At 37.2% G+C, this 288,358-nt stretch overlaps 1 pseudogene; it reads left to right on the forward strand.

Annotated features, from left to right (window-relative positions):
• The first annotated feature begins 89,268 nt into the window (after positions 1 to 89,268).
• LOC149237951 (microtubule-associated protein TORTIFOLIA1-like) lies at positions 89,269 to 226,043 on the forward strand (annotated as a pseudogene).
• Positions 226,044 to 288,358: the final 62,315 nt, after the last annotated feature.

Below are 288,358 nucleotides of genomic sequence, written 5' to 3' on the forward strand. Positions count from 1 at the left end.
GGTATATATACACTAATTCTCCGTGCGATTCATGTAGGAAACTTTATGCGTATGTATCGTGGATTCATTGGCTGCCATATCAATATCATATGTGTAAGTGTATTAATTTCAAAATTTTCTTGGCTTTGTGTTAGTGGAATATTCATGGCTAATTATTGCCATATAGCATTAATCCCAAAACTACTATGTTATTAAATTAAATTTATAATTTAAATATTATTTTTTATAATTTTTAATATTATATAATTTGAGTAGGTTTAAGGTGAAGAGCATATGTTTTTTTAAAGGTTATATGTTTAAAAGTATGTATGCTTTTTTAGGTTTTAGTAGAGATTTTAATAATAAAATCATTTATCAGAGTTGGGTTTCTTGTCCTATAAACAAGAAGATTCTCCTACACCAATTTGGTGTTTAGTTTGGGTCATGACATTAAAATTGGATTATTATTATTATTATTAAAGATTCTTTTGTTAATCTATGTTCAACCAAAGCAATGAAAATTAAGGGACTTTAATTAATCATTGAACATCTCCCTAATTATCAAAAATCATATTCTATTTGTTATACATTTTGGATGTTTTTTGGGCATATTTTCTTGTCTACTTAGCTCGGAATCGGCAAGAATTTATTGGAATTACAAGTTTGAGTTGTGAACTCTTCACAATCCAAGTGCTCCATGTGTTTTTCAGGTTGTTGAATCCATATATGTAGTCAAAAACCTATTTTCAACAACAAAGGTCAATATTTAATCCAAAAAAATTTGACAGATTCTAGCAAAAAATCCAAAATGTAAAATAGTTAGACAACAAAAAAATAAAAATCCCCAATTTGACTTTGCTACATGAAGATAAGCTTTAAAATATTGTCCCTATAAATTAGGATTAAACTTATAGTGTGAGAGAAACGGAACTTGGGAACTCTATTGTTGCAACCCATATAGACCTGCATGGATTTAGGTGCATTGTGGATTTTTAGGACATGCGACACTAATGATTTTCCTGTTCTGCATGTTTGCCCACATGAAATTACTTAAACTTGGGCTACACCTATTATTCTTTTTTAGTTAAGTATGTGTAGAATACATACATACTTAACCAATTTACTATTTTCATAATCTGCACTTCATCACATATCACAATAATACATATGCATACTTCAATATATGGAGCAGGTAGCTCACCATCCTAATACCTAAACATGTAGAATATTGACAAAGATCACATCAAATAGCCCACTGGCATACAATATAGGCAACTTATGCTAAATCATACAATATAGGCCTTCCCTCGTGAACTCCAATATGAACTTGAAATCTAGTTCCCTCCATAACACCAAAATCCCATGTTCTCCATGAACCTCAAATTTTAGCTGAATGCCAAATTTCAATGGAATTTCAAATTTATACCGAATGCCAAATTTCAGTTTGTCCATCAAACACCAAGTTTCTAGGCAAAACTGAATGCCAAAATTTGGGCACTCCACTTACCAATATAAGGGGAGAGACATCTTTCATAACTGTTGTGACAAACTTTGTCCTGCATGTCTGCCTGTGTAGCAAGACACGGGTGGATCATGTCATCCTCTAAACTCATCCTAAACTTTATTCAATCTGTTGTCACTCACTGCAAAATGTGTTTTTAGTTGCCTAAAGTGCAAAAGAGTAGTGAATTTTGAAGCCATCTCCCAAACCACAGAATCTCTCAAAGCTAAATTGGACCCTCTCCATTGGATAGTGCCCGTAATAAGCTTTCCAACGGTATGAGGAAGTCCAAAAATGGACTTCTGGATTAGAAGTTATAGCAAATTGAAGCTACCCTTTGAAAGCCAGAAAACAAAGAGAAAATGACTAAGGGTAAGGCTCATTGCAAATCACAATCGGAGTTTTTTGAAGTAGCAGTAGGGGAAGATAGTGAAATCTGTGATCAACGATCGCCAATATTGCAAATCTCAAATCAGAGTTTCAAGGCACAACCTATTAGCAATCAGAGGTCACAGTCATGTCGCAGATCACAAATAGAGTCTTGACGAACCAGTAGCAGGACAGGGCACAATGAACTTGCAATTAGAGATCACCAATATTAGCAGTCAGTTATTGATGGTCCATGGCCCATAGTCTATCGGTGATCGGAGGTCTTGGCAGCAATAGAGGAGTAGGCTCGCGCATCGAAGGTTCAAGGTGAATCGGCATATCGGTGAGCGCAAGTACTAGAGGGTACAACCAAATGCGGCGTCATGAAACCGCCGAAGGCCGATAATTTTAAAAAACACCTAGATTTAGGCCTCTAGTGTTAAAACGTCGGGGAGGATTGATTGTGATCAGCAAAGGAAATCAGTTGCAAAACCAGAGAAGGGCGGGCCTTCTCTCTCCTCCAACAAGCCATGCAGCAAAATATTATTGATCTAGATAAACACACGTGGCGGCTAACGTCATTATGACGTGGCAGTATGGAGGACACGTGGCATGCAGATTTGGCATTTTTAGGGGTCATAAGGGGCCAAAACAGGGTGACAAGTGTCATCACTCACAAGGTGACATGTGTCATCACTCACAAGGTGACACGTGGTAAAGTATGACGTCATCTCACAAATCGTCAATCGGAGGTCCCGGTTCATCACAAATCTCAATCACAAGAGTTGGGAGGGCACAACCAGAGGCATGGATTAGAAAAGTCTCGATTACGAATCTCTGATAATATGCTAAGCACCAGGTCATCGCCTTCGGTCATATGAGAAGGAATGCAAAAAGGGGCTAAACCATAAGGGGCCTAAAGATCCCGAAACTCACCTGTTTTGTAATGTTTTTAAGTGCAAAGGGATAATAACGAGAACACCTGATTCAACATTAAGGTAGTAATACTAGGCATATCAGGGCTTCGATAACATAATATAGGAAGTTAAAGGGATGGATGGGTCGGTAGCTAAGGCCTTGATTGAGGGCATGGTGCAGAAGTAAATCAGTATGGGGACCCAAGAAGGCTTAATGCCTTAACGTGGAGCTCCACTCAGTCATAAATGTAAAGGACTACCTGGACAAACTTTGCTTCTACTATGTAACAGGAAACCACAGTTGATCGCTATCAGCTCCAAAGAGTGGAGAAGTTGGGTAGTTAAGGTGAAAGCGACAGGAACCGGTCGAGCAAAAACAAAGGCACATCAGCGCAGAGATGTGGCCTGATCAAGGGTATTCACAGGAACAACAGAAGGACATATTCCTCCATAATCATGCAGTTTTCCTTTTCTTATTATTTATATAATTTCCATATTTCCAAGAAAGGAATCAAATCCCGATTGTAATCATCTTTGGGCAGTAGAGCTATCACAGGTCTAGACAGCTAGTCAATCTGACAGCTGGCCCTGGGCTAAGATATTTTGTAAATGTTGATTCAAAGCCCCCCTTCTCTATATAAATAAGGGGAAGAAACACTTAATAAAGGTTACGAAATTCTATAGCCGCAGTGGTCCTAATTCTTGGGTTCCATTTTGGTTCTAATTTCCTGTTCATGAGGGATCATAGCAACTCATGCTAAATATAATGGACTTGTTAAGTTGGCCATTCAAGTATTAATGAAACTCCTTGGTGATTCCAAGTAGATCAATGCGCGTCATGTTTTCCCCTCTTTAGTCTTATTCATATATGTTTTTCTTCCTCTAAAATAGTGTGATGAAGTTGTCAGTTTCTCCCTTGTTCATGATTGTATATTTGTTACCAAGTAGCAACAATACCTGTGTCAGCTACAAATTTACTTAAGTACCTATAATGTGCACATATTTTCTTGAGATTTTGGATGCAAATGTGCCCATGAGTATATGGCCTGAAACCATAATTAGCACTCCACTCCTGCCGCTCTTTCATCTTCTCCCTCTTCCATACTTCTTTTGGGATATTGTTGCTTAGGATTTTCTTACCGCCCTATTCATCGAATCCCCTCCTTTCTCTCCTCCTCTTCACATTTACTACAACTGAAATTTTAATCTGCTTGTTGTTGTGTGTCAGCCACCAGAACCAGACATTTCTCTTTGAGGTTGGCCCGATTTACCCCTTGAACATTTGGATCCATGTGTTAACACCTAAATCTGCCTTAGGCTGAAGGAAGGTAAAAATTAGGGTAACCACAAACCACGCTCAGTCTGGTAGCTAGCCCTACCAGAGCAGGAGAGGGCTCTCTCCGAGTCATGCTCAGTGAATAGATAATCGAAAGCAGTCTGAGATGACTTACAATGAAATATTTACCTTAGGCTAGTAAGTGAATAGGGATTCTGGAAACAATTTTCATGAATGACCGAGCTTCTAGGATGTTATGGGACCGGCGCTCAGCAAAGAACAGAGAATTTAATACAAAGGCACAGATTATTCCGTGAGGCAAGGTAGGCGGGAAATGTAACAATTTAGTTTGAGTTACCGCAACACGAATAGATTGCTGAAGAAAGTGAAAAGGGCATATTGACATGAATCCTTTTCAACAGAAGAATAACACTAAACATGAAATTTTCTCACATGCAAAGCAATAAAATTGAATTCTACCTAATCTCACTCAGAAAATTTCACTGGAAATGAACATGAATTGAATTATGAAACATAACGAAATACATATGAAAACATAAGAGACACATTTGCTACACTCACAACCACAAGAATCTCATGAAACAGAGCCGCTGCCTTTCATTAATTCTCTGTAAAAAATACACAGTGAAGAAACAAAGTTTCTTTCCCACAGTCTCCCAGAAGTTACAAGCCAACCAACCCTTTGCAAATAACTTGCATACAATATATAGAATGTGTGAGGAAGAGATAGAACACCCAAGGGTTGGGGATTTACTCGAATCATTGCAAAATGGAGATGGAGAGCCAACCATCAGCTACAGGTGCAGTGCTACAAACATGACGTTTGGCTTGGGTGATTGTTTGCCTTCCTTCGCCACTTGGATAGAAGCCAATCTGGAGAAAAAAAATCTTTAAATGCCACCTTTGGTGCCAAAAAACCAAATTGTAGATGAGCGGGCGCACTTGGAGAAGTCACGAACCGAAATTTCGCGAAACGGAAGCAAATTGGGCAATTTTTCCTCTGTGCGCCACACCATTTTCTCTGTGCATCGCTCTACTTTGGGGCCTATTATGGGGCACTTTCAGGTGTCCAAAATATGTCAAAATGGGCTTGCTGGAAATCCTGTCCTATCTACTTTCTAACCCAACTGGAATTTTCAAATTTGGTGCTCATTTTCCCCTCCAAATCTCCATTCTCCCAAAACTGCTTTCTGTGTGTCAAAAAAGTGGCAGAGAGGCCATTTTGGGTGTTTTTTGACATTTAGGAGACCCAGATCTTGCCCAAATCTCTTGCCCGGACACCAGTAGTCGTGATTTTCCATGATGAATCCAAAACTGCAAGCCATTCCTCATTTGGAGCTCTAGAATTTTAGCATTGCGCCAGTGGCACGATGCACCGGGAGAAAATCCCTGTTTTTTACCCAAAAAATTACCAAGTGACCAAAATTTCCCCAATTTTTTTGAAATTTGGGCTGGAGGATCTCTATGGGGTGTTATGATGGGCTAAGGAAGCCTCAGCCAAGATTCGAAGCTGATCTTGCTCTTTTTCCCTCTTTTCCCTTCTTGTTGCTTTCCTCAATTTTGCCTTCAAGTTCCTTATCCGGGCCTGTGCACTCATGTTTCGCACCCTGTAACGGAAAGCCATATGTCTCAGTAGATCAAGGTCCTGGTCGGCTTTGTCCAGCAGCCTCTCCAAATTCATGTTGACCCTCTCAAGGTTGGCCTCCCGATCCTCATTGATTGCTTGCTCCAAAGATGTGAGCGCAACCCTTCTTCTTTGAGCAGCTTGGCGATGCTCACGGATGTTTTGCAGCTCCATGATTGTCTGTTGGTCCTCAAGCTGTTTGTTTCTCGGCTCCAGGTACTTCATGTTCCACTTGCCCCTCTCCAAGTCAAGGGATAAGGACTCAATCACTGACTGCTGCTCCTGGATGATCTCTGTAAGCTCCACATTTGTTGGTTCTGCATCTGTCTCATCATCCTGGAGGAGAACAAACTCGGTCTCTCACTCACCTGATAGCCCTTCCTCTTGCACTGGCTCCTTACCCTTACCCTGCTCCTGTGATGCTGATGTCGGAAGCGAGGCCCCTTCCACCCCGGGTGGACATAACACTCGCTTTGCTGTTGCAAATAAGGGTTTACTGCCTCTCTGATAGGTGATGTATACTGGAATAGTAGCAGTCTCGTGTTGCTCATACTGATGAGATGGGCCCCCTATCTCATGCTCTGCCTCTGATACTACCTGTGGAGCACTAAAGAAGTCACAGGAGATGAAGTCCTCCCAAGCAATACCCTGCAATCCCAACTGATGGTCCACCAAAATCTGGATAAGGGCAAAGTGATAAACACTGTTGAGTTGCTGTCGAGGGGTCTTGTGTTGCATGAAATTCTTCATCCTCTCTATGTTCCCGCAGATGAAAAATGGGAGGTTCATCATCTACACTGTTTGGTCAATTTAGTGATGTCTAAATTGCAACTTTTAAATGTCAACCCGGGGCTCGTAAGCTGATGAAGTGATGTGTACTATATTTACTTAGATAACCTTTTCTAGATCTTTTGTCATTTTTATCTTTTTAGTTTGTTTTTGATTGTATTTTCCTAATGAAATGTGATGGAGATGTAATGAAGTGAGTGAATGTGTGTGTGTGTGTGTGGCGACTTCTAAATGATTTCTTGAAACTTAAAGAGTATTCTAAAGAAAGCTTTGTACAACAACTGAAATGAAATCAACTTTTAAAGGAAAATGAAGGCATCAAATAAAAGACTAATGACCTTGGTCCAGTATCTATGCTGCTGCAAGAAAATGAAGATGAAATCTATGTCAAGTCTAGCTAAAACTAAGCAATATGAAACTGAAGTAAATCTATATCAAAGAAAGACTAATCACAAATACTTTAACTTCTTCTTAACTTCTTGTCCTTTAACTGAATATATCATGTGAGAAACAGTCAAAAATAAGCCAAGCAATTGTGAGTTCTTGAGTAACTAAACCAAGCTGTGTTAGTGATATTTTGGTCCTCAATAAAGATATTGAATTATAGAGAAGAAACCATCAATAAGTAAACAACTTGATGCCTAAAAGTAGTAAGCAACTATGCAACTTAAAGAAATGATAACAAAGAAATAAAGGCTGCAAAACAAAGAAGGTCAGCACCATAGACAAGATGATCACAAGTGTCACTAGCTGTGAAAAATAAAGAAAAGGAACTGTCTCAGGCACGCCTAAGCAATCTTCAAAACACACTGATCAGTCATGGAAAAGTGCAGAAATATAAATGACCAGAATTCAACGTTTATATACAGCTATTGTACATGATCGAAACACAGCAATCAAAAGCATTCTGTACAACTATTATACATGAAATGATAAAAAGAAATGCAGGAAACTAAAAGCACTGTACATGCCTTAAGTAAACAGGGGCCCTCTGCCTACTCCAGCCAGCTTAAAGATCAACTACACGCTCAAATGGAGAACAGTCTTCTCATATATTACGTAGCAAAATAGAAAGTACAGTGGGGTTCAAAATTACATATCAGCAGCTAACTAATCAGCGTTCAGATACGCTTTATTTATAGCAGAAAAACAAAACTAACTTAATCACAAACTACGCTATTCTAATAGCTGTGTGAAAAACACGTAATCTAGCACAGTCCATGGATTTAGGCAACGGTCAAGGTGGGCATTAAATCTCCTGTTGGATTCGTGTTCCCCATCATCTGCATGGCTGAGGAAGAGGCCAGCTGTGCTTCACATGCTCTAAAACCGAACACGCAGAGCTGTGCCACCGCCAATGACCTTTGTTGACCGTAGTTTCCCCCTCGTTGACCATGGGTGTTTATAACTGATTTGGCTGAGCTGGAAGGACACACACCATGTCCTTGGTTCCACGCACTTGCCCATGTGGCTCTTCTGACCGGAGGACACCTGGATCATGCCGTTGAAGAAAACAGCTGCGGAAACTGGGATCAGCTGCGGAAACTGGGATCAACTGCGGAAACCCTGTGTGAGCTGCGGAAAGTGCAGGTTTTGAACCAAAATTATAATCCAACAACACAGTCATTAGCATAATTAATAAACCATGTGAAAGTCCTAAAATACAATGATTTAAGCAATTTGATGGGGGAAATGAGTGACAAATGAGGGAAATGAATGAAAAAGGAGGCTGAGAGGATGTGAAAAGAAGTGCAGGTCTGAGGCTCAACATACCCCCACTGTGAGGATGTTGCATGTCCTCATGCAACCAAAACTTTGTCAGTATTTTTCAGTCCATGTGCTTAGATGCTTCTGCAAAAACATCCAGCCTTCTTCTCTTTCTCCTTGTTGCCAAAATTGTCCTTGGTTTTCTGACTAAACACTTGAATTTCAAATTGATCAAGGCCCTGCTCAGTTTCTTGCATTTTCTCTTCAATTTTCTGTTCTTCTTCTGCCAGAGTCCTAGGTGAAGCATGGTGTTGTCATGGACAATCTTGTCCACCTTGCCTTGTTCTTTCAATGCTTCGTTTTCCTGTGTAATATGTCGGTTCAGGACTTCTAGCTCAAACACCTCTTATTTTAGAGATTGGACTTGTTCCTCAAGAGGCAATATAGTGCTTGGACCTGCAACTGATTGCTCCAAGGTCTCCAAATAATTGTATGCCTCCTGCTGGTCAGGGTCAATGTCAGGTGTTTGTCTCGGCCTAAACTCGAATTCTTGAGGACTGTTTTCTCTTTCTTGGAAGGGACTTTCCTCTCGTGGAGGTCTTGGCTCAATATCTAGCTGGATTGGAGTCTTTTCAGGTGTGCCCAAATCGATGAAATGTGACTGTTTTTCTTTAGTCACACTCTTCTTTTCTATAAGTCTACTGCTTCTTCTCACTTGTACACTAGTACTCTTTTGCTGACTGCTTTGTTTTTCTTTTTGTTTCTTCTTTGAGAGGGCAGTAGCTTGGAGTTGTACTAGTTTATCAGCCAAGGTTTGATAGTCCTCTTGTATTGAAGGTTCAGGGGATGAATATGATTCTTGGACAACTGTTTTCCCTTTATCCTTTTTCTGTTTCTTGGTTTTATCTCTCTCCACTTCTTCTTCTTGAGTAGTCTCCCGAGTTTCTAAAATGGGAGGATCTTGGGCTGCAATATCCTTTTTCATTCTCCTACTTCTTTTTGGGACTCTAGGAGAGCTGCTAGCGGAAGCTTCAGTTACCTCTTGAAAATGATTCATGACTAAAAACTTTTCCCATGTATCATTGTTGTTTTTCAATTGGTCCTCTATAAGAATTTTAATGAACCCATGATGATACAAGTGAGGTTCAATATTGCCTATATTCTTTTGGACAATAGAACTCATTTTTGTTAGGCTTCGTAACAGAAAATAGGGTAAATTGATGGCATGGCCCTCCATGAAGTTCATCATAATTCTAGCATGGTACATATACATAGTGCCAAAGCGGCCCTCACATGTGATAAACTTTTGAACTAATAACAACAATGCAGTCCATTCTTCTTTAATAACATGTACAGGAATCCCTTTGGTGAATATTGAAGTGTCCATACCTGGATTCTTAAGCATATTTTTCCATTCCTGATCTTCCACCCCTCTGTTCTTGAACCATCGGTCTCCCACCATAGGTAGATTAGTTGCTGTTGCTATGGAGTTCTCTGTGACTGTGAATTTCAGATCTCCTACTTCCACAGTATGTCCATTGAATGAACGAGCAAACGTTTTCGTTACCTCCTTATCATATCCTTTGAATTTTTGAATGAACTTCAACCATTTTGCCTTCTTTAACGCTTCCTTTGTTTGTGGGTATCCTTCTAGATACTTTGAGCCTTCAGGTTCAGCTCTAAGCAATTTCCCCATCTCAACTTCGGCTGAAGCTTTGACTGTGTATGGATACTCAAGGAGGATGCTCACGGAAAAGATGGATGGACTACGGCTGTAAATGGAATAGCCGCAGTGTTATGCAAGGTAATACGGGTTTGAAACAGAACTGTGGAGCTTGAAACAGAGCTGCGGGGTTTGAAACGAAGCCGTGGAGTTTAAAACAAAACCGTGGAGTTTACAGCAAAAACGAGAGTGGAAATGGTGTAAGTATGAAGGAGTGGAGGACAAGCACGAGAATGAGTTCAAATGCGTGCGGAAATGGAGTAATAAGGGAATGAAATAACGGCCAAATCCCTTGGAGTCGGACGGCTTACATACACGTTTCGGTTTTGGCTGCGGAGATCGTGGTGGAGAAGAGATGTAGTACGATAGGTCTCTTCTTCCTCGTACGGCTAATTAATGGAAGTGCAGTCTCGATTTGAGTTTAAACTAAGAGTGATTATGAGACCGTTATGTGGGTATGAGGTGGATGAAGGATTATCATGGTAGAGAAATGGGATGATCTTTGCCTAATCATTGCATTTAGTGGCTCTGTCCACGATTAATAATTATGCACAAAATGACGTTTAAATGGTTGTTTGGAAAAAAATTTGATCATACCTTTATGGGTTTACCATTAAAGTTGTTGATCCATGATTTCCTTTTGATCCTGCAGGTGCCTCCCATCCTTGTTTCCCTCTAACTGTGGTTTTTGAAAACAGAGTACTGCTGCTGTAGAGACAGAGTGTGCTGGCTACGGAATCTGGTGCGAGCTGCGGAAACTGAAACAACACCCTTCTGTCTATACAAAAAGTAGTTAGAGAAGACTTAACTGAATGAAATAGTCCTGAGAGGGACTTTTATTGACTAAATGGAGTGAGATGAATGAAATGGAATGAAAATGAAATGGAATGGAGATGAAGTGGAATGAAATGGCGAATGAGATGGAAAGAGAGAGAGATTTTTTTTATTTGGAAAATATAAAGTGTCAGGTGCCCCTGATTTTCACCTTATATTTTCTGCATAAGACCGCCAATCCAAGATTGGTTTTCAGGCTTATACAAGAGACCCCTTTTTTTTTTTCAACTGAAAGAAACAAAGACTAGGCTGATGGAGGAGAAGAATTCTTCTCCACCAGCCTCATTGCAGAATCTTCTTAGAACATTTTAACAAATTCCTCCTTTGAGAGTGGCTTGTGGTAGACTTTCAATCGGTGGCGATTCACAATGAGAGGAGTCTGAAACTCATCAATGGTCTTTACTCGAACTGCTCCATTGTTAAAGACTTCATCAATCTCATATGGTCCAAGCCAATGAGTTTGAAATTTTCCTTTGAAGTCCTTAAACTTGGAATCAAACAGTAGCGCTCAATCTCCTTTTTGGAACTTCTTCTCTTTGATATATCGGTCATGCCACTTAGTTCTTTGGTGCTGAACTAGATCGGTCCTTAGAATTGCATCTTGTCTTATTTCATCTAGCTCATTTAGCTGGTCCATTCTGTGCTTTTGGGCTTCTGATAGATTCATCCCCAATTGAACTGCCATCTTGAAGGTCTTGATTTGAAACTCAATGGGGAGCAAGACTTCTTTCCCATAAACAAGTTCATAGGGAGAATGTCCTGTTGTGTTCCTCCATGTAGTTCTATAGGCCCATAAGGCTTCAGGAAGCCTTTCTGCCCAATCTCTTCTGTGGAGATGAACAGTCTTGGTGATGATGATTTCAAGAACTTTATTTGTAGATTCCACTTGACCATTTGCTTGCGGATGGTATGGAGTAGATTTTCTATGCTTGATTTTGTATTCCTCCATCAGCTTCTCCATCAATTTAGATGTAAATTGACTTCCCTGATCTGTCACAATTTCTCTTGGGACACCAAAATGAGTAAAAATATCCTCAAAAAGAAATTGAACAACTGAATTTTCAGTGGCAGAAGGCAATGCCTTGGCTTCTACCCACTTAGTAACATAATCAGTGCAAACCAATATATACTTCTTTTTCTTAGATGGTGGATTAATAGGTCCAACGAAATCTAGAGCCCATTTCTCAAAGGGTTCGATGAGTACCTGTGGCTGTAGTGGCATTTCATTTGAAGGAGTTGGTCTCCCAACTCTTTGGCAGCTGTCACACCTTCTAACATATTGCTTTGCATCTTTGAAGAGAGAAGGCCAATAATATCCTAAAGAAAGGATTTTATAGGCCGTCCTCTTGTCAGCAAAGTGTCCGCCGCACAGTTCATCATGACATGCCTTAAGGATGTCAGGCATTTCATCTTCCCGAACACATCTTCTGATCACACAATCTAGCCCTGTTTTGAACAATTCATTAGAAATCCAAGAATACTTTGAGCTCTCCTGAATGATTTTCCTTTTCTCATTAGGAAATAAGTGTGGAGGTAGCTTTCCTGTAACCAAATAGTTAGCAATATCTGCATACCAAGGAGTTTTAGTAGTTACTGCAAACAGATATTCATCTGGAAACTTATCCTCTACGGGAGAATCTTTGTTAGTATTTTGAATTCTAGACAAGAAATCAGCTACTGTATTTTGTTTTCCTGGTCTATCTAACACAGTAATGTTGAATTCTTGTAGAAGTAGAAGCCATCTTGTAACTCTGCCATTAGTAACAGGTTTGTTCATGAGATATCTAATTGCAGAATGATCAGTATGGACAAAAGATTCATAGCCTGTTATATAGTGTCTAAACTTGTTGATTGCATGAACAACGGCTAAGAATTCTTTTTCAGTCACAATATAATTTAACTCAGTGGGAGTCAAATTTTTACTGGTGTAATAAACGGAATAAGGAACTAAATCCTTTTGACCCAACACAGCTCCTAGAGCTGTATCTGAAGCATCTGTAGAAATGTGGAAAGGGAGTTTCCAATTTGGCCCTCTCAAAATGGGTGCTTCAGATATTCTAGTTTTTAAAGTTTCAAATGCAGATTGACAGTCAGGATCCCACTTGAATTCACAATCTTTGGTAAGTAATTTGAAGAGTGGAGATGCTATCTTGGTGAAGTTTTCAATAAATCTTCTATAATACCCAGTAAACCCAAGAAAACTTCTAACATCTTTTTGACAATTTGGAATAGGTAACTTGGAGATGACTTCGACTTTTGATCTATCAACTTTAATTCCATTTCCTGAAATATGATGTCCTAAAACAATCCCTTCAGTAAACATCATGAAACATTTTTCATGACTTAATGAAAGATTTGTTTCTTTACATCTTACAAGGACTTTTTCCAAATTTTCTAATGCCTCTTCAAATGAATTACCATAAACTGTAAAATCATCCATATAGACCTCTACACAATCATGAATTAGATCAGAAAAGATTCCTAATACTGCCCTTTGAAATGTTGCGGGTGCATTACATAATCCAAAAGGGAGTACTCGGTAAGAAAAAGTCCCCCATGGACAGGTAAATGTGGTTTTATCCTAATCTTCAGGTGCTACCTGAATTTGATTGTAACCACTAAAACCATCCAAGAATGAGAAATACTTTTTGCCTGCTAGAGTATCTAATACTTGATCAATAAAGGGTAAAGGAAAGTGGTCCTTCAAGGTTGCTTTGTTCAATTCTCTGTAATCAATGCAAACCCTCCATTTACCATTCTTTTTAGGTACTATAACCAAAGGGGAAACCCCCCGGCTATCTGAAATAGGGTAAATGAAGTTTACATTAAGTAACTTTTGGAGCTCTTCTTTCACTATCTCCCTAAGATTTGGATTCATCCTTCTTTGAGGTTGTCTGATTGGTCTCCTGTTTTCCTCAATGTAGATGTGATGAATGCAAGTCTTAGGATCAATACCTTTCATATCGGTATACTCCCATGCAAATGTAGTAGAATGTCTTTGCAAGATTTTGGTTAACTCTTCCTGTTGTGATTTTTCCAAGTTTCTATTGATGTTTAGTGTTTTTCCTGGAAAGATCTCAATGGCAGAACTACCAAACTCTTCCATAGAGAAAAGAGACATTTGTCTAGATGATAGACACTCTATGTCAGAATCCAACTGAAGATGGTTCAAAATTTTCTAATGTATTCAGAATTTGACTATCTTCACTAATCTCAGAAATGGTAAAGACAGGTTGTATAGTATCTTCATCATCAACCCACTCATTATCTCCTATTTCTGTGATTTCTTTTGCTGGAGGATACAGATTGAAATTCTTTGTCGAATTACCATCAGAAATGTACATATCCCCAGACCTACAACTTATGAAAGCATCAGCTGTGGCTAGCCAAGGTCTTCCTAAAATAAGAGGATGTCCTCCTAGATTACTCTTGGGAGTTAAAATCATGAAATCCACTGGATATTCCCAAGAATCTAAGGAGACAGGAATGTCTTCTAATACACCATCTGGTTTAATAATGGATCGATCTGCAAGTTGCAACAAGGTGGGTGTAAAAAGAAGATTAGGAAGTTTTAGCTGTTCCATAGTCTGTCTACTCATAATGTTAATAGCAACCCCTAAATCAATCAAAGTATTTGGTATTTCTACCCCATTGATATGTGTTTTGACAATTGGACTACCGGGGTCTACATATTTCTGCATAGTAATCTTTCCCGTCATGATGTCTGCAATTTTTCCTACCAGGTGGATCCTTCTGGTATCTCTTGGTTTCCTTCCTGGTCTTTTAAGGCTCAACTCCTTTATTGTTTTTGCTAGAATAGGAATTTCCTTAATGGCTTGTAACAAGGGAATCTTGATACAGACATTTTTCAATTCATCTAGGAAATTATAGTCAGACAACCAAATTTGTTTTTCCACTCCTTTATCAATTTGTAATCTTTTAGGAAAAGGAGGTGTGGATAGAGATGTAGGTTGCTCAACTATGGGAGTTGTGGGGGTTGATTCTTTTTCTTTTTCTTTTTGAGTGTTTGGGTTTTGAAGAGATGCTTCGGAACCCTTATTGGCATCAAGAGATTCTTTCTCAGAAATGCTTTGCTGTTGAGCATTTATAGAAGGTTTATCTAGAACTCTACCTGATCTGAGTTGTACTTCAATGAGAGGAACAATCATATAGGTAGGAAATGGTTGACCTTACAACATGTAAGAATTTTGAGGATTCTTATTATTGGGGTTTGGCAATGGTTGAGAAGGAAGTTGATTTGACTTCTGTTGGAATGGAAGCAAGAGTTGAGAATTTTGATTCTGTTGAGAAGGTTGTTGTTGTTGTGGAAATGGTAATGATAGTTGTGGATTTTGATTTGGAAGTTGTGGAGCTTGTTGGTTTTGGAAAGATGGAGGATATTGGTAGAATTGAGCAAATCTACCATAAGGATTCTGCATACCTTGTAGCCATGCTTGAAAAGGATTTTGAGCTTGGGGCCAAGGTTGTTGCCAAGGATTCCAATTTGGTGGAGGTTGAAAATTCATAGAGTTGTTAAACTCTTGATTTTGTTGCCCCTGCCAAGGTCTCCTTGCAACAAAACAGAGAGATTCAAGTGTACTTGGATCTTCTTGAAAGACAGCTTTGAGCCCAGGGATTGAAGGACAATCCTTGGTCTCATGATTCTCTGAGCAAATTACACATGTCTCTACAACTTTTTCTTCCAAGAGACATTCCCTTAGAGCATGTTTCTTTTTGCACTTTGGGCAAAAGATGGCCAAAGCCTCAGCTTCTGATTTCTGCTTATTGTGAATCTTAAGAGTGTCTAGTTGTTCACTAAGACTCCCTAAGATGTCAGTTTTAAATTCATCAAGCATACTGCCAATCTCAGCCCTACTTACTGATCCAGTTGCAGATTTGTTTGCTCTGAGGAGAGAAGGATCTCTAGGCCCTTTTTGAGTTTTAGATTTCCCCCTTGAGAGATGGACACATAGTTCCGCTATTTCATTGAGTGAAAGTTGAGATATATCTCCCTTCCCCATCATGTTCAAAATGTCTATCCATTCATCTCTAATGGCTTTTAACAAAAGGGCTTTCAAGGTCTCCTCATCTAAGTTGTTCATTTTTGCTCTTTTCAAATTGTATTGAAATCTTTCAAGAAAATCCTCCAAATTTTCATCTTCTTTTTGTACCATTTTGAATACCTCATCCTTGTGATTGGTGGGCATACAATAGTCCAAGTACCTATCCAAAAATGTTTGTTTCATATCATTCCAAGACCTAATGGATTGGGTGAGTAATCCCATGAACCATTTCAAAGCTTGTCCTTTCAATGTTGAAGGAAACAATTTGAGTTTTTGAGAGTCATCCAGATAATCATAAGTTCGACATATGACTTCAAACTCAAATAGAAATGTTTCAGGGTCCTCATTCCTTAACCCATGGAAGTTTGGGAGGACAGATGGTGAGATGTTTTTCATGGTGGCTCGGGAGTCCTCATCGACTATAGGAAACCCGAATGAGTTATCTCCATCCCTATTTCCTCCAATGTTACCTCTACCTCCTCCATTGTTTCCTCCTCCTCCTCCCCTACCTCTACCTCTACCACCTCCTTCCTCTCTCATAGTAGTTTCCCTAGAGACTTCAGAGTCTTCTGGTTCTTCTACAAAGGGTGAATGAGAAGGAATTTCTCCCTCTTCTTCAGATGATTCTACTTCTTCAATTACAATTGGTCTTTCTGTAGAAGAAAGGAAAGGATCTCTTTCTGATTCAAATTCAATAGAAGGTGTGGGAGAGTCAATTCTTGCCTCTTGAATTCCAGGAATCCTAGGGCTAGGAGTGTCAGTTGGAGATGAGGGAGGTGTCTCTTGTCTATTCCTTGAAGTAGATGGACTTGTAAAAATCGAACTCTTGGCTCTAGCTAAAAACCTTCCCCTAGAATCTCTAGCTCTATGCATGTCATTTTTTTTTATTTTTTCTTCAAGTCAGGCTAATAATTCTCTTTCTGATCTTCCAGGTCACTCTAGGTGCAAGAAGAGAGCATACTCAAGAAACTATTAAACCAATAACTTTCTCTTTTCTGATCCTCCAGATCACTCTAGGTGCAAGAGGAGAGCATACTTTGAGAGGTTATTAATTTTCCTTCCTTGAAATTTATTGTTTTTTTTTTAAGAATTGGCTACCTAATTTTCACTTCCCCAGCAACGGCGCCAAAATGTTTGGTCAATTTAGTGATGTCTAAATTGCAACTTTTAAATGTCAACCCGGGGCTCGTAAGCTGATGAAGTGATGTGTACTATATGTACTTAGATAACCTTTTCTAGATCTTTTGTCGTTTTTATCTTTTTAGTTTGTTTTTGATTGTATTTTCCTAATGAAATGTGATGGAGATGTAATGAAGTGAGTGAATGTGTGTGTGTGTGTGGCAACTTCTAAATGATTTCTTGAAACTTAAAGAGTATTCTAAAGAAAGCTTTGTACAACAACTGAAATGAAATCAACTTTTAAAGGAAAATGAAGGCATCAAATAAAAGACTAATGACCTTGGTCCAGTATCTATGCTGCTGTAAGAAAATGAAGATGAAATCTATGTCAAGTCTAGCTAAAACTAAGCAATATGAAACTGAAGTAAATCTATATCAAAGAAAGACTAATCACAAATACTTTAACTTCTTCTTAACTTCTTGTCCTTTAACTGAATATATCATGTGAGAAACAATACAAAATAAGCCAAGCAATTGTGAGTTCTTGAGTAACTAAACCAAGATGTGTTAGTGATATTTTGGTCCTCAATAAAGATATTGAATTATAGAGAAGAAAACATCAATAAGTAAACAACTTGATGCCTAAAAGTAGTAAGAAACTATGCAACTTAAAGAAATGATAACAAAGAAATAAAGGCTGCAAAACAAATAAGGTCAGCACCATAGACAAGATGATCACAAGTGTCACTAGCTGTGAAAAAGAAAGAAAAGGAACTGTCCCAGGCACGCCTAAGCAATCTGCAAAACACACTGATCAGTCATGGAAAAGTGCAGAAATATAAATGAGTAGAATTCAACGTTTATATACAGCTATTGTACATGATCGAAACACAGCAATCAAAAGCATTCTGTACAACTATTATACATGAAATGATAAAAAGAAATGCAAGAAACTAAAAGCACTGTACAGGCCTTAAGTAAATAGGGGCCCTCTGCCTACTCCAGCCAGCTTAAAGATCAATTACACGCTCAAATGGAGAACAGTCTTCTCATATATTACGTAGCAAAATAGAAAGTACAGTGGGGTTCAAAATTACATATCAGCAGCTAACTAATCAGCGTTCAGATACGCTTTATTTATAGCAGAAAAACAAAACTAACTTAATCACAAACTACGCTATTCTAACAGCTGTGTGAAAAACACGTAATCTAGCACAGTCCATGGATTTAGGCAACAGTCGAGGTGGGCATTAAATCTCCTGTTGGATTCGTGTTCCCCATCATCTGCGTGGCTGAGGAAGAGGCCAGCTGTGCTTCACGTGCTCTAAAACCGAACACGCAGAGCCGTGCCACCGCCAATGACCTTTGTTGACCGTAGTTTCCCCCTCGTTGACCATGGGTGTTTATAACTGATTTGGCTGAGCTGGAAGGACACACACCATGTCCTTGGTTCCACGCACTTGCCCATGTGGCTCTTCTGACCGGAGGACACCTGGATCATGCCGTTTAAGAAAACAGCTGCGGAAACTGGGATCAGCTGCGGAAACCCTGTGTGAGCTGCGGAAAGTGCAGGTTTTGAACCAAAATTCTAATCCAACAACACAGTCATTAGCATAATTAATAAACCATGTGAAAGTCCTAAAATACAATGATTTAAGCAATTTGATGGGGGAAATGAGTGACAAATGAGGGAAATGAATGAAAAAGGAGGCTGAGAGGATGTGAAAAGAAGTGCAGGTCTGAGGCTCAACATGCACTCTGGTAAAGTGCATGAGTAACCTGATGTGATAGGCATACAGGCGAGAAAACCTCCCCTCACAACTGAAGTACTTCATGATCAATTTCATGAGCGGGGCATACTCATCTCTCAAAAATCTGAATGGAAAAACTCTCGTGAGGTGGCTCAAACAGCTGTCTTTGATGTAAGGCTCATAATGATGCCTCTCCACCTTCTTCTTCTTATGCCACTGCTCTCCAATGTTTGGTATGCCTGTTGCCACTGATATGGTTTCGGGTGTCAATGTGAAAGTGACTGCAACCAAGATAGACTGTCCTCCATGTAGGTGAAGTGCAAAAAGACGAGCCAACTCATGATGAACTCTGACATTTGCCACCCTTTGACAAAATTCAAAACATGCTAAGTGATAGAAACAAGACATATCAAGAGGGCATGCCTGCAACTCGGTGAGGGTGTTTGGCTCATCTCTAAGATGTCTGCCACTCCGGTGATGTCTCCTGTGGGCCCTTTCTCCTGAAGCTGTGTCATTGTGGGTCTCCTCCTCATATTCTGATGAAACTTCGGATGCCATTACTGTTGTTTGTACCCTGAGTTTTATGTTGCCCTTTGATTCCAATGAAGCTGGTAGTTGCTCTGACAATCTGCCACAAAGGGGACAATAAAATAGGGAATATTAGGAAGGGAATGATGTAATGGGAATAGGTGTTAAAGGGAGAGATTTTTCAGGTACATGGGAGTAGTTTGGGTATAGTGTTGATGGGGTAGGGTAGGAACACCTTGGCAGCACTGTTACTGTAGCACAAACCCTAGGATCATGGTTTCTTTGTGTCTTCTTTTGTTTGCTTTATAAAAATTTTTGCATTTGATTTATACTCCTAAAACCATGCTATTCCTTTCAAGTTTGATGCAAGAGTGGAGGTAGGTTGCCTACCTTTCAAATTTGATGATCATCCACAAAATGTTTGAGCGAATTAGTTGTTTTTTGGGCTTTATATCCCTGTGCGCCACACGCAATGCCCAGTGAACCGCGCTCTCTCAGTGCGCCACACCAGTGGTGGATTTACACAGTGGACGGGATCTGTGTGCGCCACGCCCAATGAGTGTGCCATGCTCCTTTGTGTGTGTTCCGCGTGCTCTGAGATCACCCTAAATTGCTCCTAATAATTTGACTTTTCAACTCTTCGACCATGCACCTTTCTTCCACCACCTTGCTTGCACAATGAGCTGGTCTTATGGTGATTTTGTGTTGACTGAATAATGGAGGGATAGGGAGAGGGTTTGGTAGTAATTTAGGGCAGGGGTTTTAGGAAAAATGATCAAGGGGAGATGGGAAAAATGATAGGTGAGGGGAAAAGGTGAGTGGAGTGAAACCTTGGCACTAACAACACATTTTAACAACCCTAGCCATCATTTTCTTGGTGATTTTTATGGTTGACCTTATGCATCTTGGTGACATTCAAACATCTCTATAAACACCATATCATTGATAAAATTTGACGAACAGGTGATGTCGTAAGGCCTACCTCTCGATTTGATAGCATTCACCAAAATTTGGAGTGGTTTGGCAATGTTTTTCAGTCCCTGGTCTGTGTGTGCCGCGCGCAAAACTCAGTGCGCCATGCACTGGGTATGCGCCACGCCTATGGAAAATTTCAACTGCGGGCTGGCTCTGTGTGCGCCGCGCCCGTTGAGTGCGCCGCGCTCCTGGGTATGTGTGCTGTGCCCTCTAAAACCAGCTCCCACTCACTCAAATGCTTCACGATTTCACACTCCACCTTTGCAATGTCTCTCCAAGGCTTGTAATAGCACATTGCCCTTGATTTGGATAAAAACATGTATATATAGCCTTGGAAGAGATGGATTAAATTTTTGCTTCCTTGAAAACCCATTTTTCTAATGTTGTGTTTTGCACTTTTTCACTGAATTTAAAACACATTGATTTTCACTTTCCCTTTGAAATTTTGGCTCAAATGATGAAATTTTTGGCGCATCTTTGCAGGGACTGTATGACAGGGAATTTGGCCACGGAAACCATGACTGCATCTGAAAAAGTCAACTGGCGATTTTTTGGAAAATTTGGTCATAAATGACACTGTTTGACTTTTCTTCAAAACGAAGTTTTGAAGAAGAGTCGAAGTCTATCCACATGACGATGAAGCTCTCTGAACCATAGCTATGTAAGGGCCTCCCTCTGGCCTGCATGGCTTTACTGGACATGTTTCAAAGACCAAATTGATGAATTCCTAGACCCAAACATAGAAAATGACTTTTGTCCTGTAAAGGACCAGACCTTGACTGTCATGGACTTTGGTGATTATTAACAAAAGACCTGAGCCAGCAGGAGCCAGATATGAGGGGAAATGATTAGCATGACTTTCTCCGTTAGATCATGGCATGCCCCTAGCGAAATGCAGCTGAGTGAATGGAGCGGGACACCTAAAATTGAAATTCACAAAGAGTTTTGATCTCTGACAGAGGGCTGACCAGACCGGCTCTAACATTGGCTCCAATGGGGGATGGTAGCTCCTTGGAGGAGCCAAGAACAACAAATATCTGGAAGAGCTAGATAGTGCCTTTTGTCCATTGGGCTATGGAGTCATCATTTCGATAAACAACACAGGACTCTGACTTATTTATGAAACTGAAATGACCAAGAAATTGACTCAAACTTGACATTGAAATAACTCAAAAACTAACTTTACAGACTGAAACCAAACTGAAATAAAAATGGTATTTACAATGACAGTGGAAGCAACATTAATAAATCAGCAGTGATACCGCTTGAGCAGCTGACCATTGATCGGCCCTCCAGGACAATCTTCCCCGTTCATTTCCTTCAGAAGAAAGGCATTCTGACCCCTATATGCTGCAATCTTGAAAGGACCTTTCCAAAGATTTTCGAACTTTCCGTGCTTGCCTTTCTCTTCATTCCTTGCATCCCACTTCAGCACCATATCATCCAACTAAAATTTATCTGCTTTAGCTTTTCTGTCATAGATTTTCTTTATTTTCTCCTGCAATTTGGATGTGTTCTTGAAAACTTCTTCTCTTGTTTGCTGCAAGTGGATCATTTGATTCAACCTTCTCTGCATGGGATCTTCTTCACTGTCGGCCTCCTAAAGAATTCTGACTACCAGGGCAGCAAGAGAGGCGGGAAATACTATGTCAACTCCATAAACAAGCTCAAATGGTGACATACCAATGGTCTTTTTCTGACTGATTTGATCTGCCCAAAGCGCATGGACAACCTCTTATTCCAGCTCTTTTTATTTATTTCCAGCAGCTTCTTGATGATGTTGACCAATGATTTATTCGAAGATTCTGCCAATCCATTGTCTTGCGGATGATAGGTAGTTGAATGACCCAAAATGATGTGATATTTATGAAAAACTTCTACCATCCTCTTTGATTTGAAAGTTGCTGCATTATCGGTGATTAATTTGTTTGGACAACCAAAGCGAGACAAGATATTATTTTCAAGAAATGAAATGATTACCATGTCTATAGCTTGTCTGGTGGGAGCTGCCTCAATCCATTTTGTGAAATAGTCTGTCGCCATAAGGATCCATCTATGCTGTCCGAAAGAGGCAGGATGAATTTCCCCTATGAAATCCAACCCCCATTGCTGGAAAGGAGCGCTCACATAAATAGGCTTAAGTGGAAAAGGCTGTAATTTCTATTTTCCTTCGAAAATCTGACATTTATGACAGCGCTCGACCATCTTATACACATCAGCAAACAAAGTAGGCCAGTAGTACCCTGCTCTCAAAATTTTGTTCGCTGTTGACTTCCAAAAAAGGTGACCACCACACTCTCCTCCATGGAAATCCTCCATGACTTTCTTTGCCTCCTCTTCCACCAAACAATTTAACAAAATGCCACCGGGATCTTTCCAATACAGTGAAAAATTCAAAATACAAAACTTGGCAGCCTTCAATTTGAGTGTTCTCGCTTTGATTCTAGTCATGCCGGGCGGTGGTGACAGATTTTTATGCACATATATTATATCTGGATACCATGGGGACACAACAAACATTTCAGATACCTGAATGGATGATATTTCCTCATTCTCATCGGACATGGCAGCGATCAGATTTATGTCCAAGGCATGCAAGTTTGATTCAGCCATTAGCTTCGCTAGCCCCTGTCCTTTGACCAGCTTTGTGGGCTTTATTTCCACATCATATTCTAGCAAGGCTGCAATCCATTTGCCTCTTCTTCCTTCCAGACTAGTCTGCACTAAAACATCTTTTACAGGAATATTAGGAACATAGGCTAGAATGTGAGAGTGTAGGATATATACATGGAAATCCTTCATTGCCTTCACCAATGCCAGGGCTTGCTTCTCAATGATGTTGTACTTTAAAGCTGCATCTCTTATAGCCCTGTTGAAGAATGCAATGGGTCTTTCATGATCATCTCTCTTCTGCAATAATACCGCTGCCATAGTGTGCTCAGAAGCAAATGAAAACAATATGAAATCCTAAGTGTAGTCCGGGCTGACTAGAACTGGAGCTGAAGAAAGGGCCAATTTGACCAAGTTGAAAGATTTTACAGCCTCCTTTGTCCATTTCACATGGCTGTCCTTCTTAAGCATGTTGGTCATTTCTCTTAAGTGTTCTGCAAGATTAGGCACAAAGTGACGCAGAAAATTCATTTTACCATTGAATGATTATATCTCTTTTTTGTTCCTAGGCAGATCGATTTGTTGAATTGCTTGCACACGTGCTGGGTCTATATGAATGCCATCCTTTGAAATGATGTGTCCAAGTAATATGCCTTCCTCCATGGTGAACAAGCTCTTCTTAGGATTCAGCGATAGACCATATTTCCTGCACTTTTGAAAGAAAATTTTTAGGTGATGCATGTGCTCTTCATCAGATTTGGAAAATACCGTCAAATCATCCAGGTACACCACCAAAAACACATCCTTCTCATTTGCAAAAGCCAAGTCCATTGCCCGCTGAAATGTGGCACCTGCATTCTTTAAACTGAAGGGCATTTTGGCGTAGTGAAAGGTTCCCCATGGAGTGGTGAATGCTGTCTTGTCTCTATCATCTTCATGGACAAAAATTTGGTTATATCCAGAATGACCATCAAACAGTGACATACGAGATTCCCCCACTACTCACTGAAGTATATGGTCCATCTTGGGCAGTGGATAGTTGTCCTTCAATGAGACTTTATTTAGATTTCTGAAATCAACGCATAGGCGGATCTCACCGGTCTTCTTGCGTACAGGCACTAAGTTAGATATCCAATCTGAAAATCTGATGGGCACAATGATATCTGACTTGTACAACTTGTTTACCTCCTTTTAGATAGATGGAAGCAACTTTGGATTTATCCTTCTTAGCTTCTGTCTAAATGGTTTTTGATTGGGCTTGATGGGTATTGTGTGTTGAATAATATTGGTATCATAGGTCTTTAAATCAGAATAGTCCCAAGCAAACACATCTGCAAAAGAAGCCATCAAGCTGATGTATTTGTCCTTGATATTTGGCGGTAATGCTTTGGACAATTTTACCAACTTTGGATTGGCAGTTGTACCGATGTTGACCTCTTCTACACCCTTCTCTGTTGGCTGCAATGTTGGCTTGCGGGCTACATCATCCTGATCAAAAATTTCCTCTAGAGGTATCAAGCCTTTAGGAATGATGTTATTTTTCAGCTACAACACGTCCATTTCATTGATCTGAACTTCATCTATACCATTCCCTTTGCCCTTATCGTTTTCTACATCAATTGAGGTTTCTTTGAACTTGCCTTTGTTTAGAAGAAAATCCTTAATCTCCTCATCATCTTGAAACACTTTCCAATATCGCTGATTGTCTGGAATGGTTGGACGATGCTTGACATGGATTTCAAATTTATTGCTGGAGTTCATGGGGATCTTCAAACTGCTTGCTGCCTTGGCAAGAGCATCAACAATACTATTTTGTATACGAGGCACACATGTCAAGGTGTATTCTGAAAATAACTTCAAGATGTCTAAAACTGCATTACGATAGGCCCACATCCTAGGATGTTTTGCTTGATACTCACCTCTGACCTGCTTTATTACCAATTCAGAGTTGCCATATACCGAAATCCTTTTTGCATTCAGCTTTCTAAGAATCTTCAGGCCAGCAATCAGAGCTTCATACTCAGCTTCATTGTTTGAACACTCAAAGGCCAGCTTGTAAGAGCAAACCATCACGCTGCTAGGCACTTTGTTTGGGGTGGAGAAAGGATTGTGTACCCAAATTCCAATTCCAGCGCCATCATTTCCTACTGCTCCATCGAAATCCATGGTCCACAAGCCTTCTTCCTCCTCTTGTAAGTGCTGGAAATCTGTTTGTCGTGCCTTGTCTGCTTGCTGTCCATTACTTTCAGCTGATTGCCCAACATTTTGTTGCTTTTCTTGTCTTTCTTTCTTCAAAATTTCTCTGAAATTTTCTGTTATTTTCGGAATTTCATCTGCTTCTACTATCTGACTATCTATCTCATTTAAACTATCTGAAAACAAAACAAAAGACTCTAAATCTGTATGTACATAGTTAATAGGATGATTTATAGGTTTCTCGTTGCTTGTGATCATATATTTCATTTTTTGTTCGTGATATAACTTCCTCATTTGTCCAAACACCGAGATTTTTGCATAGGAGAAATCGAGTTGTAGTGTCCCTTTCAATTTCGCTACCCAAGACCTGGAAAGAAGCATGCCAAACCTTGGAGGAATATCTGCTACCACCACATCCATCAAAACATTTTTCATAGGAAGCTGATCCAAACTCACAACCAAGTCTTTGATGAGTCCTATACATCTTACTCTACTGGAATTGAATGAATAGAGATCATGATATTGCCGGGTGATGTCCAGACCAAGCTTATCCATGATAGCCTTGGGTATGAGATTGTGAGAAGCTCTAGAATCGAACATGGCATCATGTAACACAAAATCATGCAATCATAAACTGATATAGAAGGGTGGCACATCGCTATCGGGAGACTCACCATTTGATGCTGGTCCAAAAATCATTTCGGGCTGATCATCTTCTACATTTACCATGTCGGACATTGGGTCCAAATTTAACATTTTAGAAATCTGTCCTCTATAACTGCTGTTCTTCATTATTTCAGTCAAGGGGATGGATACCTTTAACTTAGAAATCTCATTCTCTAAGCTAAACGTGGGAGTCTTTTCTACCTCTTTGATTGGGATCTCTTTCTTTTCCTTTTCTCTTGATGTAGCTTGTTGCTGTGATCGTTCTGCTGATTTTGACTTGCTGCTCTCCGGACCAACCGCCTCCTTTCATTTTCTTTGTGTAGCTGATGAATCTTTCTTTGCTGCTTCAACCTCCTTGTTTTTCTGAATTGGTTTGGCTGGCACATCTCTATTTCTAAGTGAATATCGCTGCTGTTGTGCGGACAAAGCATTCATATATCCCCTTTGATATTCTTTTGATTCTTCTTCCAAAACAATGTCGCTAGCTAGAATAAAATCCATGTCTTGGTGTGCAGCTGAATTCACTGCACATTCTTCTTCTTCGGTAATGTAAGTAGGCAGCTCATCTGGAGTAAAGAGGTGGTTTTCTTCGCCTATTACATTCCCGTCCTCATCTGACTCTGGTCCATGCACAAAATTTTGCTGGAAAGGTGTTTGTACCGGCTGTTGTGCTGTCTGCTCTTGAGTTCAGTGATCTCTGTGTCTTATTCTGTATTGTGGCTGTTGCTGGCCACGAAAGTTAGGATTCCTAACTTGTGGCTTAGGCTTGTCAAGTTTTACCCTTTCAAGCATCTTCTCTACCTTTTTGAGTAGTTAATCCATGGAAGAAGACTCTTCTTTTATAGTGATTTTCTTTTCCGCTTTCGCTCTAGCTCTTTTGGACAACATATTTGCTTCAACGCTGACCGCGATTTTCTGCATATCTTCCATTGTGGCCGGTTCTCTCTTTCTTAATTGGTATGCCATGTCAGCATCAAAACCATCTGGAAAATTCATCATTGCTAGTCCCACAGGTGGCTTTAGATGATCTGGAATTTCGTTATAGACTGCATTAAATCTAACACAATAGTCTTGGACTGACTCACCAGCGTTTCGCTTGATTTGTTCATATTCGGCCAGAATTTGAAGGGGATTCTTTTTCACTCCCCACTGGTTCAAAAATTGTCTTTGTAGTTCAGCCAAGGTAGTGATACTTGCTGCCGGAAAACCTCTGAACCATTTCCTCACATCACCTGCAAATTTATGTACAAAGAGCCTCATTGCCACGTTCTCCACATCGATCTGATGAAGTTCATAGAAGTCTGGCATTTTGTCTACATGTTGCTAAGCAGTAATGCTGTTAGGAGTGCCATCAAAAAACGAGATTTTACTTTGATAATCCGTTGGCATGTCATCTAGAACTTGGGGCAGAACAAGGGGAGAAAAAAGGGCAACCATCATTCTCGGTGGATTTGGCCTTGGAGGTGTTGGAGGAGTGTGTACAGTTTGCAAGGGGCTTACAATTGGAGTTTGGGGCTGTGTTGCAATGTAATTATCAATTAACCTATTAGCTCTTTCTGTTTCCAAGTCTACAAGAAATTTCGGATTGGGGACAGTGTAGTCAACAGCCCTTTCGGATTTAGACTCAAACAATGATATCTCAAACCGTTCGTCAAACTCAAGCTCTTCAAGATACTAAAAAATGTCGGGACATGAATGGGATTTAAACACGGGAGTTATGGTGCTTTCTTAACGAAGGAGTCTTGGGATCAAATTGGGGTTTTCGTAGATAAGAGGAGGATCCGGGTCTCGATTGGCTCTGGTATATCATCTCGAAGCCAGCGTGCTATTGAGAAAAATCACAGGACACAACCAACTTACTCAGCCTTTCCAATCCTCAGCTCATCATCCCGAAGCTTAGAATTATTATGAAACAAGGGGATTTGATTTCAGTTACTCCCCAGTGAAGTCGCCACTACGTTAGCACCTAAATCTGCCTTAGGCTGAAGGAAGGCAAAAATTAGGGTAACCACAAACCACGCATAGCCTGGTAGCTAGCCCTACCAGATCAGGAGAGGGCTCTCTCCGAGTCACGCTCAGTGAATAGATAATCTAAAGTGGTCTGAGATGACTTGCAATGAAATATTTACCTTAGGCTAGTAAGTGAATAGGGATTCTGGAAACAATTTTCATGAATGACCGAGCTTTTGGGATGTTATGGGACCGACGCTCAACAAAGAACAGAGAATTTAATACAAAGGCATAGATTATTCTGTGAGGCAAGGTAGGTGGGAAATGTAACAATTTAGTTTGAGGTACCACGGCACAAATAGATTGATGAAGAAAGTGAAAAGGGCATAGTGACATGAATCCTTTTCAACAGAAGAATAACACTGAACATGAAATTTTCTCACAGGCAGAGCAATAAAATTGAATTCTACCTAATCTCACTCAGAAAATTTCACTGGAAATGAACATGAATTGAATTATGAAACATAACAAAATACATATGAAAACATAAGAGACACATTTTCTACACTCACAACCACAAGAATCTCATGAAATAGAGCCGCTGCCTTTCATTAATTCTCTGTCAAAAATACACAGTGAAGAAACAAAGTTTCTTTCCCACAGTCTCCCAGAAGTTACAAGCCAACCAACCCTTTGAAAATAACTTGCATACAATATATAGAATGTGTGAGGAAGAGATAGAATGCCCAAGGGTTGGGGAGTTACTCGAATCATTGTAAAATGGAGATGGAGAGCCAACCATCAGCTACAGGTGCAGCGCTACAAACATGACATTTGGCTTGGGTGACCGTTTGCCTTCCTTCGCCACTTGGATAGAAGCCAATCTGGACAAAAAAATATTTAAATGCCACCTTTGGTGCCAAAAATCCGAAGTGTAGATGAGCGGGCCCACTTGCAGAAGTCGCGAACCAAAATTTCGCGAAACGGAAGCAAATTGGGCAATTTTTCCTCTGTGCGCCGCGCCATTTTCTCTGTGCGTCGCGCTACTTTGGGGCCTATTTTGTGGCACTTGCATGTGTGCAAAATGTTCCCAAGTGGGCTTTTTGGAAATCCTGTCTTGTATACTTTCTAACCCAACTGGAATTTTCAAATTTGGTGCTCATTTTCCCCTCCAAATCTCCATTCTCCCAAGACTGTTTTCTGTGTGTCAAAAAAGTGGCAGAGAGGCCATTTTTGGGTGTTTTTAGGAGACCCAGATCTTGCCAAAATCTCTTGCTCGGACACTAGTAGTCATGATTTTCGATGCTGAATCCAAAACTGCAAGCCATTCCTCATTTGGAGCTCTAGAATTTTAGCGTCGCGCCAGTGGCGCGGCGCAGAGGGAGAAAATCCCTGTTTTTTACCCAAAAAATTACCAAGTGACCAAAATTTCCCCAAATTTTTTGAAATTTGGGCTGGAGGATCTCTATGGGGTGTTATGATGGGCTAAGGAAGCCTCAGCCAAGATTCGAAGCCGATCTTGCTCTTTTGCCCTCTTTGCCCTTCTTGTTACTTTCCTCAATTTTGCCTTCAAGTTCCTTATCCGGGCTTGTGCACTCATGCTTCGCACCCTGTAACAGAAAGCCATATGTCTTAGTAGAGAAAGGTCCTGGTCGGCTTTGTCCAACAGCCTCTCCAAATGCATGTTGACCCTTTCCAAAGATGTGAGCGCAACCCTTCTTCTTTGAGCAGCTTGGCGATGCTCACAGACGTTTTGCAGCTCCATGATCATCTGTTGGTCCTCAAGCTGTTTATTTCTCTACTCCAGGTACTTCATGTTCCACTTGCCCCTCTCCAAGTCAAGGGATAAGGACTCAATCACTGACTACTGCTCTTAGATGATCTATGTAAGCTCCACATTTGTTGGTTCTGCATTTGTCTCATCATCCTGGAGGAGAACAAACTCGGTCTCTCGCTAACCTGATGGCCCTTCCTCCTACACTGGCTCCTTACCCTTACCCTACTCCTGTGATGCTAATGTCGGAAGCGAGGCCCCTTCCACCCCGGGTGGAGATAACACTCGCTTTGCTACTGCAAATAAGGGTCTACTGCCTCCCTGATAGGTGATGTATACTGGCATAGTAGCAGTCTCGTGTCGCTCATACTGATGAGATGGACCCCCTATCTCATTCTATGCCTCTGATACTACCTGTGGAGCGCTGAAGAAGTCACGGGAGATGAAGTCCTCCCAAGCAATAACCTGCAATCCCAACTGATGGTCCACCAAAATTTGGATATGGGCAAAGTGATAAACACTGTTGAGTTGCTGTCAAGGGGTCTTGTGCTGCATGAAATTCTTCATCCTCTCTATGTTCCCGCAGATGAAAAATGGGAGGTTCATCATCCGCACCTTGGTAAAGTGCATGAGTTACCTGATGTGATAGGCTTAAAGGCGAGAAAACCTCCCCTCACAACTGAAGTACTTCATGATCAATTTCATGAGCGGGGCATACTCATCTCTCAAAAATCTGAATGGAAAAACTCTCGTGAGGTGGCTCAAATAGCTGTCTTTGATGTAAGGCTCATAATGATGCCTCTCCACCTTCTTCTTCTTATGCGACTGCTCTCCAATGTTTGGTATGCCTGTTGCCACTGATATGGTTTTGGGTGTCAATGTGAAAGTGACCCCAACCAAGATAGACTGTCCTCCATGTAGGTGAAGTGCAAAAAGACAAGCCAACTCATGATGAACTCTGACATTTGCCACCCTCTGACAAAATTCAAAACATGCTAAGTGCTGGAAACAAGACATAGCAAGAGGGCATGCCTGCAACTCGGTGAGGGTGTTTGGCTCATCTATAAGATGTCTGCCACTCCAGTGATGTCGCTTGTGGGCCCTTTCTCCTGAATCTGTGTCACTGTGGGTCTCCTCCTCATATTATGATGAAACTTTGGATGCCATTACTGCTATTTGTACCTTGAGTTTTATGCTGCCCTTTGATTCCAATGAAGCTGGTAGTTGCTCTGACAATCTGCTACCAAGGGGACAATAAAACAGGGAATATTAGGAAGGGAATGATGTAATGGGAATAGGGGTTAAAGGGAGAGATTTTTCAGGGACTTGGGAGTAGTTTGGGTATAGTGTTGATGGGGTAGGGTAGGAAACACCTTGGCAGCACTGTTACTGTAGCACAACCCTAGGATCATGGTTTCTTTGTGTCTTCTTTTGTTTGCTTTATAAAAAATTTTGCATTTGATTTATACTCCTAAAACCATGCTATTCCTTTCAAGTTTGATGCAAGAGTGGAGGTAGGTTGCCTACCTTTCAAATTTGATGAGCATCCACAAAATCTTTATACGAATTAGTTGTTTTCTGGGCTTTATATCCCTGTGCGCTACGTGCAATGCCCAGTGTGTCACACCAGTGGCGGATTTACACAGTGGACGGGATCTGTTTGCGCCGCGCCCAATGAGTGCGCCGCGCTCCTTTGTGTGTGCACTGCGCTCTCTGATATCACCCTAAATTGCTCCTAATCGTTTGACTTTTCAACTCTTCGACCATGCACCTTTCTTCCACCGCCTTGCTTGCACAATGAGCTAGTCTTATGGTGATTTTTTGTTGACGAAATAGTAGAGGGATAGGGAGAGGGTTTGGTAGTAATTTAGGGCAGGTGTTTTAGGAAAAATGATCAAGGGGAGATGGGAAAAATGATAGGTGAGCGGAAAAGGTGAGTGGAGTGAAACCTTGGCACTAACAACACATTTTAACAACCCTAGCCATCATTTTCTTGGTGATTTCTTATGGTTGACCTTATGCATCTTGGTGACATTCAAACATCTCTATAAACACCATATCATTGATAAAATTTGATGAACAGGTGATGTCGTAAGGCCTACCTCTCAATTTGATAGCATTCACCAAAATTTGGAGTGGTTTGGCAATGTTTTTTGGCCCCTCGTCTGTGTGCGCCGCGCGCAAAACCCAATGCACCGCGTGCTGGGTATGCGCTGCGCCTATGGAAACTTTCAACTGTGGGCTGGATCTGTGTGCGCCGCGCCTGGTGAGTGCACCGCGCCCGGTGAGTGCGTCGCTCCTGGTGAGTGCGCCACGCTCCTGGGTATGTGCGTCGTGCCCTCTAAAACTAGCTCCCACTCACTCAATCGCTTCACGATTTCGCACTCCACCTTTGCAATGTCTCTCCAAGGCTTGTAATAGCACAATTCCCTTGATTTGGATAAAAGCATGTATATATAGCCTTGGAAGAGATGGGTTAAATTTTTGCTTCCTTGAAAACCCATTTTTCTAATGTTGTGTTTTGCACTATTTCACTGACTTTAAAACACACTGATTTTCACTTTCCCTTTGAAATTTTGGCTCAAATGATGAAATTTTCGGCACATCTTTGCAGGGACTGTATGACAGGGAATTTGGCCACGGAAACCATGACTGCATCTGAAAAATTCAACTGGCGATTTTTTGGAAAATTTGGTCATAACTGACATTGTTTGACTTTTCTTCAGAACAAAGTTTTGAAGAAGAGTCGAAGTCTATCCACATGAAGATGAAGCTCTCTGAACCATAGCTGTGTAAGGGCCTCCCTCTGGCCTGCATAGCTTTACTGGACATGTTTCAAAGACCAAATTGATGAATTCCTAGATCCAAACATAAAAAATGACTTTTGTCCTGTAAAGGACCAGACCTTGACTGTCATGGACTTTGGTGATTATTGACAAAAGACCCGAGCCAGCAGGAACCAGACATGAGGGGAAATGATTAGCATGACTTTCTCCGTCAGATCATGGCATACCCCTAGCGAAATGCAGCTGAGTGAATGGAGCGGGACACCTAAAATTGAAATGCACAAAGAGTTTGATCTCTGATGAAGGGCTGAGCAGACCGGCTCTAACACCATGCATTGGCTTGAGTTTACCTTCATGAAGGCCTATTGAACCAAGCCCCCTTTATTACCTTTTTAACTACGTGACAATTTGAGTGCAACTGAAAGCCCCTCTTAAAAATATTCCATGCACTCCTCTCTTTAAGATATCCTAGGCACGGGTCTACAATCAACCCAAAGGTTGTCTCTAGGAAGCTTTCTATGTTTGCCAAAGCACTTGTGTTGCAGGTGCCATTAAAAGTGACAACATGATCCATCTCGAATTATCCCTTGTGTGAACTCCATGACTCTTTCTCATTCTTGTTTTTTTGTTGCTAGAGTTGTTTCCTTCATTCCACTATTTCAATTATATATATGGAGCATTGTGTGCCCAGCTCAAGTAGCGTGGTTCATGAGATTTCCATTAGTTGATGCTACATCTCCCTGAATTTCGTTTCATCTACCCTTTGCATGTGTCGCAACTCATTCTGCCTTACCTATCTCAACGTTGTATTGTGTCTTAACTCGTCCCAATCAAATGATCCATTATATCTCAACTCCACACTCATGAGTTTGGTAAACCTAACTCGATTTATTTTACAAGTGGGTTTATTTTAGTCGACTTCTCTCCAAGTGCAAGGTAATAATGCAGGTGCATGCCTTGCCAACTTGTTTGACCCATCTCAACATGAACTCTCCCCCAATTGTCTTGACGCTCCACCTATATGAATTGAATCCCATGCCAAGTATATGTGAACTCTCTTATCCACCTAAGTCACCCAAATCAATCCATGTGTTGTCTCGGTTGGCCCATGGTCATCACATGATTCATTGTCACATGATGGGGGCACGCTAAATTTGACATTTCACCACACAATCTCATGCATGGTCCAACAACACATCTAGGTGCACCTATGCCATGTGATATCAAATCGCAATTCAGTCATGGTGCTCAATACATGTCACCATATTTTCTAGCTAAGATTTTGTGTGGGTGTTGCTAAGGAAAGGAAATGTCAAAAATCACATGTGGCAAACCAATCCAATATTCTTGGTGCTAATATGCTCGAGCACACCTGTGCACCGAATGCATCACAAAAACTAAGGGTCTTACATCCTCCCCACTCAAATTATTTTTCGTCCTTGACAATCCACCCAATAAACAACTCAATAGAAAAGTCTCTAATAGAATTCTCATGGCCTAAATTCATTCTTTTTTATCTACCATTGTACCTCTACTCCAAATAAAACCCTATATGCATCTAAGTGATGGATCTCATTGTGTCTCCAACTAATCAGGTAGTTAGTCCAATTATCACTCAAAATAAGTAAGATCTCATTTATCCATGCAAGTGCCCTCGTTCCCTACTATGTCTCTTTAAGCATCTCCAACCTCATCCAATCTCACCTTAGGCACCTCCATGGAACCCAAGAACAATGACTAACCATTGTCCTATTTACAGAGAGCCACACTACCCTGGATCAATGAGAAGGAAGGAAGGGGGGCGGGAGATGCTTGTGACTACCCCTTTGATATCTATCTCACACCAACTCTACTTCTCCTTGTAAAGTGTGTCCATACCTCTACAACATATACACCAACAAAGGAGTTTAGATATCAATCTTTCCCTCTGCCACTTCCATGAGTCCCTGCAACTCAAGATCATATGGTTACTCACTCTCTCCAAGTCCCTCTGTAATAAGTCCAATGTCCTGCCTAGAATGTATGTACCAAGGTTGTGGAGTTTGTTGGTATTATGATGCATGTGTTGTACTTGATGGCAACCCACTTGTAGTAGAACAACTCACATATATATAACTAGATGAATCTATAGAAGAGATATTGGATGTGACAGAATACATGGGGTGCAGGGCAGCTCAAAGGAATCAGTTCAGATGTAATGTACAGTGACAACTCATATCTTAGTATGGCAAGTTAGCTTTGCCATCAAGTCCAAAGGGGGAGATTGTTGGCATTATGATATAGGTGTTGTCCTTGATGGAAACTTACTAAGATGACAGATCACAGTTCAATCACACAGAATGAAGAAAAAGAGATATACGCAGGTTTCCCTTGATAAAGCCGCGTATACACATGGGTTAGCTGACCAAAAGGTGCGTATACATATACATGCACTTTCATGCAAGGAAAGGCACATACATTGAGTTTTGGTCCGTGGTATTTGGACCATGGTATTGGTCCAAGGTATCTTGTCAGACGTGTTGACCCCAGGTATTTGATCCAAGGTATTGGTTCTAAGTGGTTTTGGACCATGGTATTGAGTAAGTCCTAAGACTATAAAAGGAGGAGAAGATCATTAGGCAAAGGCACTCAAAAAAAGGTCTTGAATATCTGATGTAGTGAGAGATCTAGTATGCAAGTTATGGGTTTATGCTGCTTTGCTTGATCTAAGCCAAGGAGGAATATCGGTGGTAGATGGAGGACAAGATCCAATGATGGATCGGGATCTTATGGCTTGGAATGAATCATCTCTATATGGTTTGATCATGCTTATTCTAGATTTGTATATTGACGCATGTAATGTTCTGTAAATATTATGATTTGGGTATAACTCAAGTTTGGAATAGCTGCAAATCATGAATGAATATTTACAGATGTATACGTCGGTTGACTTTGATAAAAGCGCGTACATACGCAGGTTAGATACATCTAAGTAGCGTATACCATATGAACTATGATGATTGAAGTTACAGGTGGTTATGATTTTGTGATGCAAAGTTCTGAGTTCTGGTGACTGTTTACTGGTGTAAGTATCCTGCATATTCAGATTGGTTGATTGTGATTAGCTTCAGTATTTATGGATGAGATCTAATAATGGATCAAGATCATAATGACTTATCTTTATGTAGATCTGGTTGCTAACACTCGTATTATCCTTTTGAATGTAATGATCTGGGTATGTCTGAAGTTAGGAAGTGCAACAAAGTTATAAGTAAGTAATTGATGACATATACACTGGTTCGCTTTGGTGAAGTTGCATATACACGCTGGTTCTACTCTTCCAAGTAGCGTATGCACTCTGATGCATGATTCCTGATGATACAGTTGGCTTTGAATATTGTTGTAGAGTTCTGTGTTCTGCTCTGTGTTCTGGTGTCTGCATTTTGTTGACAGGGTTTCAATGATTCAGTATTGGGTGATTCAGAGATTGATGATGCAAGTGGTGATTGATTTTGTGCTTCAATGATATTGATGGGTCCAGTGTAAAAGTTGGATGAAACGTGGCCTTCAAATTATGATGTTGAGTTCCATGAGTATCCAATCTGAAAATTTATGAAACGTGGTACCTGGAGGAAGAAAGAGAAGGTTGTAGCCTTCTATAGGTCGGCACCTACATACTAGTACATCAGCTAGTACAAGAGCTAAGTGGGTTGTAGCTCCCTTCCAGGAAAAGCTGGAGAACGAGAGGAGGTTGTAGCCTTTTGCAGGTAGAAGCCTGTGTACTGGTATAAGACTTCTCTAGTACAGAAATATTGTAAAAGAAGTTTCTTATTAAAAGAAGATAGAGACGAATTACAGTAGGTGGTTTTCACCCACATTGGGTTTCCACCTTACATTATGGTGTTCATGTGTGCTTCTTGTGTGTGATGATCTATCCTATTTTACTACACCTGATTTCTGTTCATATGGTTAATGAAGTTTTGATGCACTAACTAAAGATCAACATTTAATGGTTTAATTGAATCATAAGTTTTCTAGTTATATGCTAGTTGCATTAGACACAGTTGCGTGTACATGCAGGTTCCCTTAACTGAAGTAGTGTATATGAATCTAAGTGTGGAAATGAAAAAGTTATTGATTTGATAATACTGATTCACACCCCCCGCCCTCTCAGCATTATTTCCAACAGAGTCCCCTCATCACACTCTAGGGTCACAAGTGATTCATCCACCTAATCTGTGAAATGATATGGTAATATTACCTTAACTCCAACCCCTCTCTAATATGGGACCCTCTTTCAAGTCCTTTCTACCAAAGCTAGAAGAATGCTCGAATGTTACACCAAGACATCCTATACATATAAAAAACTTATCCTCTTAAGTCTCATATCCTCTCCTTGTGCACTAGAAAAACTTGCCCAAACATCTCCACATATCCTTATCTCAAAGCAAATCCATCACCCATGCATATGGATGTCACCCAAAATCCCATCCTTACACTACATTTCATAGTAGGCACCATCACTAGTGATGATCTAGAAAATATCATCAAATTATCCAAGTGAGGAATCAGAATGATGAATTCTACTCTGAAAAAGTCTTGGCCTAAAACTACCTCATAGTCATCCAAAGGAATGATAGTAAAATTCATCTTGCCCTACAACTTGTCCAATATGATTGAAAAACATCTGCTTGTACCAACCACCTTCCGCTCTCTCAAGTTGACAACCTTGAAGGAAGTGTGCAAAAATTGAAGACACAACCCAAGCTATCTCACAACATCCTCCCTAACAAATTTATGAGACACTCCACTAATAATCATAGCCAACACCCATCTCCTATTAAGTCCTACACTAACATAACTCAAATGAGTACCTGTTGAATCTAGTGGAGTGGGGTGTGCTTGATACGTAAACTTCCATGGATATTCCACTGGAAAGTTTGTTACAACATATCTAATAAATTATACTTAAAAAAATACAAAATCTACAATATGAGAATTTTATTTCTCTTTATATTTCTAGATCTGTAAATTATCATTTATTATATATGCATGCAAATTACACTTATACAAAAATAGAGAACAACAAAATAAAAACTCACAAACCACAATTGAAACAAGATATATCTTGGGAAACCCTTTTGGGAGAAAACCTCACTGGAAGTTGGAAGGTGAGGTTTCTTTTCTCTCGTTCTCTAAATAGAAAATGGTTGCAAGTACAAATAAGTAAGGCTCGTGGCCCATGGACTACTACAATCTAGAAATCCTCTCTTTATGCTCTCTCCTTATCCCCCTTGGATAATCTGCTCGTATATGGAACACAATTCCCTCGAAAGGAATGAAACCCGTGACAACCCTTTCACTACCCCAAATTTTGTAATGTAATTAAGAACATATAATGTTGGGTGTCAACATCGATGCTATGATGCAAACTCTATTATATTATCTAATGTTTATTTTTTATTAATAAAAATGCTAGAGTTGAAGAAAGGGGACAACCAACAGATTATGAAGCCTCAGGGAAGGGGGAAACTTGACTTAAGAGGAAAAATATACTTTGGGTGAGTATTTCCCTTTGATGTGATGATTAGTCTTCCTAAGAAGCTGAAAGGTTAGGAAGATGAAGGGTCAAGGTGTGGTTATAAAAATAAGAGGGAGGAGTAATCAAGTGATTCTTCTTCTTGGTTTTTAAGCTTCTAGTTTTTCTCTCTTCTATTACTCTCTCATATATCTTTCTCTCTCACTTAGAAAATTCAAATTGGAAAAATGATTGGTGATAGAACCTATAGAGGTTTAGACCTTATGACTGGTTAATAGCTATGACTGACAACTTAAGTGATAAGAAATGAATGTGTTGTAACTATTTTCCTTTGGATTAGATGACTATGAGGACAAGGAATGGTCCTGGCTGTTTGTGGCACATAGAAAATTGAAGAGGGAAGCGCTGAGGGGCTATCAATATTAGAGGAGGACTCCTTTAGGTTGTGTAGACTTGCATGGTATTTTTGTAAATTTCATCCTAGTCAAAGATGAAAACGCTAGTCACTGAGTTTTCATGTGTGTGTGAAGGAGAATGGCCTTCACTTATTGTGTTAAAATATGTTCTGAATTTGAGTGTGTGAAATACCAATGAGTTATGTTCTCCTCAAGGCCTCACGATTTGGCATGGTGGTGGCCCGTTGTGAGAAACATTGTAGCATAGTTGAGCTTATAGTGGAATGGAACGTTGCTCACCCTACTTCAATTTTTAGTGATTTTCTAGCTACAATAGATAAATATCTATTTCCACGTTAATGGTATTTATGGCATAGATGGTTTAGTGACATGAATGATTATTTAATTTCTCTATTCAACAAGTTTACATGTACATGAATTTACCCTTCAAAAAATTTATCATGGCTATATTTGTTATACTACTTGGTTGTAGTTTTTTATTTGTATTGAATTTTGTAATAGAATTGATTGAGGAATATTGGCTTCCTAAATTATTCTTTAAATAGACCATGCTAGAATTTCTGCTATAACTTTTGTTCTAGGAGGTTCCAGAAATTGAAACTTGGACCTTAGTGAGGGGAAATCTCATTGATCCTCTGGACCAATTTTCATATCTTGGGTCATAAAATTTTAGAAAATATGATCATAGGAAGTTGAGCTTCATAAATTCATATTTAAATATTATGTCATGTTGAAATTTCTCAAGGTTCTAGAAGATTAAACTTAGACCATAGTGAGGGGAAATCCTTCTGATCGTTTGTCCCAAATTTAAAATCTTGGGTCATGATATTTTAGGAGATATGATTAGAGGAATTTCAGCTTGTGATATGCTCCCAAAATAATAATAGGTCATGTTGGAATTTCTACTATTGCTTTTATTTTTGGAGGTTCCAAAAGCTAAAACTTCAACCATAGTGGGAGGAAATCATGTTGACAATCTGATCCAAGTTGTAAATATGGTCACACTATTTTAGGATATATGATTAGAGGAAGTCGAGTTTCTTGGATTTTCATAAAATCATGAATAAAATAGGTAATGTTGGAATTTATTCTATAACTTTTCATGTGGGAGGTTCCAAAGGTTAAAACTTGGACCATAGTGAGGGGAACTTCCATTAATAATCAAATTTAACTTTTAGAACTTGGACTGCTATAAATTAGGAGATATTCCTTGAGGAAGTTTCTATATTAGTTTTCATGTGAAGTGTTTGAAGAAATGCCTAAATGGTTTAATGATTCATTGCATACAATCTGTTTGATGAAATGCCCCATTAAAAATGATGTTTTGTGGATGGAGATAGTATTATTGTATGATATTAGTGTTGTAGTCGATATATGCCTATTTTCATGAAAAACATATGAATAAATATGTTAAAGGTGTTTTATTACAATTTTCATACAAACTATTTGATAAAATACCTTGAAGACAAAAATTAGAAGTTGCATGATTGAGTCGTATATTTAGTTAGTATGTTACAAGTGGAATGAGAGTAATGTTTCTTATTTGATTTCATACAAAATGTTTGACAATTTTTTTACAAGAAAAATATTACTTATTTTGTTGTATACAAAGTATTTGAAGAAAGGTTTAAATGTGAATTGTTTGAAAAAATGTAAGAAAGATGAAAATCAAGTTTTTGCAAGTTAAATGGGAGAATAAGATATGTAGCTCGAAACCTTATTCTGGGACCTTTCCAATTGTATATGTAAATCCCTCTGATTCATAGGAATGGGGAGATATGAAAGTTTTTGTGAATATGATCCAATTAAAGTACAAGCAGGCTGACCCAACTAGTTTTACAAGTCAGCCCCATAAGTGAAGGTGAAAAAATATAAATAAAGAGAAAATGAGTTCATTTGAAAATAATCTATGTAAGAAGAAATATGAAGTTGTAAGATGAGATGAGGAATAAAATTTTGGGCTTTTCTTGGAGTCTAAAGGTTGAAGCAAAAATGTGAACAAGTCATCTGGGAATCTTCACTATATCTTTCTTTCTGTGACATTTTGAAATTTGAAATATGAAGAAGGGAAAGAAGTTATGTCAAGGTACTTGTGATATAAATTGTATACCTTGTTTATTTATAATTTTGGGGATATGATATGAGGAAATTAGCGTTCCTGAATGCTCCTAAAACATTAGTCAAATAGGAAAGTTTGGCATTTTTGCTATAACTTTCTTTCTGATATGTTTTAGACTGTGAAATTTGGATGAGATAGAGAAGATATTTCTAGGTACCCGTGGTAGAAATTTCAGAAACAATTTCACTATATTGGATATCTGGTGTGTTGTGAAAATTTATTCTTGGGAAGAAGCCAATGAAACATGGTTTGGGAGAAGAAAAGTTGGTGAAGGAAGAAGTAGTAGGTAGTCTTAGTGAAGGTAGAATAAAATAATAGAGCCAATGAAGACAAAAGTAGAAAGTAAACACAATGAAAGTAGAAAAATATGATAGCTATTGTGAAGAGGTAAGCACACTCAATGAAGTAGGTTAGTGCCTATGAATATTTGTAGCAATAGGGATTGTTCTCTACTATAGGTTGGTTCCTTCAAAGAAGCAAAGGGGATTGGTGCCTCCTATAGGTTGCTTCCTACAAAGAAGCAGAGGAGATTGGTGTCTCCTATAGGTTGGTTCCTACAAAGAAAAAAAGGGGACTGGTGTCTCCTATAGGTTGGTTTCTACAAAGAAATAGAGGGGATTGGTTTCTCCTATAGGTTGGTTCTTACAAAACAATAGAACAAATTTGTTTCTCCTGTAGGTTGGTTCTTACAAGATCTTTCATATAAAGAAGCTTTTTGGTTTTGTCTCATAATGGTTTCCACTTCTATCTCGTGTTAATTACTCAATTTATAAGATTGATGTTTTATGATGTTTGAATGACATTAAATAAGAAACAATTTTCATTATATTGATTCACCCTCATCTCAATATAACTGTGAATTCAAACAAACACACGTGAAATGAACAATTTCTAAATGGAGTATTAGTTGGTAGTTCCACAAGCCATTTATAATCCCGTTGGTTATTTAGTGTAGAGCACTACAAAAAAATAAAAAAATGGATGTTGATCATTTTATATAATGCGTAAAATTACATTGTGTTATATATCACGGTACCAATGACACATGGTAGCTCAAACAAAAACATTAAATATGGTATTAAATATTCATGAATATGATGCCAATAAGTAATCATGGATTATCAATTATGAATCCTCAACGACATCGACTCTAGGAAATAAATAAATTCATATAAAAAATTAGAAAAAGATAGGTATTATTTAGAGTAAAATATGATTATATTTATTACTAGGTAGATTCATTTTAACTATGAATCTACCAAGTGTAGAGAGGGATCAAATTTCTCAAGACTCATTTTTTTTTTAATTCAAAACCTGAAAAAAGGCTTGCAAGATATTTGATTTATCTTAGTGCTCAGTAGATCTGGAATACATATGGATTGATGTTGGTTAATAATAATATTATTTATATTATATATAAATTTCACATCTCTATGTATATATATATATATATATATATCTTATTTTTACATTTATTAAAATTCTAATAAGACATGTAATTATATACATATCACTTTGGCATTTTTATTTGATATATATTTATATGTGTGTGTGTGTTAATTATATTTAAATATGAAGTTATGAAATATCATGGTTAATAATATGAATCAACATTATTTAAAAACGGGTCTTAATTTATAACTACAATTTATATATTTCACATCTTTATATGTGCAAATGTTCTTATTTCTAAATATATGTTTATTAATTAAATTTAAACGTGAAGTTCTAAAGTATCATGGCTATGAATATGAATCATTGTTATTTAAACTCTTTTAATGTGATATGCATATTATGATTTTTTTTCACAAGAAATTGTTTTTAGTTGTATTAATAACAAAAAAATTAACCTTTGTAATTGATCAAATTGAATAATTCATTATTTTTATTATTACTTTTATAATTGAATTGAACTTATATTTTATTATTAATATTTTTTTTATTTAACGCATGACTACAACATCTCATCTAATGTGTCACTACAACATCTACCCTATAAAACTAATTGATCACCTATTGACACAACTAATTGGCTAAAAAAAAATGAATTAAAGATCAAACATTATACTCTATAATTATTCATAGTACCTATTGGCACACAAGGGGAAGACCCGGGTTTAGAGTGAAACAACAAACAAACCCTTAGACACTGGTCCTTTCTGCATCATCTGTGAGTATGTGTAGTCTCATCCGAGGCATCATATGAGGGTCTGGAGGAACCTAGATAGTTCTGTAGTGATGAAGGAGACATGGAGTCGATGCTATCACTATCAATCTCAAAATAAAAGAAATTTTTTAAGTATACCCGTACTTGGTGCAGTAAGTCAATCATTAACAAAGTACAATAGATATATCAGATCATTCACAACCTAATTTGCAACAGTAAACAATGAATCCAAATAAGCATTTGTATTACTTCCAAAAATCCTTCATTCATTACAACTGTCGTGACTTACCAACCTAATCCATCAAGTTATGGTGTGAAAATAGATTTTATCTCTTAGTGTAGGTGTAATTACATACATCTATATTTATCTATCTATGCATGACTCCCTATTACATAATGGATTTAACTATTTATAGATTTACATTGGGGTGTAAAGTTGACAAAAAACCTATTTTTACTATGGTAAATTCATATTACCATGGGAAAAAACCCACATACTAGCCTAAAGTCTTTCCTTCGTTCACGTTATCTATGTATTGATCCTTAGTTGACTCTTCTACATATAATCCTTCTGCGCAGTGCTCCTCTACATGGTTCTTCAAAATATTTCCTCAAAGCAGTACTCCAATAGGCCCCAAAGGCTCACCTGTGGCTCGTCCCAAGCCACTCAGTTTGCTTCTCAAGCTATCGAGGGCATCATTCCCATTGCCTTTAGAAGGAGTGCCTCTAGTTTCTAGTTCAATGTAGATACCTATGTTTGGATGTGAGCACTTCTTTTCCCCAAATTTGATCTACTATATTAGCTATCATGGGGGTTTTCAATTTTTCTATATTTTCCTATATTTTCTGCTTTATTATTTGATGGACAACCCAAATTTCCTTGGTGACTATGAACCCTCTTCCTGTAAAGTCTCAAAATTTTGTCAAAACTGTTGTTTCCCAATCCTCATATGATTCAAGTGTTTTACTAGATAGACTTTTTTCTTCATGGTATCCTGACACTCATTGTGTTGCAAGGTGGTCATGGTGTCTTGGAGCTTCTGGGATTTTTCTTGTACATTATTTTGTTAAGTTCTATACTTTCCATAAATGTTGTACATATCTTGTGTCCCTTCTCATTCAATTCATGACATTCTTCATCTAATCCTTTTAGTTTCTCAACAATCATTGTCATTATACACTCCTCTTCTTGGCATTCGTGCTCATCAGGTGTAATGGTGAGCTTGGTATGTAATTCCAGTGCTTACTTTGAGGTCATGTATGACCTCTTTGATCTTTATTATATTTCCCTCTATCAACATGTCTAATTACAGGTTCCCATGAGAGATTACTATAGATATACTTAATTGATTTCCTTATCATTTGTTCTCTCTATTCTACTTGATCCCTCTCATCCATTAGATTCACTTTTTTTTATCTTTAGTGTATCATGCATGGTGGTCAACTTTGTCAATTCCATCATTGTTGTCGTAACATGGAGATGTATCGCTTGGGAAATACTATATTGTAATTGATGTAGGTTGTCTTGTGTCAACTACGATAGAATCAATTCTATGTGGTTTAGCTCTTCAACTTGATTTTGCATTGCTTCTAAAGGAAATATCATTTCCTTTGTTGATATGTAAAGGACGCAGTTTTGTTATGGTGTTGTTAGCAGTGTTGAATGAGGTTCAATTATGTTAAGGGCCCCTCATGTTGCTTCCTACTATGTCCCTCCTAGCCATGTCATGGCTTCTTTGTTAGTTTGAAGTAGCTTACATAGTTTCTCACACTATTCTTCCATTAACATTTCTTCAAGGCCATCCTTAGTCAAAGGTTTTTGCATGATTATGTTTAGTATCTTTCTGCTTTGGATGTGAACGGTAAGCACCTTCTTCACTTATATTTTCTACTTCCTCTTCTCTCCAACTTGTGCAGTATCCTCCTCTTACACATCTATTATACCATTCCCTTGTTGAGTTTCCATCATAGATTCTTGTACTGATTAATCCTTTCTACCCTCAATATTTCTGGGTTCATCTGTCTCGAGGACCCTCCATTCTATATCCTAGTCGTTAATAATATTATTGACTTCGTCCTTTGTTAGGTTTACTAATGATTTGGTAGCCATTGTTGCACTGGATCCCTCTTTGGCCATATCGACATGTAGTGTGGAGTCGTTTTGAAGCACTTTATCAATTTATATAATTCAACGATTTGTGGCATTATGTGTAGGATACGTTCTATTACATGTCAGATCATTTATACATACCAAAAAAATGTGACATTATTATCTATATGTTGTCTCTTATTCATGGTATGCCACATAGAGGTGTAACAAAGTGCCATGAAAGATTTTTGTTTTGTAGCAGGGAACTACGTCTCCTTCGGTTCCCTCCATGTGATGAGCGCAATTAGTATCAAGAGACATGTGTGGTAGAGATTTGAATTTTTTTCCTGTGCCTCCGGACAGTCAAATGAGAACTGGTTGAGTAAAAAAATTTCCTAGTTCATTTGGACCCCTGCTACGCATTCAACTGTTTTCACTCTTACACCTACTGGGACCTTATATTTACAAAATTTATGCAACAACTTGCATGCCATTTCCCGTGTTTCAAATATAATGGCACAATCATTTATATTAGGGATGCCAAATCCTTTCTTACCCTTGTGTGTGCCATACCTTTTCTTAATTTCCTTGGTAATTTATTTTTCTTTGAATTTGTACATGAAGTATGGTTCTAGATATTTTCCTATTGTAGGAAGCCCTGTAATTTTACTATTCACCTCTATGTCAATGGATGTTGGTTGATCTGACCATAGGAATCCCCCATGAATGCAAATCAATAGTTATTTAACACATATGTTAATTTCTGCAACTTCTTCCAAATCGTGGGATTGTGAACAAGTTTAAAATACATGATTTTTGAAGTTTTCTTGCCGAGTCCTTCAACTCCATTATGATAATTGGGTCATTTGGATTCTCAATATTCCTAAGGTATTTGTCCCACATGATCTATGGAAATATCATTGTGTTTTTGATGTCATGAGCTAAAAACTTTAAGTGCTCAATTGCACCGATCATATTTCCCTCAATGATCACTATATCTGGGATCTCAGGCATTACCATTTGGTACTTAGGATCCTTCTGAAGATGTATTAGCTTTGTGATGTCTTTTCTTCGTAGGATATATTCTATCTAAAATTTCCCTATTACTATCTCATCTAATTTCATTGCTACTGATGGATGCATAGGGGTTGAGGGTATCCATGGTGTCTTAGTCCTCGTTCTCTATCTTGGGGCAAAGATTCCTCCTCTAACAAATGCCATGGTTCTTAAGTCTGCAATTGGATATTATCTCATATCTTCAACCTTCTCTCCATTCTCAAAATACTATAGGCATAATGAGCTTTGTTGATCATGTCTTTCCCCACCCACTTATACTTCACTATCTTACTATGTGATTTTCTAGCTGCAATAACTCCAAATCCGTTAGGTGAATTTTAACATTCTTTAATATTTATTTCTACATGTTCATTCTGCCTCACTACATTTATTTGGGCATTCAGATTCCCTATCAATGTCCATTTATACCATATTCACCAATATGTAAGAACTGTGTCTTTAAAGTGCACCTAAACTGTCTCAGTGTGATGGATTTTACAATTTTACAGATCCTGATGTTTTCTTGCATCTCTTTCCCTTTTCTAGTTTCCATGATTTACCTTTTTCTAGTGCCTAATAGTTGTTCATTACTTTTGAGAATGTGTGTCATTATATGAAGTCCTTGTTCCCACATACTACGTGTAGTTTGTACCAATTTTTTCTAGTTCTTTGTTCCATTTTTATGATTAACCGACCATTGTTTAGGAGTGACTTCCAGAGCTACCTCTAAGGCTAGTAATCTAATTTTCTTAGGCATGTGTACCTAAAATTATTCTACAAAAAATCCACTACATTTGACATTCCATCATAACTCGGGGGTTCATGCACCTTTGTTTCAATCTAGTGCACTGCATGGGTAAGATGAGCACATATTCTAGTGGATACTTCATACAACCTGTGCTACCAATTTTCAAAAGCCTCTTCCAAATCTGATGCATAGGAATTAATAGTTTGGCAAATCAACACTCCATTAATAGTGATATTAATGTAATATTCTAGGTGCGTTGTTACATTGTAAATATTATCGAGTTCTTCTGTGCTGAATCCATCCCTCACTGGTTCCACATATTGATCTTCTTCCATTAGATATAATGGCACTCTCATCCTCAGGTCTCCTGATTCTAAGACCATGTGCCTTCTCGTAAGGTTGATTATAAATTGATTTTCAAAGGCCTAGTCAATTCCAAGTAATGCTGGATAAGGATTATTGTCATCCATAATATTAATTACCTCAAAGTCAATCATTCTCTTGACTCCATCACTATTAATTTCTACTCCCACCAATCTCCCAATAAGGAAGATTCTCGATTGATTGGCCATTCTTAGTTGGATTGTTGACCAAATCAGCTTTAGTCTACCCATCATCTCCCATGTATGCTTCAAAAGAATGTTAACATATGATCGTATGTGTAAGATAATATGGTCTATATTGTATGCTCATATTTGTGCATCAAGTATGAACTCACAATGCGTTCTCTACTTGCCTATAGTCTACTTAATTGTAAAGCTAGGGTTTTATGCTATAGGAACTTCCTATCCTTGCGCACACTGGTCAATCATTTTGTGCAACTTATCTAGAGCTGATCTATCTTCAATTAAGTCTAGACAACTTTCCAACAATTTCTTGATGGGGCTTACCTCTCCTTTTCCTTCTCTTGGTGCAAACCTATCATGTATTAGTGGCATATTGTATACTAGTTGTGCTTGTTTTGCGTTCGAGCTTGAAGGACCCCATTCTATCACAACATGTATCTCTTTTTTCTCCCTTGTATGTTTCCTTTTTGTTTTATGGATTGAACATGGGGGGTGGCTCTATTTCCTTTCTCACCCATTTACATGGTTGGTTTCCTCTTCCATTTGCATATGCTTCTATCCTCTCTCCTCCATATGTATTTTTTCCTACTTGTGGTCTATATTTGTGCTCTTTAGATGCTATCATCTACAAATTATGTCCCTTTTTCCCTTGCCACTTTGCAATAAGCTGAGGATCATCCTCATTAGCATGTTCCACTTATTTACAATAGGTACATGTCATATAGGGGTTAGGGAGATCTCATGCGAAATGTCATAATTTCCCATAGTTATAACAAATAATCAGGCCCCTGCCTCTTCCAAATACCCCTTTGCCTCTACCTTCAAATCCTTGACCTCTGCCTTGCATCCATTGGCCTCTTCCTGGACTATATCCTATTGGCGTGCTATAGATTGAAATTCCATATTCAAAACCTTATGCCTCCTCCACCCTATATTTATCAGTAGTGTGCTTCCTCAATAAATATAATGCACAACCTGTATGTATGTCATGGCGTACTAGCTTGAAAAAATCACAGAAAAACATTTTCACTGAGCTTTGATACTTCTGCATCATCGGACAAGATGTGGGTATATGTCCTGAATCTTTGCAAACCTCACACCATAGTCCCCTACCTTGTGCCAAAGGGTCCATAGCTCTCGTAGCCATGTACGTTGTGATATTTAGACATTCATTCCTATGGTGTCCCCCCTTTCTTCATATAGTGCACCATAATTCTTCACGCTCTTCCTTTCCCTTCACTAGATCCTACAACTATATTGTTAATGTTGCTAGTTGTGACTGTACTTGTTCCATCCATGCATTGTTTTCACTACCTATAAGGGATACCTCTAGCTTCATGGCATTTTCCAAAGCTTCATACTATGTGGAATTTTTTTTCTATGTTAATGAAACACATATATGCAGTAATAGAATTACTATAAACCATTATCTATGTTGTGCAATTGGAATTGGAAATAGTAGCTAGTTCGGTAACACCTTGAACCTATAGTTGTAATCCCATACTAAATTTCCAACGTGTTTCTTAATATCCTTGACCTCTGCGATACACTAGGTCTTCAACTTCGGCTTTTGGAACTCCTTTAACAATGATTGTTTGATCTCTCCCAATTCCCTACTTTTCCCTCCTAGTGCAGTATTCTTGAAAACATATAAAAGGTTAACGTATGATCCCGAAAAGTGGTCTCCAATTATGCTACCTTTTACCGTTCATCTTGTATGTACTTGATAGTCCAAAATGCCTCACACACAAAAATGTGTTTTTCAAGATCCTCTAATATGGCATCGTGAGAGACCATAATTTGCATGGAAGGATCAAAATACATCATGAATCTCTATGCATTTCTCCCCTATGATACTTTTGGCTAATTTATTGGCACCTTAGGTCTTTTGTAACTACTTGAACTATCCTGACTACTTTTACTATTCTCTTCACTGACTGGATTTAATTGTAATAGCTTCTAAAATGATTTTACTTCTTAACTTGGTGATGTGCATAGGATTGTGGGTTCAACATAGGGTGTGGCCTGATAAGGGTAAATGGGATACACTAATTATTCTCTCTTTGAACTAAGTTGAGGTTATCCTTCCTTGGTCCTTCCTCTTTTCTTGCCCAACTCTTCATTGTCCCTTATGCACAACACCCAATCGAGTAGGTGATTTGTGTTAGTTCCTTCTTCCAAATCTTCACTATGTTTCCTTATTATTCCTTCTCTATTCCTTCCTATTTCCATTCTATATACCACAATATTCGATATAGACCTATCTCTCACCTCACTTTTATGCTAAAATATTACTCCATTGCATAACACTCTGCTAGCTTCTTCTACTACGCTTTTTGCTTGTACTAATGTACGTGATTCAACCATTCTTGTGTCTTTTGTGCTTTTATCTCTTGGATAATTTAGATTCTTACTCCTCATTCACCTTTATTCCCTCAGACCATCCATTGTTTAGCCCCTAGTCTCCCATCACGCACAAAATCCTTTTCTCATGGTATCAGATTCAAGCGACATCACTCCTTTTTCACACAAAAACACCTTTATCTAAGTAAATAATGATTCAAAAATCTCCCTCACGGTCATTTGAAAAAAAAAATCTTAGCTTCACTATACAATTGAGTAGCTTCTATCATGAATCCAATAATATATCCCTCCAGTATACTATTCAACCAAAAATCGACTACGTGCAATTTTTTTTTCTTTCAATTTTACTCTTCGAATCAATCCTAGATTCCAATTATATGGTTGCACGGTGTGCTAGTTTCCAATGTTATATGATAGTCTTGGTAACCACTTCGCTAGAATCATAGGAAACTTAGGAAAGAAAATATTATGCAAGCTTGTAAAGACATACCTTTGTAATTGTTGTCATTCTGTATTTTTGAGTTTGAGGGATTAAACACATTGGACAACATCAAAACCACTTTGGAAGCTGGGATCTAGCCCTGGTAGCTTCAGAGATGGATCTCTCTATTTAATTTAGCTTTGTTTTAGTGTAAGTTTTAGGCTAGTTTTGATTGTACTTGTTTGTTTCGCTTGAAAGGTTTGGTTGATTTGAGTGTTACAATTCCATTGGGCTATGGAGTCTATAAACTAAACTGGAGTTTTGCATCAATTTTTAGAGGAGTTGTCATAGGGAAGGCTAGGTTGCACTAACTGGATCTTTTCAAAAATTAAATGAATTGTGGAATAGAAGAAGTGTAAGGTTTTAGTAGAAACCAAGGAGCAGTTAAGAATTCCTTGAACTGACTTTAGTAGAAAACATTAAAATTATCAATAGCCAAAATAGGGTGCTCTAAGTAGCAAATCCTATTTATCATAGTCTATGTTGATTAATTCAGAAATTTAGAATAACAGAGAAAGGAAAAATAATGTTTAAAAAATAGACGGAAGAGGCACATCACCATTTAGTACACCACATGAATCCTGTGAAAGGTCCTTGTATTATGGATGCTTCGGTGCTTTGAAAATTACAATACGCAGAAGGAAATTACATTCAGAAATCAACCCTTAATACTTCAAAAAGTGAATTATTTATAATAAAAATTACAAAATTCGTTATAAAATTGTTGTCAAAACGACAATGTATTATTAGCCTAATTAAAAAGTATATCATCTAATCCTGGCAAAAGAATAGGCCACATAGTCTGTTGAAAAGAAAGGTAGCCTTATTTTGACAATTTCAGTTGTTGAGTCAACCCGAAACTGTGCTGCGATGGTGAACTGACCGTCGCGCTGGCTGCTGCACTAGCAAGTTGTTTTACTGCTCCTGAATTATCCTTCAGTCCAGTAAATCAACCAATTCTTCCCATCTCTTTTCATTTGGAACTATCAATTTTGTTACCCTATGGTAAATTTCATCTACCTCTGTGTATTTGGAAAAAGTTGGTTTTAAGGTAAAATTGTGTTATACCTCATTCTGCACATGGAAATCATTTGACATAGTTTCCAAAAATGCCTTTGCTGTCATACTGCCCTTAATTCCACTGAACTTGATGCTACCTCCAGCCACTTATTTCATTTTCAAGATATAGTCATCCTGAGTGATCAATTTGTCATTTATAACATAGATACTGGGTAGTCCCTTTTGGATTAAGGCTTCAATTTTGTTTGTGAACCTGTTTACTTGCAGCTCTAAGGTTTCACACCTTTCTTCCAACTGATCGATTAGATTTCTCTTTGTCAAGACTTTCTTGACATCTAGAATGGTGGAAATTCTGTCACCGATTCCTACGTCCTCCAGCTCATACTTGGACTTTGAGTTTAAAAACTTGATTATATTAGAGGCTTTTGTGGGCATCCCTCCCAAATGTTTTCTTCCTTGCACAATAGTTTCGATAACATTCTCTATCAACTCTTTCTGCTCAAATATGATTTGGATAAAAGGTCAAATCTCATTCATAGAGTCTAATATATTCAACCAAATAGTTTCCTTAGCTTGGGCCAAGGTCCAACCAATTGAAGTGTCTCTCTCTACCTTGTGCAACTTCTCTAACAGTCTCTGGGATTTCTCCATTTCAGTGACCCGAGTAGCTTTCACTTTGGCCTTTTGCACTTCCAAAGCTTTGAGTTGGCCCTACAAAGTCTCAATCTCCTTTGACTGCAGTGACATATTCTGTAGTGTCTGTGTTACCTATTCAACACTTGCTGTCTAAGTGGAAGAAGTAGCTACAATGTTTTCCCTTGTTGATGGAAGCTGAGAAATAGTTGATGGAAGCTGAGAAATAGGTATGGCATCTACGAGGACAATGGTCATCTTCAGACTATCTTCCTTCTCCTTTATCAGTTTCTCCATCTCTACCTCCATCTGCCTAATTTGTATATTTTGTTCTATGATCAATTTCATCATATCTACTTTATGTGCTTCACCTTCTTCAATATCTTTGGTCATTGGATCTTGTGTGGCTGGCAGCCTAAGCTGTTTTCTTAAGGCTGCAAGGTCCAAGTTCTTCTTTTTGATAATCTCCTTAGCAACATTGACATCTTTGGGATCATATCCTATTTTAATCACCAAGTCTTCCAAAGACTTAATCCTGTTATCCTTTTCCAAAGAGGATAATTTCTCCATCTTCAACAATGAGTGGAAATTTTCAAAAGAAACTTGCAATTTAGAAAGTGTCATAACAATGTTAGTTAAAGTGGAGGATATTATTTCACCATTTTGATTGTGCATCTCCATTTGATCAATGGGATGTATGTCCTTTGTGCTGAATTCAAAAGTAGTTCTCTTGTATTCTATTGCTAGTTTTGGATGTGGAACCCGGGCCTCAAGAAAGGCCATTTGAATTTTTCCATGCTCTGTATCAATGACTGACAACAACCTACTTTGTGAGCTGGAGGTTTGCTTCCAAAATTGGTTATAAGTTCTATTTTTTAGAATTTCATTTCTGAGCTTTATCTCCATGTACCTGTCAAGAACTATCTTCTCTTATTCTATTTGGACATTCTATGATTCCAACTCAGTTTCCTTGTGACCTTGTGAAGATGAAGGTTCAGTAGCAGATATTATGAATTTGGTAGTTGCAGGTGGTGAATCTTTGATGATGATGGATGCTTTCTCTTCAATTTCTTTTCCCAATTCTACTCTTGGAGTTACCTTTGATCTCTTCCTATAATTGATTCTGAATTCTTTAGCTTCACTCCCAATTGTAGATGATGATCTTGCCCCCCTCTATCTTTTGCTTGACTTTTCCTAAGGAATAAGAGTATGCAAACTAGAAGTAGAAACAAGTTGTTCTTCAGCTTCCTGCAAGGTATTTTCTGTCTACTCTTGCTGATTGGTGTTATATGTCTGGCCTTGAAGTATGAATATAAGGAGCATTTTTGTTCTCCACTCTGAGCTTTGAAATAATTCCACAAGGGCCATAAGACCATGTAAAGCTCAAACTGAACTTCATTTCTTTAAGCATTCTATCTGCCTCTTCACCTGCTGTCCTTGTGTTGCACACAAATGGTCCCACCCATGTCTTTATTGTAAATTGTGTCTTCTTCTTGGCCACTAAAAATTAGATGTCATCCGAATCCAACATCTGCCTGATATACTTCGGGGAAAAAATCCTCATTGGGAGGTATTTGGGGAGCTTATAGGGGGCAAATCCACAACCATATACCCTGATTTTTGTGTAATTTTGGTATAGATACCAATCCCCGGTCTTTGCTTGGTTTGACAAATGCAAAATTCTCTTGATTTCCTCACTGATTCTGGGATGTATTACACTGTTCAAAATTTTCATGTCTGGATGAAAAAAATATTCAATAAACTGTTTGTAGCTGAATTATTGTTTTTCGCTCATGACCAATGAGGTCCAAAATATTATTGGCTACTAGTTCCATGCATCGTCAAGCTTTTGCAATGCAAAATTGAATTTGTCTACCTGATAATAGAGGAACATATAAATCAAAATAGAGATGTAATTGAACACCTGTTCTGTGAGAAACTTTATGCACTGTTCATGGATACTATCACCCAAAAATTGACTAAAGTTGAACACCAAGGAGGGCTTTCTGTCTGTGGAAAATATGGAGAGGAATCCTAAAATGGGCTCATCTACCCACTGATTAGAATAATAGCCTAAAATATAAGAAATCATGGAAATAATATGCTTGGCCTGATTAGGGAAAATGGAAGAAGGATATCAAGGATTCTTTTTGGGTAATTGGGCATTCTCTGGCAAAAAAATCTCAAAATTTTTCGCTCTGGTGGAAAAGTCCAGCTTTTGATAAAGTTGGGTGAGGGCTTCTAGAGAGAAAGGGGCAACATTTTCCACAATGGGAGCCAACATCATTTGGTCAATGGATTGGGCTGTAATGGTGACAAGAATGTGACCTGTAGGGGAAATGTTGGCTCTTTGGTAGGGACATAACAAGCTTGACACCTTCTAGTAAATTCTAGGGCTTGGAATGTCAAGGAGAAAATACAATGGGGGAGGTATGACCCCGAGAGCCCAATTTCATCTGTTTTGTCTGTGTTTATCCTCTAACCAACAATACAATTCCAAAAAATCATAGTCAGACAGATTTTCATTTATCCTGTAATCCCTATCAGCTAAAGGTATATTATCTAAATCTACAAAAGGGGGAATTAAAGGATTAATGGGCTTATCTTGAGTCTTAGTCTTAGGAGGCATGACTATAAAAATCTGTGAACTGGATGAAATTATAGAGGAGGCTTACCGAGCATAGAAGAATAACGGACTGTCAGAAGAAAATGAAAGGGAATTATCAATTTTTTTATGTTTTGATCTGGTCGCAGAATATCTCTAAGAGTGGCTACTACGTGAAAACATCAATAAAAGAAAACAGAAGTGAAAAATGGATTAGAACGATAGGTACAAGAGATTTTAAATGTTGTGATGAATGTCCCGTTGAAAATGGTGTAAGATCGTTAGGCTGAACAATTACCCAGGAGAAAATTGAATTAAATAGAGAACAATTGTTCTGGCCAGGAACACATTTAATAGGCCAATGATTATGCCATGTGGTGGGCGGAGAGTTGTGGAGGGAAAATGGTGGGGCGTGACAGAGCGGATGAGGGAAATCGGTTTCCCGAGGGGGTAGTGGGCAGTTAATGGTTTTAGTGGGGGGCTGCGAAAACACCAGAGGGAAGCATGTAAGGGATGGGGTCTGGCAGGAGAAACTTCTTTTCGGACCCCCCCCCCCCCCCCAGCGGTAAAGACAACATGGAGAGGGGGTGCTGAAAATGGATAAATTTCATGGATGAAGTGCGGGAGCGAATCTCGAGGGTATTGAGTGGAGTGTACTTTAACCTCAATACGACAAAGAAATTTTTCCTCTTGGGCTTTAATATATGCTTTATCATCTTAGGATAAGGGAAAATATAAACATATAAAGAACTTTATCCATAGCGCACATATCTACCTTCTTTTAAATCCCATCCTCAAACTTAGGATAAAATCAGATGTGTAGATATTTACAAATAACCAAATATACCTACCCTATCCCTTATTTCTCCTATTGATCCATATAAAACAGTTAGATCAATGTCATATCTACCTAACTAGTGATTTACCTAGATTAAATTGTTGGGTAAGTCTTTATTCTCTATCTAATTTACAGAAATTGAAAAGAGTTTAATCATGATTAAACTAAAAACTAGTGATTGTGGCATTTTGAACAAGTTGCACAGAACCTTTTAATTTTCAATAATGAAGAAAAACTATCTATAAGTAGTGGAATTTAGACTTGCAACACTTTCAATATTATTCCTGTTTTTTGTTTATTTTTATTTCTTTTGGTGTGGTTCAATCTCTTCTTATTTTTTTCAATATTTATTTTTAATTTTCACTTTTTCTTATTTATACTCCCTTTTCATTTTTTAATTCTTTTCTTTTATTTGGAAATCATTAGCAGATTGACAAGTATTTACAAAATAAGATATCTTAGATACAATACTCAATTACCTTGAGATCCTATAAATTATAGGACCCTAATAGTGGCTCCAATTGGGGATGGCACTCTCCCTGTGAGGTGCCAAGAACATGTGATCAATAACCTTGAGTGTCTCATTTCAGCAATATCTACCTATGATTTCTTTGTTTCAGTACTTATGGTAACTCATCAATAGAATCTCAGGGCCTTCTCTGCAGGCTTCTACTTCTGTTAATAGGTCACCTATTCCAAACAATAAGGACAATGATATTTACAATGATAAATTCTAGGAAAAGTTCTATTGCTCAAAGAAATAGTGTTTGAGCATCCTTCCATTGACAAGTCCACCAAGTAATTTTGTCCCATCTAGATTTCTCATAAAGAATGTATTATTCCTCCTAAAATAATAAATGACATAAGGTCCCATCCGTGAATTGTCAAATTTTCCATGCTTCCATTTATCTTCTCTTCTAGAATCCCACTTTAAGACTTTATCACCCAAGGTGAAATCATCTACTTTTGTCCTTCTATCAAAAAATTTCTTGATATTCTCATGGATGACCTGAGCCTTATAATAAAATTCTCCCCTGGATTGCTACAATTGGATTGTCTGATCAATTCTCCTTTGAATGCCATTTAGCTCAGCCTGCAATTCCTGAATTAACTTCATTAGTGGAACTCCCAAAGAGGATGGAAAAACAACATCCATTCCATAAAATAATTGGTATGGTGACACGCCAATTGATTTCTTTGTGGTGTGCCTATCAGCCCAAAGTGAATTTATGAGTTTGTTGTGCCATGAATTTTTGTTTTCTGCTAATAGCTTCTTGATGATATTTACTAGACTTTTATTTGAAGATTTAGCCAACCCATTACCTTATGGGTAATAAGAAGTTGAATGCCCCAAAGTGATATGGTATTTGTTGTAGAAATCTATCATTTTCTTAGACCTAAAGGCTATAACATTATCTGTAATAAGCTTGTTTGGGCAGCCAAATCTAGACAGGATATTGGTTTCTAAGAATTTTATGATAACAACATCTGTGGCTAGTCTAGAAGGAGTGGCCTCAATCCATTTGGTGAAGTAGTCAGTAGCAGTAAGGATCCATTTATGTTGAGAAGAGGATGGAGGATGGATTTCTCCAATGAAATCCAATCCCCACTATTGGAAAGGGCTTTCAACAGATATGGGCTTCAAAGGTAGAGGGAAAAGTTTTCCTTTTCTCTCAAAGATTTGAAACTTGTGGCAAGAGGTTATCCTTTTATGAATACCTAGGAAAAGTGTATTCCAGTAAAAACTAGCTCTAAGGATCTTATTGGCAGTGGTTTTCCAATACAAATGGCCACCGCAGTCACCCTCATGGAAATCCTGCATTATTATTTGTGCATAATCTCTCAACAAACACTTTAGTAGAATACCACGTGCATCTTTCCAATATAAAATGTTTCTATGATGTAAAATTTAACTTCTTTTAGTTTCAGAAATATAGCCTTTGTTTTTGTTAGACCAGGAGGAGCATTTAAGTTAAATAAAACATAAATAAGGTCTGTATACCAACGTGAGGTCATGAAAACCTCATCTAGTTGTGGAGTCGCCTATTCCTCTTGATCATCCAATTCAGCTACAAAGTTGATATCTAAAGCATTAAAATTAGATTCAACCATCAATTTGGCTAATCCTTGTCCTTTGATAAGCTTGGTTGGCTTGATTTCCATGTCATATTCTAGTATGATGGCAATCCATTTGCCTCTTTTTCCATCTAGTCCATTTTGTGTCAAGATATCTTTAACTACAACATTTGGTACATAAGAAATTATATGAGAATGAAGGATATATACTCTAAAATCCTTAATTACTTTTATTAGTGTGAAAGACTATTTCTCCATTATATTGTAATTGAGTGCAACATCCCTAAAGGCCTTGCTAAAGAAAGTAATGGGTTGTTCATATTGATCATCATTTTTCTACAAAAGGACAACTGCAATAGTATGTTCAAAAGAAAATGAAAAAAATATAAAATCCTTAGTAAAATCTGGACTAATAAGGACTAGTTCCTTTGTTAATGCTTGTTTAACCTGGTTGAATGATTGCCTAGCTTCAAGGTTCAACCTAATTTCAGAATCTTATTTTAACATGTTTGTGATGTTTCTGAGAAGTTCTGCAAGGTTAGGGATAAATATTCTCAGGAAGTTTATTCTCCCAATAAATGACTGAAGTTCTTTAATATTTATTGGGTGATTTATTTTCATAATAGCTTCAATCCTTTTAGGATCAATTTTGATACCTTCCTTATATATGATATGACCAAGAAGTTTTCCCTCTTCAAGTCCAAACATTGTTTTCTTAGGATTTAGTGAAATCCAAACCTTCTACATTTTTCAAAAACTCTTCTCAGGTGCATCAAATGTTCTTCATCATATTTAGAATATGCAGTTATGTCATCTATATAGATCACAATAAATCTTCCAATTTCATTAGCAAAAGAAAAATCCATTGATCTTTGAAATGTGGCCCCAACATTCATTAATCCAAAAGGCATCTTCACATACATGAAGGTACCCCATGGAGTGGTAAAGGCTATTTTGTCTTGATCCTCTAGATGAACTAAGACCTGATTATAACCTGAGAATCCATCTAATAAGGAAATCCTAGAAGATCCAACTACCTTTTGCAGAATATGATCCATTTTAGGTAAGGGATAGTTGTCTTTTAGGGAAACTTTGTTTAGGTTTCTGAAATCTATACACAATCTGATTTCACCTGTTTTCTTCCTGGTTGGCACAATATTGGAAACCCATTTAGAGTACCTAAGAGGAACTATGATTTTAGAATCATACATTCTTTTGATTTCCTTCTCAATTAAAGGCATCAGAACTAGATTTATTCTACGAAGTTTTTGTTTAAAGGGTTTCTGATCTTCTTCAATTGGAATTTCTGTTGTATGATTTCTGTATCATATGTTTTAATATCTTCATAGCTCTAGGAAAAAACATTATTAAATTACTTGAATAAAGCAATATATTTTTGTTTTCCAGCTGTTGGGATTGATTTAGATAGTTTTATGATTTTGGGGTCTTTTTCAGTACCTAAATTACAATCTTCAACTGTTGTTCCTAAGGGCTCAATCTTAGGCTTTTTAGCCACATCATTGAAAATTCTTCTAATGGAACTATACCTCTAGGTAAAACATTATCTTTAAGCTAGAGTGTTTCAAATTCTTCTTTTTCGGGGTCTATTTCAAGAAATTCTAGTTTATTTACAATTTTATCTATGGGTGTATTTACATCTAAATTATCTAATTGCCTTTCTAGATTAGAATATTCAACAATTTGACTATCTACTTCAGATTCCAAATCAATACTGTCATCTTGAAATTCATCTTTTGATTGCAGAAAACTTTCAATCTATTTATCATTTCCAAACACTTGCCAATACCTCATGTTATCAGGTACAACTAGTTGGTGTTTTACCTCCAGTACATATTCTTGATTAGGATAAGGCATTTTACAAGAGTTGGTTGAAAAAGCCAGATTGTTTGGAATGATGTTTTGTTTTCTAGGAATTGCAAAAAGGTCATATTCAAGAAAACTTTCTAGGAAGTCAAGCACAACATTTCTGTATGCTCTCATCCTAGGATGTTTGGCTAAATATTCTCCTTTAATTTGTTTGATAATTAATTCAACATCCCCTTGAATGGAGATTCTTTTAGCACCTAAATTTTTTAACAACTGCAATCCTAAAATAAGGGCTTCATACTCTGCTATGTTATTAGTACATTGAAAATTAAGCCTATATGAGTGACCCTTAACATGATTATTTCCTGTATTAACCACCCAAATTCCTGCTCCAACACCATATTTGCTGCAAGAGCCATCAAAACTCATGTTCCAAAGAGGTTCAGGAGGAGTATTTAGTTCTGTTATTTGTGATTGGGTTGGGTCTGTTTTAGAAATTTCAGTTTCAACATTGATTACTTGAGTGTTGATATCCCCATCATTGTAAAGAATGAAAGAATCCAAATCCGAATGAACAGAATAAAGTGGATAGTTGTGAGGTTTGTCTTGACTACTCACCATGAATTTCATCAAGGTTTCCCTATATAGTCTTCTTTGCTTCCCAAAGACTAGTATGGTAGCAAAAGTCATATCCATCTGTAGGATACCTTGTAATTTTTCTCCCCATGAGCATGACAACAACATTACACAGTTAGGGGGAATATCTGCAACCACTATGTCCATTACTAGACTTTTAGTAGGGATTTGAGCTAAAGTAACACATAGGTCTTTGATAAGACCTAGGCATCTAACTTTGCTGGAATCAAAGGAATACAAGTCTTTATAAGGTCTAGTAATGTCAAGTCCTAATTTCTCCATAACAACTTTAGGCATTAAATTGTGGGAGGCACCTGAATCTAGCATAACATTATGGAGAATTTTTTCATGAATATTCAGGCTAACATAGAATGGAGGAACACCCCCTTCTTGTGGTTTGCCTTCAACTTCCAGTCCAAATAAGAGTTCAAGCTAGTCATCATTCATATTTACAGAGTCAGTATTTTCCCCTATGTTTAAATATTTCATTACTTGGGGTTTGTACATGATTTTACTCATTAACTCTGTGAGAGGAATAGGGATTTTCATTTTTTCTAGTTCATTCTCAATGTTGAACGACATTTTAATCTTAATCAAGTTGGGAAGTTCAGATTGATCTGTGATTTATTTTGTCATAGGCTCTTTTTATTGACTAGTGGTTGGGATATCTGTTTGAGTAGTTCTAGAAATACTGCCAACAACCTTCTTGACAGGGATTTCTACTTTTTTCTTGCCAAAATTACCCACAATTTTCTTAGGAAGATTGTTTGTGGTTTTCCTAGGTTCAAGTTCAGATGACGTTTTAGTAGGATTATCTGACTTTTTGATGTTGAGAGTTTCTGGATTCTTTTTTCTCCTAAGGTTATATTGCCTATGGAATTCCATTATGGCATTTTCAAACCCTTGTTTATATTCATCTAATTCTGCGGAATCTAGTTCAGTTTGGGCTAGGAGAAAACATTCATTCTCCTCTTGAGTGAGGAAAACTATTTCATCATCATTTATCCCCATCATATTTATTTGATTATCATGCAAATCTTCAACAATATTCCCCTCATCATCTATGTAATTTTCCTGAAAAGGAGGTCGAACTTGCTGGTCTAGACCCTTTTGTTCTCTTTGTTTAATTTGCGGGGAATTCCTTCTAAAGTTTTGGTTTCTAGTTTGAGGGGAATTTTGGTTCTCTCTTACTTGAGTTTGGTCAATGGTGTTTACTCTTTGCATCATATGATTCACTACTCTCACGAGGTTATCAATTTTATGATCAACAACAGAAGTAGAAGGTTCTTCTTTTATAGTAACTCTGCATTTAGATTTTAGTTTGGTCTTCTTGGCTAGGATGTTAGCTTCAACTTTAATAGAATTTTCTTGCATTTCTTCCAAAGTTTCTGGGTCTCTCTCTCTAAGTTGATATTGCATGTCTACATCAAAACTATCTGGAAAATCAATTAGAGCTAGGACAGGGGAGGGCTTGATGTCTTGTGGAATGACATTGTAAATAATATCAAACTGTTCAAAGTATTCTTCCACACTTTCATTTGGCTTTCTCTTCAGTATTTTATATTCATTTAAGAGTTGAAGTGGGATTTTCTTGATCTCCGACCTAGCTAAGAAAGTTTGATGGAAAGAATCAAGGTTGGTTATAGTTGTCGTAGGTAAAATCCTAAACCATTTTTTGACATCACCTCCTAAACTTTGGGCAAACAATCTCATTTTAACATCGGCTTCATGTACTTCTTGAAGGTAAAACACATCATTCATCCTATCCACATCCTGCTGAGAAGTATAAGCACCAGTGTTATCAAAGGTGAAAATTTTAGACTGGTAATCTCCAGGCATAGCATTTAGCTAGCCTGGTAACACCAAAGGTACATACCTACTTGCCGTAACTGTTCTGGAAGATTGACTTGAAGATGGACATAATGTAGATGTAGTTTTTATAGCTATAGGGATAGTAGGAATAGTAGTTTGAGAGAGCACAGGTGAGGAAGTTGAAATTATGGAATGAGTAGGACACGGAGGCTGTAGATGACTTGATCGGAAATATTGGGTAGACAAGGAGGTTGTTGCAACTGTTAAAGTAGAAAATTCAACCGATTATTGAATAAAAGCTTCTTCAATAGCTTAGTCCAACACTGAAACTAGACCTTGTAATTTGTCAAATTGCTGTAAGGATTCAAGATCGGGATCTGTTTCAAGAAGCTAGGTCTAGGGTATGTATGGTTGTAGTAGGGCTTTATCAACGACAATTTGAACTACAAAAACCTCAGACTTTGATCTAAAAGAACTATGCTGGAAAGGCAAATCAAACTTTGTATCTTGAATAGTTTCAAATTTCTCTGGAAGAAAGTTATACCTTGACAAAGGAATATTCTCAGTGAATCTAGACAGTAGGCTATTACTATCTTGACTCTTTGTAAAACTTTTATTTCTCACCAATTTCTTAGGGTTATCTACAAATTCAATAGGGTTGGGGTCAGGGTGGGATCTAGTGAAAATTGTTTTAGGAGCCAGGTCTATTAAAAATCATCACACAAATAAAAATGAAATCAATGACACAGTAGAATATTTACAAAATAACAACCTCAGATCATGTATTTTATAATGATATATAAGTCTTGATTTATAGAAATACTAATTATATACCAGGAATTAATAATGTTTTAGATTAAAAATTATTCATCCCCAGTATGGTCGCCACTATGTTGTCGTTCTGTATTTTTGAGGTTGAGGGAGTAAACACATTGGATAACATCAAAACCACTTTGGAAGCTGGGATCTAGCCCTTCCATCTTCAGAGAGGGATCTCTTTGTTTAATTTAGCTTTGTTTTTGTGTAGGTTTTATGCTAGTTATGTTTGTACTTGTTTGTTTTGTTTGAAAGGTTTGGTTGATTTGAGTGTTATAATTCCATTGGGCTATGGAGTCTATAAACTAAACTAGAGTTTTGCATCAATTTTTAGAGGAGTTCTCACAGGGAAAGCTAGGTTGCACTAACTGGATCTTTTTAGAAATTAAATGAATTGTGGAATAGCAGAAGTGTAAGGTTTCAGTAAAAACCAAGGAGAAGTTAAGAATTCCTTGATATGACTTCATTGGAAAACATTAAATTTATGAACAACCAAAATAGGGTTTCCTAAGTAACAAATCCTATTTATCATAGTTTCTGTTGATTAATTCAGAAAGTTAGAATAATAGAGAAAGGAAAAACAATGTTTAAACAAATGGACAAAAGAGACACATCACCATTTAGTACACCACATGAATCCTATGAAAGGTCCTTTTATTATTTATGCTCCAATGATTTGAAAATTACAATATGCAGAAGGAAATTGCATTCGAAAATCAACCCTTAATACTTCAAACAATGAAGTATTTATAATAAAAATTACAAAATGCTTTACAAAATGGCTATCAAACCGGCAGTGTATTATTAGCATAATAACAAACTATATCATCTAATCCTGCAAAATAATAGGCCATGTATACTGTTGAAAAGAAAGGTGGCCCTGTTTTGATGGTTTTGGTTGCTGAGTCAACCTGAAACAGTGTTGTGATGCTGAACTGATCGTCGCGTTGGCTGCTGCGCTGGAAAGTTGTTTTACTGCTCCTGAATTATCCTTCAATCCAGTAAATCAACCAATTCATCTCTTTTCATCTGGCACTGTCAATTTTGTTACCCTGCGGTAAATTTCATCTAACTCTGTGTATTTGGAAAAAATTGGTTTTATGGTAAAAATGTGTTTTACCTCATTCTGCACATGGAAATCGTTTGAAGTATTTTCCAAAAATGCCTTTGTTGTCATAGTGACCTTCATTCCACTGAACTTTATGCTGCTTCTAGACACTTCTTTCATCTTTAGGATAAGTCTTCCTGAGTGATCAATTTATCATTTATAACATAGATACTGGGCAATCCCTTTTGGATTAAGGCTTCAATTCTATTTGTGAACCTGTTTACCTACAACTCTAAGGTTTCACACCTTTCTTCCAAGTGATCAATGAGATTTCTCTTTTTCAAGACTTTCTTAACTTCCAAAATGGTGGCAGTTCTATCACTAATTCCTACCTCCTCCATCTCATACTTGGACTTTCAGTTTAAAAACTTGATTATAATAGAGGCTTCGGTGGGCATCTCTCCCAACTTTTCTCTTTGTTGCATAATAGTTTGTGTAGCCTTCTCTATCCACTCTTTCTGCTCAAATATGATTTGGATAGAAGGCCAAATATGATTCATAGAGTCTAATATATTCAACCAAATAGTTTCCTTGGCTTGGGCCAAGGTCTGACCAATTGAAGTGTCTCTCTCTACCTTGTGCAACTCCTCCAATAGTCTCTGGGATTTCTCCATTTCAGTAACTTGAGAAGCTTCAACTTTGGAATTTTTCACTTCCAAAGCTTTGAGTTGGCCCTGCAAAGTCTGAATCTCCTTTTACTGCAGTGACATATTCTGTAGTGTCTTTGTTACCTATTCAACACTTGTTGTTTGAGTGAAATAAGTAGCTGTAGTGTTTGCCCTTGTTGATGGAACCTAAGAAATAGGTATGGCATCTAGGGGGACAATGGCCATCTTCAAAGTGTATTCCTTCTCCTTTATCAGTTTCTCCATCTTCCTAATTTGTATATTTTGTTCTATGATCAATTTCTCATATCTTCTTTTTGTGCTTCACCTTCTTCAATATCTGTGGTCATTGGATCTTCTGTGGCTGGCAGCTTGAGCTGCTTCTTAAGGCTGCAATGTCCAGGTTCTTATTTTTGATAATCTCCTCAGTAGTATTGACATCTTTGGGATCATATACTATTTTAATCACAAAGTATTCCATAGACTTAATCATGTTATCCTTTGCCAAAGAGGATACTTTCTCCATCTTCCACTGTGACTAGACAATTGCAAAAGAAACCTGCAATTTAGAAAGTGACATAATAGTGTTAGTTAAAGTGGAGGATATCATTTCACCAGTTTTCTTGTGCATCTCCATTTAATCAATGGGATGTATTTCCTTTGTGTTGAATACAAAAGTAGTGCTCCTGTAGTCTTCTACTCATTTTGGCTGTGGAACCTGGTTCTCAAGAAATGCCATCTGCATTTTGCCATGCTCTCTATCAAAGACTACCAACAACCTTCTTTGTGAGCTGAAGGTTTGCTTCCAAAATTGGTTATAAGTGTTATTTTTTAGAATTTCATTACTGAGCTTTTTCTCCCTGTACCTGTCTAAAATTGTCTTCTCTTTTTCTGTTGAGACATTATGTGATTCTAGATTAGTGCCCTTGTGACCTTGTGAAGATGAAGGTTCAGTAGGAGATGCTGTGAATTTGGTAGTTGCAGGTGGTGAGTATGTGATGATGATGGCTGCCTACTCTTCAGTTTCTTTGTCCAATTCTACTATGGGATTTACCTTTGCTCTCTTCCTATAGCTGATTCTGAATTCTTTAGCTTCACTCCTAGTTGTAGATGATGATCCTTCCTCCCTCTGTCTTTTGCTTGATTTTTGTTATGGAATATGAGTCTGCAAACTAGAAGTAGAAACAAGTTTTTCTTCAGCTTCTTGCAAGGTATTTTCTATCCACTCTAGTTGATTGGCATACTGTTCTATGTCTGACCTTGAAGTATGAATATAAGGAGTGTTTTTGTTCTCGAGTCTGAGGTTTGAAGTAATGCCATAGGGATCATAAGACCATGTAAATCTCAAACTGAACTTCATTTCTTTAAGCATTCTCTCTGCCCCTTCACCTGCAGTTCTTGTGTTTCACATAAATGGGCCCACCTGTGTCTTTATTCTGAATTGTGCCTTCTTTTTGGCCACTACAAAGTGGATGCCATCCGAATTCAGAATCTTCTTGATATACTCTAGGGAAAAAATTCTCTTTGGGAGGTATTTGGGGAGTTTATAGGGGGAAATTCACAACCATATACCCTGATTTCTGTGTAATTTTTGTATAAATACCAATCCCTGGTCTTTACTTGGTGTGAAAAATGCAAAATTCTCTTGATTTCCTCACCGATTCTAGGATGTACTGCACTATTTAGAATGTTCATGGCTGGATGAACAAAATCGTCAATAAAATGTTTGTAGGTGAATTCTTATTGTTCTCTCATGACCAATGAGGTCCAAAATATTACTAGTTGTTGGTTCCCTGCATCATCAAGCTTCTGCAATGCAAAACTGAATTTGTCTACCTGGTAATAGAGGAACATATAAATCAAAATAGATGTGTAATTGAACACCTGTTCTGTAGAAACTTTATGAACTGTTCATGGATAATATAAGCCAAAAATTGACTGAAGTTGAACACCAAGGAGGGCTTTCTATCTATGGAAAATATGGATAGGAATCCTAAAATGGGCTCATCTACCCACTGATTAGAATAATAGCCTAAAATGTAAGAAATCATGGAAATAATCTTCTTGGCCTGATTAGGGAAAATGGAAGAAGGATATGGAGGATTCTTTTTGGGTAATTGGGCATTCTCTGGCAAGAAAATCTAGGGAGAAAGGGGCATCATTTTCCATTGTGGGGGATAACATCATTTGGTCAATGGATTGGGTTGTAATGGTGACAAGAATGTCACCTATAGGGGCAATGATGGCTCTTTGGACATGGACATAACAAGCTTGACACCTTCTGGTAAATTATGGGGTTTGGAATGTCAAGGGGAAACTATAATGGGGGAGGTTTGACTCCCATAGCCCAATTTCATTGGTTTTATTTGTGTGTTTATCCTCTAACCAATAATACAATTCCAGAAAATCATAGTCACACAGAGTTTCATTTATCTTGTAATCCCTATTAGCTAAAGGTATATGATCTAAATCTACATAAGGGGGAATTAAAGGATTAATGGGATTATCTTGAGTCTTAGTATTAGGAGGCATGACTGTAAAAATATGTGAACAATATGAATTTGTAGAGGAGGCTTACCAAGAACAGAAGAATAACAGAATACCAAGTGAAAATGAAAAGGAATTATCATTTTTTTCTGTCTTAACCTGGTCACAGAATATCTATGAGAGTGACTGCTATGCGAAAATGTTAAAAACAGAAAACAAAAGTGAAAAAGAGATTAGAACGACAGGTGCAAGAGCTTTTAAACGCTGTGATGAATGTCACGTTGAAAATGGCGTGATACCATTACACTGAACGATTACCCAGGAGCGAATTGAATTAAATGGAGAATGGTCGATTTGGCCAGGAACACATTTAATAGGCCAACAATTATGCCATGTGGCGGGCGGAGAGTGGTGGAGGGAAAATGGTGCAGGGCAGTATAGCGAATGAGGGAAAGTGGTTTCCGGAGGGGTAAGTGGGCGATTAATGGTTTTAGTGAGGGGGGTTGCAAAATCACTAGAGGGAGACACGTAAGGGATGGGGCCCAGCGGGAGAAACTGCTTTCCAAATCACGGCCCCCACTGACGGTAAAGACAAAATGGAGAGGGGGGACCGAAAACAGATAAATGCCATGGATGAAGTGCGGGAGTGGATCCCAAGGGTGCTGAGTGGAGTGTACTTTAACCTTAATATGACAAATAAATTTGTCCTCTTGCGCTTTAATATATGCTTTATGATCTTAGGATAAGAGAAAATATAAACATATAAAGAACTTTATCCATAACACACATATATGCCTTTTTTTTAATCCCATCCTCAAACTTAGGATAAAATCAGATGTGCATATATTTACAAATAACCCAATCTACCTACCCTATCCCTTATTTCTCCTATTGGTCCAGATTACACAATTGGATCAATGTCATTTCTAACTAACTAGTGATTTACCGAGTTTAAATTGTTGGGTAAGTCGTTATTCTCTATCTAATTTACAAAAATTTAAAGGAGTTTAATCATGATTACACTCTATGATTAAACTAAAAACTAGTGATTGTGGCATTTTGAACAAGCTGCACACAACTTTTTAATTTTCAGTATTGAAGCAAAACTATCTATGAGTAGTGGCATTTAGACTTGAAACACTTTCAATATTATTCCTTTTTTTTGTTTTTTTTGGTGGGATCCAATATTTTCATCTTTTTTTCAATACCCTCTTTTCACTTTTTAATTCTTTTATTTTATTTGGAAATCATTGGCAGATTGACTAGTATTTACATTGAAATAAGATTTCTTAGATACAACACTCAATTACCTTGAGATCCTATAAATTATAGGACCCTAACAGTAGCCACTTCTCAGGATCAATTCAATGGTTTCTAGTTTGTTCTGCCACAAATTTGTGTTTCTTCATTTGTATCCATTGTATCTATCCCTTAGTCATCTTTTACATCCCCTTCAATAATAGATCCTGCTCGATAATGGAACGATTTTTTGGCACACAGGGGTTAGGATTGGGTTTAGAGTGAAACAAACAAAAAAACCCCTTAGACACGAGCCCTTTTAGCATCATCTACAAGAAAGTGATGTCTCACTCAAGACATCCCACGAGGCACTATAAGAACTTGGACATTTTTTCAGTGATGAAGGAGACATGGATCATATGATATTTCTATCATTCTCACTAGAAAAGAACATTTTTAAGTATACTCCTAATTATGGAGTAAGTCAATAATTAATAGATTATTACATATAGATCATATCATTCATAACATAATGTGCAACAATAAACAATGAACCCAAATAGACATTTGTATTACTTCTGAAAATCCTTCATTGCATTATAAGTGTTGTGGCTCACCAGCTTAATCCATCAAGTTAACATACGAAAATACATTCTCTCTTTGAGTCTAGGTGTAATTCTATAAATATCTATCTATCTATGTCTACCTCCCTATTACATCGTGGATTTAACTATTAGTAGATTTACATTGGTGCGTAAATCCGAGAAACACCCTACTTTTACTATAGGCAATTCCTATTACCATGGGAAAAACCCAGAAACTAGACTAAATTCTTTCCTTCTTTCCCATGATCCACATGTTGATGCTTAGTCAAATCTTCTATGTGAAATCCTTCTACGAGGTGCTCCTCTATGCAGTGCTTCAAAATATTTCCTCAAAACACATCTCCAATAATAACTTTTATTAGAATACTTTCTATTAATATTCTAGATCTCTATAATTCACATATATCTTTATAGACTTGATTTATTATCCCTCTTTACATAAATATATATTTAAAAATATATATGTTTTTTGTAGGTTTTAAACCCATACAGGAATTACCTTCATACTAATTCTAAAAAAAGAAAATAAACAATGGCGAGAGAATAACACATAAAACACATATACACAGAGATTTTCCCTTGGATCCCAAAACCAAGACAACCAGTTTGATTTTTTTATTATGTTCCTTTCAATGTTACAATACATATATATACATGTCGAAGCATCCACAAAGCCCAATCCATTAACCCTGGATTAGAACATAATCATAGTTCCCTTGACCAAATCTACAAAACAGCATGGACCGAAAACCATCGCACCCAAAACCATGTGCGAAATCCACACACAAAACCATAGGTAGGTCCACCCACCTAATATAGGGTCCAAAAAAAAATTTCCCGGGGCTTCGGACCCCGTATGACCCCCAATAAGGGGGGATTTTGCCACCATGTGACCCCCTCGTTGCACTCGACACAATGAAGGGGGGGGGGATCTACCCCCCCTCTAACCCCTCGATTTAACTACTAGGGCTAGTCGTGGAAATAATATAACACAAGCCAACATTCTTGGGTACAGAGGTAAATTATAATTTGGTTTTAAATTAGTTATAATTATAGGTAAATTAATATTAAAGTTAAATTTTGATTATAATGTTTTGGTAAAATTGAAAGGTAAATTATTGTATGGAGTTTACAAAAGGATTATTCAAAAGTTGGTTATAGTAAATTAAAAAAAATCAAAGTTACATGTAATTTATATACTAAAAATAAATAAATAGTAAGATTGTGAAATAGTTTATATGAGTAAGGTTATTAGAGTTAGATCTGAATAAATAAATAGAAGTGAAAGCTTATTAGTAAATAGTTAAAAGAAAGATGGGTGCTACATATGGTATTAGAAAACTGTTAAAATACTAGCACCTTGGAATTTTCATAATGATTTAGTAATATTTAAATTTAACGATGTACTAATTTGAATTGATTGTATACTTGTAATAACTGATATGGATAAAAGAGGAAGAGGGAGGGGTATAGATTGTAGAGGACGTAGTATGGAAACTCCTTTATATCCTAACATGCATCCTTTGTGAGAGAGGAAGAGCACGCTCTAGAGAAGGAAGGGATATGTTGCTACAAAGGAGGTGATCAATGATGTGTCTTCCCATTAGGTAAGGGCCCCATTACTTCAGGGAATGTAGTATTTCCAACATTTCATTCTCATAAATAGGTTTATGTAAATACTTTCCCTTGATTGGACGAATTTCAAAAGACATGGCACTTCCTTCTTGCAATAAAACATCACCAATTCCATTTCTTGAGGCATCACATTCCACCACAAAGGTTTTTGTGAAGTCTAGAGTAACTAAAACTGGAGCTTGGCACATTGCCTCTTTAAGTAGTTCAAAGAACTTAGTTGCTTTTGGAGTCCAAAAAAATGCATATTTCTTCAGTTTTTTTTATAAGTGATGTTATTATCCCATAATTATTAACAAACTTGCGATAATATCTTCTTAGCCTGAGAAATCCTCAAAGATGATTTAGGTTTGTGGGGATTTTCCATTCCTTGATGGCTTTAATCTTTTTAGGATCTACCTTAACACCCACATGAGATACAATATAACCCAAATATTCCACCTCTTATACCCCAAAGAAACATTTGGAGGTTTTTGCATACAATTGTTTCTCCTCCAATAGTTCGAGCACCCTATTAACATGTTGAACTGATCCTTCCAAGACTTGATGTAGAATAGTATATCATCAAAAAATACTAATACAAATTTTCTAAGGAAGGGTTTGAAAATGGAATTCATCAAACCTTAAAATGTGGAAGGTTGCATTAGTAAGGCCACAAATCATGACCAAAATTCATAATGAAATTCATGAGTTCTAAATGTTCTTTTCAGAATGCCTTCAGTCTTGATTCTAATTTGATGATATCCTGAATGAAGATCAAACTTGGTGAAGTAAATTTCTCCATGCAATTCATCCAACAATTCATTAATAACATGAATGGGAAATTTGTCTTTAATAATAAGCTTGTTTATCTCCCTATAATCTAGACACATACACCATGATCCATCCTTCTTGTGTACTAATGTTACCGGAGGAGAGAAAGAACTTTCACTAGGTTGAATTATACCTACCTCTAACATTTCTGCAACCATATGTTCAATTTCACTCTTTTGGGCATAGGGATATCTATAAGGCTTGATGCTTAGAAGAAAACTTCCTGAAATCAAGTGAATAGCATGATCATTATCACAAATAGGTGGGAGGCCTTTGGGAGTCTCAAATACCTTGTAATGATTGTCCAAGATTCTTTGGAGATCTGGAGAAACAAATGATTTCGATGTTTGAACATCTAGTGAGCATAATTGTGCAATTATGCCTCATTGTTATTTCTTCAAAATATTTGTCATGCCATTAGAACTGATTATCTTCCCCTATTTCCCTGCGATGTCCCTTAATTCACTTTCCTTTCCTTCCTATGAAAATTTCAAGAAACATTATTGAAAAATAAAAGCTATTGTTCCCAAAGATTGTAACCATTGAACTCCTAATACAACATTAGCAACACTCATTGGAATGGAAATGATTGGACTATTCAATACATATACCCCCATGGTTAGATTAATATTATGACACTTCCCTAAGCAATTTATAGTTCCTCCATTTGCAACCATCAGTTGACACTTTAGTGTTGGATATAGAAATAAATTCAATTCCTTGGCTATCTTACAATGAATACAATTATGGGTACTACCAGAATTGATCAGCACTATTAACTTTTTTTACTTGATATATCCTTCTATCTTGAGAGTTTGAGGGGTGGTAATTCCTGGTAATGCATTAAATATATGGTCATATTCATTTCTTCTTTCTCTGGGGTTGGTTCTTGGTGTATATACTCTTGTTTTGATGTTTCTAGTTCCTTTTATTCCTCCTCTTCACAATTTATGTAAAATAATTTATTTTGAGTACACTTGTGACCCTTAGTAGTGCATTTTCTATCACAACTGTAACAAATCCCTTTTGCACTTTTTTCCTCTAGTTGTTGTGGTGTCAACCTTGTAGGTTATGGGAGGCCAAGAGTAACAACACTTCCATCTTTATAGTTGTGAATGGTATACTTCCTCGTTGCCATAATTTTTCTTTCAAAATTCCCTGCCACCTTGTATTCCTTCTCGAATGAATCAGGTTCCCAAAGGCGAACCTCATGTTGGTTATTATCCTTTAAAGTACCTATGAAGACGTCAATCCCATGCTCCTCTAGAATATCATTTACCTTGATATTCAATATTTAGAAGTCATCAATGTGCTCTGCCATTGAACCCTTTTGTTTGATATTTATCAATTGGCTAAAGAAGGTATTTCTCTTTCTATCCTCATAACGTGCTACCAATTCTTCCACAAAAATCGTCCAAGTGACAATTGATTTACAATAAAAAATCCATCGATACCACACAAACTAATTTTGTTCTAAATATAAAGATGGAATGCATACCTTTTATGTGTGTGACACATAATGTAGATCAAATAATTGCTCCATCTGTAGTATCCATGTTACCAGATCCTTGCCATCAAAATTCCTCATATCTATCTTTGGAATGTGGTGGGTCTTAAACCAAACATTGGAGTCTCTAAAATCATAGTTCATATTCCTTTTTTCCTCATCATGATTTTCATAGATTACCTTATCACCATTGGGAAGCCTTTCTTGCAACAACTTTGTCAAGCCTTCGAAATTGACATTCATTATGTCCATGTCTACTCTAAAAAAGCTCATGTCTTCTTTTAAACCATCCTTGAAACCTTCCATGTTGCCTTTTATTTTTCCTGCTAAACCATCCATTTAAGATTCCATCTCATTTTTAGTTACTATTTGCGAGAGCAAAATTTGTTGCTCTTGGTCCTCTAATTTTGATATATCTTGCTGCATTTCTTCCTCTTCTTCATGCGTCATAGTAGATATTTCTGGTTTCTTACTAGGTGGATCCTTTTTTTTTTTCAATAAATTTTGGAAACAAACAATGATATCTATGCTTCATTGTGCCCTTTGAACCATTCCAAACTAATTTTTCAAACAAAAGTTATGCAAATTTAAAAAAAAATACACACATTTTTCCTTCTTTTGGTAGCTTTATCTTGAAATTGTTGTATCTATGTAATTTTGGCCTCTCAAGATCTTAATTTATGTCCTATGGTAGCCCTATGAGTCTTGTTTCCAATGCCAAAATTCATACCAATATTGAATTTTTCAAGATAAAGTTATGCCAAATCTCCCACAATGCCTTGATTATAGACTAGTTCAGTACAAAAAACTTGTATGAGATGTCATGTGTCACTGTTGAAGCTTTCTGACCTGAAATGGATACACGTGAAACTGAATTCTGTTTTATTTTGGTAATTTTTTATGAAATTCAAATCTGATTCTCAAGGAGAAAGTTATGATAACTTTACCTAGTTCACCTGTTTGAGAATGAATTCTGGAACATGCAAAAATCCTGACTTATTCAAACGATATCTCAAAAAATATAACGAAACAAGATCTGAAATTTTTATACAAATTTCACCAAGATTTCAACTCCACATGTTTAAATTTAAGAATATGAAGCTTCTGTTAGCACTTTGTAATTTTTTGAGGTTGCATAAGAAAATCACAAAGGTAACCACAAGAAAACTTTGGAAGCCAGGATCTAGACATGCTAGCTTTAGATAGGGCTCTCTCTGTAATATTTAGATTTGTTTGATTGAACATTAGGCTAGTTATGAAGTTTAAGGTTTGATTTGTATTTGAATGGTTGGTTGATAACTAGATTACTATTGGGCTATGGAGTATGTTACATAAAATATAGATTAACTACAGTGTTTACAAATAGATCTCACAGGGCAAGGTAGCCAAACTGAATGGATTCTTTAAGGTCTGTGAAATGGAGAAGAAGAACAGATTTAAGGATCACTTTAAATATAGAGCATTGTTACTTGAATTCTATATTTAAATATCAGAAGAAAACATAGAAATTATTCGTACCCGGGTGCATAGTGTAGAGTTAGACAAATTTTTCTCTTTATTTATCTATTGAATAATTCAGATGTGGAAAACAAGTATGTGCTATAAACAGAGAAATTTAAACACATAAGATGATAGATTCACTTCACCAACAACTTGACACATGAATCCTGTGAAAGAGCTTCTGTATTACTTGGAAAATCTGCTGATGCTTCAACAATTTTCTTTGTACAAAAACCAACCCTTTACTTCTGAATATGAAGTATCTATAAATTAATTTACAAAATATCCTGAGATCTTCTGCTAAAATAATATCAAATCCCAAAAAAGGAATTGATTTGCAAAATATTCTCTAATAATCTTTGGAAAAATCTGAGTAAAAATTATTACGAACAATATCTACCAAAAACATGTAGATATTTTCTGAATATGAAGTATTTATAAATTAATTTACAAAATATCTGCTAAAATAATATCAAATCCCAAAAAGGAATTTATTTGCAAATTATTCTCTAATAATCTTTGGAAAAATCTGAGTAAAAATTATTACAAACAATATCTACCAAAAACATGTAGATATTTCCCAAAATATAACTAAGTAATAGGAAGTCTATACTATTTATGATATTCTATTCAGATGGATGTGAATTGGTGTGAATTGGTTTACTGACTACTGGAAATATGTTGTTTGTGAATTGGTTTACTGACTACTGGAAATATGTTGTTTCTAGGCATTCTGGTGGTGACTAAGCCTTTGAATGAGCAATGTTGTTTGTCTTGCTGGTAGTTGTCTGTTATGTCCCTGTTTCTACTGCATTCTGTTTGATGACTATGGTGCTGAAAATATGCAGCAGGTTGTTGATGGTTGTTGATGTATTTCTAGAGATCTGATGACTGATTGGGCATTGTCTTATCCATCATCTTTTAAATAATTTGCTTTGTCACAAAATATTTGGATTCAAATAATATATTTAAATGAATATTTTCAAAGATTGAAATGAAATTCATAATTCAGAATTCAAAGTATTTATTAGAATGATTTATAAATCCATCATGTTTTCCAATCCATGATTTATAAATCCATCATGTTTTTGATTCCATATATTGTTTCAAAAATCCATGGCTTGTTTTCTAAATCCATGTATTGTTTTTCTTCCCATGGATTTTGAAACCCATGTGTTGTTTTCAAAACCCATGTCTTGTTTCTCCTTTTACCTTCCCCTGTAAATTTCCTTTTACTCCTGTAAATCTTTGGATGGATTTGCAAAACCGTGTGTTGTAAAAACAAAAATATCTTTCTTCTCTGCAAAAACTCATTTTTACTTGTCATCTTATGTGTAAAAGTCCTTTACATGAAGCTCCCTATTTTTTTTCACCTATTCATTACTTTCATGAACATACTATTGCAAAATTTCCCTCTAATTTTCTCTCATGTATTTATTTTCCTACACCCATGAATTTCTTTTTCCTTATAGCTGTAAAATTATTTTACTCCTTTGCCTGTCATTTCATTCCACCCATTTTTCCTACCATCCCTGAATATCCTCTAAAATTTGGTTTTTCTTGATCTCTTTCATTCAACTTCCCATCCACACAGCATTCGTTTCACCTGATCTTTTTCATTCAGCCTCCCATCCACACAACATTGGGTTCGTAATCCATGAAATTCCATTCCCAAAGTCAAACCAATTCAGTTAATGGATTTCAGAGGGGGGTGGGTAGTAAGAGGTTTAGGGGGAGGGGGTTTCGAAATCACATGAGGGTGTCAGCTGTAAAGGCCACTAAAAGTGAAAACCACTTTTCGTACCCCCCCTTTAGTTAACTATCGATTTCGGAGGGGCTAGAGTCCGAAACATATTCATAACCATGGATTATAATATGCACACATCTCGATGCCTTTAATGTTTGGAGAATTAATGCATGAGTGCGGGGTGGGCCATAGGCCTTGACTTTTGGATTTATAATGAATAAATGAATTTTCATGTTTTTTAGAGTTTAGATTTATTCATTTTTTTAATTAATTTTAATAATTCAAAATAAATGATTTCTCACTTCTGCCTTCTTATGTGCTTTTAGTGCAGACTTCAACTTTCTCTTGCCTTTGATGGAGGAATTGGATTTGATTGCATGATATATTGTTGGAAAGATGCTTAGCTCTTTCTGATGAAAATACCTGTAGTCTAATTTGATCCAAACATTTATATACAAAAATCTCCCTCAATCATAGTACTTGGTGTCGATTTGGAAATAATTTGCAACAGGAAACATTATTTACAACATCTTAGACATAATAATGATCAGTTATAATCAAACGATCCTATAAAAAATTATAGGACCCTAACAGTGGCTTCAGCGGGGGATGGTACTCTCCTTGTTAGGTGTCAAGAACACTATAGAATAGTAGCTTGATCCATTGGGTTGACCTCAAATCTGCAACCTGTTCTACCATAAAATCTCTGCAACTGAAACTGAAATCAAAACCATTATGCACGCTAAAAACTAAAATTTGAAATATACACTGAACCGAAAGATGTACTGCTATCTGAAACTACAAATACTGCAAATATGCTCAGAGTACTAAGCTTATTTGCACACTTCTACCTACTTTTATTTGATGAAGAGACTGTAATATCAGGTAATAACAAATTCCCCATGCAACCAGTCCCGCAGATGACTACTAGTTTGAAGCTTGCATTCCATTTCTCCAAATAGAAAAATAAACACAACAAATGGAAACTCAAAATTCTAACTAGAGCCTTCTTCATAATCCATAACCAACACAAAATTCATTTTTGTTGAAGATTCCAAGACGTTTTCCAAAGGATCCTCAAAATCATGGAGAATTTCTCTTTGTTGTACTATGCTTCAAAATAACTTCTGGTATACTTCCTCAAAAATGCATCTATCCCTTTCTTAATTTTCTGACAGTTGTGTTTTCAAAGGATGTAAGGTTATAAATACTATGTTTATCATGCACAAGATATAAAAAAACTTGCTTTTCTTCAGCATCTCCTTGAAACTCACTGATACAATTCTCTCATATTGAAAAGGTGATTGGCTAAATTTGTTGATAATTATTTTCATCTTCATGTGACTTTGTTTGAAAACTACCCTATGCAGGTTCATTATGTACATTGTCTACACACACAACTTCAGAAATCTGAACTTGACAATCTCCTCTTTGAAATAAGATTTCAGAAAGTCAAAATTCAGAAGAAAATTTTGAAATACGGTCCTCATCCATATCATGATTAGATAAAAATTTGCAAGGTTGATGTAAAGTATTAAGTATTGGTTCCCAAGAAACTGTATGATTTTCAATCTCATGGTTACTTAATAACTGCAATTTTTTAATAAAGGAGTCTCCAATGTAACAGAAAACAATGTCCTCATCTATATAAGAAGGTTGTTGCCCCATTATGCTAGCTTCATCTTGCTTTGCTGCTTCACCAATGATCTTATAATTTTCTTTCAACTTTTCAAATGTAGCATAACATAAAGGTAAAGAGCTATAATCATCATGAATTTCTTTCAACAGCTGAAATGTGGCATAAAATAGGGGTAAAAAGTTACCATCAGCATAATTTGCATTTTTTTCTTAATGTTCAATGTCTAAAATATATGCATTCTCATCTGTTTCAATATTTTCCTCATGTTTTTCATCACCGTCATAAGTGTCACACACATGGTGTCTGTTTTCCTCAATTGGCTGAAATTTGGCATCCTCTTGCTAATAACCTTCCACTGGTTGTTGTTCTAAACTAGTTTCAAATGAATCCACAAAACAACTAGTTTCTACCTTTTGGTGATGTGACCCAACAACCTCTCCTTCTTCTTTCATATCTTCTTGAAAAGGAGGTATCTTTTGTTTTCCATTAACAATAGGTTTATCTTGAAAAATACATGTGTTCATAACCCTTTCCATGGTTTTCATTAATGTCTCTAACTTAAGGTTTAATAAAGGAGGAAAATCCTCTTTAATTACTTTCCTTCTTTCAGCTTCCATTCTGGATCTTTTAATCAATAGGTTCATTTCCACATCTATAAAACTTTTTTTCATATCCTCCAAAGTGGAAAGGTTTCTTTCTTTGAGATAATAAGTCATCTCAACATCAAAACCATCTGGATAATGAAGCATAGCCAATCCTGGGGGAGGCTTTATATCAGTAGGTATGGAATAATAAACACTATTGAATTTGGTTGAGAAATCTTGGACTCTCTGATCGTGCTGCCCTTTTAGATTCTAATACTCATCCATAATCTGAAAAGGGTTCCTTTTAACCTCCCATCTATTAAGGAAAATACTTTGAAACTGCTGGAAATTAGGAATACTTCTAGCTGTCAAACTTCTATACCATTTCCTAGCTTGTCCTGAAAGGCTTTGAGCAAACAACCTCAATTTTCCATATTCATGATCGACTTCCTCCAAGTCAATGAATTTGTCCACATGTTTCATTGTTGTAGTATTAACTGAACCATCAAATTTGGGTAGCCTCTGATCATAGTTCTTCGGTAGCTCATGCAAATGGAATGACATATTTAATAATGCATACTGGACAGTGGTCATAACTAAGGTCTAAGTTGAATTTGTACTAGCTAGACTATGTCTGTTATTTGGATCTTGTTTGGGACAACCAATATTAAGATGAGATGCATTTGTGGCTTCAAGGGAAGAATATACATTCGCCGAAAGGGGCTCATGTGCAGATTCATCATTTTGATTTGGATTTAATAGACCAAAGAGAATCCTTAAGGTACTTTCAGGAAAAGACAGAAGCCAATTGAAAAAAGATAATACTATATCCTGAAGTAAATTTAGGTCTAAATACATGACTTTCACATGTTGTCTTCCCATCCTTGTGTTGACAAGGCCTGCCATTCTTTGAATCTAATTTGAAGTTTCTTGGAACCTAGTCTATGAAGCCATTGAATCTGGATTCTTTGACATTGGAGTCACCCTCAAAACTTTGAAGCTTGGATACTTTGAACGTGGAGTTGTTAGGTGAATGATAAAACCTCCTTATGTCTGATCATTGTCCACCATCAGTAAGCAAATCTAAAACTTGATATGATTTTCTTAGGAATCTGAAATGTTCAGGTCCTTAGTATGGTCGCTAGAATGTTAGCACTCTATAATTTTCTGGGTTGCAGAATAAAATCACAAAGGTAACCACAAACCAACTTTGGAAGCTGGGATCTAGCCCTGCTAGCTTCAGAGAGGGTTCTCTCTGTAAAATTTAGATTTGTTTGATTGAATATTAGGTTAGTTATGAATTTTAAGGTTTGATTTGTATTTGAATGATTGTTGATAACTAGATTACCATTGGGCTATGGAGTCTGTTACATAAAATATAGATAGATCTCATAGGGCAGGGTAGCCAAACCGAATGGATTCTTTAAGGTCTGTGAAATGGAGAAGAATAACATATTTAAGGATCACTTTAAATATAGAGCATTGCTATCTAAATTCTATATTTAATGATGAGAAGAAAACATAAAAATTATTCGTAGCCGAGTGCAGAGTGTAGATTTAAACAAATTCTTCCCTTTATTTATCTATTGAATAAGTCATATGTGGAAAACAAGTATGTGCGATAAACAGAGAAATATAAACACATAAGACGATAGATGCACTTCACCAACAACTTGATACATGAATCTTGTGAAAGAGCCTCTGTATTACTTGGAAAATCAGTTGATGCTTCAACAATATACAATAGTGTTCTTTGTACAAAATCCAACCCTTGTTATTTCTCAAGATGAAGTCTTTATAAATTAATTTACAAAATATCAAGAGATCTTTTGCTAAACTAATATCAAATCCAAAAAAAAGGAATTGATTTATAAAATATTCTCTAATATTCTTTGGAAAAATATGAATAAAAATTATTACAAACAATATGTACCAAAAATATGTAGATATTTTCCAAAATATAACTAAGTAATAGGAAGTCTATACTATTTATGATCTTCTGTTCATAGTTGAAAGTGAATTGGTTTTGAATGAGAAATGTTGTTTGTCTTGCTGATAGATGTCTGTGTTGTCCCTCTTTCTACTACATTCTGTTTGATGATTGTGGTGCTCAATATATGCCGCAGGTTTTTGATGTCCTTCTAGACTGATTATGCATTGCCTTATCCATCATCTTTTAAATACTTTGTTTTGCCACATAATATTTGGATTTAAATAATATATTTTAATTAATATTTCCAAATATTTAAATGAAATTCAGAATTCAGAATTCATAGTATTTATTAGAATGATTTATAAATCCATCATGTTTTCGAATCCATATACTTTTTCAAAAATCCATGGCTCGTTGTCTAAATCCATGTATTGTTTCTCTTCCCAAGGATTTTGAAACCCACGTGTTCTTTTCAAAACCCATGTCTTGTTTATCCTTTTACCTTCCCCTGCAAATTTCCTTTTACTTTGTAAATCTTTGGATGGATTTGCAAAACCATGTGTTGTTTTTTATAAATCCATGGCTGGTAAAACATTGCTATTTTGACTTTTATCCTTGTAAAACCAAAAATATCTTTCTTCTCTATAAAAACTCATTTTTACTTGTCCTCTTATGTGTAAAATTGGTTTACATGAAGCTCCTTATTTTTTCTCACACATTACTTTCATGTACATACTATTGCAAAATTTCCCTCTTATTTTCTCTCATGTCATTTCATTTCACCCATCTTGCTTTCCATCCCTTAATTTTCGCTAAAATCTGGTTTCGCTTGATCTCTTTCATTTAGCCTACAATCCACACAACATTCTCTTTCATTTAGCCTCCCATCCACACAACATTGGTTTCATAATCGCATGAAATTCCATTCCTCCCATATTTATAAAAGTCAAACCAATACAGGTAATGGATTTCGGAGGGGGGTGGGAAGTAAGAGGTTTATGGGGAGGGGGATCCGAAATCACGTGAGGGTGACAGCTGTAAAGGCCAGTAAAAGTGAAAACCACTTTTCTGGCCCCTTTTGGTTAAATGTTGGATGGGGAGTAAGAGGTTTATGGGGAGGGGGATCCGAAATCACGTGAGGGTGACCGGTGTAAAGGCCAGTAAAAGTGAAAATCACTTTTCTGGGGCCAAAGGCCAGTAAAAGTGAAAATCACTTTTCTGGGCCCCTTTTGGTTAAATGTTGGAGGGGCTAGGGTCCAAAACATATTCGTAACTATGGATTATAATATGTACACATCTCGATGCCTTTAACGTTGGGTGGAATTAATGCCGTAGTCTTTAACGCGACTTTTTGAAAGCCTTTCCGGCGATTTTTTCCGGTGAAAATCCGGCAGTAATTTAGTGAACTCCAAGTTTGATAACTAGTTTTTGCACAATGAAAGCGTCCCAGGGGTTTTTCAGGGTGCTGAATCCGAATATGCAGTTAAAAAACCATTTTAACTGCAACAAATCATGATTTCATCTCAATTTCTTCCGCCGGATTCCGTCACCAGAATCTCAAAAAGTCGCATTATAGACAACTCCGGAATTAATGCATGAGTGTAGGGTGGGCTATAGGCCTTGAATTTCTGATTTATAATGAATAAAATATTTTTCATGTTTTTTAGAGTTTAGATTTATTCATTTATTTTTTGAATTAATTTTAATAATTCAAAATAAATTATTTCCCACTTGTGCCTTCTTATGTGCTTTCTGGTGCATACTTCAACTTGCTCTCGCCTTTGATCCAGGAATTGAATTTCAGTGCATGATATACTATTGGAAAGCTTCTTCTGAGCTCTTTCTGATGAAAATACCTGCATTATGATATGATCCAAACATTTATATGAAAAAATCTCTCTAAATCTTAGTACTTGGCATCGCTTTGGAAATAATTTGTAGCAAGAAACATTATTTACAACATCTCAAACATAATAATGATCAATTATAATCAAACGATCCTATAAAAAAATATAGGACCCTAACAGCTTCATAGAAAAATAATTTTAGTGAAAATTCCAAGATGGCTTGTTTGAAGCAACGAAACCCTAGAATCCAAAGCTCTGATACCAAATTTATGCAACCAGATCACAAATAGAAGAAAAGATACATGAATGAATTTAAAATTAGCCTCTTTTGGGGGGAAACCTTCTTTACATCACATAAATGAATAATTCTTGGATGGTAAAAATGAAAAAACCTCCTTGGTATATATAGGAGTCTAAGGGTTCACAATATATTCAGAGCCTACATAATAATAATAATGTAAGGGTAGAACAATAGCAATAGTGGCCTTCTATGGGGCACAACAATAACAATAACAATATGGGGGTTTCATGGGCACAACAATAAACATAAGGGGGATACACTAATAATAACAATAAGGGGCTACATTAGTATTATAGGGACCAAACAGACGAGCTGAATGAGATGGTTGTATTTGTTTTTGTTTTTGGTAAAGTTATAAAAAATATTTTTGTAACCCCATCTTCACGATAAAATTTGAGGGCTTTGAGGGTCAGGTTAAATTTAAAATAACACCTTCCACAACCTATGAATAACTGAAAGGGGTGCGACAGAGTGCTACCAATTACCTACACATTTAAAACACATGCACAATGTCTTTCAAGTTTCTATTTTACATCATTATTTTTAGATCTATCATGTATCATTCATTGATTTAAGTTATTTGAAAATATCAGACAAAGGGGATTTGATTACCAAACTGGTCCATGTCTTGGGCTAGCATAATTGATAGCTTTGAAATTGATTGATTCATTAGGTAAAGGTCTAGTCACAACATATTGGCATATGAGGACGTGGAGAACATTCATCAAAAGTTCCCTCATGTATTTTAAAACTTTGGGACAAAGTTTAGTTTCAAAGAGGGTGTATGTAGTGCCCTATTTTATTTGAATTTCACAACATAATTTTTGATAGTTTTATTGTTGTTTGAGGGCATGAGATATTATGATGAGGGGCATCTCATATGCATATTAGTGATGAGCATGATAGATTATGCTATTAGATGATGATATCTATTATGGTACCAACATTACTCTTCATGGTAAATTAAATGAGGATTAGTCAATTTATGATTATATATTATAAATAGTTTCTTGATTGTGGTAGGGAACTATGATGGTGTATGAACGTAGGTTGATTAAAATATTCTAGTTGAAATCAAGAATAATTTTATATTGAACATGAATTATTATTAATGGATGTGTTTTATAAAATACAAAGGAATTTAATAATGGATGAAAGCAAAGGGTTTATGCTTGCTAAATCAATCACAAATGGGTATTGGGGCTATATGAAGGAGTTGAAACTTATCATGGGGAGGTGGAACTATGTCTTAGATTCCATATTTTAGCACTCCAACAATGGTTTGGGTTGAAAACTATGAGACAATTGTACCTTGAAGTGGCATGATGCCATGAGGATTGGACCATAGACTCCATCACTCATGATGCACATTGGAGGGGAATGCATTAAGGAGAAGCCCTTACTCCCCAATAGTCATTAATATCTCAATAGGGGAATATATGGGTTTAACCACTATCTCTGTTGTTGTATTGATGTTTCCCTCAACTAATTATAAGTGAAATAACCTAATTAGTTAAATAAAATAACCCACTCGAAACAAGAAATTTAATTATAGTAATAAGAGCTAGTACGAAGAATGTGTATACAAATTAAATAAGCTAATTACTTATTTGAAACTGTTATATTCATGATAACTCTCCATAGTTTAGGAAAAATAGGAAATAAATATCAACAAAAAATTGAAGTTAGGGACATGTGATGGAACCTAGTACTGAAAGTTAAATCAACTCACAAGCATTAGTTTAGGAAAAGTACAGAATATCAACAAGAAAACTAAGAAAAAATGTAGGGAACATGTCATGGGTGAGTAAAAGTAACCATTTTAGTAATAATAAAAAAATAATTAACAAGAAAGTGGGTAAAAACTCGACACATGGGAGGATGAATAATAAGAAAAATAGAATTTAGGAATTATTAATATTACATGGAAGGACAAATGGAATCAACAAGAACTACTATAAAATGTGGTATAATCTAAGGAAATAATAAGAAAAATAGAATTTAGGAATTATTAATATTACATGGAAGGACAAATGGAATCAACAAGAACTACTATAAAATGTGGTATAATCTAAGGAACAAGATCTTATGCATCCTAATGCCAGATGGTTGTTTTAATATATTGATACTACATTGCTGTTCTTCTATTTCTCCTTCAATAGCCTCATTGAAAGTCGAGGGTTTATGGGGAAGGAGCGTAACCAAGGAGTAGATAAGGTGGTTCACCGATGAGTCAAAAACATTTGGACAAGCTTGTGAGGAAGAATTCAAAAAACTAATGGAAAAGTCTCATCAACAATAATAGAAGACAATTTTAGCCTTCAATGCAAATCTAACAATGAATCATATTATAATGATCAGTCAATTGCAATCTAAATTTGCAATGTTTTTTCTTGGTTATAAATTGTTATATAGTACTCTTTTTATAAACATTTCAATGGATACATTGTAATTATTATAAATATGTTTTTTTATCTCTTTCTATATATCTAGCTTAATCATTTCCTTTTTCCATTAATATAAGATCGCAACCAATTATTAGAAACAATAAATTATTTATTTATTATGGCCATTGAGTAGTTTTAATGGTTATTCTCACATAAACATAATTGATCTACATATGAATTCTGCACGATACAATATGAATTTTGCATGATACAATTGTTTGGCACCTTTGGGACAGCAAAGTGTTGTAGAATGCACATGGATCGTATTAGCACAATTGGATAGATCAGCTAAATCTCAAGTAAAACCCAATCTGTTATAACTAAATAGGGGCAAACATAAGACTACATGCTTTGTATTCCCTTAGTTATGATATTTACATTGAACATGATACTTTTTAAATATTGTCATTTGATTGTTACATAATTGTATGACTTGCTCGGAAAGTTTCACTACTATTTGAGAGTTAAGAGTTGAGATTTGTTGCCTAAAAAATTGTGTAATAGTTGTGTTGATTTATCCAATAAGCTATTTTTGTGAGTCATGCCATAAAATAAGATTGATTGTGGTAAAAAAATCACTAAAATTTGTGTTGTGGATATGCACCCTATAAACATTTCCTACCCATATGAAATTGGTGTCAAAACATCTTTTTCCATGTCTTTAGAGTTTTTGTAGAGGATATAGTTAAGGGTGTGTGGATGTTAACCACCAGATGAAAGATACCATCCAAGCTTCTAATGGTGATGGTTGGGTTTCTTTTTACATCTCATATCCTTTATATGGATTTTTCAATTAAAAAAAAAACAAGCCTTAACCTTTAGTGGTTTGTGTTCCCCTATATTACAATATTTACATCCTATTATGTTGCTAGTTCTGATTTAAAGACCCAAAATTGTTTTTGTGTATCACATTAAAATTTTAGATACAAAGATTATTGTCTAGCCCATCTCTAGAGTGTATAACTTTTAACATTATGGTCATGGTTTCGATCCCCACTTGTTTGATTGAGCAGAGTTATTGTAAACTTTATAATCTTTTCATGGTCAACAATTATACATCATCAAAATGGACAATATTTACAAAGTTGTACATTGACTAACATTACAACGTATATTATTTATCAACATAGTTATCGATCAAACGTGAAAATTACCTGGTACCCATTTTTTTGAGGTAGCAAAAAATCAATCGATTTTGAAAAGTGGTGATGCAGAATACACCTTTTTTTTAGCATTTTTTTGGCACTTTAAATTTTTTATGTATCAATTATGAATTTTTTTTTAGATGTTAGTAATTTTCATGCAGATTTTGAAAAGTGTTGATGCAACATCACCCCCTTTTTTTTAGAGGGTTGATTTTTGACACTTTAAATTTTTTAATGCCTTCTTCTTCCCATAAGTGTATTTATGTATTTGTGTGTTTTCATTTTTCTTTTCATTTTTTTTTGTAATGAAATCTTAATTTTTTTCACGTAGTTAAAAAAATAAAAAAAAATGGTCAATATTTTAAAGTTAGTATTTTCTATATGTTTATGTAATGTTAATTATATTTCAATGAACATGAGGGTCTACATAACAATAATAATGTAAGGGCACAACAATAAAAATAGTGGGTTTCTATGGGGTACAACAACAAAAATATGGGGGGTTGTGAAAAGAGCAGCTGAGACGGACTGGTGGATTTGCAATCTGAACTAGGGCTTGAGTTAGGGTTTGGCCCCTGGTAACCATGGCAGGTCATGGAGAAGGGAGTTCTGCTCCCTCCTACAGTTAAATAGCCGTGAACATAAGCAAGGGAATTGGTCTGCATTGCTTCAAGAAACAAACGAAGGTGATAACTGAGGATATTAACACAGGAAATATCAAACCTCACGGACAGAAAGAAAATCATGAGGAAGATAGTAGGGAGAAGAGGAAAGAAGGTAACAATAAGAAAGATGCACCTATGAGTGTGACAGGGGTTTACATCGACCATTATTCCTCGGGTCATTTTAAGTGACCCAGCGCTACAAGTGCACAGAGATCACATGGTGGAACACGCAGTTATATGCAAATTTATGGGGATTTGGCCAATGGAGAAGGCCTTACATGCATGGATAAGGAACCACTGGAAACCAAAGGGGGAAATAAACCTTCACCTTGGATCCAAGGGCTTCTTTACAGTGGTGTTCACGAGCTTAGAAAAAGATAGAGTGTTTGAGGGAGGACCCTATTTTTATGCTGCTTTACATGCGACCATGGGTGATGAGTTTTTTCCTAGAACGAGAAACGTTCACTTTAGTATCGGTATGGATAAGAATATACTCTCTTCCTTTAGATCATTGGTTTCCGGAGTCTGTAAAGGCTATTGGAAACAAACTAGGGCATTTTATAAAGATATCAGATGCGACTCTAAGAGGTAAATACACTTCCTTTGCCCGGATTTGTGTGGAAATGGACTTATCTGGGGAACTTCTAGATGAGATCATTTTAGAAGTGTAAGATGAAGAATGGGTGTAGGCAGTGGACTATGAACATGTCCCATTTAGGTGCCGTAAGTGCCATGAACATGGGCACCTATACAAAGATTGGCCATCAAACAAACTAGAGAGCAACACAAAAACCACCACAGGCAAAGATCCAGAGGGTTTCACTAAGGTGGGGGGTAAAGGGAAAGGAGGAAAGTGGTACCAAAAGAAAATCAATGAGGACGGCCAACCTAGCCACAATAGTTTCAAAATCTTAGAAGAAGAAGTTGGAAACAATGGGGCAAACCAGGAATCAGAGACCAATACCAATGAGAAGGATAGGGATGATAGCAAGGAGGATATACCAGAGAATAAACAGCAAAAGGATGATCTACCGAGCATTGTGGAGCAATAGGGACCATGAGATGACCCCAAGTGAGGTGGGAACAGAGGACCATGAACTGCAGGAGATTCCTAAGAGGGAGAATTTAGATCTAGAAAAGTTTCTGGAGTAGAGTATTACCAAAGGGGTTGATTCCCTACCAAAAGAGGAGTTTGACAGGGTTCAACAGTGTTTCTTATGGAGATCCCAATCGAAGGGTTCTGGAGTCAAAAGAAACCATGAAAATGAGGAGAATAGAGGGATGAAAACAATGGAGGAAACACCGGGGCACTCTTCCAAGAATCTAGGTAGGAAAAGAGGAAGAAAAAGACAGAATGAGCTGCTGACCGAATGTGGAAAACTCATAATTAACTCAGGTAAGATGAGAGATCTCACTAGCTACTCCTTTACAAAACTTTCTTAATGAATCTTACAACCTAGAACATTAGGGGCCTAGGAAGTAAAAGGAAATAAAGAAATCTTAGCAGGAGAATAAAAGAAGAAAAGGCAGATATGGTTTTTATTCAGGAAACAAAGTGTTCGACGGACAAGATCAGAGAAATACATAGAAAATGGTTAAGAAAGTATGAGTATCTAGAGGATAAGGTAGATAACTTGGCAGGAGGGATTCTTACGCTTTGGGATCCCAAGAAACTTGGAATCCTGGATGCGGAAGCATCCAGGAACTATTTATCACTGGTGATTAAACCTTTGGGTGATAGGGAGATTTACATGATTACAAATGTATATGGTCCTCAAAAACTAGAAGGCAAACTCAAGCTTCTCACCTCCCTTGAGGAGCTGAGAGAGATATCCTGATATGCCCTGGATTTTGGCAGGGGATTTCAATATGATCAAATCTCTTACAGAAAAAAAGGTGGCACCAGAACACTAGGCAGAGACTCCATGGCCTTCCATAACTTCATAAATAACATGAGACTAGTGGATGCTGAAACAATACATGGCACTTTCACCTAGAACAATAAGAGAGGAGGGCCTTCTCAAGTTTCCTCTAAACTAGATAGATTCATAATCTCAGAGGAACTCCTTCTCACAGGCCTTGACATGTCAGCTTTGATCCTTCCCTTTGGAGGCTCGGACCATTGGCTTGTCCAACTTGAAGCCACTTTTATGGGTACACCGAGGAAAAGACCTTTTAGGTTTGAAAATGTCTGGCTCTCTCACCCTGACTTCACGAGCAATATTGAGAAATGGTGGATGGAAGATTTTCCCATTCAAGGCACTAAAATGTTCATGCTGCAACAAAGACTTAAACACATCAAATCCAGACTCAAATATTGGAATAAAAAAGAGTTTGGTAATATTTTTAAAGCCAAAAGAGAAGTTGAACAAAAACTCCAGGGGATTAATCAGATCATAATCACATATGGTTTTACCAAGGAAAGGAAAACTCAAGCTGATTCTCTTCGGAGGGAATCTGAAGATAGGTGCATGCAAGAGGAGATTTTATGGAGACATAAATTGAGTGCAGTGGATTAGAGAAGGGGAAAGAAACACAAAGTTTTTTCATAAATCAACTTTGGATCACAGGTCACATAACAAAATTTCAAAACTCAAAGATTTTCAAGGGAAAGAGCTCGTCTCCCACAAAGAAATGGAATCTTTCCTAGTACAACACTTCCTTAGTATTTCAAAGGAGCCTCTCTTAGATAGGTCATGGTTCATTAACAATTTCATAAAGTACGTTCCCGAGCTTGTAAGAAGGGAAAATCACAATCTTAACAGGCCAGTGTCTGAAGATGAGGTCAGTGAAGTTATCAATGAGATGCAAAATGGGAAAGCTCCTGGCCCGAATGGATTCAATATGGACTTCTTCAAAGAATGTTGGAAAATATTCAAACAAGACATCCTTTGATGTAATGGAAGACTCAAGAAGATCCAGAATGGTTTTGAAGGCTCTCAATGCCTCTTTCATAGCTTTGATTCCAAAGCAGGGAAAAGCTATGACACTGTACAAATTCAAACCCATAGCTTTATGTAATGTGGTGTACAAAATTATTTCCAAAGTGATCACTAACAGACTCAAGCCCCTTCTTCCAACTCTTGTCTCAGAGGAGCAAATTGGTTATGTGGAAGGAAGACAGATTCTAAATAACATCTTGCAAGCTCATGAGGTGGTACACTCTCTTAAGAGCAATAAGCAAGCTAGATGATCATACAACTTGACCTAGCAAAAGGTTATGACAAGCTAAGCTGGTCTTACATCAGGGTAGTGCTGAGAGCTTATAGTTTCGACCACAACTGGATTAGATGGGTTATGGCCCTTGTATCCATGGCTAGTTTTTCAATCCTGCTTAATGGCTCGCCCTCAAGAACCACACTAGTTGGTTTGAAATGCGTCGACAAATGATATTCCATGTGATTTTCGCCGAAAAATCTCTCACAAACCTTTACGCCTTCTAGGGGTCTCAGGTAAAGAGATCCACTCTCCCCCTTCCTCTTTGTGCTTATGATGGAAGGGCTAGGTAGAGTGATAAAAATGGCAAGTTTTGAAGGAAGAATCCAGGGACTGAAACTTACCATAGATGGAGTTGCTTCAACTCGCCAACAATTTATGGATGACACTACGTTGCAGGGCATTCCCATTGTCAAGGAAGCCAAATCTTTTAAACAAATCTTGAACGACTTTGCTATGGCCATTGGTACAGAGGTAGGCCTTGACAAATCAAAAGTTTACATTTTTAACACTGACATTGATATTCATAGAAACCTCACCAGAATTCTGGGGTTTCAAAGGGATCAGTTACCTTCTAAGTACCTTGGAATGCCTCTTACGAACAAACCTCTAAGCAGGGGAGTGTGGAAGCTGGTAATTAACAATCTTCAGGATAGGATTAGGAAATGGACATGCCGATCTTTGGATTTGGCAGGGCGCCTTGCGCTTACAAAGGCTATCCTGCAGGCCATATCCATTTTCATGATGTCAACTCTTCTTGCTCCTATAGGAGTTATGAAATAGATTAGGAACATTCAAAGAGATTTTCTTTGGGGCAAAGGGGAAGAGAAAAATAAATGGGCTTTGGTAGCTTGGGACAAGCTCTGCAAACCTAAGGCCCATGGTGGTTTGGGGCTTCATGACCCTGAAACCCTCTGTAGAGTTTCAGGTGCAAAACTTTGGTGGAGGTTTCTTAAGGAATCGGCAACCCCTCGGGCCAAGCTTTGGAAACATAAATACGAAAATAATTGGCAGGAGAGGGATCATATCCAAATGTCTGGGCTTATCAAGGGTTCCCACATTTGGAATATTACTTTGTAAAATAGAGCCATTGTCCAGCAACACAGCTTATGGGAGATCCGAGCTGGGAACCTGGTAAGATTCTGGGAGAACAACTGGCAGCAGGAACCAAACTTGTTTAGGGAAGAAATAATCGCTCTCAAGAATGACACTGACAACAAAGGTTTATGTATGGTAAGTGACTTTTGGGATCAGGTAAGGAACAATTGTAAATGGAGAATATGGAAGTATTTGGGCTATAGTGAAGAGAGCCCTTTGAAAGGTCACGCATGCTCTCTTGCTCTAGACTTGGAACAGAGGAAGATTTTGGTATCATCCTCGTCTAAACAATTGAGATGGGGAAGAAACACGGAAGGTAACTTTAACCTCAAAGAAGCTAAATGAATAGCCCCAAGGTTTGATTATCAAAACCCTCATGAGGTATGGAAGGACCTTTACAACACCAACATTGGATGAAAATAAAGTTGTTTATGTGGTTGGTTCAACAAAAGAAAATTCTAACTTGGGAAAATCTTCTGAAAAGGGGTTTTGTTGGCCCATCCAAATGCCATCTATGTGGTTCACAATAGGAGATGATGGAACACTTACTCAACCTTTGCCCATTCACCTCTACCTTGTGGGATTGGGTGGCCTCAGTCTTCAGGCAGACTGACAGGGACAGACTCAGTATTACCAACACTTTGAAGAATTAGAGAAAACACTTCTCAGGAAATGAAATCGTCAACAAAGCTTGGACTCTGGTTCAGGGCTTCTTAATCTGGGATGTCTAGAAAGAACGCAATGGCAGGATTTTTAGGAATAAAACTGGCTCAATCCAGAAAATTATTGCACAAATATTAAGACAGCTCAAAGACATTGTTGGAGCCCTTTTAGGGAGACCTCTTGAGGACCCTACCCTACCCCAGGACACTTGTATACTGCTGCAGTTGGGTCTCCATTCGCTAGTTACCAAGAGCATAAAAAAGGGTGTGATCCAAATAAATGCTGGTAAAGACATCTAACAACCTCTTCCTCATGGTTTCTTGAAAATCAACGTAGATGGAGCCCCTAAAGGTAACACAGGGATGGCTAGTTTTGGCGGGGTCATCAGAGATGAGCAGGGGTACATAAAGGATATCTTTCATAGTCATTTGGGGACTGCCACTAATAACATGGCAGAGCTCATGGCCTTAGAGCAGTGCCTGGAAATACTAATCGAGTCAAATTTACATAATGCCATCATTGAAGCAGACTCTGAATTGGTTATTAATGTGGCCAAGAAGATATGTAATGGAAAAGCACTTGGAAAAGTTTCAAAAAATTGGCGGCTTTTGCAGGTCTTTCAGCGCATTCATTCCCACCTACAAACCCTGAGAACGATCAGCTTCGTTCATGTGTGAAGAAAATCCAATATGCTAGCTGATCATCTGGCAAATGAAGGAGTGTTTTGAAAAGAAAGTTACAGCAAGTATGCTTGGGATTCAACAACCTCGGGGAAATTGCGTGAGGATTTTCAAAGACAGGCGACCAAAGACATGGAGTACTTCTAGACTATTAGGAATGAACAAGAAGGAAGACTAGTGGAAGTAGGAGAAAGTGGAAGTGAAAGTCATTCTTAACCGTTGATCCCTCAAAAATGCTTAAAACAGAGCTTTCTATAGGGGAGGGGCACTTGGTAAACAACAGGCTTCTTAGAAGGTCGCCGACCACAGATCTTGATAGCCTTCATCATCGAATGGCTATCAGGTGGGAAAGTGATTGAAAGTTAACTATTCAAGCGGACCCGGAGATTTTTAGATCAGTGGTTTATAATCTTCATTGTGTCCTTAAAGAGGGTAAATATCATTCAAGTTTCTGATCCGATATCTCGAAGGACCGTCAGATCAACAAGGGCTTAATTGTATGGATATCGGGTTCTAAAAGTAATCGAAGGTTAAGTCTCAGACCGGACCCGAACATTTATAAACCAATGGCTCATAATCCTTATCGGATCTATGAACCAGGTAAAAGGGGTGCATGTTTCAGTGGCGATAGTGTTCGTGACTGTTGGATCTTATGGGATATGGATCGAAAGGATATCGAGTTTCAACGTGGGAGGAGGTTAAGTCCAAGAACAGAATTGAAGTTTTATACATTGACAGTTTATTTACCCTGTCGGCTTCGTAAAGATGGTAAAGGTTGTGCATATCTCCAAAGCAATCTATTTAAAAACCATTGGATCAGTGGAGGTCTTATCGAATGGCCATCGGGTCGGATAACGAGCGAAGGTTTAGATGTAATATTTAGGTATAAGGTTTCGGGTTTGTTTCGGGTTGTGTAGATGGTTAATCTACATCGGGTTAGTCCTTGTTGGTCTTTACACTTGTAAAGACATGTAATATATGTAATCTTTCTTGCAGTTAATAGAAGGCTCCACTCTTACGTGACCAAAAAACACATTTTGAATATAAATATAATGAAAAAATACACATTTTCAGATTTTTTGTCAAAAATGACATGTCAAATAAACAATGTTATGGGAAAATCCTAACAAAAAAACTTAAAAAAATAACATTTTTTATGAATTTTACATTAAAAAATAATAGTAATCATAGGTTTTTTACAAAAAAAATGATTCACATAAAAATTAAAGTGAAAATCAGATAATACAAATATTGAACATCTAACAACAATAATCAAATTTCCATTATTTTCATAAAATCTCAAAGTCAAAACATTACAAGTAAAACTAATAAAGATATCTCAAAATTGAGTTAGATTTGCATTCATAACTTAAATGTCATCAACAATATCATATAATCCATGTTCATCGTCTTCTTCAGCTTCACTATTTTCTTCTTCCACAATATTTTATTCTTGAGTTTCCTCATTTTCCTCTTCTAATGGATCTTTCATGTCTGCAAATCTCCCAAAGTGTCATTTTCCAATCATTCCACATAATGGTGGTTGAGGTTCCTTTGCCTTTTTTTCCACACATGATTCATTAAAATCTCCTTTCCTCATACCAACTTCTTACATTGCATGTGGAAGAAATTGAAGATCATTAATACTTTGTTGAATAAAATTTCATTGTAGTGGGTCTCTTTCTTTTCTTTTTTTGCTAACGCAAGAGTCGTACCTTCTATTTCAATAAATCGAAAAATAAATTACATAAAATACAATAGTCCCAAAGGAATTGTGGGCCAAAGAAATATCAAACCACTAAAGGCCATGGTCACTGAGCTCAAGCCTTAAAAGCCAAGCCAAGGTCCCACAAACAAAACTACAAAACCCATGAAAAACAAACAAAAACCTAGACCGTTCAATCCCCCCTTAGAGATCTGACAGCCAAGGCTCAAATCGGGGTGAGAACATGCATCCACTTTAAAAAAGATTCGGACCCGATGAGGAAATAGGGACCATTCTAAAAGGATTTCACGCCCAAATGGGGGGATAACCCTCAAGCATGTAGTCTGCCCAAAAACCACTGATTCCCGTCATGAAGCGCAACAAGCACAAAAGATACTGCTCACCCGGACCTGCAAACTTTTCCTTGATCATTGAATCACCTTACTAGATGCAACGGCAGAGGATGATATCGCAAGACCAAAAGGCACAGAGAATGACCACGTGATAAATGCCCTGGACCCACTAACATGCATGCTTAATCTTAACTGTGGAATCTTCGTGCCTGATCCAACGACTATGGATCATATTGCACATGCCAAGAGCACCAAGAATTACTGTGCGATGAGGGCGGTATTCCTTTCCGTCCCTTAGCCACATGTTGCTTTGTGAGTGGAATCGCTCCCAACTCCAAAAAATCACTTTCAGCTTGAAGGCCCTGCGATAAACCCGAAACCACCATGCGAGCGGTATTGCCAACACAGAAAGAAAAATAGGGGTTTTTGAGTCTGTGCGATAAATTCCCTGGACCTACCAACATGCTCACTTAATCTTGACCATAGATTCGTTGAGCTTGATCCAACGGTTGTCGAACATATCGCACGTGCCAAAATCACCGAGAATTACGGCGCGATGAGGGCGTTATTCCTTCCCGTCCCTTGGCCACATGTTGCTTTGTGAGTGGAATCGCTCCCAACTCCGAAAAATCACTTTTAGCTTGAAGGCCCTGCGATAATCCAGAAACCACCTAGCGAGTGTTTTTTCCACCATAGAAAGAAAATTTGGGGTTTTGAGTCTGCCGAGAAAGCCAGGAATCCGGCCCCTCGCCCAAACCCATCTCCTCGGGCAACTGAACCAAAGGAAGCTGAAAATTCCTTTGTTCGGCTATCTATCCAAGAAACAGTGTCTGCTGAGCAACCTCCCCCAGTGCCTTCTATGATTGTTCTTGCTAGGGTTGATGAGGCCCATAGTGACCTACATCCCCAAAATAACAGCACTTCAGAAATAACACTTCATCAATATACCAAATCAATTAGACCCATCTCTGTGGCTCTGTTGCGAAACACCATTCTGGCCTCATCCACCTGATCTTGACATAGCGCCTTTAATCTATTCTGAGGCATCTCTTTCCAACTCAGCTCAACCCTATTTTTGGTGCAGAGCACCCCTTGATTGGCCAGGATGTCCACCAATTTATTTGCTGTCCTTAGCACATGGGTAAAAATCACGGTACGTAAGCCTAGGAGGTGAAGCTGAATCCGTTGAAAGACCTGGAGCAACCTCCAGTGTTTTGAGACTTTTTCTGGCTCCGTGTTGTAGCTGATTCTCTTGACCGAGTCAATGTTTAACTCAGAACCAACTTCAACTATTATATTTTGCAGATTATTCTACTTCAGGAATTCTAAACAATGCTTAAGAGCCATTAATTCTGCCATATTATTCGTGCCTCTTCCCAAATGGTAGTGGAAAATAAAAAGGATGCAACCATTTTCATCCCTTAACACCCCTCCAAAGCCAACAATACTCGGGTTGCCTTTTGAGGCCCCATCAATGTTGTATTTCAGAAAACCCTGTGGGGGGGGGGGATGCCAGTAATCCTGCTTAGTGTCCTGTGTCATTACCTTCCTATCCAAGCCCTGTGGTATAAGCCCCTGCATACACAACTGAAGAAGTATCTGCATTTCAATTTCTGAAGGTGGATTCTTTGGGGAGGTTCTCAAAATAGTACCTACTGTCTCCTTAAGTTGTCTTAAGATCTGCTCAAAAATGCGTTGGGAGGAACTTTTTACATTTTTGAAGATTTTGTTGTTCCTTTCTTTCCAGAAATTCCATATTATGAATCTTGGCATTAAAGCCCAAGCTGAGCAAATAAATTCATAATCATAGAAGTTTTGTCTCCAGTTATTCAGGGTGTTGATAATCCTCCCTTTGTCCTTGTCTGTCTCTCGGAAAATAGTGGCAAAAGCATCCCACAAACTGGAGGTAAAAATACAACTATTGAGAAGGTGCTCCATTGTTTCCTCCTGGGCCTCACAGAGCTGGCATCTGGGAAGACCCAGAACATCCCTCTTCCAAATTTTTTCCCAAGTCAGAATTTTCTTATGATGAACCAGCCACCTGAAGAGTTTGATCTTCATCCATCCTTAATGCCTCCATAGGTTCTGCCAAACCCTGACCGGTACATTGGAGTCTAGTTCAAGGAGTTTGCGTTTTGCCTCCTTAAGATTGAAGGTACCTTCATTATTGTTACCCCATCTGAGTTGGTCATGCCCCCCTGTCACTAAAATTTTCTTTTGTTCCAACATTTTCAGAAGTGCCTCAGCTTTTGCTTTCAAGGGGCTATCATCCCTGTAACCTATATTCTTCAAGGTTCTCCATTTTCCTTCACTATTGGTTTGGTCCCAAAAATATTTTACCCTAAATAACCCTTTGGCATTAGTTTCTTTCTTGAGGTCTAGAAAGTCCTCTCTTAATAGTGTAGGTTCTTGTTGCCATTTATCCTCCCAAAACAAAGCAAGATCTCCCTCTCTGATTTCCCAGAAGCTATTTTTTTGTACTAAGCCTCTATTCTCCCAGGCCTTATTCCAGATGTGTGAGCCTTTTATGATGCCATTCATCCTTATGTGATCATTATCTTTCCAAGTGCTGGCATATTTTTCTTTCCAGATATTATCCCACTAATTTTTTGGATCTTTTACCCAACGCCACCATAATTTGGCCCCTAAAACTTTGCTTAGTGCTTCCGGATCATCCAATCGAAGACCCCCATGGTTTTTAGGTTTGCAAATCTTATCCTAGGCTACCAAGGCCCATTTATTTCTCTGCTCCCCCTTACCCCAAAGAAAGTCTCTTTGAATGGTTCTAAATTGTTGCAGAACTCCTTTTGGAGTTGGAAGGGCTGATAACATGAAGACGGGGATAGATTGAAGAACAACTTTTGTAAGCACTAACCGATCAGCCAAGTTTAAAGATCTAATAGTTAATATCCTAATTTTACTTTACATCTTATTAATCACCGACTCCCAAATGCTCTTGTGCAAAGGTTTGTCAGTTAGAGGAACTCCCAAGTATTTGGAGGGAAGGACATCCCTTTAAAAGCCCAGAATTCTGGAGATATTTCTCTGAATAGAAATATTGGTATTAAAGAAAAATATCTTAGACTTGGAGAGATTAACTTCCATACCTGTAGCCATGGCAAAGTCACACATAATTTGTTTATAAGTTAGAGCTTCCTTGACTGTGGGGATTCCCTGCACCATGGTGTCATCAACAAATTGTTGATGGGTCAAAGCCTGTCCAGTCTCAGACAGTTGGAGCCCCTTGATGTTGCCAACTTCTTTCGCATGCTTGATTGTCTGACCAAGTCCTTCCATCATGAGGATAAAGAGAAATGGAGAGAGCGGATCTCCCTGCCTGAGGCCTCTTGAAGGAGTAAAAGTCTTGGAAGGAGAACCATTAACTAGAATTGAGAAGCTAGAAGAAGTCACCAAGGCCATGACCTATATTACCCAGTTATGATCAAACCCAAAAGTTATAAGGACCTTCCTGATATAGGTCCAATTCAACTTATCATAAGCTTTGGCTAGGTCCAATTGCATGATCATGCCAACCTTCCTGTTGCTTAACAATGAGTGCACCACCTCATGCGCTTGAATGGTGTTATTGAGAATTTGTCTACCCTCCACATAACTAGATTGCTCCACAGAAACTAGAGTAGAAAGAAGTGGTTTGAGTCTATTGGAAACAACCTTGGATATTATCTTGTACACCACATTGCACAAAGCTATGGGTCTAAACCTGTCTGGAGTCTCGGCATTGTCCTATTTAGGGATCAAGGAAATGAAGGGAGTATTGAGCACCTTCAAAATGGTTCTATTCATTCTGGAATCCTCCACCACATTCCGAATGTCTTGTTTAACAATGCTCCAACAAGCTTTAAAGAAATCCACATTGAAACCATCAGGGCCTGACATTTCCTCTTGTTTACATAAATTCTCCTAGTCTTGATGATGTTTGGTAACTTGATCATTCCTAACTTTGTCAAAGCCATCCGTGATAAGGGCTTGATTGAGTTCTTGCATTTTGTCTTCAACAATTTTTTCACTTCAAAAATATTTCCAAATTCATTCTTGTTCCAGTATTTAATTCCGAGCTTGATGTGTTTTAGTCTTTTGTGTAATAGAAACATTCTTGTACCCTGAATATGCAGATCTTCTATCCACCATTTTGCAATGTTGCTGATGAAATCTGGGTGGGTGAGCGAGATATTCTCAAATCTAAAAGGTCTGTTCTTGGGGTACCAATGCCCTGAACCTCAAGTTGTACAGGCCAATGGTCCGAGCCTCCAAAGGGGAGAATTGTCGCTATCATTTCCTTGTTGGTTAGCATAAGGTCCTCTGAGATTATGAATCTGTCTAACTTTGAGGCTACTTGAGACTCTCCTCCTCTTTTATTGTTCCAAGTAAAGAGGCCATTACTCATATCAGTGTCAACTAGCTTCATATTATCTATAAAAGTTTGAAATGCAATGGAGTCTTTGCTTAAAGTTCTAGTTCCTCCTTTTTTCTCTGAAAGTGATTTGATCATGTTGAAGTCCCCACCTATGATCCATGGTACTCCTACATGTCTATCTCTTAGATCCACAAGAGAATCTAGAAACCTGAGTTTATCATCCATTCTTTGAGGGCCATAAACATTTGTGACCAGATAAGTCTCCCTATCTCCCACAAGTTGAATAACCACTGATAAATAATTCCTAGATGTATCAGCATCTATTATGCCAAGTTTTTGGGGGTTCCAAAGAGTGAGTATACCTCCTGTTGTATTATCTCCTTTAACTTCTAGAAACTCAAATCTATTGAGCCATTTGCTGTGAATTTCTTTTATTTTTTAAATGGAACATTTAGTTTCCTGGATAAAGATCATATCCAGAGCTTCTTGTTTCATTTTATTGCTAAGTATTATTTGTTTTCTTTTACTACCTAGACCTCTGATATTCCAGGATTGGAACTTCATTATTAAATATTTGTAAAGGAGTAACTGGTTAGGTCTTTCATATTACTTGAATCTATCATTAGCTTTCCACATTCCATCAATAACTCGTTCTGCTTTTTTCTGCCGCTTTTCTTTCCTGGGTTTCCAGGAGTTAATCTTGGTGTGGTTTTCATAGTTTTCACACCTTCGTTGATCTGCCTTTCATTGTTTCTTTGCCATTCCAACCCTTTAGCCCATGTTTTCCATAGAAACAGCTACTGTACTCTATTGAACTATTTTGAGGTAATGAGTCTACCCCTCCCATGGTTCCCTATTTCAAGAACCCTTCCAGATCTAGGTGTTCTCTATCAAGAATATCCTGCAGTTCATGATCCTTCATTTCCATCTCAAGGTATCCATCGCTCAGCATAGTTTCTTTCTATTTATTACTATCCTATGTTTGTTCCCTATCTTCTTCTTTCTCCTTCTCCCCCGGGCTTCCTTCCATTACTTGATCTACTTTTGTTATCTCTTCCTCTTCTTCGAGAACTTGGAACCTGTTCAGACTGGCATGTTGCCCTCTTGTTTGCTATTGCTTTTCCCCCTTTTCCTCTATATCCCACTTTGTGAAAGTTTTCAATATCTTTCATTATGGTTTCTTTACTTCTGTTCTCTATTTTACTGAGAGGGAATTCTCTAAATAGGTGGCCATGCCCATGGCACCTACGAAATCTGAAGGCAATATATTCATAATCTACTGTTTCCACCCATTCTTCATAAAAAACTTCCAAGATGACCTCATCCGGTAGAGCTCCAGAGAGATCCATCTCCACACATATTCGTGCGATGAAAGTGTATTTTCCCCTTCTAGTGGCCTCAGAGGCTTTGACAAAACTCCCTAGTTTATTTCCTATGGCAGATAATGATTCCGTTTCCCAGTAATCAAGAGGTAGAGAGTAGAGTCTTACCCAGACATCAGGGAAAAAATTCATCATCCACGACCGCATGCGTAGGCCTATTGCAGTTTAGAAGTAGGGTCCTCCTTCAAACACCCTGTCTTTGTCCTCAATATTTGTAAATACCACAGTGAAGAAACCCTTTGACCCAAGATGTAGGTCTATGCTTCCTTTTGGTTTCTAGTGGTAATCCATGCTTGTAGTGCCTTTTTAGTGGGCCATAATCCCATGAATTTGCAAATGATAGTTGAGGTCTGCATGTGGTCCCTGTGCACCTACAGAGCAGGATCATTTAAAACTACTCTGGGAGTGACCTCACCCTTGGGTTTACATGGCCCCTTTTGCGCCTTGTTTTCTACTCCTTGTTTCTTGTCTTCTTCCTCATTATCTTTTGTGATGTTTTCCTCCCTTGGTTTGGTTAAATCATGATCCACTTCCATGTTCTTTTTCCCTTCTCTTAAAGGACCTCTGACCGATTCTATTGGTTTCTTATCGCAGCTGACCACTGCCTGCCTGTAGGGGGGAGTGGAGCTCCCCCATTTGCGTGCCTCCATGGAGCTCAGAAACCTAAAACCCTAGCTCCTCATCTGTGTCCTCTGTTTGCCTCCCCTTTCTATAATTTCATTGTAGTGGGTCTCTTTCAATCACAATGAAAATTATTCCTTTTTGTAGGCAACATGCTAGTGTAGTGCATAATCATCAAGCACAAAAACAATAAGTAAGTAAATTAGTATACACACATAAAAAAAAGAAGAAAATATTAAAATTTAATTTTATATAATAAAACTTACCTGAACTTGAAAATAAATTCAAAACCTAATCTCCTTCATTTGAACATAAATATATAAGATAATTAATCAATGTTTGTGTTTTTTGATAAATGTTAACTATCTCTCCTTTTGCCTCTTTATCCTCATATGTTAACTTTTTTACGACATCATCATGAACCAATACTTGGCTATGACTCTTTCCATTTACTTGGTTCAAAAGAATAGACTTATAGCTATCATCTTTTGCCCAACATTCACCATGGATGAACTCATAATCACTTGTAATTGGATGATCTCCAAAAGAAATAAGATTTGATTTTTTCCTGTAACACGACATAGTAAAAGTTTAATTCACTTGTATATATATATATATATATATATATATATATATATATATATATATATATATATATATATATATATATATATATATATATTATGTTAATAAAACATAAAATTTCAATGTCCTACCATGTAAGTTGCCTCCTTGAGTTTCATTTTCCCTTGAAGCTTGTTAATAACATTGCAAATTGTGTGTTTGAATGAAATGTCACCAATCTCCAAAGTGGTAATGTTGTAACTTCTTGAAAGCCCGTAACTACTTCATTAAAATCTTGATAAGCGTAAGGATCACTATCATATCCAATGTCTGGGAAATTGAAACCATGAGGAATGTCTGCAATAACCAGGGCATATTCCCTTTTAGGTATGAGTTTTGCAATGTCTTCACAATCACCTTGTATTATTTGATATTGGATAGTGTCCAACCCATTCCAAATGAAATGAGTAAGAGTAGGATCAAGTTCAACATTCCTAAGATGCTTCTTTCTCAACATTTCCAACTTAATTTTTTCAATGAAGCTTTTGAAAGTATTTGGTACTCCATTTGAATCCTTCTTCGACATCTTTAATGAAATAAAAAAATATAAGTAATAAAATAAAATAAAAAATTATATGAATAAAATGAATGTAAAAATCAACATACCTTTTTGAATGCAAAATAAAAATCTTTAAGTGTTGTTGTAGAACTGGATTCTGGGTAGTTGAGTTCAACATCATTCCAGCTCTCTTCATTCAACATTTTAACAATATGTTTTTTTATTTTCATATAAATCTTATGAATGAATAAATAAAGTAAAAATTGTTAATATAGTGATATGTATAACAAATAATACCAACAACAACATGCTATATTTAAAAAAAATTATAATCCAAGAAAAAGTTAAAATAATTCAACAAACTTACTTTTGAAATTCCAAGCACATTTCCTCCAATAACAATTCACCTAACTTCACAAGACATAATATTGATTTGACTAGTTTGTCATCCTTCACTCCTTGCAATGTCCTCCAAGGTGTTATAGTCATATCATATGAAAGTTGCTTCATTTCAGGACATGTCTTACTGTTGGTACATATTATGGGTTTAAACTTTTTAACATTCTGATTTTTTATGGAAATATTCTCCCACATGTCAAAAATGTCATCAATCAATTCCCATATCTCCTTTGTTCTAAATTCCAACTAGAAAATTTTATCTATGCTTCTGAATAGTTCTGAATTTACTTTGCCACCTTTTGATTTGATTATATCCTCAATTTGATAACCTATTTCCATACAATATTCCTTTTGAAAGCTTAAACTGACCTTTGTCTTATCCCCACCACATTTTTTCTATAAATTCATTATGAATAAATATGAACCTTTGGATGAAAGTCATAGACATTCTATACTCATTATCTGCATTATGATTCCATGCCAATAACTTTGCTTTTGTTCTTGTTAAACCAACATAAATGATGCATTACACTATTTCAAAAAGATAGTTTCTAGGATATTCCTCAATCAATTGTCTTTTGGCCTCTGTTGAATGGTTCCCTCCAACTACATAATATCCGTAGTCAAAACATTGTGTCCTATCAAATGCCTCCTTGTTGGGAACTTGATTTGGATAAAAAGGAACCACATAATCCACCACATGTGCATATGGATTGTACCTGAATAATGTTTTAAAATTATGGACATGTAGGTGATGTGCCTTTCTAATTTCATATTGAGATTGTCCTTCATCTAACCTATAGAATTAGGTGACATTAAGCTCAAATGTTTTGCCACCATTAATTAATTTACTCTTCCTCAAGTGATTCTGAATGGCATTTTATTTTGTTTTCATAATGTCATCCTCTAAATAAGCACCTGATGTTATGATTTCTTTGTTGCCTTCATAAATTTCACTTTGTTCTTCACTATTGCTTATGATTTTAACAGATTCACCAATTTTTTTATTTCTTCTTCTTCCTAGTTAAAATATCTTCTTCTACATAAATAATCTCTTCATCACCAAGTGGAAGAGAGACATTCTTGGGCATTTTTATTCTCGATGTTTTATTTATTTTCTTCTTTTCAACAACAATTCTAACCTCCTCCTCACTAATAGAAACATATTTTTGAGCTTTAGCTTCAACTACAACTGCCACATCTTCAAAAGAAACATGTTTACCTTTGTTAGATTGACCCACCGTATGGATTCTTTGTTGATCCCCTATATGTACCATTGCAGTGTCATGGATTGTTGATCTTTGCTTCATTCTCTTTTCTTGTTCTGACTCTATATGGAAACTGTTGATCACATTCATAATATTTGGCTCTACATAATAAATACCCTCCAACATCATTGAAAGACTCTCAGCAAAATCCTATCAAAGAAAATACAATATGTCAATGATCAATCATTTATAAAAAATTTAATGATCCTTACAATAATACATAACACATAAATATAAATAAGCATACTTACAATGTTATTTGAAATGTTGGATGAGATTTCTTCACACAATGGTGTAGATTCTTCATCTTTGTCATACTTATTGTTTGAGAGATGATATCTAACATTTTCATGTGACTAGGGGAATTTTGTAAGAACATAAACAATGTTTGAATTCGTCCCCAAACATATGTCTCGTACTCTGTCTATCAACTCATACGGTTCTCCAATGTAAATCATACCACAATATAGATAGATATGTGTACTATCATCAGATTCAACATCTTTAAAATGCCATGTAAAATTTGTTCTATTTATTTCTCGTGAATTCATCCATTGAGAAATAATCTTTGGTGTACTTGATGGGCCAATTGGTTGAATTTTACAATGTTTCTTAGTTCAGGTTGTTGAAAATGCCACAAGATGATGGAGCTTAGTGAAAAGAAGTCACCTTCACTAAGTGGGCTCGCAGGCTATTTTTGGCGCAAAGTCTATTTTTAGGCTATGTCTATTTTTAGACATATGGATCATGGTCTATGAGTTGTAAGATGCTATTTATGGATGATTGGTCATGTTGGTAAAAATAGATGGACTTCTATTTTTAGACATATGGGTGGAGTCTATTTTTAGACTACCAATCTAAAAATAACACAGTCGAATATTATTAGCTCTTAATAATATTTGGACTATAAACATTATCTTATCCTCTTGCAACACTTCAGTTCAAGCTACGGATGTGGTACATGCAACTGCCAGAAGGAAATACACTTTTCCTATGGTTAGTTGAGCTATTGCATGATGGACTTCAGTTAGAACTCAAGTGATTGAGTTTGGTGGAGTTGATTGAGGAGTTGATGGAGTTGTGTTCAGTTTGACTTAGTTGAACTAGTTGTATTTAGTCTAACTGCCAAATACACTAGTGATGAGTGGTGTGAATTAATTATTAATTAATTCACTAATTATTAACTCATAAATAAACTAAAGAATACATCAGTTAACTCAGTGCATGGATAGTTCAGTGGAGACACGTGTTAGAGGTGGGTGAAGGGGTGAGACTACTATCAGTTGTGACTATAGCTGTGCATGAGATTTGCACAATCATTGATTGAGATTGCCAATGACGATTGCGCAGTACGGGCCAAGGGAAAATGAGCTTGGATCAGATCTATTCTCAACTTGGATTGCACAGTGGAGGCAGGCAAACAGTGGAGGAGATTTGAACCTGTGACTTGTTCAGATCTGAGCTAGTTTGTGTGTAGCAAGTGGAGATAGTACTGATTACTTGCGAGGAGTATTGTACTATGTATTGTTACATGTTCTCTATCATTATAATATATAGATAGTTGGGGGTTTTCAGCTGTATGCTTTCCCCATTACATACTGTGTTGATATTGTGATTGATGTTTCAATGTGCGCATGCGATTGTTTTTAATTCCGCAATTGATGATCAACGTAGAGGAGGTTATGTATTATGCATGCATTCCGCAAATAGTGTATAATCAGGATAATCTATGTGAATAAGTGTTATATTATTCAAAATTTCTACATGGTATCGGAGTGAAGTTGATCATCAGATCTATTATTCAGAAAGTGAGTACATTTTATTTCTTCAGGTAGAGTCTGTAATCGGGCTAGGTAGACTCTGGATTCATCCTTCTTTTGGAAGGTGAGATATCCGGTACATGCCCATACAGCCAATCTCTATACGAGAAATACTTTGTTCTCACGAATTTTAGATCAGAAGCGGTTGAGTTTTGAGCTGGTGGAATTCGAATTTGCAGCAGTGTTTTCTTGGTGTCGAAGTTGAAATGTCTTTCAACAGATTGTGATTGGAGTATGCCCTTGAAGGCAGCTTGAATTATATTGCATGGAAAGACAGGATGGAGGCGGTGTTAGATGACAATGGGTTGAAGGAGTTCATAGAGGTTGAGGTCCCAAAGCCTACTGATGCTTCTCACATTGAGGCTTGGCAAAAGAAGACAGCAAAGTGTCGAAGGATTCTGTTGGAGGGCGTGAAGGATCACATTTTGTCCAGCTTGCATGGAAAGGCTTCTCCATACTTGATGTGGAAAGCATTGAAAGATTTATTCCAAAGCAAGAGCGACTAGAGGAAGTTGGCGCTCAAGGATAAACTCAGAAACATTAAGTGTGAGAAAGGAGATAGTATGCCAAAGTATCTCTCAAAGTTCACCCAATGCCGAGATGAGCTGGGAAGTGTGGGGGTGACTGTCGATGATGAGGACTTGGTGAGCTTGGCTCTCCTTGGTCTTCCGAAGAGTTGGAATTCCTATAAGGACTCTGTCAATGGTCGGGAGAAATTGCTAGGATGGGAGAGACTTTGGTCTGATCTTGTGCAAGAGGAGATCAGGCAGAATACCAGGGACGGATCTTCATCAAAGGCATCTGATGAACAAAATTGCGCTTTGGCTACTAAAGCAAAGAAGGGGAAGGAGAAGGTTTCTCTTTCCGAATCCAGTTCTTCCAATGATGGGAAGAAGGTTGAAAAATCAAAAGTGCGATGCTTTCGTTGTCATGAGGTGGGCCATTATGCTACAAATTGTCCACGGAGGAAATCCAAGAAGGGATCCAGGGAAGGATTTGAAGGTGAGGCACTTGCTTCACAGTTTGAGTTGGATTTCACACTCTTTTCATGCATGGTTTCATCCATGGTGGGAAGTGGTTGGTTTCTTGATAGTGGAGCTTCTTTCCACATGACCGGTGACAAGAGTTTGTTCAGTACTTTGGAGGAGAAAGATCTCCAGATACTCATAGTGATGGGTAATGATGAGAAGTATAGTGTCTCAGGTGTAGGCACGGTTAGTTTTTAGAGGGAGCATGGAGCTCGCCTTACCTTGACTGATGTCAAGTATGTACCAGGACTGAAGAGAAACTTGGTGTCAATCGCAATGTTGGAAGACAGAGGCTATGATGTAGTCTTCAGTAAGGGAAAGGTTTTCCTTGGACACATCATCACTAGACAGGTGAAGCAGATTGGTTCACGGGTCAAGAACCTGTATGCTCTTGAGGTTCAAGATGCATGAAAAGCCTTGAGCAGCGAGGCAACTGATGGAGACTTGGTGGTTGAGAGGGAGCGTATATTACCTCTAAACATGCAGAGCCAGAAGAAGTCTCAGATGATTGTGGAGGAGCCACGATTAGTGCAGCAGCTTCAGGAGGTTGTGGAGTAGCCAAAACAAAGGAAGCAGAGAGGAGATCGAGTAGAGACATCTACTCATGCAGAGACCTCCAGTAGGGGGAAACTTCGAGCCAAGTGGGCTGAGGGATCACATGCATCCATACCTCCAAGTAGGAGGTGGGGCGATATAGAGTGATCATCCCAAGGAGGAGGGGCAGGATCCTTGAGGTACCCAACCTCTTGGATGAGACCTTGCTATGGGAGCCTCGATGTGGAGTAGCAGGAACTGACTAATTGGGTAGAGACAGATGCGGATGAAGCAGCAAAGAGAGCGATAATGTAGGGAATCCCAGGACAGCGCATAGCTAGTAGGCTGCAGCAATGTGAGAGGCACAAGTGTTTTGCACATTGCTAGGTGGCACAGAGAGGTGTGCAATGGTGCGAGATGCATGGAGATGTTGTAGTAGTGCAGATGTCAGAGAGGGAGCACTTGTCAGGAGCAGGTAGAGCTTCAGCATCAGAGTATGTTCCTAGCCCAATAGAGTGGTCAGTTGGGAGCATTTTTGTTCCAAGTGTTGTTGGAGCAAGTGGACCAAGCGAGAATGTGTTGCATGCAGAACATTCCAGAGTTGCAGGACAGGGGTTGCAGATAATCCATATCTTGTTGAGAGGGAGTGTTGAAAATGCAACAAGATGATGGAGATTAGTGAAAAGAAGTCACCTTCACTAAGTGGACCCGCAGGCTATTTTTGGCGCAAAGTCTATTTTTAGACATATGGATCATGGTCTATGAGTTGCAGGATGCTATTTATGGATGATTGGTCATGTTGGTAAAAATAGATGGACTTCTACTTTTAGACATATGGGCGGAGTTTATTTTTAGACTGTCAGTCTAAAAATAGAACGGTCAAATATTATTAGCTCTTAATAATATTTGGACTATAAACATTATCTTATCCTCTTGTAGCACTTCAGTTCGAGCTACGGATGTGGCACATGCAACTGCCAGAAGGAAATATGCTTTTCCTATGGGTTAGTTGAGCTATTGCATGATGGACTTCAGTTAGAACTCAAGTGATTGAGTTTGGTGGAGTTGATTGAGGAGTTGATGGAGTTGTGTTCAGTTTGACTTAGTTGAACTAGTTGTATTTAGTCTAACTGCCAAATACACTAGTGATGAGTGTTGTGAATTTATTATTAATTAATTCACTAATTATTGACTCATAAATCAACTAAAGAATACATTATTTAACTCAGTGCATGGACAGTTCAGTGGAGACAAGTGTTAGAGGTGGGTAAAAGGGTGAGACTACTATCATTTGTGACTATAGCTGTGCATGAGATTTGCACAATCATTGATTGAGATTGCCAATGAGGATTGCGCAGTACCGGCCAAGGGAAAACGAGCTTGGATAAGATCTATTCTCAACTTGGATTGCGCAGTGGAGGCAGATAAACAGTGGAGGAGATTTGAACCTGTGACTTGTTCAAATCTGAGCTAGTTTGTGTGTAGCAGGTGGAGATAGTACTGAGTACTTATGAGGAGTATTGTACTATGTATTATTACATGTTCTCTATCATTATAATATACAGATAGTTGGGGGTTTTCAGCTGTATGCTTTCCCCATTACATACTGTGTTGATATGTGTGATTGATGTTTCAATGTGCACATGCAAATGTTTTTAATTCCGCAAATTGATGATCAACGAAGAGGAGGTTATGTATTATGCATGCATTCTGAAAATAGTGTATAATCAGGATAATCTCTATGAATAAGTGTTATATTATTCAAAATTTCTACACAGGTATGTTCGACAGTCTTCATAGCGTGTCCACTTGCAACTTTAGATAATGTCATTGTTGTCCTTGTTCCAGACATATTCAGAGAGACCTTCTTTGATGCCATCTTCCTAAAACACACACACACATTAACTAATCAAAAAACCATATATGATTATTTAAAAATTAAAAAAATAAAATAAAAATTGACACTATAATTGTTATTTAAATATAAAAATAAGTTAAATTATATGTAATTTTTAAAAATTGTTATAAAATTTATATATACAAATTTAATAAAAAATTATTATATACAAATTATATATATATATATATATAATTTTGAAATTATTAAAAAAATATATATTAAATTTTAAATTATGAAAAGCAATAAATTATATATATATATATATATATATATATATGTGTGTGTGTGTGTGTGTTAAATTATATATATATAAAAAAATTAATATTTAAAAATTGTTTTAATATTTTTAAATTCTATTAAATTTTTATAATTAAAATTAAATTAATATGTTTTTTTTTATTTTATAAAAAGAAAATATTAAAAAAATCGCCCTTTGGCTGTTGGCTCCCTCCCCTCCCCCCGCTCGGGTGCCCGGCTAGAGGCCAAAGGGCCGCTGGCTGGGATCCCGAGCGGGCAAAGGGGGCTGCATGCCGATTCTAGAAATCGGCCTACGACCCTTTGGCCGATGGCCGAGGGCCTGGGAGGGTGGAGGGGGCTGCACCCAGCCCCCCTCCGCCCACCCGAGCCCTTGGCCAGCGACCAGCGGGGGAAATAAATTTCTTATTTTATTTGATAATATTTAATAAAAAAAAATTAATTTAAAAAAAAAAACTAATATTTTTATGTTTAAAAAATGTTTTTTTAGTTATTAAAAAAAATAATTACTAAATTTGTATATAAAAAAACACAAAACTCAATTTTTTTTAATTAAATTTAAATTAAAAAAATTGAATATTTTCAAAAGATATATTTTAATTTAAAAAAATATATCAATTTAAAAAAAAAACGATAAAAGAATAATAAAAAAAAAATAAAACTTTATTAAGAAAGTGTAATAAATAAAATTTCAATTTAAAAAAAAAAACCAAAAAATTTAAAAATAACAAATATATAACAAAAACAATAAATAGATTTTTTATTTATTTTATTTTTATTTTTATTTCCATGCAAGAATTTTAATCTCCCCACAATAAAAAAACACCCATTTTTCATTTCAAAAGACTAAAATTAAAAAAATTCTTAATTTTTCTCCTAAAAAATCTACAAATTTGAGTTTTTTTTTTTTTTTTTTCGTTTTTGTCCCTATAAAAATATATATAAAAAAAGAGTTTATATGTGGTTTTTCTCATAAAAACATACAAATTCCCAAAATTCATCTGTAAATAGTCGAAATAGAAAGAAAACTAACATTTAAAATAAGTAAAGAGTTTATATGTGGTTTTTCTCATAAAAACACACAAATTCCCAAAATTCATTTGCTATCTATGACAATGGAGCTCCTTCGCAAAATCGCTCCAAACTTTTTAACAAGACCTAGAAGACTTGATGTGATGTGATGAATAGAAACAATATATTTTATTTTATAGCGATGATTGTGGGATTGATTTAGCGTTTCTTGAATGTGGGATGAAACTTAAAAAAAAAAAAAAAAAGTATAGTTAATATTATAGCTTTAAGTTAGTTTTCATTCATTGTGGGATGAAAATAAAATATTAATTATAAAAAATAATTTAGCTACGTAGTCAATGTTAAATAATTTAGATAGAAAAATTATTTTAGGCCACCGTCAATATTTAGAATAGAAACTAGGGTGAAGTTTTTCAAAACCAAAAGTTCAGTAATATCTTTTCAAGTAAATTATAGATGAAAATTTTGGAGGGAAATATTTAAAACCAAAATTTTTGGAGGGAAAATTTTCGGCGAAAAATTTTGGGGGGAAAACTTTAGAGGAAAATTTTCAATCTCTAAGCTATAAATTGTCATTGGTAGAGAGTCAATTTGTATCATTCGACGTCTTTTGGTTGAAGGTCATGGATTCTTCCGATAGTTAAGTCTTTCTTTCTTTAGCAACGACATCTTCGTCATGCAACAACTCTATTCATTTTGATGAATGTAATAGGAATTATTTCACTATGAATAGAGAGACAAATTTTCCACTTGCTCTTAATCCTAAGGATGACGAGAACAACATTGATGAATGGCAGCAAAAAGAATTTCCTGTGAATAGAGAGTCAATTTTTTCACTTCCTCCTAATGCTAAGGATTATGGGAGCACCACTGATGAAGGGGAGGATGAAGAATTTCTAGAGTTAAAGTTTCCACATAGTCCTAATCATAAGGATTATGAGAGCACCACTGATGAAGGGGGCGGGGGGTGTGAAGAATTTCTAGAGTCAAATTTTCCACTTCCTCCTAATCATAAGGATTATGAAAGCACCACTGATAAAGGGGGGGATGAAGAATTTCAAAAGTCAAAGTTTCCACATAGTCCTAATCCTAAGGATTATGAGAACACCATTGATGAAGGGGGGGTGAAGAATTTGCAGCGTCAAAGTTTCCACTTCCTCTAATCTTAAGGATTATGAGAACACCATTGATGAAGGGGACGATGAAGAATTTGCAAAGTCAAATTTTCGACATAGTCCTATTCCTAAGGATTATGAGAGCACCACTAATGAAGGGGGGGATGAAAAATTTGAAGAGTCAAAGTTTCCACATAGTCTTAATCCTAAGGATTATGAAAGAACCACTGATGAAGGGGGGGCGAAGAATTTTCAAAGTCAAAGTTTCCACATATTCTTAATGCTAAGGATTACGAGAGCACCATTGATGAAGGGGGGATGAAGAATTTGCAAAGTCAAAGTTTCCACATATTCATAATCCTAAGGATTATGAGAGCACCACTAATGAAGGGGAGGGCGAGGATGAACAATTTCCAGTAAATAGAGATTCAAAGTTTCCACTTAGTCCTAATCCTAAGGATTATGAGAGCACCACTGATGTAGGGGAGGATGGAGAATTTACATTAAATAGAAATTCAAAATTTCCACTTATTCATAATCCCAAGGATTATGACACCACCACTGATGAAGGGGAGGATGAAGAATTTCATGGAAATGATAATTTGACTATGAATAGAGATTCATATTTTCCACTTAGTATCCTAAGGATTATATAAGCACCAGTTATGAAGGGGAGGATGAAGAGTTCCTTGCAAATGATAATTTTAGAGGCACAAATGTGAATAATGCATTTTCTCTAAGTGAGTGTTTCAAAGGTAGTCATGGTGATGATGATTCGAATGTTTTCAAAAACAAGGATGAAGATGGTGAAGAATTTCATTTGAGTCAAGATTTCAAAAGCATAGATGTTGGTAGTGAAGAATTTCCTTCAAGTGAGGATGGTAATGAATATTTTCCAGGCACTGATGTTGATGAATTTTCTGACTATGTTCGTTAGTATAATATTCCTCGTAATGATGATGAAAATTCTTCTACAGATAATAATGAAATGAGGGAAACGTTGCAAGAAAATATTGTATCTAGGAAAGGAGTAGGTCTTTTCATATCAATCCAAAATATTTCAATTATACAATGGTTAGGACATAATATCTCACAAGTAGAAGTTCTATCAATGATCTGATTTCAAGTGAATTTTGTCGAAAGGATTAGTTGAAACATATGGGTTTCAAGTTTGCTTTGAAGCAAAGGAAGAAATATTTGTCAATGAATAAAATCATGCAACATTCATTTTGGGTGGGTTGCATGCAATCTACATTGGCATGTTATGATTATCATATTGGGAATGTATTGATCTGTAGAAAGGCTTTCAAAATGTTGCATTTAGTTGGTAATTTTCGTTTTTCAAGAATCCAAAAAAGACTGGCAAAAGACCCCACATAGTATTCAGAAGTATGCTATAAAAGAGAGGTTGGACAATCAAAAATTACTACAATGTCATGGATGAAAGACGTATTTTCAAAGCATGGAGAGTGTATGCCAAATAAAGACACAATACATATTCCAAATAATTTCTCAAGACAAGAAATCTACAACTTATATAGAAAATATGCAGAAGGTGCTGAAGGAGATGGTAATTTTATTATATATTCATATTTTACAAGGATATGGAAAAACGAATTCAACAATGTTCGTATTCCTAAGAAGACAAAGATGGGGGTTTGCAGTACATGTGCTTCTCTTAAATAAAAAAGTGATAAATTTCAAGGGGCAGAAAGAGGTATGCATTCATAACATTATTTTTAAAAATTGGATAGTTATCAACTATGAAAATATATTTATTAATAGATTTATTTTATTTTATGTGCAGATTCCATTGTCAAAGCACTTCAAGAGCATCGCAATCAACAAACAAGTGAAAGACAAAAAATGTCTAATTATAGAAAAAGGTGTTATAATAATCCAAATAAATATTTGGGTTTGATAATTGATGGTATGGACCAAAAAAAACACTTCTGCCACATTTTATCCAAACACCAAAAAATTTACAGGAAGAAAATTTTATTTAGTTTCACTTGGTTGGCTGTATGGTCTTTAATGGGAAGATGTTGCCAAGGGTTTACTTCACAACTCCAAATATTCATACTGATGCAATCTTACCATAACTATAATCCATGATGTGCTTTCTCATTGGTCTGGTATTCTTCCTGAAGTTTTATATATGTAATTGGACAACACAAGTCGTGAAAATAAAAATCAAGTTCTTTTTTGGATATCTAAACATGCTTGTTCAATTGGGAATTTTTAAAAAGGTAAAGGTTGGTTTCCTTCTTGTTGGGCACACTCATGACCATATTGATAAGAGGTTTAGTCATTTTTCAGTAACATTGAGGAGGAAGAATGTAGGCAACCTGCCATCATTAATTGAATGTAATAAGAAGTCATACATTCTAGAGCCTATTTTTCATGTGCTGGAAGAAACTATTGACATGAGAAGGTTTATTCTGGGATCACATGAAATGAGGAGAAATGCATTGAATAACTTAATGAAATTAGCTTCCAACATGAATTTCGCGTCAAAAAAATTCATGGAAAAACACTTATATGGGGCAAGAAGTATTCAGCTGTTGCAGAATGGGGGCCATCATCAGGTTTAAAAAATTTTAACTTCATTTCTGATCATCCAATATTTGCATCAAAAATAATATTATCACAATTCGTCGCCGAAATCCATAATGCATGAAGGTATGAGAGAGAAATAAATTATTCTGAATGTGTGGAAGAAATAAAGCTATGTATTAGAGATACATATGAGTACTTTGATGTTGTTGATTCAGTTTTGTGGAGTCTTTTTTCAATGATCAAAGTGATATCATCTCAATATCAGGAAATGAGTATACACTTTTTAAGACTCTATTTATTTTGCCTCAAAATATGCCAAATGAACATGAGGAAAGACACATTGTTGAACAACAACAATCTCAAGGCATTATTAATTCTCAACAAGAAGAAAGAGAAATCTATATTGGTTCTAGAAGAGCGTGTGCACAATGTGAAGCCATGGAAGACCTTTACAAGGGTTTTGTGCAGGATGTTAAGGAGGGTTTCATGATGGAAGTATTAGCAGATGGAGATCCACTTGACGATCCATTTTGGGTTGTGAAGGTTATAGAAGTCATTAAAGAAAATGAAGATACTACATCTATTGAGGTACATTGGTATGCCAAAAATACCCACCCATTCAATGGTGTGTACAAGCCAGAGATGGTAGTTGATAAACAAATTCGCACAAAGAGAAAAATAAAGGGTATAAATATAAATCGTCACCGCACAGACCTCTTAAAAGTGGAGGATGTTGACATACTTGTCTATGACTTCAATTTAACAAAGAGAGGAACTCTTCACTTCAAGACCATAGATATTTTGAAGAAGTTGCTACCAGAAGGAACAATGTTGAGATGAGAGTCTACTGAACCTAGTCATAGATCTAGAAGACTTTTGAAACCTGAAATGGTGGGCATGCATGTTGACTCAGATGTGACTCTAGTTGATGAAAGAGAAGAATATGAATCATCTTCATCTGCATCCAATCATTCATCTGAAGATGTAGATTTTGATGGTGTGCTAGATCCTATGGATGATTTTGAATAAATGTCTAAGAAATTTTATGTAAATAATGTTTGCATGGTAACTTGAAATAAATATTTTGTCTTCCATATGATCTTACTTGAAGTTATGAGTCATTTCTATGTTTTTTGGATTTAATGCTTTAATTAAAAGAAATCATGTCTTTAGAGATGTTTGCATGGTAACTTGAAATAAATATTTTGATTTCCATATGATATTACATGAAGTTATGGGTAATTTCTATGTTTTTTACATTATATGCTTGAATGTATGTGATATTCAATCTACGAAAGTTGATATGTTGATTAAATATTAGAAATTAATGTTGATTTTTAAAATTATACAATGATATTGCCATTATATTATTTATTATTATCATTTGGTATAAGATAGTTTTAAAATTGTTGAAATTTTAATGCCTCATTAAAAGGAACACTTTGTTTTGATAGTTGATTTTTAGGTTTTTGTTGCAATAATATAAGTTTTCTTAGGCTTTGAAAAGAGTTATATTTTTAGTCTTTGAAATAAAAATTACTCTTGGAATAATGAATCTTTCATTTACTTGTTCATTTTTAAAAATTGTGTTAGTCATATAATTTGCCCATAATTTCATGGTTGAAATGTGTTAAAAACTGAAGGTTTTTAACCACAAGGTTGAAAATTTGTCAAAATCTTAAGGTTTTTTTGAATTATGATATTTTATCTTTAATTCTATGGTTGAAAACAATTACAATTTCAAGGATTTTTAGAGTCAAGATATTTTATCTTTAACAACATGGATGGAAATTGTTGGAATTATCAGGATTTGAGACATGATATTTTATCTTTAACATCATGTCCGAGAATTGTTGGAATTTTACAGTTTTTCAAAGTCTGGATATTTTATCTTTAACTCCATTGCTAAAAAATGTCAAAATTGTAACCCAATTTTTGTTTTTGTTATTCCAAAATCAACACTTATTTTTTTAAGGGTGTTTTTCATCCATTTTGCAAAACGAAAATGGTTTTTACTTCCATTTAAAAAAAATGTTCAAAATTTACCCTGAAAAAAAAAAAAAAAAAAAAAAAAAAAAAAAAAAAAAAAAACATCGTTTTGGCGTACACAATTTCCATTTTTGGGTTATTTTTCATGTTTCTTTTGGGGGTTTTTGGGCTAGAGTACCCGTTGTGAGGTAATAGTTCCCGTTTGATCGGTAACTATGTTTATGGGATTTAATATTAATGATTGATTGTTATATTGTTGAAAATATTAAGAAAAAATACCTCAATTATTTTCAACCGTCACAAGGGCCTTGTCTCTACTGAGGAAACGATTCATATTCTTCAGTCAAGATTTAACAACACTTTTTAGTTTTTTATTTAATCTTTCTTATAGTCCATAATGTTGTTGTTGTTGCATATAGAAGTAAAATGTGTTTTTTGTTTTCAAAAAGAAAAAAAACCAACAACTTTTATTATATGAAAGATGTTTACGTATAACATGCATATAACATATGTGCCACTATATTCCCCATATTACATATGACCAATATTTTGAATCATACAATAAGCTCTAGGCCACAACACTATGAGAAAGAAAAAGAAACAGGGCTGGCAGGCTCATCAAAGAACCTATAGGGAGCACTAAATAAAGCCCTAATGGGCAACCACACATTACTATGGAATATGTTGGAATATATTCTAATTGACAAGAAACAATGCCAGAAGTTACTTAGACCAACAAGAAAAGACTGTAGATGCTCTGACAAGTATTTATTGTTCATATGAACCAAGCACATTCCAGTGAAATATTCCCCATCCAAAGATAAGAAATAGAGCTTTACATTAAAAACAAACCTAGGGACAACAAACCCTCGGCTACAAGACTGTGAAATAACAAAAACCAGGCATGTAGTCATGCCATCAAACAACAAAATCCAAGCACACAAGCCAATCGAAAAAACCTGAAGGGAGCATCATACAAAGACCACAAGGCCCACAAATTAAAACCCGAAATAGGGTAGCCTACAAAACTAGGAACAAAACCTAGTGATGGAACATAGGCCACCCCTGAAGCCACATAATCTAGCCTGAGACAAGCTGCAAGAAAACTGAGCCACAAGCACAAGGAGAATCTTGTAGAAATGTCAAAACCTCAGTGATGGCGGAAAATCCCTAGAGTGACAAGAACGAGCAATGAAACCAAACATGATGTCATGAACAAACCTAGAGTTCGATGAGTGAAGAGAAAAGATAAAACACAACGGAAATGACAAGCAGATGACAATGACGAGGAGAAGTGACAAAATCCAAGAACCACAAAAACCTGAAACCCACTACACAAAAACCAGTAGATATAGGCAAGTAGAACCCCAAACACCGCAGAAAATTGAAACCCACCACACAAACACCAGAGATCCTTTAAGGAAATGATTTCACCTGTGAAGTAACAGGCTAAAGGCCACAAGTTTCATGGACGCGGAGGCATGAATCTATGGAGTCAGGGCAGCTAAGGTTCTAGCAAACATGCTCCCCTAACTTGAGTTTGATTGTCTAATAAAGAAGTACAATGGAGAAGGGACCAGGGCTAGGGCCCATAGTTAAGGGTAAAGACATTATTTGCCTTATGGATGCACATGAACATAATGGATGTAGAGTTCTAGACTTTGAAGGATACACTAAAATCTTTGTTTGGAATAAAGAAACTAAATCAGGTAAAGGACATGGAGAAATAACAGTCTTATTAAAAGAAATGTGGATCAGGATTATAAAATTGGAGAAAGAAGACCCAAATAAGCAATTTAGATGGTTGAAAATAACAGATATTGATGCAACAATATGGTTGGCTACTTGTTATTTTTCTCTAAAAAACTCAAAATTCTACAAAAAAAGGAACCTAGATAGTGAAGACCCCTATGCAACGTTAAAAAGAGACATTTCAAACTTTAGCACTAAGGGAGAAATATTTCTGATTGGTGATTTTAATTCTAGAACAAAAAATCATCAATCTATTTAGTTGAGCAATGATATGAGACAGGATAACAATTTGCTATGTTTAAGAGATAATGAATAACACCCTTGGAAAGGGCATCACACGATCAGAAAAGGAAGGTTTCACACCTTCGAGTAGAACTATTAGGCCTTTGTAGCCTAAATGAGATGGTTATATGTAATGGCATGAAAAATTGGTCGAGGTTCATTAATATCGCTTGTAAAACATACAACAAGAAAAGAACAATAAAATATATTATATGCTCTCAAAGGTGTACTTCCAAGTTGTTGAACTTTAGTATTGAGTGCTTCCTTGTAGAGCTAGACTCTGACCATTTGCCTCTCCTTATTAAGATTGGTATAAATATAGATGGTCATAAGGGAAAACTTAGCCAACACTCTCGCAAGAAATTTCATGAACAAGGGAGAATTATCTTAAATCAATAAAATCAAGAACTCTTCAAGGATGCCCTTTGAAGATGCCCTTAAAGAACACCTTTAGTTGGCCAAAAACAACAATAGGGGCTGCGAGGATAATGGAAGAGATAAAATATATATTTTCCGCAGTATGTTGATTCCCTTAATACACAAAGATTTAAAGGTATGTAAGAGATCTAGACATGTGAAGAGGATCTCAAATCCCTTCCCAGCTAATCCTTGGTATGATAAGGAGTGCAAGGATGTGAAAAGATCCCTTAAAGAAAATTCAAGCAAAGAAAACAAGAGTATATATAAGCAATTGATAAAAAATAAAATAAAAAAATAAAGCTATGTGATTGCAAGAAGGGAAGAATTGATTTATTTGGGAAAACATAATCCCAAAGGTTTTTGGAAGGAACTACAACAAAAGAAAAAGCAAATAGAAAACAAAATCACAGATGCCTAGTGGTTAGACTATGAAAAGATTCTATATGAGCGGATAAATGAGAAAAATAAGTCTCCCATGATTGTCTCCTCAGCAGAACTATTTTTGGTTGCAGACATTGAACAAGGTATAAAGAAACTAGCAAATGGTAAAGTGCAAGACGTCAACAGTTTACACGAAGAATTGTTAAAATGTAGTGTGAAGCTTCAAGCTCCACACATCAAGGATATCTTTAACAGAGTCAATCAAGGTAGCTTCCTGGTTGAATGGACAACTAGTATTGCTATACCTCTTTACAAAACCAAAGACATCAATAACCCATCCAACTACCGTACTATTATGATCAACCCTCTTCTTGGAAACCTTTTTGGGAGCATCCTAGAGTGCAGAGTCAGCGAGTGGGCAAAAAAAGAGCGAAAAAGAGAAAAGGGGAAAGATAACTTCAGGCTTAAACATTTTGCCATTGATCATTGCATCACTTTGAGACACTTCATCGAAAAAGTTTGGGACATCCAAGGTGGGGAAGCATTTGTTTCTTTGTTGACTTCTAAAAATCCTTTGATACTGTCCTTAGAGATAAGCTATGGCATAGAATGGAAGAACTAGTGGTCCCAAAGGAATATATGGTTGTTATTCATAAGCTATATGAGTGGGTTAGAGCCAAAATCAAAACGAAGGAAGGCATGTTTGAATGCTTTGGCAGTGACATAGGAGTCAAATAGGGATGTCCTCTTTCCCCCACATTGTTTGGTCTATATATTGATAAGCTTGAAGAGTGGATATGCAATACCAAAGGAGAAGGAATCCAAATAGCAAGATATGTGGTGAAACTACTTCTATATCCAGATGACCTTATTCTTATTGCTAATTCTACAATAGGTTTGAGAGAACACTTGAAAGCTATGGAACCCTTTTGTCGAGATGTGGGAATGCATGTAAATACCAGCAAAACTGAAAGTCATGATTTTCTCTTTGAAAAGAAAGAAAGAACATTACATTACTTTTCTCTTTGAGGGCAACCCCTTGGAGGTTGTAAATGAGTAAAAGTATCTAGGAATTGATTTCCACTATAGGATCAATTAGGAGACATGTAGATCAAAGAGAATCCAAGGAGGGCGGAAAGCTTCATACCTTCTTCAGATTAGGTGTAGACAAGCGAAACTCTGGTATTGGAAGACTAATAAAACCATGTTTGGTTTATTATTGGTGCCAGTTATTCTCTATGGTTGCAAGATATGGGGGAGAAACAGGTCAAGCCACAAATGGTGACAAATAGAAAGAATCCAAAAGCATCTAATCACAAGTAGCCTCAAATTCAAATCAATGGTCCCATATGATATTGTTTTCGCTGAGGCTAGTATGTTTCCAATTGAGGCTTCAATGATCATTCATTTGCTAAGTTACCTAAAAAAGGTTGAAAATATGGATAAGCCCCGATGGCCCAAATTGGTTGTCGAAGAAGAGCTAAATCGTTGGAAAAAGACATGGATGAAGCAAAATAAAAAGTGGTTGGAAAATGGGACATAAATTTACATGAGTGTCCTTATGCTAAGGAGGAGATAAAAAAGTGGGTGTTAGAAAAATTCAGGACTGTCATGTGGACAAAACAGGGAGGCAAAAAAAAACATATTATGTCAAAGAATTTAACTGCGTGTGGAAGGATAATGATAAAGAGTATTTGAGTTCTTCAATCAAGCTAAAAGCTAAAATTTTAATTGTACGACTAAGGACTAGCTCCCATCATCTAGGATGTGAAACTAATAGATGGGTGATTCCTAAAGAAGATTGGGAAGAAACAATTTGCATTTTTTGCAACAGAGGGGTGGTAGAAACAAAGGGTGGTAGAAAAAAAATCGCATTTTATCAAAAAAAATGTGCAGCGTATGAAGGTATTCGCCATCAGTTTAATAACAATCTAAAAATGAACAGTCTAATTAAACTTTTTGAAAAAGCAAGACTTCACAGAATAACAAATTTCTTACTCCACATCCATAATAGTAGAATCAACATAAAAAAGGAAAATATGGTGTAAATTGATAATTGATAATCCCTTAAACAGTGAGATCTCGTGGACATCAATAAAATCTATTCCATTCAATTCAATGGTGTTCGTTCCCCAAACTTGAGTTTGATCGTCTAATAGAGAAGTAGAGTGTAGTTATTCAAGAGTGGAATGTTCCATTGTCTAATCCGCAGCAAAAGGAAGCGTGGATCAAAATATGAAAAGTGATTTTGGGAGTATCGTGTGAGGCATGGATATAGAAAATTTAGCCAATGAAATATTTGATTGATATCTTATGAGATACGCAAAACAAGAAAGAATTTGCTGAAGCCAGCCATTATTCCCCAACCCAAGTATTGTTGTAATTCCGAGACTGTAATATAATGTAATTGGTATGCACAGCGAATTTAAAACCCTAATTCATGATAACTAGAAACGCAATGGGGTAAGAAATCAACCAAGTGATTAATGGGTATAAATAAGTCCAGTCTCTCATAGATTTTTCTTTTAGATATCACTTGAGCATTTGATTTTGTGATGTTTGATAATACCAATGTGGTGTACAGAAATTATGTCCTCATTTTTTTTATAAATTTATTATGCTTACGATTCATTTCTACTAATTAAAAATTGATCGTTTGCATCCTAAGAATTTATTCCCCACTATGAGCTAATTTTATTATTTTTGGTTTTCCTTGTGTTGTTGTATTCCTTATAAGTTTAGTTGGTTTTCTTTTCATTTCAAGTTTTTTGATTTGGCATTCTTAAATTTTTATTTTTTATCTTTTAATATTTTTAAGAAGATTCTTGATAGGGTTGAGCATTGATTTTTTTAAGATTTATGTAATTTATACTTTTATATTGCTTTTGCTTTGAAATTGGGTGATTTTTTTATAACAATGGCGAAAAGGCTAAGAAAATATTAAGATATTCATTATAGAAGGAGAAACATAATAGTTTAGAAAGTTGCTTGAATGGTCCAAGCATGTAGATCTAACTCTTAAAATCAAACACCATTACTTTTTCTTTTCAAAAGAAACTTCTTTACATCATCGAGGTAATTTACATTTCTTGAGGTATCAACTCACATTATTTTTCTAAATTTAAGTTAACCTTGCATAGCTTGTGCATTTGATTCACTTGTTTGCAGTTTCCTTCGTTGGTTAAGTGTAGGAACTTGTAAAAACAGACACTTGTAATCTTTGATTTTACTTCTTAGTCATATCTTATAACAAACAATTGAATAAATTTTTCGTACTATCTCATTGCTTAATAATAGGAAATTATCACTATATTGATAGAATTAGAGCTTCCTCAAAGAATATTTTTCTAGAAAATATTGAAAAAAAAATTAAGTGGTGATTCAACTATCTTGAAGGTTTTTAAAACTTTAGGGGCATATTCTTATTTTTTGCATGGCCAATAATTTCCTAATAATAGGAATTATCCCTATAAGCATGTAAAAATCATTTCTGTCCCATCCATTATTAAGAAGAGGAGATTGCAAATGAATTCGATGTATAAAGAAGACATGAAAATAAATCCACCAAGGATAATGGATGTTTTTTTGTAATGAAAGAAGTACTATGTTGCTAGAGTGACTCCACTACGGACTTACATGCTCATAGGTAGTGGACTAACACTATTGGAAAGTAAAATAACCTATGTACTCAAAATAATCAACCTTGTTTTAAAGTAGACTCTTGTGACTGGTTGTTCAAGTGAGTTTATAAAGGAAATTAACTCCATAATTTATATATTTAAGAGAGTATGTTGAGCCATCAATGTTGTATTATTAGGGTAATATGGAATCCAATTACAAAAGGAGTCACATGAATAATTCCTTTGAATCTTAAGGATAGGAGTCATTCTAAAATTTTTTGGTTTCTTGTTAAAGCATTTTTTGGCTTCTCGTTAAAGGATATGAATAAATTGTAATGGTTGAGAGATACATTTGAGTGAAAATATGAAGACATGTTATTCTTTTGGGCCAAATGCAGCGATGAAATTTCAAGTTTTTCCTTTTTTATCGAATTGAAGCCCTCAAAATTCATAAAAGAACTTTGAGTTTTGATTCAGAGTAAAAAGACAAATTGTGGAGAATTACGTTGTTGTCCTAATGATATTTTTTGCAAAAATATTTAGTTTCATATAATATGTTAATTTTCCATTAAATGAAATGCTTGTCCTTGCAAATTTTTACGTATCTTAAGAGGTATGTGTTTTCTCACGTAGCATAACTTAGTCTACAATGTGTTATATATATATATATATATATATATATATATATATATATATATATATATATATATATATATATATATATATCTTAGCCCCAAGTGTTAGCTTAGTTGGTCAAAATCAGTGCCTCGCCATCAGGAGGTCACAGGGTCCAATCTCCCCGAATCCCTTGGGGTCAAGCCTTGTTAGTGGGCTGTGGGGTTAGATTCCCTTCGGGGTCGATCAGCCTAGATTTTTCGGTGGACGTAGCACCACCCGTTGACCAGGGTGCTCATGAACCACAACATATATATATATATATATATATATATATATATATATATATATATATATATATATATATATATATATATATATATATATTATTCTCATATATATATATATATATATGAGCATGATCTACATGGAGAGAGTTAAGTTTTTCATATTAAAAATTTAATTTCTTATGCAAAAATATATATTTTATTATTTTTTCAAACTTGGCAAAGTAATATTTCAATTGCATGTTGAAGACACATGTTTTGACATAAGTTTTTTTTAAACTATTTAAATAATTTGAAAAAATAAAAGTACCCCTTGAAGAGGACTTGTAAACGAAGATAGTGGTATTTTTTGAAAAATTTTCGTTGTGTATATTTTATGATATTGATTTTTTATTCAACCTCTTTAAAACAGTTAAAAACAATTTCAAGCATTATGTTTAAAAGAAATTAAATGAAAAATATCATATGAATTCAAAAATGTCAAACTCATATGCCATTGGATAGAGGATTCCTTCATGAATCCAACATGATCAACTCTGCCACCTAAGGAAAAATTTATCCCTAAGTCTGCTAGGGTACAAAATGGTGTTGTAGGAAATTTTGCAGAAGGGGTGCTGAAATTATGGATTTTAGGACTTAAGAGGCTCGATCGAGAACTTAAAACAATTGATCGAGTGCTTGATTTAAAAACTAAAATAAATTGATCAAGGGTTTAAGAAACCCACAATCAAGCTCTTACAATGGTTAAATAAAGTCTCAATCTAGATTTAAAGCTTGATCTAGCCTATAGCTCGATCTAGCTTTAAGGCTAGATCTAGCCTATAACTAGATCTTGCTTTAAGGCTAGATCTTGCTTTAAGGTTAGATCTGTCTTTAAGGCTCAATAGAGCCACTTTTTTTTAATTCCATGCCTAGGTTGTATTAGCAAGAAATTTAAAAAACATGGCTCGATCAAGCTCCTAGCTAACCTCGGGTTACATTGTTTAAGCCCTCAAACAATGCAATTGAGCACTTCAAAAAATCTCGATCGAGCCATCGTTTTCTCCACTAAAACATGCCCTCTCTCGCCAAAACGTGTAACCGAATTCCTTGATTTCACCCATTTGTTTACTCAGTGTGTCATCACTATTTGATCCATCACCAACGAGGAAAATTTTAAGGATGTAAATTTATCTTAAATTTTAGAAACTTCGGCGAATCTTATTAGTCCCTAATATAAAAAGTGTAAATTTTTTTGCTATTTTTCTGTAAACATATTCAAATTTATAATGTTTTATATAGTCTCTATAAAAGTTCGGTGATTTTTAAGGTAAATTGATTTTATATTATTAAATTTGGGAGAATCATTTTTAGAAAAAATGGAATTTGGAAAATCTATAAAGCATGGAAATTAGCTCACCCATGAATATTAGCCCCTAAAATTTTCCGTGCCCACCAACCCCAAATGTTTTAAGAGAAATTAAGGCCCCACCCTCTCACCTATTACCAATTAGGGTATGCTTCCTTCTCTTGGATTTGACACATTGAGCTTCATTTGTCATCACATTATTGTCTTTATTCTTTCTATAGATAGTTAAATTATACATGACTTCATCTTTGAGTACTTTGTTAATGCCCCAATTTGAACACAATCCCAAATTTCCTACTTAGGACCTCATTTCCCTATTCTTCTATTTAAAGTTTCCTTTGATTTTTGTTTCAACCTTTCTTTCACTGAAATCACTTGATCCACCTAATTTAGAAATTAGCTTTGATTACCAACTCAGGTCCTTCTTCCACTAACTTTGGTGTGGAGGGTAGCCAATTTTTTAATTGATTTAGATTTTCAAATCAATTCCCCCATTCACCAACTTTATTATGGATGAGCTCCAATTTTGGAATCGACCTTGATCTCCAAATCAAACCCTCATTACCCTTCAAACAATTCAAATCTTTCTACAAGTTTGAACTCTCGTTTAACATTGTTTGAATGTCTCTTTTCTCTTTTTCAAACTTTTATACCTTTCAAATTTTTCTTTATCTTTTCAAATTAACCACTACAAAACCTTTATAGGGCTCCAAATCCTTGATTAGACCCAATGTCAAAATTGAGTATCCGTTATCTATGGTAGTAATAATGAGTCTTCTTTTGGCACTACAAATTTGGTCCTCCCCACTTGAACTTGTGTGCAATTAGGTCTCAATCCTGAAAATGAGACCGTTAACCCATAATAAATGTATTCTCTAATCATTTCTCTCAAAATTAGAAAATTCTCATTAGAATTTAATTTAACTTGATTCATCTTGAAATATAGGAAAATGGTTTATTTTATAGAATTATTGATTTATTGCAAAAACTTCATGTGTCCCCTATCTTTTATACACTAACATGTAGGTAATGAAGAATAAATACAAGGGGACTTGAATAGCTAATATTAGTCTTATATGGTTAAAGGAAATGAATTTCAAACTAGAAAAGGGAATCCAAACTATTAGGTGGCATGGGAGTACAAGAAGTTCAATTTTACAAATGGAAATAAATGTTTGGTTGGAAAAAAAGTTTAGTGGAATAAAGAAGCTAACATGTAAGAAGAGAATCTAACTTCTAAAACAAAATTTAGATATGAAGAGAAAACAAAATCTAGGTGGTAGAAGAAGTAGTTGAACAAAAAAGACTAACCATGAAAAGGGGAATTGGATAGGAAAATGGAGAAATCAGAATGATTAACCTCCCTCTTCCTTTCTACTATAGAAATAATAAAATTGATATTTCTTTGTCTTCTTTTTCTTGTGCATTTTGTAGACATTTTTTTAGAATGTTAATCAATAAGAATTTGTTGTTGGCCAAGTTTTTTTTGGAGAAAGGCTGAAGTTTTGAAATGTGTGGCTTATGGAACTTTTTTTTACTAAGTTATTGAATTTTGGAATGATATAAAACTTGCTTTTATAGTCCAAACTTTCCTCACTTATAAGTAACTTGTTTATTTAGTTTTTCTCACAAATGGTTTGTCTATGGCCTTAAGCATAATATTATACTCAACTAATCATGACCAAACCCTTTCATAATACAACTGGCTATTTATATTATTGCTTTAATTTCTTAAGTGATTTTCTACTAAATGATCAAAACAATAAGATATTTGGCCTTATGCCTATATCAATATTTTTTTAGTTATCCTAAGCACTAGTGTTTGTTATACACATTAGGTTATCTTATTTATTTCGTTTATTGTATTTAAAATTATATAAATCATGGACTAGGTTGCAACTAGTAAAATATGAGCCAGGATATTTCAAAGTAGTTAGGTCATAAATTGGATAAATATTTTGTTCCAAATAATGTGATATTTAGTTGGAAAAAGGAGAATTCTTACTTATAGAATGTATTATATAATTTAGTAAAAACTTCACATGCCCATTAAAACATATTATAACCATTTTTAAATAACGTTCCCTACCAACCATTTATTAAAAGATTTTTGGAACACAATTTGACTTGCCACTAACTTTATTATTGTTTTCATATAATTACTTGAGGTATGAATCACACATACCATTAACAAGTGTTAAGGGATGCAGCGTAGTACTTGCCAGTATATATATAAATAAATAAGCAAAAGTGAAACAAAAATTGTCAAATCTGATGAGAGTAGGAATATTACAATTTATTTAATTGTGTTGTTCGCATTATCTACCAATCCAATCTTCAATATTTTTGTCTATAAGCTTTAAGTAAACAAATCGTGTGACTAAAATATATATATATATATATATATAGATATATATATATATATATAATATCACAATTATACAATGTAAAACCACTAAAATACTTTAAACAATGACATGATCCAACTTGATGTAATTGAACTTATTCTATAATAAAATAGACCTACACTCCAAAGAAAAAAGGCACTATTATTCTGTACACTTATTTTTATTTTTCAGGGCGGATAATACATAGAACTGATATTGTGCGATGCTAATAGTAAAACCCAGGTAGTTAGTCCACTATACCTAATTTAATGAAATGGCATGTATGCAACCGCAGCAATAATAGGCTCATCCAACCTGCATCAAAGAGCATTTTAGAAATTACAAAAATTTTAATAACCAGAATATAAATTTGGACGAAATCATAGCATGCAATAACACAGTTTCTTTGTGAGATGTGCCAGCTTTGGAATGGTAATTGTGTTCTCACAACATATGTAATGTCCTGAAATGCATGAGCATTGCAGGCGTCATGGATGAATATGAGAAAATTGCTCAGAAAGCTACACCTAAACACATAGTTTGAATAATTTTTATTTTATTTTTAAGTAAATTTTTTGATTCACTTTTAAATTTTGAAAATGTCATTTCTCTTCTACTGGACACAAAGTTTTCCAGGTTTGCATATATATAAAAGTTGAAGCTAATAAAAATGAGAATTATGTACTTCGTATCCTGGTTAGAAAACTATCACAATGAGAAATACAAGACATATATGCATTGCTTTTCTGTTTTAATTATGTTTAAATTTTAAAAGTCTTATCCTATAATGACATAATTTTGATATAGATTTTTAGGTTGAATTGAAAATTTCATGTGTTGCTAAATATGTTTTAAATTTTTAATATGTATAATTTATTTATTTTAAGTATTTTTAAATTTAAAAATCAACATTTTATAATGATATTTTATCATTTCAATAAATAATAAAAAATATAAATTAATTAAAAAATATATGTTAATGTTACTTTAAATTTTTCATATATATGGTTGAAGTTTTCATTTAGTATATTTATCATTTCCCATATGCTATGGCATTTCACTATCTTTATATATTTTTTAAGAATCATTAAATAACATCTCATCAAAATAGATATATTAATATTTAATTTTATTACTATTTTTAAATAATTTAATATTTTTAAATTAAAATTTATTATATATATATGATAATGATAATAATGATTAATATTTATTAAGATTAATGTGGTCTATTTAGATTTCAAGAAAAGAGAATCTAATTATCATTTTTCAAAATCTTGTTTTTAATTAAAATTCTATTCAAAATAGTTTTAGCTAATATATAACACTGAATCTTCGTTAAATATATATGTAATTGCTTTGTTGTGGAAACACAATTTTTATAATTTCCCTCATTCCTATAAATAGGATAAAAAATTTATAAGATGGACACCATTCTGTGGCTAGAAAAGCATGCATGTGAGAAGAGTGTCAACAATGACACAACAATTTTCACCTTAAATTACTCCTTATTGCCAACGACGTTCCAGCCTGAGGCCATGAATGCCTTAAAAACCATGGTATTTTCAACTTAATAAATTCAATGGACACTACAACAACCAGAGAAGTAATTCAACACTTCACTTACGAATGTTTTAGTTGGATGCCAAGTTGAGCATTCCACATTTTGACGATATAATTAAATACACGAAAGCTAAATATATCGTTCCACAAAATATACAAAATAATTTGATAAAATAGTAGAAAATCATCATTGATGTTACATGCAATGGCAGTGACCCCAGAATGAAAATCCATATGAATTTTTAGGTTTTCAGTGTTCCGAGTGCCTAGAGGACTCTCAACTTCAAAATCAATTCCACCCTCGTGCCAAGAGGACTCCCAAATTCAAAATAAATTCCACCCTACTATGTTAATCTGAGGTGTTATATAAGAAGAAAACGAGTCTATACTAATATATATATATATATGTATGGGGTATATTCAACCTTATATTCTTTGTAAGCGTTTACGAGTGTTTGAGTTATTTTTCTTAAAAAGCTTAAAGAAAACTTCAGGTGCAATAATAGGTGTTGTAGAGTTTGTTTTTTTTGTTTTTTGATTTTAGAAATGATAATAATTTCATTGCATTTTAGTGGCATCAATTTGCACTTCACACTCAAACTTAATTGCATTATAGATATACAAGTTTGATATTATTCCTATAAAGTTTGTAAAGAAAGAAAAACAAAATTAAAAAAAAAAAATATAGAAAAGGCTGGATGCCACACACTATTCAAATGGATGTTCACAATTTACAATCGTTCTTCTAATAACTATTTTTGAACATCACAAATGCTTGTTGAGGCTTGTATTCTAGAGTTGTATGTCCACCTAATGCATAATGTTCCACTCATTATTAGCTATGGCACATCTAAGGTGGATCATCATCTTCCATTTCTTTCTATAACATGCAGTAAATTTGACAAAAACTAACTCATCAAACTTCTTAAAACATCAAAGGGTATAGCTAGGTCTAAAATTTTCACCTTGACTATTGCAAATGTTAGGTTGTTCCCATATAATCTTGTATATCTGGTAATCTTTTAGGTTGTTCAGAGAGATTACTAGTCAAATGGTTAACAATGCTATCATTTTTAACATTTTCTTTTAATTTATGTTCAATTTCCCATAATAATATTAGGAGGTAAAATCAATATTTAGATTTTCAATATTTTTGTGAAATCTTTGAGAACAGTTAGGAATGTTTGGACGTGAAGTCAGTAACCATATATTTGATATTCTTATCGAAAATTTAGAACTTTAATATGTATTTTTTGGTACTTTCCAATGTATTTTATGAAAGGGAAATGACAATTGCAGTGAGAATTTCAAATCATCTAAATGAGTTTAATCTCTTAATCAATAAACTTGTATTGATTAATGTAAATAGGGAAAATGAGGATAGATAAATTACCTTAATTTTCTCCCTCTCGAATAATTGGTATCATTTGGTGATGACTATTAGCAATATATCATTAAGAACTCTAAAATTTGAAGATGTGTAGTTTCTTTGTTGCCAGAAGAGACGAGGTGAAAAATTTCTCTTGAACCTTTTATACATGAAGCCTTATTTGTGAGAGGTCAATCTAGTGAAAGGATTCAACAAGATAGATCTGATCTGAAAATCACTCGTGAGTGACCTCATTTAATTAATTAATAAATGAAGGTATTACAGACTCATGTGCTAGTGTGTGTCTATGTTATTTTAGGCAATGGATCGATCATATTGAAAAATACACATACACTGGAAAATGGAAAACAATAAGGAAAACACAGTAAGCAGATGCAAGAACACAACAATTAATAAAGAGTTCACCCTATTCTCCAGGGCTACATCTTCGGTCTAGCTTTCAGTGGTGGCCTTCTCTTATTGTGTCTTTAAAGCAGATATTTACAATGAGGAGCTCAATTTGAGTCTCATGAAACATATAATGTTTGGTAGGGTGCTTCTTGGATCCCCCAAGCCACTAGAGTGCACAGACTCTTTTCCTTGCCAAATCTTGACCTCTCTGGTCTTTAACGGGAGGAGCCCAATATGACACTCAATTCCCAACAGATCCTCTCAGGGATTGCTTGAACCTCTCAAGCTTTTTTTCTGCTTGATGCTACCTACGATCAGCTCGGCTCTCTGTTTTCTGCTTCTTGTTTCACTATCTTTTCCTTGCTCTTGCCCACTCTGTCTTCATTCTCTTCCCTCTTTTATTTCTCTTTTGTCCTGTTCTCTATCTATTCACGACTTAAAGCCATTTTGTCTTTGATTGTTCGCTTCCTCTTTTTCCCCTTCGGTTCACCTGCTGCTGTTCACTCGGAGTTCCCTGCCTCTATGTCATCGCCATCGTCCACAGGGAAGTGGCCACTTGTCCTCTCATGAACTGTGCCAGCTCTTCCTCAACGTTTGGTATTTCAATTACACTGTGGAATGACTCATCTACCGACTCAACGGTCAAAACGGACCTCAAACTTTTATGGGTCGCGACTCAATTCCCTTGTCAAATCCGGTTCCTCCATCGGGTGTAATCTCCACCATCAGATCTGGAGCCCCCAGATCCTACGGTGTTCGCTTATTTCGTGCGGTTGACTTTCTCGATCATTAGCGCGTGATGAGAGGCGATTTTCTCTCTCATTCGTTGGACACGCATCGTGCGAAAAATGGAATCGCTTGTTTTCTGCCAAATCCGCTTACTGCCCCAGGATGCCTCTGATATATCGCCGGTTTTGGAGTGCGGGACCCGCCTTTCACCTTAGCGCTTTCCCCACAGTTTCTCGGCTTCCCATGCGATCGAGCGCTTTGGGGCTTTTCCTTCTTGAGGGGTTTTTCCCAGCAATGCGCGATTAGCGCTAAGCGCTCATCAAAAATGGCCTCCGTTTCCCGATCTGGGCTTCCTAACTGCCAGTTTTTCCTCCTACGCGATCTCTACGGGCCTCGGTCAGAGCGCTTTGACCGAGGTCCTTGTCGTTCCTTGCTAGCTGCAAACTGGCACTGTCCAAAGGTCTTCATGATCGCTCTTTTCATAAATTTTGAAGATTGTCCTATTTTGATACAATCATGGCACTTTGATAATCTTCATGGATCCAATTCAGATCACCGCCTTCCCATTGAAAAAAGCTTTTGGACCACCAAAATTTGGTTTTCAAGCATCGACTAAGTGAGGGTACAATTGTCTCACTTATCCAATCTCTATCCACTTTGCATTTCTCGGCTTTGAACCCTTGAGTCTAACTCTGAGGTACTCAACATTTCCCCTATGCGTCATCCTCACCTTTCTGCCCAACACTGTGTCTTCCTGAAATTCATTAAGATATTCAGGTAATAGGTCATCAATAGAAGGCAATTGACTCTGCTCTTCGGGATCCTCAATTAGTGAAGGTTCAAACAATCTCAAGCAATCTGGATTTATGACTTAGTAGATGTGCATGTAAGCTGGTAGATCAAGGTGAAAAGCATTCTCACCAATTTTCTTAAGTATCTTGAAGGGCCCATACCTAATAGGCTTTAGTTTTTTACCTTCACCTTGCATCTTGTCCTTGCTGATGTACAGCCATACTTGGTCACCAACTTGGAAACTATGCTCCATCTGATGCTTGTCATGCCTTGCCTTATATTTGGATTGGCTCCTTTCTAGCTGTTCCTGTACTGCCTGGTGGATCTCTTGAATTTGTTCAATGAACCTAGTTTCCCTATCCACATCACTGTGTCCTTCAACTATGGTGTCTTTACCAAAGACAAAATCCAAAGGAGACCTTGGTGTGAAACCAAAACAGGTCTTCAAAGGAGATCTCTGTGTAGAAGAATGTTTTGCTCTGTTGTAAGCATGCTGCACATAACACAAATGTTCATCCCAAAGCTTAGGATGTTTGCTGCAATATCCTCTGAGTAACTGGATCACTGTCATGTTAACTACTTTTGTCTGGCCATCAGCTTGTGGATGAAAAGTTGTGCTTTTCTTCAGTTTGGTGTCTATCAGTTCCCACGGACTTGACCAAAATTTCCCCACAAATCGGGTGTCTCGATCAAATACAATGGAAGTGGGTAATCCAAAATGAACCCATACATGTTCAAACAATAGTTTTGCAGTTTGTTAAGCTATAATCTGTTTATTATAAGGTATTAAAATACACATTTTGCTGAATCTATCCACAACAACATACAGATAATCATGACCTTTCCTAGACTTAGGCAGTCCTCCAACAAAATCCATGGAAACACTTTCCCAAGGGTGAGAAGGAACTGGTAATGGAGTGTACAAGCCTATTTTTCTATTGCTGGGCTTGCTTTTAGCACACATAGTACACCCTCTTACATATCTAGAAATTATCTTATTCATTTTTGGCCAATAACAAAATATTTGCAGCTGTGCAACTATTTTAATTACCCCAAAGTGACCTGATAATAGAGAAATGTGTGCTTCTCGAATTATCTTTACTCTTTCAGTTTGTGGAATGCATAGCTTCCCACAATGGTATAAGAGTCAGTCCTTTACATGATAGTCCAATTCTTCTACTCTTTTGCCTTGACTTAAAGTTGCATATACATCTTTGAAGTCTATGTCTTGAGCATATTGTTCAATGTAACTCTCATGTAACACAAAATTATGGTTAAGTATAGTAGATGCATTTATAATGGGTCTAGATAACATGTCTGCAACTTTATTATGTATGCCCTTTTTATATCTGATGACTAAATGAAACTGTTGTAGAAAACCCATCCATCTAGAGTGTCTTGATTGCTGCAACTTAGTTTGGGAGTGTAGATATTGAAGTGGTTGATGATTAGTACGTATTACTGTCTCTTTGACCATTAAGTAATGTTTCCACTTTTTCACACTCTGTACTAATGCATACAATTCTTTATCATATGTAGGATAGTTAACTATTACAGAATTAAATGTCTCAGAATGATAACATATGGGTTTACCGTGCTGTGTCAACACAGCTCCCATGGCATAGTTAGTGGCATCTATTTGGATCTCAAATGGTCTTTGAAGATCAGGAAGTGCTAGTATGGGTGTTGTACTAATCTTTTCTTTCAAGGTGTCGAAGGCTTTCTGCTGTTTGCCTCCCCACTGAAACACCTTGTTGAATCCTGTTAAAGCATGAAAGGGAGCTGCAATTAAGGAAAAGTTAGAAATGAACTTTCTCCAATATTGTGCTGCTCCTAAGAATCTTCTAACTTCTATAGCAGATTTGGGTTTAGACTACTTTACAATGACTTCCACCTTAGAGGGATCTGTCTTCAATTCACCACCCCCTACTATATGACCCAAATAATTCAGAGATATTTTGCCAAATTCACATTTTGAGAGTTTAACATAAAGTTTTTCTCTTTTCAAAACATCTAGTGTCCGCTTAACATGCTTTAAGTGTTCTTCCCAAGTTTTGCTAAATATCAGAATGTCATCCAGATACACAATAAAAAAATCATCAAGAAAAGGTCCGAGTACATCATTCATTAATCTCATGAAAGTAGCAGGAGCATTAGTTAAGCCAAAAGGCATAACTAGCCACTCATACAATCCCTACTTTGTTTTGAAAGCAGTGTTCCATGCATCTTGTTCTGCAACTCTGACCTGATGGTATCCACTGTGCAAGTCTAACTTGGAAAAATAAACAACTTCTTTCAATTAATCTAAAAGATCATCTATGCGAGGAAGGGGATAATGATTTTTTATTGTTATCTTATTTAGTGCTCTGTAATCAATGCACATTATCCATGAGCCATCTTTCTTTCTCACCAAAACGATTGGTGACCCACATGGTGATGTACTAGGTCTGATGAACCCTTTCTCAAGCAACTCCTGCACCTGCTTCTTGATTTTAGAATTCTCTAAAGCAGACAACCTGTACATTCCAATGTTAGGCAGTGGAGAATCTTGCTACAAAATAATATCATGTACTATTTCCTTTTTGGGTGGCAGACCTTTTGGTTCTTGAAACAAGATATTATACTCTGAAACAACCTTTTCTAAATCAACTTGATGTTTAGCATTACAGCCTTCAAATACATTGGTTTTATCAGGTTTCTTTTCCTTTACAACCATCAGTAAGAATTGTTTACATGAATTTATCATTCGTTTCATCTGCCTTGAGTTTATGAGAGTATAATTATTCTTGAGCTTATGAGCTCTTACAAAGCATTCAATTCCATCTTTAACAAGTAGATACTTGTTCTCAACTCTATAGAAGATAGCTTTTCTGTCATACAAGTAAGGACTTCTTAAAACAATTCCACATATATCCAAAGGAATTATGTCTAACTCAACCTCATCTACAAATGTTGACCCAAAGAAAACTTGAGTTTGCACTGTCTAGTCACTTGTAGTTGTGCTTTATCATTTAACCATCCTAATGGGTATGGTTTCTTGTGAGGTGTAGTTACTAATCCCAACTTCTTTACAATTGCTTCAAAAATTAAATTTACTTGTGAGCCACTATCAAACAAAGTATCAATCTTTTGATGTTTGGAAATAACTCGAATATGGAAAAGCTCATGTCTTTTTCTCTAATTTTCTTCATCAATAAAAGATTGTGCAGAATTACTAGTAGATGCTTCAGAATTCTTACCTTTTATACTTGTGGCTGCAATAGTTGTTTCATCTCCTGAGTCTGACCCCAAATCCTTCTGAATAGCCACACCAATCTTCTTCTTCTTGCCCTCAAACTTCTTAGGTCTCAGCTATGGATGCAGAATCCAACAGTGCTTGTTGGCTGGATAAATCGATCTTGTGGACAAGGCCGATCTCCTTAGTATCACAAGATAATCTAGCAACAAAAAGACAAATAAATCTATCTTTCTCTAGACATATGCAATTTACAAATAAAGACTATAGAGGTGTTATGATCCTACCTTAAATCCAACGCTTGTTCGTTGTAGTCATCCTTTGATCGTCCAAACGAGTTATTTTTAAAGACGTGCAATCACAAACAAGAAAACATCAAATAGCACCTGCATAGCAAATATCATAAATGAAGTCTATTATGGTGATCAAGGAATCCATAAAATAAACCATCAATGAACAACTTATTGAGAAAAACAAATTTATTTGTGTTAACTTTGAAGTAGAAGAACCTTACAACCTTTTTAGCCTTGATGTTGAACAAGCTCTTCTTGGGGTCCGAAACAGGAATTTACTTTACTTTCACAAGCCTTGCACTCTTCCAAATGAGATCTTAGAGGTATGTAATCTCTCCTCATAAAAGCTCAACTAAGAAGACTAAGTTCCAGCAGCATTTAACCTCAAAAATATTCAGCTTTCAACCTCTCAAGTAACCAGCCCAATGTTTCATTTTATAGTGCAGAGGAGGAGGTTATAGGTCCATCAATGAAGGGAAAGAATCCTCCTTCAAAGGGATAAGCTCCTCACATCAAGGGGTTAGCTCCTTAAGGTATGGAATGCATGAACGTTAAGAGAGCGAACTTGCCACCTCAAGATTCCTTCCAGAAGATTCTAGAAATGACTGAAAGTGAGTTTTTTAGAATATAATCGTGCCTTTTTAACTTTTACAGGGGTCCGCACCCATAACACAAGGACAAAGCAGTCAGGTGTGCAGGGGACATGACCATTAGGTGCGGGACGCAGGTAAGACTAAGAGAAAGTTCGAAACTAGTGTTTTAGAGACTTTTAGGGCTTTTTTCTTACTTTCAAGGCTTGATATGAAGAATTGAGGCTTTAGACTTGCAAAGGAGGAAAGTATGAGTGGTAATGGACTCACACAGATTGCAGAATGTCAAGGTGACAATTTTTAGTGCAACAGATTGCCCCCTAAAGTGCGAAGTCTGTAATAGATGAAAATGAAATCTTTCATGTATGAAAAGTGAAGTACTTTATCATTTCAAGGATCATCCCATGGACACCCAAATTGGAACCTGTAAAAACATTCAATGCAATATATATATATATATATATACATATACATATCATCGCTAAGGTAGGCATTCCCATACTCAGATCAAAACTGACTAAAATATTCTGATTCAGGAATGATTTTGTAATACATCAAGAGTATAGATATGTGTAGACATAGTATGGACGCAGCCATCTTTTTATGAATAGTCCACTGCATACTAAATAACAAAATTCCTCACAGCCTAGATGGTAGAAACTAGATCCAGGGTCTTGATTTCCGCTTCCCGATTTAGTGTGATTCTATCCATGTGAATGAATGTGTCAAAGTTGAACATGGTAGAAACCACTTGATTACCAGTCAATGATGTGAAATGTTAACAAGTGTGAGAGAAACCACCAGTAATGTCAATGGCTATCAAAGTATGCAGTACAATCCATGAAATGTGAATAAATGAGTCGAAGTCGAACATGTCATAGAATCATTCAATTGTAGGTCAATGATGCAACCTATCGTCGAAGGCGAGAAAACTACCATTAGGGCATGAAGCTTTCAAGGTACTGACGATTTCTAGATCAACTTCCTAGATAATGAGTTGAAGTCGATAGAAAGTGATCCATCGTAGGCAAGCCCACAACACGAAATCATAGAACAAGTTTTGAAGAAATATATTAGCAAGGACTGACTCAGGGATGGTCAAAATGGATAACAGATATTTTGCAGATGAATGGTTTGTTTGAAATGTTCTCTTAAACACATAACAACACTGCAGACGGTTTGGTGACAATTGACCCAAAGCTAATACCCTGAAACTAGCTGAAGACTTTCAATTTGGTTTGATTAACTATTAGGCAAATGATTTTCCCAACCCAGGTGAACAAAAAGTGTCATGTTCAAGAGTGGTTGATGGGTTTTTATAAAACAAAGTGTAACAAGCAGGTTCAATTTTCTCTCTTTTCCCCCACCATTTCTAGCAAGTACCTCTTTATTTTTGACAAGCTTGAGGAGGATAACATTTGCTTGTTTATAAGCTTATCCTTTGGATGAGTCCAACTTAGTTTAAAATTTGAACAGGTCCTTTACTATTAAATTTTAACGAATCCAGTATAGGAAAAACTCGGTGTTTTTCAATTTTAGGGATTCAGAAGAAAAACTTAAGAAAACTCCATGGGAGTACTTTTTTGTAAAATAATCCCTTAGGCATGAAAAATGATAAAATAATACAAAAGGGATGACTTTTCAATACTTTAACAAGTTGAAAAAGACAAGTGCTCGAAAATCTTTTCATATTTAATGAGTCTGAAAAGGGTTTAAAGAGGACTCTATTTACCGTATTTAGTCAACGTGTACCTTTTTCATAAATAGTCCATTTCAGTACGTAGAAGGGGTAAACTTATACTGAAGGGATGATTGTTCATTTATTTTAACGAGTTCGAACAATCAAGTGCTCAGAAATCTTTTCAATTTTCGAGAGTCTGAAAAGAGCTTAAAGAGGACTCCAACTTTTCGCTTTTTGTAAATTTTTGAAAGAGTCCAAAAAAGTGATAAAAGTATGCTCTTTGTTGAAAAATGATATTTTCCCGAAAAATCCAATATTCTGCACAAAAACTCAAAACATTACACATACCTACTTAAGATAAATAAAAATGATTTAAAAATTTACCTTTTTAAAGTGAAAAATAAATAAATTAAAAATTCATTTATTCAAAAACTTATAAAAAGGGGTTTTCCAACTTCATTTTTACCATTTGAGTTCAGAGTGAAAAGTGAGAGCTTTTGGGTAAGAAAGTTCCTGTGAAGATTCTAGAAAATTCCTCCTTCGAAATCGAAAACCGTCAGCTCCGGGTAATCCACGACCTCCTTATCTTGCATTCTATTCATTTACATTTTGATTTTAGGCTTTAGATATAATTTTTAAGGGAAAAAATGATATAAAAATTCGCTCGGGGGGGGGGGGGGGGGGGGGGGGGGGGGGGTCCGCAGGTGCAACATGTGGCCCCTATAAACCCTGACTTTTTTCTACAAAGAAAATAGTCGTGGGTCCGCACTTGGTGTTCACAGCCTGTTTGGACCTACGCACTGTCTGTAACTGGCGGGTGCGGACCTCGCGAAAATTAATTTTAAAATCAATTTTCTCCATTTTTGCCCAAATTTTTTGAACTAGCTGGTTCTAATATGTCTTTTATGCATTGTTGGACATTCAAAATTCTTATTTGGCGAGAACGCGAGCATGAGGATGTGGATTTTTCCGCATTAAACCATATGCCCAAAATGCAGGCATTAAGAGCATGTGGGTTGCTAAAGTTCTGGGGCATACAGGGTATGAGGGCCCAAGTAGACCTCTTGCAATGGCTGGTAGATAGGTGGAACATACTGGACCAATGTTTCATCATTAGAGGCCACCAGCTTGAAATCGAGCTGGAGGACATCTATTTTTTTACTGGTTTGTCCTAGAGGGGTGAACAATTATCTCTTTTCAGGACTAGGTCAGGTGGCCAGTCTGTTGCTAGTCTCTGATTAGAGTTTTACGATGATCAAACGAAGGAAAAATAGATTGATATTAAAACTATCAACAGTCCTGAGTTCAAGGTCATTGCATTCACTGTTACTAGGTTATACGGGAGTGCAACATTGCATGTGGCTACAGGATCCCAGATGCAGATGGCAGTAGACTGTTTTCGAGGGAGAATATTCAACTGGTGCGAGGCTGTGTTGGCAAATGTGAAAGGCCAACTAACTAGAGCAAAGAATGGACAGCTGAAAAATTTTGGATATGGATTCATCGTGGTCAGCTTTGCTCTAGAGAGGATCCCCATGCTAGCCCTGCAACATCTTCCTGTTGATGCTGGTCTTCCTCGAGAGCCTAGGATAGTTTGTTGGGTTGCCTTGATGGCCCACCACCCTGAGGAGGGTACAGAGGTTGTCCAATTTCCGCCTATTTTCATTGGTTGAACAACCAACTTTTTGTGATTCAAGATTTTCCATACGATGGGATGGATTATTGTGGTGACCCAGACATGATTCTCCCACTAGGAGAACAATGGGATGATTCAGGTAAAATCATTTTCAACAATTTTTAAGTTCTATTTTTTTTTTTTTTAATTTTTAAATCGTCCAAAACTGATAATCAAAAGTCTAAATGCAGATGTCTGTCCAGGATGGCCAGTTGCTCTCCAGCCTTTCAAGAGGAGACACCCAGCTATAGCAGCACCAACCCCACAGGACCATTTAGCAGAGATCCTGACCGATTTGGAGCATCATCTAGAGCGCTTGACGCTAGATATTACAGAGACGGATATAGATGATATCCCACTTAGGTTGCATAGATATGTGATTGGGGTCCCAGGATCTTTTAAGAGGTTCCTATGTAGGGTAGCCTGAGCAGTGATTTCTTATCGTGATCATCGCCAGGGATAGGATGAGCGATCTTGTAGACTCATGAAATTTTTGACTTTTGTGTTATCATTTTTGCTGATCATAAGGTGTTTTTCAACCTATGATCGAAGACGATGTATATTTGAAACACTACTTATATGCTATGATATATCATTATTACTGGCTATCATGTGTAAAATGTTATCGAATGTTTTTAAATTCATTGTTTTGATTATTGCAAATGTCTATTTATCATACTAGAAGCAACTGCATTTGCTAATGTATTTAAATGTATTGGAATATGTTGATATTCAATGCAGTCAAGTTCACGTTCCAAGAGACAAAATCTCAAAAATAACCTTAATAACACTGGATTTCTAATGGGATAAACCTTGTTAAGTTATAATACAATGAGTTCAGAATCCAACCTAACAATCAAACTCCGAATCCCAAATGAAATGGATTCAGATAATAACTCAATCACTGCATTATACTCTGCAATGTTATTTGTTGTTTGACCGAGGCTTACCCCATGCATTGATACTAACTCATCAGAGGATGAATAGATAACCCAATGTTATAGAAATTTTTGTGCCTTACAGCATAGAGCATGAAATGTCAATAATCTTGTTGAGATTGCAACAAGATGATGGAGCTTAGTGAAAAGAGTCGCCTTCACTAAGTGGGCCCGCAGGCTATTTTTGGCGCAAGTCTATTTTTAGACTATGTCTATTTTTAGACATATGGATCATGTCTATGTTTATGGATGATTGATCAAGTTGGGAAAATAGATGGACTTCTATTTTTGATGAAAGTGTGAGTGATCAAGTCTATTTTTAGACTGGCTATCAAAAATAGAAAAGTCAAATATTATTATCTCACAATAATATTTGGACTATAAACTTAATCTTATTCTCTTGGAGCACTTCAGTTTGAGCTACGGAAGTGGCACATGCAGCTGTCAGAAGGAAATTCGTTTTTCTTATGAGTTAGTTGAGTTGTTGCATGCATGACTTCAGTTAGAACTCAAGTGAGTTGAGTTTAGTGGACTGGAGGTACAGTTGATGGAGTTGTGTTCAGTTTAACTTAGTTAAACTGGTTGTAGTTAGTCTAACTGCAGATAGACTAATGATGAGTTGTTAAACTAATTATTAACTCATAATACAACTAAAGAATACATCAGTTAACTCAGTTGCATGTCAGTGCATGTTCAGTTCAACAGGGACAGGTGGTAGAGAATCAGATTGCTATCAGTTGTGACTATAGTTGTGCACCAGATCTTGCACAATCAAAGGATTGAGTATGCCAATGAGTTTGCTCACGTATTTGGCCCGCATTTTAGCCTTTGCTCACGTCCACAAAGAGTGAGTGACTATTTTGCAGGTGAAAATTGAGTTTGGGAAGCAATTCTCATCAGTTCTTGAGCAGGTATTGAGCAGTGGAGGCAGGCAAGCAGTGGAAGAGATTTGGAGATCAGATCTGAGCTGTATTGTGTGTAACAGAGGTGGAGATACTTGTGAGAAGTATTATGCTGTGTAATGTTACATGACTCAATCATTAATATACAGATAGTGTGGGGTTTTTAGCGAGATGCTTTCCCCGTGATACATACTGTGTTAATGTGTGAATGCTCTTGATGTTTTATTGTTATTGATGCTGCTATATTCTTGATCAACGTAGAGGAGCTTATGTATTGTGTATGTTTTCCGCATTAGTACATGATCAGGATAATCTCCATTGAATATGTGTTAAATTATTCAAAATTTCTACATGGTATCGGAGCTAGATGATTTGTAGAAAAAGTTTCTACATGGTATCAGAGCGGCTTGATTTGTAGAAGAGATTTTTACAGGATATCAAGCGAGGGTTGATCGGAAGCAGTTGAGTTGGTTGCTGGTGGAATTCAAATTTGCAGCAGTGTTTTCTTGGTGACAACGCAGCAATGTCTTTCAACGGATTGCGATTGGAGTATGCTCTTGAGGGCAGCTCAAACTATATTGCATGGAAGGACAGGATGGAGGCAGTATTGGATGATAACGGGCTGAAGGAATTCATAGATACGGATATCCCAAAGCCTACTGATGCTACTCAAGCTGATGCTTGGCAAAAGAAGATCGCAAAATGTCGAAGAATTCTGTTGGAGGGCGTGAAGGATCACATTGTGTCCAGCCTCCATGGAAAGGCTACTCCATATTTGATGTGGAAATCATTAACAGAATTATTCCAAAGCAAGAGCGATCAGAGGAAGCTGGCGCTCAAAGATAAACTCAGAAACATCAAATGCGAGAAGGGAGACAGTATTCCCAAGTATCTCACGAAGTTCACTCAGTGTCGAGATGAGCTGGGAAGTGTGGGGGTTACTCTCGATGATGAGGACTTGGTGAGCTTGGCTCTCCTTGGTCTTCCGAAGAGTTGGCATTCCTATCAGGACTCTGTCAATGGTCGGGAGAAGTTGCCAGGATGGGAAAGACTATGGTCAGATCTTGTGCAGGAGGAGATCAGGCGGAGTACCAGGGACGAATCTTCGTCAAAGGGAGCTGATGAAGAGAATTGTGCTTTGGCTGCCAAAGCAAAGAAAGGGAAGAGCAAGAAAGCTTCTCAGTCTGGTGCGAAAGGCAAGAAGCAGGATATGTCCAAGGTGAAGTGTTTTCACTGTCACCAGCATGGACACTATGCCACAAATTGTCCGCAGAAGAAGAAGAACAAGCAAGCTGCTGGATCTGCAGGGGGAGAGGCTTTAGCTTCTCAGTTTGAGCTTGATTTTTCATTGATCGCATGCTTGGTTTCAAGTGTGATGGGATCAGTGTGGTTTCTGGACAGTGGTGCGTCTTTTCACATGACGGGAGATAGAGATTTGTTCTCTGATCTGGAGGACAAAGATCTTGGAGTGCACATCGAGATGGGCGATGATGGTAGATACAGTGCGACCGGTATCGGTACCATTTCCTTTGAGAGGGAGTTTGGTAAACCCTTTGTATTGAAGGAAGTCATGCATGTTCCAGGATTGAAGAAGAATCTCATCTCAGTGGCGATGTTAGAAGACAAGGGGTATGATGTTGTTTTCAGCGAGGGAAAGGCCTTCCTGCGCAGCAAGACAACTGGTGAGACCCGGAAGATAGGGGTTCGAGTGAGGAACCTTTATCAGTTGCATGTAGATGGATGTGCAGCAATGGCAGGCAAGGCAGAAGGATTGGTGAGCCGGGATGATGGCGAGTTGTGGCACAGGAGATTGGGTCACCTTCACCATGGAGCCTTGAAGATACTGCAGCAGATCACTACAGGGCTTCCTAAAGGCACACTTGCGCAGTCATATCAATGCAAGGGGTGTACTTTGGGGAAGTTTGTGAAAGCCACCTTTCACGAGAAGGATAGTCGCGCCACGACGATCCTTGAGAGAATTCACACAGACGTGTGTGGACCTTTCTCAGTTGCTTCGACAGCAAAACACAGGTATTATGTGATTTTTGTTGATGATTTCTCTCATAAGTGCTGGATCTTCTTCATGCAGAAGAAGAGCGAGACATATTCAAAGTTCTGTGAATTCAAAGCACTGGTCGAGAAGGAGTCGGGGAAGAAGGTGAAGGCTCTTAGGAGCGATAATGGTGGTGAATACATCTCGGACGAGTTCAAGGATTTCTGCAAGGCAGAAGGGATTCGTAGAGAGCTCATAGCTCCCCATAACCCACAGCAGAACGGGGTAGCTGAGCGGAAGAACATAACGATTGTGGGTGCTGCACGGGCAATGTTGCATGATCAGGGCCTACCCCTTCACTTGTGGGCGGAAGCATGCAATACAGCAGTTTATGTGCAGAACCGTTGTCCTCATAGGATACTTGGCATGAGTACACCCGAGGAGGCTTATTCTGGTAAGAAGCCTGATCTTTCTCATTTGAGGATTTTTGGTGCTAACGTTTACATGCATGTGACGAAGGATGCCAGGAGGAAGTTGGAGCCGACCGCAGAGGTTGGGATATTTGTGGGGTACACTGATACGCCCCACAACTATCGTGTGTATTTGCTAGATAGTGGTAAAACTGTTGTGCGACGGGATATAAAATTTCAGGAGGAGAAAGCCATGAAGTGTTCGCTTGAGAGGGAGCTACACTTGCATGCAGATGAGGAGCTATTAGTTCCTAAGGATGAGCTTCAGGACGTGGATCAGCCACAGGACGAGGTTCATGGAGTGGAAGAGGCCACTCATGCAGAGCCAACCATCAGAGGGCGAAATCGCTTGACAGAAGCTGAGCGACTGGCTCAAGATGCAGAGAAAGTTGTAGGACCACCTACAGCCCAACGCAGGCAGAGACAGTCACCTGATAGGTACACTGGATACATGGCTCTTATGAGCAAGTGTGTTGTGACTGAGCCATCCTCTTTCGAGGAAGCTGTGGAGGATCCCGCATGGGTAGACGCCATGGTGGAAGAGTATGATTCTATTGTCAGAAACAGTGCATGGGAGATTGTTCCTAGACCGGAAGGGAAATCAGTGGTAGGTTCGAGATGGATCTACAAAGTTAAGCAGGCAGCTGACGGGAGTGTGGAGAAGTACAAGGCAAGATTTGTTGCCCGAGGCTTTTCACAGATTGAGGGGATCGATTATGAGGAGACCTTTGCACCTGTCGCAAGGTATTCTTCCATACGGACGATTCTTGCTCTCTCAGCGCAGATGGGATGGCACATTCATCAGATGGATGTGAAGACTGCGTTCCTCAACGGAGTCATTGAGGAGGAGGTGTACATTGAGCAACCCGAAGGCTTTGAAGTCTTCAGCAGCGAGTCACATGTGTGCAGGCTCAAGAGAGCGCTGTATGGGTTGAAGCAAGCACCACGTGCTTGGTACACACGGATAGACAGCTATTTCACAGGACTTGGATTCTCCAAGAGCGAGGCGGATCCGAACCTATACCAGATTGTGGTGGAGGGTAAGTTGCTTATCATTGTACTGTATGTTGATGATTTGATTCTAACGGGTGATGAGCTGTTGATACTGTCATGCAAGAAGGATCTTGCTACAGAGTTTGAGATGAAGGATTTGGGCCTCCTTCACTATTTCCTGGGATTGGAAATATGGCAGCGCAGTGGTGGACTGTTTGTTTCTCAGGGCAAGTATGCTCGGGAGATACTGGAGAAGTTTAACATGCATGGCTGCAAGCCTGTTGATACGCCTCTTCCTGGAGGTTGGAGGAAGGAGGATTCCACTTCGGGAGAAGAAGTGGATGCCACTGTTTATCGACAGTTGGTGGGGTCACTGATGTATTTGGTCAATACACTACCTGATATATGCTATGCAGTTAACCAGCTTTCACAAGCTATGGTTAAGCCTACCAAGCTCTTCTGGAAGGCGGGCAAGCATGTATTGCGCTACTTGAGAGGCACATCGGGATATGGTTTGTGGTACAGACAGGAGGATGAGGTGAAGCTATGTGGCCTCACGGATGCAGATTGGGCAGGGAGCCCAACAGACAGAAAGAGCACATCAGGAGGGGTCTTCAGTATCGAATCGACAGCAGTTTCTTGGTACAGCAGGAAGCAGAGATCCGTGGCACTCAGTTCAGCGGAGGCCGAGTATATGGCAGCAAGTTTGGCTGCATGCGAGGCTATATGGATGAGGAAGATCCTGGTTGGTTTGTTCGGTTCTCATTTGGATCCTACTGTGATTTACTGTGATAACCAGAGTTGCATTAAACTCTCGGCTAATCCTGTATTTCATGATAGATCTAAACATATTGACATCAGGTACCATCATATCAGAGATTGTGTGCAGCGGAGGATCATGTTACTTTCGTACATTCCAACAGAGGATCAGGATGCTGATATTCTGACGAAGGCTCTCACCAGGAGCAAATTCGAGTACCACCGAGGCAGGATAGGGGTTGCTGATAATCCATATCTTGTCGAGAGGGAGTGTTGAGATTGCAACAAGATGATGGAGCTTAGTGAAAAGAGTCGCCTTCACTAAGTGGGCCCGCAGGCTATTTTTGGCGCAAGTCTATTTTTAGACATATGGATCATGTCTATGTTTATGGATGATTGATCAAGTTGGGAAAATAGATGGACTTCTATTTTTGATGAAAGTGTGAGTGATCACAGTGTGAGTGATCAAGTCTATTTTTAGACTGGCTGTCAAAAATAGAAAAGTCAAATATTATTATCTCACAATAATATTTGGACTATAAACTTAATCTTATTCTCTTGGAGCACTTCAGTTTGAGCTACGGAAGTGGCACATGCAGCTGTCAGAAGGAAATTCGTTTTTCTTATGAGTCAGTTGAGTTGTTGCATGCATGACTTCAGTTAGAACTCAAGTGAGTTGAGTTTAGTGGACTGGAGGTACAGTTGATGGAGTTGTGTTCAGTTTAACTTAGTTAAACTGGTTGTAGTTAGTCTAACTGCAGATAGACTAATGATGAGTTGTTAAACTAATTATTAACTCATAATACAACTAAAGAATACATCAGTTAACTCAGTTGCATGTCAGTGCATGTTCAGTTCAACAGGGACAGGTGGTAGAGAATCAGATTGCTATCAGTTGTGACTATAGTTGTGCACCAGATCTTGCACAATCAAAGGATTGAGTATGCCAATGAGTTTGCTCACGTATTTGGCCTGCATTTTAGCCTTTGCTCACGTCCACAAAGAGTGAGTGACTATTTTGCAGGTGAAAATCGAGTTTGGGAAGCAATTCTCATCAGTTCTTGAGCAGGTATTGAGCAGTGGAGGCAGGCAAGCAGTGGAAGAGATTTGGAGATCAGATCTGAGCTGTATTGTGTGTAACAGAGGTGGAGATACTTGTGAGAAGTATTATGCTGTGTAATGTTACATGACTCAATCATTAATATACAGATAGTGTGGGGTTTTTAGCGAGATGCTTTCCCCGTGATACATACTGTGTTAATGTGTGAATGCTCTTGATGTTTTATTGTTATTGATGCTGCTATATTCTTGATCAACGTAGAGGAGCTTATGTATTGTGTATGTTTTCCGCATTAGTACATGATCAGGATAATCTCCATTGAATATGTGTTAAATTATTCAAAATTTCTACAAATCTAAGGGATCCAAAGTCCCTAAACATGTTGTTCTTACCCTTAGAGGAACAAGGTCAGCGAACCACAACACTGCAAATCAGTTCTCCACTGAAAAACACTCAAAAACAGGTCAATTTTGGATCAAAGCAGCTGCTCCAAAGGCTACCTGCGCTGCATCGCAAGTGCAACAAAGGCTACCTGCGCTGCATCGCAAGTGCAACAAAGGCTACCTGCGCTGGGCGTACTTTGACATGTGGAGGAATCTTTTTCTCAATGTGCCAGTGCCCAGGAAGCTTCCAAAAAGACACTTGATCAAAAGATTCACCTAATGATGAGTTAAGAGCTTCTAAAACTCCAAGTGGAAGACAGAAACTCCAAGTGAAGAACTGAAGAACAACTGGAGTTGAAGAGGACAACAAGTCACACATCAAGTTGACTTATCTTCACTCCAAAACTCTATATAAGGATCTCATCCCATGGGATCTAGGAGGCCGGAATTTTGTGCAAAGAATTGCTGTTGGTTTACAGTTGTGAGCATTGGGTGATTGCTTGAGGGAGGTGAAGAAGAGATTTCTCTCCGTCGGGAAGGTGATGCTGGATTAGACCTCTCATGGTTGTATCACCGCCTGAACCTTACTTCCATATATTAATAAAGCATTTGAGGTTATTCTATTCGCATGTGTTTCAATGGCGTATTGTCTTACTTGCGTCTTTGATTTATGCTAATCCTTGAATCGATTATGAATGCATGCCTCTTGTAGTTTCCTTTTCTTGTCTTATTTGCAGGATCTCGTGTAGCTGGGCCCGTGAAAAGACTTGGATCTGGGAGCAAGCGGCAAACGAAGGAGATTGGATCGACCATTTGCACAAGACATCGGTAAGTGGATCTCTCCCTTCTATCTCTTGCATGTCATAAAGAAAAAACTTTAGATAGCTTTGCTTTCAGCTGTTGCTAAGGAACTGTCACCCTTAGAGTGGGTTAGGGTCATTCCGAGTTGGATACTTTCCCCCACAACAGACTGGCGACTCCACTGGGGATCGTGTCTTGTTGGTAGCTTGTGTTTCTTGCTATTCTTTTCTTAAACAAAAGAGTACCAAATCGAAAACTGCATTCGAGTTCTTCGAATGCAAAGTAGAGGGCAGCTACTCTAGCCCAGTGCTGGGCATGTTTATGATTTGAAGAGCTGATCCACAAGGACTCTTTTTAGCTCTTTGTGATAGTGTTCATCTTCCTTTAATCATCCTCTAGAGTATACTTGACTGATAGCAACTGATTTGGCCAAAAACCGTTGACTTTTGAGCAAACTGTGACCCGGAATCTGAGAGAGACGAGAGTTGTCTCAATCAGTGCAGCTGCAACAAAGGCTACCTGCACTGCATCGCAGGTCCCGAAGGGGCTACCTGCGCTGCATCGCAAGTTGACAGTGCAGTACCTGCGCTGATCCAGTTTTGCCTTGTGCAACTGGGATTCCCCACTGTCTGTTGCCCAGTTTTCAGTATTGTTTTTGCAGCCTGTTGTCAACCTGTATACCCAGCTGAAACCACTTCTCTTGGCCTTCATTCCGCCTCAGTTGTATGAAGAAACCGTGATTGTTCTTATTGTATTTCTTGCTGTCATTCACAGTTTCCCATAGCGAAAGTGAACTAGTCTTGCTATGACCTCTTGGATCTAGACCTATGAGAAAGTGTCGTTGTGATTCTGAGAGCTAGTTTATTGCTGTTCATAGCTGCTTGAGCATTTGCTTTCGTTATATGGTTCGAATTTCAGTATTTCTTGTGTTGAAACGAGTGAATCTTAAGGTGTTCTTTTGATAATTGGACAAACACTTGTTGCTTTCGCTTGAAATTGAATTCGAAATCATACATCAGCTTTCTTTTTGTAATACATCAACATTAAGGAAGAAGAAAAGAAATACTTGCATTGTGCATATGCATTTTGACAGTTTGCATGCCGATTTAGGAAAAGTTCATCAGTGTGTGCTCTATGATCTTTTTGAAAAGATGATGTCTTTCTTTTCCTTCAGTAGTTAAGGTTTTCATAAGTTGAAAGAATTGAAAAAGCTTGCTTATCATTCTTAGACTGCATTTAGGAGTTGTATCATACATCACATGGTGATCCGTAAAGGCAAACTGCTAAGCAAGATCAACCTAAAAAGAACTGAATTTATCTAACAACTCTTTGAAACATAACGAAACACAGTAGAGGTCTAGGTAGAGACGTGAACCGGAGTCGTTAAACATAGTGACTGTCGATCTCTACGAAGGTGGGTGATTCCTCCTGAGAGACGATAGCACTAATACGGACTTGTGCCCCCACGTACCGTCGCGTATATTGGGGGACCCCTATAAGAACAAAGCCTTTATCCATAGGAAGCCGTGTCGGCCGCCCTACTGATCGCGATGCAGTGAACACAGCATTCACGAAGATCGACCACTCGTACCGTAAAACGTATTCTGTGGTTTCGCGAAAGGTTTGGCACACCCTCTGCCTAGAACTCCAGAGTAGTTTCTTTTGGCCTTTTTCAAACTCTATAACTGAAAAAGTCCATCCGAGCATTTGTCACTTCGGGCTCGTTAATACATCGAAGGAGACTAGAGTCATCTTTAGCTTTTTCTCGACTCTTAAAAAGTGAAAAAGCAAGTTGTGTCTAAAGCGTCGTCATAATAAAATTCATTTTAAACGGAACATAATCACCTCCTATTCCTGCGTTGATCTTCGAAGTTAGTCTTTTGGCATCGTAAGTTCTTGTAGAATCGCTAAAATATTTTGGATAGACTCAAAATGTCTGAACAACCGTCAAAATCTAGGACTGTGTCGTCCGACACAGCAACAGCAGAGCCTCCTGCTGCCACTCCAACGATGTTTGCTGGTATACCATCTGTCCCGGCAAATTGCCAACAACAAGCCGGAGTCCCATCAGGGACAACAATATGGTTAGTTCCTATTTCTTCATCCGGATTATCATCTGGTACTTCTTATGTTGAAACTCAACAAATTGATCCAATGTGTCTTCAAAGGCCAATTTACCCTTTAAGTACTGGATTTCCACCATGTGGAGGGCAGTATGCTCTTTCATTGTTCCCTCCCAGAGAACAACCATGTGGGAGTTTACAACAAAGTTCAGGTCAAACTGGAATCACATCTAGCGGTTGGGTACCAATACTGCCTCAACAAGCAGGAGTTGCATATTCAATGCAACCAGTACACCCTGTGTCGAATATTCCCACCACACCTGCTACGGCGAATGCGTCGCAAGTACAAGCGCTACCTGTTGTAATACAACAACCTCTTGTCTCGGCGGCTCAATCACAATCTCAGGGTAGTGCCTCCTTATCTGGAGCGACTCAGGCTCGAACAAGTACTGTGACTCCTCATCTTGGTCAATCATCCAGTATTGGTCAACAGCAAATGGTCCAACAACCAGAGCTGGTTCAATCTCAACAACCGCCATTCCAGCAATCATATCAAGGACCTGAGCAACAAGTCTTTGTAAGTAATGGGCAACCATGCTATAATGGTTATGCCCATCAACTTTGTCAAAGTTGTCAGCACTATGCTGGTCTGCAAAGACCCATTGCTCATGCGATACCATCTTATCCTGGATATGCTTCGCCTAACCTGAACCAACAGTTGCCCTTTGTAGCAACTCTAGAATTTCCAGATCTAAACCGGCTGACGAATGATCCAATTGCTTATGCCCCTTGGTGGCCAGCGATTCTGCATAAACTTCCATCGGACATTCCTAAATTCAATGGAAATCCAGGTGAAGACCCGTCGAATCACGTCATGACATTCCACCTATGGTGTTCATCAAACACCCTGAATGATGATTCGATAAGACTTCGCCTCTTCCAGAGGACATTGACAGGTCCAGCGGCTAAATGGTACATTGAATTGCCAAGAGCCTCTTTCGACAATTTCAGCTCCTTAGCCACGACTTTCTTAACCCATTTTCAATTACCGATAAGGTATGAAACAGGAACAGAACTCCTTACCAACTTCAAACAGACAACAGCCACTCACATATCTGATCATATACATGAGTGGCGACGTCGTCGTAGGATGGTGAAAACTGACGTTCCCGATCAGCTGTTAGCTGAATGGTTTATAAAGTCGTTACTTCCGGTTATAACGGAAGATGTGGCCAAGGGAGGAGTCGTAACAGAGGAGCAAGTCATTGCTCGTCCTCAATACTTAGACTTAGTATATACTCAGTCGGGCACGCTCTACGACAAAATACCTGACGCCCCTAGACCTGAATTTTCAATTCCTCCCCCTCCTGAATCGAATACTAACTCTCACGCCAGTAATGGCGTGACTGGCAAACGCAAAATTTCTAGTCAAAATGCAAATGAGGAACTTCTTGCCTCAGAAGTAAATGCCATGTCGACCGACAAGGGCAAACAACTGAAGCAACCAGGGGGCAAGAAGATAAAGAAAAGGAAAGGGAGACCCCCGACAGGGTGTCATATATGCGATGAGGATCATTGGACGAAAGATTGTCCACATATACCTGAAGTTAAGAAACTCTTCAAGAGTTCAAAAACCCCAGCAGTATTGACTGATCCGTTCCCTAATCCAAGCCAAAATCTGGTTGCCAATCAAAATGCTTCCCGATCCCAAGTGCTTATGTTGTCCACCTCAAAGCAGCAGAATAATGCTTTGACAAGGAATAAAGGTTACCGGAATCCACAGCGGTCGAATAACAAGGCTGATAAACAACCTAGTAGTTCGACAACAACTTTGAACGAAGTTGTGCCACCCATCGTTCCTAAGCCAATAATAAACTCGCCAAAGGGAGTAGTACACAAATCGACACTTAATCCTCGTGAAAAAATAACACAGGGTTATAATATAATAGAGGACCTGGCTCAATCGTCGTCCGCTATGTCGACACTTGAGGTAGCGCAAAATTGCACCTCCCAAGAGCAAGCTTTATTATCAGCCATAGGTGGGATCGGCCCAATGGATTCCAATCTTGTGGCCTTTGATCATAATGGATATGACCCTCAGTTACCAGCTCAACTAGCTTTCCTTATTCAAGTGAAAGCCCTCAACAAAACTGTTCATCGAACAATTATTGATGAGGGGGCATCTACATGCCTTATGTCGATGAGTTGCTGGAAAAGTTTAGGCTCACCACCCTTGTCAAAATCGTCAACGACATTAAAAGCATTTGATGGACGATCATACACTCCATACGGGATTTTAAGTAACTTGCGAGTTGAACTGGGGGGCAAAACAGTAGAAGTTGATGTTGAAGTAATTGATGGAAAACTCGATTACAACATCCTACTGGGAAGGCCCTGGATATATGCCATGGCCGCAGTTGTGTCGACCTACTTCAGGCAGATTGCATTTCCCTTTCAAGGAAAAATTACAATCGTCGACCAACAAACATTTCTCCCCAACAGTTCTCAAGTTACGGGAAGCAGCACAATGATCCATGAGAGCAATCAATCGCTCCAAAATATTGGAGTAGGTCTCCTAAAAGACCCTGCCTTAATGGGTACTTTTGCCCTACCGCCGGCAAGTAATCTGGCGGAAGTAGCCCCAGTGGAAACCTACAATGTGAAATCTTCTATATCTAACGGATTCAGAAGATTCCTAAATATTTTGTCAGCATGGATCATCGCCCTAATGGAAATACTGTAAACACAGTGGGCTCCGAGGACGGTTCTTATCTCGTGTCAACCTCGTTAAAAAATGAAACAAGGAATCATGAGGATAGTTCTTTTACTGTGTCAACCTCATTAAAAAATGAAACAAATCCCCTTTTCAAAATTCAAAGGTAAACCTTCATTCCAACCACCAAGTTGAATGCAATGAAGCTTGGGGGGCACCCTCCTTTGACATGCGTTATTATGATGCTGGGGGCATGCAAAAACGAGCAGTTTTGGCAAAGTTCATGCTCGTTAAAAAATAAACGCAAGATCCGAGCAGTTTTAATGCGGAAATTCATGCTCGTTAAAAAATAAACATAAGCATGTGAGCAAGCTTTCCCCAGAGTTCAAGCTCATCCAGAAAAAAATGAACCGGTAAATAAGCATTTGAGACCATAAATTCATCAGCCATAAAAGCCTTGGTCGTGTTTGTGCACCATCACCTCCACTTTTGATTTGGCCGATCATTCACATCCACTTGATTGTTTACCTATTTTGAGGAACAGCTGCGAAGAGTGATCCCACCTAGCCATCCTTGTAATACTGCCGTGATCGGAAAATTCCAACCTGTACCTGGAATCTGCTGCTATCCCTGTTTATCACTCGTTCCTCAAAATACGAGTCTTCTTTGAGCTCCTTTCACTGACTCGTAAAAAATGAAAAGTTTGTCGAGTTTTGGCCTTCCAGCTCGTTAAAAGGACCGGAAGAGCTATCCCTCCTCTAGATTTTAATCTTTTTGGACCTGAGGGATTATTGCACAAAAAGATCGAGCGCTTGTCTGGTTCGGCTCGATAAAGATATCGAACATTCATCCCTTCTATATTGTTTTATACTTTTTCGGACTTAAGGGATTAGATGACGAAAAAGGACCCCTGGAGTCTACTTTATGTACCCTTTTCAGACTCTCTAAAAATGAAAAGGACCGAGTTGTCTTTGTCGCTGGGCTCGTTAAAAATGTTAGATAGCGACAAACTTGTCTTTAGACAAGAACGAGTTTCCCTATCGCTAGGCTCGTTAAAACATAGCGATGGGCTTGCCCGAAGGGCAGGTTATAGATCAAGCATATGTTATCCTCCTCAAGCTTGACAAAAATAAAGAGGTACTGGTCAGAAATGACTGGGGAAAAATTGGGAAGAACCTCAAAGCTTAATGGTAGCAAGTCGCTCTTGAACATGACACTTTTTGCCTCCGTAAATATCGGGTTGGGTTATTATCATTCACCGGTCCCTTCACCATGGTCTCGCCATACCATCCATACATGGGGTAATGCTACCGATCCATCACATCAGTGTCGTTATATGTTCAAGAGATGTCATTCAGAAAGTGTCCACTGGGTCCCATCCACTACCATACATCATCTTTCATCCTTCCATGACCGCCACCCTGAATCATATTTCACAGATCGTTTTCACCATCATCACTAGCTCCGTTCCGTGTCACTGATGTGGGATTCATTAAGGCCCTCCTTTGACGGATCACTTCTTGTCGACATCAGCTCATTATCCAAGAAGTTGATCTAGGAACACCCCCTCAGTACTTTGAAGCTTGCATGCCTCAATGGCAAGTTTCTCACTTCCGGCGATAGGTATACATTAATGACCTTCGACCGGGAGACTTTGCGTGGTGTTCGACGTCAGATCCTATATTCACGCCACGTGAATTGTGCTGCAGTACCTTGAGGGTCATCATCATTATCGGTGATTCCTCTCGCGCTTGTTAACAGTTTACATTATTGACTGGTAATCAAGCGATGTCTTTCCATGTTCGACTTCAAGAAATTCTCACATGGATCGACTTGTACTAGAGTGAAGATCAGACAAGTTTGAAGACCCCGGATCTAGTTTCATCCATCCGGGCTGCGATATATATTCAGGAGATAAAAACATAGACATGTGCAGCAAATGAGCATCCTACTAAAAGGATGATAATTAAAAGCAGAGAATTATCCGTCTCTTATCAGACGATCGTCTGTTTATGTACGGAAAATGTATTTATAAAGCTGATCATGGGAAATGCCCGCATCAGCTAGATCATGAAAAGAAAGTATGAAAAGATAATGTATTGTATTGTATTTTGTTACAGGTCACCTCTCGACGATTGAATGAACTTCGGATCCTCCTAATAAAGCATTTCACCCGATAAACGACCTCATACTTTAGGGGGCAACTGTTATAGACATTTTTGTGCCTTACAGCATAGAGCATGAAATGTCAATAATCTAAGGGATCCAAAGTCCCTAAACATGTTGTTCTTACCCTTAGAGGAACAAGGTCAGCGAACCACAGCACTGCAAATCAGTTCTCCACTGAAAAACACTCAAAAACAGGTCAATTTTGGATCAAAGCAGCTGCTCCAAAGGCTACCTGCGCTGCATCACAAGTGCAACAAAGGCTACCTGCGCTGCATCGCAAGTGTAACAAAGGCTACCTGCGCTGGGCGTACTTTGACATGTGGAGGAATCTTTTTCTCAATGTGCCAGTGCCCAGGAAGCTTCCAAAAAGACACTTGATCAAAAGATTCACCTAATGATGAGTTAAGAGCTTCTAAAACTCCAAGTGGAAGACAAAAACTCCAAGTGAAGAACTGAAGAACAACTGGAGTTGAAGAGGACAACAAGTCACACATCAAGCTGACTTATCTTCACTCCAAAACTCTATATAAGGATCTCATCCCATGGGATCTAGGAGGCCGGAATTTTGTGCAAAGAATTGTTGTTGGTTTACAGTTGTGAGCATTGGGTGATTGCTTGAGGGAGGTGAAGAAGAGATTTCTCTCCGTCGGGAAGGTGATGCTGGATTGGACCTCTCATGGTTGTATCACCGCCTGAACCTTACTTCCATATATTAATAAAACATTTGAGGTTCTTCTATTCGCATGTGTTTCAATGGTGTATTGTCTTACTTGCGTCTTTGATTTATGCTAATCCTTGAATCGATTATGAATGCATGCCTCTTGTAGTTTCCTTTTCTTGTCTTATTTGCAGGATCTCGTGTAGCTGGGCCCGTGAAAAGACTTGGATCTGGGAGCAAGCGGCAAACGAAGGAGATTGGATCGACCATTTGCGCAAGACATCGGTAAGTGGATCTCTCCCTTCTATCTCTTGCATGTCATAAAGAAGAAACTTTAGATAGCTTTGCTTTCAGCTGTTGCTAAGGAACTGTCACCCTTAGAGTGGGTTAGGGTCATTCCGAGTTGGATACTTTCCCCCACAACACCCAAGTTGCGGAAGAAGTGTTATGTGTATTACGACAAGCACCATCAGCAAAACCAATGTATGTTTGAAGAGACGTCGACATCTGCAATATCAAAAGTAAAATCAAGATAAGTAGGAATAATGATAAAAGCACTCTCTAAACTAGGCACACTTTTCTAATCTAAAACACATCAGCAGTAAAGAAACTAATCTAACAAAAAATCTCCACACCAATTTTAAGTATAATATCTCTTCAGATAAAGTCCATTTCTGGGTTTACCCAAAGAGACATTGTCAAAATCTATTAATTCATAAGCCCCTTTTGCTAGCCTTCGCTTAACAATGTAAGGACCATGCCACATAGGTACAAATTTTCCGACCCCTAGCTTATCGTTTGCTTGATCATATAGTAAAACTAGGTCTCCTTCTAAAAAATTGCGAGGAGTAACATTTCTATCGTACTGAGCTTTCACTCTTTTCGCATGAGTCTCGTTTGCTATTACAGCAGTCCATCGATTCTCATCTATCTGAGCTAAATACAAAAAACATTTTTCCTCTTTAGAAGTAGCTGGGAGTAATTCTATGGCTAATTGCAATGACAGAATTTCGCATTCAATAGGTAACACTACTTCCAAACCATAGACCAGTTGAAAAGGAGTGAAACCAGTTGATGTTTTTACTAAGGTTCGATATGCGCAAAGTGCTAAAAATAACATGGTATGCCGATTCGACTTATGAATACCAATGATTCGTCTGATCATAGTGACTAAAACTTTATTGATAGCTTCAACCAGACCATTAGCCTGCGAGTAATACGGAGTAGAACTATCATGATGCAGGCCAAGTTGATATGTCAGTTCAGTCATCATGATTTTTTGAAAGTGACTTCCATGACCAATAATAATAGCTCGAGGAACATCGTATCTAGCAATTATATGATTGAATACGAAAGTTGCAGCAGTTTTGCCGTCTGCCAAAAATGTAGGCATCGCCTCGACCCATTTAGTAAAATAATCTACTGCTAGGATAATATATGCATGCCCCTCGGCCGAGTGAGGTTTACATGTAATAAATTCAATGCCCCACTTTGCGAAAGGACTGACAACAATTATAGGGTGAAGAGGAGCGGGTGGAGCACGCATCTTACGATAAAATTTTTGACAATTGTGGCATTTCCAGACTGCATAGATACAATCTTTGATTAAGGATGGCCAAAAATAACCAGCGCGCAATATCTTCTAGGCTGTGGCATACCCAGACATATGACCGCTCCACGACGATAAAGTGTATCACCAATAATATTGTATTGTTGGGATTGGAAACGTATTTTCCATCGTCGACATCGTGAGATTTCAGGCCGAAAAGATTGGGTTTGGAGATAAACAATAATATCTCCATACCATGGATCAAGAGTACTGATAAGAAACAAGGATTCATCTGCAATGGGCTCTTTCGCCACAGTTTCAATATCAGTACGCGGGAAATCACACATCAGTTTGGAAAAAAACAAAGATTTCTTTGCCCTGGATTTTTCAAATTCCAAGTCAAATTCCTGCAGGATAACTATCCATTTGGAATACTTGCCCCCTAACAATTTTTTGGTGAAGATATACATCATAGGATTACAGTCAGAAATTACCATGGTTTTGCGTAATAAGATGTAGTGACGAAATCTTTGGACAACTTGAAAAATTTCCAAGGCCAATTTCTCCACATGCAGATGTTTAATCTCAGTTGGATGCAAAGTTCGACTAAGATAGTAAATCACATGTTCACTATTGAATTCATCTTCCTAAACTAAAACCATCCCAATGGTGGAATGAGAAGCAGCGAGGTACAAAAAGTAATCCTGGTTGTAATTGGGAGGATGCAGTAACGGTGCATGGGTCAATGCGTGTTTGAGTGCATCAAAAGATCGATGAGCAATCTCATCCCAAAAGAATGGAATATTCTGTTTTAACAACATGGTAAAACCTTTCATGATCTTGGCATAGTTAGGAATGAAACGACGTAAAAAGTTTGCTTTCCCTTGCAAACTTTGGAGTTGGCGAAGAGTCAAAGGAGGAGGTAGATTGAAAATAGCTTCCACCTTCGAGGGGTCGACATGAATGCCTGCCTTTGATACTATAAATCCCAGTAAGCGACCCGTTTCTACACAGAATACACATTTGTGTGGATTCAGCCGAATTTGATAATGCTTACATCTCATAAAGATAGCTCGTAAATGAATGAGATGATCAGCTCTACGTAATGAATGGGCAGGTAAATCATCGAGATAAGGCTACACAATGTGCTTGATGTCATGAAATGCGTAAGACATAGCCCTTTGAAAAGTTGCTCCAACGTTCTTCAATCCAAAGGGTAATTTGCAATAAGCAAATGTCCCCCATGGACAAATGAAAACTGTTTTAGCTTGATCAGCAGGGAGTATGTTGATTTGATTGTAATCGGAAAAACCATCCATAAAGGAAAACATTTCACTACCGGCACAATCATCAATAATTTGATCGATATAGGGTGTTGGATAATTGTCTTTAGGACAAGCTCGATTAATATCCCTATAGTCAATACATACTCTTATCGTTCCTTGTTTTTTGTTGACAGGAACAATATTCGATACCCAATCGGTTAAAGGGATTGGATAAACGAAACCTGTGCGAAGTGATTTCTCAATTTCGGCTTTGATAGCAGCAACTTTTCGCGGATGTATCTAACGTAAGCATTGTCAGATAGGTTTAGCATCCAGGTATGTTTTAATTTCATGGACAACAATTGATGGATTGATTCCTAGCATTTCTTCATATGACCAGGCAAACACTTCACGGAATTCTTGAAATAGGGCTTTGTAAGTTTGGATTTCATCGTCCGTACAACAAGCACCTATATGAATGTTTTCAATAATTCCAGGCTTAATTGAAATGTCAATAGGAACCATTCAAGAAATATTTTCCAAATTTAACTCAAAATCAGAATGTTGCAATGGATTCTGCGGTTCTTTGACATAGTCAGTTGTAAAAATAGAAGAAAAATCATTTTCAAAATGATCAAGCTCAGGTAAAAATGAAGACCAGTGATGCAGATCTTCCCATGGTAAATCATCAACAGACAATAGTTCATGAATCTGCTCATCAAAATGAACAGGATCAGAAAGTGTTGATGAAGTTGAGTTTGATATTGAAAGTGACTCTCCATGGATCACATTCATTGGATCAGTTTCGGTTGAATAGGCATCAGAAAATGACTGTACGACCTGATATGCAATTTCAAAGGGACTCAGAGGCATCATGCCACCAAATGAATCCACCTCAGAATCAGAAGGTATGATCCAAGGATCATCAAAAGTAAGAGTATTCGATGAAATCATATGAATAGTTGCAATAGAAGGCGATACGTCAGGAGGAGCAAAGGAAAAAGTTCCTAGTAAACCAGAATCTTTAATCAAACCTACACCAACATCCCTATAAGGGATAGTCGTTTTACCGATGTGTTGAATACTATCTGTAGAGGCTGGGTCAGATGAGAAATAAGTCAGCTGGTCTATCGTAATGATCTTTCCGTTATGAGGATACTTGATAAGCCAAAATACCGATGAAACAATAACAGTCATAGCATAAGACCAACCGTGACCCAGGAGAAGGTTGTAATATAGAGGGGCATCAACCACCTCCACATCTAGATTTATGGTTTTTCCTTTGACCCCTATAGGTAAATCCTGAAAATTCCAAAAGGATGGAACCCATGGCCATCAAAAGCCTTTAGAATTGTTGGAGATTGATTGAGTGTGGGATAACCAAGTGATTTCCAACACTGGATCGACATAATACATGTAGAAGCCCCTTCATCAATGACAGTCCTAAAGCAAGGTTTGTTTTTTACTAACACTGGAATCTGGAAAGCCATTTGACAAGGGAGGCGGGGTGTACTATTCTCTAAATCAAAGATTATTAGGTTCAAATCCTAAATATGACATCTCCTATAGCAGACAATAGTAATTTACGCTATGTTGGGCACAATTGTAGCACTTCCAAAGCCGACATTGTTGAAGGGGAAATAGCTAGGTCTTCAACAATGTTATAATTCTGAGCAGCTCTCGCATGTGGATTGAAAGCTGACTTCCGAAGTATACCTTTAGCAGGCGGTTTGATTACTAAGTCAGGGTTGGGTTTCTCGATCTGTAGTGGACCAGAACTAGGAGGAGGTGTAGTTGATGTATTTGAATTAGAAGATTCTGCTTCTTTACCACCAACAGGATTTTTACTACCATAATCTTGCGATCGTGTTGCAATCCTGACATGAGACATCATCATAATGGGTTCTTCTGAGGCATTCAAGGAAGAACCAATCATCTTACTATCTTGAGTAGGAAAAGGATCCTTCAAGATACCAGGCGTTTGAGAACCTTTAACGATTTTTGAAACCTCTGCTCGATGTGGGTAGTCTTTGGTAAAATGATCCTTGTCGCAAATGGAACAAGGATATCGAGGTTTTCGTTTTTCGTCAGTAGATTCATTTTTATCTATTTTATCTTTTGAATTTTTTTTATTTTTCTTCTTCCCCTTCTTTTTACTACCGGATTTTGATTTGGCCGTAGATGATTCTACGACATGAATGCCAGCAAAAATTTCAGTGGAAGATTCTCCTGTCGGGGAATTAGGTAAAGTTATTATAGGAGAAGAATTATTTAAATATTTCTTCTTACTTTTAGTGTTAACTGTACCAATCATACCATCAGTGGCATAAGACCCTGAAGGAGCTGCAATTATTTGACCGTGTTTTGGAAGATCAGGGATTTTTTCATGTAAAGTACCTGACTGCGTATAGACGCGGTCAAGGTACTGGGCCTGAGCAATGATTTTCTCTTCAGTAACAACTCCTCCCTTAGCTACATCTTTAGTGAATTTAGGTAACAATGATTTAATGAACCATTCCACTAAAATTTGATCCAGAATGAAAACTTTCACTAAATGCCTTCTACGTTGCCATTCATGAATATGATCAGAAATATATGTGGATGTGGATTGTTTCAGTGAAGTCAATAGTTTCATGCCATTGTCATATCTGACAGGCAACTAAAAATGAGTTAAGAAAGCCGTGGCTAACTGATTAAAATTATAAAAAGAGGCTCGTGGTAACTCAATGTACCATTTGGGTGGCAAGACCAATAAGAGTTCATTGAAAAAGATGAAAACGAATTGAATCATCAATGGTGGAATTAGATGCACACCAGAGGTGATAAGTCATAACATGATTTGACAGATCCTCTCCTAACTTACCCTCGAATTTTGGGATATCACTAGGCAACTTATTACGCATTGGCGGCCAATACGGAAGATAGTAAATCAGATCATTCGTAAGGCGCGAAAAATCAGGTAAATCCAAAGTTGCAATAAATGGTAACTGATGGTTAGGGTTGCGAAAACCTTGAGTAGCAAGACCAGTTCCAAGAGGAGGATATCTAGGATAACCTAGAATTGGATTTGCATTAGGAATGTTATAACCTCCTGGGAAACCAGGATTAACTAGACCAAACTTGGGTTGTTGAGGTTGTTGATAAGTATAGCCAGGATACGATTGATACTAATAAACTGGGTTTTGCATAGTAGGACCAAATTGATACTGCCCCTGGTATGGTTGACACGTAAATTGTGGTTGAATTGTAGTAATCGTAGCAATCGTACTAGCTTGTCCTGTAGGCATCTAGACCGAAGTCTGAACAGTAGGTCTTGACTGAGGCATAGAGACTTGAGGAATTTGCACTAATGCAGGAGTAGTAGAAACCGAAGCTGCTGATACACTAGAAACAAGTGTTGTAGGTTGAACAGAGGTTGCAGTAGTTGTAGCAGTTTGAGGTAGAGTACAAAGTGAACTAGGCCCAGGCTGTTGAACTGTACCAGATGCAGGGGTTTGAATGGTAGGTTGGACAGGTTGCTGGGTCAGACCAGAAACCAAAGGCTGTCCAGGTTGATTAATTAATTGCACATTAGGTTGCAAAGTATATTCAGTTTGAGACGGATCCCACACCATGTTCATTCCGGATTATGGACCTACAAAAGGTTGTGCATATGGAGGACCATAACCTGGTTGAACGTAGGGCTGATAATTAGGCGGTACATTTCCAGCTCCTTGAAAAAATGGTTGACCAGAAGGTGGTTGGAAACCTTGAGTTGGGTACTGACCTTGGGGTTGATAACCCTAAGGCACGTACTGAAACTGGGGTTGACCTTGAGGTATGTACTGAAACTGGGATTGAACTTGGGGTATGTACTGTCCTAAAGATTGATAAACTTGAGGAAGCCCTTCAGGCGGTAACTGAATACTGTGGGGTTTGCCCCTAGGCGGTAACTAACTACCTTGAGGTTGCCCCCTAGGTGGTAACTAACTACCTTGAGGTTGCCCCCTAGGAGGTAACTGACTACCTTGAGGTTGAGGATTTGGAATACTACCAGACATCATAAGGATCCATTCTACATTCAACGCTTGAGTTCCATTATTTCCAAATGATAACACTTGTTCAATCGATCGAGGAGATACTCCTGAAAAATTACCAGAAAGTGACTGGTACCCCGCAGGAACAGAAGGACTGCCAGATAAAAATGTTTCTGGTGTTTGGGAAAACATGGATGACTGTCTTAACATAATGGATGATGGATAATAACCTCTTGGCGTAGGATGAAAAGTAATTCAAGGTGGTGAAAAACTAAGACCTAGGTTTTCTAAAAAAAATTCAATGAAACATACCAAGCATCACTCCTAAAAGGACTGTAGAATATTGATTCACGCTCCCTAAGATTTAAAATCTGTTGGTTTTCGGGAAAAGTTACGTCTTCTTTTGGATTAACAAGTTCTTCAAAAGAAATGAGGCCAGAAGGAAGATTTTGAGTAATGATATTGCTTACCTTAGGTGAACCAGGATTACTAGAGGCTGGAGAAGCAAATCCTAAATTTGGAGTAACAGCAGGTTCAGTGTCAGGTTCAGAAATTTTAGGTTCTTCAACTAATTCACAGGAAGCAAAAATACTACCAGTAACTTTGGAAAATAAAATTCGCTCTTGAATAGACTCTGTTGTTTGTATTTGGTAATCAGAATGAACAATTAAAGATGACTCTCTGGCTTTCAGTGATCCAACTCTACTGTCACTAGGTGATACAAGATTTTGTAGCCCTTCAATTTGGCTTGGTGAATATTCAGGAGGTTTCCCCTGAAGTCTACGAGATTGTCTCGGTAATTCAACCACGATTAAATATTAATTACTCACACGCAAACAAAGAAAATTTAAATAAAACCACCTAAAGTATCTAAAGAAACAACCATTTGAATCACACGCCTAAAATTCTAAGAGTTCAAACCACACAGAAACAGTAACTTCCCGTACTAAAACACTAGTTGGTGATGAAAGCCAACGTAGTAGAAGTTTAATACAGAAAGGGCGGTTGGAACAGTTACCCCGACAACTTTCTTAATGAAACAGATTGGCACAAGTTTCTTCACAAAACCATCTCGAGTGAAGAGAACCCCCAGAGAGTCCAAGTGAGTCTAGTCGATGTCCACTCCAAGTACAGTGAGACTTGTCCTTCACTGTCACCTTAGGAAATAATCTTAATTTTATGGACACTAAGGTTACCAATAGCAACAAATACAACTGGGGGAACAGTCTACGATCCGATCTACGCGCAAGGGTAGAGTAATAAAGCTCAATCCCCTTGAAGGCTCCTTGACATGATCAATCCGAGGTTTACCAACAAGTGACCCCAGGTTCCTCGACAATGGTTAATCCGAGGTTTACCCTTTATAATACGTGCAAATCTTTTATCTTTCCCAATGAAACAGACTTGATTGTCTCAAAGGTTCAGACATGATCTCATGATTTAATCCTTTAAGTGAAGCTTCCCATAATGTATCAATTACAATTGGATTTATTTCCTACCACAAGATATATCTACTTGTTTGTTTTAACTATCTTGGAGAGTTAATTACTCCCTACTCCAAGATACTAGCCTAAGCTATATTGGTGATAAGAGCCCTAGAAACAAAAAAGATTACTAGATCAATTTTAATTAAGCGTTGCTTTTATGGGTTGTTCCTTAAGTCAATAGGTATGGAAATGAAACTTTGATGGTGTGAAGACTCGACTCCAAACGCTAAAAAATGCACCTAAAATGATAAGCAATTCATTTTTCTTTCAATGAAATTCTAGCTAAAAGAAAGAGTTCGAGAATGCAATTCTTTAAGAAACAAATCTTTCTTTCAACATGAGAATGAAAAGAAAATCTTTTTGTCTTTTTCAATAAGAACTCAAAATGAGACTAATAATGAATGCTCACAATAAATCCCTTTCCTTTTTCAAAACTCAAAACTACAAGAAAAACAATTTTCCTTTCAAAAGAGATCTACAAGTTCTAGAAAAGCACTCAAAACTACAAAAACAAATTTTGAGATCTAAAAACTTTAAAATATAAATAAATGAAAGCTTCAATTCTTTTTGAGGACGTTTTACTTAGTTGTTTAGTAAACTAAGGATTCATTTGTTTAGAATAACAAATCAACCAAAAAACATCCAGATATGTTTTCTTTTGTAAAAATGAACTTCAAAACTTATGACAAAGTTTGTTCAAAGATTTGCAACAAGAAAACTGAATCTATTTCTCATAAAGGATAAATTTCACAGCCAAGTCAGAGTCATCAAGAAGACAAAAAGACACCAGGGTGATCTAAGGTTTCTTAAACTTCTGATGTTTGAGTCACTACAGAGACCAAGTGAAAACCACTCCAAGCATTCAAACTTCTAGAAAGTCATCTAAAACACAAATACTATCGGAACTCACTCACAAGAGGTTTTTGACAAGGAAAACACAGATCTGGGTAGACCCTAACGCTTCTAAATCAAACCTAAACCTAACTAGAAAAAGGTATTTTAGGTTTTTCAAAAAAATTTACAGGGTCCGCAGGCTCCAGAAGTAACAGGTGCGGTCCTGCTCTGTTTACTAAAGGAAAAGTGCGGAGATGCCCACACTCTCTGTGAAGAGAAAGTGCGATCCCCTAAAAACTTTGAAAAAATAAAATAAATATTCCCAGATTTAAAAACTACCCAAACCAGTATACATCAATCAAAAACCAGAAATGAAAACACTTTTCTCAAGTCAAAACAAAGGAAAACCAAAAACCAAATTCTTTCCCCAGTGGAGTCGCCAATTTGTTGGCCGGATAAATCGATCTTGTGGATAAGACTGATCTCCCTAGTATCACAGGATAATCTAGCAACAAACAGAAAAATAAATCTATCCTTCTCTAGATATATGCAATTTACAAATAAAGAATATAGAGGTGTTATGATCCTACCTTAGATCCAACGCTTGTTTGTTGTAGTCATCCCTCGATCGTCTGAAAGAGTTATCTTGAAAGACTTGCAATCACAAACAAGCAAACATCAAATAGCATCTGCATAGCAAATATCATAAATCATGTCTATTATGGTGATCAAGGAATCCATAAGATAAACCATCAATGAACAACTTATTGAGAAAAACAAACTTATTTGTATTAACTTTAAAGTAGAAGAACCTTACAACATTTTCAGCCTTGATGTTGAAGAAGCTCTTCCTGGGGTCCGAAACAAGAATTTCCTTTACTTTGACAAGCCTTGCACTCTTCCAAATGAGATTTTAGAGGTATGTAATCTCTCCTCATAAAAGCTCAACTAAGAAGACTAAGTTCCAGCAGCATTTCACCTCAAAAATATTCAGCTTTCAACCTCTAAAGTAACCAGCCCAATGCTTCATTTTATAATGCAGAGGAGGAGGTTACAGGTCCATCAATGAAGGGATAGAATCCTCCTTCAAAGGGATAATCTCCTCACATCAAGGGGTTAGCTCCTTAAGGTATGGGATGCATGAACCTTAAGAGAGCGAACTTGCCACCTCAAGATTCCTTCCAGAAGCTTCTAGAAATGACTGAAAGTGAGTTTTTTAGAATATACTCATGCCTTTTTAACTTTTACAGGGGTCCGCACCCATAACACAAGGACAAAGCGGTTAGGTGCATAGGGGACATGACTATTAGGTGTGGGACCACATGTAAGACTAAGAGAAAGTGCAAAACCATAGTTTTAGAGACTTTTAGGGATTTTCTCTTACTTTCAAGGCTTGATATGAGGAACTGAGACTTTAGAATTGCAAAGGAGGAAAGTATGAGTGGTAATGGACTCACACAGATTGTATAATGTCAAGGTGACAATTTTTAGTGCAACAGTGCTCATCATCATGCCCACCCTTTTTACAGTGAGTGCATGAAGCTTTGCTTTTCTATGCAGTGTTAGCCTTCCTGGCTTTCCATTTCTACTTTCTTTTCTCCTTATTCTTGCTTGTAGTGGGTTGGGATGATCCCCCAACTTCTGGACTTCCATTCTTTCCTCTAGCTTCTAGATGAGTAGCTTGTACATATACTTCATCTATATTAGTGGGATTAAACATGAGGATAGTGTGCCTCATGTAGTTGTGTAGACCACCAATGTATTTCAACAAAGTCTTAGGTGAATCTAATGAGATTCCTAGAATCAATGCTCTCTTTCTAAATTCTTGAGTATACCCTTGCAAACTTTTCCTTTTCAACCGTCGAAGAGTTTGCCAACTCATCATGGCTTGCTGCATGTAGGCTAATGGATAGAACTTCTTTTTGATTGCAGAAACAAATACACTCCAGACGGAGATAGTCTTACCATGTCTTTTCATGTCAGCTTGGGTCCTGCCTTCCCACCAAACCAAGGCAGTGCCTCCAAGGCATAGGCTTGCCAGCTAAATCTTTCTCTTGTCTGAAGCAATACTCTGCACTCTGCAATAAACATCAATTTGTCTAATCCAATTGTCAAGCTTTTCTGCATTCAACTCTCCATCATATATAGGTAAATCAAATTTAACATCTAGTTTGATCAAAGATACTTTCTTGTTGTGTTCAGGGCTATTAGGAGGTATGAGAAAGTGTTCCTCTTTTCGTTTTCCTTTTGAGTGGTCATGGAAGTGAGACTCATATTCTCCTTTGTCTTGTTTGGAGCCTGAGGCATCTTCATCCTTATGTTTTCTAAAGTCCCTATACATTTCTTCTACCATGGACGTTATGGCTAGGAAGATATCTATGAATTGAGGGTCTAGCCCCATAGAACCTTCCTCTGACATTATCTTCCAAGGATAGACTCTCCCAATTTCAGGATTTGTTTCGACCAACTCTCCTTCTCCTAATTTGAGCTTTGATCTCGTTAGCATTCAACAGCTAAACCAACACAAGCTTGTCTAACCTTAACAACCTAGAGCTCTGATACCACTTGATCTGAAAATCACTCGTGAGTGGCCTCAGTTAATTAATTAATAAATGAAGGTATTACAGACTCATGTGCTGGTGTGTGTCTATGTTATTTTAGGCAACAGATCGATCAGATTGCAAAATACACAGACACTGGAAAATGGAAAACAGTAAGGAAAACACAGTAAGAAGATGCAAGAACACAACAATTAATAAGGAGTTCACCCCATTCGCCAGGGCTACATCTCCGGTCCAGTTTTTAGTGGTGGCCTTCTTTTATTGTGTCTTTAAAGTATAGATTTACAATGAGGAGCTCAATTTGAGTCTCCTGAAACAGATAATGTTTGGTAGGGTGGTTCTTGGATCCCCCAAGCCACTAGAGTGCACAGACTCTTTTCCTTACCAAATCTTGACCTCTTTGGTCTTTAATGGGAGGAGCCCAATGTGGCACTCAATTCCTGACAGATCCTCTCAGGGATTGCTTGAACCTATCAAGCTTTCTTTCTGTCATCGCCTGCTGCTATTCGCTTGGAGTTCCCTGCCTCTGTGTCATCGCCATCATCCACAGGGAAGTGGCCACTTGTCCTCTCACGAACTGTGCCAGCTCTTCCTCAACAGTTCGGTATTTTAGTTACACTGTGGAATGACTCATCTGTTGACTCAGTGGTCAAATCAGACCTCAAAATTTTATGTGCTGTGGCTCAATTCCCCTATCAAATCTGATTCCTCCATTAGGCGCAATCTCCGCAATCAGATCTAGAGCCCCCAGATCCTACGGTGTTTGCTCATTTCGCATGGTTGACTTGCTCGATCGTTAGTGCACAATGAGAGGCGATTTTCTATCTCATCCATTGGACACACATCGTGTGCTAAATGGAATCGCTCGTTTTCTGCCAAATCCACTTACTGCCCAAGGATGCCTCCGATATACCGTCAGTTTTGGAGCACGGGACCCACCTTTCACCTTAGCGCTTTCCCCATGGTTTCCTGGCTTCCCATGCGACCGAGCACTTCGGGGCTTTTCCTTCTCGAGGGGTTTTTCCCGACGATGCGCAATTAACACTAAGCGCTAATCGTGCATCAGAAATGGCCTCCGTTTCCTGATCCGGGATTCCTAATTGCCAGTTTTTCCTCCTGCACGGTATCCATGGGCCTCGGTTAGCGTGATTTGACCAAGGTCCTCGTCGTTCCTTGTTGGCTGCAAACTGCCACTGTCTAGAGGTCTTCCTGATCGCTCTTTGCATAAATTTTGAAGTCTGTCCTATTTTGATACAGTCATGGCACTTTGATAATCTTCATGGATCCAATTCGGATCAAGATCATAGTCCATATCTAAGTTGGAAGGATGCAAGATAAAGGGGAATTGATTACATTATGGGAGGATACAACACTTGAAGAACCATTGGCATCTAAAAAAAGGAAAACAATATGGAAGAGAAAAATTAGTCATTGAATGAATCCAATAAAACTAATTTAAAAGAGATGCTAACATGTGAGGCCTTCTATCTCAATAATCATAGATCTCTTTTATACCCTTAGGTTTTTGGTTCATATACATATTTCCATTTGTTTCGCCAGAATGAAGGAGATTTTTAAGTATAAACCTTATAGTTGCGGGTTGGTCGACTTAGGTAATGATCATCCTTTAGAAATTTTGGGAATAGGGCACATTAGGATCTAACTAGACAATTGTAAAGAAAGGAAGTTGTGTGATGTATGGCATGTAATTGACTCACAAAATATTTTTCTCTCAATCAAGATCATAGATAATTTTGGATATTACACTACTTTTGGTAACAATCATTACAAAATCACCAAAGGATATGTAATGACAAAAGAAAGAGAACTTATCGAACCCTATATTATTTGTGTGGCTATACAATGAAAAAATATGTAGCTATAACAACTACAATAAATGTTTCAGAGTATGTAGTGACAATATGGACTCATGTCTTGGAAATATGAGGGAACAAGGATTCAAAATTCTACAAGACCGAGGTATTCCTTCTAAGTCTTGTAATTTAGAATTTTTTAAGTGTTGATGGTGCTGGAAATCCGTCAACCAAGGGGTTCTCCCCGATCAAAAGTCCCAATTAGACTTCACACCATTTGGTATGGGAGCCCATCCGGAGCTAAGGCCCAACTGCAATATGCTAATAGATTTTCCTAGGTGGCAAAGTTCAGCACAAGAGAGTGATGTACATGTGCTTTTGAACTAGTAAGTGAGTATGCCTTGTGGACTATTTAGTTGTGGAATGTATCAAGGTTCTTCTACCGAAAGAGGAAGAAAAGTGAGCCTTTTGAAGACAAGTAATAGTGCTAATCTAGAAAAGACACACTGTCATGTACATAAGAATGAATTATTGATCAACCAACGAAATAGTTTACATGGAATCAATGATTGTTGAAACAAATACAACACATTTTCAACACGATAAGTACCAAAGGAACCAAAATAGTTCAACTTCCTTATTAAAAATGAAAATAGCATACATTGAAAAAATTCAAAGAATAGTCTTACAATATTTATAACATATACATGAAAGTTTACTTGCTCAGCGAGCTTTTGAATTAAGAAAAAGTTCCAAGATACATCAAGATAGTGAACACCACTAACTCCAATAGTGGAGCATTATCGAAATCACTTGCTCCTCCAAAAGAACTATCTTCGTCTCTAATGCCTAGTAGGAGGAGCTAGGGTAAAAATTCCTTTACATGAGTGATGACAATGTATATATAAAAAACAGGGTGCTCATTCCCCTCCCTTGTGACTCTTCGTCTATCCTCATGATTGTTTGACTTCTCCATGACCTTTTGACTCCTTAATGACTTTTCACATTCTATGGATGACTCTTGGACTTTCACTTTACATTACATTCTTATAATATTGAATTTACATAATCCACAAATGATGTGGCAAATCATGACTCATGAGAAGATATGAAATGACACTGATGACATGGACTACATAGTATCAAGTCATTCTTTGTTTTTTTTTTCTTTGTGTCTCCTGAAAGATGGAACATGTTCTTCTTCTTCCTCCTCCATAAGGCTTGAAGGTAGGGAGTCTTCAATGTGATCTTGATTTCTAGTTGTTGTCGCAATTTGGTGTCCCTTTGTCTTTCTTGATTGATCCACTTGTCTTTGTAGCTACAAAGGTGTCTTCTAGCAGGGTCTCCTTATTCATCTCCTTCATCATCATCCTATCATAACATGATAGAATACCTACAACAAAAATCCACTAATTATAAGATGGCATAAGTCCAATAAAACTCCTAGTCTAACATACTTCATGACATCCATTAACTGAGTTGTAACTAGGTGATAGACTCGGAGATAGGCACAAGAATTGTGCAGTTGAGTAACTCAGGAGGTTAGGGATTAGGACTGAGCCTTGATTTTGTGCAATGTGCAGTTTAGGGAGGCTAGGGCTAGTCATCTGTGTATATGAGGGACTCAAGGTGTGAGGCTCAGGGATTGAGGCTTAAGGTTACCCTATGCACAGTTTTAGGAGGAAAAAGGCTAAGGGATTACGTAGTTGTGCAGCTCAAGAGGTCAAGGGCCAGGACTGAGCCTTGATATTGTGTAATGTGCATTTCAAGAAGACCAGGGTAAGATAACTATGCAATTAAGGCCCTCAAGGGGTCACACTTGAGCCTTGAACCCTTAGGTTTCCCACTACATAGTTTTGTAGGTACAAAGGAAAAATTATTGCGCACTTGTGTTGTCTAAGGGCTCAAGGTTGAGGCTTGATGTTTGAGACTGCACAATCTATAAAAGAGACTGACTAAAGGTAGGGATTGCAAAGTTCTAGAGCTCAAGGGCTGGGATTGAGCACTGAGATTCCATAGTGAAAATTCTGGAAGGTAGGGACTGTGCATCGCACATTGATAAGCGGAAAGGTTGAAGCTTGAGGACTGAGACACTATAGTGCATAGTTCAAGAAGGCTCAGTGAGGCCAACTTCCTTGGGTGAGAAATTTTCTAGATTTGGCTAAGTGTGGAATCAATGAGACCAATGTGAACAATGATAAAAATTAATTATGATCACACACTTAGAACATTTGATGATGCAACATTGATCAATCATAACACATGAACACATACTTCCCTCAATGCGATGACATTGTGACGACTTACCCCAAGTGTGACACTAAAAGTAAATTTTGCGATGACAGTGAAAACACTTATGCGACAATGCTTGAAACTTTGGGGATGACTGTGATACATGGCTAGATGATATGCATGACTCATTAACACCAATATTAACCCTTGAATAAAACCAAAACTACATGCGCGATTTATGATGCTTGCCATGCTAAAAGATGACATTTGCGAGAGTAGGAGGAAAGTGCAATCGCCACTTGCAAAATGCAAACAATATTGAAAGTGACACATGCCATAATGAAGAAAATATGAAAGTGACACTTATTATAGTGAGAACAAGTAATAGCGACAATTGTAAACAAGAAAGTGACACTTCTGAAAGAGAATGTTTGAAAAAGCGATAACTGGAAGAAATAACTGAAATAGAAGAACAATTATAACCAAAAGTGAGAGACTATCGATGAAAGCGTGCACTAACTATTGACATGGGTTAAACATCACACATGAACTATATTGTTTGACTGGTTCCATGCCTGTTCAAGCTTGCATAAAAGAGTGCGCTCATGAACTTGGTACAGACTGAGCATGTGTGAGCATGTGACTTTGGCACATACAAACTTAGAAGAAGACTGGAAAAATTAACAAAGAATCGAAAAAAAATAAAGTGACTATGGAATGAATAATTGCAATATACATAGTAGGCTCCAAAATTCAAGTGTAGACCAAATTTTGGAGGGTCTTTGTAGCAACGACAACACTTGGAGACACATTGGTAGAACTCGAGCTTCTCTGCCTGGTCTAATATTTTGCAGAGGGAATAGTTTTTCAGGAAGTATTGATTCATTGTACATATTACTTCGACTTCCCCACCTAACCCAGTTATAGATATAGTCCCCTCCAACTCTTTCTTGGTGGAACATATTCATAATTCTAGTGATATCATTATGTTTTGAATTAGGAGAAGGGTAATGTTATTTGCAAGTTTTAGATTTTTAGAGTATATTTTTTCATCTCTGGTGTTTCTCCACTACCAGCAGGCTTGGACAGTACCCCGACGGAGTCACTTTAGTAACAACAAATTTCTCCATTGCCAACGAGCCTAGACAATACCCTGATGGAGTTGCTTGCTTCACCTCCCTGCGCAAGAATCCTTTGTCTTATTTCACCCTTTATTTATTTATTTATATAGGACTGCGCATTAACACTTATTCATTTCATGGGGCGGAAGAGGGATCCCCACTTATTGAGAGCAGAAGAGGTTGTTTCTTCATATAAGAATATGTAAGCTTTGATATTGGTTTGATCATTTATATTTTCCCATTTTCCTTCTCTACTTGATTGGATTAGCATGGAAAACACCAAAACATAAAGAACTGAGTATAGAAATGGGGCTCCTAGACAATATACGGGTGTCATGGTTTCACGCAAATCTCTCCTTATGCAAGGATCATATTTTCCATCAAAACATCATCTACCAAAAGTTATGAACCAAGATGAAGAAGAAGGACTAAAGGCTAGCCAAATGTTTCAGTGTCACAAGACCCTTTTCTATTTTTCCACATTTCCTTTTGAGCCAAAGGGAACATCCTTCATGAAAATTCATATTAAACACAACAAAAATAAAGACAAGAGACAATAAGGAAACAAAATCCAAGAGATAAAACAAATGGAGGAAAAATAGAAAACATAATGCGAGACAAAAGTTAAAAAACACAAGAAATACTACAAAAAACAAGTGCAAGATGAATGTGCAAGGGAAAATAACATGCCACTAGACCTACTCCTAACCTAATTGGCTAGAAGGTCAAGGTCAAACATAGTGAAATTTCGAAGGTAGCCATTTTAGATCTCCTAACCTGCATACACAAAGATACGAGAAATCAAAACAAAACAAAGTGTAACGGAAAAGATAAGAGCTTGAATAACTTTCACAACAAACTGAAGGTATTTCTTATCAGCAGAAAGATATGTCAAATCCACTACTTCTAACTTGCTCGCCTTCTTACCTTGTCAATGAAAACCATAATTAAAAAACCTCATAAGCATATTGCGAATATATCTTCATCTGCACTGTACTCCTTAGAAAGCATGAGGAAACATCGAAACTTGTTATTTGCGATGGAGCTTTACAAGTAAGATTTATTTAACCATTCAGAGATTGGATCATGAAGTTCGAAACAATCCTTTTGAGAACCTTGAGCTCTTGAAAAAATGAATTTTCCATTAAAGGTATGAGATCAGGATAAGAATCTTGTGAGGGAAAATGAAACTGGTCATGCTCAGAAGACTTGTCAAGATAGTGAGGAACTGGCATAACCATCAACAAAGGTTGAAGTGCCTCAACTACTTGACAAGTATCCGAATAGTGAGATAAATAATAAAGACTAATCAATGTGAAAGAAATGTCATTGGATATACTAGTGAGGAAATAATAAAACGGATGAGAATTAATATTATGATCAGATGGATCATTTGTGGCATGGGATTCTCAGTTAGAAGATAACAAAGATAGATTAGTTTGAACAAATTAAAAAATTCTTTGAATGATAAAATCATCTTCCTCGCATGGTGAATGTAAAAAACCATTTTATTATAACTGGTTACACACTACACTAGCATCGTAATCGTCAAAATAAAAGAAAAGGAATGCTAGTACATGAAACTAGTCAGGATACAATGAGTAAAGAAGAATTTCATTCACATAATAACTCATGCATTCACTAGCACTGAAGAGGATTTCATGTGTCATGAATAAAAATATTAACCATATAACATTCACAAGAAAAACCGGGAGCTGGATATTCTGAAATGCATCTAATAGACATGATTCATTTAGCCAAAGATAATTTTTGAAATGATCAACTTCGCAATTCCATGCTTCTATGAGAGATACACACTCCAAACCTGAGTTAAGTGTAAGATCCTTGCATCAAGATGAATCAACTGAAATAAAATATTGAATCCAATCAGAAACTGAATCTTGAAAGTTAGAAAAACTAAATCTAAAATACCAAAATTCTTTCAAGAAGGAATTTACATTCAGTGAAACCATCAAAAGAAAAGAATTTTGCGAGAATAACCATCTCTGAATTAGTTTGAATATCTTACCAGGGTTGTGAGATCTCAACATAACCATTAACAAAAGTTGAAGTGTCTCAACTTCCCAATAAGCCCTAGGACTTTCAAGGACTGTAAAATCACATTTTGAAGATTGAATTAGATCATGCACAGTGTGTGGATAACGACTACTAGTAATTTCGATAGGATCACTACTAACTAAATGGAATCCATCTCTATCACTGATTTGACCATATTTTACAACCTCAACAACTAGATTACTCAAGTCTAAAGATTCTTCTAATCACAAATTTAGAGATGTATGAATTAGAAAAATTTCATGAGCAAGATGATTTGAAGAGTTGTCCTCATGAAAAACTAAAAATGACAAGAAGTGGAGTGGATAATCAATGATTTGATGGTTTCCTTTTTCATTATATCTAACCTCACTACCTTGTGTCAATTGAGAAGTTACTCATTAGATTAAGAACTTGAAAGTCATGGAGTATCTTCATCGCAAGTAGATGCATCATAAACAATAGAGCACAAAGCACAGTGAGATGAAAATGAAGTTTCAATAAGAACATATTATTTGGCTAGATTAGATTTTGGATGAGACACCAAAAGATCAATTGGTGCACTTGGGCATTCATCATTGCATGCATCAACAGAGTTATCATCGTTAGGATGATTATTTTTCAAGATTTTAGATTGATTAGGAAAACATATTTCATTTGATTCACTACCGATATTAGTGGATTCAAAATCAAACAATAATGGAAGAGCATGATCTTAATACAGGGGGCTTTGAAAGAGGGAATAAATATCAAGAGTCTCTTAGTTTTTGTACTCCTCTACTTGTGTAATGTGACTACCTTCTACTTGATCGCAATATAAACCAATAACTTGAAAATCAAGAGAGTGTGAAGAACTAGTTGGCGGAGCAAATTGATTAAGTGGGTTGTGGTACAAAGAGTCATGTAATGTAGATATAGGATAACACATTTTCCTTGAAGAAGTAACAATTTCAGTGGAACCAGATTCAAGATTGAGGTTAAGAGTGCTAATGTCATATTGAGGAATGCAAATATTAGTCTTCACTTTAGGCTTCATGAACCATTCTAAGGTTTACTCCATCAAATCTAAATGAGGAGAAACGAGTGAAGGTTGAAGAGATGAATCGGTAATATGATTTGTGGATTTCACAACTTCAACATTAATGCATAGAGGCACCCCAATAGATACAAGAAAAAATGGAGGGAAAGGAAAAAAATGAGTAATAGGTTCCTCCTATGAAATTAGATGTGTCTCATGATTTACAAGAGATGGGGAAGCAAATACATAAGCGGGTTCAGATTCACCGTGCAAAGAGAAATGAAAGAAACGCTCAAAATTTTGTTTTAATAAATCCCAATCCACATCTTCTTCAGAAAATTCATAATAGAGCTAAAGGAATCGATCAAATAAATCCTTAATTAATTCATTAGGCTTCATTCTTAAATAATTGATTCTTTTAAGAAGATCCCAGTAATCATACCTATCAAATGATCAATGAATCTCCTTGATGAGGTGTTCAAAAGAATGGATGGAAGTGGTTGGTAGAGTATGCCACCATCAGTTAACTCGACCTTCAAGTGTAAGGCAAAAAATCATACAAGCCACATATTCACAATCAATTTGATAGTTTTGACAAAACTCAAGAAAAATAGATGCATGATTGGTAATGAATGTATCACCCTCACTATCAAACTCAAATTGAGACAAGTCATCAAGTTATTCTACACATATGAAAATTTGACTAGGGGATAGGTTAGAGAAATATTCCAGAATTATGATTCGGAAAAGAACCATTGAAGATAAGAGGTTGAAAACAGACTTAATGGGCACAAATTGTCATTTGGCCCTCCTTCTAGTTCCATTTATTGATGGTGCTGGAAATTCATCAACCAATGGGGTGTCCTCAATGAAAATTCCCAATTAGACTTCACACTATTTGGTATGGGATCCCTTATAGAACTAAGGCCTGGATGCCATATCCTTATAGATTTTCCTTGGATGCAAATTTCAACGCAAGAGATGAATGTACAAGTGTTTTCATATTAGCAAGTGAGTATGCCTTGTGTACTGTTTGGTTGTAGAATGTATCAAGGTTCTTCTATCAAAAGGGGAAGAAAACTGAGCCTTTTGAAGACACGTAATAATACTAATCTAGAAAAGACACATGAGCATAGTTGATCAACCAATGAAATAGTTCACATGGAAGCAATGATTGTTGAAACAAATACAACAAATCTTCAACAAGATAAGTATCAAAGCCACCTAAATAGTTCAATTTCCTTAGTATATATGAAAACAATGTACATCACAAACATTCAAAGAATAGTCTTACAATATTTACGACATACATATGAAAGTGTGATGACTCAAAGAACTTTTGAATTAAGCAAAAGTTCCAAGATACATCAATACAATGAACACCAGTAGCTGCAATAGTGGAGTGTTAGAGCAACCACTTGCTCCTCCAAAAGAACTATCTTCCTCTTTAATGCCTGGAAGTAGGAGCTAAGGTGAAAATTCCTTTACATGAGCAATGAGGGTGTATATATAACAAATGGGGTGATCATTCACCTTCACTGTGACTCTTCAACTACCCTCATGATTGTTTGACTTCTACATGACCTTTTGACTCCATGAATTTTCACATTTTATGGATGAACCTTGGAATTCCACTTTACTTTACATTTTTATAATATTGAATTTACATAATTCACAAATGATGTGGAAAATAATGACTCGTGACAAGGCATAACATGACATTGGTGACATGGACAACATGATGATGCGGCAGTATCAAGTCATTCTTTGATCCTGCTTTATTTATGTCTCTTGAAAGATGGAACATGTTCTTCTTCTTCCTCCACCATAAGGCTTGAAGGTAGGTAGTCTTCAATGTGATCTTGCTTTCTAAATGTTGTCGCAATCTGGTGTCCCTTTGTCTTTCTTGATTGATCAACTTGTCTTTATAGCTACAAAGGTGTCCTCCAGCAAGGTCTTCTTCTTCATCTCCTTCGTCATCATCCTGTCATAACATGATAGAATACTTGTAGCTGAAATCCACTCATGACAAGATGGAATCAATATGATAAAACCCATAGTCTAACATGCTTCATGAAAACCACTAACTGAGTTGTAACCAAGAATTGCATAGTTGAGCAGCTCAGGAATTGCATAGTTGAGCAGCTGAGGAGATAAGGGGTCAATACTGCGTAATGCACAATTTGGGGAGGCTAGGGCTTGTCATCTATGTAGTTGAGGGGATCAAGGTGTCGGGTTGAGGGATTGAGGCTTGAGGTTGCCCAATGCACAATTATGGAGGGGGAAACATCAAGGGATTACAATGTTTCATAACTTGAGAGGTCAAGGGCGAGGACTAAGCCTTGAGACTACTCAATGCACAATTTAGGTAGCCTAAGGAAAGATAACTGCACAGTTGAGGGGCTCAAGGGGTCACGCTTGAGGCTTGAGCATTTGGATTTCCTACTACGCAATTCTGGAGGGACAAAGGCCAAAGGATTTTATAGTTGCGGAGCTCAAGGGGTCAAGTCTAAGGCTTGATGCTTGAGATTGTGTAGTGCACAAAGGAGATTGACTAAAGGGAGGGATTGCATAGTTCTGGAGCTCAAGGGTCAGGACTAAGCACTGAGATTGCACAATGTGTAGTTTTCGAAGGTAGGGACTATGCATTGCACAATGCCAAGAGGAAAGGGTGAAGATTGAGCACTGGGATTGCACAGTGCATAGTTCAGGAAGGATGAGTGAGGCAAAGTTCCTTGGTTAGGAAATTTTCTAGATTTGGATAAGTGTGGGATTAGTGAAGCCAAAGTGAACACTGATGAAACTTAAGTATGATCACACACTTATAATAGTTGATTATGCAACATTCATCACTCAGAGCACATGAACACATACTTCCCTCAATGCAACAACATTGCGACAACTTACCACATGTGTGACAAAACAATGTAAACTTTGAAACGAGAACTCATACTGTTACCCGTTTTGTAGAGATAGCAAAAACGTGAGTCGATTTTGAAAGGGGGTGATGCAGAACACACGTGATTTTTAGAGCTTAGTTTTTGGCACTATAATTTTTTTTTTTATGTACATTGCATTTTAGAATGGTAGTGTTTTTTATGTTGATTTAAAAACATGGTAATTCTACACCATGCCTTTTTTTAAAAGGTTTTTTTATTTTTATTTTTTTATTTTTTTATTTTCTAATGTATGAAATGTAAATAACTATTTTGTAAATTTAATAATTTTTGAAGTGGTCTTTTTATTCATATTTTCTTGTTTTTATTTTAATTTTATTTTTTTGTAGTGAGGTTTTTATTGTTTTGCATATTTAAAGAAGAAGATCGATATTTTGAATTTTCGATATTCTACATATTTATACATCGTTAATTAATTTTTCAATATACAAGAAGTAATTGTTTCTAAAAACAATATTTTTTAACAATGGGCATAAAAATAGCCATTTTTAACATAAATATAACTAAAAAGCTACACGTTTTGATAATTTTTTGCTACAATTAACATGCGAAAATCACAATTTTTATATGAAAATTTTAACTAAAAATAGTTAAATAATAGTTCTTTTTATGAAATTCATGTCAAAAAAATAATAATAATCATTTTCTTTTCAAAAAATAATGATTAACTTAAAAATTAATGCGAAAATCACATATTACAAATATTGAATGCATAACAACCTTAATTGAGTGTACACTTTTCTCATAAAATGTCAAAGTCAAAACATTACAAGTATAACTACTTAATAGCTACAAAATATGAGCGTGATTTACAAGCATAACTTAAATTTAATCAACAATGTCACGTAATCCAAAATCTTCGTCCTCTAGAGTTTCATCATTGTCTTCTTCCACAATATTTTCTGCTTCCTTTTGCTCATTTTCGTCTTCTAATGGATCTTTGATGTCTGCGAATCTCCCAATGTATGTCTTTCCAAACATCCCATGTAATGGTGGTTGAGGTTCCTTTGCCCTTTTTGCCACGCGTGATTCACTAATGTCCCCTTTCTTCAACCCAATTTCTTGCATTGCATTTGGAAGAAATTGAAGAGCATTAATTCTTTGCTGAATGAAATTGCACTGTAATGGATCTTTTTCAATTGCAATGCAATTTCTTCATTTTTGAAGGCAGCATGCTAGTGTTGTACTTAATTATCAAGCACAAAAGAAATAATGAAGTAAATTAGTACAATGACATATTAATTTGAGAATAATATATTGAAATTCAATTCCATATAATAAAACTTACCTGAGCTAGAAAATAAATCCAGAACCCAATCTCCTTCATTTGAACATATGTCTATAAGATAGTTAATCAATAATTGTGGTTTTTTATAAATGTTAACTATCTCTCATTTTTCTTCTTTGTCTCCATATGTTAGTTTTCTCACAACAGTGTTAGAAGTCAGTATTTGGCTATGAATCTTTCCGTCTACCCGATTAAAAATCATAGACATATAACTATCATCTTTTACCCAACTTTCAATATGAATGAACTCACAATCATTTATAAATACTTGATCTTCATGGTTAAGAAGTTTTGACTTTTACCTGTAACATGAACTAGTAAAAGTTCAATCAAATTGTACATAAATGAATTTTTCAACATTAATCAAATATACATTTTAAACGTCTTACCATATAGGTTGCATCCTTAAATTTGTTTTCCCCTTAAAGTTTGACAATATCATTGCCAATTGTGTGTCTGAATGAAATGTCACAAATCTCCGTAATGGTGATGATGTGACTTCTACAAATCCCGCAACCACTTTAGTAAGAGCTTTATAAGTATAAGGGTCACTATCATAGTCAATGTTTGAAATATTGAAACCATGGGGAATATTTGCAATAACTAGGGCATACTCCCTTTTAGGCATGAGTTTAGAAATGTCTTCACATTCACCTTGTATTATTTGATATTGAACAGTGTCTAGCCCATTCCAAATGAAATGAGTAAGAGTTGGATCAAGTTCAACATTCTTAATACGTTGCTTCCTCAGTATTTCGATCTATATTTTTTCAATAAAGGTTCTGAAGCTAGTTGGCGCTCCATTATCATCCTTCTTCATCTTTTATAAAATAAACAAATATATGTGTAAGTTATAAATTAAAAATAGTACAGAGATGAATAAAAATGAATGTGTAAATCGAGATACCTTTTTAAATGCAAGATAAAAAGCTTTTAATGTTGATGTAGAACTTGAATCTGGATAGTTGCGTACAACATCATCCTAGCTATCTTCAGTTAATAATTTAACCATTTGTTCTTGAATTTTCATGTAAACTTTGTGACTGCATAGATAAAGTAACAAAAAGTTAATATAATGATGTTTATAACAAATACTACCAAGAACAACATGTTTTATTTAAAAGAAAATTATAATTTAGAAATAAATAAAAATAATTCAACAAACTTACTTTTGAAATTCCTCAAACATTTCCTCCAATGATAATTCCCCTGAATTCACACGAGATAATATTGTTTTGACAACTTTTTCATCTTTCACTCCTTGCATTGCTCTCCAAGGTGTGATAGTCATATCTTTTGGAAGCTGCTTCAATTCAGGAGCTGATTTACTGCCGCCACATGTCAATGGCTTCGACTTTTTGACCCTCTGGTTTTTAATGCCAATGTTTTCCCACATGCTAAAAATCTCATCAATCAACTTCCAAACATCTCCAGTTCTAAATGCCAATTGGAAAATTTTATCAACACCTTTGAATATATCACTAGGAAGGTTGCGTTTTCCACCTTTTGAATTGGGTTTCTCTTCAATTTGATAGTTGTATGTATATTTCCATACAACATTCCCTTCGGAAATCTGTAGTAACATTTATCCTATCCCCACCACATTTTTCTTGAAATTCACAATGAATAAATCTAACCATTTGGATGAAAGTCATAGACATCCTATATTCATTATCTGAATTATGATCCCATGCCACAAACTTTGCTTCTGTATCCAATAAACCAGCATAAGTGATACATTTCATTGTTTCAAAACGTGGGTTATTGGGATATTCCTCCATCAATTGTTTTTGAGCTTCTACAGAATGGTACCCCCCAAGCACATACTAATTGTATTCAAAACATTTTGACTTATCAAATGCTTCTTTGTTGGGAACTTGAACTAGATTAACAAGAAGCACATAATTAACCACATGAGCATATGGATTGTACTTCATGAATGTCTTCAAGTTGTGAACATGCAGATGGTGTGGCTTTCTGACTTGATATTGATGTTGTCCTTCACTTGCCTTATAGGTTTGTCTAACATTAAGCTAAAATGTACGACCACCATCAATTAAGTTTCTTTTTGTCAGATTCCGTTGAATGGCATTTTGTTTTGTTTTGATAATGCCATCCTCTAATTTAGCTCCCGGTGTAACGATTTCTCTGCTTTCTTTTGAAGTTTCACTAGGTTCTTGACTGCTGGTAATGACTACTTCAATATCTTCATCTTTACTTTTCTTCGTCATAACATTCTCAACAGATTTATTCTTGGGCATTTCTACTTTTGGTCTTTTACAGCTCTTCTCAGTTCCAATGTCATCTTCAATAACGACAACATATGCTTCACTGTCAGTTTCAAATTCATCGTCCTCAAAAGTAACTTGTCTACCCTTGCTAGATTTATCCACTAGAGGCCTTTTTTTCTGATCCTTTGGATGTAGTTTTGTAGCATCATCAATTACTAAATTTTGCTTGTTTTCCATATCTTCTTCTGACACTGAGTAAAAACTGCTGACAACTTTCATGATATCATGCTCTATGAAATGAATGCCTCCCAACCTAATTGAACAACTTTCAACAAAATTCTGCCAAACAAAATATCATATGTCAATAAAAAAAAGTTAAAAAATATAGCGAGACACTTTCAAGAACGCAAAATACAAATATAAATAACAATACTTACGATGTTTTGTTTCATCTTATTTATGATTTGTTTACACAGCTTTGTAGATACCTCTCTCGTGTCATACAATGAATATGATAGCCGATATTTAATCCTTTCATGTGACATGGGAGCTTTTGTAAGTATGTAAACAACTTCAGTGTCCAGTACCGAACACATATCTATGACTCTTCCCATCAGCTCATAAATTCCATTATCATTCAGTATGTCAATATATAGATATATATTCACATTTTTGCTATCTCTTTCTTTCACATACCAGATTCTTGATGGGAATTTCACCTCTTTTGAATTTTTCCAGTTTGAAATCATCTTCTTATCATTTGAGGCACTTGAAAGATTTGTAGCCATGAGCTCAGGTGGAGTTCGTTCACCAATGTTTTTTGAAGTTGCACCTTTAAGAGTCTTTGGTCCAGAAAGATTCACAAAAATCTTCTTTGATGCCATTTTCCTCAAAAATAGAAACACATAAATCAGTAAATAACGAAAACATATTAACTTAAATCCAAAATGAAAATATATCATAAATTTTTAATTTGTATAATCAGATAATTGAAATTAAAAAATATTAACACTAAGAAATGGCAGAAGCCCATCAACACCACCCCATCCATCCGCGGAGTGGCGGGCGATTTCGAGCATTGCACAACCTCCACGGGTAGACAGGCGGGCTGCCATGGTGGTGCAGGATGGGTTGTAGTAGCTCCTCACTGCACCACCAAGGCGGCCCCATCCTGCAATTGGTCGGCCACTCGCTCCCTTCGCACACCCTACCGGCCCCCTCCCAATACTCCCCCACCCTGTCCCCCTGCCCACTACACCCCCCTGCTGTCCCCTACCCCTCACCCCACCCTCCCTCGCCCCGCCTCCCCCTCCCCATACCCCCCTTCCCCCCACACCCCCCTTCCCCCCTACCCCCCACTCGCTTTCTCCCCTCTCCCCCCCACCCCCCCATCGCCCCCATGCCCCCCTACCCCCACCCTTCCCTCGCTCTGCCCCCCGTACCCCTTCCCACTGACCCCCCCCCCGCCAACCCCCCTTACCCCCTACCCCACCCCGAAATCAAACGACCACTGCACCCCAACCCACCCCTACCCCCCTTTCCCCCCTACCCACCTCCCACGCCACTGTTACCCCTACCCCCCTTCCCCCCACCCCCCACTACCCCTCGATCCCTATCCCCCTTCCCCCCACGCCCTCCTACCCCCTACCTCACCTACCCCTGCCGACCTCTCTCCCCCCCCTCGCCTCCCCCTCATCCCACCGCACCCGCCCCTACTCTCCCTCACTCACCCCTCCCCACCCTACCCTCACCCACCCCCCAAGCCCCACCCCACCCCACCAGCCCCACCTACCCCCTCCCTCGCCCACTCCTACCCCCGCACACCCCCTCATCCTACCCCCCTCGCCCACTCGCCTCCGTCTCTCCCTTGCCCACCCCACCCCAACCCCCTCCCCCCATCCCACCTCACCCGCCCTTCCTCCCTCACCCAGCCCAACCCACCCACCTCCCCCTCATCCAACCTCACCCGCCCCCTCACCCCTCCCTCGCGCAACCCTACCAACCCCTCCCTCGCCTACCCCTATCCTCGCCCACCCCACCCCACTCATCCCCTCCCCCCCATCCCTCCCCACCCGCCACCCCCCTCCTTCGCCCACCCCACCCTACCCGCCACCCCCTCCCTCGCCCACAACTCCCCAACCCTCCCTTGCACTCCGCCCCTACCCTCGCCCTCCACCCCCTCCCTCCGCCCACCCCCCCCCCGGGGTGGCTTTCCGATTCTTAGAACCGGACGACCACCCCAGGCGAGCGGGTGGGCCACTGGGGTGGCATAGGGAGGGGTGGAGGGCGAGGGGGGTGGGGAGGGTGAGCGAGGGAGGGGGTGGCGAGTGGGGTGGGGTGAGGTGGGCGGAGGGCAAGGGTAGGGGTGGGGTGGGTGGGGTTGGGTGGGGCGGGGTTAGGGGTGGGCGAGGGAGGTGGGATGGGTGGGGGTAGGTGGGGTGGGGCGGGGTTAGGGGTGGGCGAGGGAGGTGGGATGGGTAGGGGCAGGTGGGGTGAGGCGGGGCGGGTAGGTTGAGGCGAGGGGTGGGCAGGGGTAGGGGTGGGGAGGGGGAGGCCGGGTGGGTGGGATGAGGGGGGAGGCGGGTGGAGTCTGGTGGGCGGGAGTAGGGGTGGAGAAGGATGGACGAGGGAGGGGGGGTAGGGGCGAGGAGGGGTGGGTGAGGGAGGTGGGGTAGGGGGTAGGACGTGTGGGCGAGGGGGTACGGGGAAGGGGGGGGTAGGGGAGGGGAAGGGTGGGCGAGGGGGTAGGAGGTGGGGTGTAGGGGGGTGGCATGGGGGGGGGAGGGGGTAGGGTAGGGTGGGGTGGGGTGGCCATCTGATTGCGGGGTGGGGTAGGTGGGTAGGGGTAGGGGTGAGGTGGGGTGGTCGTCCAATTGCGGGGCGGGGTAGGGTGCGGGGCTAGTGGGGTAGGGGGGTAGGGGGTGAGGGGGTGGAGTGGGCGGGGGGACAGGGTGGGGGAGTTTGGGGAGGGGGCCGGTAGGGTGTGCGGAGGGGGCGAGTGGCCGACCGATTGTGGGATGGGGGTGCCCAGCTTAGCTGGGCCCACCATGCTCACAACGAAAGTACTGGTTAATTTGGCTGACAAAAATTGTTAATCTTAAAAAAAAATCTACTTCATTAAACTAATTTAATATGAAAATTTTCAAAGAAAAAAATTTAACTGACCTTTCAATTGCGAGAATTCTTCGTTGAATATGTTGTTGATAGCAATGTAGCTGCTCCACAAATTTGCTCCAAGTCTTTCACCGAACCTTAGAAAAACTTGATGTAATGTGAGTAATAGTGATAATGGAATTTAGTATATAGGTGAAATTACAGAGATGTTTTACCGTATGGTGAATGTGGGATTAATTAGTTTTAAAAATTTTTAACATGTTAATTGTTTTATGGCGATGAAGGAAAATATGATAAAGCGAATATTATGGAATTGTTTTACAGCAGGGTGAATGTGGGATTAATTTGTTTCAGAATGTATTATAAAAATTAAAAAAATATTCAATTGTTTAGTAAATATTATATACTTTGACTATTAAAATAATTTAGGTAGAAGTTGTAGTTTACAATTTTAACTTTAATGATTTATTTCATAAAAAAATTTAGTTTTCATTTTTCATTAAATTGTAGAATAAAATAATGAAGAGAAATAAATCTCACAAACTTTTTGGAGGGAAATATTTTTGCGAAACTTTTTTTGGGGGGGGGGATTTTTTGAGGGTAAATTTCATTCTATAAGCTATATAATATCTTTAGGAGACTCTCCATTTGTATTATTCAACATCTTCCATTTGAAAGGTATGGATTGTCCTGATAGTGAAGTTTCAATTTATACAGCGTCAACATCTTCATCATGTAACAACTCTATTCATATGGATGAAGATAGCGGGAATTCTTCCACTATGAATAGAAAGTCAATTCTTCCACTTAGTCCTGATCCTAAGGACTATGAGAGCAGCACTGATGAAAGAGGGGATGGAGAATTTCAAATAAATAAAGAGTCACAGATTCCACTTAGTCCGAATCCGAAGGACTATGAAAGCATCAATGATGATGAGCTTGATGAAAAATTTCAAAATAATGGAGCGTCATAGTGTCCACTTAGTCCTAACTCTAAGGACTATGAGAGCAACAATGATGAAGAGCATGATGGTGAAGTTCAAAAGAATGGAGTGTCACGGTTTCCACATAGTCCTAATTCTAAGGACTATAAGAGCAACAATGTTGAAGTGCATGATGACGAATTTCAAAAGAATGGAGTGTCACGGTGTCCACTTAGTCCTAATTCTAAGAACTATGAGAGTATCAATGATGAAGAGCGTGATAACGAATTTCAAAAGAATGGAGTGTAAAAGTGTCCACTTAGTCCAAATTCTAAGGACTATGAGAGCAGTAGTGATGAAGAGCATGATGATGAATTTCAAAAGTATGGAGTGTCACGGTGTCCAGTTAGTCCTAATTGTAAGGACTATGAGAGCAGCTTTGATGAAGAGCGGGATGATGAATTTCAAAATTATGGAGTGTCACGATGTCCAGTTAGTCCTAATTATAAGGACTATGATAGCAGCAGTGATGAAAAGCGAGATGATGAATTTCAAAAGAATGGAGTGTCACGGTGTCCACTTAGTCCTAATTATAAGGACTATGAGAGCATCTTTGATGAAGAGTGGGGTGATGAATTTCAAAAGTATGGAGTGTCACAGTGTCCAGTTAGTCCTAATTCTAAGGACTATGACAACAGCAGTGATGAAAAGTGGGATGATGAATTTCAAAAGAATGGAGTGTCACAGTGTCCACTTAGTCCTAATTCTAAGGACTATGAGAGTAGCTTTGATGAAGAGCGGGATGATGAATTTCAAAAGTATGGAGTGTCACGGTGTCTAGTTAGTCCTAATTCTAAGGACTATGACAACAACAGTGATGAAGGACAGGATGATGCACTTAGTCCTAATTTTAATGAGAATAAAGGTAGCAGTGATGAAGGACAGGATGATGCACTTAGTCCTAATTCTATGGACTATGAGAGAAGCACTAAAAATGCACATGAGGAAGAACATCCAATAAACATCGAGTCAAATTTTCCATTGAGTCCGAATTCTAAGGACTATGACAGTAGCAATAAAGAAGGGGAAGATGAAGAATATCCTCCAAGTCAATATTTGAAAAGCACCATCGATCATAGTGTGGATAACATTCCTCTTAACGATGATGAAAATCCTTATACAAATGATGATCCAATGATGGAGATGTTGCCAAGAAATATTGTATCAAGGAGTAGGAGCAGACCTTTTCGTATCAATGCAAGATGTTTTAGTTATACAAGGGGTAGAGCAGAATATCTGACGAGAAGAAGTTCTATCAGTGCACTCATTTCAAGTGAATGTTGCCAAAAAGATTGCTTGAAACATATGGATTTCAAATTTGCATTAGAGAGCAGGAAGAGATGTTTGTCAATGAATAAAAGCATGCAAAATTCATATTTATTTGGGTGCATGCAATCTACATTGTCAAGTTATGATTATCATATGAGGAATTTATTTATCTATAGAAAAGGTTTCAAAAAGTTTCCTTCGATTGGGAATTTTCATCTCTCGAGAATTCAAGAAAATTTGGAAAAGGATCCCACATTTTATTCTGAAGTATGTCATAAAAGACAGTTTGGGCCATTATCAAATATTGCAATGTCATGGATGAAAGATTTCTTTTGAAAGCATGGAGAATGTATGCCAAATAGAGAGACAATACATATTCCAGATAATTTTTAAAGACAAGAAATCTACAACTTATACAAAGAATATGCAGAAGGTGCTGAGGGACATGGCCGGTTTATTACATATCAATATTTTGTGAAGGTATGGAAGAAAGAATTCAACAATGTCCATATTTCTAAGAAGACAAGGATGGGGATTCACAGTACATGTGCTTCTCTTAAATAAAAGAGGGACAAATGTGAAGGGTCAGAAAGAGGTAAGCATTCATAACTTTAACTTTTAAAATTGTATATTCATAAAGTATGAAAACATATTTCTTAATGGCTTTCTTTTATGTTGTGTAGATTCAATTGTCAAAGAACTTCAGGAGCATCGCGAACAACAAACAAATGAAAGGAAAAAGTTGTACAAGCATCGAAAGAAGTGTTATGATAATCCGAATAAATATTTGGGTTTGATAATTGATGGTATGGACCAAAAGAAAACACTTTTACCACATTTTGTTCACACACCCAAAAATTTACAAGAGGAAAATTTTATTCAGTATCACTTGGTTGGTTGTATGGTATTCAATGGGAAAATGTTGCCAAAGGTGTACTTCAAACCTCCAAATATTAATAATGATGCAAATATGACCATAACCATAATTCATAATGTGCTTTCTCATTGGTTTGGTAATCTTCCTAAAGTTTTGTATCTACATTGGACAACACTTGCCGTGAAAACAAAAATCAGGTTGTTTTTGGATATCTAAACATGCTTGTTGAATTGATATTTTTTCAGAAGGTAAAGGTTGGTTTCATTTTTATTGGGCACACTCATGACCATATTGATCAGATGTTTAGTCGTTTTTCAGTCACATTGAGGAGGAAGGAAGTTGGGACATTGCCATCATTAATTGAATGTATTAAGAAATCATACATGCCAGAGCCTACTTTTGATGTTTTGGAAGAAACTGTTGACATGCGAAGGTTTATTATGGGATCAAATGGTGAGGGGAAATGCATTGAACGACCTAATGACATTAGCTTCCAATGTCAATTTTGTATCAAAAAAATTGATGGGAAAACACTAATATGGGGCAAGAAGTATTCAACTACTGCAGAATGGGCACCGTCATCAGGTTTGCAATTTTTAAAGTTCATTCCAGATCATCCAATATTTGCATAAAAAATATTGTTATTACAATCAGTTGGTGAAGTTCGTAATGCACGCAGACAAAATAGAGATATAAATTATTCTGATTGTCTAGAAGAAATTAAAAAATGTATTAGATATACATATGAGTACTTTGACATTGCTGATTCAGTTTGGTGGGAGTCATTTTTCCATAATCAAAGTGATATCATTTCAACAACAACAAATGAAGATATACCTTTGAAAAATCCATTTATTTGGCCACAAAATGTGTGGAATGCACATGAGGAAATAAACATTGTTGAACAGCAACAATCTCAAGGTATTATTAATTCTTCAAACACATAGGAAAGAGAGATGTATATTGGTTCAGGAAGATCTCGTGCAGAACGTGAAGCCATGGAAGATCTTTACAGGGGTTCAATATAGGATATTAAGGAGGGTTGCATGATTGCAGTGCTAGCAGATGGAGATCCCAATGACTATCCATTCTGGGTTGCTAAAGTTATAAAGGTCTTTACAGAAAATGAGGATGTTACAAGTGTTGAAGTACATTGGTATGCCACAAATACACACCCATTCAATGGTGTGTATAAGCCAGAGATGGTAGTTGACAAAAGAAATGGTGGAAAGAGAAAAATAAAGGGTACAGATATAAATCATCGCCGCACAAACATATTAAAATTGGAGGATGTTGACATACCTGTTTATGACTTCAATTTAACAAAGAGAGGAACTCTTCGCTTCAAGATGATAGAGATTCTGAAAAGGTTGTTACCAGAAGGAACAATGTTGAGGTGGGAGTCTGCTGAAACCAGTCGAAGATGTAGAAGGATTTTGAAACCTAAACTGATGGGCATGCATGTGGACTCAGATGGGGCACTAGTTGATGAAAGAGAAGAATATGGAACATCTTCACCAGCTTCTAGTCACTCATCTGAAGATGTGAATTTTGATGGTGTGCAAGAAAATATGAGTGATTTTGAATAATTGTTTAAGACAATTTATCTAACTGATGTATGCATCGTATCTTGAAATAAAATTTTTGATTTCCATATGGTGTTAAATGAGAAGTTATGTGTCATTTTTATGTTGTTGGATCATTTTACTAGCATTTTTTTTAAATTTTGAAGATTGACCCTAAAAAAAATCATCGTTCCAGTATAATCACTTTTTCGTTTTCAAGCTGTATTTTGCACGAAAAAATTGTTTTCACTGCCATTTTTAAAACATGTTCAAAATTGTCCCTAAAAAAAAACCATCGTTCGAGTATACACAATTTCATTTTTAGCACTGTTTTTTATGTTTTTTTGGCGTTTTTTGGCCAGAGTTCTTGTTTTGCGTTTATAGTTCCCGTTTCAAAGTTTACATTGTTGACACTAAAGGTACACTTTGTGACGACAATGACAACACTTGTGCGACAATGCTTGAAACTCTATAGATGCATGTGATACATGTCTAGATGAAAAAAATGACTTATTAACACCAATGTTACCTCTTGAAGCAAATCGAAACTACACTTGTGTAGTTTGTGATGCTTTCCATGCTAAAAGATGACATTTGTGATAGTAAGAGGAAAGTGCAAACGACACTTGAAAAATATGAATGAAATTGAAAGGGACACATTCCAGAACAAATATAGCATGAAAGTGAATCTTATTATAGTGAAAATAAGTAATAGTGACAATTGTAAATAAGAATGCAACACTTGCGAAAGCAAAGGTGCACAAAAGCGATAGTTGGAAAAACTCTTTGAAATAGAAGAAAAATCACAACCAAAAGTGAGATATTGTCAATGAAACTGTGCATTGACAATCGACACAGGTTGAACATCACACAAGCACTATCTTGTTGGACTAGTGCCATGCCTATTCAAGCTTGCATACAAGAGTGTGCTCATGAACTTGTTACAAACTGAGCATGTGTGAGTAGTTTACTTTGACACTTACAAACTGAGAAGAAGTTTGGAATAATTAACAAAGCATCGAATGACCATAAAGTGACTACTGAACAAATTATCGCAAGATCCACAACAGGCTCCAAAATTCAAGTGTAGAACAAATTTTAGAGGGTGTTTGTCAAAGCGGCAACAATAAGCATTGTAATTTCTATAATTAAAAGAGAGTTTGATTTAATATAATATTTGGTAAGGTTTTAATATTTTGAAACTTGTTTATTATAATCTATTTGGACTACTTTTAATTTGGACTTAGTATACAATTGGTTCTAGGTATTTTCTAACTTTTATAATAAAAAAAATCAAGAAGAGTTGGGGTGTATTTTCTTAGAAATAAGTCAAAATCCTTGGAGAAATCAGATGACTTCAAGGGACAAGCAGAGAAATGTTCGGGAAAGTTTTTTTTTATGTATTGAGTCAAATAATGAAGGGGTATCTTGCTCCAATAAATTTGATAAATTTTTTACATAGGAAGGAATTAAGCACTAGAAGATTGTTTTGCAAACTCCATAGAAAAATGACATAGTTAAGAAGATGAATCAAACAATCATGGAACATGAAAGAAACATGCTTAGCACATTTTGGTTGGATAACAACTTCTAGGTAGATGGTTTTAATACTACTTATATAATAAATAGGTCACCCACAACTACATTGGATAGATATATTCTAGAAGAGATTTGTTTTAGTAAACTTGTTGATTACTCTCATTTGCATACCTTCAGTTGTGATGCATTTTACCTTGTGCGTAAATAAAAAAGGTTTAGCAATACCGAAAATAAATGAAATGTGATTTATAAACTATGAACATATAGTAAATGGGTATAGACTATGGGATCCTACTACCCACAAGGTAGTTATTAGCTAAAATGTTATCTTTATTGAAATTACCATCTAGAGGAAGAAGGTGCAAGAAACACCATGGATTATTCTTATTGAAATAAAAATGAGTGAATATGAAAATGAAAATAAGCATGCAAAACCTCTAATTAGCATGCATAGTAAATAACTCAATTGCCTCAACGTAGAGGATCTACATATCCCAAGATGTGTATAGAAAGGTATTCTTCTTTGGATTTCAGTCCTGTTTGATTTTGTTAGTTAATTATGGTGAACCTAATTCATTTAAGGAATTTAGAGAATCTAAAGAAGTATATAAATGAATAAAATGCATAAATGAGTTAATAAATAATTACACAACAATAAAACATGGGAATTTGTGGATTCCCCACTTGAATGAAAAGTGTTTAGCTAGAAGTGGAAGTGAAAAGTAAAGAAGAACAATGATGGGTTGTTGGAATGCTATAAATATTACTTGGTTGAAATTTTTTATGTGAAGATTTTAGTTACAAACTTTAAGGAAATCTTCTTTCTAGCTATGAATCTAACTATTGTAATAATATTACTTGCACTTGTAGTAACACATGCTATGAGATGGAGTAATTCAATGTAAAAATTGTTTTGTTGCATTGTGATCTCAAGGAAGATATTTATATGGGTCAAGTAAAGGGATATAAACAGAGAGGAAAAGAGGATTTGGTATGGAGATTCAAGAAATATTTGTGCAATTTAAACATGTGACAAGGATGTAGAACAAAAACATTGACACCTTCATGAAGAGCAAATTTTTCAATAGGAATGAATAGACCATTCCATATACTATGAGAGATTTGATCATGGAAGTTTTATTATCTTACTTTTGTGTGTTGATGATATGTTAGTTGCAAGCACTAACATGAAAGAAAGACATTGATCTTGAGGCTGATTTGGCTATGATATCTAAAATAAATGAATTGGAGGTAGTAAACCAAATTCTAACCTTGAATATACATAACAATACAATATATAAGAAGATCTAGTTATATCAAAAGTTGTATATAGAAAATATTTTACAATTGAATCCCAATTAGTACTACACTCCTTATGCACTATAAATTGTATTTTGAATAGTTTCCTAAAACAAAAGTAGAGATGACAAGTATGTCTCATGTATCATACTTATCAATAGAAGAGAGCCTTATGTTCATTTTGGTAAACACAAAATGGGATATTTTCCATGTGATGGGAGTTTTTAACCAATTCATGGAAAATACTAATAAGGACCGTTAGATTGCAATACGTCTATATTTAAATACTCAAGGGACACTTCAAATGCTACCATTTTCTACAAGTTGACAAATTCACACATTAAAGGTTGTGTGGATTCTGATTTTGGTAGAGATAGAGATGCACAAAACTCCACTACTTGGTCTACCACCAGAATTTTAAAGAAACAACTATGATTAATTGAAAATTATTTTTCCTCTTAAAAATTCATGATCGGGTGAAGAGTTTTTTACAATATCACATATATAAATTATAACAATATTATATGTATATAATATAAATATAACAATATTATAGGTGTATAATATAAATACACCAATATTGTATTTATTTCATATAAATATAAAAGTATATAAATATATGGTTAACATTCGATAAATATTAGTTATTATTATTATGCCATTTATAAGAATTAAAATAAATATTAGCTATTATTATTATGCAATTTATAAGAGTTAAAATAAATATATAGTATACATTTTTATTATTATCATAATAAATAATATTAATTATACTTATTTTACCATTAATATTACTCATACAAATTTGTAAAAAATTTTTTAATTTTAATTTTTAAAATAAATAATTTAATATTTTTTGTAAATAATATTTTTTCAGTTAAGACTTCTGTCATCCATAATATTATTAACTATATTTTTTGGAAAAAATCACATAAAAAATATTTTTATCGAAAAGTTTCGAACCAGCCAATGTGTTTCATTTTTAGAATAAAATGAACCACATTGACTAGTTTGAAACTCGTCGATGAAAATATCTCTTATGTGATTTTTTTCAAAAAAATACAATTAATAACATTTTTTTTCATTTTAATTATCTTTTGTCTACAATTTCTATTCTATTTTTTCTATTTGCTATATTTTTTCCCATAATTATTCTAAATAATAAAAAAAAAAAACAATTTGAAACTGCTTCTAACAAAACTACTTGTTTTCAAATGCATGGCTTAACTAAAATATCTTATTAGCAAAACGTAAGTCGCTTACCAATAACAAATTAAATATTATTATAAAATACCGACGATCTCTTCTCCTTTTCTACTATTTCAACTAAATAGCAAATTCTGATGTCATATATCCAATAGTTAAAAGTTAAAAGTGATGAATGTGATATTGATATCTGTTACATGCAATATCTAGTTCCTTAAATTATGAGTGATGTAAATATCTTCTAGTTGTTGATTTTTCTTCTCTACCACGATGAAATATTTTATATTACTTCATAATATGGATATACCTCCTTTAAAAATAGTTTTTTTTTGGGTACACTTTCCATATATTTTGATTATTGTTATAATGCATTGATTCTTTTATTGCATGGATTAGTAAAAATAATTATATAACATTTTTTACTATTATGGTTATTATTATTATATATTATATGTTTAAATTTTAGAGTATTTTATTGGGTGATGATATTTGGAAAAGAAAGGAGGGAGAATGATTACTTGGTTGTTATGGCTAAAGTAAGGGGTGGTAACTACCATTCTCCACACAAGACAAATTAGGACTATTAATCACAATGACACAATTTTTTGCTAAATAATATAACAACTAGTCCATTGGCTTTAGCATGGCTTTATTGTTATCATAATTGTTTGTTGACAATGTTTTATATAGGGATAATTATGGGAACATTCCAACAAATGTCGTTTTTTGAATTACCTTTTCTTTGGCATTGGAGAATTACTACTTTTTTGTGGGAGAGTGTCCGACTAAGTACTAACACTTTGGGATCTCCTTCAAGAGAAGGTCCAAGGCCTCTTGTTTGGGCTTCCCTAGAATGAATTGATCATCTTTTCTGCATGAGAATGAGAAATTCAGGTGAAAAATTCAATAGAGAAATGGGTTGAAAATGTGGTGTGTTGATGTGTACCTCTCTAATCTAGTTATAGGAAAAGAATCACTTTATTGCTTCATGTCGCACGAGGAATGTATCAAGTATTCTATTCATTAATTTGGTATTTTCACTTTTTTGTTGTGTATCTCTTTGTTGGCTCAGTTTTAGGCCTAAGAGTTATAGGAGTAGTTGTTCTTCCTCTCACATTGATGGTTTCCTATAGCTTTGAGCCCTCTCCAAAGCCTCTCTTTACTTTGGTTCTCAATCACACGCTCAGTTGCACTTTGGGTGGATTTTCGTGGAGGGGAGGAACAAATATTTGGCTCCTCAATATTATTACGCCCTATTCTTGGATGGTTTCTTGTGAAGAAGGTATGTTGGTTGAGAATATACCTCACCTATGCTTCCTTGGTTGAGAAGCTTGCCTTAACATATGAAGGCAAAAAATGCGGCATTAGGGGAATTTTGAGGTCTAAAATGGGCCTCCTAAGAAAAATGTACAACCAATTAAAATTTATAAGAACCAATAGGATTCAGGATGATGGCGTCAACCATAGGGGATGATTCACCATCTTTGGAGTAAAAATGTAAAAAGATTAAAAAATAATAAAATAATAAAACTACTTTTTCAACTCATATTTTAAACTTATCTCCCTAAGATTTTACTCAAATTTTGAGAAGGAGTACTCGTTAGATGAAAAAAATTAATTCCTCATCCAAGGAGTACCCATGTTGCATACTTCTAGTGGACCCTGCTACATGAAAAATGAGAAATACATGAAAAAACGTGATTGCAATTAGGTTTTTCATGTATTTCTCATTTTTCATGTAGTAGGGTCCATCAAAAGTGTGCAACATGGGTACTCCTTGGATGAGGAATCAAAATTTTCATCTAACGAGTGTTTCCACTCGAAGTTTGAGTAAACCCATAGGGAGATAAGTTCAAAATACTAGTTGAAGAAATAATTTTTTATTTTTTCACTCTAAAATTTGATGATGTAATCTAATATTATTTTATTATTTCCACTATTATTTTATAATTTCCTTAGGAGGCCCATTTTATACCTCCAAATTACCCTAATGGCCTCGATGTGGGACCATCAACAAAGGAAGGCATAATAGTTCTCGGGTCAACACTAGAGCTCAATCTTTAGCTCTATTTTATAAAGTTTAAACCCCAACATCTATTCAAGAAGAAATTCATGATGCAGAGCCAATTATGACAAAGTAGAAAAGATGAGCATTTGGATTTATATTTTTTGTAGTTTCGGATTGGATTCTAGACCCTTGACATACTCCGAGAAGAAAAAACCAATACCTCCATATTGTAGATTTATATTTCCAGGTTAAATCCCTACTTAGTAAAGTCCTCCTAAAGAGGAATGATACCAAGGTTGAGATTATCTATTAGCTAGAGGGGATTCAGTGAGATAAGGTTAACATCATTGACTACCTAGTTAAAATGAATCTCTGCCTATCTCACATAGAAAGAAGGCTAAAGAAGGGAAATGAGCCAACTGAACAGATAAATCTACCTAAACCACAGTTTATATATATGTCCACCTCATCCAAAAGGACATCAACGATCACTGGTATCTTTAATTTTTGCAGTTTTCACTAGTTAAGATTCTTAGGCATGTAGTTTATTATAGTTATTAGCAAACTATGTTACTTAGGCATAATGTATATCATGTTATGCTTTGGCCTTTATGCTAGTATTTTCGACCAACATGCTTCAATTTTGTCATTGGTCAGGTTTCCCATGTGGTCGACCACGATAAAATGAGGAAATCATGTTGTAATTTTGATATGATTTAATAAAAGTGTGTTTACTTATAGAATGTTTTTTTTTAAGGTTTTGGAGTATGATCTAAAAGTTATTTTATTTTTCTGAGACTTCATTTCCTCAAATGTAAAAAAATAAGTTAACAATCTAAAATCTAAATGCATCTAGTAGTAATGAAAACTTGCCCCTTATTGACGATCAAACAATATTCTAGATTCTATGATTTTCCTTAAATATTGATAATGAGTTGACCTACATTCACTAATAACTAGTGATAATTGTCCATAAATTTATGAACAACAAAGTTATAATATTTTTTATTATTATTTAAAAAACACATTATGTCTTTTATATTTTAAGAGAGACTTTTATTTTTAACGAAAATTTACTTCATTAAAGACAATTCTCTCTAAATTTATGAAATATTATTCTCTTTTATTTAAAAAATATAAATATATTATATTATTACTATGTTATTAAATAATTAAAATTTGTAACAAAATTTTTAATTTTATTTTTTACATTTCAAATTATTTATTAATTTGTATTAATAGACTTCTAAAAGGAAAATTGTTTTAAAAATACTATTCATATCATCATTCACCACTTTAAAGATGGAACAATTCTCTTATGAAAATTATAGGAATTAAATGTTGATGAAAGTTGTATGTTTCATTTTTATAAATATTGGTAAAGCTAATAAAAGTTCATATATTATTTCTTTTCCAACTTTTAATAAAATTGCATATATTATTTCTTTCCAAACTTTTAATCTTTTTATAGGAAAATATATATTTATAGAAAAATATATATTTTTAATTATAATAGTTTTTTTTGGTAAGTTGTATTTATTTTAAAATTGGGAGTTACAAAATAGTACTAAAAGTATTAGGTCGGTTTCTTATAGAGGAGACCCAACCAAACCAAAAGATGAACTCTCTATAGAGAGGTAGAAGATAACTAAGTGATGGAATGATCAAAATTTAGCACACAATAGAGTGTAGTTGGCCTAACTTGTCGAAAATAAATAGTAGGAACAAAAAACAATATGATAATACAATGCCATACAATCAAGTAAATGGATCGAAGTCTATGACAATGACCTAGATGGGATATTTGTTGTCTCTAGCAATGTCTCCCATTGAGGGAGGTATTACGAGATGTTGTTATAGGTGCTCCATCTGTCAGTCAAGGTCCTTCATATGATGGTGCAAATACTTAAGAGAATGGAGGGTGTCTCTCTGATGCTCATGTCGGTCCAAGAGAATTATGGCTAGGAGGAACTTCATATGGTATTAAAGGTTGACTATCTACATGTACTAATTAAATTTTTTATGTGTGTGCTCGACATCTAGTACCCAAACTACCCACTCAACCAGAACCTACATGTATAAGAGGTGAGTTCTATGTGATGGGCCTTCTCCCTTGGTACGAGTTAGCTCTTCCTAGATGGGCCCTAAAGTGAGATCATGATAATAGAAGGTTGCTCCCTTTAGGTGATGATGTAGGCCCTCTCTTGATATTAGGCCACTACCCTACACACTTGGGCTCATTGGTGAAGCATGGGGGGGTGTATAAAGAGACTAAAATAGGATGACACCAAATGATTTGGATTGGATCATTATAATGTTTTTCATCCATCTCGATGATTTTAGAGTAGAAAAAGGGGAGGAATCAACCCATAAGACTATTTTTACCGATGAGACCCAGTTTGGAAAATTGGGGTATGAAACCTTCTAGAAGCATGTTGAGGCATCAAATGATGTTTTTCGGGGGTAAAATTTTTCCACTTTAGCCTTGCTCCTTTTTTTTTGTATTCTACATAGACAGACCTTTCCAATGGCACAATAATTACCTCAATCAGAGTCTGTATGCAAAGGATATGTCTCTTAGAATTTGACCTTCATATTTTCACCAACATAATTCAAGAGGATGCCATGCGAGCCATTATGATTCATGGAAAAGGGGCTAGCCATGTGATTATGAGGAATGATACTCTAGAAGAGATCATATTGTAACTTTAGTTAAGAGTTGAGGTAGACAAACTTAACCACTCGTACGCTATCGAGCTTTGTTATAATTAGGGCACTAAGAGGAAAAGGGGCTCCATTATTTTCAAGTGAATTTGCTCCATAAATGAGAAAACAAAGTTGAGAGGGATAGGAGATAGAGCACATATAGAGGATTTGTACATTGTAGTAGCCCATAGGCCATAGTCCATTAGAGAAATTTTGAGGTCAAAAATACGCCTGAAAACAAAAATGTACAATCAAAATAAAATTTATAAGAATTAGTAGCATTGAATATTATGATGTCAACCATGGGGGATGATTCACTATTTTTGGAGTATTAATATAAAATGATTAAAAAAAAACAATTTTTGTAACTCATATTTTCAACTTATCTCCCTATGGTTTTACTCAAATTTTAATTAGGAGAACTTCTTGGATGTAAAATTTAATTCATCATCCAAGGATTATCGATGTTGCATAGTTTTGACAAATCCAACTACATGAAAAATGAGAAATACATGAAAATGTGATTGTAATAATGTGTTTTCATATATTTCTCATTTTTCATATAGTAGGGTCCATCGAAAGTATGCAAAATGGGTACTCCGTGGATAAGGAATTAAATTCCACACCCAATGAGTGTTCCTCTCGAAATGTGACTAAACCTATAGGGAGATAAGTTGAAAATATGAGTTGAAAAAATAGTTTTTTTTTTTTTTTTTCCCTCTAAAATTTGATGATGTAATCTAATGTTATTTTAGTATTTCCATTATTATATTTTATAATATTCCTTAGGAGGCCCAATTTAGACCTCCAAATTTATCTAATGTGTTCCTCTTTGTACTCAGCCATTTTCAATTTAGAGAAAGAGAGCAAAGTAGTCTCACTTTCCAGCTGGGTTTTCTTCTAAAAGGGTTTCATAGGTCATATTTGTGCCAAATCATGGTTTGTGAGTTTTTATTGCACTATTTTCTATTTTATACATAATTTTAATTTTCAATCATACACAATTAACAATAATCTACATATCTAATAATCTAAAGAGAAATAAAGTCCTAAATATGTAGATTTCATATTTTTAAATATAGTTTTATTATATTTGTTGTGATGAAATTTCTAGTGGAAGATATATGATAATTTATGGATCACCAAAGAGGGGGAGAAAGAAGAAAAAATGGGGTGTTAACATTGAGAGAATAACCACCATGTAAATATTTTGACCATTCCCACTAGTGATAAGGAGGAGGATCACAAAGGAGTGATAACAAAATTGAATGGAGAGTTCAACTACAAAGATCTATAGGAGAGTGCATCGATTGAGCGTAGAGATGGGCTAGGGATGTTAGGAAAGGGAGCAAACGAGCGTTGAAAGGAGTTTGGAGGGAAAGTGAAGGAGTGAAGATCCAAAGGAGTTTGAGGGGCTAGGAAGAAACCAACAAGAGAACACTGAGGAAATGGTTAATGTGATGTAGATGAGCCTTAGAAAGTGGAAAATATCGAGCTTAGGAACATATTTAAGCCTTTCCATTTTTCAAAAGAAGAGTGAACTCAAAAATGATAGCAGAAGAAAATAATGGTGGGAAAGAAAGATATCATTCACTTTGTATTGTAGTTGAAATTGAGGTTGAACACCTTCCTTAAGATAGCGAATGTTCAACAAGGGAAATTGTTGTTTCCCAAACCAAATTGCTAGGGAACCAAAAAAACACATCCCGACTATCTCCAATGGAAAATTTCAATCCTTGCCGAGTGTAGTGATGCTAAATATAACTTAGGAAGAGAACAATGTGGCCATGGATAGATGCTAGTGTCATTGGAGAGAATCAACAAGCATACGAATAACAATTTAAGCATTTCAAATGCCACTAAGGGCCAACTACATGCTAGTATAAGTGATGGTTGGCATGCTTCGACTCAGTGCTATAAATATTATCATGGGGGCATACTACCATGTCCCCCAATCCTTTGGCCAAGTGGCATGACAAAAACCCACCCCTGCAATTTTGAGCGGGAGTCATAGTGCATTTGAGCAAAGGTGTCACAAAACGTTGAGTGTGAAGTGTTTTCCTTCCTCACTCCTAATTCCTCAGTCCAACAATAGGTTTGTGAATAAGATTAAGAGGGGATCGTCCAAAGATCCCAATTTCGAAAAAGGTGTCGATGTTGGTGGTTGTGAGCCCAAGGGCATGGGGGTTTTTGGTCCTAGTGGTGATGTACATATGAGAGGTAGGAGATGGCCTAAGTGACTGTTTAAGGGATGACTACCTGCAAAATGTTTGTTTAAAAGATAGAATGAGAAGCTCACCTAGAGAGTGGTACATGAGAAAAAATATGCAATGTATTTGATATAACACACCAGCTAGGCGGTGAAGGAATTGGGATATTTATCTCAAAAAATTCCCAATATTTGTCATGTATCTCTAGACATTCCCTCTGGAATATGGTTAATGAGTCTGATGTTATACTCATGCTCCCAACGAAGATAGAAGAACTGACAAGAATCCAGGTGGGTTTGTTGAGGCTCATCTATAAAGGAAGAAAACTTAAGATGGAAATGGTATTAAGAGATTATGGCATTAAGAAGGATGCCTATGTCTCTCTTGTTGCTTTCCTAAATGGCAGAGGTAGGGGCAAAGGGGCATATTTGGCATCAAATCCCATGTCCTTCAAGGATTCCCTCAGGACAAGTCCCGAACCTCATCAACCTAAGGAAACTCCTAGGCCATTCCAAGTGGACAAAGAAAAGGTTGTACCCTTTGTGGAAATTTTGCACCCAGATCTAGAGGACTTCCTTCAATTCTACACCAAGACAGGCCTCCTTTGCCACTTCAATGGCTTATGGCCTCATTCATTGGATATTTATAAGTGGATTCATTTGTCCTAGACTAAGAAGTGAAAGGTCATATTTTTCTCTAAGGGTTTTTTTATAGTTATTTTTCATTGAACCAAATATAACTAGAAGGCACTAATTGGTGGGCCTCAGTTCTGAGGTCATAGAATGTTTAAGAAGTGGAGTCATAAACATGTTTGAGCAGTGGAATCATAGTGGGTTTGAGAAGAGGTCTCACACACAGTCGAGCGTGAAGTGTTTTCCTTCCTCACTCCTAAGGCCTCAATCTTACAACATGTATATGAAGGAGATTAATAGGGGATCATCTGCGATTCTCATTTCAAAAATGTTGTTGATGTTGGTGGCCTAGAGCCCAAGGGCATTGGGATTTTTTTGTCGTAGTGGTGATGTCTATGTAGGATATGGATTTAATGTTAATAGGTAGAACTCTAGAGGGCGATGTCTATACAAGAGCCAGGAGATGGCCTGGAGCGGCTGTTGAAGGGACAATTGCCCGCAAAATGTTTATAAGAAAACAAAATGAGAAGGTCACCTAAAGAGTGGTATAGGAGGAAAAATATGCAATGTGTTTGACAAAATGCATCAACCGGACAAGGAATAAATTGGATATTGATCTCCAAAAATTCCCAATAATTTTAAGGTCTCTCTCTAGAGAGTCCCTTTGCATCATGCTCAATGAGGCTGATGTTATACGCATGCTCCTAGCCAAGATACAAGAATTCTAGTGGGTCTGTTGAGAATCCTCTACAATGGAAGAAAAGCTAAGATGGAACTGGTACTAAGATATTATGGCATTAAGAAGGATGCCTTTATCTCTCTTGTTGCTTTCCTAAATGACAGAGCCAAGGGTAGAGGGGAATTTTTGGCATGAAATACCATGTCCTTCAAGGTTTCCCTCAAGAAAAGTCTTGACTCTCATTAGCCTCAGATAGCTCCTAGGTCATTCTAGGTGGAAAAAGCAGAGGTTGTACCCCATGTGGAAATTTTAGACCTAAATTTGGAGGATTTCCTTCAGTTCAACACTAAGTCAAGCCTCATCTACCGCTTTAATGGCTTATGGCCTTGTTCATAACATAATTATACGTGGATTCATTGGTCTTGGACCAAGAAGTCCAAGGTCATGTTTTTCTCTAAGGGATTTTTTACAATCTTTTTCTATGAGACAAAATATTACCATAATGCCCTAACTAGTGGACCTTGGTTCTGGGGTAAATTCAATTTGTTTATAACTCCCCATTCTTTAGATTTTGACCCTCTACAACAATTATTACCAAGTTTCCAATCTGGGTTCGACTTATAAATTTGCTTTCCCACCTATGGGACTATTCAATTTTTCAGGGTATTGGAAACTCCTTGGGTAAATTTCTTGCCACAAATCCTTCTCGAGGATAACTTGGCCTATACACCTACGATGAAATACATGTGGAAATTGATATCAAAAAATGGTTTCGAGACCAAATCAATTTAAAAATTAGATATTATCATTAGAACCAATATTTGAATTACGAGAATACTTTCTCTCATTGCTGATTTTTTCTACAAACTGGCCATTTACAGAGTTCCTGCCCTTAGTGAAATTCCAAAAAGAATTTTCATAACAGAACTTCAAAATCTAAAATTTGGAAACAGTGTATCCCACCCCCTATGGAGGTAGAGACATATTCTATCTCTGACTAAGAGGATGAGGATGCTTATGATGTTATGAATTTGGGGGATCAGGATCTGACTACCATTATTTTTCAAACTCATGAGGACTGAACAGAGAACCTAGTAATACCTACAAACATTTAGTTGGTAAACAAAGATGTCCCTTTGGGTATTTTGAAGTGTGATCACGAATCAACATGTTCTGACACTAATAAGGAGTCTCTTTCAACTTTCAACAATAATATGCAAATTACTTTCACCGACAAGCCACCTGTTGGTTGGACAAAGGTTGTGAGAAAGAGAGGAAAGAAAATTCATTCGTAAGATTGTCTCTAGGTAAGATGATTTTTTCTAGTCTATCAAATCCATAGTAGTTTCAATGACTTACAACAAGCTCTTAGATAGTTAGCTGCTACAACATTATAATCCTACATTTATTTTTATTTTTTAGAATAGAAAGTATTAATTAAAAATAATAATAATATTAAATTATTTAATTGATAAGAATAATATTAAATGCATAATTTTTCAATATATTATTCTTTTTAATGAATATGTTTTGAATACAATATTTCTATTACTATAAAATGGTATACATAATATATTGTTTATTATCATCATTGCAAATATTTTTTTTAATAATTAAAAAATATTATATATTATATAAAGATGGGTGGAAGTTTAATTAAAAAAATAATAAAACCTAAAAAAAAAATATAAAAAATAAATAAATGTGACATTTCTTGTCTTAGTTTATCTGTACTAATCCTTGAATATTTATTTTAGAAATTTTAGGAAAATCAAATATCTATTTTTTTATTTTCTTGTATTTAATTTGCTCTATTGATATAATTAATTATATTTTTTTGTTTAAAATATAACAAAAAATTAGAATAAAACAAGTGTAATATGCAACGTTGTTGCTTAGTCCCTGTCTCTTATGTAAAAAGTAGAGAACCCATATGGGGTCAATGTGATCATATAACTTAGTTATATTATGTGCATGATTTAAGCACCACAACCTTCAAGATGGGGGAATCAAATTACTAATAATCTATTGGCACAGGATAACATAGCTTTATCAAAAAGCTCGTGAACAATTAAATAATTAAACAATAAAAAAATATTATGATTAATAAAATATATTAATGGAAAAAGTGAAAAATTATTATTATTAATAAAAAACATTGTTATTATAAAGAATACAACTTTTAATTGAAAGAAAGCAATCAATGATTATATGTTAATAAATATCTATTGTTTTTTTTGTAAGTAAGCATGCCTAAATTATATTAACAGAGCCAAATTCACAGTATGTACATTCATGAGTTTTGTCTCTGCCTCTGAGTGAGGAAACCATAGAGATGAGACAAGATTTATCTGCCCCTAGAGGGGGAAACCAGTGTTAACATTGTTTTTCGAAAATATGGAACCATAAAAATTGCAAGGGAGGGAAAGGTCACGTGGTGCCTGGACAGTGGACTAGTGAAAAATGGTAGTTTCAAATTGAGGTAGAACAAAAAGGTCCTTAGTCTCTGAATTGGCACTCTTAGGCAGAGCAACAACTGTGCTATCGCCTTGGAAATTTTCGAAGCAAAAAGATCTTCTGCAATCCATTGATCAAAAGGAGAAAAAAATCAACTTGAGTCTGCTCAAGATGATGACGTGTGACGAGAGATTATATGAAGCCAGAAAGAAGCCAAGATGGAACCATCATGCTCCTAAGAAGTTCAATGAACCTAGACGGAGCCGACATCCTCCGTGATTTCCTCTAGAATGAAGCACTCGTAAGGGCTCAACCTGAGCAGGGAAGAAGGAGGGGCATTGCGTGTGATGGGAGGTGAGGGAGTTCCATGAGAAGTAGGGGGCAGGAGAGCTTGCTAGAGGGTAGTGTGTAGGAGACCCGACCAGGGAGGGTACATTGGGAGGGTAATCAATGCCTAGGTCCATGTAGGCTATCAACTTCAAGGAGATAGACGAGTGAAAAAGGAGTGAAAATAGCTCAACAATTTGATGGGTGGGTTTGTCCTTGACCTCTTCCTAGTTGTTGGGCGAGAAGGTTATGTAGGGCCTAATGGGTTGAGTGCCCATGGCGCATATCCTCTTCCTCCATGGCCACGACTTTCCTCCGTATACTCTCTCAAACATAGTGATCAAACATGGTACTCTCTCAAACATAGTGATCAAACATGGTGGCAATGTAATGGTTACCCAAGGAGGTAGGGGGTCTCCCTCTACCTCGTCCACACCCAGGGCAACAACCATGCTCTCTATCCCCACTCATGGTTGGAACATAGGAGCTGGTGGGAGTAGCAGCAAGACTGGGAGGGGAGGTGCTGGGGAGAAGGGCAAGGAAGTAGAGAAGGAATGATATGGAGTTCAGGTCACATCAGGTTAAGAAGCTTAGCAAAAAATGCAAGGTGGTCCTTGCAAACCGAGGCGACGGGGTGCCTGGAGTAAATATGATGGGTTGGATCCATGTGAATCCAGACGCCTCCATGTGTGAAAATGCATCAATGAGATAGGGAAATCATCATACAGGAATGTGGATCCTAGGAAATCAATATTTATTATTAAAAATAAGTATGATAATAAATGGAAATAAAATATTAATTATGGAAAAATCCATATATTTGAAATTTTTTTGGATAATTAATTTATGAGGACACTTGGAGATTAGAAGGTTTTTTTTTTTTTTGTAACAATTTGTAATTCTGAAATTGATTTTAAATCACATACGATTAGTAATCCACTAATAAAAACTTATGAATTGAAATTTAAAATTTCAAAAAATAATTTTAATATCTAATTTTGCCAAAACTTTGATAAACTTTCAAAATAGTTTCTAAAAATATTGCAAATTAATTAAGACTCAAAGCGTTTTGACCCATTTAGGTAAAAAGATATATATTGAAAATATAAAGATGGGACTAAAGATAATAAATAAAAACATGGTAAAGAAAAATTGAATATCAAAAGGATCTTATAAAAACAATGAAATATTTAAAGGAAAATATGAAAATATTGAAATAGGAAAATGTAATACAGGTATATAAGTAAGATATAACACATATCTCTGTATCAACAAACGATTAATCAAAAGTGAAATTTTTTTTATCTATACCCATTACATGACCTATATGGATATATCATATAAATATGTATAAATATCATCCACTAAGCATACTATATGAAAATGCCACTAAAAATACTATATGAGCATGCTCTTTAATAAATATTTATTAACTTAGGTTAATAGTGCATAACAAAATATTGTTATGCTCACAACACAGGTCTTATCCAATGCTTAACAATTTTGGTTAATAGTTCTTGGCAGAAATATTGTTCAATTGATATTACAAGCGTTATAGGTGCCTTAAATAAAGCTAGCTTGGATACTCAATTACCAACCCTGGAACATTCTTGAAGGTAAGATTATGACTGGTAGATTCCAGTTAGAAGCGGATGGTATGAGGACAGATCTCCACCGCACAATTTTGAGGTGATGGACCAGACGGTCATGATTGATCTGTAGCCCGTTAAGGTAACTAAACCCTACCCCTCCGCAACTCTAACCTTTCATTCAATCTGGTGCTTGAGGTCACTCAGCTCTGCAAACCACACTACACCAGTTTACACCGAGAACCAGAAGTATCTACTATCCACAAACAGGTAAAGAATGATTCAATCCATCATAAATTATGTCTTTTGGTTGTAGTTTTACTGGGGTTTTCATACCTCTTACCTAATTTTAATGTGGCTATTTTAATGCAGGTGAAATTTTGGGTCGATCTTCATTCTTGTACTGGAGAACCCAACATTTATGGTGCCCCACAAATAGAGATCTATGTTTATCTTCCACCCAATTTGTTTACTCACTCTACTAGGTATGAACTCCCACTCATGTTTTGCTTCATAGTTTGGCTTCACGTTTTTCTATATATTTGGTTGGTATCGGATGATGAATTTGGTTTTCGCCATATACATGTCTCAATTGCAAATTTCCAGGGAAAATGTTGTAGAGAGGACTGACTTCGTTCACACTTGCAAGCGAGGGTTCGGGTATGGACTTCAATACAACTCTTAGTAAGTTTTCCAAACATGGTTTTCTTCTCAACCCTAAATATGCTAATTTTTCTTTGGTTTGGTACTAATTTCCCAACCTTGGGTTTTCGACACCGGTCACCATGATAAATGCCAAAGGGATATGGTGTAAATCATCATGGCAATGCTGCATGGATAGGAATTCAAGTGCATAGACCGCACTATATCCTTCCATTTCTCAGGTGCCTAATTTATACGTTTGATTCTCAGAGCCTGTACGGTTGATGCTATATTTCTTAAGGGTTAATCCATGTCCTGAGTATTAATGGTCAATGAGCCTTGTAACTGATTGGAAAAAATGTTGTAAATTTAACCCAGACTTCCAAGATGGGTTTACATTTCTTTTGACATAAAGTAAAGATACATACTAAGTTATGCTTTATTTATCTCTTTATAATGAATGTTATTTCACATATATGTTTCTATGTACACTATTGTGAATTCACAAACATAGTTCAGTTACTTGGAATTTTCGTTTTCATTCTAGCTAGGGTTTAGCTTTACTCTCAAACCATTTGTTAATGGAGTTTGTTAGGATAGCTGAGGGAGATTAGTTCGGCCCCTGGTTTCTCCGGTGGCCGATGACCTAAACTCCTTCAAATAATATCTTATTTGTAAGTAACACAATCATACATAAATGAGTAAGTAAATAAACAGTAACCTAGGATTTAAAATAAATCATTGCTGTCGTATCCCTTGAATTATAGGTGTTTTTTAGCTTAAATTACACAACATCATTGTGAAGCTAATTCCATCGGCTCTCATGCCATAGGAGTGCCTATTCATAGGTCATCTGTATCTTTCTTATTACAGGAACAATTAGTTTCTTTTCAGTTTGTTTCACAGGTCTTGTCCACAGGTTTCATTTCCCACTTCTACGAGACACATAACAGTGTCCCCTACCCATAGCGAATTTAACTTGACCACTTACAAGTACCCCCTTCTATACAACAATCATTATATTTCAGTATTTCGCATTCACAGAGTTTACCAGGAAATGACAAGGATTCATTCTTTTATTTCAAATAACATAAAAAATCAATCTCTACCTTTAATTAAATAATTAAAGATTTCATAGAAACATCTGAATTCAGATTAATGTGTAGTGAGGTTTCATAGAGACTTATGTTTTCAAAATAAAGTGCAGTCTTTCTTTTCTATAAAATTTAGACGTAACATAATGCACAATACTGAGGCACAGATACTTATCTGATTTCTCACTAATCCCATGAATTCAACAGGGTTGATTTTGTTCCTCTCGACCTTGAGAAGGGAGATTACATTTGCTTCTCCCCCCGAGCTTCCACTCCAGAGAAGTAAGCGGCAGTTTAAAAATACAGTCAGGTGGTAAACCTCAAGAACATTGTCCAGTCTAATGCCTTTTCCTGTACAAGAGTTCTCCACTGTTAGGATATTCCGACACATAGGAAATAGTTAAGTTCAACTTGGTCTAGTATAGAGTTAGGTAAAGTGTGTTTCTTTACCGTTGTACATTTTGTAACTTACAATCCGACGGTCACGATATGTAGTGATCCGACGGTTCACTCTCTCCTCGGTATTACCGACACTTGATCCGTGGCTTGACACCTGATTGGTCCATGAGTTCTATTTAAAGCGCATGGAGGGTCATTGTTCGGGTAATCCGTGCATGAGAGAAGCTTATGTAAATTTTCATTCTTTGATTAATAAATTGCCTGTAGTAGCCACGTTGGCGCAGGCCGTGGACTGTTTCCCTCTTTGAGGGTTTTAACCACGTCAAAAGTACTGGTGTATTGATCTGTGATCTGGTTGTGAGCGGTGTCCTTTTGGTGTTCTTTCTGAGGAACTTACCCTGTAAATTCCTACATGGTATCAGAGCTATTTGAGGGCTGCATCCGTTGGTGATCCAAATCTGAAGCCGGTAGAACTGCATCCGACTGCCATTTCCTAGATCTATTGTTTCTAACTGCTTTCGGGCCGAGAGGACTGCTCTGTTGTGTTCGGAGCATCTGTTCCAGTGAGGAACCCCTTTCGTTTCACGCGAAAAGGTTTCCGGTAGCCCTAGCTGCGTCATTTTTAAGATCTGGAGGTATACAGTCTTTATTTGCAGTTTACTGTTATTTTCTCTCTGCTTATTTCGGTTTCGGTTTATTTAGCTTTTTTTTTAACCGGATTTATACCTTTCATTTCTGCGTATGCTCTTTGCCCTGCGACTCTGTGCGATCTGGGCAAATCAGAAACAGAAAGGAAGGATTTTTCTCATGCGTATGCTCTTTTCCCTGCACCTTAGTGTGATCTCGGAAAATCAGAAACATTGAGAAAAATATTTAGTTTTTCGGCTAAAGCTAACTTTGAGCCGCAAGGTTCATTTTTTTTTAATATCTAGTTTTTTGGCTAAAGCTAACTTCGAGCCATAAGGTTCGTTTTCTTTGCATGTCCGTGTTGGGTTTTGTGTTTTGTGTTTTGTAGGGAAAAAGAGCTTTCTCAAGGCAAGCACGCAAACCAAGGCCCCCCCCCCTCTCTCTCTCTCTCTCTCAAATTTTTTGTATAGATCAATTGGTTCAAAGCTATTTTAAGAGAGTAGAGGTCTTGGGTTCAAGTCTCCATTTTGTGGGGGCGGATTTTTTCATTTCCGCACATTCGCGCACTTTGCCAGCAACTTCAACAATTTTTTTTTCAAAAAACCATAACTTCTTCATCCGGAAGCCTTTTTCAGAGCCGTTTTTTTTAAAACAGCCTAATTTTTCGAGATCTATCCATTGGAACACTTACTTTCAGCATCTTCAGCTTCAATTTTTTTTAAAAAATGGAAAGTCCATGCCAAGTCATTCTTGACAGCACTAACTACTTCCAATGGATAGCCTACATGGAAGATTTACTTAGAAGTAAAGGTCTCTACAGAATAGCCACAGACCAAGAGAAGAAACCCAAAGATGAAGACAAGGCTGCAAAATGGGAAAATAGACAAGATCAAGCACGTGGTTTGATAGGGATGTCTATTTCTTCTGATCTTAGATTCCATATTGCAGAACTTGAGACTCCTCATGAAGCATTGGAACAACTCACTAAAGTTTTTGGGATTAAAAATGAAATTAGAGCCCATCAACTTGAAAATGAGTTGCTTACATTGGATTCTAATAATTTTTCTTGCATTGAAGATTTCTTGTCCAAATTCAAGACCCTTAGATATCTCTTGGAAGGTGTTAAGGTTAAGAAAGAAGATAGTAACCTTATTTATTCCATCCTTATTAAGTTGGGACCAGCCTACTCTGTATTTGTTTCCACCTTCCATTCTACAAGGGAAGCTTTCATTTGTCAAGGAAAAGACTATAAGGCCCCTTCCTTTGACTCTTTTTGTGATTCTTTAATAAGAGAACAAGAAAAACTCTTACACCTTGGTCTTCTTAATCTTGGAAACTCTTCCAAGAAAGCGTTAGCCGCCCAGCAGCAACCAAATTCAAAGAATCCTAAGAAGTCATATCCTAAAAAGAATGGTCCTAAACCAAACAAGGGTCCTAAGCAAACTCAGCCTCAAAATGAAAGATCATTTCAGCAAAATGATAAGACCAATAAAAACAAATGGAAGAAGACTGATAGACATTGTAACTTTTGTAATCGATACGGCCACTTAGAATCTAAATGCTTTAAGAAGATGGAAGCCTTGGAAGCCGCAATGAAGAAACATAACATCCATGTGGAGCATTCTTCAACTTCAACTTCAACTTCATCTTCAGGAATGGCACTTTCTGCATGTCGCTGTCAATCATCTCAGTCTGGTTATGCATTAAATGTATCTTCTTCTTCTCATTCTCATGAGTGGCTCATTGATTTTGGAGCCTCTTATCACATGGCCAAAAACCAAGCCATGTTTTCTTCTTTAAATGATTGTAACACCAAAAATATATATGTTGGTGATGATAGATCTCTTAATGTTGTAGGGACTGGAACTGTTCATCTAGACAATGGTCAGTTTAATGATGTATTATGTGTTCCAACCTTATCCTGCAACCTTCTATCTGTATATCAGATAACTCATTCAGGTGAAGGTAAAATTGTTGAATTTTCACCTCATGATGTTGTAATCAAGGATCTGAGAGATCCTAAACAGATTCTAGCTACTGGTATTGCTGATGATTCCACAAGGTTGTATAAGTTTCACAACTTTGGGTCATCAAATCTTCCCTCAGTATTTGTTGCTCATAATGATGAAGTGAGTAAACTTTGGCATGAGCGATTTGGTCACTTAAACTATCGCTCCCTTCAGCATCTATGTAAAGAAAATATGGTGACAGGTCTTCCTATGGTATCTTGCAGAGATGGTGTTTGTTCCGGATGTGTACTCGGAGAACATCATCGAGACAGTTTTGAAAAACGTGCCTCTTGGCACGCCTCAGCCCCTTTACAGCTTGTGCACAGTGATTTATGTGGTCCACTTCCTGTTGCTTCATTCTCTGGCTGCAAGTATTTCTTAACTTTCATTGATGATTTCTCCAGACGCACTTGGGTATACTTCTTAAAACTCAAGAGCGAAGTATTTAACACTTTTTTGGCCTTCAAAGCCTTTGTTGAAAAACAATCTGGACATCAAATTCTTAAGCTAAGAACTGATAATGGTGGAGAATATGTTAAAAACACATTCATCAACTTTTGCACCGAAAATGGAATTCAAATGCAACATACTGTTCCATACACTCCACAACAAAATGGTGTAGCTGAAAGGAAAAATCGCACCTTAAAGGAAATGGCTAATTGTATGCTGCAATCTAAAGGACTCAGTCTTAGTTTTTGGGCTGAAGCAATTAATTGTGCAAATTATATAATCAATCGCACTCCTACTAAGGTTCTAAAGAATATCACTCCAGAAGAAGCTTGGAGTTCCATTAAACCACATGTAAGTCACTTTCGTGTTTTTGGAAGTGAAGCATGGACCCATATTCCAGATGAAAAGCATAAAGCTTTAGAACCTAAGAGTGAGAAATGTACTTTTGTTGGATATTCTGAAGATGTAAAAGGTTATAGACTTATTCCATTTAAGTCCAAAAATGTTATCATTAGAAGAGATGTAAAATTTGATGAAAATAAATTGGCCTGCAAGCCTAGTCCGGCGGATGTGCCACCTCTTCCTATCTCTTCTACTTTTGAAAACATTTCTTCTTCAGATGATGAAAGTGAGGATGACAATCCTCCCCCACCTTCTCAGGATCCTCAACTTCCAAGATGGGTCCGTGCTACTCGGGATGCAGCAGGTGATCTTGCCGGTGATCCTACAGATCAGCGACGTACACGTTCTCAGTTTGAAAGAGCCTCTTCTTTACTGGCTCAAGCTCCAGTAAATCATGATCCTGACACTTTTGCAGAAGCTTCAGGCCATCCACATTGGGAAGCAGCTATGAATGAAGAATATCATTCATTGTTGGCAAATGATACATGGGATCTTGTTCCTCTACCAAAGGGACGCAAACTTGTTAGATGTAAATGGGTTTACAGAACCAAGTATGGACCAGATGGGAAAGTTGATAAACATAAAGCTCGTCTTGTTGCTAAGGGCTTTTCACAGGTTGAAGGCATTGACTACACTGAAACCTTCTCCCCTGTTGCCAAAATGAACTCTATCCGCCTTGTTCTTTCCCTTGCTGCCTCTTTAAAATGGGAAGTCCATCAGATGGATGTTAAATCTGCCTTCTTGCATGGGGACTTGCATGAAGAAATCTATATGGAAAAACCCATTGGCTTCATCCAAACAGACTCCAGCCTTGTATATCGACTTAAGAAATCTCTTTATGGTCTCAAGCAAGCTCCTCAGGCTTGGTATGCCAAAATGGATAGCTTTCTTTTAGAATCTGGCTTTTCTAGGTGTTATTCTGACAATACTGTCTACACCAAGAAAGTGGGCAACTCTCTTATGATCCTTGTTCTTTATGTTGATGATCTTATTCTTACTGGTAGTGATCCCAACCTTATAAATCATGTGAAGTCCAGCCTTAAAAAGAAATTTGAAATGACAGACTTAGGACACTTACACTATTTTCTCGGTCTTCAAGTCTTGCAATCCAAGGAGGGTATTTCCCTTTCCCAGTCCAAGTATGCTTGTGATATTCTTCGTCATTTTCACATGGAAGACTGTAAGCCAGCCCCTTCTCCCTTTCAGTCTGGAGTCAAACTTTCAGTCTCTTGTACTTCTCCTGAAGTTGATGCTACCTTATACCGTCAACTTGTAGGAAAACTCTTGTATTTAACCCATACTTGTCCTGATCTTTCCTTTGTTGTTGGCCTTGTTGCTCGTTTTATGCAAAACCCCCGTGAAAGTCATTGGAAAGCAGCCAAAAGAATACTTCGTTATGTTCGAGGTACAGTACAGTTTGGGATTCATTACAGTGCCAAAGCAGCTCCTCTATTAGTTGGTTTCACTGATTCTGATTGGGCTGGTGACCCTGATGATCGGAAGTCTACTGCCGGTTATGTCTTCACTCTTGGTTCAGGACCTATTACATGGGCTTGTAAGAAACAGGCTGCCATTTCTCTTTCGTCAGCAGAAGCAGAGTATCGTGGTGCCGTGGAAGCTAGTAAGGAAGCCTTGTGGCTTCGTCAGATCCTATCAGAGTTTGGCTTTGAGCAGCAGCATCCAACCACACTTTGGTGTGATAATCAAAGTGCCATTCAGCTATGCAAAGATCCAGTCCAGCATCAGCGCAGCAAACACATTGAACTACACATGCACTTCATCAGAAAGCTCATTCATGACCATGTTCTTGAAGTGCAATATTGTTCAACAGATGATCAGGTTGCAGACATCTTCACAAAGGCTCTCACAGAGGCGAAGTTCACTAAACTTCGATATATGCTTGGAGTTCAGGAAGTTGTCACTAAGGGGGGATAGGCTCTAGTGCCTCCTTCCTTCTCCTATTGTGTCATATTTGTAAATCCTTCAATCCTATCCCAAGTTGTTCTTAAGGGGGGATGTTAGGATATTCCGACACATAGGAAATAGTTAAGTTCAACTTGGTCTAGTATAGAGTTAGGTATAGAGTTAGGTAAAGTGTGTTTCTTTACCGTTGTACATTTTGTAACTTACAATCCGACAGTCACGATATGTAATGATCCGACGGTTCACTCTCTCCTCGGTATTACCGACACTTGATCCGTGGCTTGACACCCGATTGGTCCATGAGTTCTATTTAAAGCGCATGGAGGGTCATTTTTCGGGTAATCTGTGCATGAGAGAAGCTTATGTAAATTTTCATTCTTTGATTAATAAATTGCCTGTAGTAGCCACGTTGGCGCAGGCCGTGGACTGTTTCCCTCTTTGAGGGTTTTAACCACATCAAAAGTACTGGTGTATTGATCTGTGATCTGGTTGTGAGCGGTGTCCTTTTGGTGTTCTTTCTGAGGAACTTACCCTGTAAATTCCTACATCCACTAGCTCTAGTCCAACTCAACATTTTCTCCATGGCAACGTCCTACCAAATTACATATTATTTTCCTTTATTTACCTCAAGAACCAAAAGAAAATAAAAATTGAACCCCCTTCTTCCCACCGAGATATTTCTTTATCTCTAGGGAATGAAGAGGTAATCATTGTAATTGTAAGGAGGTTGGAAGCTGTTACAGGTTAGCCCTCATGAATTCTAAGATTTGATAACAAAAATAACATTGTTGCATAGTTAAACACTTAATTAAAAGTTCCACTCGCTCCCACGAGCCCAATTACTATGGTTTTATGTAATTTAGTAAATGTAAATGTCAGCAATTCTATGTCATCCAAGGGTGTTACATCTTCCCCCCCTTTGGAAAAACTCCACCCTCGGTGTTTATTTCAGCCCATAGAATAATGCACGGTAAGCTTGTTGCATAAGCCTTTCATCTTTCGAGGTGGCTTCTTTTGGGCTAAAGTGCCTCCAATGTGCTTTAACTTAGATGATAGATCACCTACACAGTATTCCCTCTCTTTGGTTGAGGATACATAGAGGTTCTATTGGGAACTCTCTAACCGGTTTGACCTATCAGAACACCATAATTATCATTAGTTTATATATTTCTCAACCAATTGTACACATATTCTAGAATTTAACTTATACTTACTTTTATATCTTCCCAGTTAATAATGTGTCTAGAATCATACACATACTTCTTTAACAGGGAAATGTTAAATACATTATGAACCTTTTTATGGCTTGGAAGGGCAAGCTGACAAGCTATTGGCTCTATTCTTTCCAATACTAGAAAGGTCCACAATAATGAGGTGCTAATTTAGCACAACTACCCCACTGTAGGGTGCTCTTCTTGGGTTTCATCCAAACATAGATTTGATCCCCTATATGGAATTCTTTATAAGTTCTCTTTTTATCTATGTATACCTTCTGCCTATCCTAGGTAGCTTTTAAATTATGTTGAACATTTTCACCTCTTGCTCCAGTTTTGCCAACATATCAGGCCCTAAAATCAATTTTCCTCTGGGATACTCCAGTTAACGGGTGTTCTACACTTCCTACCATAGAATACCTCATACGGGATCCATTTTAACAATTCACATGTGATAACTATTATTATAAGAAAAATCAACCAAACTAAGGTATTCTTCCCATTTGGTGGGCTACTACATTATGTACATCCCTAATATATCTTCCAATAATTTGTTTACCCTATCAATTTGTTTTTCTGTCTAAGGGTGATAAGCAATACTAAATTAGATCTATGTACCTAGCACTGTAAAAAGAGCTTTTCAAAATGTAGACATAAATTTTACATCCCTGTCTAAAATTACTACTTTCAACGGGCCATGCAACTGAAATATTTACTTCATGAAGATATTTGAAATCTCCATTGTTTAATAGGTTGACTTAATAGGAATAAAATGAGCAGTTTTGTTATATTTACCCACCACTACCATGATGGAATTATGTTGTTTCCTGGTTTTGGGTAATCCAGTTATAAAATCCAATGTAATTATTTCCCACTTCCATTCAAGAATAGTGAGTGGATGGAGTAAACTAGCGGGGTGTTGATGTTCAACCTTAACTTGTTGACACTCCAAACATTTGGCTAAATATACAGAATATTTTTCTTCATTCTAGGGTAAAAATACTCCCTCTTAATTACAGAGAATAAATTTTTATACCCAGGGTGGGAAACATAAGGGCTACGATGAAATCCATCCAACAACATTTGTTTAATGATAATTTGATTAGGAACATAAACCCTTCCTTCGAACGTCAACAAATTCCTATCATTTATGCCATAGTCAGATTGCTTTCCAAAATTTTGTGTGTGCTTAGTTTGTTGCCATAAGAATTCGTATTTTGGATCTTTTAGAGTAGATTCTTTAAGTTGTTCTAACACATCAAATTCAATGCAATGGTACCGAATTTCATAAACACATTGCACCTTCCTACTTAAGGCATCAAATACATAGTTTTATTTTTCTTTAAGTTGTCTTATATCAAAATAAATTCACTCAGGAATGAAGTCCACATGACTTGTCGTGCATTCAAATTAGGTTGTTTAAAGAAACTAGTTAAAATACCATGATTCATCATTAATTTAAACTTCTTTCCTAGTAGGTAATGGTTCCATAATTTTAAAGCATATACCACCATAGTAAGTTCTACATCATATTTTGAATACTTTTTTTCATGCTCCTTTAACTTTCATGATTCATAGGCTATTACTTTTCCATCCTACATCAAGACACCTCACACTCCTTCTTGACAAGTGTCAGTGCATACAATAAATTTTTTTTTTGGGTCAACAACTTTTAACATTGGAGCTGATGGCAATAAGTGTTTCAATTGTTCGAAATTGTGTTGACACTCGACTCTCCACTTAAACATTCTCCTTTTCATTTGTACAGATGTTATGGGAGAGACAATTCTAGAGAACCCCTCAATGAAGTGACGGTAATAACCAGTTAATCTTATAAAAGATCGAATATTCACAACATTTCTAGGAACATGCCAATCTAGGAGAGTTCTGATCTTTTCTAGATCAACATCAATACCTTCAAAGGATATTACATGTCCCAAATATTGAATTTGTTCCTTAAAGAAGTCACATTTACTAAATTTGGCATAGAGTTGGTTTTCTCTTAAGGTTTGCAGAACTATCCACAAATGTTCCTTATGCTCCTATGCATTCTTCGAATAGATTAGAATATCATCAATAAAAATCAAGAAAAACCTACCTAAATAGGGATGGAAAATCCCATTCATTAAATTCATGAAGGTTGCACGAGTTCTTGTAAGCCCAAAAGGCAACACAATAAATTCATAGTGGTCGTAGCATGTTCTAAATTCAGTTTTACAAACATCCTCATCCTTAATTCTAATTTGATGATACCTTGATCATTGATCGATCTTAGAAAATATAAAAGCACCTTTAACTTGGTCAAATAGGTCATCAATCCTTGGCAAAGGGTAGTTATCTTTTATGGTTAGCTTATTCAACTGCTTATAGTCAATACACAATCACAGCATTTCATCTTTATTTCTTAGAAACGAGATCGATGCCCTCAAAGGTGACACACTTGGTTGGATGTATCCTTTATCAAGTAGTTCCTGCAACTGTATATTGAGTTCATTTAACTCAGGTATAGTTATTCAATATGATTTCTTCGAAACCGGTGTAGCTCGAGGAATAAGTTTTGTGGTAAAGTCAATACTCCTTTTTTGGGGGTAACCCCAGTGTCTCCTTAGGAAACACATCAACAAATTCCTGAATGACGGGTATATTTTCTAAAGCAACCAATTTTTCTTTGGTGTTAGTATAACCCACCTGTACCACAAAAACTTGGCACCCTTTTCTGATGCATTGCTTCAGTTGATTAGCAGTGATGGATCACAACTTAACATTCCTTTTAATACCCTGAATTTCTTGTATATTTCCTTCATCTGTGAGGAAACTAATGGTTTTGTATTTACAGTTGACTAGGGACCAATGTACCTCTAACCAATATATCCCAATCAACACATCATATGATCCCAGAGGTAATATATTAAAATTTACCTTAATATGTTGCCCCCTATCTCAATAGGACAACCTTCTACTTTGGTCGTTACGTTGTGTTTTGCCCCAGTGGCTAGTTGGACCAACCATAAATGTTTAAACTTAATACTTGACAGGTGACACAATTCAAGTACTTTCATATTAACATAACTAAGACTTGCTCTTGGGCCAATTAAAATAGACACAGATTAGTTAGCTATCTCACCTTCGAACTCCACCATGGTAGGCTGATATTCTGCTTGATGACCCTCTAGGGTAGCATTGATTCTTGGTATGTTTTTGTCCACTTATCTTACTGTAGAGGCTTCCTGAACACTTGCAGTGAGCTCGGTTCTGGTGCAATGAGGACAATTCTTGTAGTAGTGGCGTTCCACACAACCCCAACACTACATGGGAGGATTTTGTGACTACACGGGTTCTAATTTATTTGATTCCTCACCTGGTTTAGGTTCACTTGTTGCTTGACTTCACTACTGACCTCTTCCTGAAATCCCCCCCCATAGAATTTCTTGGAACAAATTTTAATCTGGTAGATCTGGTGTTCTTATTATTGTTTTGGAAGCTTTTTCCCCTTCTTACCCAACCAACCCTTACTGTTCTCCCCCTTTTGGCTCATCTATTGATAACAAATGTGGACCTTCCATATAGCTTTATCCATCATCTTAGGATTATCGAACTCCAGCCTCTCTTTCATAAAAATTGGTAGATTGCTAATGAAGTGTTGCATCTTTGCTTTCTCTCCCCATATATAGGGGACATATCATAACAAAGAGGCAAATTAGTTACAAATTCATCCATGGACTGCTGGCATAATTTTACATGGAATTCTTTTGCATTCTCATCATAAAACCTTTCAATTAAATATTTATCCTTAAAATGTTTTTGGAATGTTTCCCAACTCACTTCTTGCTCATCAATTCCTCAAACTTATTTGATTTCCTCCCACCACATCGTGGCTTTTCCCTATAATTGGTAAATTGCCAATATGGCCTTTAAATTATCATCATATTCATAAATTTGAAAATACTTCTTCATATTAATCAGCCAGGCCTCAAGAGATTCCTTTTCTTCTCCATCAAACAATGGAGGCTTAATTTTTTTTGAATTCACCCTGCAATTCGATTTTTTGTCTCTTGGTTTCCCTTCCATGAGAAGTATTACCAGACTCTCCCTCGATATCCATCTGACCTCCTTCACTTTCTGGGTGTTCCTCCTATTGTCATCACATCTCATCTCTGTTTCCATTGTCTTGACTGGGGTCTAGATTCCTTGGATTTTTCCATTCAAATAGGATTTTCATAATTATTTTCTACTCCAACTTCAGCCTCCCATTATCTGCTCTTAAATTTGTCATCTTAGTTCGCATCTGTTGGACTATCTCTAACAACATTGCATTAACATTTTGGGTATCTTCCTCCAACTGACCCCACATCTCCGGGTTGGCATCCACATGGGGTATGGATCCAGATCCAACTGAGGACCCCAAGGTGGGCTGACTCCAACTCCTCTCCTCATTTTGCTTCATATACCTTTGTGCACGATGAAAAATTTGGTCATTTACAGTTTTCCCACTAAGTCACGGTGTTGCAACCTGTGGCTCTAATACCACTTGTAACACATCTCTCTATATCAACAAAAAATTAATCGAAAGTAAAACATTTTTTTTTTATATATACCCATGAATTACATGACCTATATGGATATATCGTATAAATATGTATAAAGATCATCCGCTAAGCATACTATATGAAAATGTCGCTAAACATATTATATGAACATGCTCTTTAATAAATTTTTATTAACTTAGGTTAATAGTCCATAGTAGAATATTGTTATGTTGACAACACAGGTTGTATCCAACACTTAACAGTTTGGGTTAATGATTCTTGGCGGAAATATTATTCAATTGATATTACATGCCTTTTTTGTGCCTTAACCAATGTTAGCTTTGATGCTTCGTTACACACCCTGGAATATTCTCAATACTCCCATTGCATGTGCAATGTCTGGTCTAGTACAAACCATGGCATACATTAGGCTACTGACTGCACTTGCATATGGAACATGGGACATGTCCTCTTCCTCTTCTTGTGTCTTGGGACACTGTTCAGCAGATAACCTCACACCTACAGGAATAGGAATCTTCACCGGTTTACTATCCTGCATATTAAACCTCTGCAATATTGTCGCAACATACTTCCTTTGGTTTAACCAGAGCTTCCTCTTTGTTTGATCTCTTTTAATTTCCATGCCCAAAATATAGTTTGCAGCACCAAGATCTTTCATGTCGAATTTGGAGGACAAATGGGTCTTGAAATCCTGGATAATTTCTTTGTCATTTCAAACCAGAAACATATCATCCACATACAAGACCAGATAAATAACACGGTCACCAATTAATTTAAAATACACATAGTGATCTGCTTTGCTTCTGGTGAAGCCAAGTCCCCGTATAAATGTATCAAATTTCTGATACCACATCCTTGGTGATTGTTTTAACCCATACAGAAACTTCTTTAACTTACATACCAGTTCTTTCTTACCCTTCACCACAAAGCCTTCAGGTTGCTTCATGTAGATCTCCTCTTCCAGATCCCCGTGAAGAAACGTTGTCTTCACATCCATCTGTTCTACCTCAAAATCAAAAGCAGTAGCAATAGATAAAAGTAATCTAATAGAAGTTACCTTGGCAACAGGAGAAAAAATATCACCAAAGTCAATTCCCAACACCTAGGAATAATCTTTTGCTACCAACCGAGCTTTGTATTTCTCCACTTTTCCTTCTGCATTTGTCTTTTTTTTGAACACCCATTTGCTGCCAATGGGTTTCCTTCCAGCTGGCAACTCCATTAGATCCCAAGCCTCATTTTTGTACAAAGATGCCATTTCATCAACCATGGCCTCTTTCCAGAGTTTACCATCCTCTGAATCTGCTGCTTCCTTCACAGTTCTAGGATCATCATCAGTAACAGACAAAGAAAAATTTGAATGGAAAGCAGATGGACTATACCTTTCTGGGCGCCTTCTTTCTCGAACTGATCTTCTTACACCCAGAGTTCATGGTTCTTCATATTCTGATTCCTCCTCTGTTGTAGAGTCTGATTCTTCCTCCTTTAGCTCAAACTCTATCTTCTCAGGTTCCTTTGATTGGACTTCATGTTCAATAACATCTTTCACCTCTCTGAACACTACATCTCGGTTGTACACAACCTTCCTTGTTACTAGGTTCCAAAGCTTATAACCCTTTAAACCATCCTTATACCCAATAAAGATGCACTTTTCAGATTTACTATCGAACTTGGTTCTTTTCTCCTTTGGAACATGTACATATGCATCACATCCAAATACCCTCAGATGTGAAAGAGAGGGTTTCTTACCAGTCCATACCTCTTGTGGAGTCTTATCCTCCAACACTGATGAAAGTGATCTGTTGACCAGGTAACATGTTGTCTCCACTGCCTCTGCTTAGAATTCCTGTCCTAACTCGGCACCACTGAGCATGCTTCTTGCCCTTTCCATCAGCATCTTGTTCATTCTTTCTGCAACTCCATTTTGCTGAGGTGTATATGGAGTAGTCTTCTACCATGCTATACCACACTTCTTACAAAATTCTTCAAATTCCTTACTGCAAAACTCTCCACCGTTATTTGTCCTCAACACCTTTATCTTCTTCTCTGTCTGGTTTTCCACCAGAGCCTTAAATTCTTTAAACCTGTCAAAGACTTCATATTTCTTCTTAAGGAAAGATATCCATATATTCCTTGAGAAGTCATCTATAAATGATACATAGTACATAGAATTACCTAGTGATGGAACCTTCACAGGTCCAAACACATCACTGTGCACAAGTTCTAATATCTGTTTTGCCCTCTTACTACCAGAGGGGAAACTCACCCGATTCTACTTCCCGTATACACAATTTTCACAGAAATCAAAATCGAAAGAGCTATTACTCATACCGTTTACCATACCTTTACCATGAAGTCTTCGAAGGACCTTCTCTCCAATATGTCCAAGCCTTTGATGCCACAGCATGGAATTTTCTCCAGAGACCACTAGATTTTCTGCTCCACTTTCAAGAACCACATAACTATTGCACCCCTCAATAACAGTGCTACCTTGTAGCTTGTAGGGAGTTCCAATCCGAACTCCCCGCATCAATACTAGTGCTCCCCGAACCATCTTACAAGTATCCTTCTCGAACACTGTTTTTACACCTGCATCATCCAGCTTGCTTACAAAAATCAAATGCAGGAATATGCAGAACACCCAGAAGTGTTCTAACCCTTCCACCTTGCAACTTCAAATTTACTTTTCCGCGACCAACGATTCTAGCCTTCCTGTCATCCCCGAAGAAGACATCACCACTGTCATATTTCTCATACTCACAAAACCACTGTCTATGGGGAGTGAAGTGAAAGGATACACCTGAGTCAATCAACCATGCCTCATGATCTACATGTGTACTTGAAGAAGCCAAGTACACATCCCCACCTTCATCTGAGGTGGTTTTTGCCTCTGCAGAAGGAGTATCATTAGATCCCTTTCCTTTATCAAGATATTTAGACTTACAGTTCCTTTTGTAGGGCCCTTCCTTTCTGCATTTCCAGCACACCACCTTTACAGGTTTTCCTGGAGATTTAGATCTCCCTCCAGATTTAGATTTCCCACTCGATGACTTATTTTTGTTTCTGTTCTGGGACCGTCCTCGTACAAACATGGCATCACCATTCTGGCTCTCCATATTTTTCCGTCTCATCTCCTCCATTAGCAAGGATGAGACTATTTCATCAAAATGCAAGGCAGTTGCATTGCTACCTATTGCAATAACCAGACTATCCCATGGATCTGGTAGAGAACACAACAAACTGATGCACTTATCTTCATCTGAAATTTTAATATCAACAGATGCTAACTGACTTACCACAGTATTAAACACATTCAAATGCTCTGTCACTGAGTCTCCATCTTTCATCCTCAGGTTATATAGCTTTTTTCGCAGGAACAGTTTATTCACCAGAGACTTAGATTGGTAGTAACAAAGTCCCTAACTTGTCCCACAAAGCCTTCGTCGTAGTTTCTCCTAATACATTCAACAATACTGAATCTAAGACACACAATCGTATTATGCTCTTTGCCTTCTGATCCAACTTCTTCCATTCTTCATCGGATACTCTCGTTGGTTTAGTACCTGGATCTATCGCGATCCACTAATCTTTATCCACCAACAGATCCTCCATCTTGAGTTTCCATAACTCAAAACTTTGACCATTAAATTTCTCGATCTCTATCTTTCCACTGCTCGCCATCTTCTTTCACCAACAGAATCGATTTGGCAGATCTCCCACTAAACAGGGTCTACCACAGGCCTGGGCGAAACCCCTCAGCAACAAAGGCGTCCCCTTGAAGCCAAAACAACTCTGATACCAAATGCAGGTTTTAACCTCGTACAGAAATTACCTGCATACGAATTTTAAAACACATAAAATAAATAATGCGAGAGCGTAACACATAAACACATATACATAGAGATTTTCCCCTGGATCCCAAAATTGGGACTACCATCTTGATTTTTCATTATATTCCTTTCAATGTTACAATACATATTTATACATGCCAAAGCATCCAATACCATGGACCGAAAAACCATTGCATCCAAAACCATTGACCAAAAACCATCACGTCCAAAACCATATGTGAAAATCATGCACAAAACCATAGGTGGGTCCGCCCAACCTAACATAGGGTCCAAAACCAAAATTTTCCAGGGCGCTGCCTCGGACCCCATAAAGTGTGGTTATGGGTACATCTCAAAACCCCTGTGACCCCCCCCCCCTCCGCTACATAATTGGCGCAACGAAGGGGGGGCTCCGCCCCCCCTCTAACCCCATGGTTAACTACGTGGGCTAGTCATGGAAAGAATATAACACAACCCAACAAAAAGCACCATGCATGCCTTTATTTTTAAACCGTTGCTTCTCAAGGTCGAGAGGAATAGAATCAGCCATGTTGAATTCATGGGATTAGTGAGCAAGACGATAATGGTATATGCCTGAGTATTGTGCATTATGTTACATCTAAATTTTGTAGAAAAGAAAGATTGCACTTTATTTTGAAAACATAAGTCTCTATGAAACCTGACTACACTTTTATATGAATACAAATGTCTCTATGAAATCTTTAATTGTTTAATTGAAGGTAGAGATTGAATTTGTGTGTTATTTGAAATGAAAGAATGAATCCTTGTTAGTTCCTGGTAAAATCTGTGAATGTGAAGTACTGCAACATAATGATTGTTGTATAGAAGGGGGTACCTGCAAGTGGTAAAATTGAATTTATTATGGGTAGGGAACATTGTTTTGTGTCTTGTAGAAGCGGGAAATGAAACCTATGGACAAGACCTGTGAAAAAAACCGAAAAAGAAACTAATTGTTCTTGTAATAAGAAAAATATAGAAAACCTGTGAAGAGGTACTCCTATGGCATGAGAGTCAGTGGAATTAGCTTCACACTGATGTTGGGTAACCTTAGCTAAAAGGCACTAGTAATTCAAGGGATACAACACCAATGATTTATTTTAAACCCTATGTTACAGTTTATTTACTTATTCAATTATGTATGATTGAGTTACTTAGAAATAAGATATTGTCTAAGGGAGTTTAGATCGTGGGTCACTGGAGAAACCAAGAGCTGGCCTGGTCTCCCTTAGTGGTCCTAAAAACCTCCATTAAAATCAAAACTGTATATGAAGGGTGAATATTAACCATGCAAAGAAACGTGAGTACAAAATTAACAAGCAGCGTAAAGCCAAACTTTGGCTAGAACGAAAAGGAAAACTCCAAGTAACATAACTATGTTTGTGAATTCACAACAGTGTATATGGAAACATATATGTGAAATAGAATTCATTATAAAGAGATGAATAAACCAGAAATTAATTTGTATCTTTACTTTCTGTCAAAAGAACTGTAACCCAAGTTCGGATGTCTGGGTTAAATTTACAACATTTTTTCCAATTAGCTACAAGTCCCATTTACCATTAATACTCAGGGTAGAGATTAACCCTTAAGAAATTATAGCATCAACCCTACAGTCTCTGTGAAGAAAACGTATAAAGTAGGCACATGATCAATTAAAGGATATAGCGCGGTTTATGAACTCAAATTCTTATCCATGAAACAATGCCATGATGATTTACACCATGTTGTTGTGGAATTTTCCATGGTGACCTACATCGAAATGCCAAGGTTGGGAAATTAGTACCGAACCAAAGAAAAATTAACATATTTAAGGTTGAGTAGAAAACCATGTTCGTAAAACTTACCAAGAGTTGTATTGAAGTCCAGACTCGAACCCTCGCTTCCAAGTGTGAACGAAGTCAGTCCTATCTACAAATTTTTCCCCAGAAATTTGCAATTGAGACCTATATATGGGTAAAACCAAAGGAATCATCACATACCAACTGCATACAGATAACAATGTGAAGCCAAACTATGAGGCAAAACTTGAGTGGAAGTTCATACCTAGTAGTGTGAGTAAACGAAGTGGGTGGAAGATAAACAATGATCTCTATATATGGGGGACCATAAATGTCGGGTTCTCCAGGAGGAACAAAGTTGGACCCTGAATTTCAGCTGCATTAAACCAACTGCTGCAAATTCATGTAAGAGGTATGAAAGCCCCAGTAAAACTAAAAAAAGACAAAATTTGTGACAAACTGAACCATTCTTTACCTGTTTGCAAACATTAGATACTTCTGGTTCCTGGTGTAAATTGGTGGGTTTAGTTACCCTAACGAGCTCCATATCAATCATGACCATTCGGTCCATGACCTCAAAATCCTGCGATGGAGATCTGTCATCATACCATCTGCTTCTAACCAGCAACTACCAGTTATAATCCTACCTTTGAGAATGTTCTAGGGTGTGTAACCGAGCATCCAAGCTAACATTGGTTAAAGCACAAATAAGGCATGTAAGTGTCGGGTTGTGGTATATTCTTTCCACGACTAGCCCACGTAGTTAACCAGGGAGTTAGAGGGGGGCGCAGAGCCCCCCCTTCGTTGCGCCGATTGTGTAGCGAGTGGGGGGTCACAGGGGGTTTGAGGAATACCCGTAACCCACTTTATGGGGTCTGGGGCAACACCCCGGAAAATTTTGGTTTTGGACCCTATGTTAGGTTGGGCAGACCCACCTATGGTTTTGTGCATGATTTTCACACATGGTTTTGGACGCAATGGTTTTCGGTCCATGGTTTTGGACGCGATGGTTTTTCGATCCATGGTATTGGATGCTTCAGCATGTATAAATATGTATTATAACATTGAAAGGAATATAATTAAAAATCAAGCTGGTAGTCTCGGTTTTGGGATCCAAGGGAAAATCTCTGTGTATATGTGTTTTATGTGTTATGCTCTCGCATTGTTTATTTTATGTGTTTTAGAATTCGTATGCAGGTAATTTCTGTACGGGGTTAAAACCTACACTTCTATAGTGAATCCCTTGGAAGATATTAGAGGGGATTCAAGGGAAGAGAGTATGAGTCTTTTTCAAACAACTATCAAAAGCATTTATCATAGAACTTCAAAGGAGATCAAATAATGATTGGATCACTGGATAGGAATACGTTTGGTGATGTCCATCTACAAGGAGTGTTTGGAAAGCCTCAAAGGGTGAGGCCAATCTCTCTACTATATGGGTTGCAGGAAAGGATGGAAAAATAAAGTTGGAATCTATAAACTAAAATTCAAGACCAAAAACTTTGGACACTATCACTGAATCTTGTAACAAATCAATACATGGTACTATTTTATGGAGTGTTTGGACATGTACTGTAGAGTTTTGTGAACAAGAGATGTAGACTCTGCATTAGTTAAAGTCTTATATATATGGGATGAACTCTTATTTCTTAGGATTACGAATTGGACTGCCCCTGTCCTGGAGCACTTGTCACAAGGGAACATTGTTGAAATGCTACAAAGTATTGTGCAATTGTTGATGAAGAATAAATAATTGGATTCAATAATCGGTTATATTCAACAGTTCATTTATCTAATCAAACCTATTTTTTTAAATGTAAACCTACTTATGTTTCTTATTTTGGACATTCAGGTTGTTGACTTGACAAGTAATGGTCTGGATTTTTTGGACATACCTCCTGAAGAAATAAAAGGACATACCTCCAAGGGATTCACTATAAAAGCACCATGCATGCCTAGAGTAGTAAACAACAGTTTAAAAATACTGTCAGGCGATAAACCTCAAGACCACTGTCCAGTCTAATGCCTTTTCCAATACAAGAGTTCTCCACTAGCTCTAGTCCAGCTTAGGGTTTCCTCAATGGCAACATCCTGCCAAATCACATACTATTTTCCTTTCTTTAACTCAAGAACCAAAAACAAAGAAAAACCAAACCCCCTTCTTCCCACCAAGATCTTTCTTTATCTCTATGGAATGACGAGGTAACCGTTGTAACCGTCTAGAGGTTGGAATCCATTACATGTCAACCCTCATGAATTCCAAGATTTCATAAGTAAAACAACATTGTTGCTTAAACATTTAAGTAAAAGTTCCATTGGCTCCCAGGAGCCCAATTACTATGGTCTTATATAGTTTAGGAAATGTAAGTGTTACATAAGATTAAGATCTAAAAATTAAAGAGAAAAAGGAAAAGTAATAAAACAATGGAAAAGAGGAGAATATAGAAGTAGGAAAATTTAATATATAAAAATAAGTAAGAATAAGATTAAAATAAAAAAGGAAAAGAAAAAAAATAAAACAATGAAAAATAAGAAAAAATAGAATTTTCTAAATAAAGAATTAAGATATAATTAAAATAAAATAATGAAAAAAAAACAAAATTTATATTAGAAACAAAGAAAAAATTAGTAACCAGACAAGGAAAAAAAAGTAAATAATAAAATAATAACAAAGTGGAATAATTTTCTTAAATAAAAAGTCAAAATATAACAGATGGTTGACAAGTGAAAAAATAAAATGGAATAAAGATGGATAATAAATTTAGATTAAAATGGAAAGAAAATTTGTTAAAAACTCATAATAACAAAATATTTAAAAATATAAAAAATGATATTTGAAATTTTAACTAAAAGAAATAATTGAAAAGATAATAATGAAAAATTCTAAAAGTATCTTAAGATGGTTGGAGTATCTACTTGAAAATTAGATAGCATTAAACATCTTCCACACAATTTTATCCAAACAAAAATTCTAATAATTTTTTAATTATTTTTAAAATCATAGAATTTTTAAATATAAAGATAATTTGATAAATTAAAATATTTTAATAAATAAATTTTAAGTAATTTTTGTTATTTTTTTAAAATAAAGTCATATTAAAATTTCTTTGAAATTTTTATACAATAAAATTTATAATTAAAATTTTAGAATCTAACACATTTATTGAAAATCACTTGCAACATCTATTCCATTCCTAATATTTCCTTGGGAAAAAATAATGATTAGATTTGAATTTATTTCAGGGTGCTGAATCCGAATATGCAGTTAAAAAACCATTTTAACTGCAACAAATCATGATTTCATCTCAATTTCTTCCGCCGGATTCCGTCACCGGAATCTCAAAAAGTCGCATTATAGACAACTCCAAAATAAAATAGGTGAAAGGAGAGTAGCCCATTTATGGCTTTTAATAATGTCATTTAAAAAGTAAATTCTTGTTCCAACATATTAAAATGTGAGCAAAATATAATCTAAAACATAAATACCAAATAAATGGAAATGTGCGGAGAGAATGTTATTGGTTATAGAAATGTGTGGAGAGAATGTTATTGGTTATAATGTTTTGTTTCTTAGTTTATGATGACATTAATATGTTTATTTATGAAAATTTTCGGAAAAAATCACATTAAAATTATTTGGTAAACGCGTTTTGAATCAGCCAGTGTGATTCATTTTCAAGAAAAGATTAAGAGACAGATCTCAGAAGAAGGCTAAATAAGAAGATAGGTCAACCTAACAGTTAGAGGAAAACGACTATATTTGATTAGGGAAGGAAAATTATATTCTTTATTTCTATATTTATTTACTTATTACGGCTATATTTGACCTCGAGGAATTATTTGATTTGTTTAACTGATTAATAAATAATAATTTATTTATTAATTCGTTCATTCATTTATTTACTTATTAATATTATTTATTTATTTAATTATCCGACTTGGAAAAAATAAGAAGGATTATAAATTATTATTATTTAAAAAAACCAATGATAATGAATAAATGAATAATAGAAATTAAAAATAAATAAAAAGGAGAGGGTAAACAATGGTAATGAATAAATAAATAATATAAATTAAAAATAAATTAAAAGGAGAAGGTAAAAATAAAAGTTAAAAATTAAAAATTAAATATTTATAAAAAATAAAAATATACTAAAATAAAAATATGTAAAAGTAAAAATAAATAAATATTAAAAGGGATAAATAAATAATAATACCAATAAAAATTATTATTAAAAATATTTTAAAAATCCATTGGCTTTTCTAGAAATGAGGACATCCAGGAAAGGAAGGCAATCATCAACGTCTCGCTCCATGGTGAACTTTATGGAGTTAGACTGATAATTAAGATGCTCAAAAAAGCTATCTAACTTATCATGCCCATGCTGCCAAATGGAGCAGGCGACACCTGCTCCATTTGGCAGCACATGCCTGATAAGTTAGATAGCTTTTTCGAGCATCTTAATAATCAGTCTAACTCAATAAAGTTCACCATGGAGTGAGAAGTTGAGGGTTGCCTTTCTTTCCTGGATGCCCTCATTTCTAGAAAAGCCGATGGATCTTTCTCCCATCAGGTGTATAGAAAAAAGACTCATACTGAGCAGTATCTTCATGCGAGTTCCCATCATTTTCCTGCTCAGAAGATAGGTGTTCTCAGCACGTTAGCCAATCATGCTATAAGGATTTCAGATGAAGACCACCTTTCTAAAGAAAAATTCCATCTCCTCAATGTCTTTGTTAAGAATGGTTATAGTAGACCTGTAGCAGGGTGTTAAAGCTTTCCTCAAATATGGTAAGGGTCCTAAGGTTAAGACTAACACAATTGATCGACATTCAAGAGTTCACCTCCCCTTCATCTAAGGGATGACAGACAAGAATGCGAGAATCTTGAAGAAGCATAATGTTCCCTCAACCTTTAGACCCCTCAACACCATTAGAAGATCCCTAAAGTTGGTTAAAGACCAAGTGAACCCCATGGATTTTAAAGGTGGTTATGTCATCCCGTGTTCATGTGGTACCTCACACATTGGCGAAATGGGTCGGTTTATTAACCAAAGGATTAAGGAACACGTTGCTTGATATCAACCATGGGAAGACCAAATCTTCTGCTTTAGCGGAACATGCAATGAAGACCAAGCATCATATATGCATTGAGGAGGCTAAGGTCATCACAAAAATTTCTCATTTTCATCACTGCAAATTTAGGGAAGCCATTGAAGTTGAGCGGGCTTCCAATAATATTAATAGGGATGATGGCTGGAAAATTAGTAGCTGTTGGATTCCCACCTTCTCTTCTTAGTTTTTCTCCTCTCTGTCTGAGCTTTTTATCCCCTTTCTTATTTGTTTCTTGTTCTATCGCCTTTTTATTCTTCCTTTTATAAATTTTTTACACTCTCTTTTTATTCATTTAATTAATTTCTAATAATATTATGTATTCATGATCAATAATTTATTTACTATTATTTTTATTTTTATTTATTTCTTAAGAACACCTTGTCTTTTATAAATTTTTAATAATATTGTTTATTATTTGAATTTCTGATCGGAGAACCCACAGTAATGGAGTTTTTACACCAACGTTTCGAATCCCAAATGAGAATCCCAATTGATTTATTTTTAATTTCTATTATTCATTTATTCTTGTTTTTGGTAGGTAAGCACCCACGGGGATTTGAACCAGTGACCTATCACAAGGAGTGCCTTAACAATGCACCCATTCACCGTCAATCCAAAGCCTCGTGGGCTAATTAGCACTGGCGAGTTTTATTATTCATTTATTCATTATCATTGGTTATTTTTCTTTAGTTTTTATTTTTACCCTCTCCTTTTGATTTATTTTTAATTTATATTATTCATTTATTCATTATGATTGTTTATTTATTTATTTATTATTATTTTTAATAATAATAATAATAATTTATAATCCTTGTTATTTTTTCCAATTCGAATAATCAAATAAATAAACAAATAATATTAATAAGTAAATAAATAAAGGAATGAATGAATTAATTAATTAATTAAATTATTATTTATTAATTAGTTAAACAAATTAAATAATTCCCTTCCCTAAGCAAATATAGCCGTAATAAGTAAATAAATATAGAAATAAATAATATAATTTTCCTTCCCTAGTCAAATATAGTTGTTTTTCTCTAGCCCTTAGGTTGACCTATCTTCTTATTTATCCTTCTTCTAAGATCTGTATCTTCATCTTGTCCTGAAGATGATCCACACTGGCTGGTTCGAAGCGCGTGGACCAAATATTTTCAATGTGATTTTTTCCAAAACTTTTCATGAATAAACAAGTTATGGATCACAAAAGCTTGAATTCAGAGATCAATATGTATATGAAGGAGATTAATAGGGGGTCATCTGGGATCCTCATTTCAAAAAAGTTGTTGATGTTGGTGGCCTAGAGCCCAAGGGCATTGGGATTTTTTTGTCCTAGTGCTGATGTCTATGTAGGATATGGATTTAATGTTAATAGGTAGAACTCTAGAGGGTGATGTTATACAACTCTTTTTGGAGGAAACAATTGTTCAACAGGGACTTAGACTAATACAAAGCACTTAGCTTGTCCCGAACAATCTTTTTTGTTGGTTCCTCTAACACATTCAATAATAATGAATCTGAGAGATACAATCGTGTTGTGATCTTTTCCTTTCGATACAACTTTGTCCAATCTTTTGTTGACATCCATTTTGGAGCATAACTTGGATCCATAGAACTCTATTAATCTGTGTCCATGAACGAGTCTTCCATTTTGAGATTCCATAGCTCAAAACTCTACTATAGAATTTCTTGATCTCTATTTTAGAACTTCTTTCCATTTCTTTTCACCCCAAGAATCACTTCCGCACATCTCCCATTGTAATAGGCTCTACTAGAGGCCTGAACAAAACCCCTTGGCAATAAAGGCGTACCTTTGAAGCCAACACTAATCTGATACCAAAGGTAAGTTTTAAATTTCCATAATTAATTGATGCAAATAGATTCTTAATAAAACAAAAAAAAAAATATTATGGAAAACACATAAATTTACACATAAGCCAACACTAATCTGATACCAAAGGTAAGTTTTAAATTTCCATAATTAATTGATGCAAATATATTCTTAATAAAACAAAAAAATATCATGGAAAACACATAAATTTACACATAGATTTTATCCTAGAAACTTAAACCTAGGAAAACCAACAAAAATTTCTTTATTATATCTTTTTTATAATATTAAAATTAAATATATAACCTATGGCATACATGAAATCCAAATATAACATTAGTTATTTAACTAAAAATACAAAACCATAGACAAAACCGCCATGCACAACAAAACTACTTTTAGCAAATCCATGGGCCAAAAACCTCCAAAAATGGATATAAAAAACCAACCAAAAAAACCTTTTTTGGGACTTATGAACCTCGTGCAGCGTGTTCCTGCCCCCTACATACCTGTTATAGACATTTTTGGGCATTGCAACCCCAAGCATAAATGTCCATAAACCAAGGGTTCCTAAGTCCCTAAAGGTGTTGTTCCAACCCCTAAAAGAACAAGGTCAACTGATTACAACATCTCCCAGAAGTTCTCCATGAAAAACTACTCAGAACTGGTCAAAACTAGACCATTTCACCTGCTCCATAGGCAAAGTGTGTTGCATCCCACCTGAACACACATAGTAGGTGCGATGCATGTCAAAAAACCCTTCTATGGGGTGCGATGGGCGAGAATGGACAAATGGCACGGTCAATCCGCAAGGTGGAGGAGCATGGAATCTTCCATAAACTTCTCCTGTGACACTTGCCTCTTTGAATTCGACCAGGGATGAGTAAGAGCTCATGAATCTCCAAGTGGAATCAAGAACTATCAGAGAGAAGACACTAATCAAATCTCAAAAGCTGACTCACGTCCCTTGCAGACATCTATATATCGATCCCTCATCCCAGAGATCTAGAGGCTGGAATTTTGTATCTTGTAAGGAAGTGTTGTTGGTTTCTTGGTGCAATATCATAGTGTTGGGTGATCTAAGCTTTTCATGAGGTGAAGAAGGGCTTTCTTGCTGAGAGGGGGTCAAAACAATTGGTTGTAATCCTCTTTGCTCTTTCTTGATTATCAATAAAGTTATTCACGTTTTCCTCCAGATTCTTGTATGATTGATGACTTATGAATTTGCGTGGTCAATGTACATCTGATCCTATATTGGTTATGATAATAGATCTATGTTCTTGGATAGTGTTATGCTACTTTGATTCTACAGGTACTCTTTGAAGTTGAGTAAACAAGGAAGTGAGTAGCAAAGACCTACCAGAAGGGAGAGGAATCAAGCAAGGAACCAAGCACAAGATAGAGGTTGGTCTCCTTATTCTTCTCTTATCTATTTCTCATAAAGGAAAACAAAAGTAGTTTTTAGTGTGTTTGTTTGTAAGGTAGCTACCAGCCTTAGTGGGACTAGCAACTCTGCATAGACACTAGTTTTCCCGATAAAAAAATGGGGACTCCGCTGGGGAGCGAGTAGATTGTTTGTTCATCTACATTTTTTTACTTTATAAACTTACAGACGGAGCCTGAAGTCAAGCCAGCTAGCCTTCGAACTGCATTTGCTATGCAAGTGCAAAGTAGATCAATGTTGCTTCAGTCAATCTCTGGGTTTTGTTTATGAATCAAACGATTGATTTACAAGCTTTCTAATTGCCCTCGTGGTGGCTCTAGTAACCTCCTTAGGTATACCCCTGTGATTGATTTACTGATTACCACTTGCTCGGCCTAAATCCCTGAACTAAACTGCAAACTGTGACCCGAAATCCAATCAAAGTCTCGTCCCTGGTCCAGCGCACTGTCTGTTCTGTGAACTTCAAATGCATCGCACTTCCTGAGTGTAGTAGGTGCATTGCATTTCAATTTCATTGTGTTACAGGTGCGCTGAACAGACAAGGCCTTGTTCCTAAATTTTGGTTACTGTGTTCACTATTTTCAGCTCTATTCAAGAGTTTTGCCACCTGTAGTCAGCACACCTCTGTTTGAAACCCCTTTCCTTGCTGTTATTCCGCCTCCATTGTGCAAAGAACTGTAAATGTTTTTATGTATTTTTGAGTCATTTTCAGTTCTCCTTTACAAAGAAGTAGCGTAATTTTACTGTCGTTTCCGGATTTGAAAGTGTTGCAAGTGTCGTTTTCAATCATAGAAGAGAATCTGATTGTTCTTGATAGTCAATTACATTGTTGCTCTTGTATTTGATTTGAGTTAGTAGTTTTTCAAGTGTTGAAAGCAAGTTTTCAATTCTAAATAACAAAGTGTCGTCATTGTCCTCATTTTGTTTTGAAAAGAAACTTGTTAGTAAGTGTCGCTTTGGAAAATAATTTAGATTTGCGCTTAGCTTTCTTTTTATCATTCACACATTAAGAAGGCTGAAAACAAATACATGCATGTGCATTTTCATTTAGACTGTTTGTTGGTTTGATTTAGGACAGTGCATATAGTGTGTGCTCTGTGCTCTTTGTTGAAAGAACACCATCTCTCTTTCCTTAGTAGCTAGGATTTTCATTGCGAAAAGAAGATTAAACGACTGTTTATCATCTTAGATTGCATTTTAGGAATTGTACATCTACATCACGCGGTGAACATGAAAGACAAATTTCTTAAGCAAGATCAACCATAAAATAAATTTAATGAATCTAAAAACGCTTTGGAACCTAACGCACAACATCTAGAAGTCTAGGCTAGAGACGTATTCCGGCGTCGTAAAGCCTAGTAACTGTTGTTTTCACTGTTGGTTGGGTGATTCCTCCACTTTGAGACGATAAGTGCCAGTACGGACTTGTGCTCCCACGTACCGTCGAGTATATTTTGGGAGACCACAATAGGCTTTATCCTTTATCCATAGGAAGCCGTGTCTGTCGCCCTATCGATCGCAATGTACTGAACACAACATTCGGGAAGATTGACTGCCGTACCATAAAAAGTATTCTGCAATTTTGCAATTGGTTTGGTAATCCCTCTGTCTAGATTTCCAGAGCAGTCCCTTTCGTTCCTTTCCAGACTCCTTAACGGAAAAGGTCCATCTGAGCACTTGTCACTTCAGGATCATTAAAAATCGAAGGCGACTAGAGTCATCTTTTGTTTTTTCTCGACTCTTAAAAATTGAAAAAGCAAGTTGTGTCAAAGCGTCTAAAATTTATTTTAAATGGAATAATCATCACCTTTCCTACGTTGATCTTAAGTTGAGAAAAATGGAGTCCACCAACCAAGGAGTTCCCCTTGGAGGAAATCCTAGTCCCTTCTCCTCTTGGGGAGGTGTTGGTGCACCCCATATGGCAACATTGTCTCTTCCAGGATTGACAATCGGCTTGCCCGTATGGCTGTTCTCAACTTTTGTCGTTCAAAATACTGTGATTCCTGAACAGTCAAGTCAGCAACTAAATGATATTAGAGTTACCCACCAACCCTATACTTCGTCCAATTCTTCCTCTCCTCCTTCCTCTTCACTTGATGAAGCTGGTAAAGCCCAAAATCAAGTAACTGAGAAGAAGAAGGAGAAGAAGAAGAAAGAGAAGAAGAAGAAGGAGCCAAAGGCGAAAAGGGGCAACCAAGAATTGTCTAGCGAAAATCCACACACTGCACCGACCAGGCCTAAATCGCCATGTGTCATTTGCAAAGGAGACCACTATCATCGAGATTGTCCTTGCATCCCTCGGATCTTAAGGGACTGGTCTCCTCGTTTGCACAATCCGGTGTCATCAACCTCTAACGATCATGTTGAGCATACACCATCAACTAGTGAAAGTGAAGCCCCTAGACAAAAAGGAAAATATAAATTTCCTTGTAAATTGTGTGAAGGCGATCACGCCATCCACCGTTGTCCCTTCTTAGACGAAGCTAAAAGAGTTTTGGACGACCGTCTGGTTTCACCGTTACAGCTTCCTCCTGGATACAAGAAACTCTTGCCGAGTCCGTCACTAGTTGAAAATCCAGCTGACACGCCCTTGTGGTTGGCCGAAGCGTCTATCATTGAAGATAAACCATCTGAATCCATACCAGATGAAATTAAAAAGGTCGAGGCGGCAGTTGACCCGGTCTTTCCTTCAGAAGGTCCATCTTTAGATGATACAATCACCGAAGAGAACAAGAACGACACCGTTCAAATTTTCTTCGTAAACACAGACTTCGATGAACATGGGAGCAGTCTACCCGTTCCTTTACCACAGGAAGGAAGTTCGTCAGAGTCATACCCGACCGTCTATTCGGTCCCACCTCCAAGCAACCTGGTTGTTTCCTTTGACTGGAATCTACTAGGCAGACCCCGTTTACCGACTAGTGTACCATTCCGAATCATTGCTCAAGTATATAGAATGGTTATGGCCGGTACCATCATAGATGAATGGGCTTCTGTGAGTATCCTTTCCTAAACTGCTTGGAAAGTGCTTGGTTCGCCATCGCTTTTACCTGAAATGAGAAATCTAACAGGCTTTGACAAAGGAACTAGTCGACCATTAGGTATCCTTCCCGATGTGCTGATAACATTGAGAAGGAAAATTGTTCACATGAACGTAATGGTAGTCCAAGGACCCCTGGATTATAATCTACTCCTTGGACGAGACTATATTTATTGCATGGGAGCCATTGTCTCCTCACTCTTTAGAGTAATGTGTTTTCCGCACGAAGGAAGAGTGGTCAAGCTCGTAGACCAGCTTTCATTCCCCGATTCACACATAGCACATAGTCATATACCAACCCTGAATGGTCTTTTCACGCAAGGAATGTCTCATCAATCCCCAGTCTGTCCTCCTGATGAGCGCGAGTGATTCGGAGGGCATGACTGAAACCCAGGGGGCATGCACCCTGGTCTGCTTCGGCAGGAAAACTTCAGGTATAGGGTAGGTTTCCGTGAAGGATATATGACTAGTCTGACACACCCATCCGTTTAGGAAAAGGGGATTAGGCTAGAATAAGATTCCCTCGTCAAAGTTATGTGAGTGGAGGCGTCTGCGCCACTCACCTTTGTCTATTTTGGTAGACATCGCCGAAGAAGTGTTTTGTTTGTGGTACAAATAGAACAATCTTTGGTAACCTGAAAAAGGTAGGCCTTTCCCGATAAAACAAATGTTTTGTCTGCAAATTGAGGGGTAACCTGAAAAGGTAGGCTTTTCCCGATAAAACAAATGTTTTGTCTGCAAATTGAGGGGTAACCTCGAAACTCTATTTCAATATACCTGGGGGCATGCAAACCTTTTGGCATGCAAACAAAGAGCGACCATTTATTGGTCGTTTCCTAACTTGCATAAAGAAAGGATGTGGGGCAAAGCTTTGAAAAAATGCCATTTTTAGATGAGAAATTCTTAATATATGGCTGGATCGAGCAATTTTAACGTGGAATTCAAGCTCGTTAAAAAATAAACATAAGCAATGAGCAAGTGTTTCCCCAGCATTTAAGCTCATTAAAAAATGAACCAATTTCCAGTAAATAACCATCGTGAATGTAGTACTTCAGCCTTTGAAGCCTTGGTCGTGTTCTCATCATCACCTCCACTCTGTATTGGCCGATCATTCACCTCCACTTGATTGTTTACCCCTTTTGAGGAACAGCTGCGAAGAGTGATCTTGTTAGCCATCCTTGTGACACTGCCATGATTGGAAAATTCCAAACCTTACCTGGAATCAGCTGCTACCTGAATCTATCACTCGTTCCTCAAAACACGAGTCTCCTTTAAGCTCTTTTCAACTGACTGGTAAAATATGAAAAGATTGTCGAGACATTGGCCTCTCCAGCTCGTTAAAGTGACCGGAAGTGCTATCCCTCCTTTAGATTTTAATCTTTTTGGACCTGAGGAATTATTACACAAAAAGATCAAGCGCTTGTTTTGTTCGGCTCGTTAAAATTACCGAAAATTCATCCCTTTTGTATTATTTTATACTTTTTCGGACTTAAGGGATTAGATGACGAAAAAGGATTTTCGAAGTTTCCTTTATGTCCCTTTTCAGACTCTCTAAGATTGAAAAGGACCGAGTTATCTTTGTCGTTAAACTCATTAAAACCTAATAGCGACAAACTTGTCCATAAGAGACAAGAACGAGTTTCACTATCGCTAGGCTCGTTAAAACATAGCGATGGGTTTGCCCGAAGGGAAAATTATAGAACAAGCATATGTTATCCTCCTCAATCTTGACAAAAATAAAGAGGTACTGGTCAGCAATGACTGGGGAAAAATTGGGAAGAAAACTTGAAGAAACTTTGTCGGTAGCAATTCGCTCTTGAACATGACACTTTCACTCCGCATTCAAGTCGGGTTGGGTTGTTCCATTCACTGGTCACATCACCATGGTTCCATCACACCATCCACATTTGGGGTTAATGCTACCAATCCATCATGTCAGTGTCGCCGATATGTTCAAGAGAAGTCGCTCAGAGAATTCACCTGTGTCTTGCCCACTATAATACATTTTCGCTCCATTCTTTCATGACTGCCAGCCTGAACCGTATATCACCAGATTGTTTTCACCTCCATTAAAATAATTTGCTCCGTTCCGTGTCATTGATGTGGGATTCACTAAGGCCCTCCTATGACAGATCACTTCTTGTCGACATCAGCTCATTATCCAAGAAGTCGATCTAGGAACAACCCTTTCAGTACTTTGAAGCTTGCATGCCTCAATGGCAAGTTTCTCACTTCCGGCGATAGGTTTACATCAATGGCCTTCGACCGAAAGATTTTGCGTGGTGTTCGACGCCAAGTCCCTTATTCACACCACGTGAATTGTACTGCAGTACCTTGAGGATCATTATCATTATCGGTGATTCCTCTCGCGCCTGTTAACAGATTACATCACTGGCTTATAATCAGGCGATGTCTTTCCATGTTCGACTCCAGAACATCTCTCACATGGATCGACTTGTACTTTGAGTGAAGATCGAACAAGATTGAAGACCCCGAATCTAGTTTCATCCATCCGAGCTGCGATATATGTAGAGCCTCTATTCTACACCTACTTGTCTACCATTTTCCTCAGTTTTTCCTTATCTTTCCTTCACTTTTGCCTCATTTTCACCATAAAACCACCCAGATCATTACATTAGGTGTCATTAAGCATGATCAAGCAAGTTTTGCTAATGAATGACTATTTGTTTAGATTTTGACTTACTTGCAGGAATCCCGCAGCTATCTGATGATCCTGCAGCTATCTGAAGATCCTGCAGCCTTTTTGTTAAACGCAATGTTCCACGTGTCGGTTTGCCAGATGAGCCACATGGGCACTTAGGTATCAACGTGCTCGAGGTTCCTGTCCCATTTTTCCAGCCATCCACGTCATCTTTACCCATGGTCAAAGCTGGTCAAGTTACGGTCAACTCAAGGCTGTTTAACGGTGATTGTGAGCTGCTTGGTCACGTCATCTTAAACAGTGACTTGTCCACGTTCTACAGGTGGCAGGGAACATGATCCAACATGGGATTCACTACCCATGACGACAGAAGCATTAAACTCATCCACGCAGCCGTATGATGTGTCCAGGGACCATAAATACGCATGACTGTTTGTTGTTTTTCAGTTAATTAGTTGTACGAGTAGGCTATCTTAGAAACCTCTATAAATAGCCGCGTCTGCGTACGCTCATCAGACTTTTATTGGTTGTAATTTCTGAACTTGTGTTAAATTTAAGAGCGTTGTGAACTCTATTTTTTTTAGTGCTATCCTAGCACTCTGTTTTGTACACTTTTTGCAAATGGAGGAATAGACATAGCACTGTTTTGAAGTTTCCAGATCTTTGAGTTTTCTTGTGGCGGAATGAATAGAGGGCCCCTGCTCATCTCAGCCTCTGTAAAGTATTTTATGTGCAGTATTTCTTTATTTTCTTATTCATTTCCTTAAGCATGTATAGTTTCATTTACTTGTTTTCCTTTCTTTCAAGCTGATCAGTGTTATTTCTTTGCAGGTTTCTTTTAGCCCGGGATTTATTTTTATGTGTGTGTGTTTGCTTTACAAACTAATGGTATTTGAAGTTGACAAATTCAAGTGCTGCTTTTGTTTTTATAGCTGATTTTTAATCTTATTTCTCAAAGAGCTGCTAACACATGAATGATCTTCATCATAAACTGTTATCTTTTAAGATCAGAATATCACTAACCTGCAGTCAGTTTTGAGTGCTTTTTGGACTATTCTTTCACTACTTTCTAACCATACTTTGCATAGTACATATGGCTGAAGTAGAGAGTTAGAAAGAGCAAAATATTACTACTAGTCTTTAAAGTAGAGTTTTGATTTTAAAGTGCTTCTTAGACTATTCTTTCAGTACTTTCTAATCATACTTTGCATAGTACATATGGCTGAAGTAGAGAATTAGAAAGAGCAAACCATTATCATTAGTCTTTCAAGTAGATTTTTCTCACTTTTCTAATTCAACTTAAGCTACTTTCTATCTGTGCTTTACACAGTACATGTGCTTTGAAGCATCGAGTTAGAGAGAGATAATCTTTATTTTTGGGTTTTAAAAGTGACTTTCTTTTCTTTTATTAGCAGCAGCTTGAACGGTGTCTAGTGCCATTGGAAGTGGTCATTTGCTTTCAATTTTATTTCAAGTCATTTCAGTTCACTTATTCCTTTCAAGCATTTCCTTTCAAGCAAGTAGTTAGAGATCACTAAACACACACTTTCACTCATTTAGGATTCACTCTACACACACACCATCACTCACTTGTTTATAAATTATCACTCCATCTTAGGAACATAATTAACCACAACAACACCCCCAACGATAAGAAAAACTCTAAGAGGTTGCTTAAGTACATATAGTACACCTTCGCTTCATCAGCTTACGAGCCCCGGGTTGACAATAAATACTAGCAATTTAGATAACACTAAATTGACTAAACATTTTGGCGCCGTTGCCGGGGAAGTGAAATTAAGTAGCCATATTCTTAGAAGAAAAAAAAATATAAAGTTTCAAGGAAAGAAGTTAATAGCCTATCTAAGTATGCTCTCCTCTTGCACTTTGAAGTGATCTGGAGGATCAGAAAGGAGAAAGTTATTGATTTAATAGCTTCTTGAGTATGCTCTCTTCTTGCACCTAGAGTGAACTGGAAGATCAGAAAAAGAACTATTTAACTTGACTTGAAGATAAAATAAAAAAAATGACATGCATAGAGCTAGAGATTCTAGGGGAAGGTTTTTAGCTAGAGCTCGAAGTTCAATTTTTACAAGTCCATCTGCTTCAAGAGATAGACAAGAGACACCTCCCTTATCTCCAACCGAAACTCCTAGTCCTGAAATTCAAGAGCCAAGAATTGACTCTCCTATACCTTCTATTGAGTTTGAACTAGGAAGAGACTCTTCTCTTTCTCCTACAAGAAAACCAATTGTAATTGAGGAAATAGACTCACCTGAGGAGGAAGGAGAAATCTCTTCTCATTCACCCTTTGTAGAAGAACCAGAAGATTTTGAAATCCCTAGGAGAATCATCATGGCAGAGGAAGAAGGAGGTGGTAGAGGTAGAGGTAGAGGAGGAGGAGGAAATAACAATAACAATGGAGGAGGTAGAGGTCCCATTGGAGGAAATAGAGACGGGGATAATTCATTTGGGTTTCCCATTGTTGATGAGGACTCCCGAGCCACCATGAAAAACATATCACCATCCGTCCTCCCAAATTTTCATGGATTAAGAACTGAGGACCCTGAAACATTCTTGTTTGAATTTGAAGTTGTGTGTCAAACCTATGACTATCTGGATGATACTCAGAAACTCAAACTGTTCCCATCAACATTAAAAGATCAAGCTTTGAAATGGTTCATGGGGTTACTTACTCAATCCATTAGGACCTGGGATGAAATGAAACAAACCTTTTTGGATAGGTATTTAGACTATTGTATGCCTACTAATCATAAGGATGAGGTTTTTAAAATGGTGCAAAAAGAAGATGAGAGCTTAGAAGATTTACTTGAGAGATTTCAATATAATTTAAAAAGAGAAAAAATGAGTACCTTGGATGAAGAGACCTTAAAAGCCCTCTTATTAAAAGCCATTAGGGATGAATGGATAGATATCTTAAACATGATGGGAAAGGGGGATATTTCTCAACTTTCTCTCAATGATATAGCAGAACTTTGTATCCATCTCTCAAGGGGCAAATCAAAAACTCAAAAAGGGCCTAGAGATCCTTCTCTCCTTAGGGCAAATAAATCTGCAACAGGATCAGTGAGTAGGGCTGAAATCGGTAATATGCTAGATGAATTTAAAACTGACATCTTAGGGAGTCTTAGTGAACAAATTGATACCCTTAAGATTCAAAATAAACAAAAAGCAGAAGCCGAGGCTATGACTATCTTTTGCCCGAAGTGTAGAAAGAAGCATGCTTTAAGGGAATGTCCCTTGGAAGCACAAGTTGTGGAAACCTGTGTAATTTGCTCAGAAACCCATGAGACCAAGGAATGTCCTTCAATCCCTGGCCTCAAAGCAGTCTTTCAAGAAGATCCAAGCACGCTTGAATCCCTTTGTTTTGTTGCAAGAAGACCTTGGGCAGCAAAATCAAGGGTTTAATAACTCTATGAATTTCCAACCCCCACCAAATTGGAATCCTTGGCAACAACCTTGGTCACAACCACAAAATCCTTTCCAAGCATGGTTGCAAAGCATGCAAATGCAAAATCCTTATGGGAGATTTGCCCAATTCTATCAATATCCTCAATCCTTTCAAAATCAGCAAGCTCCCCAACTTCCAAATCAAGGTCAACAATTGTCATTACCATTCCCTCAACAACAACAACCTCCTCCACAAAATCAAAATTCTCAACTCTTGTTACAATCTCAACAGAGGCCAAATCAACTTCCCTCTCAACCTCAACCAAACCCCAATAATAGGAATCCTCAAAGTGCTTATGTGATGGAAGGTCAACCACTCATGGAAGGTCAACCATTCCCTACCTATATGGTTGTTCCTCTCAATGAGGTCCAACTCAGATCAGGTAGAATCCTAGACCAACCTTCTACAAGTGCTCAACAACCAAGCATTTCTGAGGAAGAATCTCTCAAAGCCAATAAGGGTTCTGAAGTATCCCTTCAAAACCCAAGCATTAAAGAAAAAGAAAAAGAATCAACTCCCTTAGTAGAGCAACCCACATCTTCAGCTATTCCTCCTTTTCCTGAAAGATTGCAAATTGATAAAGGAGTGGAGAAGCAGATTTGGTTGCCTGACTCTAGCTTTCTAGATGAATTGAAAAATGTCTGTATCAAGATTCCCTTGTTAACAGCCATTAAGGAGATCCCCATTCTAGCAAAGACAATAAAGGAGATGAGTTTGAAAAAAACAATAAAAAGAACCAGAGATACCAAAAGGATACATCTAGTTGGAAAAATTGCAGACATTATGATGGGTAAAATTACCATGCAAAAATATGTAGATCCCGGTATCCCTATTGTTAAAACTCATATTAATGGGGTTGAAATCCCAAATACCTTGATTGACTTAGGAGCCGCTATCAACATTATGAGTAGACAGACCATGGATCAGTTAAAACTTCCTAACCTTCTCTTTACACCTACTTTGTTGCAACTTGCAGATAGATCAATCATTAAACCTGATGGTGTATTGGAAGACATTCCAGTCTCACTAGACTCTTGGGAATATCCAGTTGATTTTATGATTTTAACTCCCAAGAACAATCTAGGAGGACATCCTCTTATTCTAGGAAGACCTTGGCTGGCCACAGCTGATGCTTTCATAAGTTGTAGGTCGGGAGACATGTATATATCAGATGGTAATTCTACCAAGAAATTCAACTTGTATCCTCCCGCAAAGGCAATAACAGAAATAGGAGAAGATGAGTGGATTGATGATGAGGATACTCTTCAACCTGTTCTAACCATCTCTGAGATCAGTGAGGACAGTCAAATTCTAAATACATTAGAAAATTTTGAGGTACCTTTAGAATATGACTCTTCACAGTTTCAGTTAGATGCAGATATTGAATATCTCTCCTCTAGACAGATGTCTCTCTTCTCAATGGAAGAGTTTGGTAGTTCTACAGTTGAAATCTTTCCAGGAAAAACATTAAACATTAACAAGAACTTGGAAAGACTACAACAAGAAGAATTAACTAAACTGTTGCAAAAACATTCCACTGCCTTTGCATGGGAATATACTGACATGAAAGGAATCGACCCTAAGACTTGTATTCATCACATTTATATTGAAGAAAACAGCAGACCCATTAGGCAGCCACAAAGACGGATGAATCCAAATCTTAGGGAAATTGTGAAAGAAGAACTTCAGAAATTGCTCAAGGTAAACTTCATTTACCCCATTTCAGATAGCCAATGGGTTTCTCCCTTGGTTATAGTGCCCAAAAAGAATGGTAAATGGAGAGTTTGCATTGACTATCGAGAATTGAACAAGGCAACCTTAAAGGATCATTTTCCTCTACCTTTTATTGATCAGGTATTAGACACTTTAGCAGGTAAAAAGTATTTCTCATTCTTGGATGGTTTTAGTGGTTACAATCAGATTCAGGTAGCACCTGAAGATCAAGACAAAACCACCTTTACTTGTCCTTGGGGAACTTTTGCCTATCGAGTACTCCCTTTTGGATTGTGCAATGCACCCGCTACATTTCAAAGGGCTGTACTAGGAATCTTCTCAGATCTGATTCATGATTGTGTAGAGGTATACATGGACGATTTCACAGTCTATGGTAATACATTTGAAGAAGCTTTGGCAAATTTGGAAAAAGTACTGGTAAGATGTAAGGAAACAAATCTTTCTTTAAGTCATGAAAAGTGTTTTATGATGTTTACTGAAGGGATTGTTTTAGGACATCATATCTCAGGAGATGGAATCAAAGTTGATAGATCTAAAGTAGAAGTCATCTCTAAGTTACCTGTTCCAAATTGCCAAAGAGATGTTAGAAGTTTTCTTGGGTTTACTGGTTATTACAGAAGATTTATTGAAAACTTCACTAAGATAGCATCCCCTCTTTTCAAACTACTTACTAAAGATTGTGAATTTAAGTGGGATCCTGAATGTCAATCTGCCTTTGAAGCTTTAAAGACTAGAATATCTGAAGCACCCATTTTAAGGGGTCCAAATTGGAAACTCCCTTTCCACATTTCTACTGATGCTTCAGATACAGCTTTAGGAGCTGTTTTGGGACAAAAGGATTTGATCCCTTATGCCATTTATTACACAAGTAAGAATTTGACTCCTACTGAGTTAAATTATACTGTTACTGAAAAGGAATTTCTAGCCGTTGTTCATGCTATAAACAAGTTTAGACACTATATAACCGGCTATGAAACCTTTGTCCACACTGATCACTCTGCCATTAGATACCTCATGAACAAACCAGTCACTAATGGTAGAGTTACAAGATGGCTTTTGCTTTTACAAGAATTCAACATAACTGTGTTAGATCGACCAGGTAAACAGAACACAGTAGCTGACTTCTTGTCTAGAATCCAAAACACTAATGAGGACTCTCCTGTAGAGGATAAATTTCCAGATGAGTATTTGTTTGCAGTAACTACCAAAACCCCTTGGTATGCTGATATTGCTAATTATTTAGTTACTGGAAAGTTACCTTTACATTTATTTCCTAATGAGAAAAGGAAAATCATTCAGGATAGTTCACATTATTCTTGGATTTCTAATGAATTGTTCAGAACAGGGCCAGATTTGATGATCAGAAGATGTGTACGGGAGGATGAGATGCCTGACATCCTTAAGGCATGTCATGACGAACCTTGTGGCGGACATTTTTCTGATAAGAGGACTGCCTATAAAATCCTTTCATCAGGATATTATTGGCCTTCTCTCTTTAAGGATGCAAAGCAATATGTTAAAAGGTGTGACAGTTGTAAAAGAATTGGGAGACCAACTCTTTCAAATGAAATGCCACTACAGCCACAGGTATGCATCGAACCTTTCGAGAAATGGGCTCTAGATTTTGTTGGACCAATTAATCCGCCATCCAAGCAAAATAGATATATACTGGTTTGTACTGATTATGTTACCAAGTGGGTAGAAGCTATAGCATTAACTTCTGCTACTGAAAATTCAGTTGTTCAATTTCTTTTCAAGGATATTTTCACTCGTTTTGGTGTCCCAAGAGAAATTGTAACAGATCAGGGAAGCCAATTTACATCAAGGATGATAGAGAAGCTGATGGAGGAATATAAGATCAAGCATAGAACGTCTACTCCATACCATCCGCAAGCGAATGGTCAAGTAGAATCTACAAATAAAGTTCTTGAAAGCATCATCACAAAGACTGTTCATCTTCATAGAAGAGATTGGGCAGAAAGGCTTCCTGAAGCCTTATGGGCCTATAGAACTACATGGAGGAACACCACAGGACATTCTCCCTATGAACTTGTTTATGGGAAGGAAGTCCTGTTCCCCATTGAGTTCCAAATCAAGACCTTCAAGACAGCAGTTCAATTGGGGATGAGCTTATCAGAAGCCCAGAAGCACAGAATGGACCAGTTAAACGAACTAGATGAAATGAGACAAGATGCAATTCTAAGAACCGATCTAGTTCAGCACCAAAGAAGCAAATGGCATGATCGACATATCAAAGAAAAGAAGTTTCAAAAGGGTGATTGGGCACTCTTGTTTGATTCAAAATTTAAGGACTTCAAAGAAAAATTTCAAACTCATTGGCTTGGGCCATATGAGATTGATGAAGTCTTTAATAATGGAGCAGTTAGAGTGAAGACTATTGATGAACTTCAAACTCCCTTTATTGTGAATGGCCACAGGTTGAAAGTCTACCACAAGCCACTCTCAAAAGAGGAGTTTGTTAAGTTATTCCAAGGCGATTCTGAAATGAGGCTGGTTGAGAAGAATTCTTCTCCTCCATCAGCCTAATCTCTGTTTCTTTCAATTTCAATGAAAAAAAAAGAAAAAAAATAGAAGGAAAAATAAATAAATGTATGAGCCTGAAAACCAATCCCTGATTGGCAGTCTCATGCAGAAAACATGAGGTGAAAATCAGGGTCACCTGACACCTCATGTTTTCCAAAAAAAAAAATCTCTCTCTCTCTTTCATCTCATTTCATTTACTCCATCTCACCATTTCCTTCCATCTCACCATCCTCACTTCACCTCAATGCTTTCCACCCATTCATTCATTCATTCATTCCATTTCATTTCATTAATAAAGTTTTTTTAGGCAACTAAAGTATTTTATGCAGCTGGAAGACTTCATTACAGTTCCTGCAGCTATTTGACAATTCTGCAGCCGTTTAGCCTTTCTGCAGCCTTCTGCACCTGCACAAGAAACACAGTCTGTTTGAAGAAAATATGTACAGTTCAAAATCATCAAAGACAAGGAGGAAAGAATCATGTGCTAGCAATAAAGTTAACAAAAGGTTAGTAGCAAATTATCAGAAGCCAAATCAAATGCGGATCTGAGGTATGTTTAAAATTTTAAACCTATAGTTATTTCATTACGCGGAATTTTCTGGGTTATGTCTTGTTGGCCACTAATCGTAATGATTACCCATTTTCTTTTCCCATGCGACCACAAATCCACGAATCCTCCACGTCTACCAGCTCATAATACCCATGATTTTTGAAATCACATATGGTTGTTTCTGTCATTAAGGTCTCATACCCTAATGACGTAACCTACCGTATTACGTCTCTCAGTTCTCATCCCGCAGCGATGTGTCAATCCACAGCCGAAATCGGAGAATATAGCCGTTCCATTCATCATTTCGAAACCCTCTGCGCTCATAACACTCCATTCCTCGCTATCATCTCCCTTATTCCGTTTCACTCACTACGATTACCTCCATAAACCATACTCTGTTTTTCCCTCTGATGTATAGCCAGTAAACGTGTGATACAGTTGTATTACGACTGCTAGTCACCGTTTCACTGTGTTCACGCTGTTATCCACCACTTAACTCTGATTCAAGCTGTGAATTCTCGGTGTCTGAGGCTGTTGATGCACCCATATATCCTCTATTCCACAAAGTCTGAACAGGAACCGAGGAATTACTGTGTAAAGTCACGGAATTACTGTGTAAAGTCACCATCAAAGTCGTGTTTTAAACAGAGCTGAGGAGTCGATGGGAAAACTTTTAAGGGCTGAACTAGAAGGTTCGAAATTCTTGGAGGCATACCCTCAGGTTGAGGAGGCATTGCAAAAAGCCAATTGGCTACAGTGCATCAAGAAGTTTAAGGGCTACCACAAAGAAGTAACAAAAGCCTTTGCAAGGTCATTCAAGGATAAAGACAGTCAAGTAGAGGTGGGTGATTTAACATTTGCAGTCAGTGAAGGAAGCATAGCAAGGGCTACATCTCTTCCACAAACCGGTGAACGTTGGTTCAAAAACCGGGCAGTCCAGGATCAACAATGGAAGCGGATTTTTAAAAACCCAGGTATGGATACAAGTGTTTTCACCAAAGGAATTCCTATCTCTCATGTTAAAGAAGAATGGAAAATTCTACTGTTGTTAGTGCAAAAATTTTTCACGTGTGAAGGGAGATTTGGAGTATTGTACGTTTATCATGGTAAAATTATGCTGCAATTTCAAGGAGAACATGATATAAATCTTCCCTACTTTCTATTCCAAAGCCTTAGGAAAATGTGTTCCATGGCTCAACGGAATCCACGAAACATAGAAGCTTACCTCTGTCACCATAGTCTTGTTAAGTTATTGATAGAAGAACAATTAAAAGAAAAACAAGACACATGGGAGAAATTCCTTGTAAGGAATCATTTTGAAGAACCTGGAGAATCTTCTATACCTAGGAAAAGCAGAAGGAAGAGAAAAGAAAGTATCTCTGAGACTGATATCTTAGAGGAAACTGTTCAAGGACAAACTGTAGAGGAAATAGAAGAAGATCATCCTGAACCTGAGATTGAACCTACTGAAGACAGTGCTCAAGAGATTATCTCAGAAACCCTCGCTGAACTTGCCAAAGAAGCTGCCAAAAAGAGAAGAGAAGATAAAAAGAAACAAAAACAAGACAAAGGAAAATCCATAATTCAAGAAACTGATCAGACTCCAGAGCATTCTAGTGATGAAGAAAGAGATAGCCAGCCCTTAGCACAAAGGGTAGCTAAACTCCATGAGAAAATTGCCCTCTCCAAGAAAGTAAAAGTACAAAAACCAAGGAAAAAGGCACAAAAAGAAACACAAGTGCTGCCACTGTAAGAAGGAGTAGTAGATTGCAGAATAAAGGGAAAGCCACAAGGACACTCTTCGTTGATCTAAGCACACCTGAGAAGGGTGCTATAAAAACAGACCTTGAGGATAGTCCACAACGTGAGGCAGCTACTCCTCCAAGGGAGGACAGTCCGTTTCAGCCGGAGTTTGAAACTGAAACTGAGCATGAATATAGTCCAAGGAAGTCACCAATTGTTGACCCAATTCAACAAGAGGTGTACAACTATTTTGAAACATTGGAGCAGAACACTGCTGGCCCAAGTAATGTCATACCTCATGAGCAGCAAATAGACTTACTCAAACAAGAGATCTATGAACTTGAGGTGCTAAACCGTCACATTAAACAGAGAAATGAAGAAATGAAGCAGCAAGTTGATATTGCCAAAGCAATCCAAGATAACACCTTTCTTCACATGAGCATGTGGCAGAAGAAACACAGCAGACTCAAGAAGAGATGTAGAAGGCTGAACAGAGCCTTAATCAATTTGAAATTCAGATGCATGTTCAAGAGACCAAAGGTTAATGTTTCCACACAAAGGAAGAGGAGGAGATTGGATGTATTAGCTGAGGCATCCCAGCAGGTGGATTGAATTGTGTTTTCATTGCATGAGGACATGCAATACCCTCGGAGTGGGGGTATGTAGAGCCTCTATTCTACACCTACTTGTCTACCATTTTCCTCAGTTTTTCCTTATCTTTCCTTCACTTTTGCCTCATTTTCACCATAAAACCACCCAGATCATTACATTAGGTGTCATTAAGCATGATCAAGCAAGTTTTGCTAATGAATGACTATTTGTTTAGATTTTGACTTACTTGCAGGAATCCCGCAGCTATCTGATGATCCTGCAACTATCTGAAGATCCTGCAGCCTTTTTGTTAAACGCAATGTTCCACGTGTCGGTTTGCCAGATGAGCCACATGGGCACTTAGGTATCAACGTGCTCGAGGTTCCTGTCCCATTTTTCCAGCCATCCACGTCATCTTTACCCATGGTCAAAGCTGGTCAAGTTACGGTCAACTCAAGGCTGTTTAACGGTGATTGTGAGCTGCTTGGTCACGTCATCTTAAACGGTGACTTGTCCACGTTCTACAGGTGGCAGGGGACATGATCCAACATGGGATTCACTACCCATGACGACAGAAGCATTAAACTCATCCACGCAGCCGTATGATGTGTCCAGGGACCATAAATACGCATGACTGTTTGTTGTTTTTCAGTTAATTAGCTGTATGAGTAGGCTATCTTAGAAACCTCTATAAATAGCTGCATCTGTGTACGCTCATCAGACTTTTATTGGTTGTAATTTCTGAACTTGTGTTAAATTTAAGAGCGTTGTGAACTCTGTTTTTTTTAGTGCTATCCTAGCACTCTGTTTTGTACACTTTTTGCAAATGGAGGAATAGACATAGCACTGTTTTGAAGTTTCCAGATCTTTGAGTTTTCTTGTGGCTGAATGAATAGAGGGCCCTGCTCATCTCAGCCTCTGTAAAGTATTTTATGTGCAGTATTTCTTTATTTTCTTATTCATTTCCTTAAGCATGTATAGTTTCATTTACTTGTTTTCCTTTCTTTCAAGCTGATCAGTGTTATTTCTTTGCAGGTTTCTTTTAGCCGGGATTTATTTTTATGTGTGTGTGTTTGCTTTACAAACTAATGGTATTTGAAGTTGACAAATTCAAGTGCTGCTTTTGTTTTTATAGCTGATTTTTAATCTTATTTCTCAAAGAGCTGCTAACACATGAATGATCTTCATCATAAACTGTTATCTTTTAAGATCAGAATATCACTAACCTGCAGTCAGTTTTGAGTGCTTTTTGGACTATTCTTTCACTACTTTCTAACCATACTTTGCATAGTACATATGGCTGAAGTAGAGAGTTAGAAAGAGCAAAATATTACTACTAGTCTTTAAAGTAGAGTTTTGATTTTAAAGTGCTTCTTAGACTATTCTTTCACTACTTTCTAATCATACTTTGCATAGTACATATGGCTGAAGTAGAGAATTAGAAAGAGCAAACCATTATCATTAGTCTTTCAAGCAGATTTTTCTCACTTTTCTAATTCAACTTAAGCTACTTTCTATCCGTGCTTTACACAGTACATGTGCTTTGAAGCATCGAGTTAGAGAGAGATAATCTTTATTTTTGGGTTTTAAAAGTGACTTTCTTTTCTTTTATTAGCAGCAGCTTGAACGGTGTCTAGTGCCATTGGAAGTGGTCATTTGCTTTCAATTTTATTTCAAGTCATTTCAGTTCACTTATTCCTTTCAAGCATTTCCTTTCAAGCAAGTAGTTAGAGATCACTAAACACACACTTTCACTCATTTAGGATTCACTCTACACACACACCATCACTCACTTGTTTATAAATTATCACTCCATCTTAGGAACATAATTAACCACAACAACACCCCCAACGATAAGAAAAACTCTAAGAGGTTGCTTAAGTACATATAGTACACCTTCGCTTCATCAGCTTACGAGCCCCGGGTTGACAATAAATACTAGCAATTTAGATCATACTAGTCATTCATTAGCAAAACTTGCTTGATCATGCTTAATGACACCTAATGTAATGATCTGGGTGGTTTTATGGTGAAAATGAGGCAAAAGTGAAGGAAAGATAAGGAAAAACTGAGGAAAATGGTAGACAAGTAGGTGTAGAATAGAGGCTCTACATACCCCCACTCCGAGGGTATTGCATGTCCTCATGCAATGAAAACACAATTCAATCCACCTGCTGGGATGCCTCAGCTAAGACATCCAATCTCCTCCTCTTCCTTTGTGTGGAAACATTAACCTTTGGTCTCTTGAACATGCATCTGAATTTCAAATTGATTAAGGCTCTGTTCAGCCTTCTACATCTCTTCTTGAGTCTGCTGTGTTTCTTCTGCCACATGCTCATGTGAAGAAAGGTGTTATCTTGGATTGCTTTGGCAATATCAACTTGCTGCTTCATTTCTTCATTTCTCTGTTTAATATGACGGTTTAGCACCTCAAGTTCATAGATCTCTTGTTTGAGTAAGTCTATTTGCTGCTCATGAGGTATGACATTACTTGGGCCAGCAGTGTTCTGCTCCAATGTTTCAAAATAGTTGTACACCTCTTGTTGAATTGGGTCGACAATTGGTGACTTCCTTGGACTATATTCATGCTCAGTTTCAGTTTCAAACTCCGGCTGAAACGGACTGTCCTCCCTTGGAGGAGTAGCTGCCTCACATTGTGGACTATCGTCAAGGTCTGTTTTTATAGCACCCTTCTCAGGTGTGCTTAGATCAACGAAGAGTGTCCTTGTGGCTTTCCCTTTATTCTGCAATCCACTACTCCTTCTTACAGTGGCAGCACTCTGTGTTTCTTTTTGTGCCTTTTTCCTTGGTTTTTGTACTTTTACTTTCTTGGAGAGGGAAATTTTCTCATGGAGTTTAGCTACCCTTTGTGCTAAGGGCTGGCTATCTCTTTCTTCATCACTAGAATGCTCTGGAGTCTGATCAGTTTCTTGAATTATGGATTTTCCCTTGTCTTGTTTTTGTTTCTTTTTATCTTCTCTTCTCTTTTTGGCAGCTTCTTTGGCAAGTTCAGCGAGGGTTTCTGAGATAATCTCTTGAGCACTGTCTTCAGTGGGTTCAATCTCAGGTTCAGGATGATGTACTTCTATTTCCTCTACAGTTTGTCCTTGAACAGTTTCCTCTAAGATATCAGTCTCAGAGATACTTTCTTTTCTCTTCCTTCTGCTTTTCCTAGGTATAGAAGATTCTCCAGGTTCTTCAAAATGATTCCTTACAAGGAATTTCTCCCATGTGTCTTGTTTTTCTTTTAATTGTTCTTCTGTCAATAACTTAACAAGACTATGGTGACAGAGGTAAGCTTCTATGTTTCGTGGATTCCGTTGAGCCACGGAACACATTTTCCTAAGGCTTTGGAATAGAAAGTAGGGAAGATTTATATCATGTTCTCCTTGAAATTGCAGCATAATTTTACCATGATAAACGTACAATACTCCAAATCTCCCTTCACACGTGAAAATTTTTTGCACTAACAACAGTAGAATTTTCCATTCTTCTTTAACATGAGAGATAGGAATTCCTTTGGTGAAAACACTTGTATCCATACCTGGGTTTTTAAAAATCCGCTTCCATTGTTGATCCTGGACTGCCCGGTTTTTGAACCAACGTTCACCGGTTTGTGGAAGAGATGTAACCCTTGCTATGCTTCCTTCACTGACTGCAAATGTTAAATCACCCATCTCTACTTGACTGTCTTTATCCTTGAATGACCTTGCAAAGGCTTTTGTTACTTCTTTGTGGTAGCCCTTAAACTTCTTGATGCACTGTAGCCAATTGGCTTTTTGCAATGCCTCCTCAACCTGAGGGTATGCCTCCAAGAATTTCGAACCTTCTGGTTCAGCCCTTAAAAGTTTTTCCATCGACTCCTCAGCTCTGTTTAAAACACGACTTTGATGGTGACTTTACACAGTAATTCCTCGGTTCCTGTTCAGACTTTGTGGAATAGAGGATATATGGGTGCATCAACAGCCTCAGACACCGAGAATTCACGGCTTGAATCAGAGTTAAGTGGTGGATAACAGCGTGAACACAATGAAACGGTGACTAGCAGTCGTAATACAACTGTATCACACGTTTACTGGCTATACAGCAGAGGGAAAAACAGAGTATGGTTTATGGAGGTAATCGTAGTGAGTGAAACGGAATAAGGGAGATGATAGCGAGGAATGGAGTGTTATGAGCGCAGAGGGTTTCGAAATGATGAATGGAACGGCTATATTCTCCGATTTCGGCTGTGGATTGACACATGGCTGCGGGATGAGAACTGAGAGACGTAATACGGTAGGTTACGTCATTAGGGTATGAGACCTTAATGACAGAAACAACCATATGTGATTTCAAAAATCATGGGTATTATGAGCTGGTAGACGTGGAGGATTCGTATATTTATGGTCGCATGGGAAAAGAAAATGGGTAATCATTACGATTAGTGGCCAACAAGACATAACCCAGAAAATTCCGCGTAATGAAATAACTATAGGTTTAAAATTTTAAACATACCTCAGATCCGCATTTGATTTGGCTTCTGATAATTTGCTACTAACCTTTTGTTAACTTTATTGCTAGCACATGATTCTTTCCTCCTTGTCTTTGATGATTTTGAACTGTACATATTTTCTTCAGACAGACTGTGTTTCTTGTGCAGGTGCAGAAGGCTGCAGAAAGGCTAAACGGCTGCAGAATTGCCAAATAGCTGCAGGAACTGTAATGGAGTCTTCCAGCTGCATTAAATACTTTAGTTGCCTAAAAAAAACTTTATTAATGAAATGAAATGGAATGAATGAATGAATGAATGAGTGGAAAGCAGTGAGGTGAAGTGAGGATGGTGAGATGGAAGGAAATGGTGAGATGGAATAAATGAAATGAGATGAAAGAGAGAGAGATTTTTTTTTTGGAAAACATGAGGTGTCAGGTGACCCTGATTTTCACCTCATGTTTTCTGCATGAGACTGCCAATCAGAGATTGGTTTTCAGGCTCATACATTTATTTATTTTTTCTTTTATTTTTTCTTTTTCTCTTTTTTTTTTTTTTTTTCTCATTGAAATTGAAAGAAACAGAGATTAGGCTGATGGAGGAGAAGAATTCTTCTCAACCAGCCTCATTTCAAAATCGCCTTGGAATAACTTAACAAACTCCTCTTTTGAGAGTGGCTTGTGGTAGACTTTCAACCGGTGGCCATTCACAATAAAGGGAGTTTGAAGTTCATCAATAGTCTTCACTCTAACTGCTCCATTATTAAAGACTTCATCAATCTCATATGGCCCAAGCCAATGAGTTTGAAATTTTCCTTTGAAGTCCTTAAATTTTGAATCAAACAAGAGTGCCGAATCACCCTTTTGAAACTTCTTTTCTTTGATATGTCGATCATGTCATTTGCTTCTTTGGTGCTGAACTAGATCGGTTCTTAGAATTGCATCTTGTCTCATTTCATCTAGTTCGTTTAACTGGTCCATTCTGTGCTTCTGGGCTTCTGATAAGCTCATCCCCAATTGAACTGTTGTCTTGAAGGTCTTGATTTGGAACTCAATGGGGAACAAGACTTCCTTCCCATAAACAAGTTCATAGAGAGAATGTCCTGTGGTGTTCCTCCATGTAGTTCTATAGGCCCATAAGGCTTCAGGAAGCCTTTCTGCCCAATCTCTTCTATGAAGATGAACAGTCTTTGTGATGATGCTTTCAAGAACTTTATTTGTAGATTCTACTTGACCATTCGCTTGCGGATGGTATGGAGTAGACGTTCTATGCTTGATCTTATATTCCTCCATCAGCTTCTCTATCATCCTTGATGTAAATTGGCTTCCCTGATCTGTTACAATTTCTCTTGGGACACCAAAACGAGTGAAAATATCCTTGAAAAGAAATTGAACAACTGAATTTTCAGTAGCAGAAGTTAATGCTATAGCTTCTACCCACTTGGTAACATAATCAGTACAAACCAGTATATATCTATTTTGCTTGGATGGCGGATTAATTGGTCCAACAAAATCTAGAGCCCATTTCTCGAAAGGTTCGATGCATACCTGTGGCTGTAGTGGCATTTCATTTGAAAGAGTTGGTCTCCCAATTCTTTGACAACTGTCACACCTTTTAACATATTGCTTTGCATCCTTAAAGAGAGAAGGCCAATAATATCCTGATGAAAGGATTTTATAGGCAGTCCTCTTATCAGAAAAATGTCCGCCACAAGGTTCGTCATGACATGCCTTAAGGATGTCAGGCATCTCATCCTCCCGTACACATCTTCTGATCATCAAATCTGGCCCTGTTCTGAACAATTCATTAGAAATCCAAGAATAATGTGAACTATCCTGAATGATTTTCCTTTTCTCATTAGGAAATAAATGTAAAGGTAACTTTCCAGTAACTAAATAATTAGCAATATCAGCATACCAAGGGGTTTTGGTAGTTACTACAAACAAATACTCATCTAGAAATTTATCCTCTACAGGAGAGTCCTCATTAGTGTTTTGGATTCTAGACAAGAAGTCAGCTACTGTGTTCTGTTTACCTGGTCGATCTAACACAGTTATGTTGAATTCTTGTAAAAGCAAAAGCCATCTCGTAACTCTACCATTAGTGACTGGTTTGTTCATGAGGTATCTAATGGCAGAGTGATCAGTGTGGACAAAGGTTTCATAGCCGGTTATATAGTGTCTAAACTTGTTTATAGCATGAACAACGGCTAGAAATTCCTTTTCAGTAACAGTATAATTTAACTCAGTAGGAGTCAAATTCTTACTAATGGCATAAGGGATCAAATCCTTTTGTCCCAAAACAGCTCCTAAAGCTGTATCTGAAGCATCAGTAGAAATGTGGAAAGGGAGTTTCCAATTTGGACCCCTTAAAATGGGTGCTTCAGATATTCTAGTCTTTAAAGCTTCAAAGGCAGATTGACATTCAGGATCCCACTTAAATTCACAATCTTTAGTAAGTAGTTTGAAAAGAGGGGATGCTATCTTAGTGAAGTTTTCAATAAATCTTCTGTAATAACCAGTAAACCCAAGAAAACTTCTAACATCTCTTTGGCAATTTGGAACAGGTAACTTAGATATGACTTCTACTTTAGATCTATCAACTTTGATTCCATCTCCTGAGATATGATGTCCTAAAACAATCCCTTCAGTAAACATCATAAAACACTTTTCATGACTTAAAGAAAGATTTGTTTCCTTACATCTTACCAGTACTTTTTCCAAATTTGCCAAAGCTTCTTCAAATGTATTACCATAGACTGTGAAATCGTCCATGTATACCTCTACACAATCATGAATCAGATCTGAGAAGACTCCTAGTACAGCCCTTTGAAATGTAGCGGGTGCATTGCACAATCCAAAAGGGAGTACTCGATAGGCAAAAGTTCCCCAAGGACAAGTAAAGGTGGTTTTGTCTTGATCTTCAGGTGCTACCTGAATCTGATTGTAACCACTAAAACCATCCAGGAATGAGAAATACTTTTTACCTGCTAAAGTGTCTAATACCTGATCAATAAAAGGTAGAGGAAAATGATCCTTTAAGGTTGCCTTGTTCAATTCTCGATAGTCAATGCAAACTCTCCATTTACCATTCTTTTTGGGCACTATAACCAAGGGAGAAACCCATTGGCTATCTGAAATGGGGTAAATGAAGTTTACCTTGAGCAATTTCTGAAGTTATTCTTTCACAATTTCCCTAAGATTTGGATTCATCCGTCTTTGTGGCTGCCTAATGGGTCTGCTGTTTTCTTCAATATAAATGTGATGAATACAAGTCTTAGGGTCGATTCCTTTCATGTCAGTATATTCCCATGCAAAGGCAGTGGAATGTTTTTGCAACAGTTTAGTTAATTCTTCTTGTTGTAGTCTTTCCAAGTTCTTGTTAATGTTTAATGTTTTTCCTGGAAAGATTTCAACTATAGAACTACCAAACTCTTCCATTGAGAAGAGAGACATCTGTCTAGAGGAGAGATATTCAATATCTGCATCTAACTGAAACTGTGAAGAGTCATATTCTAAAGGTACCTCAAAATTTTCTAATGTATTTAGAATTTGACTGTCCTCACTGATCTCAGAGATGGTTAGAACAGGTTGAAGAGTATCCTCATCATCAATCCACTCATCTTCTCCTATTTCTGTTATTGCCTTTGTGGGAGGATACAAGTTGAATTTCTTGGTAGAATTACCATCTGATATATACATGTCTCCCGACCTACAACTTATGAAAGCATCAGCTGTGGCCAACCAAGGTCTTCCTAGAATAAGAGGATGTCCTCCTAGATTGTTCTTGGGAGTTAAAATCATAAAATCAACTGGATATTCCCAAGAGTCTAGTGAGACTGGAATGTCTTCCAATACACCATCAGGTTTAATGATTGATCTATCTGCAAGTTGCAACAAAGTAGGTGTAAAGAGAAGGTTAGGAAGTTTTAACTGATCCATGGTCTGTCTACTCATAATGTTGATAGCGGCTCCTAAGTCAATCAAGGTATTTGGGATTTCAACCCCATTAATATGAGTTTTAACAATAGGGCTACCGGGATCTACATATTTTTGCATGGTAATTTTACCCATCATAATGTCTGCAATTTTTCCAACTAGATCTATCCTTTTGGTATCTCTGGTTCTTTTTATTGTTTTTTTCAAACTCATCTCCTTTATTGTCTTTGCTAGAATGGGAATCTCCTTAATGGCTGTTAACAAGGGAATCTTGATACAGACATTTTTCAATTCATCTAGAAAGCTATAGTCAGGCAACCAAATCTGCTTCTCCACTCCTTTATCAATTTGCAATCTTTCAGGAAAAGGAGGAATAGCTGAAGATGTGGGTTGCTCTACTAAGGGAGTTGATTCTTTTTCTTTTTCTTCAATGCTTGGGTTTTGAAGGGATACTTCAGAACCCTTATTGGCTTTGAGAGATTCTTCCTCAGAAATGCTTGGTTGTTGAGCACTTGTAGAAGGTTGGTCTAGGATTCTACCTGATCTGAGTTGGACCTCATTGAGAGGAACAACCATATAGGTAGGGAATGGTTGACCTTCCATGAGTGGTTGACCTTCCATCACATAAGCACTTTGAGGATTCCTATTATTGGGGTTTGGTTGAGGTTGAGAGGGAAGTTGATTTGGCCTCTGTTGAGATTGTAACAAGAGTTGAGAATTTTGATTTTGTGGAGGAGGTTGTTGTTGTTGAGGGAATGGTAATGACAATTGTTGACCTTGATTTGGAAGTTGGGGAGCTTGCTGATTTTGAAAGGATTGAGGATATTGATAGAATTGGGCAAATCTCCCATAAGGATTTTGCATTTGCATGCTTTGCAACCATGCTTGGAAAGGATTTTGTGGTTGTGACCAAGGTTGTTGCCAAGGATTCCAATTTGGTGGGGGTTGGAAATTCATAGAGTTATTAAACCCTTGATTTTGCTGCCCCTGCCAAGGTCTTCTTGCAACAAAACAAAGGGATTCAAGCGTGCTTGGATCTTCTTGAAAGACTGCTTTGAGGCCAGGGATTGAAGGACATTCCTTGGTCTCATGGGTTTCTGAGCAAATTACACAGGTTTCCACAACTTGTGCTTCCAAGGGACATTCCCTTAAAGCATGCTTCTTTCTACACTTCGGGCAAAAGATAGTCATAGCCTCGGCTTCTGCTTTTTGTTTATTTTGAATCTTAAGGGTATCAATTTGTTCACTAAGACTCCCTAAGATGTCAGTTTTAAATTCATCTAGCATATTACCGATTTCAGCCCTACTCACTGATCCTGTTGCAGATTTATTTGCCCTAAGGAGAGAAGGATCTCTAGGCCCTTTTTGAGTTTTTGATTTGCCCCTTGAGAGATGGATACAAAGTTCTGCTATATCATTGAGAGAAAGTTGAGAAATATCCCCCTTTCCCATCATGTTTAAGATATCTATCCATTCATCCCTAATGGCTTTTAATAAGAGGGCTTTTAAGGTCTCTTCATCCAAGGTACTCATTTTTGCTCTTTTTAAATTATATTGAAATCTCTCAAGTAAATCTTCTAAGCTCTCATCTTCTTTTTGCACCATTTTAAAAACCTCATCCTTATGATTAGTAGGCATACAATAGTCTAAATACCTATCCAAAAAGGTTTGTTTCATTTCATCCCAGGTCCTAATGGATTGAGTAAGTAACCCCATGAACCATTTCAAAGCTTGATCTTTTAATGTTGATGGGAACAGTTTGAGTTTCTGAGTATCATCCAGATAGTCATAGGTTCGACACACAACTTCAAATTCAAACAAGAATGTTTCAGGGTCCTCAGTTCTTAATCCATGAAAATTTGGGAGGACGGATGGTGATATGTTTTTCATGGTGGCTCGGGAGTCCTCATCAACAATGGGAAACCCAAATGAATTATCCCCATCTCTATTTCCTCCAATGGGACCTCTACCTCCTCCATTGTTATTGTTATTTCCTCCTCCTCCTCTACCTCTACCTCTACCACCTCCTTCTTCCTCTGCCATGATGATTCTCCTAGGGATTTCAAAATCTTCTGGTTCTTCTACAAAGGGTGAATGAGAAGAGATTTCTCCTTCCTCCTCAGGTGAGTCTATTTCCTCAATTACAATTGGTTTTCTTGTAGGAGAAAGAGAAGAGTCTCTTCCTAGTTCAAACTCAATAGAAGGTATAGGAGAGTCAATTCTTGGCTCTTGAATTTCAGGACTAGGAGTTTCGGTTGGAGATAAGGGAGGTGTCTCTTGTCTATCTCTTGAAGCAGATGGACTTGTAAAAATTGAACTTCGAGCTCTAGCTAAAAACCTTCCCCTAGAATCTCTAGCTCTATGCATGTCATTTTTTTTATTTTATCTTCAAGTCAAGTTAAATAGTTCTTTTTCTGATCTTCCAGTTCACTCTAGGTGCAAGAAGAGAGCATACTCAAGAAGCTATTAAATCAATAACTTTCTCCTTTCTGATCCTCCAGATCACTTCAAAGTGCAAGAGGAGAGCATACTTAGATAGGCTATTAACTTCTCTCCTTGAAACTTTATATTTTTTTTTCTTCTAAGAATATGGCTACTTAATTTCACTTCCCCGGCAACGGCGCCAAAATGTTTAGTCAATTTAGTGTTATCTAAATTGCTAGTATTTATTGTCAACCCGGGGCTCGTAAGCTGATGAAGCGAAGGTGTACTATATGTACTTAAGCAACCTCTTAGAGTTTTTCTTATCGTTGGGGGTGTTGTTGTGGTTAATTATGTTCCTAAGATGGAGTGATAATTTATAAACAAGTGAGTGATGGTGTGTGTGTAGAGTGAATCCTAAATGAGTGAAAGTGTGTGTTTAGTGATCTCTAACTACTTGCTTGAAAGGAAATGCTTGAAAGGAATAAGTGAACTGAAATGACTTGAAATAAAATTGAAAGCAAATGACCACTTCCAATGGCACTAGACACCGTTCAAGCTGCTGCTAATAAAAGAAAAGAAAGTCACTTTTAAAACCCAAAAATAAAGATTATCTCTCTCTAACTCGATGCTTCAAAGCACAAGTACTGTGTAAAGCACGGATAGAAAGTAGCTTAAGTTGAATTAGAAAAGTGAGAAAAATCTGCTTGAAAGACTAATGATAATGGTTTGCTCTTTCTAATTCTCTACTTCAGCCATATGTACTATGCAAAGTATGATTAGAAAGTAGTGAAAGAATAGTCTAAGAAGCAATTTAAAATCAAAACTCTACTTTAAAGACTAGTAGTAATATTTTGCTCTTTCTAACTCTCTACTTCAGCCATATGTACTATGCAAAGTATGGTTAGAAAGTAGTGAAAGAATAGTCCAAAAAGCACTCAAAACTCACTGCAGGTTAGTGATATTCTGATCTTAAAAGATAACAGTTTATGATGAAGATCATTCATGTGTTAGCAGCTCTTTGAGAAATAAGATTAAAAATCAGCTATAAAAACAAAAGCAGCACTTGAATTTGTCAACTTCAAATACCATTAGTTTGTAAAGCAAACACACACACATAAAAATAAATCCCGGGCTAAAAGAAACCTGCAAAGAAATAACACTGATCAGCTTGAAAGAAAGGAAAACAAGTAAATGAAACTATACATGCTTAAGGAAATGAATAAGAAAATAAAGAAATACTGCACATAAAATACTTTACAGAGGCTGAGATGAGCAGGGGCCCTCTATTCATTCAGCCACAAGAAAACTCAAAGATCTGGAAACTTCAAAACAGTGCTATGTCTATTCCTCCATTTGCAAAAAGTGTACAAAACAGAGTGCTAGGATAGCACTAAAAAAAACAGAGTTCACAACGCTCTTAAATTTAACACAAGTTCAGAAATTACAACTAATAAAAAGTCTGATGAGCGTACGCAGACGCAGCTATTTATAGAGGTTTCTAAGATAGCCTACTCGTACAGCTAATTAACTGAAAAACAACAAACAGTCATGCGTATTTATGGTCCCTGGACACATCATACGGCTGCGTGGATGAGTTTAATGCTTCTGTCGTCATGGGTAATGAATCCCATGTTGGATCATGTCCCCTGCCACCTGTAGAACGTGGACAAGTCACCGTTTAAGATGACGTGACCTGTTAGGATATTCCGACACATAGGATATAGTTAAGTTCAACTTGGTCTAGTATAGAGTTAGGTTAGAGTTAGGTAAAGTGTGTTTCTTTACCGTTGTACATTTTGTAACTTACAATCCGACGGTCACGATATGTAGTGATCCGACGGTTCACTCTCACCTCGGTATTACCGACACTTGATCCGTGGCTTGACACCCGATTGGTCCATGAGTTCTATTTAAAGCGCATGGAGGGTCATTGTTCGGGTAATCCGTGCATGAGAGAAGCTTATGTAAATTTTCATTCTTTGATTAATAAATTGCCTGTAGTACCCACGTTGGGACAGGCCGTGGACTGTTTCCCTCCTTGCACTCTGAGGGTTTTAACCACGTCAAAAATACTGGTGTATTGATTTGAGATCTGGTTGTGAGCGGTGTCCTTTTGGTATTCTTTCTGTGGAACTTACCCTGTAAATTCCTACATGGTATCAGAGCTATTTGAGGGCCGCGTCCGTTGGTGATCCAAATCTGAAGCCGGTAGAACTGCATGCGGCTGTCGTTTCCTAGATCTGCTGTTTCTGACTGCTTTCGGGCCGAGAGGACTGCTCTGTTGCGTTCGGAGCATCTGTTCCAGTGAGGAACCCCTTTCGTTTCACGCGAAAAGGTTTCCGGTAGCCCTAGCTGCGTCATTTTTCAGATCGGGAGGTATACAGTGTTTTTTTGCAGTTTACTGTTATTTTCTCTCTGCTTATTTCGGTCTCAGTTTATTTAGCCTTTTTTAACCGGATCTATACCTTTCATTTCTGCGTATGCTCTTTGCCCTGCGACTCTGTGCGATCTGGGCAAATCAGAAACAGAAAGGAAGGATTTTTCTCATGCGTATGCTCTTTTCCCTGCACCTTAGTGTGATCTCGGAAAATCAGAAACATTGAGAAAAATATTTAGTTTTTCGGCTAAAGCTAACTTTGAGATTTTTTTAAAATTTCTAGTTTTTTTGGCTAAAGCTAACTTCGAGCCGTAAGGTTCGTTTTTCTTTGCATATTCGTGTTGGGTTTTGTGTTTTGTGTTTTGTAGGGAAAAAGAGCTTTCTCAAGGCAAGCACGCAAACCAAGGCCCCCCCCCCCCCCCCCCTCTCTCTCTCTCTCTCTCTCTCTCTCAAATTTTTTGTATAGATCAATTGGTTCAAAGCTATTTTAAGAGAGTAGAGGTCTTGGGTTCAAGTCTCCATTTTGTGGGGGCGGATTTTTTCATTCCCGCACATTCGCGCACTTTGCCGGCAACGTCAACATTTTTTTTCAAAAAGCCATAACTTCTTCATCCGGAAGCCTTTTTCAGAGCCGTTTTTTTTAAAACCGCCTATTTTTTCGAGATCTATCCATTGGAACACTTACTTTCAGCATCTTCAGCTTCAGTTTTTTTTAAAATGGAAAGTCCATGCCAAGTCATTCTTGACAGCACTAACTACTTCCAATGGGTAGCCTACATGGGAGATTTACTTAGAAGTAAAGGTCTCTACAGAATAGCCACAGACCAAGAGAAGAAACCAAAAGATGAAGACAAGGCGGCAAAATGGGAAAATAGACAAGATCAAGCACGTGGTTTGATAGGGATGTCTGTTTCTCCTGATCTTAGATTCCACATTGCAGAACTTGAGACTCCTCATGAAGCATTAGAAAAACTTGCTAAAGTTTTTGGAATTAAAAATGAAATTAGAGCCCATCAACTTGAAAATGAGCTGCTTACTTTGGATCCTAATAATTTTTCTTGCATTGAAGATTTCTTGTCCAAATTCAAGACCCTTAGATATCTCTTGGAAGGTGTTAAAGTTAAGAAAGAAGATGGTAACCTTATTTATTCCATCCTTACTAAGTTGGGACCAGCCTACTCTGTATTTGTTTCCACTTTCCATTCTACAAGGGAAGCTTTCATTTGTCAAGGACAAGACTACAAGGCCCCTTCCTTTGACTCCTTTTGTGATTCCTTAATAAGAGAACAAGAAAAACTCTTACACCTTGGTCTTCTTAATCTTGGAAACTCTTCCACGAAAGCGTTAGCCGCCCAGCAGCAACCAAATTCAAAGAATCCTAAGAAGTCATATCCTCAAAAGAATGGTCCTAAACCATCTCAGCCTCAAAATGAAAGATCATTTCAGCAAAATGATAAGACCAATAAAAACAAATGGAAGAAGACTGATAGACATTGTAACTTTTGTAATCGAGATGGCCACTTAGAATCTAAATGCTTTAAGAAGATGGAAGCCTTGGAAGCCGCAATGAAGAAACATAACATCCATGTGGAGCCTACTTCAACTTCAACTTCCGGAATGGCACTTTCTGCATGTCATTGTCAATCATCTCAGTCTGGTTATGCATTAAATGTATCTTCTTCTTCTTCTCATTCTCATGAGTGGCTCATTGATTCTGGAGCCTCTTGTCACATGGCCAAAAACCAAGCCATGTTTTCTTCTTTAAATGATTGTAACACCAAAAATATATATATTGGTGATGATAGATCTCTTAATGTTGTAGGGACTGGAACTGTTCATCTAGACAATGGTCAGTTTAATGATGTATTATGTGTTCCAACCTTATCCTGCAACCTTCTATCTGTCTATCAGATAACTCATTCAGGTGAAGGTAAAATTGTTGAATTTTCACCTCATGATGTTGTAATCAAGGATCTAAAAGATCCTAAACAGATTCTAGCTACTGGTCTTGCTGATGATTCCAAAAGGTTGTATAAGTTTCACAACTTTGGGTCATCCAATCTTCCCTCAGTATTTGTTGCTCATAATGATGAAGTGAGCAAACTTTGGCATGAGCGATTTGGTCACTTAAACTATCGCTCCCTTCAGCATCTATGTAAAGAAAATATGGTGACAGGTCTTCCTATGGTATCTTGCAGAGATGGTGTTTGTTCCGGATGTGTACTCGGAAAACATCATCGGGACAGTTTTGACAAACGTGCCTCTTGGCACGCCTCAGCCCCTTTACAGCTTGTGCACAGTGATTTATGTGGTCCTCTTCCTGTTGCTTCATTCTCTGGCTGCAAGTACTTCTTAACTTTCATTGATGATTTCTCCAGACGCACTTGGGTATACTTCTTAAAACTCAAGAGCGAAGTATTTAACACTTTTTTGGCCTTCAAAGCCTTTGTTGAAAAACAATCTGGACATCAAATTCTTAAGCTAAGAACTGATAATGGTGGAGAATATGTTAAAAACACATTCATCAACTTTTGCACCGAAAATGGAATTCAAATGCAACATACTGTTCCATACACTCCACAACAAAATGGTGTAGCTGAAAGGAAAAATCGCACCTTAAAGGAAATGGCTAATTGTATGCTGCAATCTAAAGGACTCAGTCTTAGTTTTTGGGCCGAAGCAATTAATTGTGCAAATTATATAATCAATCGCACTCCTACTAAGGTTCTAGAGAATATCACTCCAGAAGAAGCTTGGAGTTCCATTAAACCAGATGTAAGTCACTTTCGTGTGTTTGGAAGTGAAGCATGGGCCCATATTCCAGATGAAAAGCATAAAGCTTTAGAACCTAAGAGTGAGAAATGTACTTTTGTTGGATATTCTGAAGATGTAAAAGGTTATAGACTTATTCCATTTAAGTCCAAAAATGTTATCATTAGAAGAGATGTAAAATTTGATGAAAATAAATCGGCCTGCGAGCCTAGTCCGGCGGATGTGCCACCTCTTCCTATCTCTTCTACTTTTGAAAACATTTCTTCTTCAGATGATGAAAGCGAGGATGATAATCCTCCCCCACCTTCTCAGGATCCTCAACTTCCAAGATGGGTCCGTGCTACTCGGGATGCAGCAGGTGATCTTGCCGGTGATCCTACAGATCAGCGACGTACACGTTCTCAGTTTGAAAGAGCCTCTTCTTTACTGGCTCAAGCTCCAGTAAATCATGATCCTGACACTTTTGCAGAAGCTTCAGGCCATCCACATTGGGAAGCAGCTATGAATGAAGAATATCATTCATTGATGACAAATGATACATGGGATCTTGTTCCTCTACCAAAGGGACGCAAACTTGTTAGATGTAAATGGGTTTACAGAACCAAGTATGGACCAGATGGGAAAGTTGATAAACATAAAGCTCGTCTTGTTGCTAAGGGCTTTTCACAGGTTGAAGGCATTGACTACACTGAAACCTTCTCCCCTGTTGCCAAAATGAACTCTATCCGCCTTGTTCTTTCCCTTGCTGCCTCTTTAAAATGGGAAGTCCATCAGATGGATGTTAAATCTGCCTTCTTGCATGGGGACTTGCAGGAAGAAATCTATATGGAACAACCCATTGGCTTCATACAAACAGACTCCAGCCTTGTTTGTCGACTTAAGAAATCCCTTTATGGCCTCAAGCAAGCTCCTCGGGCTTGGTATGCCAAAATGGATAGCTTTCTTTTAGAATCTGGCTTTTCTAGGTGTCATTCTGACAATACTGTCTACACCAAGAAAGTGGGCAACTCTCTTATCATCCTTGTTCTTTATGTTGATGATCTTATTCTTACTGGTAGTGATCCCAACCTTATAAACCATGTGAAGTCCAGCCTTAAAAAGAAATTTGAAATGACAGACTTAGGACACTTACACTATTTTCTCGGTCTTCAAGTCTTGCAATCCCAAGAGGGTATTTTCCTTTCCCAGTCCAAGTATGCTTGTGATATTCTTCGTCATTTTCACATGGAAGACTGTAAGCCAGCCCCTTCTCCCTTTCAGTCTGGAGTCAAACTTTCAGTCTCTTGTACTTCTCCTGAAGTTGATGCTACCTTATACCGTCAACTTGTCGGAAAACTCTTGTATTTAACCCATACTCGTCCTGATCTTTCCTTTGCTGTTGGCCTTGTTGCTCGTTTTATGCAAAACCCCCGTGAAAGTCATTGGAAAGCAGCTAAAAGAATACTTCGTTATGTTCGAGGTACAGTACAGTTTGGGATTCATTACAGTGCCAAAGCAGCTCCTCTGTTAGTTGGTTTCACTGATTCTGATTGGGCTGGTGACCCTGATGATCGGAAGTCTACTGCCGGTTATGTCTTCACTCTTGGTTCAGGACCTATTACATGGGCTTGTAAGAAACAGGCTGCCATTTCTCTTTCGTCAGCAGAAGCAGAGTATCGTGGTGCCGTGGAAGCTAGTAAGGAAGCCTTGTGGCTTCGTCAGATCCTATCAGAGTTTGGCTTTGAGCAGCAGCATCCAACCACACTTTGGTGTGATAATCAAAGTGCCATTCAGCTATGCAAAGATCCAGTCCAGCATCAGCGCAGCAAACACATTGAACTACACATGCACTTCATCAGAAAGCTCATTCATGACCATGTTCTTGAAGTGCAATATTGTCCAACAGATGATCAGGTTGCAGACATCTTCACAAAGGCTCTCACAGAGGCGAAGTTCACTAAACTTCGATATATGCTTGGAGTTCAGGAAGTTGTCACTAAGGGGGGATAGGCTCTAGTGCCTCCTTCCTTCTCCTATTGTGTCATATTTGTAAATCCTTCAATCCTATCCCAAGTTGTTCTTAAGGGGGGATGTTAGGATATTCCGACACATAGGATATAGTTAAGTTCAACTTGGTCTAGTATAGAGTTAGGTTAGAGTTAGGTAAAGTGTGTTTCTTTACCGTTGTACATTTTGTAACTTACAATCCGACGGTCACGATATGTAGTGATCCGACGGTTCACTCTCACCTCGGTATTACCGACACTTGATCCGTGGCTTGACACCCGATTGGTCCATGAGTTCTATTTAAAGCGCATGGAGGGTCATTGTTCGGGTAATCCGTGCATGAGAGAAGCTTATGTAAATTTTCATTCTTTGATTAATAAATTGCCTGTAGTACCCACGTTGGGACAGGCCGTGGACTGTTTCCCTCCTTGCACTCTGAGGGTTTTAACCACGTCAAAAATACTGGTGTATTGATTTGAGATCTGGTTGTGAGCGGTGTCCTTTTGGTATTCTTTCTGTGGAACTTACCCTGTAAATTCCTACATGACCAAGTAGCTCACAATCACCGTTAAACAGCCTTGAGTTGACCGTAACTTGACCAGCTTTGACCATGGGTAAAGATGACGTGGATGGCTAGAAAAATGGGACAGGAACCTCGAGCACGTTGATACCTAAGTGCCCATGTGGCTCATCTGGCAAACCGACACGTGGAACATTGCGTTTAACAAAAAGGCTGCAGGATCTTCAGATAGCTGCAGGATCGTCAGATAGCTGCGGGATTCCTGCAAGTAAGTCAAAATCTAAACAAATAGTCATTCATTAGAAAAACTTGCTTGATCATGCTTAATGACACCTAATGTAATGATCTGGGTGGTTTTATGGTGAAAATGAGGAAAAAGTGAAGGAAAGATAAGGAAAAACTGAGGAAAATGGTAGACAAGTAGGTGTAGAATAGAGGCTCTACATACTTTTATAAATTAAATACGCATGACTGTTTGTTGTTTTTCAGTTAATTAGCTATACGAGTAGGCTATCTTAGAAACCTCTATAAATAGCTACGTCTGCGTACGCTCATCAGACTTTTTATTAGTTGTAATTTCTGAACTTGTGTTAAATTTAAGAGCGTTGTGAACTCTGTTTTTTTTAGTGCTATCCTAGCACTCTGTTTTGTACACTTTTTGCAAATGGAGGAATAGACATAGCACTGTTTTGAAGTTTCCAGATCTTTGAGTTTTCTTGTGGCTGAATGAATAGAGGGCCCCTGCTCATCTCAGCCTCTGTAAAGTATTTTATGTGCAGTATTTCTTTATTTTCTTATTCATTTCCTTAAGCATGTATAGTTTCATTTACTTGTTTTCCTTTCTTTCAAGCTGATCAGTGTTATTTCTTTGCAGGTTTCTTTTAGCCCGGGATTTATTTTTATGTGTGTGTGTTTGCTTTACAAACTAATGGTATTTGAAGTTGACAAATTCAAGTGCTGCTTTTGTTTTTATAGCTGATTTTTAATCTTATTTCTCAAAGAGCTGCTAACACATGAATGATCTTCATCATAAACTGTTATCTAATCTTAGAAACCTGCAAAGAAATAACACTGATCAGCTTGAAAGAAAGGAAAACAAGTAAATGAAACTATACATGCTTAAGGAAATGAATAAGAAAATAAAGAAATACTGCACATAAAATACTTTACAGAGGCTGAGATGAGCAGGGGCCCTCTATTCATTCAGCCACAAGAAAACTCAAAGATCTGGAAACTTCAAAACAGTGCTATGTCTATTCCTCCATTTGCAAAAAGTGTACAAAACAGAGTGCTAGGATAGCACTAAAAAAACAGAGTTCACAATGCTCTTAAATTTAACACAAGTTCAGAAATTACAACCAATAAAAGTCTGATGAGCGTACGCAGACGCAGCTATTTATAGAGGTTTCTAAGATAGCCTACTCGTACAGCTAATTAACTGAAAAACAACAAACAATCATGCGTATTTATGGTCCCTGGACACATCATACGGCTGCGTGGATGAGTTTAATGCTTCTGTCATCATGGGTAGTGAATCCCATGTTGGATCATGTCCCCTGCCACCTGTAGAACGTGGACAAGTCACCGTTTAAGATGACGTGACCAAGCAGCTCACAATCACCGTTAAACAACCTTGAGTTGACCGTAACTTGACCAGCTTTGACCATGGGTAAAGATGACGTGGATGGCTGGAAAAATGGGACAGGAACCTCGAGCACGTTGATACCTAAGTGCCCATGTGGCTCATCTGGCAAACCGACACGTGGAACATTGCGTTTAACAAAAAGGCTGCAGGATCTTCAGATAGCTGCAGGATCATCAGATAGCTGCGGGATTCCTGCAAGTAAGTCAAAATCTAAACAAATAGTCATTCATTAGCAAAGCACATGTAAGCAGAATAAAGGGAAAGCCACAAGGACACTCTTCGTTGATCTAAGCACACCTGAGAAGGGTGCTATAAAAACAGACCTTGAGGATAGTCCACAATGTGAGGTAGCTACTCCTCCAAGGGAGGACAGTCCGTTTCAGCCGGAGTTTGAAACTGAAACTGAGCATGAATATAGTCCAAGGAAGTCACCAATTGTTGACCCAATTCAACAAGAGGTGTACAACTATTTTGAAACATTGGAGCAGAACACTGCTGGCCCAAGTAATGTCATACCTCATGAGCAGCAAATAGACTTACTCAAACAAGAGATCTATGAACTTGAGGTGCTAAACCGTCATATTAAACAGAGAAATGAAGAAATGAAGCAGCAAGCTGATATTGCCAAAGCAATCCAAGATAACACCTTTCTTCACATGAGCATGTGGCAGAAGAAACACAGCAGACTCAAGAAGAGATGTAGAAGGCTGAACAGAGCCTTAATCAATTTGAAATTCAGATGCATGTTCAAGAGACCAAAGGTTAATGTTTCCACACAAAGGAAGAGGAGGAGATTGGATGTCTTAGCTGAGGCATCCCAGCAGGTGGATTGAATTGTGTTTTCATTGCATGAGGACATGCAATACCCTCGGAGTGGGGGTATGTAGAGCCTCTATTCTACACCTACTTGTCTACCATTTTCCTCAGTTTTTCCTTATCTTTCCTTCACTTTTGCCTCATTTTCACCATAAAACCACCCAGATCATTACATTAGGTGTCATTAAGCATGATCAAGCAAGTTTTTCTAATGAATGACTATTTGTTTAGATTTTGACTTACTTGCAGGAATCCCGCAGCTATCTGATGATCCTGCAGCTATCTGAAGATCCTGCAGCCTTTTTGTTAAACGCAATGTTCCACGTGTCGGTTTGCCAGATGAGCCACATGGGCACTTAGGTATCAACATGCTCGAGGTTCCTGTCCCATTTTTCCAGCCATCCACGTCATCTTTACCCATGGTCAAAGCTAGTCAAGTTACGGTCAACTCAAGGCTGTTTAACGGTGATTGTGAGCTGCTTGGTCACGTCATCTTAAACGGTGACTTGTCCACGTTCTACAGGTGGCAGGGGACATGATCCAACATGGGATTCATTACCCATGACGACAGAAGCATTAAACTCATCCACGCAGCCGTATGATGTGTCCAGGGACCATAAATACACATGACTGTTTGTTGTTTTTCAGTTAATTAGCTGTACGAGTAGGCTATCTTAGAAACCTCTATAAATAGTTGCGTCTGCGTACGCTCATCAGACTTTTTATTAGTTGTAATTTCTGAACTTGTGTTAAATTTAAGAGCGTTGTGAACTCTGTTTTTTTTAGTGCTATCCTAGCACTCTGTTTTGTACACTTTTTGCAAATGGAGGAATAGACATAGCACTGTTTTGAAGTTTCCAGATCTTTGAGTTTTCTTGTGGCTGAATGAATAGAGGGCCCCTGCTCATCTCAGCCTCTGTAAAGTATTTTATGTGCAGTATTTCTTTATTTTCTTATTCATTTCCTTAAGCATGTATAGTTTCATTTACTTGTTTTCCTTTCTTTCAAGCTGATCAGTGTTATTTCTTTGCAGGTTTCTTTTAGCCCGGGATTTATTTTTCCTAATTTAACACAAGTTCAGAAATTACAACTAATAAAAAGTCTGATGAGCGTACGCAGACGCAGCTATTTATAGAGGTTTCTAAGATAGCCTACTCGTACAGCTAATTAACTGAAAAACAACAAACAGTCATGCGTATTTATGGTCCCTTGACACATCATACGGTTGCGTGGATGAGTTTAATGCTTCTGTCGTCATGGGTAATGAATCCCATGTTGGATCATGTCTCCTGCCACCTGTAGAACGTGGACAAGTCACCGTTTAAGATGACGTGACCAAGCAGCTCACAATCACCGTTAAACAGCCTTGAGTTGACCGTAACTTGACCAGCTTTGACCATGGGTAAAGATGACGTGGATGGCTGGAAAAATGGGACAGGAACCTCTTAGTCTTGGAAGAGGTTAGTCTAAGAATATATTTAGGAAAATAAAGACATCAAATGTACATCATTGCTGCACAGATAATCATCCAATCTAAGGGATGATGGCTCTACCAGAATCATCAGTCTACACTCAAACGATTGTCTGTCCTATGTACATGAAAATGAATTTATAAAGCTAAGCATGGGGATGCCCACCCCAGCTAGATCATGAAAATAATATGAAGATAATGTATTGTATTGTATCTTATTACAGGTCGCCTTCCAGCTCAAAAAAACTTCGGATCCTCATGATAAAGCATTTCACCCGACATCAAAAGATTAACGACCTCATGCTTTAGGGGGCAACTGTTATAGACATTTTTGGGCACTATAAACCCAAGCATAAATGCCCATAAACCAAGGGCTCCTTGTTACACTAAAAAATGTCACCATGACTACTTACAGTTAGTATGGCTCAAATCAACAGTCATGCTACCCTCTTAGGCAAGTCTTATGCCTCTGCTATCCATCTCAAACTCAAAGAAGAGAGAAAGTCTTGTAAAAAATGTGTTTATCTCTGGGGTCGCAGGTTCTCTCTAGCCTTACCTGCGGGGACGCTCACAATGTTCACAAAAGTTGTGTCCTTGGACGCTCTGTATGTTAAGGGACAGGTGCGTCCTTCTGTAAAAGGCAAAATGCGCGAGTTTCATCTTAAAAAAGTTACTTGTGGTTACTTCTAGAACTTTCTAGAGGTCGGTTTGATGAAATGGATGCGCCTCCAGTTGGTTCATGTATCCCTATTAAGGAGGAACTTATCCCATCAATAAGGGAGCTATCCCACCCAAAGAGGGGGATTATCCCATTGATGGTGGACCTGAATAACCTCTTTAAAGCACTATAAATAAAGACATTGAGCCAGAGGGAGGGGAGGTTGGAGCTATACATTTTCTTTGGGTAAATGCTGCAGGATTTAGGTCTTCCATTAGAGCCTTTGTGAGGAGAGATTGTCTTCACTTGATTCTACTTGGGAGAGGGTGAGCTTTGTCAAAGTAGAGGAAAACCCTTGATGGACCCTGGGAGGAACTTGCACAACACCAAGGCCAGGTTGTAAGAGTTTCTTTGTTTCGTTATTAATACAAACTGGTTTATTTTTCTCAATAGCTTGTGTTAATGAGTTATTTCATGTGTTCCTTGGTCTGCATGTTGAATATATGTTTTATTATATGAAATGCAAGTGCTTGGTAATTGTTTGATTGTTTGTGGTTGCAGGAATTGACTTGAAGGAGGAGCTCATCCGGATCGTCAAGAACGGACTTCAACAACAGCGTTTTGGAATAAGGTAAGCCTAAACACTTGTAGTTTTCATGTTGTAAAAGGTGTATTTAGAGAAAGATCATTCCATTTTGTCTTGTTTGTCATTAGAATGTCTTAGACTTCTAGGAAGGTCAGTCGTGTCCGCACCCTTGACAGATTCCGTACGACAAATTGGCGACTCCGCTGGGGAATCCATTAATGTGAAAGTCTTTTCCTTTATGTGAACTTTGCTCTGAGAAAATCATTTTTATTTTCTGGTTTTTGACTGTGAGAATTAGTATTTGGGTGGCTTAGCTTTAGATTCAGTTAGATTTGGTTTTTCTTAACTTTTCCAGAAGGACGCACTCTCTGAGTACTGCACAGTGCGTCTTTGGACGCGCTGTTGCCGTTTGCACAGAGCGGGCCCGCGCCTGTTCTAACGGGTTGCCTGCGTCTTCCTGTAAAAATTTAGGAAAACTCCATTTTTGCTTTAATTGCTTTTAGATTTTGTTTTTTCTTAGTGTTTTCTGCCCAGATCCTTTAGTACCCTGTCAAAAATTTTCACCTGAACTTGTTCCATTGGCATTTCTACTTTAAGCTTTCATCAATTGGGTGTTTTGAGTCTCTTTTTGAGAAATTCTTAATTTGATTTCCTTTGGTCATTACTTGGAGGTTTCTCTCAGTTCTTTCACAATTTTGCATCTTTTTCCCCCTCATTCGCCGGGGGGGGCTAAATTGTGTATGAGTGTTAATCGCCTTTGAGTGTTTTTATGTTTTGATCTTTGGAACTCTCACCCAATTTTCTCAACTTGCACTTGATTGGTTCTTAGATCACATTAGAATCGTCTTGTGTTTGAGAATTCTCTTGCATAGATCACATTTGCATAATTAGAATTCTCATTTTCAGAATATTATTGAAAAATGTGCATAGATTACATTTGCATACTTTTCGAGTGAATTGTGCTTAGATTACAATTGCATAGTTTACATTCTAAAAAATCTATTGTAGATTTAGATCAGCTTTCTTTGATTTGAATTTACACAAAAAAAAATAAAAATAAAAAAATGTTTTGGAATTGATTTGCATTAGTTTTTGTTGATAAAATTAGTGCATCAATTTTTTGCATTGTCGGAAGTGAATGGAAACTCTCTCCTTACTTTAGTTAGGATTCATCGAATTGAAAGGATTACATTATCATATTTGATTGCATTCAGTTGAGTCGGGTCATAACACCATTGGTTTCATATCCATTTACCCATTTGAGTAATAACAGCCTTAATAACACAGCGCTTAATTAAAATTCATCTAGTAATTTTTACATTTCTAGGGCTCTGAAACACCAACATAGCTTAGGCTAGGGTCTTGGAGTAGGTGAGTACTTAACTCTCCAAGACTACAAAACCAAACAGATAGTTTATCTTGAGTAGAATAAATCCAATTGTTTCAGTTGCACTCTGGGAAAGCTCCTCTTAAAGGAGAAGCACGAGCTCGTGTCCGAACCAGTGAGGGGATCATTCCCCCCTCGTTCGGAACGACGCCAGACAGTACGTATTACAAACGGTAAACCTCGGATTAACCATTGTCGAGGAGCCAGGGGTCACTTATCGGTAAACCTTGGATTATTGTCAAGGAGCCGGTAAGGGGATTGAGCTTGTTACTCTGCCCTTGCGTGCTGTCGGAGTTTAGACTGTTCCCCCAGGTGTAATTGTTGTGATTGGTAACTTTAGTGACCATAATCTTTAGGGTTCTACCGAGGTGACGGTGGAGGGAAGGTCCCACTGTACCTGGAGCAGACGTCGGTTATACTCACTTGGATTTTCCGGGGGGTTCACTTCACTTCGAGACGGTTAAAGTGGAGGAACTTGTGCCGGTCTATTCATTAAGCAGGTTGCCGGGGTAACTGTTCCACCCACCACTTCTGTACTGAATTCGGCGATGTTGGATTTCATCACCAACTAGTGTTTTCGGTCCGGAAGGCTACTGTTTGTGTGTGGTTTGACTCCTAGATTTGATAGCGCGTGTTAATTTGTTTGTTTTTACTTTTAGAGACCATAGGTGTGAATTGTGAATTTTAGTTGTGAAGTGTGAATTGTGAATTGCTAATTTTAGTTTTAAATTGTTAATAAAATTCACTGAAGTTGAATATAATGGCAAATGTTCTGGAATTTGTCAACCTAGGAACCCCTCCTAATGAGAATCCTAGTACTTTTCCTTACTTTGGAAATGTTGGTCCTCCTTATATGGCTACTTTGTCATTACCTGGATTTACAATAGGTTTACCGATATGGTTATTTTCAACTTCGTTGGCCCAAAGTACTCCCATTGTTCCATCTCAACCGGATGCTTCACCTCAACAGAGTTCACCATCTCAACATCACCAACCTTCTGTTGACCCTTTACCTTCTTCGCCTAATTTTTCTTCCTCCATTTCTTCCTCTTCGCCTGGTAAAAACCTTGATGCTAGTAACCAGGAGGCTAAGAAGAAGAAGAAAGGGAAGAAGAAGAAGAAGAAGAAGAAGAAGAAGCAAGATAAGAAAGAAGTCAACCAACCAACTGTGGCTGTAAGTGTTAGTTGTGTTGAGGAAAATTCCGACATGCATCGTAAACCCAAATACCCTTGCAGGCTTTGTAAGGGTGACCACTTCCTTGTCAATTGTCCTGGTATTCCAAAGGTCTTGGAAGTATGGTCAGAAAAATCTCATCAACTTTCCATTGATCCATCAACCAGTGATAGTCAGGTTCCTGGGAAAAAGGGTAAAGTTAGGTTTCCTTGTAAGTTATGCAAAGGGAGTCATCAAACTCACATTTGCCCTCACATGGATGAAGCCTCAACATTGTTGGAAAACCTTACTGTTCCACAGCATGAATTTCCAACTGGTTACCGTAAACTTTCTCCCAACCTACCGTCAACTGACGGAGTGATTGATCTAAATTCAAGTACAGTCGATCACACTCTCCCATTGGAGAGTGAAACTCATGTCACTCAGGTTGATGATCCATTAGTTGATCAAGTGGTCGATTCAATTTCACATTCGGTCGATCACACTCTCCTTTTCGAGAGTAAATTTCATACCGCTGATGTTCTTCTTGTTACATCGGATTCTTCTATGCCGGGGGGCATTTCACCTGTTTCTACAGAACCCCCTCCAAGCACTGAGGTCTTTTCCTTTGATTGGAATAGACTGACAGAACCTCGTCTTCCTTCCTCCATCCCTTTCCAAATCATTGTTACGGCTGGTGGTAGGGACATACATCGTACTCAGGTAGATGAGGGTGCTTCTGTTAGTATTTTATCCTCAACTGTTTGGAAAGCTTTGGGTTCCCCTCAGCTTGCGCCTATTACGCAGAATCTGAAAGCTTTTAACAGAACCATTAGTGAACCTTCCTAAGTTTTCCATTACATTGGAAGGTAAAACTGTCTGTATTGATCTTATGGTAGTTCGAGGTCCCTTGGATTTCAATTTACTCCTTGGGCGAGACTATGTTTATGCAATGAAAGCTGTCGTATCGACACTCTTTCGCGTGATGTCTTTCCCTCACAATGGCAGTATTGTGACTGTAGACCAGCTTTCATTCCCTAGTCTTTTTTCAACTACCAATAATATGACACCCCTAGATGTTTCTGATTCTAAAGTGGTATCTACCCTGCCACGGGTTAGTTATGTGGCAACCGGTCCCATGTTTTCAGTTACCAATGTCAGTGAGCCTCTCACTGTTGATTTAGATCCAGTAATTGACATGGAAAACTCTATGGGATTACTTGAACACGATGTTCTTATCCCTTTTGAGTCCCTTGACATGTGTTCCTTCCCAAGAAGTATTCTTCCTTCGGATGAAGACCTCTTGGAAGCCATGATCAAGGTGTGTCCATTGACATGTCTTTCCTCCAGTTGGAAGCCATGATCAATGTTACGAGGATAGTTTTTTCCTGTATCAACCTCGTCAAAAAATGAAATAGGCTAGCATGAGGACAGTTCTTTTACTGAGTCAACCTCATTAAAAAATGAATCAGGTAGATTTTAGGATATATAGGTAGATTGTAGTAAGTAGGGTTTTGAGGATAGTTCTTGTTACTGATTCAACCTCGTTAAAAAATGAATCAGATATGAGGACAGTTCCTGTTACTGAGTCAACCTCGTTAAAAAATGAATCAGGTATGAGGATAGTTCTTTTATTGTGTCAACCTCCTTAAAAATGAAACAACTCCCTTTTCAAGTTAAATATTGAAAGTAAACCTTCATTTCATCCAGCCGGTTGAATGCAATGAAGCCTGGGGGGCATGTACCTTGCTTTGCATCATTATGCTGGGGGCATGCGAACTTTTTGAGCATAGTTCCTTGTCTTGTGTCAAGCTCGTTCAAAAATGAAACAAGGGTAGGTTAAGTAGGTAGATTGTAGAGCGTAGTCATGAGCATAGTTCCTTGTCTTGTGTCAAGCTCATTAAAAAATGAATCAAGGATTTTAGAGCATAGTTCCTTGTCTTGTGTCAAGCTCGTTAAAAAATGAATCAAGGTTTTTAGAGTAGTTTTTTGTTAGGTAGATTGTAGAAAGTAGTTATGAGCATAGTTCCTTGTCTTGTGTCAAGCTCGTTAAAAAATGAAACAACTCCCACAAGTCTTTCCAAGATCTTGAAAGTAAAGCTTCATTCCATCCACCTCATTGAATGCAATGAAGCTTGGGGGGCATGTACCTTGATTTGCGTCATTATGCTGGGGGCATGTGAACTTGTAACAAGCATAGTTTTTCGTTTCAAGCTTGTGTAAACATGAAACCGAATCCGAGCATAGTTCTTTTCCTGTGTCAAGCTCGTTAAAAATGAAACAAATCCTCCTCTACTTGAGTCGAGAGATTGACTAGATCTCGTAAATGTTAAGTTGTATATTTAAGTTAGTTGTTTCGGTGTTTTGCATAATTTTCTTACAGTTTTAGGTCAAAGTCTTTTAAATGATCTCGTCACTAAACCTTCATTTCATCCACCTTAGTTGAATGAAATGAAGCTGGGGGGGCATGCGCTCTAGCAATTATGCTTAGGGGGCATCAAGCACAGTTTTCTCTCTGTTTCAAGCTTGTGTAAAAATGAAACTACTTTGAAGCATAGTTTTTATCTGTTTCAAGCTTTTGTAAAAATGAAACCTATTTCGAGTCAATTTCAGTTATTTTCAAGACTCGTTAAACTCATGAAAATACCGAGATTATTTTGCTATCTTTCATTCTCGTAAAACAAATGAAAATGCCGAGTTCTTTCCATCTTTTCCTACTCGTAAATTAAATTGAAAGTCGGCCATATGAGTACATTTTTATCATTTTTTCGAACTCGTTAAAACTTACGAAAAAGTGAAAACCATGAGTACATTTTTATCCCTTTTTCGAACTCGTTAAAACTTACGAAAAAGTGAAACCTTGGAGTTCTCTTTTAAGCCCTTTTCAGACTCCTAAAACATGAAAAGATTGCCGAGCGTTTCTTTTACACTCGTTAAAACGGAATTAAAAGACGGTCCCCTTATAGCTCTTTTCTGACCGTAAAATCAGGAAAAGATTGCCGGGTTTTTGTCGTTTCAAACTCGATACGGAAATAAAACGACGTGTCCTTGATCGCTTTTTACTTTTCAGGTCAGTGGCACTAATTATGAAAGTACTCCTTGGTCGCAAGATCAAGTGGTTCCCCCAGGTATTATTTTATACTTTTTCGGGCTTGAGGGACACAAATTTACGAAAAAGTTCAACTTGGAGTCTCCTTTAGTTTTTTCAGACTCTCTAAAATTGAAAAACGCCGAGTTTCTCCTATACTGGGCTCGTTAAACTTTTATAGTAAAGGACCTGTTCAATTACAAACAGGAACGAACCACTCCTTCCTAGGGTTCGAATTTAAACTAGGTTGGACTCGTCCGAAGGATGAGCTTATAATCAAGCATATGTTATCCTCCTCAAGCTTGTTAAAAATAAAGAGGTACTTGCCAGAAATGGTGGGGGAAAAGAGAGAAGAATGAGCCTATTTGTTACCTTTTATCTCAAAAGAAACTTTATTACCACTCTTGAACACGACACTTTTCATTCACCTGGGTTGGGAAATCTTTTACCTCACAGTTGACCAAACCACTTTGAAAGTCTTTAACCGGGTTCCGGGGATTAACTTTGAGTTATTCGTCACCAAGCCATCTGTCGTGTCGTTATGTGTTCAAGAGGTCTGCAAGCAAAAAACTTTCATCTGCAAAATACTTGTCATCCATTTGACCATCCCTGAGTCAGTCCTTACAGCAACATTTCTTCAACTTGAACAATGATTTCGTGTTGCGGGCTTGCCTGCAACGGGTCACTTTCTATCGACATCGACACATTATCTAGAAAGATGACTTAGGAATCGACAGCACCTTGAAGTCTGCATGCATCAATGGCAGGTTTCTCGCCTTTGACGTCAGTTTACATCATTGACTTTCGATCAAAGGATTTCGTGAAGTGTTCGACATCAAAACATCTATTCACATTTCACGGGTTGTGCTTGGTACTTTGAGAACCATTGACATTACTGGTGGTTTCTCTCATGCTTGTTAACAGTTTACATCATCGACTGGTAATCAACTGGTTTCTAACATGTTCGACATCGAATCATTTAATCACATGGCTAGAATCGTACCAATTCGGGAAGTAGAAGTGAAGACCCTGGATCTAGTTTCTACCATCCAGGCTGCGAGGAGTTTTGTATTCATTATCTATGTAGACTAATCATAAACAGATGGCTGCGTCCATACTGTGTCTACAAAAGTCTATAAAAAATGATGTACTGCAAGATCATTCCTGTATCAGAATAGTTAGTCCATTAGTTAAAGTTTTGAATCTAAGTATGGGAATGCCTACCTCAGTGATGATATAATCTTATCCATGTATTTTGTGTTGAAAATTGTAGGCTCCAACCAGGCCATCCACAAGACAATCCTTGAAATGATAAAGCGCTTCACCCTTCCTAGAATTACAAAACCCTAAATCTATTCCAGGCTTCACACTTTAGGGGGCAATCTGTTACACTAAAAAATGTCACCATGACTACTTACAGTTAGTATGGCTCAAATCAACAGTCATGCTACCCTCTTAGGCAAGTCTTATGCCTCTGCTATCCATCTCAAACTCAAAGAAGAGAGAAAGTCTTGTAAAAAATGTGTTTATCTCTGGGGTCGCAGGTTCTCTCTAGCCTTACCTGCGGGGACGCTCACAATGTTCACAAAAGTTGCGTCCTTGGACGCTCTGTATGTTAAGGGACAAGTGCGTCCTTCTGTAAAAGGCAAAATGCGCGAGTTTCATCTTAAAAAAGTTACTTGTGGTTACTTCTAGAACTTTCTAGAGGTCGGTTTGATGAAATGGATGCGCCTCCAGTTGGTTCATGTATCCCTATTAAGGAGGAACTTATCCCATCAATAAGGGAGCTATCCCACCCAAAGAGGGGGATTATCCCATTGATGGTGGACCTGAATAACCTCTTTAAAGCACTATAAATAAAGACATTGAGCCAGAGGGAGGGGAGGTTGGAGCTATACATTTTCTTTGGGTAAATGCTGCAGGATTTAGGTCTTCCATTAGAGCCTTTGTGAGGAGAGATTGTCTTCACTTGATTCTACTTGGGAGAGGGTGAGCTTTGTCAAAGTAGAGGAAAACCCTTGATGGACCCTGGGAGGAACTTGCACAACACCAAGGCCAGGTTGTAAGAGTTTCTTTGTTTCGTTATTAATACAAACTGGTTTATTTTTCTCAATAGCTTGTGTTAATGAGTTATTTCATGTGTTCCTTGGTCTGCATGTTGAATATATGTTTTATTATATGAAATGCAAGTGCTTGGTAATTGTTTGATTGTTTGTGGTTGCAGGAATTGACTTGAAGGAGGAGCTCATCCGGATCGTCAAGAACGGACTTCAACAACAGCGTTTTGGAATAAGGTAAGCCTAAACACTTGTAGTTTTCATGTTGTAAAAGGTGTATTTAGAGAAAGATCATTCCATTTTGTCTTGTTTGTCATTAGAATGTCTTAGACTTCTAGGAAGGTCAGTCGTGTCCGCACCCTTGACAGATTCCGTACGACACTCCTAAGTCCCTAAAGTTGTTGTTCCAACCCCTAAAAGAACAAGGTCAACTGATTACAGCATCTCCCAGAAGTTCTCCATGAAAAACTACTCAGAACTGGTCAAAACTGGACCATTTCACCTACTCCATAGGCAAAGTGCATTGCATCCCACCTGAATACACACAGTAGGTGCGATGCATGTCAAAAAACCCTTCTATGGGGTGCGATGGGCGAGAATGGACAAATGGCAGGGTCAATCCGCAAGGTGGAGGAGCATGGAATCTTCCAGAAACTTCTCCTGTGACACTTTCCTCTCTGAATTCGACCAGGGATGAGTAAGAGATCATCAATCTCCAAGTGGAATCAAGAACTATCAGAGAGAAGACACTAATCAAATCTCAAAAGCTGACTCACCTCCCTTGCAGACATCTATATATGGATCCCTCATCCCAGAGATCCAAAGGCTGGAATTTTGTATCTTGTAAGGAAGTGCTATTGGTTTCTTGGTGCAATATCATAGTGTTGGGTGATCTAAGCTTTTCATGAGGTGAAGAAGGGCTTTCTTGCTGAGAGGATGATGCTGGGTCAGAACAATTGGTTGTAATCCTCTTTGCTCTTTCTTGATTATCAATAAAGCTATTCAAGTTTTCCTCCACATTCTTGTATGATTGATGATTTATGCATTTTTGTGGTCAATGTACATCTGATCCTATATTGGTTATGATAATAGATCTACGTTCTTGGATAGCGTTATGTTACTTTGATTCAACAACTACTCTTTGAAGCTGAGTAAACAAGGAAGCGAGTAGCAAAGACCTACCAGAAGGGAGAGGAATCAAGCAAGGAACCAAGCACAAGACAGAGGTTGGTCTCCTTATTCTTCTCTTATCTATTTCTCATAAAGGAAAACGAAAGTAGTTTTTAGTGTGTTTGTTTCTAAGGTAGCTACCAGCCTTAGTGGGACTAGCAGCTCTGCATAGACACTAGTTTTCCCGATAACAATACCCCCCAACTAGAGGGGGATTAACAACCCCCTAGGAACCCCCTTTGTCCATGGTGCATATAAGTCATCCAAAAAATATAACACATACCACACAACATGTGGGTCTCATCACACATTGGCCCCTTCAAAAAGCTTTAAGCCATTGACTCCATCTCCATTTTCTCATCCATATGACCACTCTCTCACTACATCTCTAGCTTTGTGGATTAATACCATAACCTATTCATTCTGGCTACTTTAACTCTCTCTCTATATCCATGTTGATCCATATATTGACTTGGTTTTTGACCTCGTCATCATTGACCATTCTCTTTCTAACTTTTCTCACTACTCTCAAAATCATTACACACTTGCCTTTTGGCTTCATTTGTAGTGGCGCTCAAATTCATAGCCTTTCACTTGAAAATGATTCATTGTTCCCATTTTTCCTCAGTCTAACCATACTCCCACTGCTACTTCCTAGGTGCTTTGTATAGCCTACTTAATTTCCTTTCATTTACAAAATGTTAAAACATAGTATAAAACATAAATTTATGTTGATTTCATTTCATTTATAGAATGTTACACAAGAGAAATATCGTTATCCATTACAATCCCACACTCCTCTAGTGGTTTCATGGTCTTGAGTAACATTTCTACTGCTCTACATTTCATCCACCATTCGAGGTCTTGGGCGCCATGATTTTCCATGGGTTTTATTGTATTTTTTTAATAGAATCACTATGTTTCCACAACTTCTTCAATATATTTGTCTACAATGTGGTCTCCTTATTTTCTTATATTTTTCCTATAATGATGTGATTCTACAGTAAGACTTTGTAAACAACAATGAGGTTCACCAAGCCCACCAATGCAAAGCCACGAGTAGTCTTTGTGTTTATCGCATAGTCCTCCGTTGCACAAGACTTCTGAAATTAGTAAAAGAGTTTACCTCTTCTATGTTGCAGGCTTACCTTATCAACAATGACACTGCCTAATCTGGAAAAAAGTGAGAGCTTATAAAAAATTCATTCAATTGATCTTGATCCAACTCAACTATAGTTTTATGCACCAATAACTTTTCCAACACGTCAAAAGCACCAAAATATTATCTTTCTCTACCGACGGTCACATGAGAGTGGTTATGTCCATCTCATCTAATTTTTGGCTATTTCTCTTGGTCATTTCGTTACCATGTTGTGTTATCTATCCTTACCTCTGAATAGACAAAATAATTTTGATCACAACTTTGATTGATATGCACAGTGTAATATCTCCTACAACTTTGATTGATATGCATAGTGTAATATCCCCTACAACTTTGATTTATATGCACAGTGTAATATCCCTTGGTAACCTCATAAATGCTAATTTACTATTTAATTCACTTAAAAGAATTTTGTTCTAAATATGGGGCAAGAATGCTAAAACTATAAGTAGAAATATATGTATATATATTTTTATTTCATTTTATTTGCATAATGTTTGTACCTGGACCATGATTCGAAAGAAATGCTATAGAAATATTACACTTAGGTAGTTGAATAGTGATGGGTGAGTTAGTTACGTACTCAGGCTGCTCCATTGGAAATAAAAAAACTTCAAAAAATAAGTCCAAAAGGGTATTTGGAACCTAAAGTAGGAGGAGATAGGGCACGAAAGGAGAAATGTAGAGAGAAGGTTGAAAATACTTGAGCAATAATAGACTCTAGAATTGGTTGGTCAGTGGAGTTTGCATGGAGCTTGGAAGCTCATACTTTTAATTGTGGCTAAGGCTACTTGTGATTAGATAGCCAATGGAAATATGATTCTTTTACTATCTACATTCTTGGTAACTACTTTGGGTGTGAAGCAAGTTCGGGGGGATATGTGATATTAGAGACTGATCTCAAGGTTTGGTGGAGCGTTGCTTTCCTAGTGGTTTGTGGCATGTCAGGACAAGTAGGGATTCAAATAAGTGCCAAAACAAATGATCATGTATTTGATATTTATATTGTGGAATGGTAATACTGTAATTTTTAAAATAAAATTTTCTTGATATATTAAATAAGAGGGTTTTGGGAAATTAGGAAGCTAACTAGTTGAATATTTTTGTTTTGTTTATTAAACAATGGATTTAAATATGTTCTATTGTTAAATTATAAAAATCTCAAAAATAATGTGAACTTGCTCTGAACATCCAAATTGGGGAATCAGAGTGGGTGATGTACCTCAAGAATTATAACTGATAGGGTTCTCTGACATGGTGCTTTAACTAGAGATGGGTTAGTTTTCCTAGCCTAATTACTAAAAAGAAACAACTTGGTAAACAGTCCCATTGCTTTAGGGCCAAACCCAAGTGAAAAACAAAGAAAATGGGAAACAGGATGGGGACAAGTTGTTCTAGACCAACTCTAAATTTATGAAACTTATTTCTTAAAAAAAGACTGAATACACTATTTTAAGGCAATTGGGTTAGGATTTGAGTCAAGCCAAGGAGTTGGCGACCTAGAAAAAGTCCCTAAGCTGCAGAGAGTCGAGAGTTAAACCTCTATAAATTACAAATGTAAGAAACAGTGAACACGAGAGTTCAATTTTGGATTAAAGAAAGGATGGTACTTTGTATGCAACTCTTAAGATATAAAGAATGTTCATAAATAGTAAAACTATAGTCAAGTAGACCTTTTAATAGGATAAATATGAACCAAATCTACAACAATAATGAACACACTAAAAACAACCAGATATTATACATGTTGAACTGAACCCACAAGTATAAATTATTTTAAAGGAAATAGGCATGCGAGTAATGAGATGCATTCATAAAATATGACATAAGCATAGTATAACTTGAAGCCATGACTTATAACTGGAATACCTTTCATAAAAATTGAAAAAAAAATATAACACAAGGGTTCCAAAATATTTATACTAGTTGTCTACCAAAATCCAAATGAGAAGGATAGTGAAACCCACTTGGTATATATAACTTGCTCAGAAGGGAACGCCACTGGGAAACATGAGCCTGTAGATAAAATTCCATAAATGAGATGTTCAACCATGGTTTACCATGGATAATCATTGTTATTACAATGTGATGCTAGAACAAGACATTATAAACCCCAGGAAATAATATTAAACGAAAACAATTAATATTATGAACCCAAGGGATTATTATTATAAACCCAATGGATTAATATTAAAAACCGAAGGGATTAATATTGAGAGCCCAAGACATTAATATTATAAACCCTTGGGATTAATATTATAAATGTAATTTATTATTAATATTATAAATCCAAGGGATTAATAAACACAATAAATTTATATTATAAACCCAATGGATTTATAATAAACCATAGGATTAATATGATAGAGCCTATCAATAATATTATACCCTAGGAATATGAACTCTGAGATTAATAAACCCAAGGGGTTAATAATAAAAACCAAAGGAGATAATATTAAACCCGAGGAATTAATATTGTTAACTCAAGGTATACAAACCTCAAGATAAATATTATAAACCCTATAACAAAGATGGTTGACCATGGTTGATTTTCATATTGAGATAATCTTTGTCACAATGTGATGTTGTACCATGGTTGACCATGCTTCACCATGATCGATTTTCATATTGAGAACATATTTGTCACAATGTGACGTCAGATCATTGTTGACCATGGTTAACCATGCTTAACCATAATTGACATGGTTGACCATGTTTGACAATTATTGACCATAATTGACATGATCGATCATGTTTGACCATTACTGACCATGATTGACCATGGTTGACAATGATTGATTTTCATGTTGAGAAAATCCTATGATAAACCCTTAGATAACTATTATAAACGAAGGTATATAAACCCTATAATAAATATTATAATTAGTAAAATAAACATGGTTGACCATGGTTGATTTTCATATTAAGACAATCATTGTCACAATGTGACGTTGCACCATGGTTGACCATGATTATAAACCCAAGGGATTAACAAACCTAAGGAATTAATATTATAAACCCAAAAGATTTATATTAAACCCTACGATTGATATTATAAACCATATAAATAGTACTATACCCAAGGAATATGAACCCTTAGATTAATAAACCTAAGGCATTGATATTATAAACCTAAGGGATTAACACTAAAAACCCAAGGGAATGATATTAAACCCAAGAGATTCAAATTGTAAATCAAAGGTATATAAACCATAAGATAAATATTATAAACAATAAAATAAACATGGCTGACCTAACAATATAGGGGTTATTGGTTGACCTAACTACTAGTGTAACCCCGAGTGCACCAAATTTTCCATTTTTCATTCTTAAAGAAGGTTATTGGTGACAAGTTCCTAGTTCAAACAATATTACCAAAACTTGATGAGGAAGGAAAAATAATATTGGAACATGAAGCAATCATAGAAACAAGAACTCGACATCTACGCAATCGATCAATTTCGGAGTATCTTGTTAAGTGGAAGAACTTACCCGCTAAAGATTCCACATGGGAGGACAAGAATTTTATACAGAAGCATCAAGAACTACTTAAGCATTGAGGACAACACTTTTTGAAGGAGAGGGGAATGTTAGGTCCCTATACTACTAGTGAAACCCCTTATTGTTATTAGTACAACCCCCTTATTATATTGTTGTGCTCATGTAGTCCCCATATTGTTATTATTGTGCCCCATAGAAGCCCACTATTTTTATCATTGTGCACTTACATTATTACTGTTATGTCGACTCTGATTATATTATGACCCCTTAGACTCCTATATATAGAAAGGAGGTCTTTTCATTTGTATCATCGAAGAATTGTTCATTTGTGTAATGTAAAGGAGGTTGCCCCTTCGAAGAGGCTGAATTCTAAGGCGTTGATCTATCTTTCCTATCCTTTTGTGAGTCGGTTTCATAACATTTGGTATTAGAGCTTTGGATTCTAGGGTTTCACTACTCCAAAGCAGGTCAGCTTGGCATTTTCTCTATAACTTATTTTATGTGACGTTTCAGAATCTACAAAGAAAAATCATTTGAGAAGAAATCGTGTTGAATCGTGTGTCCGAATTTTAGATCTTGTCTCACTATATTTGCGGATATATGATCTGAGGAAGTTAGGCTTTTGGAAGACACCTGAATTACATCCTAAATAGCCAACTTGGGGAAAATTGTCATAGCTATCACTCTGAGCATCAGATTGAAATTTCGTAAGAAGTTACAGAAAGAGAACGGACTGTAGTTTTCTGTGTATATTTTTCAGATCCGAAGGTTAAAACAGTGACACGCGAAAATTCATAGAAGTTCGCTCTTCTAAAAAGGTATATAATCAGGTCATCTTTGGAGATTGTGTATAACTCTTTCTTGGAGAATCCAATTTCGATCAGACTGATGGCTTTGGAAGGAGGACGCAGAGGGCTACTACATGTTGCGATTTCAGAACTGGAAGTTCTGATATTACAAAGTTACAGTCATTTGAAGGTTGAGCTCCCCAAATCAAGAAAAAGAGAGATGAGGAAGTTTGATGGCAAGGATCTGGTAAATTGGATACTACAATGGAGAAATATTTTGATCTACATGGTGTAACATTGTTACAAAAGGTATGTATTACATCTAATTATTTAGAACCAAATCAATTTTTATGATATAAAGGGCTTTGTTATTGTAAACCACTTGTCACATGGTCAATTTTCACGAAGGAAATGATAGCACATTATGAGGATACAAAGTGAAACACCTTCTTTAGCCAATTGATAAATCTCAAATGAAAGGGTTCAATGGCAAAGCACATTGAGGACTTTCAAAAATTGAATATAAGGGTAAATGATATTCCAGAGAAGCAAAGGATTGATGTCTTCATAGGGACTTTAAAGGATAACATTCAACATGAGGTTCGTCTTTGGGAACATGATTCATAGGAGAAGGAATTCAAGTTGGCAAGAAAAATTGAAAGCGAAATTATGGAAACAAGAAATTCTACCCCTCACAACTATAAAGAAGTGTTGTTTCTCCTAGCCTTCCACAATATACAAGGGTGACACCACAAAAATTGGAAGAAAAAAGAGCAAAAGGACTTTGTTACAATTGTGATAACAAATACATTAAAGGTCATAAGTGTGTTGAGAAGAAATTATTTTACATTGATTGTGAAGAGGAGGAAGAAAAGGATCAAGAAACATCAAAAGAAGAGGATATACACCAAGAACCAACCCTAGAGAAAGAATAAATGAATCTAACCATATCTTGTAAAGCATTGACAAGATTTACCACTCCTCAAACTCTCAAGATAGAAGGACATATCTAGAAGAAAAAGGCTGAAGAAGTGAAAGATCACATCGAGAAAGAAGAAATGAATCCAACCATATCTTGTAATGCATTGGCTATAATTACCACTCCTCAAACTATCAAGATAGAAGGACATATCAAGAAGAAAAATGTTGAAGAAGTAAAAGATCACATTGATCATCAAGAAATGAATCCGACCATATATTGTAATGCATTGGAAGAAATTATCACTCCTCAAACTTTCAAGATATAAGGACATATCAAGAAGAAAAAGATTCAAGCAGTGAAAGATCACATCAAGAATCAACTACAAGTTCTCCAACTTTTAAAGAATAATAGCACTTTGGTGCAGAATCGAATGAAACAATAGGCAAATCAAGATCGTAGTGAAAGAAGTTTTGATGTAGGCAATTGGGTATTTTTATCACTACATCTTAAGCAAGATATTTATGAGAAGGAAATGTTGGAAATACTACATGCACTTAAGAAATGGTGACCTTACCTAATGGGAAGACACTTCAAGGTAAAAATGGATCATGGTAGTCTTAAATACCTTTTAGAACAATGATTATCTTTAGAAGAACAGAAAAAATGGCTCATAAATATGTTGGGTTATGACTTTGAAATCATCTACAAAAAATGGAAGAAAAA

This window comes from Pinus tabuliformis, chromosome 8 (genome assembly GCF_031772625.1).
Source record: "Pinus tabuliformis cultivar Carrire ecotype Pingquan chromosome 8, CPIR1, whole genome shotgun sequence".
NCBI lineage: Eukaryota > Viridiplantae > Streptophyta > Pinopsida > Pinales > Pinaceae > Pinus > Pinus tabuliformis.